Below are 209,095 nucleotides of genomic sequence, written 5' to 3'. Positions count from 1 at the left end.
TGGCGTTGCATCATATTACCAGCAGCCGGGGCGGTGCCCCGCCTTTCCATTGATCTGTGTTGCCACATACCAGAAGATGAAGCTAAATAAGTGATGTATCATAAATATCCAGGTCAATTAAGAAAGTCTTCCTCCTTTTAACCCTTTCCCAACATATACACACTTTGAAGTGAATATTTTTCATCAACCTAACTTGTATACTGCCGAAATAAATAGTAAGAAGTCTTTCCTCTTAACTGCTGATATTAAAACTCTTTCTCTAAGGGACTTTGTTTCCAGAGTGACAGGACATATTTTTCTTTTTAGCGTAAGAGTTAGTTTTTGTTCTGGACTCAGCAGGATATAGCTTTGTAAAGTGATGAATATAAGCTATCTACAATGTGCAAACATCTGTTTCAATTTTCCTTATGAAGGTAAATGGCTCAAGTTTATAAGAATTTATGTCTTGGGCACATGCCTCAGTTTTCTTGAACTCTTTTTATGAAATATCATACATGCCTACACTATGGGCTAGGACAGAGTCATGAGATCTTCAAACTAATGGGCACTTGATCCTGTAAATGCATATGGTAGTGAAATACTGTGCAGATACATAAGCACGCATCCTGGACCAGTACAACTGCATTCTCTGGGACACAGCACTTGCAATGATGTAGCTTTCTGGCTTGAGTAAGTTTGTGTGGATCCAAGCAATCATACATTGCATTTTCAGTTCTCACACTGACTTGTGCTGGATCAGCAGATTATCTCACCTCCGCTCCCTTGGCTCTACATACATAAACTTCCTTACCTAAACTTACCTGAACTGGATGATGAACTCCAATACAAGGACAGCTTTTAAGTTACTTTTATTGACTTGACTGAATCATGATGACAGGTTGGGTGCCGGAAGTATCAGGAAAATTCTGAAGGTGCAGTTTCCATGAACCCCTACAATCACAGACAATAACACCAGTGAGAACTAAAGAAAGAGGTTGCCCTACTAAAATAAAAATTATTCATTTTAGAAGATTTTAATTGACATGACTGTGGTTTGCTTTCTTGAGCTGGGCTACAGAGACCTGACAAGAGCATTAAAGGTACACATAGTCTACTACCTCTGCAGGCTGGTCTTGCTGTCAACTGACATAGTTCACCTCTCATCATGAGTGGTCTATCCAGAGCGAATTAAGGCTCAGATGTTGCTGACTCCATATAGAAGAAGCAAATATTTTTCAAGTTCCTTGCTTTTAAAGGAATCATTTCCCATTTACTCATTGCCTTTGTAGCTTTAGCAGGGGAGCATTATATTGCTCTCACTTTTGTGTATCATCTATCTTTGGTTCTGTGATTATTTTCCTTTTCCATTTCTTGTTTTATATTTCTCTCCCTTTTTTCTTTCTGCTATCTCTCCTTCTTTCCCTTCCTTACTCCCCTTCTTTCTTTCCTTCTCCCCCTTCATTTCCCCTTCTTAGACCTCACTTTCCACTGTTTGATTTTTTATTTAAACATTCATTACACTCTCTGATGCTTATCTTGGTCACTAGTCACAGGTTCATGACTTCCCTTTTGCTGCTGTTAGTGCAAGTCAACCCCCTCTCTCCTAGCAATCCTGTGCGGGAATAAACACAACCATTAATCACTTCATGGCCCACAGCCTCCAAGATAATGCCACTGGCTAATAGAGTAGTGAAGGTAAGAACTGCAGCATTTTTCCAGCACTATTAATAGAGTAGCTGAACATCTTGACTTGTCTTTAATTTACAAAGTATCATCTTGGCATTTCCTATGACGAAAAGATTATAACACCTCTACCTACTTTAGTCTGCATCTTAATAAGAATTTCTACACCACACATACTAAAACTACTTGGATCAATTTGACACTGGTGAGAATACAGCTTTAAATCATACGTGTCCTACACAATTGACTTCATTGAACGTTAGATATGAATGGCAATGAAGCTGGTGAAGGGTCTAGAGCACAAGTCTTATGAGGAGCAGCTGAGGGAACTGGGATTGTTTAGCCTGAAGAAGAGGAGGCTGAGGGGAGACCTTATTGCTGTCTACAACTACCTAAAAAGGTGGTTGTAGTGAAGTGGGAGTCTGTCTCTTCTCCCAGGTAACAAGTGATAGAAGAGAGGAAACGGCCTCAGGTTGTGCCCTGTAAGTTTTACATCAGATATTAGAAAAAATGTCTTTACTGAAAGAGTGGTGAAGCATTGGCATAGGCTGCCCAGAGAAGTGGTGGAGTCTATTCCCTTGAGCTGTTCAAAAAATGTGATCTGGCGCTTTGTGATATGGTTTAGTAAGCATGGTGGTGTTAGGCTGACAGTTGGACTTGATGATCTAAGAGGTCTTTTCCAGCCTTAATGATTCTATGAGTGGAGACTCCTACTGCTCTGAATGGGTTTTAGACCACTCCTGTATGCAAAGTCCACACCAATTGCCATAATACCAAATTCTAATATTTTGCCCCCTATTTATATTGCTCATGCACAATATACAGGTAACACCTTTACAAGTGAGGAGATAACTTAATTTTTGTTCAATTCATGGCCCACTTGTTGAGTTGCACAATTTGTAATTAGCAGCCCTTCTGATGGTGAAGACTATGGTCTTGATTGATTACGTTCACAACCAAATTCACCAGTCTCACTGCTGTAGACCTCACCTATGAGGGAATGATCTAAAAGGCAGAGTTGTAGCTTTGCTTGCTGAGAACGTGCCAGAATAACTCCATTTGAGTCATGCCAAAGCAGCTAAGAATGTTCTTTGCTATTAAATGCAACCTACAGTTCTGCTTTATGTATAACCTGCCTCTGTCTCAGACTTCGTAATTGGAAGCCAGACCACTATGTCCAGTTAGGACAGAATCGTAGAATTATAGAATGCTTTGGGTTGGAAGAGACCCTTATAGGTCACCTAGTACACCCCCCCTGCAGAGGCAGGGACATCTTTAACTCAATCAGACTGCTCAGAGCTCCATCCAACCTGACCTTAAATGTTTCCAAAGATGGAGCCTGCACTACCTCTCTGGGCAACCTGTTCCAGTGTTTCAGTTTCTCCTTGTAAAAAACTTCTTTCGTATATACAAGTCTAAATCTACCTCCCCTTAGTTTAAAACCATTGCTCCTTGTCCTGTCACAACAGGCCTTGCTAAAATATCACTTCTCAGCTGTCCTGTAGGCTCCCTTTAAGTAATGGAAGACTGCCAGCAGGTCTCCCCGGAGCCTTCTATTTTCCAGGCTGAATAATTCCAATTTTCTCAGCCTGTCCTTGAAGGAGAAGCGCTTCAGCCCTCTGATCATCTTAGTGGCCTTCCTCTGGACCCGCTCCAACAGCTCCATGTCTTTCCTGTGCTGAGGGCTCCAGAGCTGGATGCAGTACTCCAGATGATGTCTCACCAGAGCCGAGTGGCAGAATCACCTCCACCTGCTGGCCACACTTCTTTTGATGCAGCCCAGGATACAGCTGGCCTTCTAAGCTGCAAGCCACACAACTCACAGGTGAGTTGAAGCACAGTTGAAGCTAACTCTTATGAAACACACTATCTTTTTGGAGACAACAAAATCACACAATTTTGACAACACCAAAAAAAAAAAAAAACTCCACCACTTAAAACCAAATCTCTGAAAAAGCAAATAAATTCAGAATTGCTTTTGGAAAATTAATTTTCTTCTGACAGGAATAATATCTTGCTGAATAGAGAAGAGCTATAAAAGAAGGTCAAATCACTGGTACATATTCTTTGTCACTTTGACTGACTAACTCAAAATTAATTTCTTGCAGAGAAATCCTCTGTGGGAGAATGGATTATTTGCCTTATAGAATCAAAGAATGCCCTGAGTTGGACAGGATCCACAAGGATCATTGAGTCCAACTCCTGTCCCTCAGCATTCACACCATGTGTCTGAGTGTGTTGTCCAAATGCTTCTTGAATATTGTCAGGCTTGGCACTGTGACTACTTCCCTTAGGAGCCTGTTCCTCTGGGTGAAGAATCTTTTGCTAATATCCAGCCTAAACCTTCCCTGGCACTTCTTCCTGCCATTCCCTCAGGTTCTATCATTGGTCACCAGAGAGAAGAAATCAGCGCCTGCTCCTCTTCCTCCCCTTGTGAGGAAGCTGTAGACTGTGATGAGGTCTCCCTTCAGTCTCCTCTTCTCCAGGCTGAACAGACCGAGAGACACCACTATCACAGTGATGTTGTGCTCCCGTGGTCCGTGGCTGCACAAGTAACCTCTTGAGGACAGTTGCAAGCAGAGTGTATTGTTCCTGGGTCAAATCATCTATCTTGAAGTGACTAGGAGAAGGTGAATGTAGAATACACGCTCTAAAGAATCAGCATGCAGTTCTTTACTACTAACCTGTTACAGATGATTGCAGTGTGACAGGACATATTTATTCATAAAAAAAAAAAAAAGGCTCTTCTCTTTCTGATGGAGGGCAAAACATTTTCTTCTCAAGAAAGAAAATATGGCAGGAATACAGATACCTTCTTAGTCCTGACATAGCTATTTAAGTTGTCAGCAGTAGTGTAATATACTGGTTCTCTGTGCTGCAATTGCTAATGGTTCAGTTCAGGCAGTACAAAAATAAGAGTTTAGGGGATTCCACCACTTGGTGTTCCTCTGTAACCAGGAGAGAGCTGTTTTATTTGCAGCAAACTGCAACATCAGAGATGCTACAGGAAACAAGCCATGCTTGAAAATTACCTGGAGTTTGCCAGAGAAATCAATTACAGGTTACAGTTAAAATGAACACAAGCCACATACCTAACACTATATATTATACTCTCCGTCTTTATATTTACAGAAATATAGATGGAATGGCTCTGTTTACCAGAAAAGTATAAACATCAGTGTGTTTATCTCCCCATGGGGCTGTCACAGAGAGTGGTCAGCCCAGCAGGATCCATGGGAGCAGCTCTCCAGTCAGTGGAAGCAGCTCTCTGGATCACCTTACAGACCGAGGCAGGTTTCTGGCTGTGAGACTCAATACAGCCCGCCAGGGAAGAGCATTCTGGGATTTTGCAAGACTTACTATGGGATGTTTAGGTTAAGGACCAAAGATGGGGAAAGGAAGAGATTGGGGCAGGGGGCAGAGGGGTAGGAACCAGCATGGGACACAAGACGAGGGGATAAAAGAGGCTGGTGCTTAGCAAACTGGTTGCTTGCCATTGTGTTTCTCTGGCTGTGCTCTGCATCTGATCCCGTGTCTCTTGTCTTTATAAACTCCATTTCTAACTACTTTCCTGGGTGAAGGAGCTCTCTGTTCTGCACGTGTGTGTGTGACTGGAGATTTGGGGTGCTGTTCAACAGCCAGCTGAACATGGGCTAGCAGTGTGCTCAGTTGGCCAAGAAGACCAGTGGCATCCCGGCTTGTATCAGAAATGATGTGGCCTGCAGGAGCAGGGAAGTGATTGTCCCTTTGTACGCGGTGCTGGTGAGATCACACCTCAAATTCTGTGTTCAGTTTGGGGCCTCTAAGTACAGAGAGTTGCTGGAGCATGTCCAGAGGAGGGAAACAAAGCTGGTGAATGTTCTAGAGCACGGGGATTATGAGGAGCGGCTGAGGGAGCTGGGGTTGTTTAGTCTGGAGGAGACTGAGGGGAGAACTTATGACCCTCTACAGCTGCCTGAAAGGAAGTTGTAGGGGTGGGTACTTCTACCAAGTAGCAAGTGAGAGGACGAGAGGGAATGGCCTAAAGTTGTGCTAAGGGAGATTTAGATTGGACATTAGGAAAAATTTCTTCACCGAAAGGGTTGTCAGACACTGGCACAGGCTGCCCAGGGAGGTGGTGGAGACACCATCCCCGGAGGGGTTCAAAACCCATGTAGGTGTGGCACCCTGGGACACGGTTCAGTCGGTACCGCGGTGTCGGGCTGACGGTGTGTCTAGATGATCTTAGAGGTCTTCCCCAACCTTATAGATTCTGTGAGCCTACGATTGAACTGCCAGCAGCTGGAATCTGACCACAAGTCAAAGGGCCCCACGTGCCTCTGCTGTCCACACCCGCACAGACGGGACCCATCCCCTCCCGCGCGCGGAACCCTGATGCGCGGTGCCCGTCCGCACCCGGCGCCTTTTCGCCGCCGCTCCCGGCGCTGCCCCGTCGTTGCCCTGGCAACGGCACCGTCCGCGGGGCGGAGAGCCCGGGCCCGGCGGCAGGATGGTGAGGGGCGGCGGGGCGGGGGCAGGATGGTGAGGGTGGCAGGATGGTGAGGAGCTCGGGGCAGGATTGTGAGGGGCTGGGGGCTCGGGGCAGGATGGCGAGGGGTGAAGGCGGCAGGGTGGTGCAGGGCGAGGGGACAAGGGGGGCAGGATGGTGAGAGGCGTGAGGGGTGCGGGGCGGCGGGGTGAGGGAAGGCAGGATGCTGAGGGGCAAGGGGCTGAGGGGCGGGAGAGTGAAGGGTGGCCGGGTGAGGGGCAGCAGGGCGGGGAGCAGGATGGTGAGGAGGGTGGCGTGGGGGGCAGGATGGTGAGGAGCGGCCAGATGAGGAGTGGTAGGGTGGGGGCCAGGATGATGAGAGGTGAAGGTGGCAGTATGGTGAGGGGCGGGGGAGACAAGGGAGGAAGGATGGCGAAGAGTGGGGGGGTGAGGGGCAGGATGGTGAACGAGTGGTGGGGCGGGGTGGTGAGAGACAGGGGTCAAAGGGCAAGGATGGTGAGGGGCAGTGCAGCAGGATGGTGAGAGGTGCGGGGGTGAGAGGCGCGGGGGTGAGAGGCGCGGGGGTGAGAGGCATGGGGCGGGAGGATGAGGTGGGAGGTGCAGGGAGTGAGGGGCGGTGGGGCAAGGGGCAGGATGGTGAGGGACAGTGCAGCGGAATGGTGAGAGGTGCCAGGGTGAGGGGTGGTGGGGCAAGGGGAAGCATGATCGGGGTGGTGGCATGGGGGGCAGGATCAGAATGGTGTGGGGTAGGGGGCTGGTGCAATATGGTGAGAGGTGCCAGGGTGAGGAGTGGCAGGGCTTGAGGCAGGATGGTGAGGAGGGGTGGGGTGTGAGTCAGGATGGCGATGGACGTGGGATACGGGGCAGGGGGCAGGTTAATGAGGGGCGGTAGAGTGGGAGTGGAGCAGGATGATGAGGGGCAGGGGAGTGGTGGGGGCAAGGGACAGGGTGGTGAAGGGCTAAGGAGTGGGAGACACGAGTTGAGGAGGTTAAGATGGTGAGAGGCATCAGGGTGGGGAGCACAGGGTGGGGGGTCAGGATGGGGAGGGGCATGGTGGCCATGGCATGTCACCAGCACCTCAGGCAAGGAAGGTCCGGCCAGAGCCCTGTTCTAACCTTGTGTCACTCTGCTCTCTGCCCAGATGCTCTCCCGGGCCAAGCCAGCTGTGGCAGGTACCCCATCACCAGGAGAAAGGCAAAGGAAGAAAGGAAAGAAAGTGCCACAGCTGGAAGAGCTCCTGGCCCAGAGGGACTTCACTGGCGCGATTGCCTTGCTGGAGGTAACAGCCAGGGCGGGGGGCCCAGCTCAAGGGCTCCTCTGGCACCCCAACTCTCCCACTCCCCTCAGGAAAGCGGTACTGGCATCGCCAGGCCTGTGCATAACCCGGCTGCAGGGCGAGGGGAACTCTTCCCCTGACTCCTTTTCCCCTCACTTCCTTCCACAGCCCTTAGGCCCTGTTGCAGCAGCTTTTCTCCTCACTTCGCAGAATGAGGCTGCCCAAGGAAGCGGTGGAGTCACTGTAAAAGGAGGTGTTCAAAAAACATGTAGATGTGGCACCTCGGGACATAGTTTAGTGGGCACATTTGGGCTGATGATTGGACTGGATGATCTTAGAGGTCTTTCCCAACCTTAATGATTCTATGTTAGCGTTGCCAGCTGTTCGCATCAGAAATCTGAAAGGAGCTCCACCCTACTTGCATCCACAGGTGTCAAGCCATCTGCAGCACGGTGACATCCAGTAGTGTGCACAGGTGGCCAAGAAGGCCAACAGCTTCCTGGCCTGTATCAGAGACTATGTGGCCAGCAGGACCAGGGAGGTTCTCCTTCCCCTGTACTCAGCATTGGTGAGGCTACGCCTCTAAATCCTGTGTTCAGTTTGGGGCCTCTCACTACAAGGACATTGAGGCACTGGAGTGTGTCCAGAGGAGGGTAACAAAGCTGGTGAAGGGGCTGGAGAACAAGTCTTACAAGAGGTAGCTGAGGGAACTGGGGTTGTTTAGCCTGAAGAAAAGGAGGCTGAGGGGAGACCTTTTATCACTGTCTACAGCTACCTGAAAGGAGGTTGTAGTGAGATGGGTGTTGGTCTTCTCCCAAGTAACAAGTGACAGGACAAGAAGAAATGGCCCGAAGTTGTGCCAAGGGTGGTTTAGATGGCATTGAATATCCAGAAAGATTTCACTGTAAGGGTTGTCAGATACTGGCACGGGCTGTCCAGTGAAGTGGTTGAGTCCCCATCTCTAGAGGTATTTAAAAGAGGTTCTCAAGGATGTGATTTAGTAGAGGACAGGTGTATGGTTGGACTCAATGATCTCAAGGGTCTTTTCCAACCAAAGGATTCTATGATTCTATAAGGTGGCCTAGCATTACTTTTATTATCTGTGGGGCTTTATAAACTGCATGGCAGCTGATGAGAAAAATAATTCTTAACATCTTTTCTTCTCTGTAAAGTTTCAGCGGCAAGTGGGGGAGCAGGAGGAGGATGCTGACCTTTGGATCGGGTACTCTGCCTTTCATTTGGGTGACTACAAGAGAGCACTGGAGGTAAGGTAGAGAAATTCTGCTCCCTGAGTTTGGAAATTGAGATCTTGTGATAAAGCAACAACAACAGGAGGAAGATGTTCTGTAAAGGGGAACAGTTCTGACAGCCAGTTAAGGTACAAATTTACAGTAATAAGGCAGATGCTGTGGAAAACATTTTGAAATAAAAAAAAGTATTTGCATGTGAAAATAGACCTTTTTTAATGTTATCTACTCTCTGATTTTATACTAGGCTCAGTAGCCTAAATTGTTTGAGGCAAACCCAGTTTATGTCCTAAATTTTCCACTCCTTTTTGCAGCTCACTTTTCACAGTTTTGTTTTTCAGATTTAATTAAATCTTTGTCTTCATTGTGCAGCTTATCTGCAATATTTGTGCTTTATTCATTCTTTCTTTAGAGTTTGATGTCCCTGACCATGTCATGTACTTTTATTGTTGTTCTTTGTGTTTTCTTGTATTAGGTAATTCAGTAAAATGAGATGTTCTTATTCTCCAGAAACATTAGGTCACTAAAAGACATGCTGATTATTCAAATATGCATATGATTCTAGTATTTGCACCATACAGTGCAGTTGTGTCTCATTCAGTGCGTGAGTCCATATCATAGAATCATAGAATGATTTGAGTTGGAAGGGACCTCAACGAGCATCCAGATCCAACCCCCCTGCCACGGGCAGGGACACATCCCACCGGACCAGGCTGCTCAAAGCCCCATCCAGCCTGGCCTTGGCTACCTCCAGGGATGGAGCATCCACAGCTTCCCTGGTCAACTTGTGCGAGTGTATCACTATCCTCATCGTGAAGGATTTCTTCCTTATGTCTAGTCTAAATCTTCCCCCTTCCACTTTAAAGCCATTCCCACTTGTCCTGTCACTATATGCCCTTGTAAAAAGTCCCTCCATGGCTTTCCTGTTGGCCCCTGTGAGGTACTAGAAGGCTGCTATGAGGTCTCCTCAGAGCCTTCTCTTCTTCTGACTGAACAACCCCAACTCTCTCAGCCTGTCCTCATAGCAGAGGTGCTCCATCCCTCTGATCATCTTTGTGGCCTCCTCTGAACCCATTCCAACAGTTCTATATCCTGATGTTTGGGACTCCAGAACTGGACACAGCACTCCAAGTGGGATCTCACAAGAATGGAGTAGAGGAAGAGAATCACCTCTCTTGACGTGCTGGCCACGCTTCTTTTTTTGCTGCAGCCCAGAATACAGTTTGCCTTCTGGGCTAAGAGCATACATTGCCAGCTCCTGTTGAGCTTCTCATCAGCCAGCACCCCCAAGGCCTTTTCTGCAGGGCTGCTCTCAATCAATCATATGCAGTTCTTGTGTCCATTTATGTTTCCAATGAAACTCAATTTTTCAGTCATCTTTTTGCCAGCGTCCCAGAAATCCTTTTATGTTCATTTGTGCTAGCATATTTCTCTACAGTAGTCTTAACAAATTTTTGTTATCTACCTTGCTCAGTACCTCTGAGGGCTGGAATCGGTGTATGTACCAGAACAGAGAGTGATGTAGAGTGGTGACTAACAAAGCAACTCGTGAAGATTTGAAAGCAACTCAGTCTGCCTGAGTATTGTTTGTCTCGTTGCTGTATTCCTGCAGATGGGAGTTGCTGGGTCCGTACAATGCTGTATTGCACCTTTTAGGGCGTGTTAGATTTGGTCAATGTCAGCTGGGGGAGATCTCTGTCACAATGCACTTTGGAGAATAGCCATTAATTAAAGCTGATTTTGCAGTCTTTTAACTTGCTTTCTCTGGAAGAAATATTAAGAACAGATGATAATTCAAAGTATTAACAAAAGAAAATAATGATGAGGAAATAGATGTATAGAATAAAAATAACATTTTCTCTTTTAGATAAAGTTAGATGTTTAACTACAGTAATACCTACTCTCTGGAGTTGAATTTTTCTGTTATCTACTGTATTCTCAGAGGTATGGTTTAGTATGGTTTATTTGTTTAGTAGTGGACAGGTACAGTTGGACTCGATGATCTCACAGACCTTTTGCTACCAAACGATTCTATGATTCTATGTGCACAAGATTCATTCTTGAGGTGGAAATAGAATTTCTGAAGCTTCTGAGTAAGTTCACGAGGCACTTTTCCACCTTAAAAAATCAAAGAGGAAATAGCCTTTGGAGTCGTTAGAAATGCCCAGTGAATCAAATTGGCGGTGTGCATGGTAAAGAATTTAGAATATTAGTATAGGATGTGGTGGTAATGCAATATTCATGTTTAGAATTGTGGAATTTAAAGATTATGAATGTAACAATCAGTTGCTGTGGTTAATTTATGTTGAGATGTTGGGTGTTAATGGCAAGTGAAAATTTTAAAAACGGAAAAATATTTCTATGCAAATGAAAAATAGCTTGCCATTTCTTTGAAATAAATTCTGCTATTTGGAATACCCAGTTGGTGCTTTTATAGCCAGAGTACATGTAAATGTTTCCCTCTATGAAACGGGAACAGCATTTTCTTTAAGATATTAGGTTTCGCATGTGGTGTTTTATTCACCACTAGGTGATGCTGTTGATTAAGGCTTTTAAAACTGCAACTGTCTTCATACGTTTTTCTATCCAACTGGGAACAATAAAAGGTTTGTATGCATGGTTTATGGTTGGTCTGTTTGTGTGTGTGTTGAGTGATCGCCGGGCTTATCTTTTCAGATTTAAGACTGATTTTTGGCACAGTGGTGAATCCTGATAACTTTGTCATTTTGTGGTGGCATTTGGGAAATGAGCCTGTGCATTTCGACCTGCGTTCTTTTGGGACAGAATACTGTAGTTCTAATTCCCAAGCCTGTAGTAATCAAGGGAAAGAGTGCTGATTGTGGAGGCTGAATTGCTACTCAGTTATCAGCTTCAAGGTTGAAGTGCAATGCTGTATCTTCTCCAGTGTGTTACAGAGGCATTGTTGCTGTATTCCCAAGGACAAATTCCTTGATTATCTATACCTTCTAGGTCTTGGAATACTCTATGAGGAGTGCCAAGAGCACTGTAAATAAAATACTATGCATAGAAGATCCTGCAGAATTCTCCAGAGTAACCTTACACACAGTCTAAATTTGCACTCCTAAGTGCCTGCAAGTGACAATGCATGATCCATGTCACTGTATTCCCAGCTCATGGTTTGTATTCCTTATACTTGAGGAGGCTCTTGAGAAGTTCTGCTGCTCAAATATGCTTTTGATTATAATGATACTTTCATAGTGAGACAGGCATGCTGGTTACATTGCAACTTTTGGAGTTGCTTGGGAATTGGGGTGAGCTGGCCATCACCCACTACTGGGAAAAGCAGGGAAAGAATGAAGAACATGCAAACTTCCAGCTCCAACAATATCTTCAAAGAGAATGACAGCAAAATATCTGTCACATTCCCATGAGAGAATTCACATTTTCTTATCATAGACATACCGACAGTCAGGTAGAGCGCTAGCCTCAGCTTCCCTGGGAGTCACACTTTCCCCTCCTTAGTAGGTAGATACTTTTTTTCAAAGGATATGCTACCAGTACGGGTATGGTGGGATCATCCCTGCTGCTATACACCTTTTTCCAAAGGGTACTGCACTGAACTCATCTCCTCCAGCAGTCAGAGAGGCAGCCCCTCTCTGAGGACTGTCTGGCTTCCTTCATTGACAAGTGGATTTTTACTGAGTGGCTGGTGTCTTCTAGGCATTGTGTGGCAACCAGAACTCCCCTAGTGTCTAGCAGCACCTGATTAGTTTTCTGGAGTTTTCCATATCTATCCACTAGTGGGGAAAAAAAAAAAAAAAAACCCTGCCTTTCTGCCCCAACTTATTCATAGCACTAATCTTAAACCTTTCCTGAAAACTTTCTCAGTGTCACTGAAGGACCAGAATCCAAGCATCAGTCCAATGGTTCTGGTTTTGAGCTGCCTGATTTGGCCTAGCAAAGGGAGGATTATAAGGTACATTTGAAGTACTGGCAATTTAAAAGAGGAGCTGGCAAGGGCAGGTGCACTGCTAGGCTGGGTTCAGGAATGGGTTTTACATTTGCCCTCTGCTCCCTCTGACTAGGCTCAGGCATGCAGGGTGCTGGCATAATACAGCGGCCAGACATGGTAGTCCCATTTTTGTCCATCAGCTGCACACGTGAGAATAAGCCTGATCCCCAGTCCAGAGCCTGCAATACGTTGTTCCTGTCAGTCTCGCAAACCACAGCCAGCAATTCTGACAATCTCTCCTGTCCGCTGCCTCCCTCCTAGCAGAGAATCAGGAGCCATTCTGCCCCTTCACGAGACAGGACCTCCTGCCTACCCTGACTTTGCTCAGGATAATTTCAGTCAAAAAGGAAATCATAGAAGGAACAGGGCTGTACTAGGGTAGTGGTTCATCCATGAGCAGTATTTGGTCTTGCTTGACTACTTCTGCTGGAAGTGTGGGACTACAAGTATTCCCAAGTTCCTGACAGCTGAAGCTAGGAAGTGGAAGGTGGATTTTTGCCTCACGGAAGTTCTGTAGGCTTCTCTGTCATGACTGTAGCAAGGTGATGATGAGTATCTCCACACCTTCTTTGAGGACTTGTGGGTAGCCCTGTAGGTTGGCCTGTTTATTGGCTCTTCAGGATCTGTGTTTATGAGCTTGGAAAATCTAGACAAGTAATAAGGGCACTGAGCAGAATCCTGCTGGCCTCAGAGTTGTCAGTAGGTGTCCATGGTTGCAGGCAATCAACCTGGCGGCCTGCTTTGGAAGACAGATGTATGTGTCTAGTGACAGGGGTGAGAGGTGGAGGAGGGTGAAATAGCAAGAAGTTGTTATGTTCCTGGATGGCAAAAATACACCAGGGTTGACTGTTGGGAGAGCTTTTAGACTATTTAGTTCGTTTGGGTTTGTTGGTTTCTTGGAGAGGAGGGGGGGAAGGCTTTTGCGAAGTAGTCCTTGAGTGACTGATTTTGAATGCCTTCTAGCGAGGGAAGGGTCAACAGTGCGTAGTCTGGGCTCATGGCCCAGAACTACAGGGTAAGGAGCACTAATAGGCTTCATTTTTATTTACTGTTTCCATAGATTCACACTGGTACTGGTAGAGCGCTCTTTATTTATTGCTTGCTTTGAATGTCCAAGACAGAACATGACTTGTGTTTATGCACCTTGTCTTTTCTAATTAATCTGCCTGAAGCCATAGCTGGAAGAGACCTTTGGGTGCATTTAATCTAAATGGATTTTGAAAGATTCCAGATGGTCCCAATAAACAGCAGTGGCCTGTCTCAGAGCCCCGTAACAGGCCTACATCAAGGTTGGACTGACCTCAGCAGGAAAGGTTGGCCTGTATGTAAATGTTTTCTTTTTTAGCAATTTATTTTTATTTAATTGTATTTAGTTATTTTAAATCTTCTTGAAGTACAGCCATTCCCTGAAGTACTAGCAAGACTGAGCTGGCTTTTAAAAGCATGCCTTACTAGTATCTTCTGTGTTTGGGAGTGCAGTTTACTTTCACTTGGCAACAGAAAAAAAAATACTTTATGCTTGCAAACTCTAATCTTTATTGTTGTCAGCTTGTTTCTATTCCTGGGTTTCACTGTCCTTTAGGCATGGCTTATTTTATCTAGTACTATGTATACATCTGTGCCTTTCCCCCAGAGCTAAGAAATCTTCCACCTTTAGTGGCACAATCTGGTAAACTCTCCCTAGGCAGAAGGAAATTCTAGTTCATGTGTTTGGAGAAAAGAGTACTGAGCTGGCAAGGAGTTGTGTTGCTGGGAGGGATGAGAGGTTTACTGTGACTGGGAGTATGTGGATGGCATTCTTATGAGAACCTTGTGTGACCCTGCCTGCTTTGCCTTATGCTGCCTGTTGGACACGGCTGGATGAAGAGCAAGAGCACCAGCAGGAGAAACTTTCACTGGGATGGTCCTTCCTTGTAATTTAACACAAATCTGACAGGAAAAAAAATGGCATCGAGAGGTCTCCCTGCCTCTGTTGTCAGTACCTACTGTTACACAGCGCAAATATGTTTATCTTCAGGAATATCACTGTTTGGTAGCTGCACAGGTTTTCTTGATTAAAAAAATTAATTATTTGAAAGATTCATCAGTTAAGTTTTTACAGTTTCACAAATAAGAAGAAACGAAGCAGGTTTTGTGACATTATTAAGGGATGTGTCATGAATGTGGATGTGTAAGAGTAAGGTAGCTTTTCTATAGCTTTTCTATAGAATGTGGATGTGTAAGAGTAAGGTAGCTTTTCTATAGCTGTTGGCTCTAAGTCATAAAATGGGAAATGGTGGTTAGGGACAGTGTAGTAATATTTGCTATAATTATATTTTGATCTACTGGGAAATCTTGAGTTTGGTCAGTACTGACTTGTAGGCTTGTATTTTAAGGCAGCCTCCTAGCAGTTTTGCTCATGAACCCCTATCAGTAAAAAATTGTTGACCACTGTCCTCCAGTATACAAACATACACTTATATATTTATGCCCCCTCCCTGGAAGTGTTCAAGGCCAGATTGGATGGGGCCTTGAACTGCTTGGTCTGGTGGGAGTTGTCCCTGCCCATGGCAGGGGGCTTGGAACTGGATGAACTTTAAGGTCCCTTCCAACCCGAACCTTTGTATGATTCCATATGCATGTACTACTGCACTAATATATTATATAAATATAAAATATAAGCAAAAATAGAAATTAAAAATGTATTATAGAAAGGTGAAATCCACACTATTTAAAAAATATTTATTTTAGTTACTAGTCATACCCAAAAAAAGTTTTCTTCCTGCACCCAGTGGTATTGTCTTACACAGCTGCAGGGTGCGCACACCCCACTTTGGAGAACACTAATTTAACCTATGCTGAGACACTACCTACAAGTTTATAAAAGAACGTTTAATACTTGCTCCAGTAAGTGTTTACAAAGAGATTTCCCTGGTGTTTATGGCTCCCAGGCTTTGACTGGAGGAGAAGTTAGGAGGGCATCAGAAAAAAATGAGGACGAGTTGGTTATGTCAATGCCTTTATAACTTTAATATATTAACCTTTTATAAATATGAGTAATGCTATGTTTATACTACTATATAACTATACAATAATCTAAATAATATTTATATATTTATAAATTCAATATTGACAGAGTTTGTACTCCTACAATGGAGGTTTGTAGTGCTGCTTGTCCCTCTTTTCTGTTCTATTGCTGTAAACAAAGAAGAGTTCGATAACATACCTTAGGTTAAAATGTTGTCATTTAGTTGTAAGAACTCCAGTGAACCTGAGAATGCACGGCATGATTGCAATAATTTAATGATACATTGTAAAAAAGTGGACAAAAGAATGATATTTAATATAAGTCTGTGCTGTTATGCATTTTTAAAAAAATCAGTCTTCTCCTTCATACAGGAATACGAGGCCTTAACCAAACAACCAGCTTGCAATCCAGATGTTTGGGTGAACCTTGCCTGTACGTACTTCTTTTTGGGAATGTATACGCAAGCTGAACAAGCAGCGTTGAAAGGTAAGATATGCACTTCTGATGGAAAGGATTTGAACACTTACAAGGGATTTCCAGAGAAAGTATTCAATGTTTTTTTTTTTTCCGTAGAAATAAAGAGAATGTTTGAGCAAAGGTTTTTGGGTTTGGGATTTTTTTATTTGGTTTGGGGTTTTTCATTTAACAGAAGAGTTATGATGCAATTTGCCTCCTAAAAATACCTTGGGCAGAGGAAGGAGCTGGAACTGCAAAAAAAAAAATCTGGAAAATAATTTCTAAGTAGAATTAATAATAGTGATGTGCTCAGTCAACTTCTGACTCTTGCCTTTTTAGGAAAAAACTCTTATTGAAGTATAGGTTTTCTCTTTCTTTCTTTAGTCTTCTAGTCTTGTTTAAACTACAACAGGCTGAAAACAGTGTAGGGAGAAAATAACTGTGTACTTTCTGCTACTATGGAGGAGTGCTTTCAAAAAGGATGGGGTTTTAGTAGTATTTAGGAATGATTAGATTCTCGTATCCCTTTGAAATCCTCCGGAGATCATGCTAAGCGTGAATCCTGCAGCTAGAAATGTTGTCTTTCCAACCGTAAAAAGTTTCATGCAGAGCTTTGTGACCCGTATTGTTCAAGAGGTGCATGAATTTCTAATATTCACAGCTAATAATTTAATGTACCACAAATTTGGCTTTGGAGATTACAATCTAGGACATGAACTGGAATCTAAAAATAATTGGGCAATAGAGCCTAAGCTCTTACTTTGACCTAAACCATGGAGGAAGAGAGCAGCTGGATCCTGTGCCAGTTGGAGTCATTGTCATGTATTTCATATCATTACAGTAACCCATCCTAGAGATGACAGATGCGCAGCTGGGCCTGCCTGCACCTTTATTAACTGTGAGCTGGAAGTGAGGGAAGGTTAATTTTTTTGTGCCCCTTCAGATTAATTCGTACTAGCGTGGTGAATGGCAGGGTAAAGGATGTGGTTAATGGTTCTCTGGTACTGAAGGAAAGGGCAGCAATATTAAAGAAGGAGTGCAAGAGTAGAGTGTGTTGCAGAGCAAGGGAACAGAGAACAACTGAGTGCTCATGCTAGTAATATCAGTTCCTGATTGTATGTAATTGCTTAAGAAGGACCGCAACCTGCTTTTTATGAGTGAGGTGCTAAACCTTGCTTGTGACTACTGTAACACTGATGAATTCTGGGTATTTAAGCCTGATGCTGAGGCAGTTGCAGCTGAAGGTTTGTAACTGTCCTTTCTGCATTGAAGGCTTCCGAGTGTTGTATGAAACCCTTTCCAATCCCATGACTTCAGTCTTTCTTACATTGAGGTTGAACCATTTTGTTTTTGCTGAAGGGAGATCCTCTTTTGAGATTTTTTAACATCTTAGGATTGCATCAGTGACAGCTGTTTGCAATATGTAACTGACAGCTGAGGCCGTTACATCTTGTAATCTCTTCTATGTTTTTGCAAAGATCCTGAAGAAGCAAAATAGTTCATTGGATACAGGCACAACCGGTGAAGTATCTAGAAGAACACCATTTATCCAGTAACTGTCTTGAATACTGATGAAAAAAATGATAGTCTTAGTGTTGGGCTGCTTACCATTGCTATTTTGGGATTATTTTGCCTAAATTCTTACATAATGCTTGCTGTTCATTGCTGCAGTTGTGCTGAGCCCCTGAAAGTAGCGTAAGGCTAAACCAAATGAGGGGAAAATATTTTCAGATCTAATTCTAAATTTTTACAGTGATGGAATCCTCGTGTGAAATCAAAGCCATGAGGTAATTATTGCATTTCATGAAAGATATATAGTCCACAGTCTCTTGTGGGGCAAGGTTTTATGTTTATTTTATAACGCACATGAAGTGTTCTTTTAGCTTGTCATTACTTAATTCAAACTTCATGCTACATTCTCTCAGGAAAGAATAAATCTGTATATCAAGTCATATAAACCAGAATTACTGCGAGTATAACCTAAGAAGTAGAGCAAAAAGGCAATAAAGAAAAATCCTTCTTTGAAGGTTTTTCATTACAGTTGTACTTTATCTCCTCTAGGCTTTCTTCCAAATTCCTTTCAGATATTTCTGGCTTCTCCTTTTTCCCTGCATTTCTTTTACATTACAGTTACTAATGTTTCTGGATCTGACGTGAAGGTAGAGTTACTTCAAATCAGCTACTGTTGTTTCATCGTCATCTCATGGTGAAGCTGCCAAGCGATGTTTTGTTTACTCCTTTTACGTCTGTGCTGTCATTCATTGGCTGCAAATGCTTTCCATGCTGTGTGCTACTCTATCTAGTCTTGGGAGAATGAGGCTGCAAGTCTTCATCTTGCTTTAACAAATAATGATAATAAATTACTATTTTTTAATTATAAAATTAAATAATTTTATATTGCATTCCCAGTTCCTGTTCCTTACAAAGGACAACGATCAGCAACTCAGCCTGGCACAGTTGCACAGCGATCCTGGCAACTGATCCTAGTGTTCAGCAGCCTGTATGGTGCTCTCGGAAGCCATTGGCTAGTACCGCATTAAGGAAAACACGAGAGCTGACAGTCTTCTTTTAAACCACAAAATGTGCACACAAGCGGGGCTGCAGTTAAGTCTGTTACAAAAAAAATCTCTTTAGGATCAATGGAATTTTACAATTAAATTTAAGATTCATGCACAGACAGGTTTTGTTTGCTGAACCAGTCGTTAAATTTTTTTTTTCCTCCCTTCTAAATTTTGATGGGCAAAACTTTGTAATTACTTTACAATTCTTTGTGTATCAGATCTGAATGGGGTTTAACTGAACAGATATAATTCTCATTTCAGCCTGTACTGTAAGGAACAATATGGTACAAAAGCAGAACAGAGATGGGTTAGTAAGAACAGTGATGTTTTCCAAACCAGTTTTGCTTATGCATGTGCTAATGTTTGCCAGGTGTCAGATGTCACCAGTGCAAATGGGCAGTTACAAGCAGGCATGGAAAAGTTGCTTGGTTTCTTTTTCTTTAGACTGCATGCTCACCTACATGCGAAAGCTTCTGCTTTCTGCTTGTACTATATTTCTTGAGAACAGTAGTTCATTTTCATTGCATTTTAGCTCTGATTTTGAACCAGCAGAGTTTTGATATATGGAACTTTCAAAGTGCACAAGTGAAAATATCAATTTATATGTATTTAAACTTGAAGATCTACTAAGCCTGTTTTCTTGTTTAGTGTTTTTAAAGTATAGTGGATATTACAGAACAGGAAAAATGGTTAGTTTTTTGCTTCGATCATCTTTTACTTGCTGTGCTTAGGCATGACTGAAATGATGTGTATATATTGCAAGTAACTGAACATAGTTGAACTGGCTTTTAAGTATTTGGGGAATGGGAAAATTTCAATGAATGTCTTCTGTAAATTTCATTCAAGAAAATTCTGAACAGTTGAGCTATTCAAGGCTGTGTCAGTGTGAACCTCACTGTTGGATGATGTTTTTTCCAAACACTTCTCCCATACCCTTGCATTTTCCCTCCACTAGTGAGACTGTGATTCTGAGGCACAGAGGGCTTCATTCAGCTGCTATACTCAGGTGAGCAGTTTGTCAGGGACAGGAGAATGAGGTTTCCTCTGCTCATATTTTCCATGCTGTCAGACATAAGTCTCCTCAGCGCTGTTGCACTCCTACCAGCTCCTGCTATATATGTTTAAGGTGCTGCTGTAATATATTCATTATGTCTGCTGGATGGGATTTATTAATGTTGCATGCACAACAGCGTTACTTTGCACTCTTACAAGACTGCACAAATGCCAGACTGTCCATGACTGAATTTCATCATCTTCTTGCTGCCTGTGACAGCAATATGGAACCCAGCAAGAGTCTGAGCTGCCTTTTCTAGTGACCTTAACTTTTTGTTTGATAATTAGTGAAGATAACAGTCTTCATTCTCATTGTAGCTGTTTATTATATTCACTACATGCCTGTTCAGCGTCAGCACATAAAAATACACAGAACACTTTTAAGATCAATGTCAGCTCTGTGCCTGTAACTTTAGCACTGATAATGACAAAAATTCTAGCATAGGAATAGCAGTGTGTTTCCTAGCTGGGAAGAGAGAGATCCTATCCAACTACCTCAGAGATATCCTATCCAACTACCTATCCAACTATCTAGTTTGTTGCCATGCAACATTGTCCTCATGTTTATAATCCCTGGATTGCTTAGTACTGATTAAAAAACAGTAGGACAGGAAAAGATTTTGCTTCCTTGTGGTATTAATAGATCAGTGACAATGAAATTTGGCAGCAGTAGAGACTAATAAAAGTCTGAGACCTTTTAAGTCCCTTAGAAAATCATTATCTCTGATAACGCAGTTGTATTGATACAAGAAGTAGCATTTTTGGTATCAGTATCCCTTCCTGCTCCAGTGATTGACAACAGTTTTATCCAATATTCATAACCAATTTCTTTCTGGAAACTAATCTGACCTTGTTCAAATGGTTCCTTGTCTTCATCAAAAAATGCTTTTGGCACTGGAAGATAATATACTGCTCGTATCGAAGGTTTCCATCAATGTAGTAAATATCAACAGGACTATATTTCTGGAGCTTTTGCGCCTCTCCTCCTCTAGCTGGCATAAAGTAAAAGTGTGTTATTCAAAAGAACACCAAATGGATAGTATCATCTAGTGTCTTATGAAGCAAGACAATTTTTCTCCTCCATGCACACTATCAAAACTCAGGTTTCCTCTTTTGCTTGGTCTTAGGTGTAAAATAATGTGGATTAACCCTCCATCATTTGCCAAGAAGTAAAAATCGGTATTTTTGGAGTCTTTGATGACCAAGTGTTTTGAATTGTAAAGGGTGGTTGTGGTTGCTTTAAGTTTCACACAAAAGCACATGTGAGGTCCACGTGCAACCCTTCTAAACTTTGATATTAAAACCTATCATGTGGAGTTACCACAGTGTCATAGCTGACAATGTTTTGAAGAACATGCATTTAAATTAAGGTCCTCGAACTTTCTAACTCAATGGATTAAGTCATTTCTAGAATGTACTATGGAGCCAGTTCTGCTGCTGCTGCTGCTTATATACAATATTGATTGTAGACCAGAAAAACTTTCTGTCCTTTAATAACTAGTGATAGTTCCCACATATATCCTAGACTGAAGATCATTTAGCTTCTTAACATCTTGATGTCATGTTCGTTATGCCTCACAAGATGTTGTGGTTTTGTGAGAACTTTTGAGACTTCTCTGTTCTAGCAGCTCTTTAAAGATACAATTCATGGTCCTCTCTTTTTCTAGGAATGTCGTTAAATAACACAGCTTGGGAAGGAGGAACAGGGAGAAATAATTGTTGTACCTACCAGTAGTAGGGTGGGCAGCCTTACACTGCCAACCTGATGAGAATGGCCTGAGTTTTGGCATTATCCACTTTGTTAGTAAGTTTTCTTACTATATGGAGAAAGATTAAGAAGTCTGGAAATCTCTCCCTAAATTGCTTTAAAAAAAAATCTAACTTATTACTAGAAAATTCCATCTTGGAAGCAGGGAGGGAAGAGGTTTTGGTGGTTTGAGCCCTCTTTCATGGTTTAGGACGTCAGAATTATAGCCTTGTGTTACAGGCTGTTGCTTTGCTAACTCTGCACTTTTGTGGCCTCATAAACACAGTAAGTAATTCTGCTTTTTGTAAGGATTCCATGTACATCCTTTCTGTGGAACAGAGGTTGCCAGCTGGTTGGTCTGAGCAAGAATGAGAGTGCTCATTAACTGAGTAGGCTAAGGAAAATACAGGAAACAAGGGAAGGCTTTTTGGAAGATTGCTTGCAAAAGGAATTAATAGCTCTGTTGGATGAGGACCTTTGTCACTTTCAGTGAAGTACAATGCGCTCTAGTCACTCAAAAGCTCTACAGTTAACAGTTCGTATCATATAGAGTGGGTTAAATGGAATTGCTAATCCTGCTAGAGCAAGATATTTCATGAACTTTAATGGCAATAGAAAGGAGATGTCTCCCTTAAATCTCTTGCCATGTCATACTTTGAATCTGATCTGCTCTGACTGCAGGGTTCTTTTGTGTGCCTTTTTTTCCTAAGGACAGAAGAAATAGTACAACTAAGTGTAATCTAATGTGCATACATTACAAAATGGTAGCAGCAATGGGTTTTGCAATGCAGTGGAAGTTGATAACATGCCTAGAATTATGAATCACAACGTACTTGAAATGTGATACATCATAGAAGGAACCTTGATTGGGAGTTTGTTGCTACTTTTTATTTTGTAAAAGATGCTGTACTATGTGTCACCAAAAATCCCAGATAATTATCCAGAAGGCCCTGCAGGGAAGTGATGGTGCAATTCATAAAAATCTTAAGGCTTGTGGAAGACAGAGCCAAATTAAAGGTTATTTTCAACGGGGATTTCAAAAAATGATCAGGAAATGAAGATTGGAAGCAGGAAGGCCTTTAAACGACTCTAAGGTTGGTAGAACCTTCCCCAGGGCATGACCTGCAAAGCCTGTGTCAGTGAAGAACTATACTTGGAGTGCGTAATGAAGGAATATGGGTGCATGCCTGTCTATTAAGATAGAGTTAAAAATAAAAAAGAGACACTCTGAGTTGTTCTTTGCAGCAATACTTACTGAATGTTCCTTTCAGCACCTAAGAGTCATCTCCAGAACCGTTTGCTCTTTCACCTGGCACAAAAGGTATGATGTCTTTTTTTCACTCATGTTTTGTTTGTTTTCTTTTTGATTCGGTAATGTGTAATTTCTGCTGGCAAAATAATTAAACTGTCTGTGATGGCAGGAGAACAAATGTTTTCCGTAACCACCCTGCTGTATTAAAAGTTAGAGAAGAAAGTAAGTGTGAAAGTATGATCTCAGAATAGATGCCCTGAGCGTGTATCTAAGGAAAGTCTTACCAACACACTTCACGTATGGCATACAACAGGAACTTGATGGTATTTTTGATCACAAGGAACCTGGAACTTGAATAGACTCAGAAATGTATAAACCGATATATTTCTTTTTCTTGAAGCATACCAAGTTTTACTAACTTGCAGCTGGCTTATACTTAGCAATTTGACCAAAATGGTCTGTGTGCTATTACTGATCTGCCCAAGTCACTCAGTATCCAAGAAATATATGAAACAATTAACAAAAACAATTTCATGCTTTAATTTCAACAACAGTTAAATGCTTATTTCACTTACCGCATATAACTGTCTTCCCTTCAATTTGGTTTTGTACTGTCCTGTGTTATGCTTACCAAGTATGGTTCTGCTGAAAAGACTGAATCAAAAGAAAGTATAAATCCTGAATGTTAGCTTTGATGTCAGATTCTCTTTACTTAACTCTCAGTTAAGTTTAGGAGAGAAATTTTAAAATGTTTTTGTAGCGGCACTGGCACTTACATATGTCTGTGATAAAGAGAATTTAATAATTCCTCATTCATCTAGCTAGTCTTTGGAAATAAAGGGTTTTACGAAACTATGAAGCCCTTTGCCTTTAGTTCTGTTAAGCAACTTCTCTTGCCATTGTACTGGAGTACAATTTTGTGACTGGCTTCAAGAAGGAGGAAAGGACATGCAGAAAACTGAGCAGATACAGTTTCTGAGTAAGAGAAATTCATAATTACTGTTGAATCAGAACAGCAAAGGATGGCAGTATAAGTGATTTGCGTAGACTGATTGGTGAATAGCCTCAGCTTTATGATTCCAATACAAATATAACAGGTACGTTTAACTCTGTTCCTTATTTTTATCCTTGTGTGCTATGTGCTATACAGCAACGCTTTTTAAAATAATGCACTTAGTTGAAGAAGCTGGAATTGTAAGGGGCTGTTGTAAAAGAATTCGTTCATGTTGGAAAGGAGTCATGACAATTAGTGCTTGTGTGTTGGCAAGTCTTGCCTTTTTCTGCTGTCCGGGAGAAATAAGATTTGGATCTACAAAAAGCAAAATTTCTGCTGGCTTGAAGAACAGTCAAATCTTGTGCTGCAAAATTCTGTTTGTGAAATAATTAATTCAGCTCTTCTCCTCTTATCCATCAAAGCATGCAACATGTAATTATGTCTAAATCACATCTTAAAGGAAAATGTGTAGTTAGTTTTAGCCTCACATTTATCTAGTTCTCAACTGCCTGTTTAATAATCTTTGGCTTTCTCCACTGGTCAAATTAACTTTAAAGTAACACAGCTTTTCCAGTTATTTAATATGAATCACCTGCTGTTTGCCAGCAAGGACAACCCAGCTAATTAAAATGTTTTTCTCACTGAACTCTTCTGAGACTGCGTCGCACTCTTTTTAGTTCAATGATGAGAAGAAACTGATGAGTTCTCACCAGAATCTGGAAGACATTACAGAAGATCAGCTCAGCCTAGCATCTATCCACTACTTGAGGTCCCACTACCATGAAGCTATTGCTATCTACAAACGCATTCTTCTGGATAATCGGTGGGCATCTCTACTCTAAACCTTGTTTGCAATGTCCCTGATACTGTTGGTAGTCAAATTCCTTTTTAGTTGCTTGGTTCCTGAAAGTAGGAATTTTCCCTGATTAATATGTCCCTCTCCCACTGCAAAATGTGCATGAGTTGCAGCCCCTTCAGTGTTGTTCATTACAAAGCGTTATTGAAAAATGCATGTTTAAAAAGAAATCTGCTCTCTGTTGCTTTCTTTTAGTGACATTTTTGTGTAATTCATTCTGATATTTTTTTTAATTCATTACTTACTTCTAAAATAATACATAGTCACATACTTACTTTGTCTTTATCATTTTTTCCCCTCTGATGGCCAGTCTGATGACCTTTGCTTGTGACTATTGACTTCTCTTAGCCTTTCTAAGAAGAGTTCGGCTCTTAGTTTTTACATAGAGAGTTCCTTGCATTCCTTTAAGTCTGAAATTCTTTCAGTTTCTATTTATCCTGCTATGACATTTGTTGATATTTTTTGCCTATCGTATTCTGCAAATTCTTAGTTCAGAATTTAACAAGGAATTCTCGAGTGGCTGGAAGTATTGTCTAATAAAATAGAAACTGCTGTCCCAGAGTGCATGGCTATCTTTTGGCAGTATCTCCTCTTGAATGATTTGGAGAGGTCCATCATAATGTGTATACAAGAATGTCATGTAATTCTTGGAGAGATATTTTAACTTCCAAGTCCTGTAGAAGTGATCACTCAAAGTTAAACAAGTAAACTTCATAACAATTATCCTTTCATTTACTGTTTGCGCAAATGCCTGTCTTATTTCTGTCTCTAGTTCTTCTGGCTTGATAGCTTGTAACGGCAAGGATTTTTTGCAGTAATTGATATAAGATAATAAGAACTATTAAAATATTTTCAAAGTTTTATGTGCATGTTAAATGCCCTTGCATGTATTACATAGAAAATCCTATACTGCCAGGCCAAATAAAGTGCTCCTATTCTATGCATTTCCTTAGTGTAACGTTGTCACCATTTCCCAGATCTGCAAACCAGAAGTTTTGTAGGTACTTCTATGAAGCTGCCATAGCTGCCATTGAAAAAAATAATGCAAATCTGCATCTGGATCTGTGCAGTCTTAGCTAACAAACTGTTGCTTTAAAAGCTCTGTGTATTTCTCAGAACCCCAGTTTTGATGTACTGGTAAAAGATGTATAGACATGTCAGAGCTTTATCACTGATTTTAATGTTCTGCACTATAACTGTCTGGTGGGATTTAAATGTTCTCTTTAATCCTCTTTCCTGCAGGGAATACCTGGCTCTGAATGTATATGTGGCCCTATGTTATTACAAACTGGACTACTATGATGTATCACAGGAAGTGCTAGCTGTTTATCTTCAGGAATTTCCTGACAGCACCATTGCTCTCAACCTTAAGGCTTGTAACTGTTTCCGACTTTTCAATGGGAAAGCTGCTGAGGTATCTATTGGACAGCCCTTCAGTTCACCTTTATTTTACATTAAGATTCTTTATAGGTTTCTTTTCTTTGTTATCTGTCTTAATTGATAATGTTGATAATGGCCTTTATCTTGTCATGGTGTCCTTGTCTTAGGAATGTCACCTATTTCTGTTTCCCTGGTATTAAGCCATCTGCCCACATGCGTGTCTTACAGTTTTCCCAGTCCACTTCTGACCTTGTGTGTATACGTATAATATTATCCAATTGCTGAAACTATCACATAGAAGCACGAAGGCAAAAATCTTGCAGTGACCCAGATGTCTTTCTGTCAGCTTTGGGGCTCAGAGGGAGCTCCATTTGTGCTTGTGTGATTATTTTTTTTTGTTCTCATGTTAAAATTTTGGAGTGTATGTAATTCCAGGCAGAGTTTAGGAACTTGATGGACAATGCCTCATCATCTTTTCAGTTTGGCAAGGAGCTCATTAAGCACAATCTGGTGAGTAATGTACTTCTCAAATTTAATATGAACTGCATTAATTTGTAGAGCTTTTCTAGAATGGTTCATAAAATTGAATATTTTGGGAATTGCAGACCTGATTGAATTCCTGCTGCTATATAAGTGCCATTCTGGAATTCCTACCTATATAGTTGATTTGCCGTTAAGTATATTTTTTTCCTTGGAATTTTTCCCTGTTAGTTTGAGACTGTGTTAAGAAACTAATAATAATGCTGTTGCTTTTACCCCTGGAGGCATATTAAAGTAATTTATGTCCTATAAGAATACCTTCACAAGATACTTTATGGAGCCCAGTCAATAAGGACACTGTAGAAACAAGTGAACGCATGACCTTGAACACTTATTTAGTACGACAACAATGTGAGTGGAATTAAGATAACTCAAGAAAATGGTCTTCATCCAAAAAGTACTTAACAAGGAGTTTGTAGGGGAAAAAAATGCTGATAAAAGTATGTTCTGCTGTAAAAGTCACCAATCGCCTGTTAATTTTCTCTGTACTGATATTATTAGTTTGCTGAATAACTGGTAATAATAGATTGCTCTTATTTAATGATGGACAGTTGCTTGCTTTATCGTTTTTCAAGAGCAGTCACAATAAGATAACACTTTTTCCCCCAAGAGTTAAAATTGCTTTCAAAATGGACTTCTGTCAGTTAACATTCTTTATTTTGAGTGCTGGTCTTTTTGCCAGTGGTTTATTGAATAAGCATGTTAGATTTTGTTGGAGGAACTGTCCTGTGAAACAAGTATGAAGAATCAGCTGCTCCCGATCATGTCAGGATCTTGTGGCATTCTAAATAAATGCAGAGTTGTCAGCCTTATTTTTTCATATGAATACATCATAAGCAAAGTGTAGTTCTTTGTGTTCCCCTCATTCTTGTCTCAGACCATATTATTCTTTAACGTCTTTCATATATAATGTGTCACTGGTTTGAGCTGCTAAAAGCTGAAATAGATTAATCTTTACTGATGAATTAAATACTTCATAATTTTCAGAGTAAGGATTGTCAAATGTCATAATTCTATAGTTACATCAAAGCAGGGATTATGCTAATGCCAGTACCACTGACCCTTTCCTACTGTTAATATTGGAATTTAAGTATTAATTTCCTTGAATTAAGAGATCATAGACAGTGTTTTGATACAGAGTTATCAAATGCTGCTTTTCTCTGCAGGTAGTGTTTCGAGGGGGAGAAGGGGCTTTACAGGTCCTGCCTCCTTTGGTTGATGTTATTCCCGAGGCAAGACTGAATCTTGTGATTTACTATCTCCAGCAAGGTAAGTACACTTTCCTCTCGCTCTTTCATAGCTTCAAGGATGACATTCATTCACCTGATCAACTGACTCTTCAATGAGATGCTTTTTTTGCTTTGCAGTAAAATTTAATTTATTTCATTTTCTGTTCCTCTGGAAAACAGTGATGTAAGAGATCCCCGTGGCTTGCAGACAAGGGCTTTAATTGTGAGCAGTCAAATAAATCTACTTCAGCAGAGTACTGAATGTTCTTGGCTTGTGGGAGATGGCTTTGGGGATGGTAGTGTTTTTGTTTATAGTGAGAGGACCTCTCCTCTGCCTGAATATGTGATAGTGGCAGGCATATGTCCAATGAAGGCAAGGAGGACTACTTCCGTAAGTATGGCACAAATAGAATATAAGCCAAAGTGACTGTGAACAAGGCTACAGTTTGTGAACGAGACACTTCATTCCAAATCTACTTTACAACTCTTAAAGAATTCAGGTACGTAGCCAGAACCAGTTGGAAAGTATTTTCTGCTTGCTTCTCTCCTTAGTTGGCCAACTCCTTTCATTTTTATCTGAGTTTAGTTTCAGAGCCATTACTGTTCTCCCACTGTGTTCTTTTATTCAATAGTGGGTTGACTGACTGAGTGATGAATTGGTGTTAACTGTACTTATCAAAAATAAGGCGATGTGATGATTGGTTTACTATTCACTCCTTTCTTGTAAGCCTTGTATTTTGTTGCCTTTTAAATAGTTATAGTTACTGAGAATATGTGTTTCAAATTAAGTTCTACGTGCGCAGAAGCAAAATACATCTTGTGCATCACTTAAAAATCAGTCTTGTTTACTGATTATATTTGCTGTCAACCTTGCAGTAATTTTCATTGGTTAGGTTCTGTTCTTCAGTGGGGTATACAAATGACTTGCATACTGACAAAGGAGGCCAAGAGGAACTGAGGATTTTAACCTCTTTCCTGGTTACGCTAAGTTTCCATTTCAAACTACCTGAAAGGAGGTTGTAGCAAGGTGAGTGCTGGTCTCTTCTCCCAAGTGACAGGTGATAAGATGAGAGGAAACAGCTTCACGTTGCTCTAGGAGCGGTTCAGACTAGACATCAGGAAAAATTTCTTCACTGTGTTATCAGACACTGGAAGGGGGCTGCCCAGGGAGGTGGTTGAGTCCCCACCCCTGAAAGTATTTCAAGGATGGGTAGATGAGGTGCTCCAGGATGTACTTCAGTAGTGGACAGGTACAGTTGACTTGATGATCTCAAAGGTCTTTTCCAACCAAACAATTCTATGATAAGTCTTGCTAGTGTAGCAGCATCCTGTTGAGAATGTGAGAAATGGTTACTCTGCAGCAGCTGTCCTTCCAAAACTTAGAAGGTCTCCAGTAGAGGTAGGCTTGTGTTAACACATGCTATGAACTGAAATGACTGAAGCACAAACATGCACCCTATTTTTCTCAACTCTTTAAGTAGTAACTTTTCTTAGGGTTTGGGGCCAGGTATCCAGTCATAATTTGCTCCAGTAAGATTTGCTAGAGGCTTCTGTTGGAGGCTTCTGTGTTGATTGTCTACACTCTCTAATTTTTTTTTTTTTATTTCAGTTGTTGATGAGCTGAGCTTGCCAAAAATAACCTATTTCTATTAAAAAAAAAAAAAAAAACGAAAAGGAAAAAAAAAGAACTGTTGACTTTTCTAGTACCTAGAATAGTAGCTATTCAGTACCTTGTGCTGGCTCAATATATGACTGCTCAAGGGAATGGGTAGGAAAGCAGAGGGGCTGGATGGGAGCCTGGCAGTCCCAATGTATTTTGCTTTAAGTCACCTTGTAGCGCTGTCCCCACAGTGTTTGGATGTTATGTGCTAACAATAAAAAGTTTTGTTTGAAAAGTCTTGTTCTTATGGGCAGCTAGTATGATGCTGTATTAAAAAATTTTGCTATTAAAAAGAGTGTCTTCACTAGGTTGGTTTACAAAGCTGACCATAGTACCATCATCTTTTTGATTTAGGTGGAGTTTAGGATCTCTTAGGTTTACTTATTTCATCAGTGTGAAGAAAGTTGTTTATTGTTTATTGAGTTCAACCTTTAAATGGAAACTTCTTCCAATAGTGCATTTTGCTTGTTAGAATTAGTATCAAGTAAGACCTGCTGGACAGATTTTGAAATATTAATTCAGGAAAGACGGAGTTTCCCTTCAGAATCATGTTACCCTATCCTCCTTGAGGGGTAAATGAGAAAAGACAGGAAAATGATGGATTTATTATTATGACCTTGTACTGTTGAGAAGGCAGCCACTGGATTATGAACATGGGAGGCAAGTCGTCTCTACTAGGAGAACAGTAGTAATAAAGAAGCTGATACTCACTCTGTGTTTATTATTTGAGTCCTAAAAAACCATCACCTTAGTGATATAAATTCAAAATGTTTTATAGTTACCTTTTTGCTCCTGTCTGAATGCTTTATTTTTAGTCTATGACTATTGGGAAATGTTGTAGAGGATGGGTGACTTGCTCTAATACAGTGTGCTATGGGTTGTCAGGTATTCTAACATCTCATATTTCAGATGATGTGCAGGAGGCTTATAACCTGATTAAGGACCTGGAACCTATATTTCCACAGGTAATTGGAAACTGATATCATGGTAAATAAAGACAGCAGTTATGAATTGATATGAAATCTCCCCCCCACAAAACTGGTATCCAGAATACAGTTTTCTCCTCTTGAAATTTTTGTGTTTTCCATCCCTTTATCAACAATAGAGTTAATATGCATGCATAAAGTATTATAGATGTGCATATACGAGTACATAGCAATTCAAGTAAGAGTAGAGCTCTTTTGTGTGCAGACTTGATTCTGGGGATCTGAGCATTAGAGCACAGATAAAAGCCCTCTTCCAGCTACAGCTGCTTCTCGCGTCTGTCCTGGTGATGGTTACCATCCCTCAGATCTGCTAGCTCAGATGCTTATGTGGTTTGTCCTGAAGCCATTTCAAAAAAAATGAGCTAGATTAGATTAAACAGTTTAAATAATAAATCTTTTCTAATCCCATCTCACTTTGGCTGCAGTGAGTGAAAGCTGCAGTGTCCCTTGGCTGCTACTGTAATATTCTTTTGTGGCTGTTCCAGCATCTTTAGACTCCAATTTATTCCTCTTCGCAGTTTATTTTCCAAAGGTCACATAGCTGGGCATGAAAGGGACTTTTCATGAGTCTGTGTGAGGGTTACTTGAAGGGAGGGAAAAGGGAAATCTCAAGAACACAGATCTGTTGATTCTGTGCTGAGGAGCATCTTCTGCTCTTGCTTTTCCCTTCTTGTGTTTTTCAGTATAACAAGACTGGCTTGCAGAGTTCTGCGGCTATTGGTCCTTTAGCGTCCATTTGCCACATTATACATGCCTAATAACATAATTCTTGATCTCATTTTGGCATTAGAATCTTTGTATTTTTTTTTCTGTTTTCTCGCTCACACTTGGAAGGAGCTCCCTGCTAAGACTTGCAGAATCACTTGTATACCCTCCTTCAGTTCTTCTCAAACTTATTTTTTTGTCATGATGTCTGTAGGATAATAATTTGGCATCTTTAAGAGAGTTGATGTGCTAAAATGATTACTTAACACGCTGTTTAGTACTCTTTGATTGTTTCCTTGCACTTCCTTGTTGATCTGTGTAGGTGTGTTTTTCTCTTTTTCCACATTTACATTTGTGTCAGGGCTGTCCAGGTTTATCAGGAGTACCTGCTAACACAGGCTTATTACTATAGCTCTTAATTATAAGATTTGAATAAGACTCATTTGAAATGAGTCTGTTACATGCTGAAAAAGTCTTGCTCAGAGAAGAATGAAACTGTAGTTGTATCTCATAGGAATAGAGCACCCTGGAATCCATACTATTTCTAATTTTAGTAGAATAACGTGACTACAGAGCAGAAACTGTTTTTGCCCTGGTGAGAAACACTGTGTATTTTGGAGCCAGGATGTTACTGGTTGCAGTTAACCAATGTGCACACTTGAAGTGGGATCTGTGCATTAACAATATTACACTTGATTATTGGTCATGTGATGGTGAAGAGGGCATGATTTTATGTTATGGTATTCCTTTTGATGCATCATCTTTAAGCATAAAACTTAGCAGAAAACACAGTACTCCATTGCATCCCACTTATTTGGCAGAAGTGACCAGATAGCAAATGGGATGGATTTTGGGGGGGTAACTTTGTACTATTATGCTGAAGCACTATCATAGTAGCCAGCTACCTATTAAATTGAATTGGGGTAGAGTTGAACTTGGAAAGAAAATAACGTACATGTAGGCTTTTATGTGTGTCCCAAAATCTTCACCTTGTCTTCTCTGATCCTTTTTTCAGGAGTACATTCTTAAAGGAGTGGTAAATGCAGCACTTGGGCAAGAAATGGGCTCGGTGAGTGAAGCCCTTGAAGTTCTTTGGCTTCTCCAACAGCAGAATGTGAACACATCTGTAGGCATTGGAGTAGAGTGAAAGAGGCAGTCATTTCTTACTTAGATTGCAGAGTCACTGAGTCTCTTTATCTTCTTCCATGCAGTATTCAGTCAAGAATGAGTGAAATGCAAATCTCTGTTGCTGTTTGTGACAATAAATAAAGCTGAATTTGGCTTCTCTGTCTTACTTCCAAAAACTCTGTTTGCTTTCTACAATGTTCTTGTGTACCTAGGCACTTACAGTGGCACATTTACCTTGTCTGGTTTTCCTTCAGCCCTCGTTTGTCTGTTAGTTGCTCTCCATCTGTTCCACAGAGCCTGTTTTTGCTGTGTATTGTAGCATCAACTCTGGAATTTATGTTGGATTTTTTTTTTTTTTTTTGCTTTCCCAGAGAGATCATCTGAAAATTGCTCAGCAGTTTTTTCAGTTGGTGGGTGAATCAGCCAGTGAATGTGGTATGTTTGAAATGTTCTTTCTCCATTATGTAATCCTTCTTGCAATATCCAAATATATACCATCAGATCTTTGTCTAACAGCTGACTGTTAGCATGACTATTGCTAGGACTGTTGTTGCTATAGCATGAGTAACAGAAAGTCTAATTTATAGTCTAAAATGAATTTGCAAGTTTAAATTAGAAGGCGCAATTGATTCCAAGCCTTACTGTATGAATTTGGCTGCAAAAGAGGTTGTACTGCAAACTGCTAGTCTTCGCTGGTAGATGCTGTGGTAGATTGCCTTTGACTAATAATCCCCATTACAGAAATAAGACAACAGCCTAATTAGATGAAGTGTGTGGCTGAAACCTCACAGGTACAAGCACTCACAAGTACAAATCTAGGACTGCTAATGCAAACCTGTTGCGTATGCAGAGTCCTAGCACAGAATGTGCTCTGGAACTGAGGGTGATAAAAACGTAGAGAAATTTGGCTACAGAGAGAAATGGAGCCTCTGGGACTAATTTCTTGGTTGAATCAAAAAAAAATGATAAAACCTAACAAAAAAAAAACCAATATATTGTCAGTATTTACTTTTACTTATTCAGTAATAGACCAAAACAAGACCTTATCCTCCCTTCCCCTTGCCAAAGTAAATCAAAAAATAAAAAAGCAAAAAAGCCAGTAGTTGGAACACAGAAATTTAGCCGAAATGGAGCTTCCCAGTTTCTTTTGTAAGCATTGTCACCCGGACTATTTCTTTAGGTGGGTAACATGCTTATTTATGGTGCAGACAGCTCGTGGTCCTAAGAGACAGAATGCTGTCTCTTGTGTCCATGGTGACTAAAGAGAAGGAGCTCAAGAGAGAGAGCAGCAGCACTGATGAAACTTTCAGAAATACTGTTGAGCCATTCCGTTCCCCTTGCAGCCCTTGTATGGTTGAGATTGTGCAGCAGAGTTGCATGTTTTTCATGTTGGAAGGCTGGAAGTGGTTCCATAGATGAGGCTTACTTAATGCATTCCTTTTGCATTGAGGTTATCCCTTCAGAGCTGAGATCCCAGCTAACAGAAGGAAGCGATACGAACTGTATTAGTGGAGGACTCGATTAGTGGGCATATAGCTAACTGGGTTTTTGATGCCCGTAAAGACACCGTGACTGATACAATGATGGGAGACCTCTTAGTGCCCATTAACAGTCACGTAGGTCTGATGAGTGACCATAGCATACATGCATGAAAATAATACAGAGATAGTCTGAGCAAAGATATTCTTAAAAGATGTATGGTGAAGATATAGCTCAAAACCAAAATTGAAATTGTTAGGAAATCTTAATTCTACCATGAAATATTTTTAAATCCATATGCAAAACAAGACAGAGAGGTATGGTTGAGGAAAAAAAAAAAAAACCACCAAAACAAAAAGGGGGGGAAGGAACAGAAATATAGTGCAATTAGAAAGATGGGTTAATTGAAAAAAATGAGCCCGTGAGTAGGACTGGTTCCAACTAAAGGTAAATGAAAGCACATTACTACTGCAAGCATCTTACACTCTTGGTACTTCCATGTAAAAACTGCTTTGTCATCTTCTTAAAAACTTGTGGGAGAAAGCTGGCATACAGAAAAGGACACAGCTCAAGGTAACTCCTCCTGTAGAGGCAAAGTAAGGCAAGGGCATTTTGTATCCTCAGCTGAAGGGCAGGTGGAGGTCAACAAACTCCGGGTAGGAGTGAGAAGAGGCAAACAGTTCGATTTAGATAGGACTTAACAAAAAGCAAACACATGAAGACCAAATATCTAAGTCTTTTTATACAAATACTAAATGTTTTACAGGAAGATTAATCAAATGGAACATCTGGTTTTAGAAGAGGAAGCTATAAAAAAAGAAAATTTTAAAATGTGATAGGAGGAAGGTGATATATGATATTGTTCCTATTTAATTTACCATGGGTTGTTACTAAATAGTGGTTGCCCCTGGAGAAATGGTTCTAAACATTATAGAAGCCTTCTCTCAAAATAAAGTAAATATATTTTCTTTATCTGTGAGTAACATAAAATGTCTTTAAATTACATTCTGTGGTAGGAAACTCATTGTATTGAGGATAAATTATTCACCAGACAGCCTGGATGTGGGCAGTGACTGGCACATTAAAGAGGTTAGGGGTTTTACAGAGATAGAGAATTAAGTAATAGCTGGAGACTTCTGCCCATATTGACCCGGTAAATGCAATGACATGGCATAATATAGATAATTAATTTTTAAATGCAAAGTTTTCATCTTTCTTGTAGAACACACAAATGAACACGTGACTCTAGACCCATACAAAGATTCCATAGAACTCGATTTGAAATTTTATGATGAAAATCCGATTCTGTTATGGTGATCTGAGTATAATAAAAGTCAAAATCCATGTGTTACCAAATACCTCAAAAAATTTCCATAGTACTGATTTCAAGAAGGGAAGCTACATAACAACCTTTCTCATTGCTAACAGAAAATTTTCAGTGAAGCAGCAGTGAAAAGGATAAAATGCACCCAATTTGAAGACTTGAAAGAACGTTTTGTTTCTTTAAAGAAAGGGCTTGTGTTCCTCAATGAGTTTTAGGAAACAGATAATAACATCACTAGGTTTGCCAATAGTACAAAAATATCCGTAGTAGGAGAAATGAAAGCTTACACAATGATAAAATCTGTCCTAGTGACGATGAGGCTGGGTAATAAAATGCAAATTAAATTTAGCTTTAATAAATGCAAAGTAGTATTTGGGGGGGGAACAGAACTTAAACTATATTTGCAAAATTATCAGAAAGGTTGAAGAAAAAAGAGAACAAAAAAATAATTACTATGTCATTATATACAGATGAAGTTTGCTTTCTTGAATACCATCTGCAGTTCTGGTTCTTAAATTAAAAAAAAATATGGTGTACCAAGAAAGGGTAGAATAAAGACAGCAAGGATGATCAGAGAAACGGGGTAGCTTCTTGAACAAGGAGAGATTAAAGGACAGCACATGGCTTGGAAAATGATGACTGAGTTTGCTTATGTTTGCCATGTGGAACATCATAAATGACAATGAGAAGAGGAATAGAGAAGAATTAGTTACTGTAACATAAACAAAACAAAGAGCATTGACATAAATCATCACACAAAACAATTAAAAGAAACAGCACCAATTACTTTTTCACATAACACAACTTCTTTGATATAGAATATTGTGAGGACCAGAAGCTATAAAAAAAATTTTAGAAGAAAAGTCCATTGGCTCTTTAATGCAGTTTTTTTCAGTGATGATTACAAAGTCCTCAGTTCAAATGTTGGAATCTGGGAGAAGCTTTAGAGCAAGCCGCATTACATATCACTCTATATATTGTATGTGAAATCAGAATATAATATTTTATAGCTGTATATTCTTATTGAGCAAGCTTCTGAAACAGATACACTTTGGATTCAATGTCACCATTTTAATGTTCTTATGTAACTTAGTGTGTTAGCCCCTCTGTTGTATTTTCGTGGTGGTTTATGATCTGCTGCCTTTGTTTTGCTGGATTTAGAATGGAGAACAGTATTCTTGCTGGTTGTATACTTGAGCTTTTGCAGTGCTATTCAAGCATGTAAGTTGAGCTTTAGCACTTCCTACTGGGCCAGTCCTTGTGAGGAGCTCATACCACTTGATTAAGATCTTTATCAAGTTACTTAGCTGATTTGAAGATTTATAATACTTAATAATTATTATTTATATAAAATGTATTGGAGTGTAAGTGTAGTGAGAAGTGTCCCTGCCCATGGCAGGGGGGTTGGAACCAGACGATTTTTAAAGTCCCTTCCAACACAAACCACTGTATTATTTTATGAAAGTAGGTTGTGCTTGCTGGAGTGTGGAATTCCTACACTGTGTCTTTGCTCACAACTGGGCCTATAAGGCTCCTGACTTTCATGTAAATAATAAAAAATTAATGGATTAAAATGAAGATGTGGAGTATTTTTTTTTTCCAAAACAAGGTCCTGTCTTTCTGACTTGCTCTTTTTAATAGTGAAAATCCCGTAACTACATTAAGAAGAAAGCAGCAACAAACAGTTTAGTGTCATGTATTTGTAAAATAATTTGGAGTCGTCAATTAAGCCCTTTGCCATTGCTAATTAGATCTCTGACTTGGAGATTCAAGAAATGTAGAACAAACAGATTTAATGTGAAAGTCCTTTCCAGTACATTTATACATTTCATCTCATGTTAGAAGTTATGTACTTTAAGAGGAGTAGGGACACCAAAAACAACAACAGGAAAAAGAACAGGAAGTGCTTATAGTGTAGGAGTAAATATTCACCTTCTAGCAGCAATAAAACTCCAAGAACAGCAGCTTGGTTTGCTGGGCTTTTTTAAGCTAAATAAAAATTTTTCATTCCAATGATATGAAATGGAATTGGCATTACAAAGGAGGATATAACTATATTTTTATAGTTAACTCTCATCCTCTTCTCCCAGGCTCTCAACTAGGTGGAAAATTAAACAGATACAAATTTCTGCGATAAGTTAAAGAGGAAACAGGGCAAAAGGAACATTAGTGAAAGTAAATGAACATTAATAGTTCCATTAAATGCTGTGTTTCTGATGCTTAACTTCGTGTCTTACAAACTACCCACTACTATGCAAGCATAGTGGAGAAAAGCTCCCCTTTCATTTTCAGTCACTCCCTTTTAGGACCATGTCAGACATATGTGGTGTTGGGTGGGAGGGATGTACCATTTCTTCTGGACTTTGTGCAGTCTTTTCTTTGAGTTTCTCCTAGGCCACCCTAAGTAGTTTTTCAAAATGAGGACTTTTTCCTCTTCCTGCATGAGTCACATGGGATGAATTTGAACTATAAAACTCTGTTTTTTCTGTCACTAGTAGGATTAATCGCTGAGCTTTATGAGGTTTACAGATCTTTTACTTGTTTGTTTTTTTAATGAACTCCTTCACTGAAAGTATGTGGAGAATGGTATCCTGGGATAACAAAATTTTCTGCCAAAATTTGGACATAAGAATAAATACTGAAACTTAGAAACTCCAGTTATGTATGGGGAAAGAAAGTGCAGTTATAATATTTTGTTACTGATCATTTTTACTGAAAATTTATTCTCAATTTTAAGTCTTCTTTGTGTGTTTATATGCATTTTTTTTAATTTTGTTTAAAATAAATTGCTTTGAGTTTATGAACTTCAAAAATTGGATGTAAGAGAAAACAAGTACTTTTGAGGTACCTACATTCTCATTACAATGAAAATGAGTGGAGCAACACTGAGGAAAACTGTTTCTGGTGTTGTGACGTCAAGGCATATGTGTGGCATGATAAGTATGCCTGCATGTAAAAAAAGGACAGATAAATATGCAGGCCAGTTTCTGCTCCTGAGTGAACATTTCATAAATAACCAGAGGATTTTCTTAAGTTGGAGAACTGAATGATGCAGTTCAGACATAGATAATTGTGGATTGTCTCTATATGGGAATGACAGGACATCCAAGCTCAGTATCTCCTAGCACTAAAAGATAAAAAATGAGAATATTCTGCTTTCATTTGAAATATATATTGAGATCTCATGTAGTGCTTTCCAGCAGCAGTTACTACCTTCCCTTATTTGAAGGAGAGTATACAATTTTCCAGTGGAATACTATGTTTTGTGCTGTGGTATGGAGTCAAAATATTGGTCTTCAGATACATGGAATTTTTATATACAGAAAAGATTTTCTAATGTGGATGGATTGATGGTAACTAACCCACAGGAGCAGATTACTTCAGGGCTGTTGGTAGCCTAAGGATCTTCTCTCTGTCACCTTACCAAACTGCACAGAGCAGCATGTTCTCTAATGATTACTTGACGTGGAAATAGTAGTGATTTGACATCCCTTGCTTTTATGCCTTCCCAGCTGCTACTTGGGTTCATCCATCTCTGACCAATCCCTGCTGGCTGGGTCTTACAAAAAATTAGTCCTGGTTAGCTTACTTCAGAATCTCTAAAAAAGCTTTGGAACAGTTTTTCAGCAACACAGCTTGCAATTTCAGAGTAGGTGACAGCATAGTATGCAGCAAAGTTTCCTGACACTTATTTGAACTGACATGCCTGACTTTTTTATGTCTTTACCACTTGTGAGCAATGTGGTAGTCCCAAATGCGTGGACATTTATCTTCATATTGTAGTATCACTATTTTTCTTATGCATCTATTAATTCTTTTATAACAACATTTTCAGGGTATCAAGTTTCTTCTCTTACTGGAACTAAATTAAAAGATGTAGAGCTGCATTGTCCAGGCTAGCTGAAAAGTGTAATTTTACAGAAAAAGGCTAATGAGGTTAGAATAACAAACTTAGGGTTTGTATCATTTGTCATTTTCTAAGAGTAAGAAAGATTCACAGTAAAATTATGCTACATAAATTGTGTCATGGAAAAGGCCTGTTACTTAAACAATTTATCTCTGTAGAATTTGCTGTTGGATACAGTCTTACAATAGTTATTGTCTGCTGTAGAGAAAGTTGACAGGATGATCTAATGTTTTTTCTAACCTTTAGTATGGTTCTTTCTCTGAAAAGGCAAATAATGCTATTTTTAGAAGGTAGCTGCTTTTGTAGTTGCCAGCAATCACAGCAGTGATTTCCATTATCGTGTGATTTTTAAATTCTACAAATCTGCATTTCTCTTTTGAATTTTAGATACCATTCCAGGGAGACAATGCATGGCCTCCTACTTCTTTCTCACGAGACAGTTCGATAATGTCATAACTTACCTCGACTCAGTCAAGGTTAGTATTCTTATATTATAGCAGTATTACTGTAAAGCATGGAATCACTGCTTATGAAACTACACTGTACTCTGTGAGACACTGTATAAACATAAAGAGTTACAGAAACACAATGGTAAGAGCAAGACACAGGAGCAAGAGTGGGATGTGAGTGGTCATTACAGCAAATGGATCAAAATGTAAAGAAGCAGTTTGAGACAGCATCAATGGGCATCATGGTCTCATTACACTTGCAATTTAAGCATTATCAAGCTTTCTGGTGGCATCACAAAAGATGAGGAAGATGATTAAAGGAAGGCAATGAAAAAAAATTGTGGGTATTTATGGAGTGGGCAGCATGGAAGAAAAAACCAAAATGTTTTCTTAAGATTTATCAAAAGAGTGATGGTGACTATTGTCATTGGTTAATAACTGGGGACAACATTTTAATGAATGTGCAATGAAGATAGGACGCAAAGGACTCTGAAAGTAATAATGCTTATATTTTACAAGGAAAGCAGTCAATGAAGGGTTAAGATAGGGCAGTGCTACCAAGGTAGTAAGCTAAGAATAATATTTTTGCAGAAGTGATCTGGGTGGCATCCTGCATTTTTTAAAATAAGAAGAGAAGGTATTTTCAGTTATAATGCAGCATTATCAGATCATTGGTATTCATTGGGTAAAATGGATGTGGTTTACAGATATCTAGTTAGAAGTCAGATGTGAGGAAAAAGAGAGGCTTGAGTGTGATTATAGCATTAACTGATTGCTGACTTGTTCTAGTGACTTGGAACTAAAGTTGTAAGAACTCTATATTTGGTAGAAAAAGAAACAAGAATCTAAAAAGAAATTATTGGGGAGATAAACAAGATGAGCACAATTACAATGTTCTAAGGAGGGTGAGATCTAAAGAAAGTCAGGTGGTTGTAATGGTGCCAAAAGCAGCTAAAGAGTGTAAAATGAGGAAGATGTAGAGACTTAAACTTCATCTGGAAAGAGGTCATTGAGGAAATCCCAAGTGGCTGTAGCCACTGGAATGTCTCCCCTGTAGTGGAATAAAGAGACACTCCACCACCCCTCAGTGTGTGTGTGTAATTGGAAAAAAAGGAGAGCTGGAAACTAACAGTGAGATTTGTTTTGCCTAACTTGAGCCATCTAAAGTTCTAATTTTTAGTTACAACTGATCACCTGTTCTCCATCTATAGCAAACAGGTGCAGATGGTAATTTCCAGAGGAGAATTCATCCGATGTATTTCTTACACTTATCTTAGAATGGAATGAGTCCCTCCATAGAAATACCCAGCTTTTTCAGTTTCCTTTAAAAAGTTCTTAAACAACTCGTTCTAACCTGAAGAGGTTAAGGTTAAATGCAATTACTCACCATTTCCAAGTTATATGGGAAGGCTTAGAAATGAGACAGAGAGAGGAGCATCTGGAGAGGCAAATTGAGTTGTCACTAGTACTGACATTAATATTGGAAAGCAAGGCTAGTGTTTGTAAAGGAAAGAGCCAGAGATGAACAAGACAGTAAACAGAAATTAAGAGGATGAAAGTGGGCAATAGAGAGATCAGAGGATACCTCAGAGTCATGAGGCAGGAGAAGTGCCACAGGGAAGGGATTAGTGAGATAGTTGTTGCTGGAATCGCAACAAACTCATAGTGTCTTTTCTAAGAAAATGCATTTTGTCCCTCTCAGAACACAGTTGGTGTATGGAACTCATTGTCATAGTTCAAGGTAGAGCTGAGGCTACAAATCTGGAAGGTTTTCTGTATTGTGTCTTAGCAAGTTGCAAAATTATGAAGCTTAAGTAAGATATATATTTCTTAAATTCTCAAAGGTTGTTAATTTGAGAATAGTTCAGTTGATAAATAGCGAAGTCTAGGGACAATTTTTTTCTGCCTGCTACTGCTTTTCCTACGTGGTTCTTTTGAATTAGTTGGTCATCCTCATCATTTTTTAGCTGAGACTGGCCCCTACTCAGATTTACTTAAGTCATTTCCCTTCTCATCAGATCACACAGATGCAAATAATTTATATTTTTACAGTCAAGGCTTAGGCGGCTTTAGAGTGCCCTTTGTGTTTCATTCACAGGAATAAGCTTCAGTAGAATCTTTGCAGCTCTGTAAGTGGAGCAGTGCACTCTGTAAAGATTGTTTGCATGATATTCTCTTAGGAAACACCACCTTCATCCATGATTGATTAAAACTGCTTTAGGCATGAGAATGTCTCAAAGGACAACTTATTATAAATGTATTGCCAGCTGCCCTGAGGGTGACATTATAAGACTGAGAATCAACTGAAAAGACAAGCTAATTCAGGCTCAGCTGAGTTGTGTCTGAGCATCTCGACAAAATGGACATCACTCAGAGCACAAATAGTTTTAGGAAAAGATTGAAGACCACTAAAAAGACCGTGAAAAAAGTGAAGCTAGGTACATCAGTGGGTTAAAAAAAAACAACAAACAAACAAACAAACAAACAAACCATCTAGCTGTTGTCTATGTGTTGCACTATCAACAGCACCAGTTCATTTCTGCTGGTTTTGTTTTTGTAGCAGATCTGGTCTCTAGGACTAATACAGCCAGGATAGAATGACACAGGTTTTGAATCTTGCTGCCAACAGGGTTTCTTTTCTGTTTTAATTCGAAAATACAATCAGGGCTATTTGAACAGAAGAAACTATCCAGGCAGCAAAACTGATATCTTGCTTATCAGTTTTGTTTAACCTGGGACTTGTGCTGATTCAAACGAAACTATCATTGAGGAATAATACAGTAAAGTGTTGTAATTCTCATATGGTGAAACCAGTTAGTTCACCCTAAGGGTACTGAAATGTTTTCACAAACTGAGCTTAAGATTCATCCAATTGATTCATCCTTTTGCTTTCATGGAGCTTGTTGTATTTGCCAGCTTTTGGACACTAACATAGACTGTTAGGGTAAAATGTAGACATAGAAAATGGTGACACCTCCCAGCGCTCTTTACTGCCTGGATGTATGTGGGTGGACTGGTTCTGTACCCTTTATTGACTGCCTGTGACAGGGAAGGAAGGAGGTTCTTCGAGTGTCTCTATGTCATCAAAGAAGATAGAGAGCACTGGGAAAGGGGTTTGTCCCTTGCTTCCCATAGCTTTTGTACAATCCAAACTATGCTTTTTACCCTCTCCTTGCACTTTAATGCAAAACAAAAAGATTGATATGTCCACACAAATTCTCTTTCTTTTATAGATGTTATATAAGGGAAAAAAGTCTCTTCTTCCACACACCTTGCCATTAGGCACCCAGGAAGGCTTTTCTTACAGTGACTGTAGTGGTTAAACCACCCTGCATTTTTCTCATGCTCTTTCATAAGCACTGCACCTCTCCTCGGCAGCGATCCTCAATCCCATCCCATCCACGATTGCAGCTGTGGTATTGTGTTCCACCTTACCTCTACCAGGTCCACTGGTGCAGCAGTGTGAGACAGTGCTGAATGTAGAACACACTCAGCTGATTTCTGGTCATCTGAGTTATCCTTCAGTCTGGGCATCTGACTATAATCAAATTGAAGCTATTTGGGTCAAACACAAACATCAGGCTAACCTATACCTACAGTTATATTTCCTGATTTGGCCCGTGGAGCTTTTTAGAAAACAGCTAGATCAATCTGATCTGTCATTAACCAGATCTGTCCAGCCAAATATTATGGGAGAGAAAAACTTAAGAGTTGCACTTCAGATAGGGAGAAGGGTGCCTCTAAACAAGGCTTGAGCTTAAGGTTAAGTCCCATGACATGGTGTGCTGCCTGGCTACAGCCAGATACTGTGGCTCCACCTCCATTATGTGATCCAGTGTGTCAGACTAGCTTCTGTCACATAACCAGATCCACAGGATCTCTTGTTGAACCTTGAGAAGTCTTGGAAAAATAAACTGTTCATCTCCTTAAGCTATTAAGGAGTCAACTGCCTATTTACCACCCTAGTGTGGTGAAATAAGTGCTTGGGAGGTGAAAGAGACTATGGCAGCACAGCACGTCTTCACATGCCCAAAGTGAAAATTATACCCACAAAAGCTGCCACTGCAGTTCTGAGCTTGGAACATTCAGCAGATCTCTCATGGTTAATGCTGTGGAATGTTCCAGCTGTGTTTGTAGTCACGAATCTAGGATGGAAAGCCAGTCCATAATTTTCTACCCACTGTTTATAAATGCCGTATGTTCATAATGTGGGTTTTTCTTTTTCCTTCCCATTGTCTTGATATAGTCTGACTCAGATTTAAGGGAGGGGGGTGTTTTTAATGTTGTTACACGGTGGAAGGAGGCTTTTTTTTGTTTATTTGTTTAGGTTTTGTCTGTGTGGCTTATTTTCCAGAATTACTTCTACAACAATGACATTTTTAACTTTAACTACGCTCAAGCCAAAGCTGCCGTGGGCAATTTTATTGAGGCTGAAGAGGTATGTATATACTGTATTTAAAGAAAAACAATGGAAACATTTCCCACATACTCCCCTCTTTCCTTCCTTTTCTTCCTCCAGACCTTCATGTTGGTTGAAAATAAGTAGGTTGTGTGGAACATGATCTTCCCCTTCTTAGAGGAACTGGAACTCTCAATGAGCATTATTCAGGAAAGATTATCATGCTAATCTTGTAATGGGGGGTATATGGGGACTCATGCTGCTTGTGGTGTATCACAAGAGTGCTTGCAGCTATCTCTAATTGATCAAAGAATGCCCTCTTAATCAGATTTCCTACGCTTTGTCTGAGATCCTAGGCAGTCTCATTGTTCAGACTGACTTGGGCATGCTAAGTAGAAGACGCCCGAATAGTGAAGAGCTTATAGGTGTCCCTAGAAATTTGTGCTTAAAAAAACAAATGTCTTCCTCTGGGAGATGTGAGAAGAAAAGAGGAAGTGCTCACTATCTTATTCAGCAGCATCCAGACGCAGCTGGAAGAGATTAACTTCTACACACAGCATTTTTTGTGTCTATGTGCAGTAGAAACTTAATTATAAGTAAAATATGCAAAAGCAACTAGCTATTATGAAGATGGAAGCAACATTTTTCCACAAGACAAGAAAGAAGACAAGCCAGAAAAGAAACCAAAACAGCCACGTAGTCTAAAATGAATCATATAAGTTTCGTTGGCTTGGGTTTTTTTTGTTTGTTTCTCCTGTATTGCTTTTTAACTCTTCACGTTTCTTGACGACAGAGAGCATCCTGGGTTTTTCCTTTTCTTCTTTTGTGTTCCCCCAGCACCCACCTCCTTAATTTCTGTGACCTGAAATTGCATCTCTCATTAAGAAAAATATTCAAAACTGTCAGAAAAATGGATATATATTTCAATTCACCTACCTTAGTTTAGTTAGCTTAATGAAAATGTATGTGAGTATCTGTTAAAACTATGCTAGCAGGCTATGCTGATCCCTGAGACTTCGTAGAAACGATAATGCTAAAAGTAAGCTTTAGCTGCAGCCAGACAATGAAGAAACACAAAGGTGTGAGCTGTTGTTAATTGACGTATTTCCTCTTCAAATGAATCTATAGAAACTTGTGTAACATAGGTGATGCATTTAAATAACAGAATTATGTGATTAAATTGATTAGTCTGGCCTGATGTCTGATCTTTGATTGTAATGACACTTTGATACAAATATCTCCCTTCCCTAGTGTCTTGTAAAGTTGCAATAATCTCCACATGTAGCATTTATTAATTATTTGAAAGCTTACATCCCTGGACATAATGAAATAAAACCTATGATAAAATGTTACATAGAGAGATAATGCTGCTATGTTTTTATTTCTTCCCTTTTACCCCCTCCCTAAGCCCCTGAAATTAGGGGATCAGCAATGTTTAACCAATAAAAATGTTGGTAATTTGTGGAACTCACTGTTCCAGTAAGTGCATCTGCATCTATAAAGGTGTTTTTAGTTTTGCCAGTAGCATCCTAGTAAAGTTACAGAGAGAGGCTTCTGTAGCTTTTTTCTGTGAGCAAAGCCAGAGTACATTTTAAAATGTGTAACTTCCCCCCACGCATCCTTTCAGATGTAGAATGTAACAAACCTGTATTTGTACAGTAAGTTATAAAAGACAAATATTTTGCCTCAGAACCTTAGTGTAACAAATATGGTTAGAAATGGCTTATTGCTGACCTGGAATGATCTTTGACGTGTATGGGGAGGAAAGGCTCATATATATGTGAAATTTCTGGTATTTCAAGAAGATGCTAATGTAATTGCTTGCATTGCTTTCTAAACAAACACATTCCAAATAGCTTTTCCCACAGGCCCAGTGTTCCTTTGTGTGGTTCGTGTTGCATGGCCGCCCACTGGCACTTGTTCAGAGCAGGCCGCACCCTCCACACAGCTCAACCTTCTGAAGCTGCAGAAATCTCTTGATAAGCATGGCTCTGTTTAAATCCTTCACCTACCCAAAAGAGCCATGCCCTTGTGCTGCATTCGCGTACCCTAGCTTTTCACATGAAGCAGTTGCTCGTTTGGCTTAACTTTTAGCTGCATGTTGAAACGAGGCAGGTCTGCCTCCCATTTGTTTTAAAGTTACAAGCATGTATAATCTTTTATTTCCCTTCTTCCTGCAGGTGTTTCTTTTGATCCAGAGTGAGAAGATAAAGAATGATTTTGTCTACATTAGCTGGCTAGCTCGCTGCTGTGAGTCATTTTACCCTCAACATTGCGGAAAAGAGATCCTCCTCTATTGCATCAGTCTTGGCAATCCACTTTCTTAATTGAATTTAATGTTGGAGGTGGATTCGGGACTGTGAAAGTGAAAAGCTGATTGCACTAGTTGCAGTGTGGGTGGTTATTCACCTTTAGTAAACAATTACTGCTTTGGTGCAGCACTGTTACTGTTCCGTCAGTGCGGCTTTGTCCTAACCAGTGAATCTTTATCCACTTAGTTGTCTGCTCCAATTGTTTGAGCAAAGATTTCCTATCTTAAAAGTCCGAGTTACAACTCTAAAATGTTCAAAGTAAAACATAAAAAATAGAAGCATCCATACTGGGTCAGGTACAAAGGTCTGTCCTACCTCAAGGGTAGCCAATGTCAGATGTGTAGGGGAGAGAAGACTTAGGGAAGCATATGTGGTATTTTTCTTCCTACCACTTTGTTCTTCATGTTGTCCAAACTCCTGTGCCTGAGGGATATCTTTTATAATCTCAGCATGTTTTTTCTTCCATAAAAGTTCATTTTTCTCTTGAAACCAGGAAATTTTTTGTATGTTTACTGTTCTACTGCAAATTTTATTCAGTATATTCAAGTTAGTTTTTAAAACATTGTAGACTACACCTCAGTACAGCTGCAGCGCCATGTCCAAAATAGTACAAAGGTGGGCTTTTCTAATGCCTCGAGTCTGAGACTCCCTAGGCAAATTTGTTTTCTTCACAGTGCCTCAATACAAAAACATTCTCTTAACAAACAATTTTAAGTAGTTGTACGTGGAATGTAATTATATATGCTTTGGGACATGATAACGTATTGCAGATGTGGTCAACATCTCTAAGGTGATTTTTCCAGGCAGGCAAATCACACCTATAGATGCCTATCTATGACTCTATTTTAGGATGTGCCAGTTGATTTCCTCTTTCATTAAGCTGCAGTACCTGGTTATGTTTAAGTGTTTTATATGAGAGTATTTTATGTGAATTTTTGAGATGGGAGAGTTCCCATTGCAAAGGGAAATCGTGATTGTTCAGTACATGGCTTTTATGCCTTCCATTCTTTGCCGTAGTAGTTCCTTGACATACATCTGAGGATGCAGAACTCTTTGAAGGTGCTGCTTATGCAAGAAGTAGAATTAACACCATGTTATCAGTTGTAAATTTTCTAGCTCTTTCACATGATTTGCTATTTATTCTTGTGTGCCTTTTGCCATTCTGAATTCCTGCTGAAATTTCTGTAGAACTAGTCTTTTCTTCTCTGTCTGTCTTAAAATTTATCATTTTTCATTCACAAATAGCTGCTAGAATTCTTTGCTGAAACAACTGTTCAGTGATTAGTAAAGTTATATTTCAGTATCATGTATGTAAATTACTATTAGTCTTCTGATTATAAGCTGCTGTAGAAATTACAAAGCATTGTAATGCATTCATGTTGAAGTATGATTAGATATTGAGTCATAAACAATTCAGCGCTGAAATAGTTCGAAAGGGTAGAAAATACCAGAGAAGCATCTTTTTTGGATGCTATTTTTTTGGTTTGATACTATTGTCCTATTTATACCAAATCGTTCTTAAAGAGGAGGCAAAAAAACCCATTGAATTAGCCCAATACTGCATTTCTCTGGATAGATGGGTTGGTATTTGGAAATGAAGACCTGGCTATTTGCTGCTGTGCATGGTATCTGGAACTGATGAAAGAAAAAAATCTGATTTGATGTCTTGCTGCCTCCTAGATGAGAAGTGTCCATGAATCCTATAATTTGTTGTTACATGTTTCTTGTTGATGATTGCCACCCATTCTATCTGCAACGCGTGCATTAACTTATTATATCTCTGCCAAACACAAGCGGTCCATGTGTGCACAGCCAACTACTCAGTGGGTAGTTGGTAAGACTTGAAAAAGAAAGGAATACTTAGTTCCATTTTCTTTTCTCCCTGTACTTGAATGAGTCTGGGATTACCAATGTCAGCCTGAGATTCAATAGAATGTGTCCTTGTCTCCAGAAAATCAAATTTTAGAAGTCTTTGTGTTCGAACACTCTAGTAGAATTTCCATTTGCCGACACAGAAAATTCAGATTCTTTTATTTCTAATTGTGTATAGCAGTGATGTTGAAGTTAAAGGCCAATGAAGAATTCTATACACATAGACAAATTTAAAACCAGCACAAAATCTCAAGCATTTGGAAATATTTTTCTAGTAGATGCTTAATAACAAGTTTGCTTCATGCCCCCTCCTCACTTTGATTTGCTGTAGTTCATGGGATTTAAATGTTTAGGTTGAGGTGGGCACCAAGTATTAAAGACTTTGGTTCAGTGCCAATTAGCTTTTTTCTGTGTTTAGGAACACATAATCCTAAATGTCACCATCTAAATGGATTGCCACAGTTCATTCTCCTGCATAAAATAACTTCTCTAATGCTTCCCGTTCTTTTCCCTAATCACATCTGAAATCATGAGAGTTGTGCTTATTGCTGTATCTGTGAAATACAAATTGAGATGTGAATGCCATAATTATTCCTCTTGACACTGGTACTCTCTGAATTGCTGTTATCACTAGGCAGGAGGACAAGTTTCCTTCCCAACCTCGTGCTCACAGGGTGAGGCATGCACTTACATTAAGCAAGGAAATTTAGGAACATTTATTTCACTTGCCATCGAGTATTGTGAGTGGCATATTCTTTTCTCTATCCCAGCTTTTTGTTGTTATTGCAGATATTATGAATAAGAAGCCACAGCTTGCCTGGATGCTCTATGCAAAGATGGAGACCTCGGGGGAGTCCGTTAACCTTTTGCAGCTCATTGCAAATGATTGCTACAAAGTGAGTTTTCTCTGTCACCTTAGTTCAGTGATTGTACCGACAGATGTATTTTTTTATACTTCCCATAATTTCCGGTAGTGAACTTTGTTCAATAACAGTGGATTGTCTAGTAATGTGTGGTAGATAAGTTAGCAAGGATTAGTCAGTATTTTAACCTACAGGCTGTCTTGGTAGACAACCTACTGATTAAAACGTTGGTAAATTACTGCACCTTTGAGCTATCAATAACGATAACTGTTTCTTCTCCTACTAGGGATTTTAAGAAAAAAAAATCTAGCATGGATTCAGCAAGAAGGCTTGTGCTGCATTTTTTCCAGGACAGTGGCATTTCCCCTTACAGCCTGTAACGGCAATGGCAGATACTCCTGTGTTAATCATAAGGAAATGGAGAGAGAATTCCCACAGCCACTATTCTGTCTGTCTGAGTCAAGCAGAGAGACACAATGTGTGGATAGTCATTAGAAATAAGATTATTCAAAAAATGGCAAGCTTATCTGCCTACAGTGGGATCCATACTAACGTGTAATAGTTCTTCTTTGGAACCTTTTCTAGTTAAAGAGGTGATGTTAAACTAAGCTGTCTAACATTTTTAAAAATCAAGCTAGACAAGACAATATCTACTTTAAAATGCCCAGACCATCCCTACTAGAACAAGTTAAAAGATATGCTACCTATCTTGTACTAAGTTTCTAGATTGTGTTTACTCATTCTTATGTTTCGTGCTAATATAGTGCTGGCACACCTCCAAATTCTCGTTTATACAAAGCTGTGTTAATAGTGAAGACATCTTGGGAAGCTGATTATGATTCTGCCTGAATTCCTAACATCTAATTCTTCACATGGTGTCTGTACACAGTGAGACCAAGCTCTGATTCAAGTTTTCTTGCTGCTCTGCAAAGCGTGGAAAGAAAACAAAGAGCTTCATCCACAGGAAGGATGTAGAGGCATATAAAGAAAACTTGTTTGAGAGGATTGTAAATGGTATTATCAGAGAAAGAGAAATTGGTTGTCCTAATCAGAGTGGTGCTGTGCAGGATTTCAATAGACAATACTAGGATGCTGTATCTGGCATCTTCTGTGCCATCTACAAGGAGTATTGCCCTGTGTTCAGACCTAGTAGCAGCTCAGTGACAACAGAAAAGGGTGTTCTTTGGAAAAGTGACATAGTGAGACACAGGGCATCCACTTCTCAGAATGTATTGGCCAGAATTTATTATATCAGAAGGTGCACTGAAGTTATTTGGGGAGCAACTGGTTTAGCTTTTATTAATTTAATTAATTTTAGGTTAAGTATAAGCTATAAGAAAAAATCATAATTTTGTGATTGTGCAAATATAGTTGTTCACTGTTTTAAGAAGGAAGATGTGAGAAGAAGAGCAGAACACGGATGATGGGTATAAAGCTCATGGATCTGTTCCAGTAGAGCCTAATACAAGTGACCACACATGAGAGCTAGCAGCTATTAGTATAGGCTTGTTAGAGATACAGTGACCAAACTTGCCGTCATAGAGGACAGATAGTAAACTGGGTCCAGTTGAAAGCTCCCAGTGATTCTCAATTCAGCCAAGCTCTCCAAAGAGCAACAGTATCTGCATATAATCTGGAACTTTTTTGCTGTTTTCTTTCATCTAACAAAATAAAATTCTCAAAATCCTAACAAACACATAACTGAAAATCAGAAAATTTACCTTGTGATCTCAAAAGCTTTCTCCTAAAACTGAGTAAATTATCCCTTGCACATCTTTCAAGTATTCCATCCACTGCATCACCCAAAAAGTCTTGTTGCTCAAGCAAGTGGCTGTGCCTCTGGTGTTTCCCAAAACTGCAATTTGTGCAAGCAAGTTGATAATAAGACCTTATGTAAAATCTCTCTCTAGGCCATTATAAGTCTCACTTGAATCAATTGATTACTTTGCCTAACTTCTTCTCAAAACCTTATTGTACTCTAGGGGAGAAGCAGCTCCATGCTTTGGATTTATCTAGAGCTCTTAAAAGCTATGCTTAAAGGACTAAATTTTTTGGCTTAATTATATTTCTACATATGGCCATAAAATGACTGCCTCAAAGCTCAAGGAATTTTGTTTCAAAAGTGATTAATATAGCTTTAGAACCTGTCTTTCTACTCTACCAGCTGTTTGTGCCTCTTCCACTAAACGGCAAGGACCCTGTTGTTTCAGTTTATGTAGCAGTTTCCATGGCTGTGCCATAGCTGTAACTTAAGAAGACGCACTGGGCTTCACTCAACAGAATGCTAAATGAACATGAATGGAGGAAGGACAACAGTGACCTCAGACTCAGTGTGGCTGGATGCACTGTTGCTATGCAGATAGAAGTTGTTCAGTGAGGAAACTGGGATTCAGAACTTCTGGCTAATTTCTTGCTACTTCTTATGCAATAGCCCACATTATCCGTGTGCAGGGAACTTGGGTTGAAGCAATTCCTGCTTTTATGCCAGCTAGAAGGAGGACGTTAAACCCATTATCTGCTTACTGGAACTAGATCTGTTTGGAGAGATCAGTGTTCATTTTTTTCTTTTTAGCTGACGCATCTGATACCGTTTATACTCACTTTCTTTAGGAATTTCCTTCTGTGTTCACCTATGGGATGATCCTAGCCACAAACAACATTGCTATTCAGGCTTGCCCAAGTGAAGCACACTCATGGGCATAGATAAGGTCCATATGAGTTTATGCTGTCTTCAAAAGCCACAGTTATTGTGGTCACTCCTTTCACACTGACTGTCGCCAGCCAATTTGCTTCTTGTTCCTATTTATAAGTAGAGAAGCTGAGGCAGAAAAGAACAGGGTACATAGTAGATTTTCCTATGCTCAGGAAAGATTTTTATTATAGAGGCACTGAATCTTACTTTGTACTGTACTGTAGCAGTTAAGAAAAACATTTAGTTCTAAGTTAAACCCAAAAGAAATTAAAATATGTCTCTGCGACCATCTTTAGATGAGGAAAAGTGGTTCCATTTTCAAATGTTCAGACTAGTTTGAAGTTGATATTCTATCAAGGACTTTAGCGTAATCGGTACAACACTAGGTAGGACACTTCATAAAAAAAGTTCTGTAAGCTAGTGTTACCTGTCTATGATCAAAACAGGGCCAGTAAATGCCAACTGATAAAGTTCACAGTGCAGGTTGTCTATAATGTGTTCAAAGGCATAGACTAGTAACATTACAATACTGCCTGTTTCCCTCTGTAGAACTGAAATGTGCCTGTTCTGTGTCACTTGCTGCCTGCTGAAAAACAGGAGAATGCACTTTGCTTCTATGTCTTACTGCTGGTTTTGGAAAACTGAGCTCAAAATTTTTAATCCCCTTCTGAAAGATGGTCATATAGTCAGGAATAATGCTTCACTTTCTGTGCAGATGCGTCAGTTTTACTATTCAGCCAAAGCATTTGCTATTCTGGAGAGACTGGACAGTAATTCTGAATACACTGAGGGCAAGATAGGTGCTTGTGTGGGTGTCTTCCAAATGATCATAGCTGGCCGAGAAGCAAAGTGAGTATTCTGTGTTGTATCTGAATTTGTTTTGTTCTTTTCCTATTTCCTGTTACCTGTAAGCCAGAATCATAATCTTAGCTTTAGGAGCTATATATCCTCTTCCAGTCCTTCACTGACCTTTCAGAGAACAGACACTCTGGCCAGTGGTTCCATATGTAGTATTCAATTCGAAGTGTATCTTCCACAGTTATAGAATATGTGGTGGAGAATAACTTACTGACGAATGCTCTGAACTGTAGGAAACCAACATATATTAGGAAGAGCAATGTTATAAATGTAGTATGTTCATGAACTGAGGCAAAAGAACCTCATTTCATGTTGATGACATAAGCATGGAAATCTGTCCCATGACATTTTAAGGTTCATAGAACAGAGCTAAGGAAACATTTACTCAGCGCTGCAGGAAGGACACGATTTCTTTAAACAAAGAGCAGATGAGACTGTGTTTTCACTAAAATTTGCTTTCTGAAGACACTGTCTATGTCTGACAAATATACTTACTTCATGAAAGCTTAAAGGAAATTATTGGTGTTAATGATAATTTTGCTTTCGACCCATTTCACTGAATGGGAGAATGAGAGAGAGCAGTGAGGCTGATTAGGAACTGTTCCCTCATGAATAGTCTGCTGTGATGCCAGATGGCCATCCTCCCCTGGCCAAAGTTGCTGTTCCATATGTGACTGCTAGGTGCATATCTTGGCTTCTACACCTTCCTTGTATTCCCTTCTCTGCTGGAATAATCTCATTAACTACTGCACCCTTCAAGTGTCCTTTTAGCAATTACTGCAGTAGATGCAGTAAAATACACATGGCTTGCGTGATTTTTAATAAGTATATGAGTTCTTGCTGTAAAGTAGCTGGCAAACTGCAGCTTCATACTGTTTTTTCCTATTGCTAATGTTCACTTCCATGTTATTTCATAGAATCATAGGATAGTTTGTGTTGGAAGGGACCTTAAAGATCATCCAGTTCCAACCTCCCTGCCATGGGCAGGGACACCTCCCACCAGACCAGGCTGCTCAAGGCCCCATCCAACCTGGCCTTGAACACTTCCAGGGGTGGGGCATTCCCTGGGCAACCTGTGCCAGTGCCTCACCACCCTCATAGTGAAGAATTTCTTCCTAATGTCTAACCTAAATCTTTCCCTTTCCAGTTTGAAGCCATTCCCCTTGTCCTATCCCTCCATGCCCTTGGAGTCCCTCCCCAGCTTTCTTGTAGGCCACCTTCAGGTACTGGAAGGCCACTGTAGGGTCTACCCAGAGCATTCTCTTCTCCAGGCTGAACAACCTCCGTTTGTATTCGTGTGTAAGGTGCTTTGGCAGCATTAAGCTAGGTGTTACCATACTGAAGACAAGCAAGTAACAGTAAAGAGAAAAAAAGCTTACTTTTGTTCCAGGGTACTATTTGCAAGAGTAAGCATTTATATATAAATACACATGCATGTGCGCACTAAACTCCAAACTGATTACATTTTGCTTTTTTTTGCTTTTGATTTCTTTCTTTGTTGGAATTGTTTACGAGCCCCCTCCTTTTTTTTTTTTTTTTTTTTTTTTTTTGTCCCCTGGGGTCTTATCTGCTCTCCATTGTTACCTATTCCTGCTCTGCAGATGAACGTGACCTTTCTGTCTAGGAGCCATGTTTTGCAAAATCGTTTGGATGTGGATGGCTGTTTATTGTATCAGTTGGGTCTCACCCTCATTTAAATCTTTGCTTTTCCCCTTCGTAGAGGGAGTCTGCAGGAAGTGCTGCATCTCCTGAAGAGCACCAGTAATTCTAAAGTAGAATACATTGTCCGCATCATGAAAAAGTGGGCCAAGGAGAACTGAATCCCTCTTTAAGTGGGGAACCAGGTCAGTTCCTGTTGTGTGTGTGGCTGTAAGATGTGTGTCTTTGTTTCTCCTGTGCATTCTGGGTATCTCCTTCCTTGCAGGACTTTCGACTATCAAGCAGGTTGGCCCAGCTGAGCAACAGCTCAGTGCAATGAGACCAAAAAATTCAGCAAGTTGGGGTTTTTTCCTTAAAATTTTATTGGTACTTTTTCTGTTGCACCAGATCGTTGCACCAATTTGATTGAGATTCCTCAATCAAAGTTTCTCAGGTTTTTAGTAGTAATTCTAACTGTCCACGAGTCAAAGTGCTCCTCAGGCGTTCCCCAGATTTCTCAACACAAGTTACTGGTGCTTTGTGGCGTTTTTTTTCAGCAAGTCTGCTTGCCTCTGGAGAAGAATCTTTTGTTAAACGGCTGAGGCGAATCTACTTCATCAAGATGCAGAATGGGGCAAGCGGAGAGGATGATGGTGACAATAGCCAGTGCTAGGGTATTAGATAGTACATATAGACTTCTATGTATTACCTGTGTAGGGTAAAATACAAACCATATTCTAAGCACTGTTCTTTTCTGGATAAATGTTGGTAACTAATAAATACATTTCTTATTTTTGTCTATAAGGATTGTTTTGTCTCTTAATATTAATTCTGAAGATGAGGGTTAATCAATCCAAAATGCCAAGCTCAGTTGGCAAGACTCAGCAACAGGCACGCTAAGTTCTGCAGCTGGGCACTACGTCGAGGCAGAAAACACGCTCTTGCGTGTGCAAGGTGCGAGAGACACCCCCCCCCAAGAGGGAGCAAGGAGTGAGCGGCTCCTGATTCTGGGTCGCAGCAGCTGACGTGGGGCAGGGCATTCCCAGAAGAGTCTGTGGGGGATTTAAGTGGCACTTCGGATGCACCAGTGACCAGAGCACTGCATGCAGGAGCGTGCAGACGGGGCAGGACTCGTCAGAAGGGCAGGGCTTGGCAGTTGGCAAAGGCAGTTAATGCAGGGAGGGCACAGTCTCCATGCTCAGGAGGTGAACTCAGTTGGTGAGAAAGAGCCCAGCCATGGTGTCCACTGAGCGAGGCTGCTTCATCTGCATCTGCCAGAAGGGACACATCAGCTCAGACTGTGCTATCAGCCGACCAGATCTCTGGCTGCAGGGAGTGCCACCAGTGTGCACTGGAAACAGAGGGCAGTGGAGGCAACAGTTATGTGAGGTGTGAGATGGTGGACCATCTCAGCCTGGTGGCAGAGCTGTGAGAGGAGGTAAATAGGTTAAGGAGCATCAGGGAGTCTGAGCAAGAGATAGACTGGTGGAACCACACCTTGAGTTTCCTGAAACAGGAATGGAGACAGACACTGGAAAAAGCCTCTGGTCAAAGAGATTCAGTATCTTCCCCCCACCAGAATGTAGGCAGAGACTGAAAGGGAAGTAGTGAGTGGAAGCAAGTCCACCAACAGGGCAGAAAACAAACCCCTTCCTTGCCCACGCCTCCCCAGGTGCCTCTGCACAGTGGATACAAGGCTCTAGCTGTGGAAGACCAACCAGAGGACAATGTGGGTGATAATCCATCTACATCAGAGGAGGAGCCAAGGCCAGAACAACACCCCTCTCTATTAGTACAACTGCCATGAGGAAAAGACAAGTCATAGTTGTAGGAGACTCCATGCTCAGGGGGACAGAGGGTCCAATATGTCAAGCAGACCCTACTCTAGGGAAGTCTGCTGCCTCCCAGGATCCCGGGTTAGGGATATTGCCAGGAAACTCCCCAGTCTGGTAATGCGCTCAGACTACTACCTGTTACTGCTCTTTCACGTGGGAGGTGACCAAGCTGCAGTACATCATCGTGGTTCAGCGGCAGACACGGTAAGTGCTGCAGCCAGGCACTAGATCAAGGCGAAGGGATGGTTGCCAGAGCAAGGGAAGCCAGGAACCCCAGAGGGAGCCCGTCGGGCTAAGCCAGACTCCTGGAAGCGGTGGCTCCTACGTGGCGCCTTGTGCAGGGATGGGGACGGTCCTGGAAGCAGCCACAGGAGATTTAAACGGTCTCCAGGGAGCACCGCAAACAGGAGTGTGCAAACAGGGGCAAGCTTGTCAGAGGGGTGAGCTGGAACAGTTTGCGAGATCAGTTCACAAAGGCAGGGCATGCAGGGAGGGCGCAGCTCCAGTGCTCAAGAGGTAAGGTGAGTCAGTGAGAGGGAGCCCAGCCATGGGGTCCGCCTGACAAGTGGCTGTGTCCTTTGCACCTGCCAGAAGGGACATGTCGGTCCAGACTGAGCTCTCAGGAAAGTACGTAGGCATGCAGATCTCAGGCTACATGGAGTGTCACCAGCTTGCACAGGAAACAGCAGCAAGGGCAATGGCTGTGTGAGGTATGAGCAGGTGGATGACCTTCTCAGTGTGGTAGCAGACCTGAAAGAGGAAGTAGAGAGGCTGAGGAGCATCAGGGAGAGTGAGCTAGAGATAGACTGATGGAACCACACCCTGAGCTCCAGGGCACAGGAGCAGACTCAGCCACTGGTAAGAGCCCAGAATCAAAGAGATCTGATATCTTCCCCTCATCAGGTTATAGGAAAGGGCTCAAAAGGAAGTAGTGAGTGGAAGCAAGTCCACCAATGGGGCAGAAAACCAACCGCCTCCTTGCCCACACCACCTCAAGGTGTCTCCACAACAGATTTGAGGCTCTGGATGTGGAGGACAGACTGGAGGAAGAAGTACGGGATGATGCACCTACATCAGAGCAAGGCCAGAGACCACAACAGCACACACGCCATATTACCACAACCACCACGAGGACAGAAGGGAGAGTCATAGTTGTAGGACACTCTCTACTGAGAGGGGCAGAGGGTCCAATATGTCGAGCAGACCCTATTCACATGGAAGTCTGCTCCCTCCCAGATGCCTGGGTAAGAGGTATTGCCAGGAAACTTCCCAACCTGATGATGCCTTCAGACTATTATGCATTACTACTGCTCCCACTGGAGCTGAACTTGACAAGGGAAGTGAAGACCAACAGGAAGGGCTTCTACGGGTACGTCAGTCAGACGAGGAAGGTTAAGGAGAACATACCCCCACTGATGGATGAAAATGGGGGCCTCGTGTCAGCAGATGAGGAGAAAGCTGAGGTGCTTAACAACTTTTTTGCTTCAGTCTTCACTGACAACTGCTCTCCTCACCCCCCAGGGTCGTGGGACAACAAGATGGTGACCAGGGTGGTAAAGCCCCTCCCACAGTAGAGGAGAATCAGGTTCCTGACCACCTGAGGAACCTGAACATTTATAAGTCTATGGGACCTGACAAGATGCATCCCAGAGTCCTGAGGAATTTGGCAGATGTGGTTGCCAAGCCACTCTCCATGATATTTGAAAACTCATGACAGTTAGGAGAAGTCCCTGGTGAATGGAAGAAAAGTAACGTTGTGTCGATTTTTAAAAAGGGTAGAAAAGACAACCTTAGGGAACTCCCGACCTGTGAGCCTCACCTCTGTGCCTGGGAAGATCATGGAACAGATCTTCCTAGAAGACATGCTAAAGCACGTGGAGGATGAGGAGTTGATTAGGGGCAGCCAGCATGGCTTCACCAGGGGCAAATCCTGTCTGACCAACTTGGTGGCTTTCTATGTTGGGGTAACCACAGCAGTGGACACCACAGGAAAACCAATGGATGTGATCTATCTGGACTTCTGTAAAGCCTTTGACATGGTCCCCCACAACATCCTTCTCTCTAAATTGGAAAAATATGGATTTGATGGGTGGACTGTTCAGTGGACCAGGAACTGGTTGCATGGTTGTATTCAGAGAGTAGGGGTCAATGGCTCAATGTCCAGATGGAGATCTGTGACAAGTGGTGTCCCTCAGGGGACCGTACTGGGACCAGTGCTGTTTAGTATCTTCATCAATGATACAGAGAGTGAGATTGAGCTCACCCTCAGCAAGTCTGCAGATGACACCAAGCTGAATGGTGCACTTGCCACACCAGAAGGACAGGATGTCATCCAGAGGGACCTGGACAGGCTGGAGAAGTGGGCCTGTGAGAACCTCATGAGGTTCAACAAGGCCAAGTGTAAGATCCTACACCTGGATTTGGGCAATCTGTGGTTTCAGTACAGGGTGGGGGGTGACGTGATTGAGAGCAGCCCTGCAGAGAAGGACTTGGGGGTGCTGGTTGATAGGAGCTTGACGTGAGCCGGCAATGTGCGCTCACAGACCAGAAGGCCAAACGTAGCCTGGGCTGCATCAAAAGAAACGTGACCAGCAGGGTGAGGGAGGTGATTCTGCCCCTCTATTCATCTCTCTTATGAGACCTTGTCTGGAGTATTGTGTCCAGTTCTGGAATCCTCAACATAAGAAGGATATGGAACTGTTGGAACGGGTCCAGATGAGGGCTACAAAGATGATCAGAGGGTTGGAGCACCTCCCATACGAGGAGAGGCTGAGAGAGTTGGGGTTGTTCAGCCTGGAGAAGAGAAGGTTCCAAGAAGATCTTATAGTGACCTTCCAGTACCTGAAGGGGCTAGAGGAAAGCTGGGAAGGGACTTCTTACAAGGGCATGGAGTGATAGGATGAGGGTGAATGGATTTAAATTGGAAAGGGGAAGATTTAGATTAGACATTAGGAAGAAATTCTTCACGATGAGGGTGGTGAAACACTGGCACAGGTTGCCCAGGATGCCCCATCCCTGGAGGTGTTCAAGGCCAAGATGGATGGGGCCTTGAGCAGCCTGGTCTGGTGGAAAGTGTCCCTGCCCATGGCAGGTGCGTTGGAACTGGATGGGCTTTAAGGTCCCTTCCAACACAAACTATGCTATGATTCTATATTGCTGTGGAAGAGGGCAGATTTGTGAATGGTTGTTAAGTGTACGTTCAATAACCAATCAAAGATAAGCTTTAGTCCTAATACTAGGGTGATTTGATGCTGAAAATAAGGAGGCTGGGTGTACAAGGAACATATGCATCTTTCTGCTGTAGAGCATGTCTGTATTTTCACATCCTTAAGCAAAAACTGTGGATATCATCATTCAAGTGTCTGTAAGTACATGGAGAGTTGTTGACTACTTTATACGTATTTACATCTACAAAACTCATCCATCACACCAGCAATGGTAATTGAGCCTTTCAGCAGGGGCAACATTACACTGATTCAAAAGAGGTGTGAAAGGAGCAGTATTTTCACTGAATGCAGCTGGAAAACACCTTTCACTTGTAAAAGGCATTTTTGTTTTCCCTCCCAGTTTAATTAACTTGGAAACGGATCGGGAATACAATTATGAGTCTTGGTACAAAGCTTCGAAAAATCAAGTTGGTGGCTTTGTAGCAGATGTTAAATGCATCTAATTGCTCCCTTTATTGAAGCTTAACCTGCGGGAGAGCTGAAGAGCATCCAAATCTATTGCAGACCCTTTCACATGTTGGTTGTGTCTTCTGAAATACGTGTGAAGGCGTTGCACCACAAGGGCTTGGGGACTAATTTAAAATCTTTTTTTCTGTGACCAGTGAAGAAGTTCTTGATAACGTCACCTTCGTTCACTATAGTCATAAAGTCATATTTGATATGCTAAATAATGTAGGGTTTAACACAGTGCATTTTATTGTCTGGTAACAAAGCTTTTGTCATTTAAGACATAAGAGAACTGGGGACTGCAGAGTTTTGCCTTCAGCAGTGATGAAATAAAAGATATATTGCATATTGGCCTAGTATTTAGGGTCTTGGTAATGAAACCATTATATAGATACTATTAAAGTGCAGAACAAGAGAAGTGCTGAAATATTTGTGTTTATTTCACCCTAGAATTATGTTCTAAGAATATCTTCCATCCTTTAATCTGAGGTAATTTGCAGAGAGCAAAGATGCAAAGAGAAGTTGCCTTAGCTGATACAGAAAGGAAAGTTAATAAAGAATTTCTAAAGCTGTTTCTCGGGTCAAGTAAACAAAATTTTATCCCTGGACATTTCAGTATTTCCCTGAACTGTGGGAATTTAAGGAGTCAAGGTACTCTAAATAGGACAGCTAGGAGTAAAGATGGAAAACAACAACAGAAGTGACCTATGCAGAACAAGCAGGCAGTGAAAAATGCATGTGCAGAGTCAGGGGAACAGGTAAGTTTACTGGGTCAAGAGTAAGTGAATATAAAATTGAAACAGCAGCATTTTAGATAATGTAGTGGAAGAGAGAGCAAGGCAGAAAGAAATTGCTGCATCGTTAGAATTTAAAGGAAGACTATGGAAAATAGAGTTATTTCTTACACTCTGAATAAGCATGGGATCCTGGAAATAGGATATAGAGAATGCACAGACGGTACTGTCCAAGCAATCCCACTAATAGTGACCAGCAGAGAAAGCCATACCCAAAGCACTGTTTAACCACTTATAGTCGAGCACTGACCCATTCCTGATAGGTAAGGAAGATAACCTTTAAACTTGGTAATACCTGAACAGGATTTTTGCCAACGCCATCTAAGTGAATTACACTGCAGGAGAGGACATTTATCCCATCTGTTGCTGCAGGTGAGTTCCAGGATAACGTCTGCTTTGGCAAGCATCTGAACTGATCCAATATAGCAGCAAGCCCCTTGGATTAATTCTGGAATCCAGCATGTAACATCCAAGCACAGTAAAAGGCCAAGTAATGTACTAAACGGGGGGTGAGGTGGCAAGTTCGCTGTGAGGGAAAAGTCAAGTCGTGTTTCAACTCTGTAGGTTTATGTGGACATCCAGGTTCATGCGGTCCCCTCAGCTTGAAGATTGCTCATTGACCTTCGTGGAAAGTTGTCTAAGGTTGAACGAGGAACTTGCCTGTTAGCTACTAAGGCATGAAATAAGCCATTACACCTGTAGCTGTTGGTGCATGTAGCTTCTCTGGATGGGAGCTCTACATACATGGAGGAACATATCTGGGTTTTGCCCAGTGATTTACTCTTTAACCACATTTTCTCTGGATTATCTCCAAAAGTAATTTCCAGCCACTCTTGGTTTTGAGTTTCATTTCCAGACTTCCCTCTGACCGTTTCATCTCTTCATATGATCACCAATTAAGCAGATAATTGCATGAAAGCATCACAAGTAAGCATTAAAATCAAGTCTTTAATCAACTACTAGATAATCTGGCCTGAACCTACATATTGCAAGATGGTAGATTTCATCTGCTGATCTTTGTGTTGAATCCAATAACTTTTATTTCCATAGAAATATTTACCAGAAAAAAAATTGAGCAGTCTTAATAAAAAGGTGAATAATGAAAAATGCATCATTGTACTTTGCAATTTACTCAAATGATTAAATTGCCTTTGCTCTTCTGGAAATCTTACCTTAATTCCAAATTCAGCTTGTTTGGCTTTATTTTCTAATATTTGATTCTTCCAATGTCCATTTTTGCTGTTAGTAATTAAATCCTAGCATTCTTTGGTTTAGACCTGGATGATCCCTTCCAACCCCAAACTATTCCATGGTTTGTTTTTTCGGTGGGTTTTTTATCACCTTTAGGTATGCATAAAATGCAAGCAAGTCACCTCTGTCCGCACTGGACAGCAGTCCTTGTAAGGATATTTTCCAGGCTGGAAAACTGGCAATTAAGTTTGTCAGCAGTTTTTTTAAAAAAGACATGGCCATGAAGCATTGGGTACAATTTATCCCTGTGTGTGACACTGGAGTACGCTCCTCTGTACTGCTGCTCGCTGTTCTATGTGTGTGCTTAAAGGCTGCATTGACCCTTTTTGCTGTATTATCATAGGGGGAGCTTGCATTGAATTGCTTCTTGACTTAACATCCATCCTTCCAATCCACCCTTCTGGAGGGACAGCTTACCTTTAGCTCCATAAAAAATACATTTTGTTCGAATGGGCTTAGTTTTCCAGCTTACACAGATCCCTCTGTGTCACAATCTTATCCTCACTAATTATTAGTCTATTTTCTGCAGCCTTTTATTAGTGGTGGTTTACATCTCTATGTGAGTCATCAAGGGATATTGTTGGATCCCCTATCCTTTCAGGACCCTCCTAAAGTAAACCCCCAAAACATTCTGCTAATGATGACTAATGGCTACTTTTCATCATTTGTCACTCTCTACTTATTTAATGTGTACCTTACAGGTACTGTATTACACCTTACTTATAAATTAGGTATGCAACATTAGAAATGTATGTATTGCCTTAGTGTAACTGCAATATCGTTGTGTTCAGCTAAACCTGTAAAAGTCCTTTGTCATGGAGCTAATACCATTTGTCCTTTATTAGATGAACCTTACAGTATCCCAGGAAGATTGATGGAGTGCAGTTGTTCAAGGCTGCTTGCGGAATTTGAAGCAACTTTTTTTTGCCCTGTAATGACGTTTAGAAGCCACACACCAAAAGCTTTCTCTTGACTTGGTAGAGTTAAACTTCCATTTGGAACAAATAAAGCAGGCATCTTAGATCTCTGGGCAAGGGACAGTTCCTAAATTCCTTCTAGATCTTGCTTAATTGATTAATTAAGCTAACATGTATTTATAGATTTAAAAGTAAAGTTATATTTAGTAAGAGCTATACCTTTTGAGAAGACAGGTATTCTTCAAATAAAATGAAAAGTTTTGTTTCAGTTCATACTTACTTATTGTATTTAATTGCCGCACATTATATTGTTCTTAGTCATTCTTTAGGAGAATGTAAAATCATGAATGCAGTAAAATAAATAATGGTCTATAAAATGTTTTTACAAGTAGATCTTCAAGAACCTGGGTCTAGGTACAGGAAATACGCCATTGGATAGATTGTAGCTGTTCTCAGACAGGGGTTACTGAAAAGTGAGGTACTCCCTGTGCTGTTTGTTGCCTCTGAATTGCACCTTCATGGACCTAGGAATTGCATGGCTTTTTGGAGCCCTCAAACCACACTTTAGGGTGGCCCTTTACTAGAGGAGAGCTTCGGATTCCACCATCAGTTCCTTGCTCACTGTAAGCAACTTCTATGTTGTCGGTTTTGTGAAAAAAACACACACAACAATGCAGAACTATATAATATATAATAACATCCTTTAAGAATACATATAATAATGGTGAGATGGCTTATGTCACGTAGAAAAGAACTATGCTTCAGTTCTTAAGAGTTACACTGTGCATTATAACAGCTATAATTTTCTTTGACGATTTTGCCCTTCTCTAGGATGATGGAATCATTATGTCCGTCTACTCTAAAGCTACTGGCAATCTTTTTCTTGCCTCACATCAATGGGTGAGCCCATTATATGGGAGACCATTATGTGACAAAACACAACATCTTTCTTCTCACAGCTGCTGAATGAATTCACATCAGGTGAAGTAAATGTCTCTCTTGAATATCAATCCATGTGCGGTAGATGTGCCTAAGAAGAAAAAAAAAAAAGAAAAAATAATAAGTCTCGTGTGTTCCCAGTACCAATAGTTATCACAACACTGGTATTCTGCAAGTTCAATCTTACTTTTGTCTGACTTATTCATGATGCTGCATGTGCCGAGCTTAATCATCATGGAACAAACTGGGAAGTTACTAATTTATATAAAACAATGGTGGTTTTCCCCACTGTTTAAAGGCAGAAGGGCTATTTTCAGGTCACAGCCAAGTATAATAATTTCTGAGGTGAGCCTTACAAGACTTCCCACTCAGTTATCCTCAAACAGGTTCTGTTGCTGTGTCCGCTTTCCATTTCCACTCGGTCTCCTTCCCTGATGAGTGTTTTCCCTTCCCATCTATCTGCTGATGTGACTGCCCGTACAGGACTACCACAAAGTGCTGCCCAAGTACTGCCATGTTCCACATATCTTTTCCTCTCCTTAACCCATCCCTGATCATCGCTCACCTCACTCGGCTTCACAGGCATTCTAGACAAGATTTAGCCAGATATGTAAAACACGCCAAGTCCGACAGAAGACTAGAAATCAATATGAAACTAAGAAATAACTCGGTCTCTTAAAACAGTGTGGAATAATTCTGATAATATAAGTTAATATAAGTTATCTAAATACAAGTTAAATCAGGCTATACAATTGCTCTTCAAATAAAGAGGGAAGTATTTTAAGGGCCGGAAAACAATATTTGAAATACAGCTGACATACAGAACGTGTAGCTTGTTTCAGAAGCATAGCTGCTACACAGCATTCACTTTGTTCTTAAAATCATAGCTGCATTGCTGCTACTCTGTTCTTGATTTAATACGCTCAAAAATCTTTAAATTTCATGTCTTCTCAAAATACAACTCAAGGTGGTAAGAAAACAGAGTTTAATAAAATTCAATTTGTCTATTTAAATTATTCATGTATGGAAAATCGCTTTTCATAAGTAATTTTTCAGATGCTATTTTTAATGCTGTGGCAACTCAAAAGCAGCTTTGTGTTGAATCTGCAAGCTCGGTATGTAGTTAATTCTCGGTGATGAATATGTGCTTTGCTTTTTGAAGGCAATTTGGCTTGGAAATAAAATAATGAAAGTATGAAAATGCTGAACTGCACATGCAAAGTATGCTTCTGACTTCTCTGGTTGTAAGCTTGTATGAATGTTAAAAATGTGGTAATTTGTTTATGCAATCACCCTCAACTGTCTGTGATAACGTGCACTTATTTAGATGTAGAACTTTATGTAAGTAAAAGCAGTTTCTAAAGTGCTGAGAGGCGTTGAAAAAAATTCTTAGGAAATTGGAGTTTTTGTAAAATCTGTCTGAAAGTCAAAGGAGGAACTAGAGAAAAAATAAGGAAAATTCCTTCAAGGTAAAACTCCTGCAAGATCACGATGAAATACTCTGTTGTATGTCTTTATGATTCCAAGAAGGTAGCTTTGCATTCTACGTATGTATTATATGTAATTCTCTTTTTCGGAAGGGTAAATAGCCATAGCATCATAGAATGGTTTGGATTGGAAGCGACCTTAAAGATCATCCAATTCCAACCTCCCTTCCATTTGTTCTTAAAATCATCGCTGCATTGCTGCTACTCTGTTCTTGATTTAATACGCCCATTGGCAGGGACACCTCCCACTCGATCAGGCTGCTCAAAGCTTCATCCACCCTGGCCTTGAACACCTCCAGGGACGGGGCAACCACGACTTCTCTGAACAACCTGTTCCAGTGTCTCACCACACTCACCAGAAAAAATGTCTTTCTAATGTCTAACCTAAACCACCCCTCTTTCAGCTTAAACCCATTCTCCCTCATCCTATCCCTGCACTCCCTGATAAAGAGCCCCTCCCCAGCTTCCGCTGCTTGGTAGCTTCTTTCTGAACAGTAACTATATTTATTTTTAATATATTAGAGTACTTAAAAAAATTTAAAAATGTCTGACAATTACTAAAATACTTATGTGTCACTAAAAAAACCCAGAAAATATCACAGGGGCAAGTGGCCAACGCCAGTCTGACTGGCTCTGTTCTCATGGGCACTGAGAGCGTGTTCATGTCCTAGGACAGCACTCACAAGACAAACCCTCAGCAGGAGCAAATCTATGACACAGGAGCTCTTGTATTCCTAAGAATTACTTCCAGACCCTTTTACCTCATCAAACAGCGTCAGTACTGCTCTTAGCATAGACACTGCCATCCAAGCTGAGAATTCCCTGCTCAGACAATCTGCCTTAAAGGTGTTACAGGTGGAAGGGGGAGATACATTAAATTGTGACTCTCATATTCTTGTGTGGTTTTAATTACTCCTGGAAAGAATAAAACAAGCAGAGATAAGACAATAACCTGACTCCAGTGTTTCAGACAGACTAGTAATGTTCATCTGCCTCCAGGGGTGCTGGCCTGATGGAACAGGCTTTGTGTGGGAGATAAGCATCCTTGCTGCCAGGATCATTAAAGAAATGGTGCAAATGAGGAAAAAAGTGAGGGACAACTCCCCAGAACACATAATCCCTCTCAATCTGGTGGTTTTACACTGTTGAATGAGCAGATGTGAATCATAAAAGAGTTGCCATTAAGGAATCTATTCTTTCCAGAGGCAGCTCCCCTTAAATTTTAAGTTCAGTTTAAGTAAGGTTTAAATGCCATTGTCAGACACAATCAACATGTCACAAGCAGATGCTCCTCAGTTTAGGAGTTTCTTCACCAGTTTGTTGAATTCCACTCCCTTTCTAGATATTTGTATTTTTAATGAAAAAAGGGACGTTGTGTGTGTTACAGGGTACTTTTCTACAAAATCTCATCTGTGTTTATTTCTGACCCATCCCTTCTTGCTCTTCTACAAGAAAATTCCAGGATTTTAGCTAAAATATTATTTTACCTTTGGTAATTCAGTAGTTTTCATTTTCTTGTGACCACTTAGGAGTTATGTAATTTTTTTTTGCCTTTGTATTTTCCTTAGAAAAATAAAGGGTACACCTGTGAGGAGGGATTTCCTAGTGATTTTAGACCTCAAACCTATCTTCACTGTCTGCTAACATCTTTTCAGATGCTGACGTTCCCAAATTAATTTCAGTTAAAACACAGAGTCATAGAAACATAGAATGGTTTGGGTTGGAAGGGACCTTAAAGATAATTCAGTTCCAACTCCCCTGCCATGGGCAGGGACACCCCGCACTGGATCAGGTTACTCAAAGCCCCATCCAACCTGACCAGTTCCTGAGGATCATTATACCAACACATGACATAAAGTTCACAGTTACGGTTCCTCTGCCTTGAAATTGTGATACATGAGTATTACTGTCCTGGTAAAGTACGTCCTAATTACCTAATTCGCTCTTTCTAGTCTCAACATCTGGCATTTCTCTACCTGCCTACAGTCCTTCTAAACCATTGTTTACTTCACTGAATAGAGTACTTTGGGTTTTTTAAGGATGTGGCAGAGCAGCTGGTAACTCTGAGCACATGTGCTGAGCAGAGAAAACTAGAGGTAAGTTCTGCAGGAAACAGTATTTTTTAATTAAAAGAATAAAAAAAAAAAAAAAGAAAGGGGATGGATCCTGTAGATAAATCAGTTTTCCAAATGATTTGCAGGGCATTGGTGCTTGGTTTTGGAAAAAGAGGCTTTTTTTTTCATTCTTTGATTCCGGATCTGGCAGGAAGCAATTTAGTAACATAGGAGGGAATGACAGCCACATTGTTGGTGCAGGGGATTCTTGTGAAGCAGCAGCAGTTCTAGCAAGAGCTACGCAAACAGCATCCTACCTGCGGCTGTGCCATCTCCTGACACATCAATGAAAGTTGCAGCTGCTGTGGCAGCAGTTCCAGTGAACTGACCATGAGAAACCAAGATACCAGGAGGATATAGTGAGGAAGAAACACATGGAAAATGAGGATATTCTCAAAAAAAACCCCAAAAATAAAATAAAAAAACACAAAAACACAAACAAACAAACAAAACCCCCACAACAACAAACCTAAACAAACAAACACCAAATCTAGTAGAAGTATCTCTTCGGAGACTTTTGAGTGGCTGAGGTCCGAGTGGCAAAGGCATGACCTAGCTGTCAATATAGCTCCTGCCTCAGCGTAGGTCCCAGTGCGCGCCTTAAGCAAAGCAGAAGACAAACTGACATCCCGTGCCACCTAAGCTTGAGTGAGGAATCTTATTAGTGATCTAAGCAGAACATGTTTTACCCCACATTCTCATTCCAGGGCAACAGCCTCACAGCTCATGGGAGTGTTCAGCCTTTGAAACTGAAAGCAAGTGCCCTGGAGATGGACATAACTCATCACAAGGACAGCTCTGCTTTCTGATGGGATCCTGGGGCTGCTGCTATGGGGCATCCTGCCCAGAGGAAGCCGTACAGACTAGAGCAGCAGCTTCCAGTAGGTCCAGGAGTGCAGCTAACAATGTTCTGCGATGAAACAGGGCACTGCACTGACAACCAACACTGACAGCCCAAAAGGAAGAGACCGCCAGAGGTTTGTCTCCCAGACAAGAGAAGCCATCTCAAGACAGAGCAGGAGGATCCCACCTCCATCAGGGTAGAGGCCTCTGGTAGCTTACTGGGCTGTCTTTGTCATTTTCTGTGTTTGAAACAAAGTCAGATCAAAAAAATTCCACTCACTGATGTGGCTGTAGCACCTGTAGTTCTCAGCATCCACTTTATGTGATCTGCTCACACTGGCTTTCACTAATGAAATAAAAAGCAGCTTCGAAGTCACCTCCAAATTGCTCTGGTTCTGCAGTTGTTACATTTCTTTTAAACTCTTAATGTGCCTCTTTCAAGATGCTTTCAATATGAAGTGTCCTCCAGATAGCAGACAAAAGGAAGGAACCTGTATTCTATGTTGGACTATTTTAGCATGGTCATATCCTGAGAGAAAGCAAAACAATCACCAAAATATATCTAATTACTATTTTTTTTTTTTTTTAATTTTCAGCACACTATACCATGCACAAACAACACCTGAGACAGAGCTTAATGCAGAAGAACAAAATGGAGCAGAACAGAAAAATTATGATGAAAAAAATACACACTAACTCCTCTTGACACTGATAAGGCACAAGCCTGGAACTTTTCTAGCGTATTCAAAACTAAGTTCCTGGAGAACTTAAGACCTAGTGGATTTGATTTGTTTCTTGGGAGTCTTTCCTGAGTCCTTCCAATATCTTAGACCAAATGTAATGATAATATATTCCAGTGACTCTATGCTTGGATCTGCTGCCAAGTTTCTTTCTGATTTAGATCAGGGACTCGGATACAGAGCGAGCTGTCTTTAGTAATTTCACTTCAAATTCAAGTTCAAAGATCCAGAACTACATGAACAAATGTTGAGCCTCATAAAAATGATGTGTGCTCCAAGATGCTCAGAGGTTAGAAAGCATATAAATATCATATAAATATGAACATTTATTTGTCTAATTAAACTCCTAGAAAATAAAGAGGAAGAGGAAATAGATGAACCTGTAAATGTCTATGAAAACCTTAGATGTGAAAGGCTGCTTCTACTATGAAAGTCTGCAATCTCATAACTTAGAACCAATGGTTACCTGAAACTGTTTACAAGAACTACTTTTGTTTTCTCTGTAACCGTATCATGGATCAGATGAGTTATTCCTATCCAGTTCATTTTTTCCTACTTAAAAAGTGCATTAAAAATCTAACCAAGATGTGCTTCCAGATGTATCTACACTACAACCGAGATAATTTCAAGCGCTGAATTCAGATACCTGCAAAACTCATTTTCTTGTGGGGTGCCTGTCCTACTAAATTGCTTACAAATACACAGTGCAGGGCATTGAAAGACAGAGCTGAGTTTTAGACTGGATACTTAAAATGCGCAGTTTATCTTAACCCCTTTCCACGGATATGTTCAACAATTACCTGCAAACAAAAATTGTTGTATTCCTGTTGTCCTGACTTCAATGTCCAGTTTCCCATCTGGTAATTGAGCTGCAGAAGAGCCTATGACTTGCACATAAGACTTTTGTTTGCCGAGCAATAAATTGCTTTTTTTTTTTTTTGAGGAAAGGCCCATTCCTACCATGACAAGGTTTAATAAAAGAGACTATGCAGAAACTTTGATGAGAACTAGAATCTTCCTGGCAGGATCTGCAATTCTGGAGCTCAGTGATACTCAGTCTGAAACTAGAAATACGTTGCCTATCACCTGCATCTGTATCAACGGACAGCTGTTTGAAAGCCTCAGCAGGAGAACAAGTAGGATTTCCAAATAATTTTATTATGATGCTGAGAGTAAAAAAATATTTGAGGAATCTCTCTACCAAGCTTCCTAGTCATACTAGAACATGCAAGGTTTTAGGATAAAACAAATGCCTTTGACTATCAAGTTCAACAAAGCCTTTCAAGCTTCAAAGGGAGACAACCAGATCAGGTTGGTCATTCCACTGACTTCCTGCTGCAAGGAGTATTCTGGATTGTCCTCCATTCCCTGTTAGTGAAACCATAACTTTCAATAACACTGTTGTGGTGTTACAGATCTTCTCTGGAATCTAGATGAAAGTGAACAGTCAAGTCAGAAGACTTCACATGCAATGAGGGAAAACATCAAGCACTGTGATGAATGCAGTTTGGAAAGTGGAGTCATGTGCTGTACTAAATGGTCTGCTATAATTACCCAAAATAATACACATACATAAATTATGTTTGCTTGGTGTAACAAGAGCACATTTTTTTTTAAAAAAAAAAGAGAACAAAACTGCTCCTCCCCAGTATTTCTGAGGCTAAAAAAAAGACCAAAATATGATAACATCTTTCTCCCTGTTCCTATGAAGCTGGAGAACACAACGCACGATGTTCCCAGCTTCCTGAAAGTTGGCAGTGCCTTGGTGGCACACTTAGAACCATAGAACCATAGAATAGTTTGGCTGTGAAGGGACCTTGAGGATCATCTAGTTCCAACCTCCCTGCCAAGGGCAGGGACACGTCCTACTAGACTAGACTAGACGTCATCTGGGAACACCAGGCACGGCTCTGCCAGGGTAGGTGGTGGTTGGCTGGAACACTTGCACTGCTTGCAGGCAGCTCTGGCTCCCAAAGGAAGCCTTGCTGCTGCTCACACCCTGCCTTCCTTGCATTGTCCCCTGTGTAGAGGACAACTCTTTCTCACCAACTTCCTACTCCCTGCCACCATGACTGGCCCCCTGTGGACCAGGCATGGCTGTCTTTCTTCAGAGGAGAGCCTGACGGCTGGAGCAGTGCCTGCTGTGCTGCAGGAGCAGGCTGGGCTCAACCCTGCAACCCAGCAGCGTTGTCCAACCCTGACCTCCTCAGCTGACCTGGCAGCGCTTCCTGCAGCCTGTGTTGAATGCCACTGAGATATTGAGTCTGTGTTGATGCCGCTGAGACAAAACACATTCACACTGTCACCCTTACAGCCTGGAAATGCTTGGGTTCCCCCACAACTGAACTCTCAGTTGTGTTCTTTTCTGGTGGCTGACCTACAGCTGCTGGATCCGAGAGGCCCTCAGCATGTTACCCAAGCGCAAGGAGAATGCATTTTGCTCCTCATTTACCTTGTTTATTTACTACACACATCCTCATCCCAGAGATGCAGACACTTGCTATCTTCCACAAACATCCTATCTGCCCAGAGATGCAGAAACTTAATATATCTCCTATAAACATGCTGGCCTTTGCTCAGGGATGTAGGCACTTAGTCTTAAAAAAATTATGAACTCAGTAGTTAATCAACTCAAGGTTGAACACATGTAATAAAACAAGGAAAGGGATATCGGATAGGGAAAATTCATGATGGTTTAAGGATTAGCTGAAGAACATCCTATCCTAACTAAGAACATGGAAAAGAAATAAGCAATTTCGTGTTAGAATTACATAACCTAATGAATATCTTAGATAGGTGTAACAATTGTATTAGCTAGGCAGGATTTTGAGCATTGTTTTTATATAAATAAGCCTTTGGGGTCTTCAGTAGGTGTGCTGGCTTTGTGGAAGATCGTCTACCTTGCATCCTGTGCAGAATAAAAGCAACAACTCCCCTCCTCCCGCCAAGGGCTCTTACTGTCCCGTCTGCATGATGCCAACCGGGATGAGGATGCCCCCTTCCTCCCCTCCCACCTCAGTGGAGGGGCGATCCCCACTGTCGCTGCTCCCTTGGCACAAATGAGGAGAAGGGAGAATGGGGAGGAGAGAGGGAGGGAGGAGAGAGAGAGGGAGAAAGAGGATAGTGAGGAAGGAGGGAGAGGGAAGAGAAGGAGGGAGGGGGAGGAGGAGAGAATGAGGGGAAGAGAGAGAGGGTAAAGGAGAGAGTGGGAGAAGGAGGAGGTGGAGAGAAGACGAGGAGAGGGAGGAGGAGAAAAGAGGAGGAGAGGAGGAGGAGAGGAGGAGATGGAGAAGGAGGAGGTGGAGAGGAGAGAAGACTAGGAGAGGGAGGAGAAGATGAGAGGGAGGAGGAGAAGAGAGGAGGAAAGAAGATGAGGAGAGGAGGAGATGGAGAAGGAGGAGGAGAAGGGGAAGGAGGAGGAGAAGGGGAAGGAGGAGAGAAGAGGGAGGAGACAAGAGGAGAGAGGAGGAGGAGAGGCGGGAGGAGAGAAGAGAGGGAAGAGAAGGAGGAGAGAAGAGAAAGGAGGAGGAGAGAAAGGAAAGGGAGGAGGAGTGAAGAGGAGAGAGGAGGAGAGGGGAGGAGGAGAGAAGAGCAGGAGGCGGAGGCGCCCGTCCTGCCTGGCAGCGCGCGGGACGCCGTTTGCGCCCCCCGCCCTGCGCGCGGGACGCCGTTTGCGCATCGCCAGGGCAACCGCGGGGCTGGGGGCGCTGCGCCCGCCCCTGCGCGCGGGGTGCGGCTGCGCGGGGGGAGCGCCAAGATGGCGGGGGCGGCGGCGCTAGCGTAGGGGGCGGCGGCGCCGAGCGGCCGGCGGAGAGGGGAGGGGAGAGAGGGAGGAGGAGCCGGCGGGAGCGCGGCGGCCCCGGGCGGGGGATGGCGGAGCCGCGGCGGGTGCCGTTCGTCAGCCTGTCACCCGTGCGGGACCCCGAGCCGCCGCCGCTGGGCCGCGAGGCGCCGGAGCCGCCGCACGAGCCGCCCCCCCCTTCCTCCTCCTCCTCCTCGTCCTCTTCCTCGTCCTCGTCCTCCTCCCGCCCGGAGTCGAGCCGGGAGAGCGGCGGCGGCCGCGCGGAGCCGCCCCGGGCCGAGCCGCCGCCGCCGCGGCTGCAGCAGACCCGGCAGGAGCCGCCGCGGGAGGCGCTCCCGGCCCGCCGCACCGTGCGCCTGGAGCTGGCGCTGAAGGACCCCACCGAGGAGGGATGCGTGGAGTTCAGCTACCCCGAGCTGCTGCTCTGCGGGGACGCGCGGGTATGGCACCGGGCCTCCTCTTCGCGCCCCCTGCCCCGCTTCTTTCCTCCCCCCCTGCTCCCCCCTTTTCCCCTCTGCAACGCTGTTTTCCCCCCCCGCAACCCCGTTGCCCCCGCCCTTCTCCCTTTCTCCCTCTCTGCCCCCCCCGCCCCTTTTGCCCTTCTGCCCCCTGCCGCCCCCCGTTCTGCCCTCTGCGCCTCCTTTCCCCCTTCTGTTCCCTTCTCTGTCCCCCCGTCCCCCCTCTGTTCCATTCTCTTCCTCCCCGTTTCGTTCCTCTGCCCCCTCTTCCCCCCCCCACTTTCCCCTTCTCCCCCCCTCCCTCCCTCTGTTCCCTTCTCCTCCCCCCCCTTTCCCCCCTCTGTCCCCTTCACTGCCCCCTCCTTTCTCCCCCTCCTTTCTCCTCTCTGTCCCCCCCCTCCCCCCCCCCCCGCCTCCCTCCCTCCGCGCTTCCTCCTCCTCTCCAGCCAGGGCCAGGCTGGCGGCTGCCCGCGTCCCCATCCCTGCCGGTAACGCTATCAGTCGCCTCGTCCTGCTCGGGGGTGGCCCCGGGGCGGCGCCCTGGAGGGAAGTCCGGCGGCCTGGTCGCCGCTCAGGGCTCCTCCTGGCGCTGAGGCTGCGCCTGTGCCCGTGGGGGGAAGGGGAGTCTTCGCGCTGGTCGCCCCTGCGCTGGCCGACTGGCTTCCGGGTGGCTTTTCCCGGCCCTCCCCATGCTGCTGCAGGAGGGGGAGCGCGAGTGTCTTGTGCCCGGCTTATCCCGGCTGCCCTTCCCACACCCTGCTTGCCCCGGGAAGCGGTGGTGCTGCATCCTCCCTTCCTGGGAGCTCTTTCCAGCGCCTGAGCGAAACTGTTGCTCTGCCGGTCTCTTTTCCGGATTGTCTGTACGCTCTCTGTGCAGGTAAATGAAGAGTTATTAGCGCGGCTCTGCTTACAAGCCTGGAGAAGCACCGAAACTGAGCACTTAGCAGACTTGGAGATGAGTTTCTGCAGTCTCGGAGGGGATGGGAATGAATGAGAGTTAGTGCTATTGAAACTGTAACCTCAGCTGTAACTGTAACTTCATCCAAGGATAAAAGTGCTTTCCCTTTTATTAGTCCTCCCAATCAGAAAATATTTGATGCTCGAACTACTTCGATTTTTAAGGAGGAAGGCTCAAGCAAACAACTTTAAGAAGGGAGTGGCATTAGCCAGTCAACAGGACCCAGCATTCCAAGTCAGAAGAAGAGATGCGTGTCCTCAAGCTGGTCACACTTAAGCCACTCAGTGTGTTGAGGCCCTAAAATTGCACTTGATTTAGTTGCGGATCCTAATTCAGGTGTACAGGCAGTTTTAGAGGAAGTTTACGTCTTCTTGGAAAGGCAGGGAGTAAGGAAATAACTGCTACTGAGAAGGTTACGATAGCTCTGGAGATAAAAACAAATCTGAAGTACCAGTACTGATATCACCACTGGATTTTTACATGCAGCACAAATTGGAGAATGCTTAAGACTTCTGTTTTACGAACCAAGGTGTTTCTAGGTGACGGTGATGCCGTACTGCACTTAGCAGCCTGCTCATATTTTGTTCTGTAGTAGGAGGGCTGTACACACTGCATTGTGTTCACACATGGAAGATGGAAAAAACAATGAGGCAGATTTTAATCTCTCTCACATCTTCGTATGCGAGTTAGAAGGTTCCTTCGGTTCGTCCTGTCCTACAGCTGTTGTGGGCAAACGGTGCCAGTTAGGACTCCTCTGAATTGTTAGAGCAGAAGCCTGCTGCTCTGTGAAGTGCCATCTTTCTGAGCAGTTCCTGTATGAATGTGAAAAATTGTGTTAGTGAGTAGAAGTGGTTCAGTCTGTGGAGATTTACTTTTCCCTTTGGCAGTTCCCAGTTCCATAAATGCCTTTTTGATGTAGGTTGGTTATATGTTAATCACATAATTGGGGGAAAATGGCTTTCTTAATGTAGTTCTGATGCAAATTGGATGTCTTGGTGTGGGGAGCATTGATTTAGGCAATTTTTGGTACAATTTGGATTATAAACTACTTTTTAAGGTAGAAGTAGTGATAGAAATGCTTTATAAGAAATTGTGGGTGTTTTTCAGCTCTCTGTAGTGTCCAGATTGAAATGAATGGATCCTTATGGCCTGCCTGTTGCTGGACTGTGTGGAACAATCAACTGTTGCGTAAAAAAAGTGTCATAAGTTGTGATCCTTTTACAGTGATTCTGGACTTTTTGTTCTTGTTTCAAAACTGATGTGTATTTGGCCTGTCAGTTTGCTTGCTATATGGTCGAAGCTAGAAAAGCTACTCTGATATGGTAAGGAGGACTTAACAACTTGTACTAATCAGCATGAAAAGAGAGGGGAAAAGCGTTTTATCCAGCAATAAAATTTGCATTTGCTTTAACCAGCATGCACTAGAGGAGGATTTGCTTTATACAGTGTAGGAGACTTAGGGCAACAGAAGTCTGTCTTCTACCCTGGTCGTTCTCAGACCAACAAATTATGTAAAAATGAAAAATAGAAGTCTTAAAAAGGAAAAAAAACCTTGAAAACTGATCCTGCTTGTGAAGTAGAACAGCTATGGTGATTTATACTCGTTAATGCTGCAGATAAAACTACCTTCTTAAAATGAAGTTTGACCAAGAAACACCAGCGCTCTACTGCTTTTCTACAGAACTGAAATTTACTCTTTCCAAGTAGGTAGTAACTAGTGGGCAGTGAATGCTGTGGTTTTAAGTGGAGTTATAGATCTCCAAACTTGTTGTTATTTTAGTAATGATTCAGTTTAAAATGAACAGTTCCTATAAACTTAGCTACACAAACTGGTTTTGTAGGGTGCAGATTGATGGGGTTTTCTGAAAGCTATTGTTGACTCCTTATCCCTTAATAGGAAGTTGCTGGACTCTCTTATAACTATTCACATTGAAGTTCAACATTACAGAACTAGAAGCTTATCTTTCTGTCTTGTAGTGTTGCGTGGAACTGGAGCAACCAGGAGGGTTCTCCAGAGGCAGACTGTTCTGGGAAGGCAAGGACCTGGCGCACAAGAGTAACTCCGAACACTGCTTTAATAGGTCTTTTAATGAAACAGCTGAGAATTCCAAAACTTATTTGACAGGATGAGTGCAATTTCTGTTCTTTTGCACCCATTTTGGGTTCCTAGCCTCAATCAGAATTTAGTAGAAACGTTTGTTAGAAACTCATGCTGGCCTTGTCCTGCTTTTTTTTTTGTCTTGATAAAGAGAATGTCCTTTGATAGGGTTGTTGTTAGAGTTCATATTTCCATAGGAATTACTTTTTAAAGTTTCTGCATGTGAATAATAAGTAGAAGAGTTTGTGCAAGTAGTAAGTTGTGGTTGAAGAGTTTATCTGCCTTTTTAAAAACTGTTAGAAGTTAAAGTAGGCTCCCTTTCTTTTGGCGAGTAAAACCTTATTTAAAGGAAGTGAGCCAGAAGCCCAGGTTGGCTTTTGTCAAGCAGGCTGTAAAGGTGCTGTAGTAGTAATGTCTCAAAGTTGCAGCAAAGTCTGAAAGCCGTCCTTGGGAGCCCTCAGGAACCATAAACACTAAAACTTGCTTGAATTTTAGATTCCAATAGTGCTTAACTAATCAAGTGATAGTCAGCTACAGCTTTCAGAGTTTGGTGGACAGAGGCGAGTTAACACTTGAGTACTAAATTTTGCTTGACTTCTGGCCTCAGCCTTGTCTTGTTTCATGATTAAAAGAAATTTGCTTATCAGATGATGTAGAATAGGTTTTTCCAGCTAAAAGTAGAGAAAAGTTGTTGCAGGAATTGAACAGTATTTTATATTTAATTATGTCTGAAGGAAATATGTGCATAACTTAGAATCATAGAATGGTTTGGGTTGGAAAGGGCTTTAAAGTTCATCTGGTTCCAACCCTCCTCCTGCCATGGGCAGGGACACCTTCCGCTAGACTAGGTTGTTCAAAGCCTCATCCAACCTGGCTTCTTGGACTGTGGAGGAAATACCTTGTTTTTCTGAACTTAGTGTTGCTTTTTGTTCTGTCTTAGTCTACCATAAATCTTTGCTCATTCATTGATGAGTGGTCCACGTGCAGTGAAGTTAGTTGGTATCCGTAATGCTCCATAAAATGGAAGTCCATCACGTTTAGCATCCTAGTGCCTCCTCCTACTTCCAGCAGTTACTGTATTTTACCTGAACTCTAATTTTGAAGAAGGCGGCCCCATTTTTCAGCTATGCCTTATTTTCAGAAATAGAGCGCTGGGTACCCACTTGATTACTTTTTGTTGATTTTGTGCTAGTGAAAGTGTCTTTCTCAAAAAAAAAAAAAGGGTGGGGGTGGGGGGAAGATTTCCTGCTTGTTTGTACAGCTGGAATAGTAAATCTCTACTGTCCTTGAGGCTGCCATAGTGACAGTCTTGTAGAAATCATGCTATGATTACTGAAATTATCTGGGTGAAAAAAAAAAGGTGCAAGAGTTAAAGGAGTTACATTAGTTTGAGTTGTAATTTACTAAGATTTTTTGTCTTCTGGCTTCTTCCCTGCTGATTAGTGTAGCGGGTACATCTTGTGTATTGTCTCTAGAAGGATCACAGCACCAGTAAGTGGCACCAGTGGAAGCAGAGGTGGAAAGGAGTTATATTTAGAGAGTTCTTTCTCTTTGAACCCCAGACAGACATAGTTTTCTCTTACACTTATATTTACACTTACACTTTCAGCTGAGGTTGTAGCAGAATTCTTGGGCAAATATGAATCTGAGTCTCTCTCTTAACTTTTCTGTTTGTGTTCTCATTAGAAGAAAAGTAACAATGATAGTTGAGTCGAACTGTATTTATTAGACAAATTCTGACTACTTAGTCATTGGAGCATTGTTTATTGGCAGTTAATAGGTTTTTATTACATGCGCTCTGTGTGTTCCTTGTGAAATGAATATTTAACTCCTACTTTTTTCAGAAGAAATCGGTTCACTCGGACGATCCATTTAATGATGAACGGCGTGAGCAGCATGAAGTGGAAGTGCTAGCCAAGAAGTTTGAGGCAAAATATGTAAGTTACTGTACCTGTATTAAAATATACGAATATTGAACAACAATAACTTCTGATGCTGTAGAGATGTTAACATCATTCTTCTTCCTGAGCAGGGTTGCCGATATAGTGTGAAATGACTTCTGTACATTTTGGTGCTGTCTCATTATATTTCATTTAAGCAGCTTGAAGCTGCTACAAGCATGTTAGACAAGTCTACTAAATAGATTTGTCTATAGGAAGTTATAGCTTTTGAAGCTATTCTTGGAAAAGCTTCCTATACAAATACAACTCGGTAATAGATGCAGGTCGATATTAATGATAAATACTGTGCCAGAGGAAAGAATTTTTACGTGATGCTGTTGTTCACTATTGAACAGCTCTTCTGTTCGGGCTAAATACTGATGAATCTTGATGAATTTCTGACTAATTTGGGACACTTCCATAGGAAGTTATTGTTGAATAATGTCATTGCTTGATGAGTTTGCCTTGTAGCTGCCAGTCAACTAAAGGTACTCTGACTCCTGGAAGTGTAGCGTGAATGACTTGAACAACACTAGGTAGTAACGTAGAGGCTTTCACTAATAAATGAAGGTAGAAATCAGAAAACGTTGACTAAAACCACACCCAAACAGGTCTCTAAGAATTCATATGGGTAGGGTTGGGTGATTAATTCTAAGCTGGCAATCAAAACTCATCATCATGCTTAGGCATGTTGATATTCTGGATTACTAATAGAGCACTTCTATAATAATGAAGGGAAACGAGTAGTTGTTTCTGTCTTTTACTATCAGTATGCATAGTAAAATCTTTCTTGTCAGATTTATTTGTTGGGTTTGTTTTTATTATTCTGGCAAAGACAGATTTCTTTGAGTGCCCAGTCCATGTGTTCTGTAGAAGTAATTACTATTTCAGGGCATGTTAGTTGTGCTACATAATAAAAGAAACCCATAAACTGAGAAGAACTTTCCTCTTTTGGAGGGACTGACGGAAGCCAGTATACCCAGCGAACTAAGAAGGCAGTTCCAGAATACTATTTGCTTTTTCATTTGAATGATGATGTGGGTTTTTTTTTTTTTGGAACATGAGAAGAAAATGTTTTAAGTGTACTTTTCTAGAAGACTCATTTCCATAATACTGGTTAAGGATTTCATAATGTCCTGAAACTGCTGCACTTAAGCAACCTGATGAAAGTCAGTGTAGAGCGTGTAAAGCAGAATATGTAGGAGGGAGTGGTAAAGGAAGCAAACTGATCTTACATGTATGTTTATGCATACATCAAAGCTAAACATGTACACTTATAGACAAAGCATGGTGTTATTAAACTTGAGTTCACTGCTCAGTAGCCATAAATTGGGCAAATAGATACTTATGACTATTAGAAAGCAGTAGGTAACAAAACCTATCTTTTTACAACAATTTAAATTGATTGTGTGTCTATATCTTGATCACTATGTACAATTCTGATTTCTTACCTTTCTGTCATTCGCTGCTATACCTTATGCCCCTCAGTCCCACCGAATTCCTGGAAAGGGCATGTCTTCTATATAAAGAACTTACGAGGTTAGGGCCACTAAGCATGGAGGTTGACGAGGGATTAATAGTTCTTATATACTCTCTGTATATATTAATAGTTCTTAGACACTCTCTGTCCTTTCTCCCTTCTAGTGCAAGAACTGTCAGTCTACTTACCATCTGTGCTCAGAGGAATTGCATCTTTATACACTGACCCAGTGCAATTGCTCGTGTTCTAACAACATCCAGCCATCTTCTGATTCTTGTAGCAAGACATTTACTCCTTAACTTAAAGTAGAACGGGGATCTCACAGAGTAGATATGCATTCTGATCTTTTTAACAGCACTTCAGGGTAAAAGTAATTACTGGTTGTATAAGAAAGAAGCAGAGATTTTTTTTCAGAGTTTCAGGAAATAGTATATCCCTCTTAAACCAATTGGGTATTACTTATCCATATCCATTTAAAATGGAGTCAGTCTTTATAATCATAGCATATGTGGCAGTATTTCAAAAAAATGTTATGAACATCTTTCTGTGAAGACTCTTTACTTCTTTTCAGATAAATTCTTCTACTTAAAATTAAATCGATACAATATTGGACTATCTTGCAGAGACTAAGAAAAAGCCTATGAATGAATATATATTTTTTTCTTAAACAACATGCATAAAATTAGTGTACTATTTGTTTATTTGATTATTCAAACTTTTTTTTGCAATTGCTGCATGTTTTAAACACTAGTGTAAAAATCTATTCTGAATGGTTCTCATTTTCATTCTTTTGCTGTTATTCTCTGGACAAAATCAAACACTGTTGTAAAAACATGTTATGGAATCTTGGACAATATTGTACATAACGTAAGAACTCTTATTGGATGAAGACAAAGGTCTATGTAATGGATGGTAGCGTAATTGTCTGACACTTGTGGAATCTCATGCTTGAAAGTATAACGGAGGAAGTGTCCATTGATACTACTAGCAGTTAGGTTAATTTCTTCCAAAGCCAAAGGCCATGTGTTTAACTACCCTTTGTATATCTTTCTGCCATAAATTTGCCTGATCAATTTGGGTTCACTGAATTTCACATTGTGTTCTGTGGCGGTAAGTAACATGATGATGCCCTATTAAAAGACACTTTGTCTTTAAACCTCATGAGTTCGCTTGGTGCTTTACATTTCTTTATTGTAAGAAACAGTGAAATATTTCCTGTTCTTCTGCGTGGTGCATGTGATTCTGATGCTGTCATCTAAATCCAGTGCTTTCGTTCTCTAGCTGGAGTGTCTGAACATTCTTATATTGTATTGAAGCACTGTTTTTTACCTTTAAACATCCTTCTTGGCTTAGCGTTCCCTTTTTTTGTTCTAATTTCTTTTTTTAAATGAAAGGATATTAATGGTAAGATGTCCTGATTTATCAGTGATATAATGATGACTCCTGATTTTGTTCTCTGTTCTGTTTTCATAAGTCCCAATTCTTTTCTTTTGACTGCTCTTGATTGTTGAGCAAATGTCATAGAACTGTGTGTAACAGCTCCAGTACTTCCTGAGCAGCATAACAAATTAAGAGTTCACTGTATTTTTTCTTGTTTGGATTGTGCTTCCTTTACGTGGATTACCTTGCTTTAATGATATTGAAATCAATTGATGATTTATCACACTAAGTTCAGAGCAACTGTGAGGTCTTTCAGTGATTCTTCAGTTGTCTTTCTAAATTTACTATCCTCAGTAATTTTTGTCATTCCCCCCCCAACTGTTAGCCCTCTCTGTTGCTTCTAAAGATGAGTGAATACACATTCCTTGGTGATTTCACCAATTACTTTCTTTGCCAGGATGAAATATTTATTCCTACCCTTTCTTTCCCAGCCTTAAACCAGGCATTAATTTGAGTGGACCTCTTATTCCATGGTAGCTTCTTGTCTTTAAAGATCTTTGGACCTTTTTTAAAGCATTTGAAGTACCGCTTCCTTTTACCATGTTCTTGCCTTGCCTGGAATGTGTATTCTCTGTATTCTTGCTTGCTGGTTCTGTTCTTTATAACTTCTACTAACTTGCCCAATATAGAGAGCAGGTTTACTGGTTTATAGAGCCTGTTGTGGCCCTTGGAAGATTCTTCAGAAATTGACCTTGTATTTGCCACCTTCTCCTCCTGTTGGGCAAAGGTTGCTTAAACATTAAGCTACGTGACACAATTAATTTGTTGAATAAATACTTGAGTTTTCTGAATACTTGCACAAGTATTTACTGCATGCAGCCTTAGGAATTGAAATCTTAATTTGTTCTGGTATCATTACTGCTTATGTTCTGGAACAGAAAGCTTGGAGGAAAGCTTTTGGGAAAAGTGAAAAGCTTCAGTGGTAAAATGTCCCTGAACTGCTGCGTAGTAAACACTCATGCAGGTAATCCTTTCAGTTGTGCTGCTGCGGTCTTCCATCCTTAACTTCTTGATGTTGTGGATTTCCAACATGCTCCCTTAAACATAACTGGGTGGAACCAGGCCTGAAGGAAATTCTGGAACTATACATACAATGTTTGAGATATTTCCATATGTCTAAATACAGGCTACTGTTTTAATCCTGCTTTTATTCATTTGGCTATTATGAAACTTCTTTTTTGTTAACTTTTTTCCATATCTACAGTATGTTTTTATGAATAACAGGCAGTCAAAGTATTGAGAATTTAAATTTTTTTTAATGCCCATACACTGAAATCATAGAACAGCCATTGCTGCAAAAGGATTTGGACTCACAGACAAGGATACTAATGGTTATGTGAGCTCAGCAAGAGGTGCATGTTGTGGCTTGACCTTGGCTGAACTACAGATGCTCACCAAACCACTCTGTTGGTACCTTTGTCAGCAGGAGGAGGTGGATAGGAAATAAGATGGAAAAAACTCGTGGGCCAAGATAAAGGCGGTGCAGTAAAGCAAAAGTGAAGGCCACACGTGGAACCAGAGAGAACATAAGACTTATTATTGTATAATTACTGAAGTATTACTGAAGCCATTTCCTGGGAAGCAGGGCTTCAGTATATGTAGCGGTTACTCTGGAAGACGAACATCATAATAACGAATGCACCCCGCAGCCTCTTTCTCTTGGCTTTTTTGGTCATTTCAGGTCAGCTGTCCTGGCTATGTCCCCTCCCAAGATCTTGCTCACCCTTGAGGGTAGGAATGTTGGAGAGACAGACTTGATGTTGTGCCAGCACTGCTCAGTGGTAGCCAAAACACTGGTGTGTTATCAACTCCTTTCTAGCTACCAATACAAAGCACAGCACTCTGAGGGCTGCGATGGGGGAAATTAACTCCTCCTTAGCCAGACCCAATACAATGTGGTACAGAGGTGTATTGCATTACCCACTAGTGATCAGTAGAGGTAGAGTATAGTTCATGTAGCATTCTTTGGACAGTCTGCTGGTGCCTCAAAAATCATGAGAATTACATAACCTTTTGCACTGATATTTAAACAGAATTCTTAAATGCTATCTTTATTTTTCTAAGGGGTTTTATTTTTATTTTTCTCATCCAAACTCCATTTTTTGAAAATGAAAAGTACTGCATGGTTTGGGAATGTGCAGTCATTCAGCTATTTTAGCAGATGAATGTAGGGGGTGATAGGAAAAAGTTAGGAATACTTAGCTTGGAAATCTGAATTAAACTGAAATCGCTTTCATGTTTTTCTCCTGAGACTATTGCATTTCTATATTTAATTAAACTTGAGAGATTCTTGTTTGCTTGCAAGAGTGCATGCTTTACTTAGTTACAAACTTGGATTCTTGTGAAATATTGTTAAAATGGAGGTGTTCAGATGCTCACGCTTCTCATAAGAGCAAGGGTGAAACCACCTTTGAACAGTGTCTGCATACTCATAGTAACAAGTGCGTTGTGATATTTGGATGTCACAACTGAAAAGACTCGTACTTGTTTTAAACATGCTTAGAGTTCAGGCAGAGAAGCTTCAGGAGCAAGTCTTCTTGAATTCGTAGAAGAATGCTGGTTACCATTTTAGTGAAGGTGGTACTTTTTTGAGAATTTTATCTTTTGAGACTTCTATTTTGACAGTTTATGGGGGTCAGGAAAACTAAGCTTTATATCGGAAGCTGATTACCATTTATATAACCACATTAGATTCCCTGAATGTTTTAGCTGGATGTGAGTTTTTACTTTACTTAACAGTAAAACTTTCACATGAGGAAAGCACCTACAGGTTTAAATGAAGTTTACTGTCTCCTGGAAGTAAGTGAGCCCGCAGTCTGTGATGCAGCTCCTGGCTTTGAGTTGGTCGAGAAACCATTTAATATCCAGTCCTACCAACTGAGGTAACAGTTCTTGCATTTCAAAGGATTTTATCTTATTATGTTTTTCTTCAGTTATGTCATGTGAATGCTGTAATTTCTTGAAAACTCATAGACACCCTATCTGCAAGTACTAGATCAGTATTTTTCTTTTTTTGACTTAGGCTTTCCTTTTCTGTAGAGAAGCAATCCATCTGGTGTGGGGAAACACTTCACTAAATGCTAGGCTATCAGGATTTTCCTTTGTAATGACTCTGTAACATATTGAAAAACTCAACACTTTCTAAATTATTCCAGACTTTCTATCATTGACAGTCCTATTGCTGTGTTTTAAAAATGTAGGCCAGTGAAGCATCTCTGTTAGAAAGATCTCGTTCATACAGAAACCAGATGGCTAGGGAATAACTTTCAGGAATGACTCTTGTGGGGCTGTAGTACAGTATGTTTGCCAGAACTCATTCCTGTTTGAAAGTGTTTATTAGCCATCTAGACCATCTTCAAGGAAGCATCCAAGAAAGCAAAACTGCTAATTTCCTGAATGACCATCCCTCCAATGCCTTATATTTTGTTGACTTTAGTATGTTGCTTCACCGTTTCCTAAATTATACAATGTTTGCTTTTTTTACAGGGTGGAAAGCCCCACAAACATCGGAAGGATCGCCTGCAGGATCTAATTGATATAGGTTATGGTTATGATGAAACGGACCCTTTCATTGATAATTCTGAAGCGGTAAGTCAGTCTCAACAAAGCAGTAAGAAGAAATAAGATCATGCTTTTTTTTGATAAACAAGATAGGTAAGGGAAAATATTTTGTGCCTGTATATAATGGTATGGATCCAAAGGGCGTGCTGCTTTGGGAATCCAGCAAATGATTGTTTCTAGTCTCGTTTAGTTATGTTTATGCACTGCAAGAATTAAGAAGGCTATTGCTATCACATGGTTTTCCAGCTTTAGAAATTATTTTTATTGGTGCCTTTAATTTACTGTGGATTAAAATTATCCTGTCTCTGTTTAGTTTCTTGTATTTCTTGCATTATTAGTAGATCACTGGTGTTACATTTCCTGCGTTAGATCAGGAAGCTATTCTGCTCTTAACCATCCTGGTATTATTGGTTTTTATTCTAAACATTCATCAAATACATCTAAGAAGTTTGAGGTGAAACAGCTTGGTTAAACAACGGGATCTTACAGCTTATTTTGTCTGAATATTTTTCAAAAATGAAAACACATCTTGAGGTAAAAGAAAGGTATTAGGCAATATCGGGGATATTGGGAGGTTTACAAGAGGACATTTGAAGATATCTTAGAAGATGATATATGAAGTAAAGAAAATGAGGAAGAAGCTAGGGAGAGAAAGTGTGGATGATGTGAAAGCTTGGAGACCTGCTATAATTCACCTCATTTAGATGTCAGAAAGAAGTAAGTTTGATGTCTAGTCACTTAAAAAGGAAGAAAAAACACCTGACACTGTAGCCGTCCTGCAGTTTCCTACACTGCTGAGTGACACTCCACAAAGCAGCAGTGATCTGCTCTGAAGAGAAGGGAGCTAAAAGTCTGAGTAGGAAAGGAAGGACTGAGAAGAGAGTTGTGAGAGAGAACAAAGGCACAGAAGTGAAGCACGTTGCTTAGCATACCTTACATCAAACCTCTATTTGAATGTAGTAGTAGATCTGGGAAATGATAAAATTTTGTAAAGAACTGCTGTGAACACTGAGGTGTGAGGTTTCTAGTATGTAGATATTGTAATGGATGTTGCTCTTAAGAACTCTGTGAGGTCCACTCAGGCATGCTGAAGAACTGATACCTTCCTGAGCAAAAGAAGTTTGGCTGTTAACCATGGTGGCCAGCAGTGTGAGCTTATCTGTGTGTACTGTTAGGCTTTGAAGTAGGTCTGAAGGCACGTGAACCGGTTGCATGATAAGCAAGTTTGCTGTAGATGCTTATTGTAGCTTGCATTAAACTTTTCCTTGGTTTAGAGTGAAATTTTAGTTGAGCTTGCCAATACTAAACTGTCCTGTCACTACCCCTCAACTTTTAATTGTGCTGCTGGAACAATTTTGGGGCCTAAGCCTTGGTATGTCCTTCCAAAGATCAGGTTCTGATCGTCAGCTCAGTAAGAACAGATGTGCTTCATTCCTTCTGAGAAACCACTTGAGCCTTTAGGCTTATCTGGTTTCTTACTGTTGCTTAACTTAACTGTCATTGGGTTTGAGATTTCATGAAACGGGACCTAAGGTGTATCTTGTTTTTTTTCCTGGATTTATTGTGACCTGTCACAGATCTGATACATGATTTGGATAACTTAAAGTTCTTGTAGCTCAAATATCTATCAAAGATGCATGTGAGTCTAGTAGGGTTGAACACTCGCTGATATATTGGTACTTCTCATACAGTGTCTCCTTCCAGTGCTGCTCTTGTTACCAGCGGCAAATCCATTAGATTTGCAGGGGCGTTTACTCTGATACCTCTTGCCAGACTCATTGCAGGGACATACAAAAGGCAGTTGTTAGAGGACCAGATGTTTGTATCATGCGGTATCTGTGGAAGCTGCTGGGGAGAATGGTGTATTCTCTAAAGTTTCTCTCCTAAACAAATCATTATGCCTTGTGCCTGCGTTATAGATAGTCTAGTGAGAGCCCATTTCTGTATAGAGAAGAAGAAAACTAAATGTACTGTGTGCCAGCTGCAGTCTAAGTTGCTGTTGTAGAGCGTAAGGGTCCTGTAATGTAGGAGTTAAGTTCAACAAAAACCTCTCATTCTAGCTCAGATGCAAATGGGGAGTGTTCAGAACGAAATCTACATGTCTGGCTTGCTCATCTTCTGTGTGCCCAGCTATTAAATCACCACATATCCTGAGAAATGTCAGAACCAGGGCTAGCCTGGACTTTGTTCCTTTTGGAAGATACTGTCTCACACATAAAAAGCTCTAATGTCCTGGGCACAAACACTTGCAAAATGAGTATGAGTGCCACTTGAATTGCTTCAGGACTGGTATCCTGTTTTCTCCCTCAGTATTCCAGAAAACAAATAATTAAAGGCTTCCTAGGATTTTAGCCTTTTTCTTGTCACAGGTGTGAAAATAATACTGAGCTCTTTGGCACTGTAACAGATCCGTTCCACAGCTTTAGAGATGTTTTCCAGGTATCAAACCAATAAAATTTTAAGAGTGTTTTTAGCAAGCATTATAATTGAGTTAAGGAATTCTGCTTTCTTTGGATCCATTTTGATGAAGCAGGTTTGTAAATGTGACATAGATGCATGTGTAACAAATAGCGTATGTAACAGCATTTGGGTCCTCCAAGGATCCCGGAAGGCAATTGTTCCTGGTTTCTTGAGGGCATGGATTGGGATCAAGTGCAGGGAAGCTGCTAATGGCGTTGTTCTTGAGTGATGGATTTTAATAGGGCTGGAGTATGGGCAGGTACAGGGCATGCTTTTCTAGAGAAAAGTTCTTGGAAATTGCTGACAGAAGGGACCTTCTCCTAAGCGAAGAGTTTTTTGCCTGTCAGACTCCTCAAATGGCACTGGTATCTGCCCTGGTGAAGTAGAGTAGATTTTGGGTTGCCTAGTAGGTCGGGTTGCCATTGTTTGCCTTCTGTGAAAACCATGCGTGAGATTCTTGCAGATTTGCTTTCATTTTTTGCTCTAGAAAGAACCAGAACTTTCGTATAGGATAGTAAAGACTTGAGCGGCATGGCTGCATTATGACCATCGGAGTTCTTGTGGCTACTAAATATTGATAAGGGCTCCTGAAGAGCAATTCAGTGGACTCGGGTGTGAAGCCAACTAAAGCAAAATATGGGAGAAAGGTTCTTATTTTATAGGGTACTTATTACCCTAAGTGGCATCATCAGTTCTTACCTACCATCTTCCACCAGACTTGTCTTCTCTTACAGGAACAAGTATATAGTTACATGTTGCTGTTTATTTTGGATGTAACTGCTGGTACATAGGCTGTTCGTTTTGGGTTTGGTTTTTTTTTTTTCAATCTTGCTGTCCTTCTTGGAAAATTTTTGGCTTGTCCTGTCTGGAAAATTGGCTTTTCCTCTCTGAATGCAATTGCAGGTAAGTGGGAAGTCCGTGCTTCAGCCTATACAGTGGATATTTTTGGGCTGAATATTTTGACTGTAGTCAGGGAGTTGTGAACCCTTTGTTTCAGAAAAAAATGTAAATCAAGACCATCTTACTGCTGTTTCTAACAGCTCTGTAGCTGTTAGTCTGATGGCAAGTCCTAGTCTTTGCTTATCTTGGAGGCCCTCTGTGCCAGTTATACACAAAATGTTCACAACCTGCAAAGAAAGCTGTACCTCCTCAGTGTTTCCACTGCTGTCATGTTGAAAATAGGTTTTGCTGTAGTGTGAATTGCCCAAGACCACATTCTTTGTGGAATGATCATAGAATTATAGAATAGTTTGGGTTGGAAAGGACCTTAAAAGATATTTAACCTAGTCTACTACATGCATGGTTCCACAGCAGCCTTCTAAACACTGGTGCAAGACTCCTGTGCTGTTGGGTAGAGAAAACTATCCTAGCGATAGTTTCTCAAACATAGAAAGTTTCTCCAAAGCAGGTACTTCAAATTAAAGAAAAAGCTTATTTTTTTTAGCAATGTTTTGCCTGAAGAGCTCAGACCCTCTTAAAAGACAGCCCTTCAAGGACTGTATGTCCATTTTAATAATGTCAAACACATTGGTAAAAGAGTTGCTCTTTGTCTATCTGAGTTCCCTAGAATACTTTCCACAATTTAAAGACTTAGTTTTTTCAGAAGTTCCGTGTCATGATACAGATTTTTCATGTTTTCAGGATAATCTTTGTTTACTTCATGTTATAATCGTGATGCTTATTAAAGCTGTGATAGATATTAATAGCCTGTTCTGTCACTGCTTAGCTTCTCCTCAAGTGTTCCTGCTGTTGTGATCTAAAACTTGAAGCTGATGATTGCCAGTAAGAGCATCTTACTCAGAATTCTTCAATATCTGAGATACCATTCTCACTGGGAAAAAGCATCTGCTTGGGGAATGGCAAAGCTCAGTGAGCTGTTGGTAATTTTTACCTTTTTTGTGGGGGTTCTGGGTCAGATGTTGTTTTAGGCCAACTTGATGTTCTCTCATCCTTCCTACTTGAAGGAGCATTTTATGCATAGCCAATAGAGAGCAGTGTCATTGCTTGAGAAAGATAAATGTCTTTTCAAAACAAAATGAAAAAACTATCAACTTAGCAATGTTAGAAGCATATACAGAAAAAAGCTACATAGGATTCATTATTAAACATGCTTTCACATTGGATTGAGACATAGGATTAACATTGCTGCGTTATATTCATGTGGAAAAAGCTGCCTTTGTACCTCTAGCACAAACCTCATACGTGAGAGTGCATGGCTATGACTATGGATTTGTGTGTTTAAATTAGTGGTCTGTCTTCCTTGTTCATTGTCACTTTGCTCAGTCTTGGAAGTTCTGTGGTTGGGGAATAGTGCTCACTTAGCTGAGTGCACCATGTCACCGTTAATAAAATATGTGTGTGCTTCCCAGGTGTCTTCAGGGTAGACCTCATGGTTGACACCTGACATGTTGTATGTGTTCGAGTGTATACATGGGTAAATTTCAATTAGGAGATTCTTTTATTGCTTTTCATCCCTCTTTGCCCCAAGATGAATAAAGGTGTAGAGTGGAGTACCAAAAAAATAAAGTAGATACAGTTCTGCTTAATGCAGAACAGATGTGTTTAAACTATGTACCCAGTAGTCCTGTAGTGCAAGAACCATTATGGATACAGGGACGAAAGGAGATGAATTTGCAGAACAAGACTGTTAAAGTAACAGTAATGTTCTCTTACTGCTTCTGCAAAATATCATATGCTTTTTTTAGGAAGGAAAACGTGATTTCTTAAATAATTTTTTTAATCCTGTGTTCTGGCCTAGGTTTCAACCAGGTAGTTTAGGACTGCTCATGTTTTTAATTACTGCAGTGGGACAACTGGGAAACTAAAGAGTCAGCATCTGCATAGCTACTTAGAAAAAATGAGACTTGCATCTGGCCTTTGCAGTACCTTTGTTTACATTTGCGTACATCAGGAATGTAGGAGTAAGAAATAATTAAGGAATAATAATTGTAATAGCTGTAGCAATTTCTTGCTACATTTAGTTTTTTGGAGAGCACAAAATCACTTTGCAAAGTCACCTGAGCTCCTAGAGGGGCTATTCTTTCTGAGTAGATGAATGTATTTAAGCTGCACAAGAAACTTAAGTGTTTTCCCAAAAATATACTGACATTTTGATTTATAATGTAATATAAGGTGGGGGGGAGGTTATAACATGCCAAACCCAACAGATCTCTGATAAGAACATTTACATTAACTGTCATAGGTGGTAAGTCTGCTCTTCAAGTTAAATGAACGGAAAAGGAAAGTACAACTTTTTTTTCCTACAAAGTCTTCTATTAATTCTGTAACATGAAACCTGGAGCATAAGTAATACAATGCATATTTATTTGTAATGAAAACACTGAACTGTATTTTCTGTCTAGGTCAGAGCTCAGTCCCTGAAAGAATTGATTGAATTGAACAGAAACGTGGCCACATGAATGGTCATACATTTCATAAATTATATTCTCCTAGGAAACCATCCTATCCTAGTCTAGAGTATGAGTCAGGTATTATATCTTTATTTAATAATCGGTTGTGCTTTGCCAGCTTTCCTTTGCCCCAGGGTTAAAAAAAAACCCCAACCAACCAAAACCAACTTGCCTGTGCATTTTGGGAGAGGAACCTTCTTTACCATGTGAAAGCTCTTTCTGCTTGCTTTTTTTTGTTGTCTTAGATTAGAAAAGGAATGTGTTATTCCACCTCAACCCTATTCAGGATTTCATTTCATATTCAAAAAGATGGTTCTGGGTTTTGTTTGAAAACTTATGCTTAAAGGATAGCAAATCCAAAGAATGCATTTCCTTTCTTCGTATCTTTAAGAAGCATAGGGATCGACCAACTACGTTTGAAGTATCTTAAAGTGTGTAGTAAACTGTATAGATAGAGCATTTGACTGAAGCAGCCATACTCAACATAACTCCAGTAGCTTGACTTTATTCAGTTGGCTAATGATGATAAAAAAACAAACGGCTTCCTCCCCACCCCCAAGCTGGTTAGAACCATCTCAAAAATAAACCGAACAAGGAATGAAAATTATTCCTGCTTCTCTTAGATCTAAATAATACCAGTTTTTCAGCAAGTAATGTACAGGCTACGTTTCTTAAAACACTTGAACGCATTGGCAGCAAAGCTCATTTCCAGGACTTAACGCTAAGTACTAAAAAGCCTTTTCACATCTGTGCTTTTATAGTGTAGGTTGTTCCCTGAAAAGGAGCTGAATGAGGAGGGTCCTTGTCAAAATAGCTGAGGATCGTGGTCAAAATATCTCAACACAAGAGTAGACTATTAATATAAGATACTGCTGTTTACTGTTGGTCTGGATTTCAAAACTAAATTGGTATAATACATAAAATTTCACTGTTCTTATTGGTATAAAAATGAAGTTGAAACTGTTTAACTTATTTTTTTAAAAACTAAAGTTTTCTTTCACACCTAAACATTAAGTTAGATTTATAGCACTAGAAGCATAGTAACGTAGCTCAAGGGCAGTCAGTTATGTGTTGATCTGCCTTTAGATGATCAGACAATACATCAGTCTTACTTTATTTGCAGAATGATTCCGTAATCTTCTGTGGGACAAATCCACGGTCAGAGGAGTCAATCATATTTGAAGTCCTGTCTGTTTGTAGGTCTGAGAATTTTAATTCTCAATCTTGGAGTGTATAAGGATGAGCATAACACTGTAAAGGGCTTAAACTATTTTTCTTAGTTTTTCTCATTTCTGTGATTTCATACACAAAAAATGCTAGTGCAAAGCAGAAGTCTTGAAAGCAATTCATCAGAAGGTTTAGAAGTTGCAAGAAACATGTTTCCTTTAACTGAAACATGCTAACATGTTCTTCAGTTTCTTTAACTGAAGAAACTCTATGTTGATGTTTAATCTAGCGGTTGCCAATACCTTACAGAATCATATACAAATTTTCTGTTCAATTAGCCACTAGAATATAGTAAACTCACTGTGAAGGGGTGGGTAACAGGTACGTTGTGGTCTGCAGGCCCTAGTTTTAAGTAAGCTTAAAATGAAATACTGTGTTATAACTTATATCTTGTTCAGTAGGCTGAGGACAATCCGAATTTTGGTAGGGAAAAGTAAAACTCTCGAGGGTTGAGAAGAACGGAATGTCAAAAATGTCTTTGAAAATCTGACTGAATTCATAGTTGTCAGCAGAAGCTGTTGAAACTGCAGTTGGTGATTTACACACCCATACCTCGCTGACCTGGTTTGCCTGCCGACAGGCACAGTATAGTTTGTGCATATGCATATTGAATGAATTCTGCCTGTCTGGGTGCCTTGTTCCTATATATCTGTGCTACGTGGCATATTGACCATTCTAATCACCTGCTGTGATTCATGGCTTCCTCACTAGTGGACTGTCTTTGATCCTTACTTTTTGTTGTGTGTTCTCCAGGGCTTCCTTTACTGCTCTGCAGCCAATCCCTTCTACTTGTTCTTCACTTCTTATGATAATGGTCCCAGCTTTGACTGCATGCTTTCTCCTTCAAACTTGGCAACTGCTGTATTCTTCTGGTTTGATCCTGTATTGCTCCAGCCTCACCAATTCAGTTCACACTCTGTCAGCTCAAAAGCGAAATGCCTCCTCTGACTATTAAGCACTGTGGATAATCATTTATTTTCTTTCCCTTTCATCTTCCTTGTACGTAATGAAGTTGGTTTTGAGAGCTGTGGAAAAACATATTTGTCTAAAACTCTTACCCAACCTCCACTCTCAAGTTTACTTTACACCTCCTACTTTGCATGATCATCCTGGTTCTTAAAATGAATGACAAGTCCAATACTAAGCCACTTTGCTTTTATTTTGTCCAATTAATAGATTGTCCTGCTTTCATGCATTGGTCTTTCATATGATCTTAGGGTATTTCATAGATCCTGTCACCACTTTTCCTTTCCCTTTCTGTGCTGCTTATTAAGCCTTCCATTCCAGGAAGATAAAAGGTGGTGACTCATGGAAATTTCTAAGTGCTTATTCAGATCAAATCCATGTACGTCTCCAGTTCAGCCTCTTTCACCAGCCTCCTTAAAGTAGGGGTTCACTGTTTTTCTCTTCTGGATAGCTCTTCTTCCTGTCTTAATGCCTTTGGTAGCCTAGACTTCTTGGTTCATAAACCATTTTATCTTCAGTATATTTTGCATGGCATGCAGGGGGAAATGAAATAAGCTGGTAGCTGACGCTCCACTTCTGCACTGTGTGTGTTCCCGTCATGTTGGTGATCTCAAGTCTTCAGTTAATCTTGTGGCAGTTAAAGCTGCCTACTAATTTATTCAGCCTGTTCAGTTCTGTTTTAACGGATATGCAGTGCAAAGCCTCCTGGTTCAGACTTCAAAATAACACATGCATTGTTTCCTTCTCAAATATCTTTCTTAATCATTTGGCTGTGCTATCAAACATTTATTGCTTGCAGCTGTAACTCAAAATCGACTTTTTCCTCTGCCAGAGTGCATTCCTCTGAGGTGTGTCAAAATACTACTTTTTCTTTCAGAAGGACAGAAATTGATTCTTGGTCATTGTGCTGTTACTGTCTTTCTGGTACTTCTGTAACACTTTCTAGGTCCTGTAAATGCTTCCTTGTTATCTTTGTTGGCAAGTATGTGTCTCAGGCTTTCTGTTTTTACGCTTCTAGACAGACTATAGCTTCCAGAATTGTATTTGTTGTTTAGTTATTTAACCATCTTAAAAATTCCAGTATTTGAAAACTTAAGATTGGTAGTTCAAATTTGGAGCAGTTGAGGACAACGTTGTTCTCCTGCTTAGTGATAAAGGCATTGTCAAGGCAACCCTCCCTCAGTTCTCTTGCAAACACTTCCATGGCCTGCTTTATTGATATGTATGCATAGAGCTAGAATAGACCTATTCATCCTCCCAGCCTTTTTGAGTTTGCTGTTAACGAGCTCTTTCCTAAAGAGTAATAGTTTTCTGGTAATACTTTGGGAAGAATGTCATTCAGAGGAGACTGCTGCTCATGTAATTAATATTCTATGTTTATTCCACTATACTTAATATTGACCACTTTTCCTTTGCATTTGGATTTAAATGTTTTTGACGTGCAGGTTTGTAGTTCTAACTTGGAAATTTCTTCATAAATACTAAGTGTTTTTCAAAGTAGCTTATAAGAGTTTGAAACCTTTTGTTGTTTTAAAACTGTCTAAACAGAGTAAGAACATAGATGACTTTCAAGAAAACAAGTCCTGGCAATGTGGTATTTGTATAAGAGCCAATGTCATATTCAACACCTAAAATTTGAAATAGTCTAACAGATACTGTGGGTGAGTTTGTCGTGTCTGGGATAACATTTTTAACCAAAGAGAATTTCTGAGAACTTTGTAAGAGAAGTGGTATTTTGAGCAGGGCACTGTGGTTAGAGTTGGTACTAAATGTAGCTTGTGTTGGAATGCAGAGATTGGTATTAATGAAAACTGTGGCAGTCTTAATGAAACAAAGCATATAATCTGAGGGGCTTTTTATGCTTAATTTAGAAAAACATCTCTATCTTCAGTCTCATTTCGTGGATATAACATCCAATTCTGTAAAATTCTAATGTAGATTAGGCTTCTTTCATTGTAATATGGTGATTGTTCAGACTCTCATCTTTTTTGAAAATATGGGAGAAATAGGCTCTGGAAATAACTGTACCTATCCCAGGTAACTTAAAGGGACTGTGATAAAAGTGAATGACTAGCAAAAGGTAATTTGAACCATACATTGTTGCTTAAAATTGAAGGGTATTCGATAGAAGTTTTAAACTTAAAATAGAAAATCTATAGGGGCAGGTATTGCTTTGGGGTTTTTTGTTGTTTTTTTTTTACAAAATTTGTTTTTGAACCTGTGATGTTGCTGGTTTGCCTACTAGGCTGTGGTAAATGAGAACAAATAATTTACTATGTGTCCACCTACTTGCTGGACAAAACTGGCCAGTGAAAAATCAAGTGAAGTTGCTCATAGGCAGGTGGTGTATCTTTGTTTATATGGTTTGTCTGTCCTGAGATATAATGTCTAGCATTCTCTTCAAAACAGAATATTGAGGGGGAAGAATGTTTAAAGGTTTCGGGGCATTTTATTTTCCAGGGCGAGTTTGCCTCTGCCTGTCCTTGTTCCCACTGATAATCAGTGTTTTTAATGCTATAATCCTGCCTCTTCTACAAAAATGAAAGGGTCCTGTTTCAAAAGTAGAAAGGTTATTCTGTGATATTAACATTCTGTGCCTTGGCCAGTTACATTTCAATAGCGCTGCTATCCTTTTTCCATTCTAGCAAGTTTGCATATAGTCTTTTACATAAAGGACTGGTAAGTGAACTATATACTCTTTTTTTTTAAGAAATGCTGATAAACTCATCTTCATTTTTCCTGCCCAGTATGATGAATTGGTGCCTGCATCCCTGACAACCAAGTATGGAGGGTTTTATATCAACACTGGTACACTGCAGTTCCGCCAAGCATCTGACTCAGAGGATGAAGACTTTGCAGAAGACAAAAAGCATAGGCCACCTAAAGTGAGTGATCTTAATTATGCTTTTCATACAGAACTTATAGCTTGATGGGCATTGGGAAATACTTTATATGCTTTGAACAGTGCACATGAAGAGGCTGAAAGCAGAATGGTGCACAGTACTTGTTTTATTGCATCTTCTCTTTTGTGGCTCATGTACCAGCATTTGGGAAATAACTCAAGATATCAAGTTTTATAAGACTGACCATCTGTTTAGGCAAGCTAATAAGTTGTTTCCATCCATCTTGATGTTACAGATGATTCTGTAATTTTACAGGAATATTGTACAAGATGAGAACTTAAATTCTCTGACACTGCTTTTATGATTTGGCGCAAAACTTGCATGATTAGAAACTGTTTCTAATAGTAAGAATAACACTTAAAACAAAATATCTGTCAAAATACACGCAAAGTGCATAAGAATAGCTATGTTAAAAAGTGTATGTATACAGTCTTTCCCAAATAGCTTGTTCTTCCGTGTACTTTGACAAGTTATGGTCAGTGCAAACATAATTACTTCAATGTAACATTCACATATTCCATGCCATCCCAAGAACTTCCTGCTTTCTGATGTCCTTTCCTGCTCTATGAATCTTTAAATTTAATTTAAGATTCTTGTAGTGGATCTGACTGGGATGGAGTTAAATTTCTTCATAGCAGCCCTATGGTTTTATGATTTGAATTTGTGACTAAAATACTGTTGATAACGCACCAAAGTTTTGTCTGTTGCTGAATATTTGCACTGTGTGAAGGCTTTCTTTTTCCCTATGCTGTACCAGCAAGTAAGCTACAGATCAGCAAGGACTTAGGAGGGGAAACAGCTGACCTGAACTAGCCAAAAACCTGTTCAATGCACTGAAACTGTGGTAGCAGAAGAAGGCTGGTGGATCCGGTCTTCCAGAGTGGCCACTGCTCAACACTGGCTGGGCAGCAGTTTGCGAGTGCCCTTTGACTCTGAATTCAATAACTGTTTAAAAAGTATTGATGACTGAGACTTGTCAATATCTGCAATTGCTGCTAGGAATCCAGTGGTACAGTTTGCCTTTACACACCTTGAGGTATTTTTCCTGGCTCTGAATTGGCAAGTGTAAGAAAAACTAAATGTTTCTTGCTATAAAAGTGTTTTAGGGTGGAAGAATCATTGTTCTTTATTTGATCTCTTTTCTAGATAGCAAAGTTAAAAGAAAGTGAAGATCGTGGAATGAAGAAGCGCAAGCGGAAAGATGAAGGAACAGAAAAGGAAAAGAAGCCGCGGAAAATGAAAGTTCCTAAGCAGTTGGGGTAGGTTTCTTTCTTTAGAAGAATCTTTGAATTGTATGTAAGGTTTGGTTTTAAGATTGTGTCTCAGAGCAATATCATCACAGCTGTTTAGAATACATTATTTTAAAATGATAGATTTGGGGTTTGGCATTTTGGGGGAGAGTGCGTAAAGGAAGTCCTACAAGCTAGTGCTAGTCTTTTCGTCCCCCAAAATACTGAACAAGGAATAATTAAACATGGACAAACACAGACAAATTACGGAAAGGAGATTTTGTCTGTGAATTGCATTATCCATCATTGTTCTACCCAAAGCACTAAGAACTACATCTTCTAGTGAAAAATAAGTTTCTTCCTATCCCTTGGTTTCTAATCTGGAAAACTGGAAACATAGCTTCATTATTCTACATGTTTCTCACTGTGTATGTGCCTTCCTGAGTTCTGAGGCTAGCGTGGAAGGATTAAGGTGGAGGGTTTTTTAATTGGCTTCCTGAAAACTGGAGTTTTCCAGTGGAGTGAAAGTTGTCTTACTATGAATATTCATGTTGGTATTGAAAAATTTTTGACGATGTTTTTCATTAAGGTGAGGGATTGGCTGAAAATGCTTAGTTTAAGAAGTATGTGGATGTTGAGCCTGCATGTCGAAACTCTTGGCAATGAAGAGAATTTTCTTTTTAACATATGTGATGTGCCTAAACTGTAAGCAGCCCGCCACCGTTCAGGAGTCTTGAGGCAAGCTGAAGTATTTCCATAGCATGGATCAGTCAGGAGTTCAGTAGCGAGAGGTGAAAGTAAATAACCTTTGCCTTAAGGTGTACATAACTTAGCAAAAAAAAAATCAGTTGGAGAGCATGAAATTGTGTGACTAGCAAAGCTTTATGGTAGTTGATAGAAGAGTCTGAAGATATAAGCACAACAAGGTACTTGCTTCTTCCCCCAATAGTGTTTTAATTGTACTAAACTCACAAGTTTTTGTTAAAGTTTACTAAGGCCTGAAAAGTCACACGCATTCTAATGAAAAATTTCTTTCCTCTACAGAGTAATGGCCTTAAATTCACACAAGTCTGAAAAGAAGAAAAAGAAATTGTATAAAGACTCACTTTCTCTGGCTGCCATGATCCGTAAATTTCAAAAGGAGAAGGAAGCCATGAGGAAGAAGGAATCTAGTCCAAAACCTCCAGTGACTGTTGCAACCTCTACCCCTAGTAAAGTTTCCTCCTCCTCTCTCAGTGCAGGAAATGATATCTGCGACTTGAATCTTAGGATCAATGATCCTGTCCTCTCCATTTTTGGTAGCACAAATGAACCTGAGCTCCTGCAAGAAGCTGAAAGTGCCCTGGAGATGCTGGGAGACATTGACTTAGACAAGTTGCTTGATGGCACTTCTGATGGCAGCCCAGTATCTGAGCTGTCAGGAGAAAATGGAAATATCACTCAGGCAGCCTACACTCCTCAGGTCATGACACCCAAGCAGGTGCCTGCCCTCCCAGAAGGTCTGCCTATGCTACTTGAAAAGCGCATTGGAGACCTTCGAACAGTAAGTATGAATTCACTGGTAAGGGATTGCATTCAAGAGTCTTAAAAAAACCAAGGAAGAATAATTTGGGCCTAAGTTGTCATCCTTGAATTGCTGGCTGAAACTTCAAAAAATGTAGAATTGATCTTAATGTCTGTATTAATACTCAGATGAGAATGGGTGCAGAGGTTATGCAGATCAATTGTTAAAGCAGTGTTTGTTTCACAGTGGAGACATGTTTTTCTGAATCTTCCACATACATTAACTTGTAATGTTTGTTTTGTTTTTTTCCATAATGGAAATACCAGTGTTACTTTAACTTGAATTATTAGTTGGTGAAACGGATGGATGTTTTCTTACTTTGGAGGAGGAAACCTGAGATATGGCTGCAGCTTACAAAACAGTGGCTTGAATTGTTTGCTCTGTAACATAAACACTGACTTGCCAGTTTAAAAAAAAAAACAAACAAAACAGCAACAACCAAAAACCCCATCCAAAACCATGAACCAACTACAAAAAAAAAGACCCAAAACACAAAACTGAACACTTTCTTTTGGAAGATTAGAATGGAGTCCTAACTTGTCAAGAATACTAATGGGAGGGTATTAAATCCATAGGTTACAAACATCCCTATAGCTTATTGAAAGGGTTCAGAGCTATTAAGATATCATATGCTCCTTATTTCAGTTGTAGATGTTAGATGTTACCTTAAGTTGAGAATAAGTTTGTTGCTTGGTTGTCCAGATTCTGATACTAAAGCTTTTCCTTACTTGGAATAAAGTGCACCTTTTCCTTACTCCAAGTAAGTTTTGAAAAAGCAGTTCAAGTTACTGTCTTTTTGGAAAAAATATAGATGTAGCAAAAATTGCTTTACTACTGGTAAGAGTAATGATAAAACATGTTTTTGTTACCTTGTGTGTATGGATATGTCTTCTAGCATTCTTAGTTATTTTTAAGTGTACCCAGGCTAAATACAGCCAAGGGTGGGTTAGTGTTTACTAAAGTGAGCGACATGATTTAGTCTGTCTTTGATTAATAGCAAAATTAACTTCAATATTCAACAATAAGTATCTAGGAAAACTGCAGAACTGGATTAAGCCAGATGTCAGGAAGTGTTAGTGGCTTGTCCCAAATTCGGGCTGCTTCACTGTGGAATAAGCCCCATTCAGTTGGAAGAAAGCTCTAATTCAGTGTCCCTTGGAAAATCTAACTCCCGTTTTCTGCTTTTGGTAATGTCTTTTGGAAGTTTGGCAGAGCAGATCTAACCATACAATTGAGGAAAAATTAGACTGTGTGTTAACATACATTGCAGCTTCCTTACCTTCTGCAAAGTGCAGCCAACTGGCAAATTATTAGTGGGGGGGAAATCATCTAAAAAGCAGGAAAAAAGAAAAGGGTCTCGTGAAATATTTACCAGGATCACAGCCTTAGTGCTTTTCAGTGCAAAGAAAGCCAAGAAGTTTATGAAGCTGTTGTAAAAAGCCTGTGTACTGTGAATGGAGTATGATATATCTACATTTTATTTATATAAATATGTTTATATATATATATTAAAAGCCACTGACTGAATACCAAAATACTTCCCAGCCTCCTTTTGTAGATTAATGTTTTTTAGTTCCTGAGTAGGCAATTCTGAACTACCATGGCAGAAGATAGTATTGTAGGCAAGCAGGAAAGTCATAAAATGGCTTTTTCCCTTGTGAAGGTAACTGTCAAGATAATCTCTGGGGAAAAGAAAAAACAACCAACCTACAGTTCAGTGACAGCAGTGCAGTTTTTGAATCTGCCAGTGTTGCTGTCTTCAAAAGTCAGCAGCGCTGTCCTGTATGATAGTATAATGCCAAGATCTCCTTTTAAAGTCTACCTGGGACTGAAATGTCCAAACGTATCTTTCCATCCATTTTCTATAAGCCAGAAAGTATTAATAATCCTGATGTTAATTATGATTGAAGATACTGGATTTAAGATTTTCAAACTTACCTTTGTGGTATGGTATCACTTGTAAACACATTTAGCCTTTCTAATTTTGTAGTAGAAGCAAATGCTTTGGTGTTTTTACACAGATAGTGCCATCCCCTCAGCAGCTGAGTTTATGGCACAAAGTAGTGAGCAGAATGCAGTCCCTGCAGGAACTTAAAACACTTGTATCAATGTTAAGGACTGAAGTGGTAAAGCAGTCATGCAATGAGCTATCTTATTGTTTCTGGTAAAGTATCAAGCGCTTGTTTTCCTGTTCAGTCTACAGTGTAGAGTTCACTATTGCAGAAAATATATATTTTTTTCAAACTTAAATTGGTCAGTTACAAAGAGCAAGAATAGAAAATATTTCATAGCAATAAACAAATTTTATCCAGGTAACATTTGCATTTATTTGTAGATTTTAGCTATGTTGTCACAAGTTACTAATTTTTAAGGCAGAATTAGAGATTTTTTTTAATTGAATATTCAGCCTGTAGCATTTTGTCTGCCTCTGGTGTGTGTCAGTCACTATAATGATATCACCTGCCTACTTTTCTGCATGCATATCCTTTTCCAGCTCCTTTAGATATTCACTGTCTGGTCACAGTGCTGGAAAATAAGATGACAGTAAGCCTCTAAAAGTCGTTGGTTTTTTCCTTGACTAAATCTGCAGAGTGGATGAGCTCTGGAGAGAAGATCTTACTGTTTTTTGTAGAGCAGTGCAAGGAATTGGCTTCCTCCTACAACCTGTCACCATGAGAGTAAGAATATAGGTGATAAGAACAAAGATACAGGGATTCTGCATGGGAATTCCTGCGAGATCAGAGGGAACTTCTAATAAAAGCAAGTATGCGTAGGAATTAGGCTGTCCTTCCCCATGCCCTCCTCCCCCAACCCTGAAGAAAATCAGTAGGAGACCAGGCAAAGATATGAAAGAGTTATGGTGTAAAGATTGCGAGAATGCTGGACAGCACCAGGGAAGAGGGATGCCGATATTCTTCTAGCTTATGTAATCCCTTTGCAGAAATTGCAATCAAGGATTGAGACGGATCTGAGAAGGCTGGGAAGTCTTGACTGGGTGAGGGACGTAACAGAAGCAGAAAAAAAGCCTTTTATGCATTTAGAGTAGAAATGTATTGATGCTCTTGCCTGCTTGACTTGTCAAGAAATGTTGCTCTTTTTAAAGTAAACAGTGGTAGTGGAACGTTGCTGGTGGTGATAATGGAACATCTCTACCATTTTCTTTTAATGGTTATTGAAAAGATGAATGTGTTGACATGAGTGATCCAGGCACTTCTATTCTAAATAGAATTATTGTTTGGCCTAGAGCAAGGCGGTTTTATTTGAGTATAATAAGAACAATCCTCCCCTCTTTTTCTGACAGCTGAGTGTAGTTTGGTTTTGCTTATTGGTTTTTTTCCCAAGTAATACTCCGCTCTGGAAAATACTTTTATAATTGTGTCACATTCTTAAAGATTCAAAGGTTTTTTTTGATAAAATGTTCTATGAACTTTGGAATACTCTTTATTGCTGTATTTTCAGGCCGCCAAGATGTTTGATGAGGAAGGCAGGAAGAAGTTTTTCACACAAGACATGAATAATATTCTGCTGGAGTAAGTGCTTGTCTGTACAACCTTCCCTTTTTGGAAAGGGGGTGAGAGGAAAAGTACAGAAGAGGAAATGTTATTGAGGTTGTTCCAACAAAGCCCTTAAAAGTCAATGAAGGTAGATCAGTCTAAGGTAGTTATTAGCTAAAGAGATTTATATATGAATACTATTCCTGTCATGACTATCTGTCTGTCTTTATCCAGTGTGAAGTGTTTTGCAGTGCCCTGTGTCCTCGACTTGCTGTGTAAAATTCAAAAAAATTGCCACTATTTCTTCGGGTCCCCCACTTTCATAACGCATTCAGCTTTCTTGAGGGAAAAATGCCAGCTCTTTTTACTCTGTAATCCTTCAACTAAGTGTTTAATATAGCAGCTTCTATGTTTGTATTCTAAGGGGGAAAAAAAAGTAATCTCTAGAAGATGGTAGCAATCAAAGTCGTATCAAGATCGATGTGCATTGTGGGAGTAAATGAAATTTGAATGTGCTCAGCATTGAAGTATGTGTATGAATGGTTTCTTCCCATTGATTAAGACTTCCTTCTTTTGTACAAAAAGGTTACCTGAAAATGTCCCAAGTTACTATATTTAGAGCGTAGCTAGAATATGTTTAGTATGCTAAACTTCCTTAAGTGTTTGTTCAGTTGCAATATTCATCTTCGAGTGCCTGACTGTCTCTTGTTTGTTTGTCAGCATTGAGCTACAGTTACAAGAGATAAATCCTGCCATCCGCAATGGAGTGTATTCTCACCTTGAGGCTTTTGTGCCATGCAATAAGGACACGCTGATAAAGCGTCTGAAGAAGTTACACCTCAATGTCCAGGTAATAACTGGGAGATGAACTCCAGCAGGAGTCAACTATTTAATAGTGGAAAGGACAGAATGCAGGAGAGGAGAGCAACAGCCAGTCTTCAATAAAGCAAAAGACTTTCAATCAGTTGCTAGATGAGCTTAAAAGCTTTTTTTCTGTGTACCTGCTGTTGTCACTACTCTAGGAACAAATAGTTTCAAGTATTTCAGACCTTCTATCTGAGAATGAAGTGCATTCATCTTGAAATCTGGGTACGGGGTACACATCAAAGTTTCAGAACCAGAAAGCTGTAATAATCATGGTTATGACAGGCTGAAAAAAAAATACTGTTGCATTCACTTTCATGTCAAGAAAAACGGAAGGCTAGGTGGATAATAAATGACGCAGCTTGTACTATGTGTGCAATTTTGCCTGTGTGGGTGTCTGACAAATACTTGGTCATTTGCAGCTGCTTTTCTCTTAAAGATTGTTTTCCTATTGAATAAAATTTATCTGTGATCTTAAGTATCATGACCCAATTGTTTAAGCAATATCCAGGACTATATCTTGCAGAGGGGATCTGAGGATAATGAATGCAGAGACCTCAGGATCTGCTAAGGAGGCAAACAGATTCATATGGTATTTCTAAGCAGTGAGACATAGTATTCTAGCTCTTCTCAATAAGCAGTTATGATGAAGAATGTAACATCAGAAGATGTAGGAAGATAATTTAGAACATGTAGGGAAGCATATAGTATATTACTTTAATGTTTGAAGTTCTTAATATTTGGAGACAATTTTGAATACACAGTCCTTACGTTTGAGGTACATAAATTCTTTATAATAATCTGAAACTCACATAATCTTATACATATATTGTTCATCACCTAGGATGTTTTTATACTACAGAGTTTTTGGAGACTTGATTATTGGATACTTGTTTGCAAGTGTTGAGATGCTTGTCAATCGAGGTGCTTTTTTTCCTTCAGGTTTTCTTCCCTTCCCTATTTTGATTAAAAAGCATTATTTAATGAGATCATGCCATAATGTTTTGGGATATTCTTGATGTGTTTCTTTTTGACTATCTTTCATTATTCCTCGTCAAAAGACTTAACAGCAGTTGTGTGAGAAATTTCAAGTACATGTGTTTCTCTAATGCTGCTGCATCTAAAAGGATTCAGGTGCCATATAGGTAATTGCTGTTGGGTTTAATAATTAGTACTGGGAATATTGCCTCTGGAGAGAACAAGAAATAGTTTTTATGAGACTATCTGAAACACTGTTTAGATTGCATCAAATAGGACTGCTCTGATGTTTCTTTTGTCACAGGATGACCGCTTGAGAGAACCGCTGCAGAAGCTGAAACTGGCTGTCAGTAACGTCATGCCTGAACAGTTGTGCAAGTATCAAGAGGACTGTCAGGCCCGCAATCAAGCCAAAAATGCCAAGTAGGTATTTCTGGAGTCTGTACATGCCCGTTAAGTCCAGCTGGAGGTCTGTCTCCATGTTGTTCATTCCCTGAGCTCAGCAAAGTACTCAGCTCCAGTTTACAGGTGTCTAAGTGTGGAATTGTACAAATTACTTAGTTTTGGGTAAGTGACATTATCATCTAATTGTAGAAGGAAAGTCCATGAACTGAATGTAATAGGTCTTGAGAGAAAGAAATTATGAACTCTGAGAAGGATGCTGGAGATTCTCAAAATGCTGGATTAATGGAGGAGGATTGTATGTTTAGGTTCTTGATATATTTTGTTGTTGTTCGTTGTAATTGTTTCCCTCAATTAACTAATTCTGAGGCTTGGCGAAGCATTAATAGCTTGATAAGTATCCTTCCATTTCCCAGGAGAGGCACTAAATGAAGCTTATAGCCAGTGTCCTTGATAGCATCCATATAGTGTGTCTTTTTCACTTGTCTCTGAGGTCCATGAAGCAGCGGGGAGAGGAAGATGGAACTGTTGACACTTTCAGGATGGGAGGATATAATAAGAATCTGAAGACAGATCCTTTTATTTTTTTCTCCTACCATCTAAACCAACACTTAATTCTAAAGGAAACGTTTTGTCTGTGTTGTATCCCTATGAAGAAAACAATTGTTGTAATTTTAGGTTGCAAGCAGAAGATGAACGAGAGAAAAATGGATCAGAGGAAGATGATGATGAGAAACCTGGAAAGAGGGTTGTGGGACCCAGAAAGAAGTTCCATTGGGATGACACAGTGAGGTGAGACAAAACTACCTTTTCCACCAAGAATTTTCAATGACTTCATAAAGGGATCTCCAAGGGGATGTTGTTACATGATACTGTGTAATAAATAATTGTTCTCAGAATTCGACTTCAGAAGTTCTGGAGGTGTTGGAGCTAAATAGGCAAGCTGGACTGCTGCAGTGGTAAAACATCCTTTTCTTTAACTTGAAAGGCAAGATCATCCTATGTCCAACCCTTTTTTTTACTGCTTGTGTATCTGCTTTATCCAAATACATGAGAGTTTTCCTGGTCTGATTGTAGAACATCAAGGTTCCTTAAGCAAAGAACAGGATTGTAAGCAGAGTTAGACCTGCTTCCCCTATTCTAAGAATAGGTCACAAAACGCTTATCACCTAGTGAGTGGTAAAGATTTCTGCCACGATAGGGCAGACCACCAAAACTGCTGATTTGGTTTGGCAAACCTCCCAGTCCTTGGGCAAGCCAGCATCCAGAATACATGAATCGTAACCCTTCCCATCCACTCTGAACATAAATTGTTATCTCTCTAGAGCAACGCAGATTGTTGTCTGAAATGGTAACTTATCACTGGTTTGTTTCCTGGAATAGATTTTACTGAAAACTGATATTATCTACATTTCATAAATAACAGTAGGCTTCCAAGCAGGCCAGCCCTTCTAAATTTGTCATTTCCCATGCAAGATCTAAGCTAATTTTACTGCATGTATAGTTATTATTTAAGCAGGCAGGTGGGCTTCTCAGGATGAGTCTTTTAAGTAAGTTCAGACAACAGCGACGCAAGCTTCATGGAATATATGCAAACAGTATAACTTGGACTGTCTTCTTCACAGTAAGAGTCATTGGCTACTGGAACAGGCTGCCCAGGGAGGTGGTCGAGTCACCTTCCCTGGAGGTGTTTAAGGAACGGGTGGATGAAGTGCTTAGGGACATGGTTTAGGGAGTGTTAGGAATGGTTGGACTCGATGATCCAATGGGTCCTTTCCAACCTTGTGATTCTGTGATTCTGTGTCCCGGAGCCAAACTTAAGAAATATTTAAATCTGTTGGTTTTTTTTCATTCAAGAGGCTCTCAGAGGCCAATGTTGCTTAACCGTGTGCGCTTTTGTATTTTTAATCACTACAAAAGACATTATCCCTGTCAGGAAGAATCTACTGTTGAAATACTTGATGTGGAAAGGGTTTCACTTTACTTTCAGGCATTCTCCAACATAGAGGTCACTGAGCAAAGTGAGAGTTTCAGCTATGAGAAAACCACAAAGAAAATGTAAAACCAATTACAAAATTATAGTAAAGATGAAAAAAAGAGCAGTCCATTATGTTGGAAATGGAGAAGTGACAGTGACTGATCCATACCAGTTACAGTAGCAAACTTGCACAGTGGCAAGCTTCCAAAAAATACAATTGGAACTAAACTCTTCCTAAATCTGGCAGCAGACAGCAGCTGTGTAGCATCAGTGCTTCCACTTCTCAGCTTTTTTCTGCTGAGCCTTGGAAAGGATTATTTCTTTCAATATATTGCGTGTGGTTCTGCAGGTCTCTGTTGTGTAATCTTGTGAAGATCAAGCTGGGATGCTATGAGCTAGAGCCAAATAGAAGTCAGTCTGCTGAAGATTACCTCAAAACCTTTATGGAAACAGAAGTGAAACCACTTTGGCCTAAAGGCTGGATGCAGGCAAGGTAAGATATCTGCTTTATTTATCTATCAATTCTGATGTTAATGATGTCTTGGCTCTTAGACATTTGACTCATCCAGGTACTAGTAATATTGATTAAAACTTCAAAATATGTCAGTCAAGTGGAATATTTTAGAAGAATGAATGTTTTTCAGAAGTTTATTCTGTCTTATTTGCAAGCCTGAGAGTTAAACTCCACTGTTTTCATTGGAGAACTTTTGTCATCTGCTGGAGACTGAATTTACTAAAATTCGTAGTAGTTTATGATGCTTCATTTGAGAGGGAAGTATGAGGTTGGAGGTAACTGCTTGGAAAATTCTTTCTGTGAAACAGTAAGTGATAGTAATGTAGAAAGCAATTTTGCCTGTACGTTGTAAGCAGTCTGACAATGTAGTGTGATGTAGACTTTAAAACTTTTAAGCTGGAATTTCAACACCAGAGTTCACAAAACTTGGTATGCAGCTGGCTTGTTTCCGCTTAAGGATCTAATTTTGTACAGTAAGTATGCTGACAAGCAAGAAGTTCTCTTAGGAAGATTTTATTGAAGATGATGAGACAAAGAATCCCTTTATAGCTTAAGAATAGATACAGAGATCACTGTTAGTGGCGGAACAGTGGAATGATAGTGTGTGGTCATCCAAGAATACATAGAAGTGAAGCATGTTAAAATTTTGTATTTAAAAGCCACGTAACATATATGTCTCCCTCCATTCCATATGATAAGTATGCCGAAAGCTTCCATAAGCTTTTAAACTATCTATCAACAAAAAAAAAAAAACCAAAAAGCAAACAAACTCAAACCAAACAAATAAAACAATCTCTCCCCCAAAAAAGCCCTAAAAATTAAACAAAAAACTCCAAACCAAGCAAACCCCAAGAGCTGCCTAATCATAATTTTCTGTTGACCAGCAAGACTTAGTTTACCAACTGGGCAGTTTTGGTCACAAAGATTTTCAGATTGTCGTGTATTTATGGGGAAGTGCTTCTCTGGTTTCTGTTTAGGAAGTGATGTATTATAATTTGCAGGCAAATGGTTGTGTGGAAAGAGGAATTGCAAGTATTTCCTGAGGGGAGTCTGACAGTGGTAATTCCTAATACGGTGCATATTTTTCATGTACTGAATGCTCATCTTATTGGGGTGTTAGATTAGGGATTATCATAGAATCATAGAATAGTTCGGGGTTGGAAGGGACCTTAAAGTTCATCCAGTTTCCAATCCCGCTGCCATAAGCAGGGACACCTCCCACTATATCAGGCCGCCCAAGGCCCCATCCAACCTGGCCTTGAAGATTGTTGAAGGGTTATCATTTTTTTACCTTTATATGTTGCCTTGAAAGAAGGAGCTTTGTAAACAGGAAAGAAAATTTATCCCATTAATGTTGAGAATGGTTGTATATTTCATAAGGAGTTCTTATTAATCAGAGTATGACTATGGTACCACGACTTTTCGGGCTCATCCTAGAGGAAAAGTTTATTGCTCTTTCAAAGTGAACTGTACTTTTTCAAAGTGGACTGTCTGCGTGTATCACAGCTACCTTTGTCACATGAATTTTCTGTGTGTGAAACTTCCATACTCTGCCCCAGGAGATTATTTTATTAATATTCATGGATTTAGAGAAATGCCTTTTGTCCTAAAGGATCCCAAAGCCTTTTCAAATAACGTAACCCATTTTTTTGTAACTGGGTTGTATATTAATTCCATGTGTGGCTGAAAAAAGCCTGCAACCTAAATATGTGTATGTTCAGAAAAAGAGATTTAAGGACAGAAAGTATCTCCTTTAATTTCAACAGTTTCATAATCTTTGGAGATGATTGTGCAGGTGGGCTTGCTGCAGCACATGCGCTTTGCACAGCTCGAGCAGCACACTTGGAATGAAATCATGTTCAGAGAGAAACAATCTTGTACTGGTCTCTCTCATCAACTTTTACATCTAAATGTTTTTATGCAGTGGAGGGATTATTTTCCAGTAGTGTTCTTGCTTTGGAATATGTACTGCACTGTTCTTTCTTTGTACTATGTCTTTGACTTCTGTTCCTGTAGCGATTGCCTTTTTGTCTTGAACCTTTAAGGATGATAGTACAAATTACTGGGGCCTAGGATGCGTTTTGGATTTTCATTCTGAAATGGAAAAGATTAGACAAAGCATCAGGAAGGAGGTGAGAAGGGAAGTATTCTGGAGAAGCTAGGTAGGTCAGAAAATGGCACATTGAACTTGTAATGAGGAACGATCCTTTTGCTCTATGATGTTCTTCATAGGCATTCAGTAGGCTTTGTTTGGGAACAGTGCAATACAGATCTGGAGGGTAGTTTGGTGAAGAAAATGAGAAAAGGGAGCAGAGAAGTAAGGCATTGGAACTGTACAGAGAGGATGTAAATGTTTTCTTACTAGATTACATGAGATTTGTGGATACTTGGATTTTTCATAAGTATTGCAGCTCTACAGGGTGTTACTAGCAGTGAAAAGCTCTTGTTTAGACAGCTGTTAGTGATGTGGTCACTGTGTGAGAGCAGTGGTGTAGGAAAATACTGTTTGTTCTGGTTTGCTTACCTGGAAAAGGGAGGCAACAAAGTTTTCATTGATTGTCTATTTATAGCTGCATTTGAGTAGCAAGCTGTAGGACAGGCTACAGGTCAGGAATTGTTTTCACATCCCACTTGTCAGCTCAGGAGTTGATAACATGGAAATAAGTGTGTAAAGTGTTGAGATTTGCCTTACTGACTCTTGCCATTCATTGGCTCTGTAGTAAAAAATGGACGTCCAAGTCCACAGTGTAATTGAAGTCACAGAAATGGTACACAATGTCTTATACAAAATAATGAAGAAAATTAGAAACAAGCTTGGCTACTGAATTCCAACTTTCTTTCCACTGTGCTTTGAAGAAATAAACATCATAACAGACCAACCACAAAAACCAAATCTATGATCAATGTGTGCACATGTAGTGTGAAGAGTTTGGAATAATCCTTAGTTGGATATTTAGAAAAATTCATTAGGCTTTGAGGAGAGAGAATTCAAAATGTATTTATTCTGACCAGCTGAAGGAGGTAATGTCCTGCTATGTTGACTTCTTGGCCATTTACTGAGGTATTTTTGAATGTAAACTTGAAATCTTTTTTTATTTCTTCTGTTTATGGCTGCCTGGAACTACCTCATGTTAGCAATACAGGCAAACTACCTACTAGCTGCTTTCTGGACAGAAAATCAAAGGTTTCTTCTGAAAATTCAAGGATATTAGCGTATTTGGTTGTCATGTGCTGATTGTCCCTGTCGAATCACCATATGTTTCTTTTCTCGCCACCCTTTTAGGATGCTTTTTAAAGAAAGCCGAAGTGTTCACAATCACCTCACCTCTGCTCCGTGAGTATAACATTGACAACTTACTAGTATCTTCAGGGATAAAGATCATCCAGTTCCAACTCCTCAGCCATGGGCAGAGACACCTCCCACCAGACCAGGCTGCCCAAGGCCCCATCCAACCTGGCCTTGAACACCTCCAGGGACGAGGCATCCACAGCTTCCCTGGGCAACCTGTGCCAGTGCCTCACCACTCTCATGGTGAAGGAATTCTTCCTTATGTCTAGTCTAAATCTGCCCCTCTCCAGTTTATACCTATTGCCCTTAGTCCTATCACTACAAGCCTTTGTGAACAGTATTAAGTTGAACTCAGATTGCAGTACTCCGTACTCTTCTCTTTTGCTCAGAAATACCTTTCTAACTACAGAAGGCTGTGATTCTTAGTGGAATTTTACCTTCTTGATTTTCAGACAGTGCTATGTCCCGCTTGGGAGCTGCCTGCATTCAGACAGAATTCAAATAAGCAATTCTGACTTTGAATAACACCCAAATTGCAACCTTTTCGATAAATATCATTGACATGGGATATTTTTCTACGTAATAGTAAAACTGATTCATGGGTCGCCTACAGGAAGATATTTTTTTTTTTTAAATTGGTCCTATCCCTAGTGACTTGGGAAAGGAGAATAAATGACCTCTTAGATGTAAATCTCTTGATTCTCTTGAAGAAGCAGAAATGAGAAAAGGCGGTGTGAAATGTTTAGCTTCTAAATTGACATTGATGACTAATAATGCTGTCCTTGCGTAACTGCAGTTGGTGCTGTGGTGTGCACTTAAACTGCAAAAGAACCTTGAAGCTTTCTTAAATGGCTTCTTGCAACAAACAGAAGTTTGAGACAAGTTTCACAGTCAATAAGCAACAGAACACTTTTTTTGGTGGCGGAGAAGGGACTTTTTGTGTGATTTGAAATATAAATGAGAATGGTAAGTATACTTCTCAGTGACAAAGGTATCAATGTAAAGTGAAGTTATATAAATATTGTGGGTCACATCAGTTTAGACAAAGCTCTGCTAAGTAGACAAACTCTTAAGACTATAAGGGGCTGAAAAGACTTCATATTTTGTAGTTTCTCCAAATCTGAAAATTAAAATGTAGCTCTCCTCATTTATATCAGGTTATATCAATAACTCAGTGAATTTTGCATCTAGTTTACTTATAGATACATGGCAAAAAAAATTGATTTTAAGTGTGCTTCTTCTCTTCCCCCCCTGTATTTTAACCCATTTTCTATTTCAAAGATGTTTTATTATTAAAGCTGGATGCCAGTACTCATCCTTCTAGTTTATTGGGATATAATCTAGGTAACAGTTAAAACTAAGATGACTTGCCTTTCTTTACTCTTCTGACGTGCCTGTATCCCTTCTGTTTTAGGGCAAAGAAGAAGGTGATTCTGGCCCCAAAACCCAAAGTGAAGGTAAATGCCTGTTTAGATATCTGAATTTTATATGACCACTTGATACAACCTCTTCCTGCCTCTGATCCAGAAAAGTCCTGGCTGAAAGGTTCCATCAGGAAATGCTGTAAGAGCTTAATAACTAAGTGGTGTGTATTACTGTAAAGAAAGTAGTACAAAAGACTTCTGTGTAGCTTTGTAACTTTAAGCTGGATTAGGTTTTTGAAAATTGACTACAAAGAGGCACTAGTTCCAGTAAAGTTTCACATTTTTAATATGTGCTTCGTGTGTGATTTTGGCTTGATTTAAATTTGTCGACACTGGAAGAATGTGTAGTTGGTAGGGTAACATAAGTTGATGAAGGTTCTTATTAGGCATGACTAGGTGGTGTCATAGTTCAATAGCAATTTTACCTAGTGCTCGGATTAGCTATCCTGTTCTTCACAGCATTGATTATTCTTAACTGTGTGGGCACTTATAGTTATGTAGAGGACAGCACTAGGTTTTTAAATACAGATATTGAGTTAGCACGTGGGACTGTGACACCTAAAGATCATAGGTATCTTCATATGAAAATTTCAATAGTGGATCTTTGGTTTATCTGAAATTATGGAATAATATTATTACACTAAGGAAGACTTTAGATTCTTCTCCAGAAAGGCTGTTGAACATGTCTTTTTGTATCTCTTCATTCTCAGGACTCCAGTCCAAAGAAAGAACAGAAAACCTGTATGTCTTCAGTCAATTCAAGTTGCGCTACTGTACTGAGTTCCAGCACACCGGTCTGCACCCCAGCCAGCTCTAGCTGCACGCCAGCTCCAGAGACGATCTGCTTGGATGACTCACTGGATGAAGACCTTTCTTTCCACCCACCCTCACTGGACTCTATTTCAGATGCTCTGGCAGTTATCAATAATGGTGCCAAGGGATCACCTCTTGGGTCCACCATAGATGCACCAACATCCAGACCTCGCCCTGGGCTGAGGGAAGAGAAACTAGCAAGCATTATGAGTAAGTTGCCTCTGGCAACCTCAAAGAAAGTAGAGCCCACTCAGACACCCCATTCATCAAGTCTTATTGCTGGTCACACAGGGCCAGTACCAAAGAAACCCCAGGACCTAGTTCACACTGGTATCTCTTCAGGCCTTATTGCTGGATCTTCAATTCAAAATCCTAAGGTTTCCTTAGAGCCTTTGCCAGCCAAACTACTTCAGCAAGGACTACAGAGGTCAAGCCAGATCCAAGCTGCTTCCTCCTCTTCTCAGACTCATGTTTCTTCCTCTAAGACCCAAACAGCTATTTCCACCTCTTCTCAAAGAACCAAGGATGCCAATATCTTGGTATCATCTTCTGAGGCTCAAGGTGGTTCTTCTTCAACATCACAAGCGACAAAGGTGCACCAGCATTCAGCTGTACAACAGAAATATGTATCTCCTTTACAAGCAACTATTAGTAAATCACAGTCCAATGCAGTGGTGAAATTGAGTAGTAATCCCAAACTGTCTTGCTCATCACCAGTCATCAAGGCTCAAGATAAGTCTGTAGTATATCGCCTGCCTTTGTCTAATCCCTCATCTGGAAGTGGCTCTCAAGTGTCTCACCCACTGGTTTCTCGGACAACATCTAGCACCTCTACCTCTAGTAACTATTTAGCCAAGGCTATGGTGTCACAAGTTTCTTCCCAGGGTTTCAAGCCTCCCTTCTCCATGGCTGCCTCTCCCAAACCTGCTGTGTCTCCCAAGCCCACTGCATCTAAGCCCTCCGTGACACCCAAGCCCAATGCATCACCTAAATTTTCATCCAAGTCCACCTCATCCCCCAGGCCCGCGACAACACCCAGTTCTTCCAGTTCAAGTGCACTAGTTTCCCAGAGTAGTCACTCCAGCAACAACCCCCTTCATAAACAGACCAGTGGTGTAAATATCAGCAGGCAGTCTCCCACAATGAATTTGCTGCCCTCTAATCGCACCTCAGGCCTTCAGCCTGCAAAGAACCCTCAGGCTTCTTCAAAATTGCCCAACTCTTCTCCTTCTGGAACTGTTGGTAAAAACAATGTGGGTGGAGTTGGAATGAATGTACCTGCCAGCAGAGGCAGTAACCTTAACTCAAGTGGAGCTAGTAGGACTAGTCTGTCTGGGGGAGCAGGAAGTGGAACACAGGGTGCTACTAAACAATTGTCAACCCCACACAGACCATCTTCTGCCTCAGGGTCTCCAGTTGTAGCAGCCAGTGTGCAGGTATGCATCTAACGAGTTTACATTTAAACCTTACATTCATATTTATCACATTTATTTTTCTTGCAACATCTTGATTCGAAAATGTCATAAATTTAATGTTCATACTTTAAGCATAAACATTAGTAGTGATGAGACTGTTTTGCATGATTGAATAGATATTTCCAGATGTGAAGTGCAAGGATAACGAATCCTGGCTGTAAAATGCTGGTTGGTCCATACTGTGGAACAGAATTCACTTTTAAGAGCAGTAGAAAAGGTTAGCTTTGTGCGGCCATATTTTCAGGGGATGTGGTATTTTCTTGCAATACTGGATTTGTGTATTCTTGCATATTTACTTATTTGTACTGATGATGGTCATGAAAAGATGTCTTGGTACATTTGCAAGTTAATAATGAAGCTTGGCTGCAGAACTGGAGTTCAGTTGCTTGTTGTTTATGCATAATGCAAGACTTGTATTTAAAATTAACACTTGCAAGGGCTTTTCTTTAGTATGTGTGTTATTTTGTAGGCTCTAGTCAAACTGAACGAGACACCTCATTAATATACAAATATCCTAGAAATTGAGAGAGAGCTTATGAAGGACTTTATCACTGGAGATAAAACAAGTCATACAAAACAAATATTTTGAAAATACTGTTGTTCTAAAAGCCATGCAAACCTATTTACCCAGAAGACAAATGACTTTCCCAAGTTGCACGTTCTCCTTACTGGGAATAATTTCATTACCGAGCTGATTTGCAGGTTTTCTGTCTTTATTGCTCTCTCTATCCTGAAGCCTTCACTACTTGAGTAAAGTGAAGAAAAGCAGTATTACTGTAAATTAGTCTTGGTATACAGCAAATGGAAAAGCTTTGTATTTGTCTGAGCAGCATACTTAGTTATTGCATGGCAGTGATGTATACTCAGCTTCTAGCAATGGTTTGTCATCTTTTAGCTTGCTATCAATTGTTTTTCAGTGCAGCTAAATAACAGAAGGAGGGTGATTTTTACAAGACATTTCTGTGGTCTTTCATCCTACTGTATCTCAAGTCTGTAACAGTTAATAAGAGTTGTCTGGCAGGCTCTGACGTGGCTTTCTCGTCATTTTGGGTACTTTGAATGGAAGAAAAACTCGTGCTGTGTAAGGGCCACTGAGGCCTAGAGAAGAGCTGAGCCAGATGCAATGCAGTTTGAGTACTCTGGAAGGTGCCTGGAAGAGACAAAAGGCTATAGTGAATGGACAGGGAACAGAGTTGGTTCTCCCTGTTGCGATCAACACAATCCAGTGGATACAATTGCTGTGATGTAGAAGAAAGTGTAAAATGGGTGTGCTAATGCTTAAAGATAACAGATGAGGAAAGTAAGTAGTTCTGTGTTGGGTGATGAGATGAATTCTGGCAAACCTTCTGGTAGTTAAAAACAATTAATTATTTTCAGAAACATTGATTACCTAGGAATTTTGGCAGATGATTTTAAAGATGACTGGAGGGGGTGTGGTAGATAATCAAGTAACATGAGCATATACTGTGATGCAGCCAAATAAGGTGTGTTGGTGTATAGAGGGGCAAATCAGCTGGAGGTACTGGGGCAGCACCTGCTGTCACTAAAGCAATTATTGAGACTTTACATGGAGGGGAGGGGTGTGACATTTCAGAAGTTACTTGGATAACTTAGAAATGGTTCAGGTGAATGGTGCAAGAAAGAGAAACTATGCAACGACTGTTGCTACTGTGCAGACAGAGGCTTAGTCAGTGGACTCTGTTCAGGAACAGATAGAATCAAATTACCTCCCACTCCAGGTACACTGAAGTGGAAGAGATTTACCATAAGAGGACTTTATTTAGCCTTAAAGAACTAATGGCTGGCTGCTGAACCTAACCAGTTCCAGGCTGGTTGGTAGGTACAAAGTACTAAGGAGTTAGTTACCCCTCTTAAAACCTTGCGTAAGACTAAATTAATCTTTTTTTCCCATTAAGGTTTTAGGGATTTAATTCTTGTGAGATGCTGTTAATCAGTCAGAAGATGAGAATGGTACCCGAGTTGCTCAATAAAATATCCTGGTCTGCTTACACTGAAGATCAGACTCGATGATTTCATGGAATCATGGAATAGTTTGGGTTGGAAGGGACCTTAAAGATCACCCAGTTCCAACCCCAGGGACAGGGACACCTCCCACTAGATCAGGCTGCTAAAGCCCCATCCAACCTGAACACCTCAAGAGATGGGGCATCCACATCTTCCCTGGGCAACTTCTGCCAGTGCCTCACCACTCTCATGGTGAAGAACCTTGACAGCCTAACTTTTTAAAAGTGCTGTAATAATCCGTATAAATCGATACAAATTTAAAGCTCAGCTCCTCATTAAGAAAAACAGCAACCAGTTATAGGAACTACCAACATCCCAAATGCTTTGTCTTTCATGTAATAAGGTTGTACAGTGAGTCGTGTTCCGAACAAGTCAAAACACTTAAAAGCAGCAGTTGTGATGATGATGTTCCTAACTAGGGAGAGCTTCCAAGAAGTGCTTTCCTCCTTTTTCCTTTTGATTGATGCAGTTATTTACCTGGATATTAGCTTACTCCTGCTGTAGCTCCACAGGAGTTTTACTCTGGAATATGCCTAAATTACAACTTAAGAATATAAAGCCAAGCTAACCTAAAATTCAGCAATTAGCATGTCATTCCCTTAAAAAACCTCTACCTACCATTAGTACTCTTGAGCAGAATCTGACTCAGACTTAAGGATTTTAATGACTCAGATTTACAAGACCAGGATGAACCCTTTTATTAAGTGCTGTCATCGGTGAGATAAATAGAAACATCTGAAGTGCAAATCTTTAGGACATTCTCTGTAGCTCTTTCCGTCACTGAACTTGCCTTTTTGAGACGGTAAGCAAGATTGTGGCAGGGCACGTTACAGAGCTGCTTTCTGCTTTCAGGCCTCTTACAAATCCACACTTGCCAGAGATTGGTGCATGGCTCTTACTTTGTTGCACAGTAAAGACTACATAGTGAACAGTTGTCATTTTTGTGTGCATAGTTTTATTGTGAAATTAAAGGCAAAAGAGAGTGATCACGTATGTTGAAGTTCTTCATCCATTTCCTTTCTACTTGTGTAATGGATTGTCTTGGAAGCTGTCACTCCTAAAATGACCAGTACAAACACTTGCTAGGAAAATCACATCGGTAATTGTTTACACTTACAGGGTTAGTGTTTTAAAACTTTGTTTTCTCATAAGCAGCAACTAACCTCTCTTTAACTGCTTTCCTCTGAACATTTTAAGACCAAAACTGGTAACAGAAACTTTGCTGCTGATAGGAATTTTCATCACTTTGTTGTTGCTGTAAGTTTCTGTTACAGAATTCAAGGAGATTTCATTTTAATCTCCTGCGTTCATTAAAATGGTTTTAAGTTCTGGGTTTAGTTTAAGCTTACTTGTATAAATGCACAGGTCTGAAGTCCTGTTCAGTCTGAGTCTTCTTAACTCAAATATCTAAAACATGTGAGTCTGAGTCTTGTTTCGAAATGCTCTCTGTACTGTTTTGTGGTATTATAAATCATTAGAATTGAATATTAGCATATAAAATTACTATATGCATCACAAAGGAAAGACTGTCAAACAACAAGATGTTCTAATGTTAAGGGATTTAATGTGATGTGGGAGCTGTTGGAGCTAAAATGTTCTGACTGATCTTGCACTTTCATTTTTTAAGTACAGTGAAATTAACTTTGTTGTGACCCATGCAGAATAGAAAGGTTGTTCCTTTTGCCTTTTGCTTTGACACATGCATACGCACCTATACATACATGTGTATTTCTGCATCTTGGTAACCTGACTTCTCTGGAAGTGTAGGGGTTCTTATGTTTAAATCTTAATTTTCAAACCTCTTCAGAAATTAAGTTAGTGTTCTGTTAAGACCAAGATTTGGAGAAGGAAGAGTAATACTGTGTGTCTAAAGCACTTCAGATCTACAGTTGAAAATTTTGTATTATTAACGTAATAGAAGATGTTGCATTGGATTCTGCCTGTAGACCCAGTGCATAATTAGAAAGGAGACAGAGGAAGTTACCTGCAAGGGTGATAAGGAAAACATGAAATGAACCATACAGTCATGTCTGACTCTGAAATATGATTGTACTTGCTTAGCAGGTGAACAGTGGGAAGACCTTCTGGATCGATGAGTAGATATTTATTAATAGTTTAATACACTTCTTAATAGGGCCACACTTAACAAAAATGGTCCATTCTTAACTCTTTGGACAGTACAACTCAAAGCTGCAAAATCTTGAAGTACTCCTTTTCTTTGTACAGTCAACAGCAGGAGCATCGTTACTGGCTAATGCCTCACCTCTGACTCTCATGGCATCACCCCTGTCTGTAACCAGTCAGAACGTGACGTCTGCACCATTAACTCCTTTTGGGATGCTGGGTGGCCTTGTTCCTGTGACCGTGCCCTTCCAGTTTCCCTTGGAGCTGCTTGGCTTTGGGACGGACACAGCTGGAGTGACAACCACCTCGGGATCTACCTCAGCGGCTTTCCACCACAGCCTAACTCAGAGTGAGTGTGATTAGTTATCACGCTGTGCTGTTAAGGAGAGATACATCCTGAAAATGGGATTTAAGAAGGGAATCAGTAAAGTTCCGAGTTTTGTTTATTAAAATCCCTTCAGGAGAGTAAATGTGATTTCTTTACTGGTAAAACTTTGTTTATGTAATTATCCAAGTGTTATGAATCACTTTTGATAAGCTAACCGTCATTGTTATGTTCGCAGTATATGCTTAATTTTAAACATGCTTTTTGGGGTTAACTTTTAATCCTTCATCTTCAGAAAGGAATATAGCTTAAGAATCTCTAAATGTCACGATACAAAAAAGAGGCTTAAGGTGATGCTTCCCCAGTATCCTTAACTCAGGAATGGCTTAGGCTCTCAGATATCGAACAGTTCGATGATGATGAGATATCAGCCAAGATGGCATTTATTTTTTCCCAGTTTTTGGAAAATAAATTCTTTAGTTTTTTAACCTATATCCATTTTTGATCCTTCCTCTGAAGGAAATGATATGAAACATTGCATCCCAGCAGCAAGGCATGGTCGTTGCTCTGGCTTTTGGTTTAACCATACCTGAATAGGTCTGTTTCTGTTGACTTATTCCAGCCATCAGAATGCTGTCGGATATTTATATGTTGTAGTTGAGATATATCTTCAGAAATCTGTGTGAATTAGCGTGCTGCTATAGCTGCACTACAAAAAAAAAAACCTACCTATTTCACAAAAGCTGCCTCTGTGCTTAAGATTTATTGTTTTTATCTTTGTTGCTCTCTCTCCCTTTTTTCCCCAGACTTACTGAAGGGTTTACAGCCAGGTGCTCAGCACGCAGCAACGCTGTCTCACTCACCTCTGCCTGCTCACTTGCAGCAAGCTTACACAGGTAAAGATATCATGTTTTCCTGTTACTTATTTTTAACTTAAAAGTCAGATTTCTGCCCTAGACTGAAATAAAATGTTCACCAGAATTGAAATTAGTTTAGAGAAGGAGCAACACGGGGACAAGCTTTTGGTAGAGGCAAATAGTGCACATTCTATCATGGCAGCATTTTTGCTACCTGTAGGGGTTAGGTTTTTTTATCAGGAGAAGGAAGAGGAAGTGTGGCTGTGACTTGGTTGGTGTTTTTCATCGTGTTCTCAGAGTCCTCAGTACCAAAAAACTGGGCAGTGTTAGGCTCTAAGAGGGTATGAAAACCAACCAATTGGCTACATTTGGTACAACCTTAATTTTTGTGACAGTGAGTGCCATGGGTTCAATACTAAAAATGCTTTGTTACAGTGTGAAGGCTTCTAAAGAAAGGCTTGATAATTTATTTTTGAGTATCAAAACCTGCAACTTAATTTTTAGAAAGATGGTATCTTTTGGTGTGAAGCCTGCTGCTATCTCAGGTTTCAACAGTGCAATTTGTAATAAATGAACTACAGGGAAGGTGCAAAGTCTTCCACTCTATAAAGACAAATATACTTTTTAGTGATGCTGAAGTAGAATGTGCCAAATTCCTGCCACTTTTGCAGTAAGTTATAAAAAGAAAATAAATATAATATAATATAATATAATATATTGTATAAATATAAAAAGAATATAAAACTCATGGTTTTATTCTTACTTTTCTTTTCCTGTGTCTAAACTGCAGATGGAGGCCAAAGTAAAGGGGACACTAAGTTACAGCGGAAAAACCAGTGACATCTGGACAAGCAAGAGAGCTGAAGCAGTTCTGGTTGGCTGACAGAATCTGCCCAGTTGGGAAAGTGCTTATTGTCACAGGGCTGCTGTTTCTGTCGATGTTTACATATTCTGATCCCAAGCACTGTGGTGAGAGGAAGAAGAAAAAGAAAACAATACTTGATCAAAGAGAGAAGGAAAAGGAAGACTGGTCCTCCTGATCATGCAGACTGGTCATAGTTTGATCTTACCTAAAGAAACAAGCTTTTTTATCTGCTCTGATTGGCCTTTAAAAGAAATTGATCGTCAAACCCACAGCAGCACAAACGTTTTTTTTTTCCTTGGATGATGTCCAATAAAGAGCTGAAGCATGAGAGGAGCTAGAATAGGTTTCTCCATCCGTTGTGTAAGGTGGAATCGTCCACTGCATTAGTTCCCAAAGTGCCCAGCGTAAGATTATGCATAGGTCCCGATTGTGCTTTATGGTTGGGGACCAAAGGCTCTGTAGAGTAGAAGTGGTGCTGGGATACTTTGCATTGCAATTAAACCCTTACACAAATACAGTGTCTGATATGGGCGTTTTTCCAGCTTTACAAGGCGGTTTGGCTTTAGGGAGCCTATAGATGCAGTCTCATTAGAGAGTTGTCTTCAAAAACGGATCTCCTGGTACATCAGGGTGTGAGAGACAGACTACTGGGAAATCCCTTGCTCCTTGTTTGATATTTTTTTTTAATATAAAGATGCTTGTGTAAGGGAGGAAGGAGGTGGAAATCTTTCCGTTTATGTGACAAGGAAACCCATGTTTTATTGGTCTAGACTAGCATTTCTTTCCTGCATCTCTTTTGAAAGGTACACTGATTTTTCAGTCCTTTCATTTGTTAAACTCTTTTCCTTTGCCTTGTGCTTATCTACTACTAAAAATCAAGTAATGTTCTATTCGTATATTTTATAAAATACAACCAGTTCTTTACTTATTCTAGATCTTCCTCATCTTTCATCTGACTCCTCCCAAAAGCCGTGCATTATACTGATTTGCTAGTTAACAAAAGCTGATTATGACCTATTCCAGAGCCAGGTTAGTACTGCTTCAGGCATTAGCCAAAGAGGAGTCGTTCAAAAGCGACCAGAGGTGCCTTCTCTTCTGGGGGCTGAATGAGTTGTCTCCAGCATTTCCAGCCCCTGCTGGCCTGGGGAGTTCCTGACCTGAACTCTTCCTTACATGGTAGCACAAGACTGCAAAGCTGGCTTTTGGGGGTTTTTGGATAGCAATACATCGACTAGTTCATTTGTAAGGTTAGGGAGGACCCAGCACATGTTGCACTTTCAACACTAGGACAGAACTTTGCTGTTGAGTCCCTTGCGCTGTCAGATAAAAGGTGAGAATGGCAGAAACGAAACTGAAATAAGTCATAGGGGAAAGGAGCAAATAAACTAGTATGATCCCCTTCTCCTTCAATCCCGAAACATTCCTGTGATCGGAGATGCTGAAATTCTTAGTAGCTAGTCTTTCCAGTAGTTTGATTTGAGACTGAACCAGTGACTGCTGGTTATCTCATACCTTCCAGAGAGATTTTGACTCATGAGTAATGAATCTTCAGTGTTTTTTGCTAGATTAACTTATAGCTTTCAGGTTTCTTTTACATGTGATTTATTTTTCTTAGACCAGACAACAATTTCTTTTCTATTTAGAGCTCATTTTAATTTTATATAAATATATATACGTGAATTGAAAATAATATATATTGTGTATTTAGTATAAAAATGTTGGGTTGAGCTCAGCAATAAATGTTTTTTGCACAACACTTGTGTGAAAGTCAGATTGAATTAAAATAAGCATTAGTTTGTTAATTTCACTCTACAGTATCTGCCAATTAAATGCTTCTTAGCTAGTGCTAATGTTTTGTATGTGACGTATTGAATAGAAAAGCTTGCATCTCCATCATTGAGGTTATTTAGAGTTGAAACATGGAGCTACATAGACTCTGGTGTTCTTAATACTGTGCAAATTCTGTCAAAATAGCATACATTATTTAGACTGCAAGCTTTATCTGATTTTTTTTTTTTTTTTCCTCTTCAGGAAGGGTTGAAGAAAGACAACTTTTGGGTTTTGAGGCCTAACAATTCTGTCAGGATGCTAATTCTCTGACCTGTGTCAAACCCGATACTTTTAACATTGCATGTAGCTAGGGGAGTTGCAACAGTGAGCAATCAGGCGGCAATATATTTAAAAGACTCTGTCCTAAGATAGTTCTACCTCTTCTGTGTTTTTCTCATCAAGGCATCTCATTCAAATTGCCATCTTTTTGTCTTCACACTTAGTGAGATTTTAGACTGGGAGATTTGAACCCTTTATAACTACAGCACAAATCTGCTTTCAGTATTCCTCTCTTCCTGGAAGTATGCCTCATCTTCACTGGAGGAGGATCCTCTCTAAATCTTAAGGAGGGTAGGAGTAGTCCTCTGTATGTGGCTTATGGAGTGTCTCAGTCTTGGGAAACAAGTAAACTAATGCTTAATTATGAGTAGGATGATGAGAATAAAGATGACCATGCGTTGTTGGCGAAGCCAGTTCAAACAGCACCCCCAGGCTAACCGTTTTCAGTCATTATGCTCCTCAGCTTCTTTGGAATCAGCAATATGCTGATGAAGGGGTCTGTGTTGCCGGTCCCCTATTCTCCCTGGTTAAACCTAGCAAGGCCAAATCAAAGGAAATAATAGGGTGGCTCCCAGAGACCTTTGCAGGTAGCATAAACAGAATGGGGAAGTGAAAGATTTCTGCAATGTCCAAATGCAAAATTAGGTTAATGTTTTACTGTTTTCTGCACAGCAGCTCTTCTAATGACTTTTCCCCCTGAATTTTTTCTACCTTTTAAGGGCCTTTGTTAATAAATAAACTGTAGTTGTACATACTAAATAACCCTCAGTATTCACAAGCAATAAGAAAGCCAAGTAGAGCTGTCTTTTCCAGGCAGCAGGGCTGAACTTGATTTGGGGACCGTATATGAGCTAACACGCCAAGCTCACTGAAAGCCCCAAACAAATGCAAGCAATAACTTCAAACACAGGTATTAGGTGTTAAAACCGTCTGGGTAATATTTTCTGCTACATGATCCAAAGTCCCAAAAGTTGTAGTAGCTATTTTAAAACCTTTTGAGACACTTGCAAAGAACAAAGGCAGGCTAGATGAAAAACAGACTGCAAAGTTTTCTGATACCTTGGACTCTGAACTGCAGTGTTCTCCCACTCTTAAGACGCAAATGTCCAGCCTTCTCTCATTTGAGATACATGGCTAATACTGATCAACTAGGTCACAAGTGTGGATGCTGTGGGTTTCACATCTGTTTTCTGCTAATCAGAAGTAACTTTTAATGACCTGGGTTCGGCTTCTTGTTTGAATCCGATCAAAGTTGTCCGATGCACAGATTTGGGGGTGGGACAGGTGCCAAGAGCCCGTTTCCTTCCTGCAGTCCCATCACCTGACCTTTCCTTCTCCGCTTGGTGCAAGACCCTTGAGGACATGAAAACAGAGAAATCCTGCAACTCTCCCAAGCTGCCGTCAGTTGTGTGAACCATTAACCCTCTGGGAGTCATCTTGGACTCCAACTAACTTTATCACATTTGCTGCTACATTCGTAAAATGAACTTTTGGCTGTATTTATTAGCAAATTTTAATCTAGTTTAAAGTTTGGTTTTCTTTTGAGTAGTTTTTTGCCCACAGGTGGAATAGAAGTGCTGGGGTGTTTGGGTTGGTTGGGTTGGGTTGGTTGTGTTTTTGTTGTGTTTTTTTTTGTTTTGTTTTTTTTTTGAGTGGAGGCGCAGTGGTCCCTCTTCTGCTTTTGTTTTGGATATTTTTTGAAAATGGCATTGCAGGGAAAACCTGCAGCCAAGCCAAGCTGTGGAAGGCTTCCTCCCACACCTAACTTTCATCTTTTGCTGAACTGGGGAGGGGGAATAAAGGGACGCTTGCTTTTTTGTTTGGGTTTGTTTGGTTTTGGTTTTCGTGTTTTTTTCCATACAATGAACAAGAACATGAAAGCAGTAGGTAAATGACTGATTAATTAACACTTTATGCAATTTTAATTTTATAGAAATTAAAGAAAGGTTGGTAGATTTTGATTGGTCCTAGCTCTGGTGAAATGGCTGTAACCCTCCATGACTTACTTGATTCAGGCCTTTGTCCTTTGTTTAAGTGCCTTTTTTTTTTTTTAAATTTTATTTCCCTACCCTCTTTAAACTGTTCTCAGAGATCCTGAAGTGCTGGAAGGCATTTTGGAGAAAAATCTTAAGCTTGCCAAGATGGCTTTATGCTGTTACACTATTTTTTCCCTTTTGTAAAGAAAAGAAGTGTGTGATGTGTGTAACTTCATAGCTGCTGTACCATGGCATTGGTCCTGTGTGCTTGTGTGTTTTCTCTCTCTTACTCACACACATGCACACACACACACGCATCTACAGCAATATTCCAGAGAAACCTGTTTGTCCTACATTCTGCTGGCTCTGTTAAACACTTTAAAGGTGAACATTTGTGCAAAGATGGCAGTACAATAAAAGAGTGTGTGTGAGTGTGCTTAAATGTGCACGAGAGAAAGGAAGCAGCTAACGGGAATTAAACTTCTTGCTTTCTTTGAAGGTGTTTAATTTGGATCTTAACTAGGTCACAAGTCAGACATTATGGGCCCTGTCTGGCAACCTTATTAAGTATCGGACCACTTCACATAATTACGGAGTCTGAGGCAAAGACGTGTGGCTGGCAGCCCCAAGGAGGTGGAGGGAAAAGAAGGTTAAAAGAGCATTTTGCAGCAAGTTTGAGTTGAGATGAATTGCAAGGAATTCTGTGTGCAGCTTGACACCAATTATTGCAAGGATTCTCACGTTTACCAAACTTGTCACCTTGTACCATGCATCGTATTTAAGGAGGAGGTCGGTAAAACCTGCAAGAGCGCAGCTGGTAATTGAAGTCAAACGTGGCTACGCTTCACATGTTGTCTAAATCATTCACCGTGAAGTACTTTCCTAGCTGTACTTTTTCTCAGTTTATTGAGATTTCATTAATGTTTTTTTCTCTTAATATAATGAGTTCATGTGGTGTTGGCTGCAGGTTGTCATAATGTCTGTGCTCTTTTCCTTGTTCCCTGACAAAATTAGTAATCTGCAATAGATCGTCTAGTGATTTTAACAATATTGTGCTGAGGATCTGTCTAACTTATATGAGTATTATAAACATGCATACCTGAAATTGGCAATTCACTTGTTGAGCAAGTGGGAAACTTAACATACAGATGCATCAGTAGACTGTGCTGGCTCTGTGATGCACTTCCCCTGTGGAAGAGCTAATTTGCAATATGAAAAGGAAGCATTTACTTTCCAGAATGGGAATGGAATAAAAAGTTCTTCGTAGGTGGAGAACGCAATGAAAGAACAGAAAATAAGATACCAAATTCTATGTGTTCCTGTGGCAGAGAGTAGCCTAACTGCTAGTTTAGTTCTTAGCTTGTCTTCACGTTTGAGTGAACCTGTGTATGTAAACTAGGGCATAGGCGGATTTCTCCTGCCACTCCAATGGTGCCAGTCAAAGACAGGGCTTGCTGGTGGCTTGGCCAGGTGGAGTGGTAGTGAGGGTGCAGCTTAATCTGCCTTAGATGCATCACTGAGATCACTTCAGTGGAATTTGCCACATTCACCTGTGGCAGTAAATGTGCAAACTGAGCTCTTCTGTCGCTGTTTAATTCATTCTGGGCATACATGTCTTTTTTTCGTCCTGGGCTGGTCTGTGAGATCATGGAATCTACAGCTAGTGATGATGGTTGACTGTTGCAGTGTTTTTTAACAGATGCTGCTGTTCTGAAAAAAACTGTGTCTGTCTACTGCTTAAGAAATCACTGCCAAAATAAGCAGCCAGAAGTATGCTTACTGGGCCACTGGAAAGATAACAGTTGTGTAGGGGAAAGCTTTGTTTGTGGAAACTTCTGGTGTGGCTTCATCATCCTTCTTTTATGACCCAGTGATCCCTTGCTGCTGTAATAGCCTTTTGGGGCCATAGAAAGCCCTGCTGCTGCTATGAGTTATGCTGCGAGATCAGCATGGCCTGGAACTGGCCCAAAACTGGGGGAAGTACAAAGATTCCCTACAGCTGTTTTTGCACACTCCTCATAAATAAAACTGTGTTAATCTTGTCAGTAGTCAAGCATATAGGTCTGTATTTTGTAGCCATTTTTGACAGCTATAATTCTACAAAGTAACTAAAAAAAAAAAAGAAAAAAACAAAAAAAAACAACAACAAACCATGTTTTGTATCTAGAAGTGAATTTCAGTCTCTTCCCTTGCCTTCGTCTCCTGCTTAAATTATAACCATTAGATAGTAAGTTTTTCTTTATGATGAAGTAATCGGAAGCAAGCAGTGTACACTGTGTTTGACTCCTACCATGCTCAATACTAAGGGGTTTTGGTTGTTTGGGAATTCTTTTTCTTTGCCCAGCAGTGTGTGCAGATGTATTTTATCAACAGATGGTTGTGTTTGTTACTGTCTAGTACCAAGAGAAAAAGGGAAGGAGATAATCAACCAAAACCAGCCAGGAGATACCACCATCGTAGGCCAAACCAAGTAGCTGCTGAGGCAGCCAGAGCTTCTTTGAGACTTACTGGATTTCACCAGGGGAGTGGGGGAAGAAATTTTCTTGTGTTCTCAGCTTTTTCTAGATAAAGCCTTAGTTTGATTAGTAGTCACTAATATCAACTATGCAGAGACGTATTTACGTGTTTCAGTGTTACCTGCATTCCTTTCCCCAGCTACCCCTCCTAACACATGTTAAAGTTTTACCCAAAGAAAATGGAATATTTTTTGAATGTCTGTACTTCAGAAGTCTTTTTTGCTAACGTGAAGAAAGAAATTTGTATTTTAAAAAAGAAACCCTTTCACTGGTGCAACACCGAGTGTTAAGTGTCATGAAGTAGCTAAGAGAGGGAAGTTAACATTGCCTCTTGGAACAGGTTTTAATCTGAGACTTTTTTAGACTATTCAGCTCTTAAACTTGGTTTAAGAAGCCGCAGAAGTGTTTTGTAACATAGATTGGATTGGGGGAGAAACTAATGAGACATCCCAGGTTTTCTTCCAGTATCAGAAGTGAATTAAATCAATTTCTCACTTAAATGAAGTGGCTTCTAAACAAGGGGAGTTACAGGCTACACAGTAGCTGGATCTTTAAATAAATCATGATTCCCAGGTATTTCTTGCTGATCTGTTAGTCGTCTTGTATGTAACTACAAATAACAATTTAGTTCAGAGGTGAGAACTGTAGTGTGTGTTTTATTGCTGGTGATTCCATCGTGTAGCAATTAGTACTATGTTCTTGCATAGTTTCTAAGATCCATACTGGAAATAGATGGAGAAACTATTTTTGGACTACTGTTTAAAAAAAAAAAATTACAAAATTAACTACTACTATTTATCCCAAAAGTCTACTGAGCAGCATTATATTTTAGCAGTTAAACCGGTACTCTGTTATGTGATTTGTCTCTTGTAGTCTTTTGTGGAGGGTTAGAAGCATTTAAAGAGTAATCCTTAAAATGCTGGCATTCTCTAGCTTAAAGTCAGGTGCTTGTAATAAAAGGGCATCTGTGGTGATAACTTCTGATGATAGAAAAGCACGATGTTCAGAGTATTTCGTTGGGAAGAATAAAAAACAAAACAGGTGTGAGTGTGAGTCCCTTCAGTTCTGCTTGATGAAGAGGCTCAGGCAAGAACAGAGTGTCCCAATACCTGCCTGCACAGCTAGTGGTAGCGCGGGGATCATCCCCTCGACAGAGGTTTGGCCTCCATGTCCTTTGTTTGGTGTCACCTTTAATATGTGTGTGTGTGTGTGTGTGTGTGTGTATATATTAGCAAGTTTGGATACAGCCAGCTTGACTCTACCTGACTTGCTATGATCCCCAAGACAATGGAAGGCCGAGAAACAGATGGATAAAGTGTTCTCCTGCCTTTCACTTGGTAACTCAGAACAAACAGATGGTCAAGTTTTTGTTTGTTTTTTATTTTTTGTAATAAACAAATGTTGAATCGCAACGAGAATTCTTTGCATTCCTCAGTTTCAAACAAAGGAATGCACAGTTCCTACGAGATGGCAAACCTGTTTGAGTTGGTGATTCCTGTGATGCTTTACTCAGTCCAGTGTGAATTTGTACAAGGTCACCTTCCTCCTTTCGGTACTTGTGTATTTCAGACCATAGGGCTTAGTGATGGAGAGAGGATTCCGACAGCTGTGTGCTTACCTGACAAGCTCTCCAGAGAAACTTCCCTGTGAAATGCTCCCCTCTGTGACAATAAGCCTGAACAATGGAACGCAGCTACGTGTGGGTAGTTGGCACCACTTTCATTTGGATTTTTAGAGAGGTGTGTTCCAATAACTTCAAGGGATACTGTGTTTTAAATGTGTGATTTCTTTCCTCTCTCCTTATAAAACTGGACCTGAACACAAGTTTTGAGTTGTTGGGGTTTTTTGGTAATAATCTCAGGACCTGAAAGATTGTAGCATTTAGTGTGTCTTAAAAATGATGTACTGTACCAGCCATGGATTTTGTAAATACACCTGTCTCCCTTTTTTGTATTTTAATTTTTTTAAACGTGTGTAAGGCTCTTTGCCAGAGGAACTGGTGCCTGCTTAATTTCCATCCTGAACTGAAGCAGGAGAAGGAAGAAGCTGCTGCCACAAAAGCCCGCATCAGTTCCAAATGTGTATATTGTTCTGGTCAGTTTAATGGCTGTTAGTCTTTTGTTAGTTGGGAAGCCGGTTTGTTCCCCTGCACATTCCCAGTTGTGGCTAGCAAAGCCCTATCGGGGAGACTAGTTTTAAGTCTTCTGTGTGACTACTTGATAATTTCACTCCTTCTAGATGCTCAGGTTTGCTATCCCTGAGAAGTCTGGTGTTTTCAGAGGTCAGGACTGTTGGCCCTCTGCAAGAATAGCTGGAGAGCATTTCTCATTGTATCAGTGCTGTGGTCCAAACGTGGTGAAAGGGTTTGTATCCTGCACACCTTTCAGATAATGCCAACTCCACCTATTCCGAGAGGGACTTGCCCTTTTATTTTCTGCTTTCCTGAAAGGAGTGCAAAGACTTCTTTGGCAGCAAACTTTGCTCTGGGATCCAACCTTGCCGGCAGACCCCTGTTCTGCAGTAGGAGCCTTACTCCATGTGGCGTAGCTGTTCCCTGTCCCCGACCGCGACAGGCTTTTTTCATGAGTGTACTTTTCTTTTTCTATGTGTCACGTGTCTGTGCTGTATTAAATAAAGAGGAATGTACAGATTAGCTCTGTCTCTGTGGTTTCTCACAACAACAGAGAGGTTTCACTTGAAGGGGGAGCTTTTGTTGGGTGTTTCATTGTTGTTTGAGGGCAGTGTTATGGGTAAATGTTGGTCAAAACAAAACTCTTAAGACTCTTTTTGGAGTTTTAGAAAGCAGGCATTCTTTATTATATATTCTTTAATATATATTCCTTAATATATTCTTCTTAATATATTCTTCTATTCTTATGTATTAGAATCATAGAATTATTTGGGTTGTAAGGGACCTTAAAGATCATTCAGTTCCACTACCCCTGTGCCATGGGCAGGGACACCTCCCACCAGTCCAGGCAGTCCAAGGTCCCATCCAACCTGGCCTTGAACACCTCCAGGGATGGGGCAGCCACAGCTTCCCTGGGCAACCTGTGCCAGTGCCTCTCTCCACCCTCATCATGAAGAAATTCTTTCTTATGTCTAGTCTAAATCTTCCCCCTTCCAATTTAAAGCCATTCGCCCTCATCTTACCACTCCATGCCCTTGTTGGACTCGCCCCAGGTTTCCTGTAGACCCTTAAGGTCCCAGAAGCCACTCCAATGCAGAAGAACATTCCAAAAACATAAATCTGGCAACTGTTCAGAGGCCTCCTGCAAAGTTGGTGCAATCTTAACTTTTCTGTAATGGAATTTTCTCCCCATGGATCAGGTCCCACTGAGCACTTATATGTAACAATTCAAATAGTAAATGGTAGTAGAGAGTTTGTCACCTTCCCTGGAGGTGTTTAAGGAACAGGTTGATGAAGTGCTTAGGGACATGGTTTAAGGGAGTGTTAGGAGTAGTTGGACTTGATGATCCAGTGGGTCCTTTCCAACCTGGTGATTCTATGATTCTAGAGAGGGAGTGTTACTGATCTGTTCAAACTGTAAGACAGGTAATGTGTGCGCTCATATGGGAAACAATACTAATAACCTCGGAGGAAAAGACATTAAGAACTAGTTCGAGTTATATGATTTCTTAGTTAAGATGGGCTGCATTTGCCTTTGAATTTAGACATAGTTTAGAATCATAGAATAGTCCGGGTTTCAACGGACCTTGAAGACTATCCAGTTCCAACCCCCCTGTCATGGACAGGGACACCTCCCACCAGACCAGGCTGCCCAAGGCCCCATCCAACCTGGCCTTGGAATACCTCCAGGGATGGGGCAGCCGCAGCTTCCCTGGGCAACCTGTGCCAGTGCCTCACCACCCTCATCATGAAGAAATTCCTCTTCGTGTCTAGTCTAAATCTGCCGCTCTCCAGTTTATACCCACTGCCCCTCGTCCTATCACTACAAGCCGTTGTGCTTGAATTAACTGGTCTTCTGAAAAAGAAATCTCAGAGAAAAACGGGGGTTTTGTCAGTGTTCCGCCTGGCTCCCAGCCTCAACCTCCAGCACCCGCTGGAACAACGCTTTAACCTGAATAACAGAACAGCTGTTAGGATGTGCTCCGCGCTTACGCATAAAACACCGCGGGGCTCTCAGGGCCGCCCCAACAGTTTCGGGGCGCTTCCAAAGCCGCTAGGCAGAAGCCTCCTCCTCGGAGCCGCGCAGGCCCCCCGCGGCTCGCCGGCCTCTCGCAGCCACGAATGCGTCTTAAACCGGCAGAGTACGCGACCCGAAGGCGGCGCCTGCCCCTCCCGGTTCGCTGCCGCCCGGGGAGGCGGTGTGCCTCACACGACTTCCGCCTCCGGTGCGCCCGCGGGGAGGTGTCGCCCGTGAAAAGCGCAGGCAGGAAGGGGCGGAACTATAGGAGAAGAAGGCGCGCGCGCAATCCCTTTTCATGGGAGCCCCAGTGGCCTAATGGATAAGGCATTGGCCTCCTAAGCCAGGGATTGTGGGTTCGAGTCCCATCTGGGGTGGATACCATTTTGTTTTCGCAAATCGAAGTGAGGAGGCAGTATTCGCGTCTCGTGGAACTGCGCGGCGTCCCCCGTGCGCTCTAACGTCCTTTTAGCACCAGAGACCTCGCGCGCGCACGCGGGGGCGGGGCCTCGGTGCTCGGCCTTCGGCACTTGTCCTCGGCTGCTTGCGCTAAGGTCAACGGCGATCGTTGTACTCGGTGCTCAACAGCCCGCGCCTGGCGGAGCCCGCCGGTGCTGCGCTCCCGCTGCCTTTGACCGGGGTCGGAGGAAGCGATGGCGGCGCTGGGCCCCCCGCTGCGCACCCTGCGCGCTCTGCTGCGAGAGCTGCGCTACGCCAGCGGCCACGGGGGGCGCCCCTACCGGCGCGCGCCCGCCTACCGGCACGTGCTCGCCGCCTTCCGCGCGCACAGGGTACGCTGGAGTTGGGGGGGAGGCGGGAGGGGATCGTTCTCCTCTGACGGTACCGGAAGTGCCGCCGAATCAACGCTCCGAGACTCGCGTTGGGGTTTTAGGCAGCGAGCAGCTTTTATCAGGGCAGGGAGACAAGGGCTGGGACAGAGCGGATTTCCCACTTACAGGCGGGTGGGTACATTTTCCGAGAAATCTTATGCATATTCCATTACTTTCTAAGGTCTTGAAAAGCAGTTGTTATTACAAAAAGTGGTATGTTTTGATTTAAGCTAAAGTAGACTTCCATCTAAGTGATGGTGTTCTTTGAAAGTCAGGCAGAACGTCTGTCTGACAGCATGGTTTCTTTCAAGCAGTGTTTTTCCAGAAAGTGTGGATTCTTTGGAGATTATAACGCCACCAGCGTCTAAAATTAGACCTTGGAAAGTAATAGAATATGCATAAGATTTCTGGGAAAATGTATACACGTGCCTGTAAGTGGGAAACCCATTCTTTCCCAGCTCTTGTCTCGCTGCACGCGATCGACGGAGATCGCTCCCGGACGTTGCCCAGGCCTGATAAAGGGTGCTCGCTGTCTAAAACTCAAAAACGTGTCTTACAGAGTTTTATTTGAAGGCATTTTCAGTACCGGTCTAATTTTAATGTTATTATGAACCTCACAACAGTCAAACCCCTCGCTGATTTGGAGCTGGCTCCAGCTCTGCCTGACCTTGCGTTTGAGATGGGAATAGGCTACAAACAGACGGGATCACAGAAGCAGAGACACCTGTTCAGCACAGATCACACTGCACACAAGGCGTTATCATCTCCAAAGAATGAACCGTGTCCTGAAAAACACTGCTTGAAAGAAAACAGAGGGACATTCTGTCTAACTTTAAAAAAAAAAATCCAATTATTTAGATGAAACTTAACTTACTTTAGATTAAATAAAAAATATTCCACTTTTTGTAATATTAACTACTTGTTGTACCACTCCTGACAGGTGACCAGTGAGAAGCTGTGCCGGGCCCAGCAGGAGCTGCACTTCCAAGCTGCAACGTACCTGTGCCTGCTGCGTAGCGTCCGGGAGCATGCAGCGCTGCACCAGGAATACCATGGGAAGGGGGAGCGCTCGCCAGAGGAGGTGGCTGGCTTGGTGGGTTTCAGGTTGCCACAGCAGCCGGGAGGGAAGGGCTGAAGTGATCCTGCCGTACTCTCTCTTTGTTTCTGAATAAATATATCCTTGACTGTGTAGAAATGGGCTGGGGTTTTCTGTTGGGTTAAGGTTGCTGTCCATATAGCTGGGAATCCCCCCCACCATTTTAGGGTGAAGAAAGCCGGGGGGGACTTTATACAAGGGCATGTAGTGATAGGATGAGGGGTAATGGATTTAAATTGGAAGAGGGAAGATTTGGGTTAGACATTAGGAAGAAATTCGTCATGATGAAGACCAAAAATCTAGTGGTGAGGCACTGGCACAGGTTGCCCAGGGAAGCCCTATCCCTGGAGGTGTTCAAGGCCAGGTTGGATGGGGCCTTGGGCAGCCTGAGCTAGTGGGAAGTGTCCCTGCCCATGGCAGAGGGTTTAGAACTGGATGATCTTTAAGATCCCTTCCAAACCAAACCATTCTGTGATTTAGTGATTTATCAAGTGTACCCAGTGCACATGCTTGCTCTGCAGATGCCATCTGAAAGCACCCCCACAGCGTGAGGGGAGGGTTGGTTGGAGTGATCAAGCATCACAAGGCCTTCACTGCTAAACTGCTTTGTCTGAGGTGTTGCAAGGGTTGGATCCCCCCTGTCAAAATCTGTAGGTAAGAGAATTTATGTTCAGGTAGGGTTTTCCAGACACACAGAATCATAGAATTGCTTAGGCTGGAAAAGACTTAAGATCATCAAGTCCAACGGGAAACCAAGCACCGCCAAGTCCACCTGCTAAGAAGTGGTCCCTTAGCACCACATCTGCACATTTTTTCTAAACACCTTCAGGGATGGTGACTCAACCGCTTCCCTGGGCAAGTGCCTGATAACCCTTTCAGTGAAGACATTTTTCCTAATATCCAATCTAAACCTCCCCTGGCACAACTTGAGACCATTTCCTCTCATTCTGTCACTTGCTACTTGGGGAAAATAGGCCAACCACCACCTCACTACCACCTGCTTTCAGGTAGCTGTAGAGAGCAGTAAGGTCTCCTGTTAGTCTACTTATCTCCAGAGTAAACAAGCTTAAGCTGCTCCTCACAGGACTTGTTCTCTGGACCCTCACTAGGCTCCAGCATCTCAAGGTCTTTCTATAGTGAGGGGCCCAAAACTGAACACAGTATTTGACAAGCAGTCTCACCAGTGCCAAATACAGAGGGAATTTTCCACTATGTGTGTGGAATTTCCTACTCTCCCAAGAGCAAAGGCACTTTTTTTAGAACAGGAGTGGATCCCAGCAAGTGCTGGAGTAGCACAAACCTCTTTCATCTTGAAGATTTTTTTCCATGGTGGTGATCTAGTGGTGACAATTCAGAGACAAATACTGCTTAATGAATTATGTGTTTCTCAGTGTCTCTGAGTGGTTGACTATGCAACTACAACCTTCCTGGGCTGTTCTTAACACACTGTGAATCCCAAAAACACTAAAGTGAACTGCCAGTCACACCTGATACACAAACCAAGCTGCCATTTTGTTGCTTGTCGTGCAATCTGGAACAGCAAATCTCTTTATAGGAAAAAGAATGGCTTGAATTGCTGTTGCCCTCCTCTCAGAAGAGGATTTGATTATATGCAAGATGTGTAAGAAATCTGTAGTAAGGATGACGTGTACAGGCAAAAAATGTGAGGCTTGTTTGCTTGAGGGAGGAGCTATAAGCAAGGCTAACAAAGGAGTGCTTGGGTTTTTTTTCACTACCAGGGAAAACAAAGTATTCTGTCAGAAGAGCATTGCAAATAGAATTACTTCATCTAAATCTTTGTGATCTCCTTCTCCTATATTTGAAACTTGGGGACAGTTTAATACCCCAAGTATAGTGAGTAGGCACAATAGATCCCCAAGACTGGCAAGGAGATGGGAACTACAAGTTTTAAGGTTCTGTAGACCAAAAATCTGGTTTCCAATTCTTGCAGTGCCTTACTTGTTAAAACAGTGGTGATTTTTTTGAAATGTGTTGATATCATTGGTGGGAGATTACCAAACTATTTGCAGCTCATTAGATGAAAGCTGCAGGATGTCAGCATACCCTGAGAATGGCCGTATGTGTTGCTCTGAGTCATTTCATGCAGCTGCTGCATTCTGCATTTTACTTTCCAGATGGACTAAAGGTTCACTCCATCCAAGGTCTGTTGTGTATTGCTCCAGAGGAAAACTATGTAGCTCGTTGAAACCAGGTCTGGAGGAAAAGCTGAACTTTGGCCAGAAATAGATGCTCATTAAAGAGTACCAAGAGCTAAAGTTTGTAGGTACAAATGGGTGGCGATTCTGCCCCTCTATTCTGCTCTGGTGAGACCACACCTGGAATACTGCATCCAGCTCTGGAGCCCTCAGCACAGGAAAGACATGGACCTGTTGGAGTGGGTTCAGAGAAAGGCAACAAAAATTGTTAGAGACCTGAAACACCTCCACTATCAAGAGAGGCTGAGAGAGTTGGAGTTGTTTGGCTTGGAGAAGAGAAGCTCCAAGGAGACATTATTGTGGCCTTCCAGTACTTAAAAGGGGCCTGTAAGCAAGATGGGAAAAACATTTTAGCAATAGGACAAGGGGTAACGGTTTTAAAGTAAAAGAGGAGAGGTTTAGACTAGATATTAGGAAGAATTCTTTTATGCTGTGGATGGTGAGACACTGGCACAGGTTGCTCAGAGAGGTGGTAGATGCCCCATCCCTGGAAACATTCAGGGTCAGGCTGGGTGAAGCTCTGAGCAACCTGATCGAGTTGAAGATGTCCCTGATCCTGCAGGGGGTTGGACCAGATGACCTTCACGGTTCCTTCCAACCTAGACCATTTTATGTTAAATCGCAGCTAAAATTTCTCTATTTCCCTTGAAAATACAAAGGTACTAAATAGAGAAAATTTTAACAAATATCTGTCTCTCCCAGTTTCTTCTTCTTCAGTCCAAAGTAAAGTAATGTAATGTAAGAAAAGCAAATTTATATGTTGAAGGAAAAACAAAGCTGTGTTATGTTCTGAATGGCTGAGAACTGGGTAGGGAACCTTTTCCTAAATTTGTTGCGGAAGACTCTTGCCTGAGCATTGCCTCTTCTCTGCAAGTCCTTGTGAAATCCAGAGAACTAGGGGAGGATTTTTAAATGTTTGGGGTTTTTTTTGTGTGTGTTGCTGTTTCTCACTTCTACTGAGCTGAACTTCGGACCCGAACAGGACTCTGGCTGTGGACAGCCAGAACTGATCCCCATGGCAGTCGCCAATGGCTAGGGACGCTAGTTGGCAACATGAGTTACCAAAGGATGGTCACAAAATACAGGCTGCTGGGATTGACAGAAACCATGAAACTATTGTTCCTATGAGTGGATCTCGGTGCTCTGTAAGCTGAATTACCTGCCACACATAATGGTAACTTGAGTTTTGTGAGAATTAATGGATAAGTTTTGCTGCAGCTGGTTTTCATGTTTCATTATCTCATCATATAAATCTGTCTTGTAAGATGTAGCTGGTTTAGGTCCAGAGATAATCTGTCTTAGGGCTGTGAGAATTTATTATTGTGCTTAGTTGTCTTGTAAGATGCAGCTGTTGTAGGTCAGGGGAGAACCTGAAGGGAGCCTCCAGACATGGTTGGATAACGTAAAAATGAACATTCTTTGAGGATTTAGATGGTTCTTTGTCTAAAACTAGTATATACACCCACTGCTTTTGTAAGATGTTACGCCTTTTTTGGAGGGCATCTGATTCAGCGCTGAATTGTAAAATAAAGATATTATTGCCAAGACAAGACTTTGTCCTCTTCAATATTTTACTAGTGAATGAGCGTTTCTCACCCCAGCCAAGAGGAGTCGCGCCTGCCCAGGATAAATAAGCAGGCCCAGGCTGCCGGGCAGCCCGAGGCGCCCATCACTCAGACCGGGCCTCCCTCCCGGCCTGTGTGACCCGCAGCTCCGCCCCCGGCCAATCAGCACGTCCCAACGGGCTCCGCTCAGCCAATCAGTGCGCCACAAGGGGTCCCGCTCAGCCATTCAGCGCGCCCCAGGGCGCCTCGGCCAATCAGCGCGCCCCAGCTTCCCTAAGGCCGATCAGCGCTCCCGCGGGCCCCGGCCAGTCAGTGCGCCTCAGAGCCCCTACGGCCAATCAGCGCGCCATAAGGACCCCGCCCGGCGAAAGCCTCGACGGCCCAATCGAGGCCGCCCGCGCGATGACGTCATCGGCCCCGACGGTGCGCGCCGCGGCCAATGATCGCGCTCCAAAGGCCAGCCCGACGCTGACGTCACGCCGCGGGCGGAGCGTGGGAGGGCCGTCGCAGGGCGCGTGCGCGCGGGTTTCCGTTACCGCCGGCGCGCGCGCGCGTGGCAGGCGTGAGCGGAGAGGGGGGAGGGGAGGCGGCAGCAGCAGCACCGAGGCGGGTTCCCCGCTCTGCTTCCCGCCGGGAACGCGGAGACAGGAGGCAGCGTCCCGCTTTACCCCCTTCTCCGGAGGAGGTTGTGTGTGAACGGCTCCGCCCGTGAGGCGAGGGGCAGGGCCTGAGCGCCGCGCCGGGCCTCGCAGGCCGCTCGCTGCCGGCCGGGCCGCGCCGGGGCCCCCGCGCGCGCCAAGATGTCGGCGCAGGCCCAGATGCGCGCCATGCTGGACCAGCTTATGGGCACGTCCCGGGACGGTAAGCGACCCCCTCGGCCGGCGCGGGGGAGGGAACCACGGAGGCGGGAGGCGGGGTGGAGCCGCCCGAGCCGCTCCGGCCGCCGGGAGGGCCGGGCGGGAGGCGCGGGGCCTGATCCCTGCGACCCTCCCCCACCCAATGCGGGGCGGGGCCTGGCGGGGTTGGGGGAGGCCTTGGCCCCGCCGCCCTCGGCCGAGGAGCCGCGCCCGTCGTGCTCCGGGCCAAACAGCGGCGCTGGGGGCCTTGCCACCTGGTTCGACGCGGGGGGATTGGAGGAATAGACACTCCCTGTTCCCCCCCAAAAAACCCAACTGGCGCTTCGCTATGGCGGTTTTTTTTTTCTTGTGTCTTTGTAGTTTTGTCTAAAGTCCAATTAAAACCATCGTTATTGCCTCAAGCTGCGCCCGGGCAGGCTCAGATTAAACATCGGGAAAATTTCTTCAACGAAAGGGCTGTCGGGCACGGGCTGCCCAGGGAAGTGTTTTGAGTTCCTATCCCTGGAGGTGTTTAAAAGCTGGGTAGATGAGGTGCTAAGGGATGTGGTTTAGTAGAGAACGGGTACGGTCGGACTTGATGATCTTCAAGCTCTTTTCCAACCGAATAGTTCTATGATTTCAGTCAGCAGGTGGGTCTCATTCTGAGAGCACGCAGTTAACCCAAGTGGACAAGCTCTTGAAAACCAAGCCTCAATCCGCTAGCTGAAGGCTTAACGTCTAGAGGCAATAATCCCACGAGAGAGATATTAGACGTGCAGTCAGGTTTCAGATCACTCTGCGGTCATGTAGTGAACTGAAGAATTATAATTGTATAGAGCTGCTGCGAGTTTTTGTCAGCGTGCACAGTGAGCAGCGTGAAAGTTTGAAATGGCACTTGTCCATAAACCTAGGTGATTTGGGGCAACTAAAACAGCCTGTGGCTGTTGTGCCGTGCAGCATTTTATTTATAAACAAGAGAATACTGCACCCCAGGGTAGACTGCAATTAGAGATTATTTGAATGTTCTGCCTGTCGTACTTGCTCTCAGCAGATGCGTTACGCGTTTGTTGAAGCTTCATGCTGAATTAATGGTTCCCTGTTTTCCCGTGCCCGAGTAGAATGTATGAACTAGGATGTACCTTGTGTGTGCTAGTCATTGGTTGGTACTGGGGTAACGTGGTCTTTCTGACAGAATTTTTTTTGGTATAACCTAGAATTCTAAGCAAATGTAACTAGCTTTCGCATCCTCAATATGCCATGAATGCTTTCTGTTAAGTGCTCTTAGTTGTTTTAAACAGGGGTATGATAATCTCATTGAAAAAATACTGTTCTGTGGAGAGAGCCTTCCAGAGAAAGGCTGGTTAGTGAGTAGTTGTCATGTAGGATTGGATTTAGGGTGGTTTTATTTTGGCCCTGAAGATTTTCAAATACTTCCTGTTGGCGCCACACATGTAGAAGTGCTTGGCAAAGTAACATTGTGCTCGTAAAACTCCCGTCTTGCCTGTGTTGGCACGGAGATCGCAGTCTCAAAGATACCTAAAACTACACAGAATATTTAAGGGGAGGTGGGGTTGTTTCAATTTATGAATGCATTTTCTGTTGGGTGGTGGAAGAAGGGTGTGATTTGCCTGTGATGGCTGCTTAAAAATCTTGAGTCTGAGATCTAAACAATTTCAGACTAGAATTCCTTTAGCTTTGTGAGAAAGAACTTAATTTATTGATAGTTATATTTCTCCCACCCACCCTTTAATTCCTAAACAGCATGTGCTGAACTGTTTAGAGAGGAAGCATTTATGAGAAAGTGGCAGGATAGGGAAGGATAAGGAGAAACGACTGTTTGCAAAACTGGCTTCTGTTGTTGGATTAAGTGGGGAATTGAGGCTCTGGGTGTAACACCGTTCTATTTAAAAAAAAAATAAACCAGTAAAGCATTGGAAATCATCTCCTTCTGCAGAGCTAGTACTTATTAAATTCAAGGCCAGTCTCAAGGTCATTGAAATACTGTTAACCTTGAAGGTAATGGTTTTTGGGGTCATTTTTTTTTTAATGTTCCTATCACCTCTGACAAATATTCTATTTATAGAAATATGCAAATTGCAGCTTTTTATTAGAATGTGGTGAGTTTCTTGTTTTTTGGTGGATTGTAGCTCTCATTTCACCACTTATCCCCTTTGCCTTTGATTTTGCTGTTACTGGCAACACAATAGAGTTCAAAATGTTTCTAAAAAGCCATCTTTCTTGGGTGATGTTTGTGTTTTATATTGCTCAAAAGAGCAATATAAATCACAAAAGAGCTTTTAAACTTTCCAGTAGACAAAATTTTATACTTCGCATGGTTTGAGGGTTTTTTTTTGGTGGTGATGGGATTGGTGGTTTGGATTTTTTTGAGAAGCTTAAATGCGCGTGTTTAAAATTTTTACCTACGTTAGAGAAGGTGGAGATCAATCATTTTATCTCTTCAGTGAGCATAGAACAAACTTGGAGGTAATTTCAAAGCCAATGTTGTCCGAATATGTAGTCTGTATTACTGTTTTGAAGTTTATTGATCCTTCATAGAGAACAAGAACGTGGTCTGAAAATGTTTTGAAAATTCCACAGTTAGATGCTCAAACATGGTTTTAGGAGATGTGTATAGGCTGCAGTTTGTGGAAATTTGTGTACGCTCATTATACTTGGTGCCCCTGGGGCCAGGATGGGGAAGCTCAGAGGAGGTAGTTATGAAATATTGTTATGGATTTGCTGTTGAGCTCTAAGAACACTTAGAAAGCACAGTTCTGTATTGGTCAAATGGATTCAGAAAATACCTGCTGAGCTATGATGTTGCTGTAGGAATGAAAAATAAGCTGTGCTTCTAAGGAAGCTTCGATTTCAAGCAGAGTTGCCTGATGTGTGGCTGTTTAGAACTACTTCTGTGACTCTGGCTCGCCTCTTGCTGTAATCCTTTCCCAAGGGGCCCTGTGCTTGTGGGCAGGGAGAACCGAGAGCTTTGTGACTTGCGCTGGCACCCTGCTTCCTCCCTTGTCTGAATTTGGCAGTGGGGTAGGTGCGCTTGTAGTCACGCAGTGTCGCTCACCGTGTGATGAATGGTTGTGGGGTACCTGCCAGGATATGAGGTTCAGGCAGCCACTTGCCAGCTGCCCAGTGCCCTGCTGTTCTGCTCTTGCCTTTGCTCATGTGACCTGAGGAGAAGTGAAACAGAGGGGGCTTGGCAGGTGCTCTTTGGGTGTTTCCAGTGAGTTGCAGTTCTTGGAATTCATCTGGGATAACTGAAAAGCTGATTAACTTTGTTAATATCAGTACGATGAAGTCATTCTGTAAATGCTAGATATCGTTCTGTTACACACCTGGAAAAGCACATTATTTAAAAGCAAGCGGGTTGTTTTTAAAGTATTTTAAATACACCTGTGTTCTCTTGCATGCTTCTCCGACAAGAAGTGGAAAACTGTATTGGATGTGGACTATGCCAAAACTGAAAAGAAAAAAAAGTGGCTTAGATTTTGATGTTAGTGAAAAGCTGAACTAATTTAATGTAGTCATGACTGTAGGTTGAAAAAAATCTTCTCTGAAGTTTGTCATTCCAAGTACTGGTAACCCAACATATTTAAATAGAGAGGGTTAAATGTAAACTACTGAATATATAGTGTGCGCTTCCCAAATATTGAGAAATAAGGAATGCTTGAAGACCAAGTGCTGATCTTATGTACTTATTTACATACGAATGTTCTCTTCATATTGGTTTTTACTGGTAGCAGTTGAACTAAAGGGCCTTATTACATATGTTGATAGTTAGATTGTTATTTCAAGTTGAATTCATTATCAATGACTAGAGCTACAGGAACTTGGCACTCAGAAGGATTAGGAATAAGCTGATAGAAAGTGTGATTTTAATTTTAATTTTTAAGTACTATTTTTCAATTGTAAAATTGATTTAAACAGTTTTTAGTAGTACACTTAGGTAAACCCTGTTTTTGCCATCCCTGTTCTTTAGGAAATAGGAACGATCCTTACGATCATAACTTTTAAATGAATAGAGTGAAGTGTTAACAGTTGATATTAGTAGCCCAGGAATGGGTTTTTTTTTTCAGAGCATAGTTGGAATGAACAGATTGCCACATTTTCTTTAAAAGGCCGGATTGTAAAGATCCTGTTTTATCTTAAATCAGCTTATCTTGCTCAATCAGTTCACTTTCTGCCAGGTCAGTTACCTGCTCTGCCTGGCTGCATGAGGGCTGGAGTCAGTGTGCGGTGTCTGTTGGAAGCAGAGAGTGGAGCAGGATCATCCCTGCTGACAGTAGGGCAGACCCAGAGCAGATCAAAATGGCCCTGGAACCTCACATCTTGAAACAGCCAAGACTTGACTGTCGCCAAAAAAAAAAAAAAAAAGTGGTTTGATTTATTTTTTTTTATAGTTGCCACTATATCAAGATTAGATTATCATCTAGAAATATGAAAAACTAGCAAGTTTAATTAGTGTCTTTGTAAGAGGCAGGTAAATCTGTGTGTGCTTCTGAGACTTATATGTGGTCATGGAAATGTTCTCGCAAGCATCCTAAAAAATATTGTGCTATGTGACTACCAGAAAAACTTTTGGAGCCTTTAGATATGCAGAACCTGTGTGTGTGAAGTGACAGTCCTCTTTTGCCTCACCTGCTGGCTTTTTGTGCTAAACTGTGGTGTTTGGAGTCTTTAGCAAGTTTCTTTAGCTGTTACTAGAGAGCATTTCTCTTGTTCTAGATCATCTTCTGGCACTGGAACTTAGAAATATGCTTTTTGCATCTGTTCTCATCATAATCAGTTTTTCTATTTTACACTACCCACTTCAGTTATTCTTGATAGTGGTTACTGAAGCGTGGCTTTTCTGTTCCCTCTGTTTGGGAGGAGTTGAAGTAACACTCCTGTATTTATCTTAGCCATCCTGTGTTTGGTCACACCCTTTATATGGTAACAGATGCATTCTAGAACTTGTAAGCCGTTTTTTTATTTCTTTGTTTGCACATGGAATTATTACAGAGTTCTCCATGTACTTAAAGGTGGATGGTGGGTTGAGGTTGGAATCATCAGGGTACATAGATTCTGTTTTCCACTTTACTTTTCCCTTATAGACGCAAAGCGATATGGGCTTTTGAAGTCAGTTTGGATACGACTTTGCCCATTATTGGAGGGCTGCTAGCCGTTTGGTAGCATCAGGCTGAGATTCAGATTAGGGAGCCAAGAACCTCTTCTGAGCACTCTTCTCAAATACGGATCAGCAGCAAAGTAACAGCAGAAGGAAAGTATCTTATCTACATGGATTTCTCCAAAACCTACTGAAAATGTTGAGTTGATATCAGCTCAGAAATCTGAAAGTAATAGCACCACAAACTTCATTAAAAGAATCTTTGTTTTCCAGTCAGAAGCAATCAGAAGGTTTTAAGAGCAGTGATCATGTTTAGTGACTTGTGTGTATTTGCTGCTTTGTTATAAAGTCCTGGTACTTTAGCCCTTAAAAATGAGGGAAATGGCAAAGGACTGGAGTGATTTTTCTGCTCTGAATTTGGGACACCATATGGAGTGGCATTTAAGAAGAAGCAAATGGGCATATTCATACCTCATATAAAATCATTCCTATATTTGTTCCACTTGTAATGCAGTAGCAAAAAAATAGTTTAATTCTCCTCTGCATTCACAAGTATTGATTTAGTCGTAGTGTTAACCAGCAGCAATTCTGTCTAGAAATTTATTATTCTAATGGTGTTATGGTAAAGATGCACCATCCAGTGTTAGTGACAAGATTTATCAGAATTAGCTGCCTGCTCAGAGTGTAGCAGCAACAGGATCTTCTGTGACGACATAAACCTCAATTCAAGAATGATGTTGAATACTAGTTAAACAGGGTTTGCTTTGCTGATGAAATTTGATACGCAGTCTTTAGCCTGATATTCCACCCAGTTAGTAGCTCTTAGCATGTAAAGCTTTCAGAGTCCCCTGCCAGCATGTTGGGACTCATGCTTCAAAAACTTGAGTGGAAAGCTGACTGGTTTTGGTTGAGGTAGCCTAGTTCAGGAAGTCAACAGTGTGAAAATGCACATTGTTGTTCTTGCATGGATTGCACTGTTAGTTTGTGATTGGAGGTTACAGTTCAATAACAAATGGTGATTCTCATTGGTGCACTGGGATTGTTGTTAGTGCATTAGGATACATCAAAACAGTAGAGATGTTGTTAGAAGCATGTTATAATGTGAAGCATTGTTGATGCAGAAGTGGTCATTCTGCTAGTTTGTGATATACTGAGCAGGAGTAACACTGGAGGCTTGTTAATAGGTCAGACTTGGAAGTTCAGAGTGTATTTGATGGGATGGTTCAAGGGCACGTTGTGTTCTTAACCTCAGGGTGTTCCTTAATCAGCCGTCTGCTCTGGTCTGCAATATTGATGTCACTTTTATAGTCAGCATGTTTAATAAAAGCTAAACAACTTCCTTTAGAATGTTTACATTGCTGCCATCTCTTTAATATTTGTGTTCCTAGTGTGCAGTTTCCTTATGTTTATAAGGAATACGAGATGTGCAAGTGTAGAAATTTCCTGGATGTATAGCATTTTTTTTTAATAGTTTCAGTTTCAAAGTTCTCCATTCACCTGAAAGGTAATCTATTATAGAAATGTGGTTTGGGGCAGTTACTTTAGGTAAAACTGAAGGTCCTGCTTCATGGGGAAAATGTAATGGAGAAAATCTAATTGGAAATGCAAGGATGGCTTATGGAACGGTGATAGATGTTGACTCCTGTAATGTCCTGGCAAATTACTGTGATTTCTTTAATGAGCACGAGTCCTAAAGATGAAGTAGCTGAATACTTTGCTATTCTTCAGAGGCAGGGCTAAATAAGTTGGTATTCTGAGCTAATCGAATCGTTTACCTATTAAAATAGAACTTGTAATAAGGTCTGAAATACCAGCAATAACAACCTCTTTATAAACATTTAAGGATACATCTAAAATTAGATAACTGCACCTACTTGTATTATTTTCTTCTTACAGAATAGAGAAACCTTTCAGAATACTGAAACTTTTTTTTTTAAATTTAAATACTCATAAACACTGCTTAGCATTCATGTGATTGTTTGGCCATATAAAGTGTGTACAGGTTGACCAAGAGAAGTAGCAACTAACGTACCACTGAAGTCCTTGGCTTAGGAACACATCTGTTCATGCTGTTTTGATTCTCAGAAGGCAAAAGTGCCTTATGTAGGCTGAATGTCAAGTGTAGAGTGGAACCGTAGATTTTATTCTCCCTCCCAGTAAACCCTGTAGACCCTGGGTCATCACCTATTCCAGATGATTCATCTGTAGGTCAGCAGCAGAGTGCGTCTTCTGTCTTTGCCAACAGGTCTGCACTGTTTAGGTGTACTGGAACTCACAAAAATCATGAAGAAATAAAAGCATTTTCTTATTGGGCTGTTGGACTCTGGAATGAGCTGCCAGAGGGACAGGAAACTGTCATTGTTAGGGCATAGTATATGTGTTAGGAGATACTGTATGACACCTTTTCTTTTAGATAAACCTTTCCTTCTGAAGCAACATTGATTACAAATAAATGCAAATATATGAAACTGCTTTTCACAGGAAGGAAAAGGTACATATCAATGTTCTGTGTATGAGAGCCTTTCTGAAAGTACCTTAAATACTAGATCAACGGCACAGTGCAGAAAGAATAAGCGCTTAAAATGTGTGTGTTCTTGAGGCTGTTGCTGATCAGTTTCTGCTACCATTTTTTTTTTTTCCTATGTTGTCTTACCTCAGTTTGGTAATTGTGATTATCATGGTAGCCACTTAGATGAAAAAGACTGTACTGCTGCTGTCACGGCATTTCTGAGTTGCAGCAGAGGTATGAAAAAAGCTGTGTCTAGATGTTGGGGTAACGTTTGTGAAAATACTACTTGCCAACATTACTGAAGGAGCCATGAGTCTTTCAGCAATTTCCTGTCCTGATAACAACTCGACTCCTGATAGGTTGGTGCTATTAGGCCATTAGCTGTCTTTTTTAAAATACATTTCGTGATTTTGTTCATGTGTCTTTATATAGAAGAATCTTTGCCGTCAACATGTATTTCTAGATGCTGTGTTAAAATTGCTGGCAGAGTCTATTATTCTATACAAACTGAACAATCTGGCCCCTTGTTTTATTTATAAAGGTTCAATGTATCTTTGCCTGCCTACATCAATCTGCAAGGGAGTGTCACAAAGGCCCCGCATTCGCCGAGCCGTGAGTTATCAATAACTTTTCAGATGTGTTAATGAATGTGGAACAAAATCAATTGTGTTTTAAAAAAATATGGATCCACCTCCTAAAAAGCGAAACAAAAGGAAAGCAAAACTCAAAGCTCTTTACTGCAGTAGCAGGCATGATTACAAAGGGATTGCTCTAGAGTTTTAGTAGTGTAAGTATAACTAAGCAGTAAGGTTGCCCTCTAGAAAACCTATTGTTGAACTGCTTTGAAGCTGTCTTTAGGCTGTGGGTTACAGGTTTTAACTGTTGTATCCCGCAGGCAAATTAAGCATATAGTGTTTTTGGAAACTTGTTTGCTTAATAATATGAAACTTCCATCTGAAAATGTTATATATCAGCATCCTCTGCATACAACTGATATTTAAAAATCTGATTACATAATAGTAAGAAAGGCTTGACTAATAATAGACATGTTTTTTATTCCCCCCCTTTCTAGTTACCTCGGTAATGAATTTGGCTTCTTGAATTAATAGATTAAAAATTATTGTTGTTTCAAGTCATCAAGCCATTAAAAAAAATTAATAACTGTAAAATGTATCTGCATTCTTTAAATATTTGAAATGGAGGAGGCTGCTGTCTGGACTCCTTTTATGTCTTTTTTTTTTTTTCTTTTTTTTTTTTTTCCCCTCAGCAGCCTGCCTTGCTTCAATAATTCACCAGTAGGTTTTCAATTATAAGAAATTTTAACAAGTTGTTACGTGTTAAAAAATTAATAAATAGACACATCCTGAGAGAGATGAAGGTGTTTTATCATGCCTGTGTCGTAAGAACAAGAGCTGTAGCAACGGTCTCTCTTCCAAATGTCAAACAGTGACAATTATGTTATGACTCAAAGGAAAACATTTCAGCCCTCATCCCCAAAATACCAGCTGGTTACGTTGTTTTGAAGACTTCAGGTCTTGCTTCAAGATGGGGTTATTTAAACTTGCAATTGGACCTCAGTGTGTGGTCAGGTTGATGCTTCTGCTGATGCAGGAACTACAACCTGCTGTGATGAAGATCCATAATTAAGATTTCCAGCCCAACAAACAGCATGTAGAAAAGAAAAGAAAAAAAAATCTTATGATAGAGAGATAGGCAGACATCTGTAGAATAATTTTACATATAGGCTATGTCCATATGTTTGACTGACTTTTTTTCCAGGTTGGTAAGCATTTAAAATCATTATTCAACTCTTTATGCTGCTCCCATCTGAAGTAAGAGGGTGTGTTGCATCCAAGATCAAAATCATAAAATGAGTGTCAGGTGGGATTTGGTGAAGACTCGATGTGTATCATTTCATGTTTATGAGGCTGCTTTTATATGCTGATTGTTGCATATAAATACATCACTATTTCATGCAAAATCTGAAGAGACCATTATATACCTCATTTAACAAATGCTGTTGTAGCAAAGTGTTTTTAAGCTAATGCTGTCTTTCTGGTTTCAAGCACTTCTCATCCTGCATTTTTGAAGGGGAAGTGTGAGGGGATTTTAAATTAGCATTATAGAGCATTAAAACACATATTTGTGGTTTTGGTGTTATTTGACAAAGAAGCACACAGTGTCTTAAGTTCAAGTTTGCGTAGGCCTTCACTATGTGTCAGGGCAGTGTTAATGCTTTGCATGTAACCTGCAGAACATGTCTGACTTCCCCAGATTTCTAACCTGGAATGTGTTGGCTTCTATATTGTAGGTGACACGACCCGTCAGCGCATCAAATTCAGTGATGACAGAGTGTGCAAGAGCCACCTTCTCAACTGCTGCCCTCATGATGTGCTCTCTGGAACTGTACGTAGCTAAATAATGTGTTTTATTTAGATAAGAATGGAGAAATTGAATTATGTTTGTTCTTAGTAATAGCTCTGAATTTCACGTTTTTCAGCAAATATCTGTCTAGTGATCTGTGGTAGCTACAACTAATTAATGGTTTTTGTAACATAATCCATCTATTCTGTTGTCCAGTGTTTTCGTTGTGATGAGCAAAATAGCTCATAGTTGGGGGAAAATATGAGACCTAAGTGTCCTATAAAAATGTACAAAGTCATTTCATTAGAGTCCACGAGAAGATGCTATTAAAAGATTAATTTCACAGCTTTTCATTGTGGTCTAATTTCTATAAGCAAGCATTTCTAGAATGGCTGTCTTTAGCAAGTAAGAAATGTTTATCTTTAGAACAGTCATTAAGTATCGTGCAGTAACACCTCATGTGGTGCAGACCAAGTGTGTAGGCTTGATCCATTTACCCAGTGTGTTGGTCCTCACTGAAGGTTCTCATCTGTCTCACACTGGATTCTGCTGCTTGGAAAGTACTAAACTAAACTGCTCATTCGGTGAATATCAGTCTGTCTTCATCGGACTACAAATTGTGTTCCAGAATATAATTCTGTGTCCTGAAAAGCAGTGACAAGCTTAATCCTTTTAGTGAGAGTAGTAGAAAGAGACAGGCTTTATTTGACCCACAGGAGGTTCTGCTGTTTACGAGTCATTGGTCTGAAGAAGTGGACCTTCTGTCTTAAAAGCACAGTTTTTAAAAGGGCAAGAAGCATGCAGTGTGACTAAACAGTCTATCATTGATTTGGAAGATGATTGTGGAGTTCTCTCCAGAGTTTGGATAGGAAAATTTTCATTCATCTTCACATTCAAGATCTGTAGGTAACAAAAATTGCATGACTTTTCTCTTTTTAATTTTTTTTTAAATTCAAATCCAGAATCTATGCTTCTGAAAGAATAATTCTCTGGGCACATGTTATGGGGTTAGATCTCTTAACTGAATAGATTATCAGTAAAATACTGAAAGTGAATTGCTCTTTTTTCTTTTTTTTGTAAACAAGGTAAATCTATGCAGTCCTTGCAAATTGCGTATCACTGCAAAATGCAAACTTCTGTGCTATTCCAATCCGCACACTCTTTCAAAAGCACTAGAGGAGGATGTTCACAGATAACACAAGACAAATGAAATGACTCATATGAGTAGGCTCTGTTATTTTAGTGTGTTCTTTTCCTTAACAGCCAAATACCCAAGACTCTGCAAGGAATTGATTTCCCTTGACAATAAAATCATGTTCCTCAGGCTGCAGTATGTATTGGTAAAAGTAGTGCCTGTATACTTTGCTTCGAAGATTGGACAGTTACTGTTTGTTGGGTAGATTTCTACGTAGATTCTCTTGTTAGATGAAGTGTGTGCTCATTTTTAAGAATACTGTATGAAGTCTTGTTAGTTCTAGAATCCTCCAAAACACTTGCACTAGCTGTTTTCCTCAAGTTTCTTTGATCATATATATCTTTTGGTTAACATTAGAAGCATTTCAGGAAGAAAACATCCATACAAATTAGCAAAGCTTTGAGTTTTACTAGGAAAAGTCCATTGTCAAAATGAGCAACAGTGCACAGCTTCCTACTCTTTTGAACTTTATTTTGCACTTCTCTGTGTCTTGCTTCCTTAGAGATGTTTAAAGGAACCCTGCAGATTTGACTTAAAAAGTGCAAAGCCGTAATAATTAGCTATATTTTGAAATTTAATTGTTTCTTCTGGCTGCTGTTGCCAACAGAATAGTTCATTCTTTATCAGTTACCCCCTTAAGCTCATGTGTTTGTGGATAGACTTAGCGAGTAATCTGTTAATGATCTTCATTGGTTACCTGCTTAAATCAGGAGATTTTGGGTTCCTTCCTATTTTATTTCATTTTACGTAGGGACATGTTTTTGGGCTACTGGATATCTGGTTTGTCAACTCGAAAATTCTAAGTTGTGCAGTCATTGGTGCCTTGATGCCTGGAGGAGATGATTTGGCATCACTTCAGCAAGAGGCGGGAAGTATGGGTTTGGATTATTTTGTGGTCCGCTTCTAAGGGCAATGGGAATAATGGGCTACATGGAAGACATGGGTAAAGTAGTGAGTCCCAGCAGCAAAAATGTAAACAAAGTTGAAATTACAGCATAGTTTATCGAATTGTAATTCCAAATATATTGTGCTCTGCAATTATCTTTTTATTTGAAATGGGGTTTGAAGTTTGTGTGAGGCATATGGTAAACTAATTGATAAGATCACAGAAGTGGCTTAGTTGTAGAGCTGCCTGTTCAGAACCTGCTCGTTGACAATGCCTCTCACGAATGCTCTTTTAACTGACATTGCTTTTACTCTTTTGGTGCTCTGCTTTTTCATCATAATAACTTGGGCACCTGTTCGCATGCATAAGTCAGCGATTGAAGAGTTTACTCATTTATTTAAAGTTGAGAATTTTATCATGAAGGATTAGTAAGACTTTATAAACCGTGGCTACTGAGACAGTGAATAATTTACCTCTGAAAGTTAGCAAATTTAAATACTTCTTTTTTTGTATTAAAGGGTTAACACTCTTACTTTAGGGCTTCTTTTATTCTTAATAGTTGCTGATGATCAGGCTTGTGGTTTTGTGGGGTTTTTTCTCCAAACCATGGTACTTGAGTTATTTTTCATCAGCATTACAAAACTGTCTGTTTATGTTTATCTATATTATGAGATTAGGACTGAAGCTACATGTGTAGGAGTCATCTGACTGCCCTGTAATGGTACAAGCCTATTAAGCAACGTTCTCTGGATGTAAAGTCAGTACTGTCTCTGGCACAGGATTTTTAGAAGATGGATAAGAATGTGTTTTCTCTGTCTTTGTATGTTTCTGAAAGCATAGCTGAGTGCTAATGAGAATGAGGAGGTGAGAAGATTTAAAGCAAGTACCTTTAATAAGGTTAAAAGTAGTAATATTAATATTTATAATAACCCGCTAGCTGTCTTCAAAGAGTGTGAGCAGTTCAACACTTCTGCAGAAATCCAGCATTTTTATCATCTTGATTGTGCTTCTTGGTTGAAAAAATGTCAGAAATGCTGTATGTGGTCTTGCAAACCATGGCTGAGATAATTGTTTTTACTCAGTGGGTTCACTTGGTCTGTATTTGTATTTTTGTGTATTTGTTGAGGGGTGTTGCTCCTTGCATTTTATTTATACAGACATCAAACTATTCTTTGTGACCTCAGCCCTACCGTAAAGCGTATCTTTAGGTGCTCATGAATTTATTGCACTTGGCTCTTTAGGACTCTTGCTGACTAAAACCATGTTGATTGAGACGTTGGTTTAGCAATATACTTTAAAATGTGATTAACCTTAAGCTTATTAGGGCTGGAATTCAGCTCCAGATTAAGACATCTAAATATAGGTTTCATCTGAGGAGCTAGGTGTTGGAGCTTGCACTGAATTCAGAAGAGATCTAAGCAGCGGAGGTTCACCTGCCTCTTGAGTGTCCCTCTCAAGAAGGGCTGAATCCATTTAGGCTTACTGACTGGACTATCTAGATCTCTTTTTACTGTGGAGGATAGGTTTGGATAGTTCACACATCTGCAGATAGGCATTAGTAAAATATTTTAATCTGGAGTTGATTACTTTGCCAGTAGCCCCATTGGCTCAGTGGAACTATTTCCGTGCTTAAAACTTAGGTGTGCCAGTGTGATGATTTCTTGTAGTGTTACAAAAAGCAGGCATTCTGCTGGAGGATATAAACTTTTAAGTTCAGGGCTGATTTGATCATGTGAACTGCTTCAGCTTTGCAAATCAAATTAAATTAGGCTTGCATAAGCCACCTCAATTCATAGCCTTCAGCCTAGTGGTGATGAATTAGAAAGTACTCTGTTATCCCAGCAAGTGATCGTGTCAGTCTCTTGAAACGTGTTCTTAATTTCTTCAACCAGTGCCAGGAAAGTGAATTGATTGTACCATATTCCATTTTAATGGGTTTAATTTATCCAGGTTCGAGGGGAGTGGGGTGGGTGTTGTTGTTAGTCCCTGCGTGGTTATGTAACTTCAGTGTTAATGGGTTATATAGTCAAGCTCTAAGACCAAATATTGTGTAAACACTGAGGTATCTCATTAAAAAATAAGAAAGGCTGCTGCTGGGTTTGTCTTTCAGTGGAGATTTATCTGAAGGACATGAATTCTTCAGAACTGAGACTATTGATTAAAGGGAGAAATGTCTATAGAGAAGTATTATACTTCTGATGATACCTGGAATTTTCAGTGGTTGCTAAGGACTTTAATAACTTAATTTCTGCCTCTTTTTAGCTCAGCATTTCTCTCCTGCTAGTGAAGTCCTATGAAAGTGAACCCTATTAATGGAGTCAGAGGACTTAAATCACGCATTATTACAATCACCCTAAAAGCTCCCCTTCTGAACATGTGTTGCCTACAAGAAAGGATGGGCTTGGTCACAAGTCTAGAAATCTGTTCAGAAATAAAATTGTTAGTACAGATGAAAAGTGAGTTCCATAACAAGGAAGATCTCAGCAAAGGGCTTATCTGCAACTTCTTTTTATCAGTAGCAAGGGTGTCCTCATTCAGACCCCAGTAGTTGCCCTGACAGTTTGGTAAAGCCAGAGATCTGATTCCTTCAATATGAATTTTTCAGTCATATCAGATCTTCCTAAACAAACACACAAACAACAAAACCTTGTCTTGTTGAATGTGAACTGCTTTGCTATGGGTTTCTTCACAGCTAGAAAGAATTCTCTACATAAACACAAGCATTAGTAGTGTGCGCCACTATGTCACGCTTGGCTCAACGTCAGCCCTCTTGTGTTTTATGTAGTTTGACTTTTTCTGTGCTCTTTTTGCATTACATATAGAGTAAGTTCAATAATCTAATCTCTGATGTCAAAGGAATGCATAGTAGTTGTAAATCTGCCAAAATGGATTTTTGCTGTACGTAGCCCCAGATCTGAAAAGAAAGCCGCCTTAATTTTGTGTCCAAGGAATAGCATCACATCAGAGTTCAGTGTCTGGTTCAGTTATTAGTGTCAGCTATTCCGAGTGCGCATTTATTTTACAGATAAACTCTTCAGATTCTTTATTGCCCAAGTCCTTGGCAAGGAGGAGACAAGGAGTCCTTGTTAGTAGAAGGCACTTGTTTCTTAAGCAGAATTCAGCAATAGCAAAAGGACTCCTGGGATCCTGTCTTACATGTGTCTTTGACTTGTAATAAAGATTCTCCAAATGTGTAGGGCTTTTTCAAGTTTTAATCTTCAGTAGCAGTGTAGTAACTAGAAAAAGGCCCAAAGCGTGGCTTCACATGTTCAGTGAACTTTAGTTATGTCTCGCTTGGGGGCTGGTACGTTCTCAACCTTCTTCATTTGCTTTAGTCATCAGAACTCCTTTAAATCACTTTAAGTAGTGCAAGTCTGTGTGAAAGTGTATTGACAGCTTTTTAAAGAACTGGTTTTTTTTTTAAAAGAACTTTTTAAGCTGTTATTAATAGCTCAATGTCTGAACATGATTCTCCCTAGTAGCCATTTTCTGTTTCAAATGTGGTTGGTCTTCAAATGGCTGACAACCAAGGCTTGCTCTTTGTGTCTGAGGGAGGGCATGTCTTGGCACCAAATCACAAGATGGACATGTGGAAAATGAAAATAAAGTGTCTTACTGTATCTTCTGTCCATTTTCATCTGCTGTCTATCTACTTTGCAGGTAGCCACATGAGCCAAATTATAATGCGAGCTGCTCCATGCTTATTAAGGTCCTCAGCAATCCTGATCTAGCAGAGACTTGACAGTAATGAATCATCCCCAAGACAAATGTTTTTTGCCTGATACTGCATAACTTATACCAGCAGATGTGCTTTTTAGCCTGATTTTGCATGTAGCGTGCAAACTGGTTTGAGTTTTAAATGTTTGTTTTAATGTTTCTTTACATTGGGTTTTGCCAATAGAACTTTTAAGATGCATTTAATAGTAATATTTCTGTGACGGTGCTTTCAAAGGGTTAGCCAAGGTTAGTACAAGCTGTGTTAAGGAGCAATTCCAACAAAGGCAGAATTTCTTTAGCAGTGAAACTAACAAAGAGCAATCCTTTTCTGTTGTACCTGCCTGTTCTTGCTCCCTTTCTGTTATGCCACTTCTTTATAAGGTTGCACTCTCTTGGATCAAAGAGGGGAATGTGAGCCAAAATTTCCTGTCTTCTGAACGAGACATCTAACAAAAAGAAATCATCCGTAACACCCCCATCAACCCCCAAATTGCTGCTATATCACTTCAGTTATTCAAGAGTCTCTGAAACAGCATCTTGATACTGTAAGAGATCCTCGCTGCTTAAGTCCATTTTTATGTTGCCCCCTACATATTGTCAGTACATCTGTTTGTGTGGCTGCCTGACAAGTTAAACAAAGCTGTACTGCTGAAAATTTGGTTTGCTAAGATATGTTTTACCCAGTCAGTACTCAGATTATCTTCAACAGCACAGGCAGATGTGCCAGTGTGGGGTGGCAAAGCAGTGATAAAGGGAGGACGGAAAACTTTGCAGGAGTATTGCTGGCTCAGAGTAGTTATCATCCTTTCAGGCTATAGATTTACAATTCCCAGTAAGAAGAAAAGAAATTAGAAAATGTACTGCCCAGAGGAGGGCAAATCCAACCCTGATAGAGGAAAAAGAAGCATAAAATACATGTATGGTGAACAATGTGTCGTGGTAGTGTCATGCGAGTTGTGGTTTTTGAGTGTGATGGAAACTTATTTCATGATTTATTCAAAATGTATTTAGATTGCGTATTAAAATAGTGTTTCTCCGATGCTGTCATGGACATATTTCAGGCTTTTTGACATTATGTTCAGATCTATTAGTGTGTCACTAGTCCTATCTGTGTGTTTAGAACTGGAGAGCTTCAATTAAAACAGGATTGGCCTTGAGGTTTACAGTTTAATGTTAACTATCTGATCAGTACGGGTGATGAATCGGCATGAAGACAAGCTTTTTATAATTTTAGGAGGCCTTTTAAGTGTCCAGTTTTAAAATATTCATTCCTTCATGTTGCTTTCCTAGTACTGAAGTACTTTCCTGAAAGAATGCTGCAGTTTGAATGATACAGCAATTAATACCTTGGAAATAGACCTCTGTAATGTATTGCTCAGCTTCAAGGGCTTTGGGGGTTTGCATCAGTTAACAAAATTGCTGAAGTCCTGTGTAGTTGCAAAAGGAAAAGCTAGTCTTTAGCATTGCAATCAGATGTTTCAAAAGACATTTATGGTGGCTGAAGGGTATTTAAGTAACTACAGTTTATAAAAACCTTTCAAGTTCAAAATTCTGTATTTTAATAATTTTTTTCTGTCTCTAACGTTTAAAATAACAACTCCTGTAAAAATTACTTTAATGTATTTGTTGGAACATATAAGTGATGATTTGAGAAGTTGAAAGCAGTTGATGTTTGGTTTCTCTTACTAAACTTGTGAGGCTTGACTTGCTACCTAAATGCAAATATTTTGTTTATTTTTTAAAGAAAAAAGGCACTTATCTGGCTCAGTTACCAAGTGACTTGCAGCCGTTGAAGCCAACATTCTTCTTTTATTTACAATGCTTGCAATGGAAGTTATTAATTATTGTAGTTTTGGTTCTAAAACTGTTATTAAACTGCAACAGTAACAACTTTTTTCCATCAGAGTTCAACTGTTATTATGTGCTTTGAATGTTAGGAATGGATTAATTTTTCTTAAATGAGCAGTGCCAAGAGTAGACTTAACTGAAATTGTGTTGGTTTTAAGTGTTGCAAATAATAATCGCTTTCAATGATTATACATCGGACTCTGCTTTTGCAGAGAGGGTGTCTTGATTTTATTCAATTCTGTTTGCATTACAAATTGTTTTTGAGGATTGGTTTGCTTTGGTTTGGGGTGGGTTTTTTTTGTTGTTTTGGGGTTGGTTTTTGTCACGTGCACATTGCTCTGTCTTGATCGCTAAACAAACTTGGAGGGAACAGAACTAATTAGAATTCCTAATGCTATGTGGTACGCAAATTTCAGTTTAAAATCAGTAGTGTTACCTAATAAGATTCTGGGCACTCTTCTTGGTGGCGTTGCATGCAAGATTAGTGACAATCTACTTACTTCAAGTGCATGTTTCCTTCCTGCCCATTCTAGAACAGTTTCAGATAATGAGTAAAATATCTATAGCTTTTCTTTCCTGAATATTGAATGTAGTCCAACACTCAGCTCATCTTCAATTGTCTGCAGAATGTTTTGCTGGGATTTGATTTTTGTTTATCTTGAAATGCTTCAAGAAGGGTTTTCAAGCAGCACTTACAGTGACGCTGTAGTTGTAGCTATTTCAGGTGATGAATATAACTGGAACACATTGTAGTTCAGATGAAGCATTTGACAATTTAATTGCCAGTTATTTGCATGGAACTTGATTCTTCTAAGCTGTCTTCATTCACTACAGGATGTCCCATTTCAGTCACTTTTTCTGAACTTTCAGTAAAACAACATTATTGCAGGATGTGAATGGGACTCTGTAATGCCAACAGCCATCATAAGATAAGCTGTTCATTATGTCTACTTTTATTATTTCCCGATTCATGCATGTTTGTTAAAGATCTGATATGGTCTTATAGCTGCATTGAACTGTCCTTTAATTCCCACAGAGGAGATGAGTTGCTTCAGAATATTTGACTGCTGTAGAAATCATGCTAACTTTGTTCCTTGTAACACTTCTGAAAAGTTATATTGCTTTCCCTCTGTCTCTTTCCAGAGAATGGACCTTGGAGAATGCCTGAAGGTGCATGACCTGGCATTAAGGGCAGACTATGAAATAGCATCCAAAGATCAAGATTTCTTCTTTGAGCTTGATGTATGTATTTTGTCTTAACGGTGGAGGGCATAATTTGTGTATCTAGGTGGATAAATTGCACAACAAAAGTTAAAGCTTTGGTGCAGGCAAAAGGAAAACTTTTGGAAAGTAATTTATAGAAAGAGGCGGAGAAACCCTTGCACAGTCAGATGGTGGAGCCTTGCCTCTTCATGATTATGAGCGAGTATTTAATTTGTGTAGGTAGGCATCTCTAGGTGTAGTGCTAACAGCCTTCTACAGAACAATTCGTCATAAACCTGGATGCTCTTTTAGTGTTATCGAATAGCAAGCAAGCAAATGTTAACACTGTGTATGTTCTGAAGAGAGTCTTAAATTCTGTGCTTATTGAAGAAAGTAATTTTGTATTGGAGATGATAAACCATGTGCTGTGTCTCTGCACGCCATGGTTTGAGTAATACAGTTTTGAGCTCCCAATTAAGGAGCTAGCCTTCACTAGAACAGAAAGGTTTGGTTGTTTTTTTTTTTATTGTTTAGAGGGATGGTGTTAATATGTTTAATAGCTTAAAACCCTAATGAAAAAAAAAATGGTATTGCACGTGTTGGCTGGTTGAGGTGAACCTGAATATCCTTTGAACAATTTTAACACCTTAGAAATGCTGAGTACTTCTTAGAGAAGACTTAAGACAGCATCACTTCCAAACTTCCACAAATACTCATAACTATGACAATGTGTAGCCTAAGACTTCTTCAAATGTTGTTATTAATGTATGTAATTAGCCACCATAAACTGCTAGATGATTGTTTTACAAAGGTTTCAATAATAAAAACTTGTAACTGTTAAGTCTTAATAAACCTGGGAATTGTTAAGGCTAATGAAATATTCATGCCCTTGACAGCATTGATCAGAGTTCTTACTGATGTTTTAGGCAATGGACCACCTGCAGTCATTTATTGCGGACTGTGACAGGAGAACAGAAGTGGCAAAGAAAAGACTAGCAGAAACCCAAGAAGAGATCAGTGCTGAAGTTGCAGCTAAAGTAAGCATGTGAAATAGTTACTGAAATCTCTTTGAAGGCCTGTTTTTCTAAGGAGCCAACTTAAGGCTTTGGCAAGTTATCCAGTCTGAGAATTCATCCCAACAAGGGGAAAAAATAAGAACTTTTCTCTACCCTTCCCAAAACTGACTTTAAAGCATGGAGAGGAGAATGCAAGGAAGAGACCTCTGATATTTTGAGGTCAGGAAACTAGACTCTGTGGTGTTACTCCATTCAATATCAATAATTCCTACACTTTTTGATAAAAAGCTCCATCCATATAGTAAACAAAATTTGATGTGCTTTTAGCTAGATTGTCTAACTTACCATTTTTCTGTACATATATGCACATGCTAGGAGGAATGGTTGCACGTATATTAATTTTGCAGGACTGTGATATAGACAGCAGTGTGAATTACTTGAAGTTTCTGAACAAAGTCCTGCTCTGGAGTTGGTACTTAGACTAGATAACTCAGTCTTCCTCTGTGTGTTTTCCCATGAGGCAACTTCTGTTTCATTTCTACCAGGAGAAGTTATCTCTGCATGTTTCTTTTAATTCTATTCTGTTTTGCATATAACAACTCAGTAGCAGTTCATATTGTTTTCCATAATTAAAAGCCTTTCTTGTGTTAAGTCTTTCCTTGTCTTTCAAGGCTGAAAGAGTTCATGAATTGAATGAAGAAATTGGAAAACTGCTGGCCAAAGTTGAACAGCTTGGAGCTGATGGGAATGTGGAAGAATCTCAAAAAGTAATGGATGAAGTAGAGAAGGCTCGGGTAAAGAAGAGAGAAGCAGAAGTAAGTTGATTGTGTAAGGCTAGGGAGGTGGAGAGGGCAGGGTCTGATATTAAATTGGTTGGCATCTGTGTAATGCAAGATGTCTTATCCGCTCTCACTTCCTTAAGTAATTGCTTCATCTGAAACTAAAGAATTCACTTTGCAGCATCCTGTACAGTTAAAGTTTTTACCTTTAAATACACTACCATGCCATTACAGTTACAATCACTTCCAGAGATGGTGCATTTATCTTAGTTTAGCTGTATTGGTCAGTTGTAGCTGTGGGCGCTACAGTTGTCTGTGTTTGTTGGACTGACTCATCTACATGGATCTCAAAGCTCTTGCTGTGGCAACCCTGTTGTGCCTCATGGTATGCTGATGTGGCTTGTACTGGAAAGCTGCAGTGAAGTGAACCATTGTCTTCATTGAAAGATAATTAGTGGCTTATGTATCGGGCAACTCAAAACGGTCCTAGTTGTAATGTTCAGGTGTCAGAACTCACCAAGAGCTTTTCCATATCTCATTTCACCGATATACTTGCATTTACAAAACCAAACATCTGCAGTTGTTTTAATGGTACCAGAGGGGATTGCTGGCAGTCTTAACTTGTCTGTCATCTGAGTGTAGATAAACTTTGCTCTTATTAGTGTCTAAACTGCAGGTAGGTTTATTAGTAAACTACTGTTGTTTTAGACTGAGTAAACTTCAGTACTAAAGCTGGTGTAGTATTTTAATAATATCTTAAAGTAGTGATTGTAGTGCTAGCATGTATGCATTGTTGCATATGAAAAATTTGTTCATCCTTATAAGCAGTATGGTCTGAAGTAAGGGTAATGATGACTCTGCTTTGTTTAATTTGCAAAAACAGTTGCTCATGTCCTGCTTTTAAATAAGTGTGATTTTCAAAATGAGGAACCTGCCTTGTCTCTTAAAGAGACGGTTGATGTATGAATAGTGTGAATTAACTAAAGGGTGTGCTGATGTACATGGAATTCTGTTGTCAGTTTGTAGTCCATTTTTGGTAGAGTGTTTTCCTGTGCCTTGAGAATTAACAGTTAGAATATTGTTTGTTTGTTTGTTTTTCTAGGAAGTGTACAGGAATTCTATGCCTGCCTCCAGCTTTCAACAGCAGAAGCTCCGGGTTTGTGAAGTATGCTCAGCTTATCTTGGTCTTCATGACAATGACCGACGACTTGCTGACCACTTTGGAGGGAAACTACATTTAGGATTTATTGAAATAAGAGAGAAGCTTGAGGAACTCAGGGTAAATTATTGTTATTTTTTTTGTCTGTGTATATGCGTGTGTTCCTACTTGAACTATTTGCCAGGCAACTTTAACAGAATATTTCTTTCTGAGTGTGTGAATTTTTTTCATATTACCTTAAAATTTGGGATTGCATTAGTCTACAAAGCACTGAACATTCTAATTTAGTATCAGTTATCTGGATAACTTGATAAGATGACCTCTTTTATACTGAGGTAATTAAAACATGTTCGGAGTAGCGCATCTTGGGAACAAAGAGTGTGATTCCACCTGTGAAACGGAGAACTGTATTTTTAATAACAGTGAAGTTGAAGCATATTTAGCAGTCATAGGAGATAGTCAAATTGACTTTACTTTTAGCCAGTTGGTTGGCTGAAAATCAAACTCTTGAAAATACAAGAACATGTAGGTCTGAGTGAGTGATATTTTATTTATTTAAGTGGGATAAAATGTTAATAGGGCTGGTGTTGAAATCCTCAGTTTTGGTACCAGTACCTAAGGAGGATGGTAACACGTGGCAAAGTTTTTTAAAAAGATCTGTAGAAATGCTTGGACAGTCTGCAGTACTGTGAAAGACTAAAGCCAATTTGTTTATTTTATCCAGATAGAGAATAGGAAGGAACTTTCATTCTGTAGGTACTAACAACTAAAGATTATTTCTTTTTTAAAGTAATTTTTCAGTGCTTTTCCATTTAACTGGCAGTAGATGAAATAAATAAGTTCCATCAACTCAAGCCTGTAGCTATCCAAAGTCAGAATACAAAAAGATGTCTATCTTGAGGTCCAGCTACCTATTAAATTAATAGCTACATGGAGGTTGCATGCTGAGATAGCTTGAAGATTTGAAATCCAGTTGGAATATTACCCTAAACAACACTGTCTTGACCAGAAATCATGTGCTGGAGGACTTACTGGAATTATATTCTAGATTCTTGGTATTTAAGAGGATGGATTTGGATACTGATGCCATTTATGATCTTAATACACAAATTATGGAGCTCAAGACTCAGTTAGCATTTAACTGTGGAAATCACTAAGACTGTAGCTAAATTAGTTGATCCCTAAAAGTAGAAAACACTGCTACTGAATTTGAGTAAATTGGCTTGGTTTATATTTTGTAATATTCCAGCTGTCTTGCATGGCTACTGTGACTTACCCTTCAGAAAGCCCAAATCTTTCTGTTGCCTGTATTGGCAATTTAGGCTTCTAAATATAGCTGCTGTAACTTTAACCTCAGAGGGCTAGGACAGATCATGTGTGCTTCCTCTTGTCCTTCCATGAAATTATGCAGAGTCACATGAGCAAGAAACTTTGCTCATTATTAAATTACTGATATTGTACAAGGAAATATAGATATAATTTGACATAAAGGGTTGAAATAATAACCAGTTATTTACACCATTCAGAAAAAAAATGCATGGATAGTTTATTTCCCATTCCCAAAGCATCAATAAAATAATCTTTTGAAGTACTTCGCTAACAAAAGAAGAAAACAATAACTATCCCCTCCTTCCTCAGAGCTCTCCTCAGAGATCTAATCAAGATGCTGCTGGGGCAGTTCCACATCTCAGAAGAAGGTCTTTACAAAGAGTTGAATTTCTTGCATCATGTCCAGAAGGTGGCGAGACTTGGGTTTGGCCAGATCTCCAGTTGTGAGTTCCACATCTGAGGGCCCTCTACTGAGCGTGCCTTGTCCCCAGTAGTAGTGAGTGCAACCTGGGGGCTGTCAGCTGAAGCATCCTTTCTAATTGTGTCTCGTGTTCAGAATACAGAAATAAGTAGCCTCAAAACTAGGTATCAGCCCAACCAAGTCCTTTAAGGCTTAACGATTTCTTTGTCATGGCGTAACCGAAGGAGTTAATAAAACAATTAACTCTCCCAGTTCCGATTCCTTTCTGCCTTTCCCCAGTGGCCAAAATATGATAGGATTGGCATGGAAACTCTCACATTAAAGGCATGACTTACTGCTCTGAATTCCCCTTTGTGGAAAGTTTAATATAACTACATATTTCAGGTCTTCATATAATGCCTATCTATTTGCTGCAGCTGTTCTGCAATAACTTTTGTTTCTTGGAGAAAAAAATGCATATATACTCACTGAGGAAGAGAGAGGGAATAATATACACAAGGGAAAGGGAATAAACATGAGGGAATGAACTGAATTTTAACTGTCTAGATTATTTTTATAGCACCTTCATCTGAAAAATTTTGAAGTGTAACTTAATGAATATATTCTTTTGCTTTTAGAGGATTGTGGCTGATAAACAGGAGAAACGAAATCAGGAACGTCTGAAACGTAGAGAGGAGAGAGAAAGAGAAGAAAGGGAGAAACTAAGGAGGTAGGGATCTATTTTAATTGCATATGCATAATGACCTAATTTAAGTTTAATGGGAAAACTGTGTTGTATTTCATACACATTTTTAAATCTGTAGAATCGCAACAGTCTGCATTCCTGGGAGACTTAGGAGAATTGAAAGTGAATTTAATTTCTTACTCTTAAAACCTGAATCGTTTTCATAGAAAGCCTTTTCGAAACTACAGGTGTCTGCCTATTTGAACAAATGGCCTTTAAATGAGATAATTTTCAGGCCTGTAACTTGTTTTGAGACCTGACAGATCTGAGCTTAACACAGATGAGTTCCTAACATCTGTTAATTTTAGATATTTTCTTTATAATGTTAGAAATTTTCCTAATTGGGTGTGAGCAGTTGAATATATGACTGAGGAAAGTAATTCCCTGTTCTTTGAAATAGTTGCTTCTGGGCCTTGTGGGGCTAGAGTGGAACTGCAGTTCTGCAGTGTCAGCTTCAGAGTTTCACAGTGCAAACTTGCAAAACTGTTGCAGTCTGATAATACTTGCCTGACAAGAAATACAGGAATTCAGACTTGAACTGTAAGCTTTTTCTGTGGAAGGGGTGGAGATAAAAAAATCAGATTAGCTATTCTTTTGTGTTTGTAGTATGATGCACTCAAAAAATAAACTAAAAACCCCAGCAAACTAAAAAATCAGTTGCTAGTAAAATAAGAAATACAGTAACAGTCAACTAGTTTGGTTTATTATTACTAAATTGTGCTTTGTTTGATAAGATTCTGTAACAAAAGTTTTATTTATTCTTTTCCATTTATTTCAGGTCCAGATCCCACAGCAAGCATGCCAAAAGGTATTTAAATCTGCAGACAAGGAATACCTTCTGTGAAGCCAGCCTTTCTCAAGCTGGAGCATTATAAGTTTATCTAGCACTGTTAGTTTAAGATGTCCATCTTTACAGACAAGCCATTCTGTTACATGATCATCTCTGTGCGTCCATACAGTATTTATCACCATGCAAATGAGTTTATACGTGTAGTCTTATCTTGTGGCTACTACAGTACAACTTTTTGTTCCAGATAATGTTTAGAACACAGAGAGTTGCTCTTTCTTCATAGCAGAAGTTTATGGTTTATTCCTTTTGGTGAAAACACATGTTTTTTAAATCCAAAGATGGGTAAGCACTTAACAGGTGACCCATTGATAGGACCCTAAACTGCACAGTTAAAGGGAAAGGGTATAGTCCTGTTTTCTTAGAAAATCGAAATACATAGGTTCTGCCAGATGATCCCTGCCACTGCATCACGAAGTTCTACAACTTTGCCTGATAAAGACAAGGTTTTAAAATTTAAAAAGGTAGATTTTTCCAGATTTTTAATTCTTTTCAGAAGCTGGAATTAGCTATGCTGAAACCACGCGTACAGTCATCAGTTAACCATAAAATTGTCTGCATTAGTCACAGAGGAGTTTGTAGGATATCTGATGTTGCTTTCTCGTCTCTGTTTTCCTGTGATAGGACCATGCAGTAGCTTTGAACACTGCAGACTGTTCTCTGTACAGATTTGCTTATGCTTAGAGTGCATAATATTCAAAGTGTAATATGCTGATAGAGTAGCTTGGTGAGTGTAATGCAACTAAGTTCTTTCTGTTCCTAGATCTAGGTCCCGAGATCGCCGCAGGCATCGGTCTCGCTCAGCCTCCCGGGAACGGAAGAGAAGAACTCGCTCCAAATCCCGTGAGAAACGCCATCGTCACAGGTCTCGCTCTACCAGCCGCAGCCGGAGTCGCAGCCATCATAGAAGCAGACATAGTTCCAGGGAGAGAAGCCGAGAACGCAGCTCTAAAAAGAGGTAAATGTTGGCCTAGAAGTAGGTGACTTTTCCTAGATGCGTGATGAGAATTTTCACACTAAATTAAGTTTACATTTAACACTTGGTAATTTAAACGCATTTTAAGACTGTCTGAGGTCTCAGTTACACTTTTAGCATTTTTATGATTTGATATACAATAGTGATTTTTTATTTTAGTGAAAATAATAGGGTTGTTATTTCTGTATTATTGGTGGAGCAACATAAGGTATTGGTGTCAAGTTGATAATACTATCAGCTTCCTGCATTATACAAAGTGAGACAGTTGATCTCCTTTTGAAGCCAGGAATATATCAGCAGTTGTCCTACTGTCATGCATTTGTTTTTTCCCTTGGGCTCCTGTTCCCAGCACTGGAGCCTATATGCTCTGTACTGTGCCAAATAAAAACAAGTTTAGATGTGCCTGAATATAAACTTGTTGCATTGCATCTGGAGATGTTGCTTTGCAAATAAAGTGTCTCAACCCCTCACTGAAGGATTAGTGCGGAGAGCAGGCTGGGGCTGTTGCTTTTGAATGACGGAATTGCTGTCTGCTCCTGAGGATTTGCTGGCTTATTTTAGATGAGTGAGGTAATTGTGATTTAAAAGAATGTTGGAATTGCACAATGAGACATCTGGTAGGGAGGTCCGCTTATAACCAGAATTCCTGTCTTGTATAGATGAGTCTCTGTGACACAGATTTGAGTGCAGTACAGTGGGCGGGGTGCCCAGACTTAAAACCCTGACAGACTGTTGACTTGCAAGAAGGAAAAAGATCTGGTTTTGAAGTGGCTGCACATGCCAGGTTTATAATTCAAATGATTCTAGTGTTTAAATCACCAAGGAGGGAAAAATGTGTTGAATGTGTTCAAGTATCTCCTGGGCTCTTTGCTCTAAAAATGAGCTTTTTGTCTTCCTAGAATACGTAGGTGACTGTAGTCCCATTGTGCTCTGTAAGAGAGCATAGAAGAGAGGGTTGATCCAAGTCTTTTGTTTCCTTTTTCTTCTTGCAGATGAATAAAACTTAAATGTCCAGCATTGATAGTTGATAATAATTAGTATTGTGTGGTATTGAAAATTCTTCAGTGTGCTTTTCAGTGTCCTAAAGTCAATGTTTCGGGCTCAGTAGTTTTCATCTTGATTGTAGCTTGTTTTCAGTTATGCTGAAGAGCTAACTTCTTCAAGGCATTCACAATGGCAGATTAGCAAATCTTCAAACCTGGAAGTTTTCAGTCTTAAAATAGAATAAAATTAAAATTTAAATTAAAGAATAGTCTTACTAAAAGACTAATAAATAATAACTAAATAATAACTAATAAACTGTAAAATTTAAATTAAAAAATAGTCTTTGAATCACCTCATTTGTTAACTTGGATTAGTTAATGCATACAGCATTTGCTCAAATTGCCTTTATTTCTTCAACTTTTAAGTCCAGCCTTGCAAGACTTAATTTCAGTCATTCAAGGAAAACTATACTGATTGATTGTTCCGGATTCTCATCACAGTTGTTCAATCAAACTCTCCAATATGATGTACACAGTGCAATTGATGCGTTGCCTTCTGTATGTGGGCAGAGAAATATGCAAGAGCAAGGAAGTAGTGTGGACTATTGGTGCTGTCCACATAACAGTAAACCTGTCAGTCTCAATTTCCCAAGGTGAAAAAGCACAAGATGACTTGAAAAAATAGGTCGATGTCCTTTTGCAAGATGCTATCAAAGAATAAGCCTTTCAAGCTTTGTTTTGTGTGAATGAGTTAAAAAATATAACTTACTTCAGGGCACAAGATTTCAACCTTATGGTACTCAGTACTGGAAATATTTCTTCTGATGTTGGTTCCAGCCTGGAAGGAAAGAGGCACACCTGTGTTGGGAGAAACCTTGGTACAAATAGGAGGTTTTGTAACCTTTGCTGGTAACTTGCAGGGAAAAAAATGCTGTGCCATCATTAGCAGCTGATACCTCTTATTTCTCTGAGGTTGAACAAAATTTTTACTCTTAATCTATGTATATTGTGTTTTCAAGAGACTAAAGAATCATTAGATGTGTGACCTTGCTGCACTGGACACAGGGTAGCTATTGGACTTGCAGCTGGCTGTAAACCTCCTTTTTAGAGATGTCCTACTAGCCACTAGAGCTGCTTTTCACATGAGGGAGAAGTCTTTGTTGAATCCCATGCCATTGTTGATGACAGAATCCAAAATAAACCTGAACTTGTAGGCTCAAATGTATTGTATTTCCTTGTCCCTAAGAAATTGTTCTAGTCCAGGGAAGTTCTCATTGCCAAATCTGATTTCTTAACCTTTTTTTTTTTTTTTTGAGGAATTTATTAAAATCCTGATATGAAGTACTTTTATTCAAGCTCATTTTCATTAAGCTCAAAACATTCAGTTGTTCAAAGAATTTTGGCCAAGAATACTTCGGAAAATAAAAAACATGCTCCAGCAAATTAACAACTTTGGGAAGGAGTTGTAGCCTTGTGGCTTTGAATAACCAAATAAACTGAGGTCTGGGAGCACTATGCTTTTGCCAAACTCTTGCTGAAGAGCAGAGTGACACCAGAAGGAACCGAAAGACGGCTGAAAGCTGCAGCAGTGGCAGCCCATGGTGCCATTAATTCTAGGGCCTTAAGAGAAACATGGAGCTGTGGTTGCTAAGTGGGAGCAGTTGCATAGTTTTATTGGAGCCTGAAGTCTTAAGTGTGATTTTCAGACTTGGTTAATGTACTATAAAATACAGTTATTCTAGGCTGTTGAATCCTGCTGTAAAAGCTATCTGTCTGGGTTTTTTCAGTTTTAATCATATCCATTGTGGCTTCAATATGTAAGCGTGCTAGACAGTTAGACTCCTTACTGGAGAAATTCTTGATATGCATCTCCTGGAAGTAATTTTCCCATTTTGTTCTGTATAACAACATAATCACAGGCAAACATATCCTTGGTGGTATTGTTTGCAGCAAACGATGCAGTTCCTTCTTTTCCTGTCTGCCCTTTACAGAAAGTATTTTTCCGAAGCGCTTCTCACATAAAATGAAAAGCTGCCACCTCTCAGATACTTCTGCATTCCAAAAGTAAATGGATATTTATTGTGTGCTGTATCTGAGAAAATTCTAAAATACACATTTGTCAGGAAAAAAGTTTTTGTTAACCTGTATCATATTTGGATATCAGAAAAAAATTCTTCACAGTAAGAGTCATTGGGTACTGGAACAGGCTGCCCAGGGAGGTGGTCGAGTCGCCTTCCCTGGAGGTGTTTAAGTAACAGGTGGATGAAGTGCTTAGGGACATGGTTTAGGGAGTGTTAGGAATGGTTGGACTCGATGATCCAATGGGTCCTTTCCAACCTTGTGATTCTGTGATCATCGTTCACCCTTATGAACAGATGGGTAGATGCATGTATTCTTGTTTATGGATTCTTGTTTCTAATTTATCACTATAAGGAGTGGAGCTCCATACTCTGGGCACAACTGAGCATATGCAAAGTATTTGGCAAGAGTAGCAGGCGTGTCTGAGATAGTGGGATCCCATCTGGTAATAATGGGAACGTGCCTGAGGTAATAGGAACCCTAGGTCTACCCAGGCTTGGATTACTGTCTTATCAAGAGCAGGTCTAAATAAAGTCCTGTTTTTCCTCGGTGTTAGCTGTAAATTCCAAATAACTAAAATGAATCATCTTTTATGTCATTAGAAACAAAATCTGTAATTTGTGCTTCACAGTTCGCAATGAGAAAGTGACTGTTTGCAGTTAGAAGTTGAGATATATAATCAATAGTAAGATCAGTCGTGATAGCAGACCCGTATGTGGGTTAATTGAGTGATGGTTGTGTTGGCGTGCTTGAGCCCACTTGCAGGATTCATGCGACAAGGGCCAGTGCGCTCCCATAGAGAGACTATATGGATAAAGTAGCTGAAGTCGTAAGATGGGGCTTCCTTTCACCTGGCCTTAGATTACTAGATCAGATGTAAATCTTGAGTCTCATTAGACTCATCTGACATAATTTTGTGTCTATTTTAAGATGAGACAAAATCATGCCTGAAGCATCCATTTCTTCTGCTGACTGTTAAGGAAGTCTCGCTGATTAGCTTAGGTGTCTACTCTGCAGACATTTGAAACTGGGTGTTGGGGAAGCACAGGCCCATTTAGTCAAATATCTTACTCCTTGGAAGGTTTGAAACCATAGCTACATCTTGCCCTGCTTTCCTGGATCTGATGAGCTGCTCTAGGATTTCCCCAGACTGCCAAGGCTGCAACTTAGGGGTTTTTTTTTGTCCTCGGACCCAATGCAGGCATCCACAGATCCTATCTTGGAATGAGTATCATGTATTTTAACACTATTCATAGTTGGTGAATGTGACTGTGTGGATGCTGCCTGCGTATCTGGTGAAGCAAGGATTCACTTGATCAGGAAGTAATGCTTTCTGAGCGTTCTAGAGAACCTATGTCTAGTAGAGGTTCTGGTTCTAACAGCTATACCTTGACTTTGAGAAAGGCAGGAATGGTATTTTAGTTCTAAGCCTTCTGGTAGTAATACTGCTTATTAAAGCAATTGTATAAACCTTCACATCAGTATGCTGTGATTCATTAAAGCCAGTCTTCCTTTTTGTCAGCTGATTAGAGATTTCCTGTAGAGAGATAGGACAGCTAGACGAATGTGTCTTGCATTCCCCCAAAATTGCATTGAATGAAAAGCCAAAGCTGTGGATGGCATCGTGTCCTATCTGTCTGCCTGCTCTATAATAGGATTAATTACTAGAATTAGCCTGAGTCAAATCAATTTGGAAGCATTGTTACTTCTGCAGGGGACTTCCAGCACAAAATACTTGTGCTGTAGCTGTAATAACACCAATGGTAACTTCCCTTTGGGATGGAGCTCCTCTTTTTACTTGGCATGTAGTTTGTGAAATAGGAATAATGCCTGTGGATCTTGGTGTTTGCAAATACAAAGTCTTGCAAAACAGCATATTGTAGGGAAAATAATTTTTCCAGCTGTGGAACTAAAGTGAAGGTCACTCCTTGAAGCTTAAAAGGAAGTTAGTGGAGGAGCGTTTTGTAGACTTTAGCTTTAAGCTTGAAGTGATGACAGTAACTTTTTTGACTAAGAAAGTAGTGGCTGGCTTTATAGCATGCTGTTAATATTTTTCTGTGAAGGTATGGATTAGATTCTTTTATGATTGCAGCACATCCTAAAATGAATATATTCAGTGCTCTCTCTGAGGGAGTATAGAGGAGGATGTCTAATCTGTTTTTTTTTTTTTCCAATGCACGCAGCTCATTTAAATTAAAACAGTGGATTGTTTAATAGAACTGCTCTTTTATGGCTCCATTGTAAAGGTTGTGGAGATGCCTATTATCGAAGTCAAATGTCTTCAGATAATACCACCCCAGCATTGCAGAGTGACACAAGGGATAATTCTTCTAACAGAACCTAATTGTAGCACAGATTCCAGATTTGTTTTTTGTCATGTAATAGCCTCATTCCGGAATTACAGGAGTTAATCTCCTCCTGCTATTAAGGGAACTCCCATTTTTAAACACATTTTTCAAGTTTCTAATTTCATCGTCTGAGTTGGGCTAGACATTCTTCTCAAGCTAGACAGTACAGATGAGAAATACCAATTAAACTTCTGTTAATACAAGCTTAAGGGCAGAGGTTGAAAGTAAGAGTGAAGGACATTGACCTTAAAATGAGCTCTGTGATAAACGTCAATTAAATTCTGCCTCTTTCAATATTTGTCTTTTGAAATTCGAAGTAGGAAAGAGAGAAAAGTAGAACAACTTGTAATGTCTTCTGGTGTACTTGTATTTATATATAACTAAAGTTGGTTGGAAAAAGAAGAAAACTATAAAATTAAAATGATATTTGATTACTACAGATTTGTGACTAACTTGAACTCTCAAATTTACTGCGCTTTTCAGATCCTCAAAAGAAAGATCTTCCAGAGACAAAGAACGTTCAAGAGATCGTGATAGAACATCACGTGATAAAGATAGAAGCTCAAGAGAGAGGTCACCGCGAGATTTCAAAGACAAGAAACGTTCTTATGAAAGTGCAAACGGCCGGTCGGAAGACCCGAGGAGCTCAGAAGAGCGTGAAGCAGGGGAGATATAACTGGCTGTATATTCACCTGATCTCTAGCTTCCTATGGAGTTGCATACTATGGTTTAGTTTACAGTTGTTCAAAGGGACACCAGTGAGAGTTCCAGACACTGATCCAACTAGGGTAGATGTACAGTGTATAAAAATGGTTATAACCAAGTCAGAATTAAACCCCATGAAATAATGATGCCTAAAGCTGGGTCCTGGACTTCCACCGAGTTGTAAAACTTTTCTGAAAGATTTCTCTTTATTCAGGACAACAGTTTTATGTACCAAGATGCAGATCTCAATGTTTTTAATCTCCTTTCCAATACAAGCTAGTGAACAAATTATATTGTACTACTTGCCTTGGGTGCTTTTGAACCTTTATAAATTCTCCAGTTCTGCTCCAGTCAAAACAGCAGCATTGAAAGGTTGTATTTTGAGGGACTTTTTTTGTTTGCTTTTTTTGTAAGAGGGTGGGTGAATGGATATTAACTTTACTCTAAGATTATGTTCCCAGTGATTTTTTTTGTTGTTGTTTGGAACCTAGGAGTTGATCACAGTGGGAGCATTTAGACAGGAATGTGTGCTGGAGAAAGTGGAAATGTCTTTTTACAGTGCCTATTTAGACTTGGAAATTGAACAGCTGTTGCATTACATCTTTTTTATTTCTACTTAAATTTTGAAATCAAAGCCAGTCCCATATCTGTACCATTTGATTGGTATGTGTTCAATATATTTGTTTTTTTTCCATAAGGACTCTTTCTGCTTTTTCTTGTGGGGTGTAAATGGCACATACTTAATTGTATTAAAAACAAACAAAAAAACAGCAACAACAAACAAAAATTAAGAACAAAAAAATAAAAAAAATAAAAAAGGAAACCACATTGTCTAATAACTTGACAAGGATGTACTGGTCACTAGGTGGTTACTTAGCAACAGAGTCATTTAAAAATGGACATTTGCTTATTAAGAATTTTTAGCAGGCACATGTGCTCTAGAAGCAGCAGTCATGACAATAATTCTGACTCTGATCTTCAAAGGCAAAACCACATGGAATCATAATCGTCAGGGCACAACCACTAACTCCTTAATGACTTCAGTTTCAAAAAGCAGTGTTTCATATAGGTGCAAGCTATATTAAAGGGGTTGCTGTCGACTCTGTCACATTGAAAGTGCTTTGGGGTTTATAAATTAAGATATGCCCTATGCTCACTCAGAAGAAATTTGAGGTTGTTAAGTTGTCCTTGAGGCAGCACCACTGAGGTACTCAACAGTGATGCTTTGGACCAGTCTCTGTTACAATTTATTGGCATTTTCAGCAGCTTCTACCAATGCTCTGTGTCTCTCTAGCCCAAGTGCCTTTGTAGGCCCAATAATAATGTGTGTATAATATTGCTATAAATTCACAGTGTTTTTCACAGTGTTTCCCTTGGTGTCTCTTCTGTAGCCTCTTCAGCATGGTCAGAACACGAGTGTTAATTCTAAAACAGTAGAGAATTTAGCAGTGTTTTAGCTAGCAGTGAAAGCTCAAACAGGACCTCTACATTTCAACAAGGACTTGTGTCCAACAGCACATACCCTCCACTTGGAATTCATGTCATTTTAAACTCCTAAATGATGACTAACTACTTCTTGCTTATTTTATTTCCCCATTTGAAATCTGAACTTCAATATCTTCCTGGGAATACTTTATAATTTCCTCTGTGGCCCAGCTGCCTGGTAAATGCCCGTTACCGGTGTTTGTCCTGTGTGAGCAGGCTGTAAAGTGCTTGCTAACATCTGTTGCCTCACCTCTTTTAATGGAATTCTAGTGGTGTGACAAAAGGTGAACAGTCATTTCTAGATGCATCTTGCATAGCAGAATGAGTAGATTGTGAACTCTTTTGGAATACCTTTCTGGAATAAAAATATTCCAGAAATACTAAGGGCCTGTTTCCCCTGCAGTGAGCAACTATAACTTCTGTATTGTAAAAGAGAGGTGGGATGGGAATTTGCATACTGTGACAAAACACTGCTTTAGGCTCCTTACTAGCAAATTCTGGATAAAATGCCATTAAGTTTAATTATGCAAGAATTGTTGAACTTGGGGCTTTCCTTATTTAAGATCTTCATGGGGTGGTGAGCATCATAGTATCCAAGCACCACACCAATGTTAAGCCGAGAGAAGGTAAGTCTTACCTCTGATATCCTGATAAAATAATCTGAACTACTTGTGGGAATAAGTGCCTCATGTCTGAAATGAGGACTGGAGTGCAGTTAAGGAGGGAGTCAAGGTGACTGATGAAATGTGCTTCTGATGCAGGAGATCTGGAGCATTCGTTAGAGAGGGAGACTGCTTTAGTTGTTGTGCCCAAGCGAGGAAGAATCTTCCACCCTTCAATCGGAACTAAGCTACCTGAATTTCCAGGAGGGTGAAACTGAGGTATTCGTCACCTGCGTATTTCCTGCTGGACAGGGGAAGAGTGGTATTGACTGATGTTGATTTCCATGGTCAAAATACTTACAGAAGGGACCTGGGGAAAGTAAATCTCTGTCCTTCTCTGCTGCATCACATAAAAGAGAGATTTGGCACCAACTGAATAGTTGGGGCTTCATTACTTGACATGTTTCATTTCCCAGTCTTCAGTAAACAGTTTGGCAATTGTTAAATCTGGCTTCTGGTCTAGAACCAGATCACAAACACAACGGTGAGATCATTCAGAAAATAAAGCCATTCGATACACTAACCCAAGTCAGATGTATCCTGTAGACGTACAGGATGTACTGGCTTCACATCACACTGAGCATCATCTCTGCACACTGTAGTTGGGACTTCTTCCCACACCAAGCCTGTTTGCCAGGCTTTTCTCCCTTGCTTGTTCAGCCATTGACTCTTACAAAATGGAGATAGCCGGAGGCTAGATCCACAGGAGCTCCGTGGGTGATGCTGTTGTGCAGTAGTCTGCGTAATGATCTGTGCTGCTGCTTTGCTGGGAGTTCTCACAGCTCTGCAGGTCCTTGAGGGGGCCCGAGTGCTTGGGGCCGTTCCTATTCAAAGAAAATATCTTCCCTCTCCTGCAAGGAGGCTTAGTGCAGCCTGGGAGGGCAGTGGAGCTCCTGAGAGGACCTAGGGATGCTGTGGCTGAGCATCTCTGAAATTTTGCTGGTACCGTTGTAGCTCCATGGCAATTTTTATTGGACTGCAGGTGCACAAATAGAGCAACAATAGATCATTTCAGTGTTTGACATGAGCCTGCAAGTGTTACTCCTGTATCTCAGAAAGCTCTTGCTCTGCATTCATTAACCGGGAGAGCATAAAATGGAAACACATTGAGATAGAGGATGGCATGTTACCAGAAATTAGGTCCTCTCCTGAATGTACCTGAGTTGCTTTTCGTACTGGAGCAGGGGCAAACATACAGTGAAACAGTGGTGCTTCCAATCAAAGAGATGCTGGGCCTGGTGCAGAGTTATTCCATTACCCACCATCAGACTTGCCAGGGATGCTGGCAGAGGAGTCTGTTCCTAACTGTCCTCTTGCCTTCTCTCAGGTAGTGAATCCAGGATTAATCTTCCTCATGCTACAGTGAAAATCCTAACCCTGGAGCCCATCTGTTTGTTCAATCTTTCTTGTATCAGCCCTGGCCTTTGAGGAACCCTTTATCCTGCCCCAGGGTCAGCGGGAGAAGGTACGTGAACCAACTCCTCAGCCAATGCAAATCATAGAGTGGTTTGTGTCGGAAGGAAGCTTAAATATCATCGGGTTCCAACCCCCCTGCCATGGGCAGGGACACCTCCCACTGGATCAGGCTGCTCAAAGCCCCATCCAACCTGGCCTTGAACATCTCCAGGGATGGAGCATCCACAGCTTCCCTGGGCAACCTGTGCCAGTGCCTCACCACACTCACAGTAAAAAAATTCTTCGTAATATCTACTCTAAATCTCCCTCCTTTCTTTTGTGAGATTCCTTTAATGGCTGAGTGTGGTAACCTTAAACAGCCTTGGGGCAGGGGTTATCTATTTAGCTGAAGGGATAATGTCAGCAACTTGTCTTGACACACCTGGGGCCAATGCAAGGCAGCTGAAGACATGGGTGGGTACATCTAAACAGGTTTAGCTACAGGATCTTCAGTATCACAAGAAGCTTCTGTGGTGCTGGAGATGACTCGGTGAAACGTGTGTGCCGTCTCCTCCAGGACTGTTGTGAATTTAAGCAGATTGCAATTGCAATCCATGTTAAACAAAAGCATAAATGCAGACTGAGCTACATGGTAGAGGTGATGGCAGTGTGCAGTGTGTTGTACAGCTGTTCTCCATGTTTCAAATTTGTTGTCCTTTGTGCCACACACAGCAGAGGTTGGTTTCTCCTGACGTAGTGGCTTACGAAAAGTCTTCATGAGATCTTCATTCAGTCCAGTATGGTTCCTGCTCTCTGTTATTTTGCTTTGATCCCTTCTTTCCTACTTGCTTCTCAATAAATTTTTGTGCTGCCACTGCTCAAGCAGTTCCTTAATTCTTCTTTTCACTGAGACCTGGAGATCTGACTGTCATTGCAGCCTGCAAAACTGGGAAGCGGCAGACTGCTGGGTAGGGGTTGTGGCAGCAGCTGGAAATACTGGGGAAGAGAGGAAGAAATCCTTGTTTCTACCACAGGCTCTCCTCTTTATCCCTTCTTTCCCATCGGCAGGCAATTAGAAATTCTCTTATGACTTGTTTCTCCTGGCTCTGGTTTTTCATCTCCTGTTGCTGGAGTAACCACAGTCCCAAACTGCTTCCCAGGCTTTTGGTAGTGTTGTGCAGAGCACTGAAGGCAAGCAGTGTCCTAGGAGATTTACCAGCAGGGAGTTGGGATTAGCTAGTAACAAAGCAGGGCTGGCCACAGGCAAAGTTGAAGAGGCCTGGTGGACGGCAGGAACTGTGCCGCCCTTTCCTGGGCTGAAATGATCTGGCAGATGCTGACTATAGTAAAGAATTGATGGTGACGCTCAGTGAGGAGCACAAAGGTTAGAAGTTGTTCCATGTGCTGGCTCCGAGGAGCTGCAGGCTTTCACAGCATAAACAGTCAGGCCCCAGCAGCATCAAAGACCTGCTTCAGCCTCTGCGTATCCATCGCTAGAAGGTGAAAACTGAGTGGGGACTCTGCATCAACCTACTGTAACTTATTAAAATGCTGCCATGTCCTAAGCTCAGACTGGTTTGCAACCCGGCAAGGGCAGTAAAGAACTGATTTCCAACAGGTGAGGTCATCTGCTGCCTTGATGGAGGGTGGGACCATAATCCAGGTGTCAGCTCCAACATTTCACGGCCATTGTCTTCCTTGTCTTAAATATCTGCTTCTGCTTGTAATCCTGTGCAAAGCTCTGCTCGCGGCTTGTGTTAAGAGGCAGTCTCAGCGTGATGCTGGAATCAGCCAGTTCTTCCTGAGGGCGGTGGTTGGTGGCTGCTAGGTGTCCTTGGAGGACAGCCTGGGAGGGCTGGATGGAGACGAGCAGCACCACAAGCACATCCCTGATTTGTCTGCTCCCATGTGGTTGTGCAGGGGTAGGTGAAGCACCACGTTGCTGCCTGTGAGAGAGACACCACAGCAGTGCTTCCTCCTAGGAAAATGTTTCCAGAAACATCCAAAGCAGAAGCCTGGGCTCTCCAAGGCAAGCAGAAAAAGTATTCTTGGAGTACAACGGAGCTGACATTTCTACTGTCCACTGAGCAAGCAAATTATTTGGTCTAGGATGCTGCTGGCTCATACCAGGAAAAAAATCCAGTCCTGTGCGTCTTAGGTTTGATTGATACCGACTGTGTGCAAGCTGAGCAGGATAACCGTGCTCTCAACCAGCTCCATTGCTTAAGCCAGAAGCACTCTGGTATGGCAGATGAGGTTAACTGAGCCTCAGTGATATTCTAACTACAAATATGTATTAACTCAGTATTTGCTTTAGCAAAGGTAAATATAAAAAAGCATCTCCTCTAACATCACCTCTCCCTAAAGCAGGATGTTGTAGAGAAAGGAAAAATGAAGATTTTACAGTGTTGGAAACTGAGAAGGTTAGAATAGGTTTAGGGCCTTTTCTGGTTTGGTTTGAGTCAAGCCTGTGCTTTTATGAGACCCCTGAGCAGCACCCCTGACAGGCATTGGAATTCTGTGGCTGTTCCATTCTTCCATTGGCTCCTGATGCCAACTCAGACATTACAATTCACGTGTCTTAGCTCTTTTATAGGCAGCAATACTTTCTCATCAAGCATCGTTACAAGCTTATTGGTCACTCCTGTTTAACCAAGAAGGTGACCTGAAAGTCTAACAGGGCTTTTCTACACCCACAGCTCTGCAGCAAAGGAGCTCATGCAGCCCTTTATTTCAATCGCCAATAACACAAATATCCTTCCAGCAGGAAGAATGAGTGCAAGGGAGGACTTTCCTCTGAGGCCTGCTAGAAGGATTTCGTAGAATCTTCCCTAAATAACTCTGCAAGGTCTCTATCCCCCTCTCTGGGCACCCCTGGGATATCTGAGATGACCTCTCTCCCTTACTGACCTCAATGATCCCTTCTATTCCCCATGTTCCAGGAAGGGCCAGGAAGGCTGCTGGGCTCAGACTCTCCAGCAAGAAAATTATTAGGCTTAAATGCCTCGACAGCTGAGTTAACTACTTCTGTAAAACATTTGCTGTCATTTCAAATTCCCTTGGTATGTTTATAGCCCATGTCTCAGAGTGATTTGGTGGTGCTGTCACACACCACTGGGATCTTTGGTTTCATCCCTACATTGATTTCTCTTTGCACAGGGTTGCCTTGCAAGTGCGCCTTCCTCTGGGTAAGTTTCTGCTTTGTCACTAGCAGCTGAATTTTCACAAGTTGAATTTCTCTCATCTCTTTGCCTGTGTTCCTTTATTTCCCCAAGGCGGCCACGCTGGAAGCACTGAGTCCACTCAAAGAAGTCAATGAACTGAATTTAAGTACGTAAGTGTTTTACAGTGTTTAGGTGATATTTTTAATCAGGACAGTGTTCACTTGTCTCTACAAGGTCAAGTTTTGCTTGAGGGCGTGCTTGAGGAGCGCTTGGATTTTATTAGCTGAGGGGATAAACTTCCTCCATGAGCTCCCTCTCCTTCCTCTTCCCCTTTCCCTGCATTTTCCATGTGTTTGCACTGTTCTGGTTTAGGTCAGACACAAAGATGACTCTGTGGCACTTGGCTGATTTAATCTGTCATGGGCACTTTTCATACTACCTGTGCTATGTCACAGATTTGTCATCTCACTCAGACCTTCTTGACATCCCCACAGGCTGTGTGAAACACAAGAAGCTTGGTATGAGGCTTTGGTCCCACCCACTCCATGAGAAATCTCTTCCTGCTACCTTTAGGTACGATGTTTCCCTTAGGTTTCTCTTCACAGGATGAAAGTTATTCATAAAATTGCCTACAGTATGTATAGCACCATGTATTCACCGGGTCAATAACTCAAGAGTGTGTTTGATTTGCCTCCCAAGTACTCGAATGTTGTTCTTTTGCAGAGGAACTGTGAGGTAAAAGGAAAGGCAGACATGATCAGGCAGCCAGGCTGCTGGAAAACTGGGAATTCTGCTTAGGTAGCCTCAATCTCAAGATGCTATCTGATCTACGCTCTGTTGGGAAACCTTTCTGCCATCCTTTGACATCTCAGATAAATGAAAAAGGGCCATTTACTGCTACACCACTCACATCCTGCAAATCTTTAAAATTTAACCTGCAACCGCTTTGTAAATGGATCCCCTTCTTTACTGAAGCCTGAGTAGGATTTGTTCTACGTGCTTTGCTTTTGCTACACCTCTCTCTCAATTTCAGGGAGCACAAGAGCCTTAAACTGTCAGCCAATGTTGTCGGCCCCTGCCAGCCCAGGGTGTCTGGGGCAAAGACGTCCTTACAGCCGACCACTGTCACGGCAAATAATGCTTGTAATGTGCACTAAGGCAAGGAAATAAAAGGGGGAAATGATTGGAAGTTTTCAGAGTGTTAACTTTACTTTTACTGTCTTGAAGGGGTTTGAGACTATGAATATTTCTTTTCCAAGTCTTATTCTTTTCTTGCAGTACTCAATGACGCTGTGCAACATGCTTTCCCTTCTCCCCAGTCAGGGTAAAATACTGAATAAAATAAAGCAGCCTGCTCTTTCCTCTGTCTGAGGCAAGAGTTCATCTTCGGGGCTTTGGGAATTCAGCATCCTTTACCAAACAAACGAGATGGGTGAGGAAACTACACCTTGAATGGAGAATTCTGCATTTTTAGCTGTTTATGAAACTGTTGCTTCACATTCAGGTGAAAAGCTTCCCTTCACACGATCCAAGGACCCTGATTACTGCAAGTGTGATGGGTGCCTGGATGGGATCTTGAGGTGGTTTCGGTCCCCGTGACGTATCACCCCCCTCTGCCCCGAAGCTGCTGAAGAGGCCTGCTGCCTTGCTGAGTCGTGAGGTGAAGGGGAGCGAGATGAGGTCTGGTGGCCACTCCACCTCAGCAGCCACATCAAAGCCCACGTGTGCAGCAAGGATGAGTCAGGGAGCATGAGGTAGTCATCATGTCTCTGCCACTCGTTTGCCTATCAGGATGACCAAACTGGCCCCTGGTCACCCCCTTGCGCATATCAAGGCAGGTATGCGGAGTTACACCACAGCCACAGAACAAAGAATCAGAGGTGATCCTGAAAACAGAAGTATTAATCAGATTTATGAATAGAAACCAGTGTAAGTTGTACTTGGATTATTTATGGATGTCGAAACTGTGAGTTTTGTGTGTTGGAAATGGCTGGATGTATAACCCTGGAGTTTTGGGGATCCCTACACTGTGGTGGAGGTCACAGCCGCAGGGGGGCCAAAGCAACCCACTGTGTCCCTTACCAGCAGCGCCACTGGCCAAAGGTAAAGAAGATAAGGAGCTGGGCTGATTGATAGCCCAGATGTTATCACTCCAGAAGGGACTACAAGAGGATAAGAGGAGCAAGTCACAATTGGATCTCCCTCTCAGCTGGTCTGAGACTCCCACCGACGTCAATGTAACATTATGGATCCAATCCCTCCGAGCACCGGAGCGTGTGCAAAAACTTCCCCTGCAGCAACCTCATGGACACATCTACAAAGACTTCATCACTGAACTCCAGACAGGTCGTACAGTCCCTCACAAACCCTTATAGGATATTATTGGTCTAGACTTAAGCTTATACTCTTGAGTTAGGATTGTAACATTACAGGCAATAAACTAAATGTTTAAGTGCCGTTCTGGGTCCTATGCTGTCTCCCCCCACCGAGTACCATCCTCCACACACTCTAACAAGATACCAGTCCTGCGCATCACGCGTGCCTTTTCTGTGCTACAAATGAGAGGACGCATCTGCTTTCTTCTGTGTTTATTGCATCGCACTGAAGCAAAATGCCATGTAGTAATTTGCAGTGATTAGCTGATGATTTCACCACATCTAAGGAATACAAGGAAAAGCAATTAAATAATTTGGGACTTGGTTACCACTGAAGGATGGCTCGGGCCACGCGACAGGACAGGGTGAGGGCAGTGCCACAGAAATGCCACTCTGAGCTGAGCCCACCACACGGCTCACTCGGTGGGGCAGAAGCCTCTCCCAGCTGCACACATTTTGAGTAGCACAGGAGCTAGTGAGCTCAGTAACATTGCCCTCTCCTGAGTACGTGGTCAAAGTAAGTTGCTGGGAGTAGCACCCTGCAATCCGTGCTTTAGAGATGTTCATCCTTGCCTACAGGGACCCAGTGGTGACCACATTCAACGTTGCCATCCCTTGCACTGAAAGCTGCTCTGAGAAACCTCTCCCCTGGTTGGGGAACTCCGCTGGCTCACGTAGGACAAGACTTTCCCCATGGCTTTTTCAGACATTAGTCTTTCCCATGGTTTTAGTTCAAAGATAAAACAACGCCCATGCCTCTTCAGTAGTGACCACTACAAAGTCCCTAGAGATGCTTCAAAATGATCTCCTGCTTGGCATTCACAAGGATGGAGAGGTGTAAGCTGAGACAAAGAGCTGCTGGTGCTTCACTGGGCTGGTGCTGCTGAAAGGAGCAACAATTTCCTTTCAGGAATAACAAGCTTAAAGTCATCATTTTAAAATGTAGTCTTCAAGACTGTGGCTAAAGGAAGCCACCTGGAGCACTGAAGCTGCAAAGCACCTCAGGATTTGTTGGTTGGCTTTGATGTATCTGCAGGTTTCATTTAACCGTAGAAACTCAGTTTGCTAAGGAAATTATTGACATTAATATCTATAGTATAGAAGCCTTTTTCTTGCTTTTATTTTATTATTTTTTTACTTCTTCACTCTCCCAGCTGTGGCTGGAGGCCCAAAAGCAGCAAATCAGTGCTGGTGAGACGTTTGAAGACCCTGGAGGCTGCGCATCCTCACCAACCCACCTCCTTGTAGACATTGTTCAGGTGAGTGCAGATTTCATTGGTCACCTTCTCAAAGGAAGCTTTGCAGTCTCCACCAAATTTCTCCTCCATCAGTTGCAAGATAATATCACAGATAATCTAAGAAATAAGAAGGGAAGAAACAACCAGTGTGAACTTTCCTACACATTAGAGGCATAAGAACAAAATATATACTTTAGCTGGGACTCTTGAAGGGCAGAAAGGTGGTACAAGAACAATTCAGCAGCATATAGCATGCAGAGCTCGTAATAGGCCATGGAAAAATGAGGTGCATTACAGAATTAACAAAAAAATGCAGTCACTAATGTTATTTTTTTTTTTTATCTATACTGTATTTGGTTAATGTTGGCTGCATCCGTCACTTAAAGAAGGCTGTACAGGACCAGTTCACTTGGTCCATCTACCGCAATCTTTTTCCCAGCAGTGGACTGCCCCAAATGTTTAGAGGCCATGAGGAACTCCTTGTTGAACACCTATGGAATACATAGCTTGGGGAGTAAGTTTCTTCCTAGCCTTTCCTGCTCATTAGCTGTCCTGCATTCTGTAGCAAGGAAGGCTTGTTTGTCTTTACAGCCGCTAGGTAGGTGGTACACTAGGAAATGTCAGCTCCCTTTCTGTGCAGTATTTATTATTTTGTATCCCTGAAAAAGACTTCTCAGGATCTCTCCAGGCAGAAATCCTCACTTATATTCCCACTTAATGAAAACTGAGACCCTGCTTTGGAAATCACCTTCTTGGGCCCTGAGTGAAGGTGCTTCTTTTTGCATTTTGTGCTGTGTAAGGCAAACAAAATAATTATCAATACACTCTGCCAGTGAACTTAGGTGGACTTGGGCAAGTCATTTGATCCTGTATTTATTTTCTGTGTTTGTTTAGTGAAGGCAATGCTGTTGCCATTGTCGCTCAATAAATGCTGGTTTAGTTGTCCTAGAAAAACTCGGTTCCTGTTACTAGAGAAAAATTGGCATTGTGGACTGAAGTCCAGTGTAAGGTTTTTTTCCACATCCTGTTATTGAATGACAAGCATGTGGGAATCCTGTTGCACTGAGAAAACCTACTATAACTTGTGAGCAGCTCTGCAGCTCCCACCTGAACAGACCTGACAGCATTGCATCAGCTGCTCAACCATTTTCTTCCCAACAGATGCCAGACTTCCCATTCCTGCTATCTTCCACCATCAACTCTCTCAGCTTCCTCCATCTCCACTCCCTGAAGCATATATATACATATATATATATATATATAAAATATATATATTAACATAGACAAAGCTGGTTTTGCTCAGTTCCACCCCTCCAAGGGGAAGACATCCTCCCATCACAATCACAGCCGCTGGGAAGATGGTTGCTAGCTCACCCTAAAGTTTTTCGGGTCGATCTTCAGCTGAGTTGCGTGTTTCTTGCCAAGTGGGTTCACTATCCCAAGGAAAGCCTCAGAGTTGTCCAGGTGTTGCACCATGTCATTGATGGCAGTGAAAACCCTCTTGCCGTGGCCTCTGATCTGATCCGACTGTTTCATCTCTTCAGCAGAGTCCATGCCTTTGAAGTGTGTGAAGTAGGATTTAGTGTCTGGGTGCTCGGTAAACATCCTGTTGAGAAACGAGAGATGTCCTAATTTGTGGCCCGAGGCATCAATGCAGATATGACTTCACGTTCCAGGCCTTGTCTTACGCATTTATTGCTTTTTTCCCTTCTCTTTATTACAACAGACACCCCTTTCCCCTGCAATTCTTGGTTCTCCTTTGCCATTCCCATCTGTGCACAGCCCCTGTGCCCACAGCAGCCTGTCCCCTCCCTTGTGTCTCCCCAGGGAACTCCCCTTTGCTCGCTTCGCTTAGACTGAATTTATTCTTAGAATCATACAATCATAGAATGGTTTGGGTTGGAAGATAATCCAGTTCCTGTCCCGCTGCCATGAGCAGGAACACTTTCTACTAGATCCAGTTGCTCATAGCCTTATCCAACCTGGTCTTGAAGACCTCCATGGATGGGGCACCTACATCTTCTCTGCAGAACCTGTGCCAGTGTTTCACCACCCTCACAGGAAAAAATTCTTCCTAATATCTAATCTAAATCTGCCCTCTTTCAGCCTAAAGCTGTTATCCCTCAACCTATCACTGCACTGTCTGGTAGACAGCCCTTCCCCATAGTTCCTTTAGCCCCCCTTTAAGTACTGGAAGGCTGCTATAAGGTCCTCCTGGAACCGTCTCTTCTTCAGGCTGAATAAGTCCAACTCTCTCAGCCTGTCTTCATATCGGAGGTTCTTCAGCCCTCTGATCATCTTCATGGCCTCGTCTGGAGTCACTCTAACAGATCCGTGTCCTTTGTGTGCTGAGGACTCCAGAACGGTTGCAGCCTTCCAGGTGAGGTCTCATGAGAGCAGAGCAGAGGGGCAGAATCACCTCCCTGCTTCTAGACAAAATTTTTCCCCAGTATTGACTCAGTGTTAGGTGGAGATAGAATCTACAGAGAAGTGAGATCACATTCATGTGGGATGAGTGTGACAGCATGACATTCCTAAAGATGTTCTGGACAACTGATATGCCCACTGTGTTCTTCTTCGGTGTTTCATGGAGAAAACCCTACTATTGGTTTTGTTAATTAACAACTTCCTAGAGTCCATCCCAAAGCTTCCTTACTGCCTGTGGCAGATTGTTTAAGCACCAGACACTGCTCATTTTGTTTATTGAAAGTAACACAATTCAATGCCACTTCTAAAGGGATTTCCTTTTATAATACAGCAATTACAGTCATCTTGGTCAAGCTCTTAAAAGTTTACTCCATTGGGTAAACCAGTTATCCATCTGAAGTAGCAACAGAAATTTCCAAACTGCATTTCACAGTGACAGAAGGGCTGAGCTTGAAGGAACCTCTAGAGGTCGTCTGGTCCAACCTTCACAGTCAAGCCAGTTGCCCAGGACCATGTCCAAATAGCTTTTGAATATCTCCATAGGCAAAGACCTTACAACCTCTCTGGGCAACCTGTGCCAGTGCTCCATCACCCTCACAGTGAAAAAAAATGTCTCCTGATGTTGAGAGGGTACCTCTTGACTTTCAGCTTGTGCCCATTGCCTCTGGTCCTGTCACAGGGCACCACTGAGAAGAAACTGCCTCTGCCTTCTTTGCACCCTCCCTTCAAGTTTTTATACACATGGATAAGATCCTCCTGAGCCTTCTCATCTCCAGGTTGTACAGTCCCAGTTCTATCTGCCTTTTCTCATAGGAGAGATGTTCCCATCTCTGCATCACCTTTGTGGCCCTTTGTTGTACTCTTTCCAGTATGTCGATGTTGGTCTTGCACTGAGGAGCCTAGATTTTCTCTAAAGGCAGGGTTCAGACTGTAGGACACCAAGGCAAAACTTTCTGGAGTAAATTACCCCAGCAAGCCAAGCCACTGGATGTCGCTAGCATTTTACAGCTGTATTTCTGACCGTAACTGTCCTCAGCTTGTGTAGACTACAGAAGGAAAGAGCAGGGCATAAACCTTTTTGAGGCTGATCCAGGTACAAGATGTGATATACGATAAAGCCAGAGGGGTTGGTAAAGTGTTGATAACCAGAAATTGTGTTTGAACTTATCAGTGTGTATGGGGGTGATGTAAATTCCAGCTGAGAGAGGGATATGTGAAAGCTGAATAGAAGAAAATTTCTTTCTTATGGAAGAAGAGAGGAAAACAGAGGAAAGCCCGCAGGAAGGGTACAATTCAATGAAGCAGATGGTCTCTGGACTGGAAAGTTTGAAGTAGAATGAGAAGAGAAATATTGAGGACATGCAAGTTAAAAATTCATTAAAGTTGTTTAGAGTTAAAGGGGAAGAGGGAAATAGAGCCCTTGTTTTGTTCCCATTCTCTTTAATACCACACTTTCTTTTCTCTACCTTAAAAGAGTGAAGAAATTCTTCTTTTCTTTTCTCCATTTCCACCCCACCCCCGCTCCTTTCGTTGTGTGGACCACTCCTTTTTCCTGTCTCCTCCCTGTGATGGGATAAACCACAGCAAATCAAAGGTGGTTTCGAGGATTGTGCGAAATACATCAAGACTTGCCCCTAGGTAGTAATTCCATCCTTCTTGCTGTTCCTTCCTCCTTCAATCCTGTAGGGTAGCAGCAGGATGGACTCTTTCCTTACCTGACCAGCACGGTTGTCCCGTTGTCCTCAGCATCCACATATATCTTCTCCCATGCACCGCGGGCACTTTGCACCTCTGCTTCAGAGAACATGATGGATGAGACGTTGGCAATGAAGGGAGCAGCAGGAGAGAAGGACAAGGAGGTCCTAGCAGGGCAGTTCTGCTCCAGTCCTCTCCTTGGGGGTCTCTAAATACTACCCCGGGGATTTAAGAGGTCTTGAATGGACCCTTTGTCTCCGTTCCCCTCTGTCACATTTCTGCAGGCTTTAGGGCTGCCTAATCACTTCTAATCAGGAAAGAAACCAACCACATGAGGAGGGAAGACTAGCACTTTCACCATGGCATCAGATGCCAGGGCAAAGATCTCACTGTCTGAAGAGAGAAGGGAAAAAGGGGGTTTTCAGCAGGGAAGAAGATCGGCTTTCCTCCCCTCTCACCCCTGCCAAGGCCAATGGATGGCGGCTCTTTCCCAAGGGTGATCCTTGCCCAAGCACTAATTTTCCTGGTCTGCTCTCAAGAGCACTGCTGTGCTGTGGGCATTGTGGTGCCCTGCCATCCCCTCCTCCCAGCACTTCTTGGTCCTTCAGTCTAAAGATCCTGTTTCCAGCTTCTGCAGCTCTGTCCCATCTTGCTTTTGTGCCACGGTCACTGCTTTCCTCACAGCCCTCTGGTTTGTCAGGGGCTTAGCCCACGGCTGCTCCCAGCCTTGGTACCACGCGGGTGGGAGGCATCGCCAGCCCAAAATGACCCCACTGCGGGGATGATGATGGCACTGTGGGCATAACATCCCTGGCCACAGTGCCCTGGCAAGCCATGTCATTTTAATGCAGGAGATAAATGGGTGCAGACCACACAGGTTGGAAGCATAAACCTGTTGCTACCTTAATTGTCCTGTCATATCCCTAAGCTCTACCTGCATGGGAAATAGAAAGAGATAAGGGGCAGGAGAAGGGCCAGTGTGGAGCTACAGACGGTGCATTCGGGCCCATTGTTGTCATGGTCTCTTGGAACCGGAGGCAAAAGTAATCTCAGATTATCCACTCGTCGCCTGGGCTTAACCTCTGGTAGGAATGTTCTGGTTAAGTCCAGGGCACGCACATGAAACAAGGGCTAAGTGGCTTGAGGAACGGCTGCTGCTGGGTGCTGAGTGCAGACAAAACCTCATATTGTTTGTGACAGTTTAGAGGAGGGAAGAAACAGGTGCAAAGTAGAAATGCGCAACATGGCAAGAAATAAAACAGCCCAATACCCTGGGGCAGGAAGAAAGTGGGGATTGCAGACTCATAGAGAATGATGGGTCTTGGTGGGGTTGTGTCCCACTGTCGCCAAGGGTTGCCTCAAATGACTTCAGTGAAACTACACCCTCTTCCCTCTCTTTCCTTTTCACCACAGCAAACAAAGCAGTCTAACAGAAAACTGCACAGCCTTCTGCTTTCTCATCCCAAAATCCTCAGAAAAATGTCCCAGGTTTCAGGGAAGCCCCGGAAGGGGTGTGGGGAATGTGGGAGAAACTCTGGCTGGGACCACTGCCTCTTTAAAGGCAAACACAAACAAAGCAGGGAAACTCCAGTCCACCAAGCCCAGCCACCAGCACAGGGATGCAGAGGAAGGAGCGAGGATAGCACTGCAGGAGTTGGCAGTTCCTTGGGAGCCAAAACTGCCTGGGAGGAGATTGGTGGGGAAAGCAGCCAAGTTTTTAGCTGAGAGCAGAACGTACATAAAGTGGTTGTCATGGGTGACCTCGGAAAGCACAAGCTCCTGAAGAAAGAGCAGCACCAATTTTGGCCAAAGGGAAAGGGAGGCAGGTCTGGAGCATGGAGTTAGAGCTGGTTTTCCTTTGGGATGTGAATGTGTGTGATCACTCACTTGCAACTTTTCTTCCTCTCTGTAGGTGTCGTGTTCTTCTCATGGATTCTGGTGCATCCTGACTTCTTGTGAACACCTCTTGGTGAGAGAAGCTGGAACACAATGGTGAGCCTAGTGCTTTAGCCTGAGCTGTGGGAGCAATGCACATTTCTCAAGGATGTATCTTCTCTCTTAGTTTTCTTAGTCTTTTACACTTAATCTCCCTTGTTTGCCCTTTCTCTCCCTCTCCTTGTTTTTTCCCTTGCAGCAGCTCACAAGCAAACCTCAGCTTCACCAGGGGACGTCTCTGCTCTTGATGTCTTAGTAGTGGACATGTGCAGTTGGACTTGATGATCTCAAAGGTCTTTTCCAACCAAGCAATTCTGTAATTCTGTTCTATGGTCTGTACTACACCTCAGAGCTCTCTAGAAACTGAAACACAAAAGTTCCAGAAACCTATTTTTTGACCTCAAAATAGTAGTGCTGTGAAAAATTTGTGATTTAATCTTAATGTCATCACATTTTTGACAACACCCCCACCCCAGGGGAAGAGGATGTGTGCTTGCTTTATTTCTTTTTTCCTCTCCCGTGTGGTTTTTTTTTTTAATATCCTGAAAAAAGTTAACACTTTGAGGTGTGATTTCTGCTGAATGGGGAGAAATATTTTCCAGAAGGGATGCTGGGCAGCACAGCAGAGGCAGCCTCAGCCACCAAAGGGAGCAGGCAGGGTTGGGCTGAGCGCGTAGAGGCACTGGGATATCCTGAGCAGGGAGCACAGTCCTGGTATTTTGGGCTGTACGTGATGCTTTTCCTGATTCTGTCCCCAGCCAGGGAAGCAGAGGATGGGCCTCCCAGTGCAGTGCAGGGCAGGGGTGGTGGTTCTTTGAAGCAAAGGTTGTTTCCTTTCAGTTTCTGAGAAACCATGTGATTTAGGCAGAAAGCAAACTCAGCAAATAGAAACAAACAATCTTTTCCTGTTGAGCCATTTAAGATCTGGCAGAGTTTTCTGCCTACAGAGCTCATTGATGCCTTGGTCACTCACAGGAACTGCAAAGCTGCCTGTGCTTTCTTCTCTTTGAAATTTTGTGATTTGTTAAAGTTTCCCGTTTAGTATAAACGAACCACCGTATTCATTATGCAATGGGGCTTAATTCCCAGCTAAGCAGACACACCTGGTGTAGAGAATGGCTGGAAAGGGCTTTGCAGCTAGAACTCTTATTTTAGACTAGACATAAGGAAGAATTTCTTCACTATGAGGGTGGTGAGGCACTGGCACAGGTTGCCCAGGGAAGCTGTGGATGCCCCATCCCTGGAGGTGTTCAAGGCCAGGTTGGATGGGGCTTTGGGCAGCCTGGTCTGCTGGGAGGTGTCCCTGCCCATGGCAGGGGGGTTGGAACTGGATGATCTTTAAGGTGTCTTCCAACCCAAACCATTCCAACCCAAACCATTCTGCCATTCTATGATTCTATTATTTTTCCATCACCCCCTGTACTGTCAGAGTGAGGTTAGAGCCCCTTGTAGCAGGTATTGCCAGGTTTCTCGGATGCTTTGCTTGAGACGCTGACACTCAGTGCTGCTTTTACAGAAATGGCAAACACTCCCCCAGTATCTGAGGTTGTCAACATTATTGGCTCATCAAAACAAGCAAGACTGGGAGCTGCAATCATGACTGGTGATATCAATGTCCAAAAGCCAAAGTCCACACAACAAGTGGGTGGGAAAGATCTGGGGCAGACACGTGCAGCTTTCCCAGGTGTAAGCAGGCTACACTTCTCTTTCCTGTTCAGTGTGGTGGTACGCTCGAATGGAGCTGTGTTAGACTTTGCAACAGTGAAAGTACCAAGCTCAAGGACTAAGTGAAAAGCAGGAGCACTTGCATTCCTGGGTCCTTGCCACCTCAAATGGCCCTCACACAGTTTACGGAGAAGCTCCATCTGATGTGATAGAAATGTACACATGTTCCTGTTGTGAATGCTTTTATTGTGTGCATAAGATTTTAATTGTGAAAAAAAGGACAATGATTTCAAAATACTTCAGCTTTTATACATCATAGGTCATGGTATATATACAGATTAATCCTCTGCTTCTTAAATGCTAAGTACATGGCTAGCAGTGTTCTAACATGGTTAATACAGCTATTAGAGATGCCAGCGTTATGTTTTCATGCAGTGTATCCATCTAACCAGGTATTTGCATTGGGACAGGCGAGGGGTCAACTGTGCTGTGTATGTCCTCTCCCAGCTCCTTGGTCCCCCCACCAGCCTCGCTGCTGTGGGGCAGAGTGAGGAATAGAGACTGCCTTGCCACTGTGCAAGCACTGTTCAGCTCTTGATAGAACATCGGTGTGTCATCAACACCACTTTGGTCATAAATCACACAGCAGCGTAAGGACAGCTATGAAGCTAACTCCACCCCAGCCAGACCCTCACCCTCTGCAGGATCACAAACTTTTCTTGGACAAATTTGGGCTCACACAGGCCGCACTGTGCTGAATCTCTGCACAGGTGCTGTTGGCCAGAGGAAATAAGCTTTTATGGAAACTGAAAATATCAAGCTCAAGTCAAAGATGTAGAGAGCACCCACAGCTGGATGAAGGAGCTCAGGCAGTGGCATAAGTACTATATGCGTCTGTAATGTTACAATCTGATGTTTGTATCTGCCCAGTTAATAAGATCAAAGCACCCAATGGTTTAATGGAAACAACACTCCCATAGGTTTTGGATACAAAAGACTGGATACCCAGACTACCTTTGGTACCTGATCCACAGATCATCTTGACTGTGACAAGAGTGCTTTAATTACACAGAATCTATATAAGAAATGTTTTGAAGAAAACTCAAATCCATGGAATATTACCCCTGACACATGAAGAGACGTGATATCAGGGGAAGAGAGGATGTAGCTGAAAGAAGACATTAGGCTAAAAGAAATAGTTATGGGCTGGTATATGTGGAAATTAGACACCAGTCCAGAACATTGTATCAAACACAGGTAGAGTACAGATGATCAAATTGCTGGTATGGACTATTGTGTTCAGATAAAACGGCGTTAAGTTAGAAGGTCAAGAGGTAAAGCAGCAGATAAACTTGCTATCAGATAAAACAGAGAGAGATATGTTGGACTGAAAGTGTGGTTGGTGAAGAATGGAAGGAACCAGATAATCAAACTAGCAAACTGTTCACCTGTGCAAGCAGAAAGTTGGACAGTGGACTTCATGGTCCATTTGCCTTCTCTATTGTGACAGTTATTGCCTCCTACTAAAGCCATGCTCTTGCTTGAGTTATTGTCACTGCTGCTTATTGTACTAAGCATTTACACAGTTAAAAAGTCTATCATAATTGTCCGACTCTGATTGGAAGTAACGTCAGTACATGTGGCTTTGAATTCAATGAGCCCAAATTTAATATGCAGCTTCAACTGGCGATTCTTCCCCAGCGTTGTGTCTGGCATTGGCACTACACAGGACCCAAGCAGTTCCATCCCTTCCTCATCTACGTACTGAGCATCTTTCTTTTCTGTACAATAGAAACAAAAGCTTGCAGCTGTCTGATCTGATTCTGTTGGATGGAAATCATAGTGGGCAACTTCATTTATACCCACTGACTGCTCAATTCCCACCAACTTCTTGAAGATGCCTGTGCAATAAACGTAGTCATCAGTTTTTGAGACCCTTAGCTTGCTTACGTCATGAACAGCAGGATCAAATTTTTGATTTATTTCTAAGCCATATGTCCGAGCACTGACTCTTGAGGCCACAATGTGTGGACTGACTCCAAATAAAACGGCCCCTTTTACAATGGCCACTTGGGCATCCATTGGACAAAGGATATGATACTTCTTGCTGAAGGCCTCACTAATTGCATCTCTCAAGATGATGCTAGATGCAAAGCCTCCCACAAGCAAAATGTACTGGACTTTGGTCATCGTAGGCTTTTTAAGAATTTCCCTCAAAGTCTGAACTGTATTTTTGATACTGAAGTCAAAAAAGCTCTTCAGTTTCTCATATGTAATCATCATCGTCCCATTACACCACACAGCTCCTTCTACGTTTTTGAAGAAGTGAGAGATGCTCTTCTTGCACTCTGCCAGTTTGGTTAAGTTGTAGTAGCAATGTATGTAGACATTCTCCCTGCTAGAAGAGCATTTCTGTAGACTGAAGTCGTACAACATACGTTGTAATTCAGCAGGGTAGCACTTTACATATTCATCCCATACACCATCATTGAATATTTCCTTGAGGAAATCAGTGAAGTTTTCATCTACTCTGTTCCCTCCCCATCCACCTCCAGCTGCCTTGTGTAACTCCTTCAGGTAACGGTTTTCTCGGATTTCATGTACCGTGATGTCTATTGTGCCACCTACACACACAAACACAAATGAAGTTAATGTTTTCTTTAAAGTACATGAGGTCCTTACTTTCCACTGAATATTATCTTAACTTTCTGAACTCCTGGTTCACAAATACACTTTTGTGCCTCTTTCTTTTGTCATCCTCACTCCTCTGCTATTGCCTGGCACACTTCAAGATTTCCTAAATTTACACACTTCTTTTTACACGCCTGGTCTCTCAAGGTTCCTTCAGGAAATGCTCTGTCTGGCTCCCTGCACCTGGATGCTCTGTCTGGCTCCCTGCACAAGCCAGTATCCTTTCTGATCACAAAAGTAGAGCACCCTCCTCAAACAGATAGTTGTCTGCTGCATTTTGATGTACAAATTCTGAGCTGAGAAGCGGTAGTGAGACTCTCAGAAACTTGTTGTCCATTTGATGACTTTTCAGTATTTGTTCACAAACACAAGACTGCTCTTGGCAGAAAATTCATATCACACTGAAAAATAATCACACAGGAAACTAGAGAAATCACTAAGAAGCGCTCCATCAAACATACTCGGTGATTTACTCTACAGGGCCTGCTAACCAATCTCTTTGGTCAGTTCACTGGGCACTACACTTGTTCTTACGGCAGAGACTGTGAGCTCAGGCTACACAACAGCACATGGGTGCACATTGGTGGCTGACGCTGGGACATAGAGCAGACTGATCTAGTGCAATGGCAGGAGCTCTCACTATGATTGGCCTGAAGTGCATGACAGCATGAGACACTTGGCGGCTTCCATTTGCCATGAATCAGGTAAAGCAGTCCTGTCCTTTCCTTCCATCTTTCTGCCTGACCATGGGAGCTCACTAAGAAATAAAAACAAAAATAAGAACCCTATGACAAGCACAGCAGTGGAGTTCAAGTTCTGGGACTGCACTTGCAGACCTTTGGGGACATTGTGACACAGCCCTGCTCCACACCCAGCAAAGATGGTTGCTGATAAACAGGGAAAATTTTACCTCCACAGTCAACAACAATATACTGGATTCCAGGGGAGTCTTGAAACTTCTTCTTGTCACTGCTGTCTACCATAAACCCTTCCTTTGGAAGCTGTTTGCACCAGAGAGATGCAGCTTCTGGCTCCAGGGCAATAATCAGCTTCTCAGAAAACATATCAGGTATTAGTCCTGCCTAAGAAATCACAAGAGAGCGGTGTCAGTTCAAGGAAAGGTGGCAGGATCACCTCTGCATGAACACCACCTGCTAGGGAGGCTGCTCTCACACCAGGAGACCACACTGGAGTAGTGGCTCTGGCAGCGCTGATCTCTGTGGGGCTCGTTTCTACCCAGCACTGGGGAAACGGGCAGAGCAGTTGTTAACTGCCGGTCTGGGACATCGTTTCCCCCACTGCCCCCAGCCTGGGACATTTCTCTCCCTGGAAAATTGAAATTTGAGATACAGGTTGTTTAAATGTTGAAGAATTCCTATGCCTTGATGGGTAAAGAAATCTCTGAAGATAATTTGAGGAAGCAGGATAAACCCTGCTTTTACCTCTGTTGCTGCCAGCCGCATGAACTGCCTGGCAGCAGCATTCCATATGGCTGGGACAGTAAGGACCCAGGTGATCTCCTCTCGGTTGTAGACGGTTTGGAAAGAGGCCTCTTGGATGGTGTTCAAGGCATGTTCCTTCATGTAGCGCAGGCTTTCAGAGAAGACCGTCAGGGCAGGCAGTGTCTTTCCATTGCTGGCTTCCAACTCCATGTCAGAAGTGACTTTCTACAAAAAAAACTCTCAGGGTCACACACAGCACTCTCCGCAAGAGATCCATCCCCTTCACACTGAGCACTGCACAACATGCCACGGACCGAGGTCCTGTCTCCAACCCTGAGTCAATTCCCAGCAGTGGCTTCAGTATTGTGGTGAACTGCAGCCTAATAGACACAGGTCAGCTACCAAGCTTCTTACCCCCAGCATCTGTGATCCAACAGACAAAATGCCAATGTGGCTGATAAATCAGCTGTTTCTCCTGGGTCAGGTTTTGTAAAGATTCTGTAGATCCACCTGAACAGCCAGTGGGGAGAATAGTACTTTCTGTGTGACACCACCATACATTTCCCAGATATATGTATAGAGACTTCAGGCCTTTCTGGTTGCACCTATACTTCTGTGTATGGCGTAAACAAAATATATGTTGGATAAATATGTAGACAAATAACCCTGTGGTCTGACACAGTTTCTCTATAAAGTATCCTCTTGGCTTATGTGTCCTCCAGAATGTATCTGAAGCTTGAGGCAGGTGGCTGCTCTGGCACTTTTTTTAGTCTTTCCAGGAGACCAAACTTCCTTCCATCAGCCCCCGACTGTCTGCTCTGTCTAGAAAGAGTGGGAATCATTGCCTGTATCCAAAGAAGTTTCAGGAGCCAGTCTTTACCACATGTGCTCCTCTTGTTTCACTTCAGCAGCCACCTTAGAGGGCTGTAAATCACAAGTATTATCAACTGAATAATGGGAGCCTTTACAGCCAATGGAGAAAACCAGGCCAGTCCAGGTGCTGCTTCGCTTAAATAACACATCACCAGGAAAGGCAAGGTGAATCCTGTTCTATGGGTACAGCTGCTTAAGAGAAAGGGAATCTTAAGTTCATTTTTATTTGCAGTCTCATTTCCTGTCACTGTTCCTTACTCCACTAGAAGATGTAAGGAAGCTGTTATGTCCTCCATGGACTGTTCCCAGGCGCCTTTAGAAATAACTTGTCATGTGTTTAAGAACTGGTGTTCCTTTTTCTAATGTTTGCTCAGTGAGGTTGTGGAATCTCCATCCTTGGAGATATTCAAAACCTGGCTGGACAGTAGTCTTGGGAAACCAGGTCTAGGTGGTTTTGCTTGAGCAGGGAGGCTGGAACAGATGACCTCCAGGTGTCCCTTCCAACCTTAACAATTCTATAATTCTGTAACAAAATTTCCCAGAAACATTTTCTTCTTGGATGCAGAGAAATGAGATTGAACTAAAACCGCACTCCGGCCCTCTCTGAAGGTGAGCGAGAACTCACCACTCCACAGGTGATGCCGTGGCATACCCATCATTTCCAGCTTTCCTGGGCAGGAAGCCTTCACAGAGGCCTCCTACCCACCAGCACATACAGTTCAGCGCTCATTGCTTAGCTGTAGGGAGTGCTAAAGAGCAGATGCAAGACTTTATCTGGGACTGGCTGAGTACTCTGGGTTATTCCATCTTTGGGAGGCCCTGTGGGACCCTATGGGACAGACAAAGAGGCCCTAAGTTACCCTAATATTTGGCTGAACAGGGAAACACAGAAAAACTGTGAACAACTCTGGATTAGCATGGATCCTTCAGAGAGAAATTATAGCCACTGCATGCTTGAAGGATAGTTCGCTACCCTTAAACTGGCTTCAGCATACCATTTCAGGGGAGGGAGGGACAAGTTAGAGGGACAAGTTAGAGGGAGGTAGCTAACATGAAAAGAGCCTTTATGGTGATCCCAGGGTTGCCCTCCGACTTTAAATTACAGGAAGCTTCACTTGTTCCCTGTCAAGGACTGAGGGCAGCTTTTCATTAAGAACAAGTATTTGGCCTAACTGAGATGCGCAGTCAGGTTTTATTGTCTTTAGACAATGAACAGCTTCATAAAGGAAGGGTCCATGAAGCCTTTGGCTAATCAAGAAAATAAATGATTTCTTCAGTTCATCAAAATGCCCTTTGATTTTCATTCATTCCCACCAGTCAAATTACTCAGCCCTCTTCACCACTTCCTCTAACCCTCATCTTTCAAATAAATTAATAGTTCTGACTCCCATTAGCATTACTTTTCCACCTACTGTGTTGTATAGCTTCATCTTGAAGTTCTGGAAGAAGTACCACTCGTCAGCTTCGCTGGAGGGCAGGCTTTTGTACTTCATCACAGCATCATAGCCAAACTTCTTGAACTCCTTCTTCTGGTTGAACAAGATGCAAGTGGGTGTCTTTGGGGTCTTAAGACCGTGCTCTACTCCCCAGTACACCTGGCGAATTTGTTTTGCAGCTGAAGCAAGGGAAAAACAGTACCCACTGTAGGACGTGCCAAAATCTATAGCGACGATGAAGATTGACATGCTGGCTTCGGCCGACAGCAGTGCAGAGAGGGGCAGCTCAGGGAGAAGTAAGCAGATGGGAGTGTGATAAAATTGAAACTGTTCTGGTTGATATCAGGGTGAAGCCACACCCCCTAACTTTATTGGCTGGGAAGACGTGTGGTAATACACACAATGCAAGGAAAGAGTGCCTTTTCCTGTACAAGGATGGGCTTGTTTCTCTTATTGACAGCAAAGTCTCTTTTTTAAAAGCAAGAAAGCGCCCGACACTTGCAGTAGCTTCCTCTGCTGCTGGCAGCACAGTCGTCTGTATTGCCATTCCTTTCGGCAAACATTTGCTGCCACTGTAAAGGCATGGGTACACCCGAGTTTTCTTCCTTTAGCCGAACGGGGATGTTTGAAGAGCTGTGTAAGTGTTCTAGAGAGACGCCTGCAGAAGAGAGCAGGTATGTTGCACGGGGGGTGCCTCTGGCTAAACTTACCAAGTTTAACCTTAGAAGGTCTGACTATTTCTACAAAGTTCCTTGGGGGGTTGCAGTGAAGGACTGCAAACATTTTCTCACTGTGAAATAATACAGTAAAAGCTCTGTCTTCTACTTCCTATCTGTCATAGGAATGGTTACTTTCCTCAAATTCAGCTCATGTTCAGCTCCAAAGTCTGAGGCAGATCTTAAGTGGGTTTAAAAGGAAGAGAAATTGGAAAGAATGGTATAAATAGCGTCACAGATCCTGGACTTTGGGGACTCAGTCTCTGAGCTCATCAGTTTTGAAGGGGAAGGCTGACATAAATGCAGATTTTATGCTGGATTGTTGAAGTTTAAAAGAAAAAAAAGGTATCTTCAGTGAAAGTCTGGAAAAGAAGTTATTTAAGTGGAAAGGAATCCATCCAAGCAAACAAAACTGAAATCTGTTTCTATGAGAGAGGAGAGGGGAAGTGCTGAGAGAGAGGGGCAGCAGCTGTGCAGGTTTGGATTAGTATAAACTGATGGGGAATTCTCATGCTTAGGCTTTCTCTGATGCTGCTTTGCTGCAGGAAGGAGCTTGCTGTCTGCTCCACCTGTATCCGAGCTGTAGAAGAACATCACCCTTGGATTGTCTCTGCAATAACAGATGATGTTTGGGATCCTTGTTAGGAAACAGGACACAGAGCAGTTGTAGAAACAAAAAATTACCTTGAGAACACAAAGCTTTGTTCTTCTCTTGTAAAGAAACTCCATACCTGTACATTGCAAAGTTGATTTCAGCAGAACAGCCACCTGCATTTGCTGCTCTTCACAGGTCCGGGTTGAGTTTATTTTTCAGGAGCTGTGCTTGTATCCTGCCTGCTTTATCCAGCCCTACTGATTGCTCAACCCCTCCTTCTGTTCTTCTTAAACCCTGGCCTGTGCAGTCTTCCGAACTGCAACAGGCATCATCTGGAGGAGAGCTAGCTCACTTGGACCAAAACTGTATCCAGGCAGGCGATGGGCCATCATGTGCCCTGGAGCCTTTATCTCGCTTCTGATTGATTTGCTAGCATGAACGTAGCCATGGAGCCTTTGCTTGCAGGGCTGTCTTTTTGTATTTTATTAGGTAGCTGCTCAGAATATATGATCTTTTTTCCCTTCATTTTAAGAATTTCATTTTCTCTTTTCCTCAGAGAAACATCTGACACCTCACAGCAACCATCAGACCGTGAAGACAAGAATTCAGAGCTGGAGACCTCACATCATGAGCTGAGAAAAAGGGTAGTACAGCTAGAAGAAGAAAACAAGTGAGTCTGGTGACCAGAAGTTACAGTGTCTAGCATGGTACCTGATGATCAGCTGTAGCTGGTGTACACTAGGACAGGTTGGACAGAAGGCTACAAATACACCAGACACAAGGAGGGCTCTGAGTTAGCACCAAATTTTGTTCAGGGAACCCAGAGCCAATTTACAGCAGCTGTTTGATCTGCACCATGTAGATCTTACACATTTGGTGCATTTTATTTTCACTGTTGGTACTGACTCATAGAATCACAAACCACCCAGCTGGCAAAGCACAGCCTGGAGAAGTTTTGGTCTCAAAACTCTTTTCCTGTATGGGCTGATCAGGAAACAGAGGGAGGAATTTTAGCTTCTGCATTTCTTAGGACTTATTTGCCTACTGACTGTTATGTGGTTAATTATTTCTTTCTTCTGCTGATGGATGGGCTGACAGCAAGCAAAGAGTTTGGGCTGAATCTGTTGAAACTCGACTACAGGCTCTGCTGGAGACCTCTCAAAGGTAATGTGACTCTCTATGTTAAGAATATATATTAGAGGGGAAAATCACAAATGTTTTTGCAACCGCCAGTGAAACATACTCAAACCTTTGTTATCACAGCTCTGTCCTGCAGGACAGACCAAAGTTTTATTCTCCTGTTTGACTGTGTTGTCATGGTCAGGCACGAAATGCCTCTTAAACAGAGTCTTAGAGTGCAGATCAGGGTACAACATCAGGTCACCTGACATAGAAACACGGCGTGTTGTGAGATGAACTTTCCTCTCCATGCAAGACTTCCCTGAATGTGAAATGGCCGCCTTAACAAGAGCAACCTTCAATATAAAGGCATCCAGCCTAATATGGAAAGGGAAAGTGGTAAAAGCAGCTCTGAGGGCAGTTTGAGTAGATGTGCAGAGGTGGTCCTGGATTTTCTTCATGAAAACTGCCCTCTTGCAAACTAGGCAGGCACTGAGAGAAGACATAGTGGTGGGAATAATTGCAAAAATGAGGGAAATTGTTAACCAGGAGGAAAGAAAAATAAATAATGGATGACTTCTTGGGATAAATGGCTTCTAATGGGTGGCTTCTTGGGGATAAAATCAAACATAAATCATTCTCAGTGACTAAGGCCAGGAGTGAATAAACTTCAAATTGTATAGCTAGGTGTCCACACCCTTCATGAACAGCTCTGGGAGAAGAGGCTTTCCTGTTGAGATTTCCATGAAAATGGGCTGTGGTATTTTAATTTCTTATCACAGCAGCTAGAGTATTTGTGGAGGTCTGAAGGGTTGGCAGGTATGCAGTCATGGATAGCCTGGTAGTGAAGGAATACTTAGACTTTCTGAAATTTTGTGTCTCTCTTCCAAAGTGGCTGAAATTTGAGACTTGGGCTGATGTAAGGCAAAAGTTCCTAGACATGGCCTTAGCTCAGATTATGACCAAGCTTAGTCACTTGTGTCCCTGAGATTGTTTGCCTAATTACAGAAGATTGTCAGGAAACCAGCCTAGATCCAGATTACACCTCCCAAATTCAGCTCCTCATTCCAGGTCTGTCTGCTTAACGTAGATTTTTTTTCTTCCATCTCCAGGCAATATACTGCAACTAGTTGTTCCAGCAACCCTTATCCTCATTACCAGGAGGGACACTGGCGCCAGTAGGTGTTGGGTTTTCCTGAATTTCACCTTCTCAGTTATTGTCCTTCCATCCACAATCTGTTATCTGCCTCCACTATGCATAGTACATATACCACCTTTAAAGTTAGATAAGCTCTGAACACATTTCTGTGTGCAGTAATGCAGCTAGTTTTAATTGACAGAGAAGAAACTTGGGAGGGATAACTCACAAGATTGGGATATTAATATAAGATGGTATGGCTTACTCGGAAGGGAGGGGAAAGAAACATGGGACAAGAGGTCTCCTTTATATTTGGGCTGGATATACCGGTTCTGAGATGTGTAACACAGAAGAAGGCACAATCTCTAAAATCCTCTGGTGAATGATAAAAAGCAAAAAAAAATCCAACACTTTTAGAGTGCGAGTCTGCTGTAGATGTAGGGTCATCATGAAGAATGGGCTCTTTTAAGCTCTAGTAGTATCACCTAAAGAGCAGAAGAACTTCACCCACTGGAGAAATAGGAGACTCACATTAGCCAGACACCTCTGGAGAAAGGAATCCAGGAGAACAGAACCCTCTGGAGTGTTTTGGAAGTTTGGTGACAATGTTTTTATCTTAAAGTTGAGGGGAAACAACTGGGAAAAAAGATGAGAGTGGATTCTAACAGGTGGAGAATACTTGAATTTTCTTCGAGCTTTTAACCTCTGATCCTCACACCACCACCTCCCCTTCTGATGTAAATAGCTTTCCCCTTGATTTGAGCATAAACCCTAGGTGGGGGCTTTTAGGGGAGGTTGTTAAGCTCACCTGGAGTTTTTCCTCCGTGCTCTGCACTTTCCCCCCTCACAACTTTTTTTTTTTTCTGGAATTTAGATTGTTCATTAGGGGCAAGTCTACTATTGTCCCAGTGTCAAAGTACAAATAAAGACATCTTACAAAATAAATCTGTTTCAGAGCATTTCCTGGATATGTCACCCAAAAAGAGTTTCAGGAGAAAGAAGAAGAAAATAAGAAGCTGAAAGCGAGGATCAAAGAGCTAGAGGCAAGGTAAGGTATTTGTTCAGATTTCTGACACAATGTTTGTTTCTACATTGAAGAGCCACATACCTCTTGCTTTCTCCAGTCCTTTGTGACTCACTGTTTCTAACAGCCTCGACACTTTCTGCCCAGACTTTCAATCTGCCAGCATCTCTTTGTAACTGGCTTTTGGAAGATGGCTTGAGTTGTTCTGGAAAGGAAAGGAGACATTCCCAGAGTGAACATACTAATAAAAGAAATCAGCCTACAATAACATAGCCAAAATGCTGCTCTTTGATCAGACTCCCCTGCGATCATGCAAAATTGAGCAGAGAAAGCACCATTTCCCACAGGAAAGCTGCTTGCTAGCTATGTAATATAGTTGAGAAGTGCATTGTAGAAAACATCAAATTCATGAAATAGATGAGTAACATACTGTAAAATAGTTACACTTATCCATTGTCTCATCTCCTCTTAGCTAAATTTTTTTAATGTCCTTATTGCCTTAGAAATGAAGAGCTCTTGTCTAAAGCAATGGGTATGCACAAGCACTCTGAGAATGTGAATGACCCTTGGCGTCTCTCTGCTGTGCTGCAAATGTATGAGATGTTCAGACTACGTGACTGGGAAAAATTCAGATCCACATACTCTTTGACATATAAAAGTGGCAGCATCATAATTAAGGTTTGTTCGTATCCATTTTCTCCATCTGACTCTTATAGATCAGTATGGTGCAACCAGTGTAGCAGGTTTTGAGTATTAGTTTTTCTGTATAAGGCAGGACTGGGGACTAAGTTTGGGTCTCTGATTTTCCAGTTCAGCAGGGACCACATAATGCTCTAGAGAGCAAAGTGACAGTGACCGGCTTTCTCCTGCCTTTCAGAAAGGCACATTCAAACCCCAGCCCCATCTCTCACTCATGTTAAGCACAAATGAGAAAACATAGTCCGGTCTCCTTATGGTTAACACTTTAAGTACTAGATGTGAGACCTTGTTCTGATGTCTGATTTACTGCTCTGATGCTTGGGACATCTGAAGGAATACGTCAAAGTGGTAGACCTTAAAGGACGAGACTGAGGTGATGCCATCATTAGTATTGGCTGTGATGATAAGGCCCCACAAACACTGAAGGATGGGCTTCAACATGCCAACAGTTGGATGAAACAGCTTATTTCCCAGGTATTGAAGATGAAGTATTTCAATTAGTGGTCCTACAATTTACTCTAATAGAGATGTGGTTTTAGCACATGCTTTCCACATTATGCACTTCGTTTCAATGTGAGGGCTGCTGTAATCAGATGTCTTCACATTGCAGAAGCTGTTTGATGCCTGTGAGGAAGATATACAGCAGAGAAAACGAAACTTATTTGAAGTTCTTGGCATTCCACCTTACAATGAAACTGTGACCAAAAGCAACCAGGTACTTCATGTTTCTGTGCAACTGGACCCAGACAATAGGATAAAAGGGACATCTGCATCTGCCATTCATTTATAACTTAGCTTCTGCTAAGGACACTGCTCAAAACATATTGGCAATGACGGTGGGGATAACTTATGAACTGAGAGGGATAGGGGAGTGGAAAGCTGAGCTCCAGCAACCCTCTGTGTCCCATGATACAGACATACACCGCATGTCTAAATTGTCCAGCTCACTGAGGTGCATGTATGAGTGCAGAAAGTATTTTCCAGCCCTGTGTTGCTTTTATGGGACCTTCCTCCAAAGCTGGAAATGAGTACCTTCTCCATTGCTGATTGACACAATCCAAGAAACAAAAATTCCCAGTGCTCAGGGACTGCACTGCTGGCCACACCACACACTAACAGTCTGCTTTGTGCTGTGCTTGGTTTGTAGGGAATGATGCAAGAAATAAGGAATATTCTCAGATATTTGTATTACCAAGGCCAAACAGAGTTTTACAGCAAAATTGTCATGGTGAGTAATGATACAGCCCAGGAATAGGGGCGGTGGGTCAATTTTCTAGCATGCCTGTGTAGCTTGTTATTTAAAAAATGAGGTCTCCCTTCCACTTGGAGATGTCTTCCACTTGTGGAGAAGGTCTTCCAGCCCATATACTTCCAAATATTCCCAGAGGCACACACAGTGTACGTGTAACCTTGTAGGCGAGATTCAAAGCTGCACTAGGAGCGATGGAGAAGAGTAGGACAGGGAGGGCAAGCGCCCTCACCAGCAAGGGCACAATCCTACTGGACCCGAAGAGGGTGCAAAACCCAGGGCTGGTGGTGGTCATCGGAGTCAGCCACAGAGCAGTGATCACCAGGCAAATCTACAGTGACCAGGCAGGTCAAGGCCAAGCTCAGGCAAGAACTCAGCCACAACTGAGCTTGAATCAGCTCCTGGGTCAAGTAGGGGAAAGTCTGTGAGTGGAAATGAGGCTTCTCATACTTCCTTGTCAAGCCACTCTTTCTGCCAGCTCAGCTGTTTTTGCAGGAATTGAATCCAAGGTTTTATGGCCATATCATACCATTTTATGGCTGTATCAGAGCTGACCTTGAACACAGTCAGCCAAACCCCTGTGGAGGCGGGGAGACTGTTGGTGTGCACAGAGCCCTGGCACTTGCTATCTAAGTGGACTACAGTGCTGGGTTTTTTTCTGGGAAATACATATATATGTCCTATATATCATATATATACATGAAGCTTCCAAGAGCAGCTTCCTCCTTTTACAGTTTGTTCTGAAAGCACAGCCTTATCAAGTTTCTGTCTTTCTGAAAGTACAGCCTTATCAAGCTCTTTGCGGATCTGTCTCTAACGAGGAAATAGAGACAGTTTCTGTATGCTGAAATGGTCCAGAAGCTAGGACTTGGTAAATAAAAGAACCTTTGAAATGACCTTGGGCCCCCTACCTGTCCCATTTAAATGGTACCATCAGTTTTGATAAATGAAGGTCTTCAGTGCCTTGTGAAGCAGCTGCACAAAATGAAAGCAGGGAGGGATTGTAACATTACATCAACATAACACTACAAAGCTTTGAAAACTGTCCTCACTTGATTTTCAGCAAACTGGCATTGGCCCCAAAACTCCCATTCAAAGAGAGTTCACAGAGCAGTGCTGCAAAATTTATTGTTTGCTGCTTCTTCAGGACCCACCCCTTAAAGCTGTCTGGAACTCAGGGGAAATAAAATACTTAGAGCACGTGGACAAGAAAGGTTATGAGTACTGGAAAAAACCAACATTTCTGTGGCCCATAATCAAATGTGGAGAACAAGTTGTTGTGAAAGGTGTAGTCTGGGATGAAAAGTAGCATGACTTCAGAGTCAAGCTGCTCACTTATATGACCACAAGAAGATGAAACAGCTGCTGTGCCAGATGCTGCTTTTCCTTCCCCCATGAATTGCCTGCTTTTTAGAGCTAGTAAGTTAGATGCTTCTTGCTTGGGACGCCGAGGATAAATCATTATTTTCAAATATGTATTAAATATTGCAGATGTTTGCCTCATCAGCATGCATACATTTTATGTAGCATTTGTTCCTTGCTATTCTTATGATACTGTCAGATTACAGTGGGGGTCTCAGAAGACACGTGTGTGTAAGTATGAGTACCCAAACACAGACATCGAGGCCCACTCATATGCCCAAAGGCCACTTGTGTCCGCACAAATGCTACCTGTCTGTTAGTACTCAGCTGCTTTCCTATGTCTGTACAATTTCATAACCTTTCAGCCACATTCCCACCACAGCTCTTGATCAATGTGCTCTAAAAGCAGTATTTCACTGAATAAGAGGGATGTAATGAGGCAAATGTATTTTTATGTGCTTGTGTGACAAAATATTCCGTGAGACTCTTGAGATTTGACAAATAAATCTGACTGGAAATCCTGCTGTGTGCCTGCTAATTCTTTTTCTCCGGTTCTGCTGTCTAGTCCAGCAATTTCCTTAGCTGCACAACTCCCTTGACATTTTCTTGAAGGCCCCCAGAAAGAAAGGCAAATTTCTGCAAGCTCTCCAGAAGCAAATCTTTCAGGAATCCACTGTTCTGCAGGTCACTGGCAACATGAGCTGGAATCTAGGTACGTACAAGAAAACTGGCTTTTAGAAAACCAGAGTATGCTGAGAAACTGGCCATAAAAGACCTTTACTGGAAATATTTATATATAATAAATATAGAATAGAGCAGGCAGATTAAAATTATGTATGCACCATATTTCCTACAACTCTCACAAAAAAGAAAGAACAATAATAGTTTTTCATACCTTGTAAGGTGTTGCAGACTAAGGTGCGCAGAGCATTAACACTTCATCTTGTCCAGGCTTTAGAAGGTAAATGGCGGAGAAGTTATCCAGTACCAGCGAGCAGAAGCTTCAGCATGACCTTGAGCCAAATGCCATGCGATTATATAGGTGTGATTATACAACAGCACCATGCTTTATTTTTTACCTGCTTTTGTTAGCCTAATTTTTAAGATCCCCGTGGTTCCTTGAGTCGTCTGGTCCTGTTCTGTGGATCAGTTTTCTCCCTGAAGCTCATTGCTTCTGCAGCTTCTCATATACAGTCCTTTCCTTTGATTTTTTTTTCCTTTCCTTAGCATATTTTTTTCTGGTTTTAGGCTAAAACACTCAAGTTACAAAGCTTTATATTTCAAAGGCTGACTTAAAAGCCTCCAGAAGGCTACAAGCACTGCCCCATCCTTTCTAGCAGACTTCACACATAGTTCCTAGTCTCTTAGCAGCAGGAGCAGACTCTTACTGTGTTTGTATGGTACCTAGTAGAATCCAGGAGACTCAGGCCCTAAGGTACTGCCGAAACAACTTTTCCTTGTTACATATACTGAGCTGATCTCAAAGAAGCCATGATTTCCTCCTCTCTGTAAGAGGTGTCATTTGTCCTAAAGTGCAGTAGCCCCAAAACAGTGAATGGGCTGCCTCCTTCCTGCACTGCTACAGGATTTGTCACTGCTCACAACAGAGCACGAACTGATATAAGAAAATCAAATGTAAAAATTCAATGGAAAATATGAACTACTTAATGCTGCTATAAGAGCCCAGTGTAAAGCCCCATTCTCTCTAAGCTAACCATATATTCCTAGCTCGAGAAAAATATGACCCAGAAGGAGTAGTTAGGTTAGCATCTGTTAATTATTTGTAGAAAGTAAATGAGCTTCCTTTGTGCTGAATAAACAAAAAGAACACTGAAGGCCTTAAATCAAGACACCTGTCTAAACCATTGTTTAGATGGAAGACCATTGTCTCAGTAGGGTCCCAAGCTGGTGGTTTGCCTACTAACACGAACTCAGTAGGATCCTGGAAGGAACTGGGACAAAGGTAATTTTGGCAAGGGACATCACAACCTCATGGACCACAAACTCAAAAAACTCACTGACTCAAAACTTGGACACTAGAGGACAGGCACAGCAAATTTACATAGCAGGGAAGGGTTGTATCAACAAGGAAGACAATGAGTATTCATGAGATAGTCTACCAATAAATGTAAATCTGATGCAATTATGGACAGAGACTTCGTAAATTAAGAACAGGATAAATACTGTGTGCAGTTTTCTTGAGGTGGGCTAGTTTTGTGAGATTATTTGGCTAGCACCCTGCTTTGTGCAAATTGGAATAAAACTTGAGACTTTGACTCTGTTTGTTATTGGCTTGCACACCGAGTAAATGATCCACAAGTTTAGGACAATAGTACTTCCAATAGCAGCAAAGATCCACTGAATGCTACAAAGTGTCTCTGTACATGAGATTTCCCTGTTGCCAGACTCTTCCATCTCCCCATCTCTCCTGGTGCAAAGGACACCACCTAGCCCATGGCTCAACACAGCCTCTTTTGCCAGTTCTTGATGTCTGAGGGTGAGAACATCCAGCGCTCTGATGTGATGTGGTGAGTTAAGCCACACATTTGGTGTGGGTTGCATTCCTTTAACCACTCCTACCAGCCAAGTGAGGTGTGGGATTAGGGTATCAAATGGCCCAGCTAAATCTAAGCATTTTGGAGCAATCAACAAAACACCATTGTTCTAGAAAGGTCGCTGGGGGCAGGTTGTGGCTGCTGGTGTGCTGTCCTGAGATAGCCTGAAGCCTCCTGACAAGAATGTTCCTGAAGAACAGGTTGGGTTACACAGATACATCCCACCTTCCTCCATTTTGTACAGGATACAGTCATGAAGTAACCCAGATGTGTCTTCCCTTTCTTCTTTGCCTCTATACCATCACTAAAACATTTTGAGAAAAGCTACTGCTGAAACTTTGCTCTCCCATAGCTTCTTCCGCCCTGCACCTCTTGAGGACAATCAGACTCTTCCATGGCCAAAACAAAAACGGCAGAGCCACATGAAGGAAAACAAAAAAATTGCATTTTGAAAAGAAAGGAATGGCATTCAGCACCCCCCACCACTCCCCGCCAGTGCCTACTGGCTGTACTCCAGGCAGATAACAAAGCGACAGAAAGAATTAGTTTACTTGAATTGCTGCGACTTTCTCCTCAAAACTTTCCTAGTTGCTTTATCCCAAACATTCTCAAGATTAGAAACTCTTTGCAGTGGCCACTGCCTTTTGTTTCTTTTTTTGGTTGTTTTTTTTTTTATAGCAGATGTTTTAAAAACTTTCTCTCTGCACCTTTCCCGTTCAAAGTTCCCAGGTTCCCAGGTAAATTCACCTGCTTTGCCAGCTAAAGGGATGTTTGAGAGGGAAGGGTTCAAACAGATATCCTAAAGATTCCCATATATTGGGGAGAACTTTGATCCAGTATCAACTAAGGCTCTTCAAAATATTTGAAGACCTTGGCCATCATTTCATTCAGATTTATTACACTAGACTACCTTCCTAGTCTCTTTCCATGGGTATAAGCCAGAACACAGCTCCCAGTCCTCTCTCTCCCCCAGAGCAACTGACCTACCCACAGGGACCCACCATGCACAGATAGCGAGTCCCACTGAGGTTCAGGAGAAGATGCCGTAGGCTGAGTTATCCCTGAATCTTTGGGTTTAGCATTTTTGCACTTGCCAGTCATTTTCAGTGGATATTTAGTATTACACCCTTGAGCTGCAAAAGCTGATAGATTAGTCTTCTGAATGTCAGTTTGGAATGCATCTCGCACAAAAGAATCTGAACTCAAAACATTTCTTAGAGTCTCTGCCATCTAAATTCCTCACCGCCCCCTGATCATGTGAATGCATCATCCAAGCGAGCAGGGGGTCCCCTGGCCTCTATCTAGACTTTTTGATTATATCATTTAGTTCATGCTCTATCAGGATCCCACTGCACATCTGCTCCTGTAATCATCGAGTGTACTTTCTCATGGTTTACTTGTTACCTTATTTCCTCGTATTTATGCCGCACAACCCATACCGCAGCTCTTTCAGCTGTGGTCTGGTAAGCTTCTGACTTACGGGCAAACATCTTATTCTGCAACTGTAACCCTAAAATTTGATTCTGCAAATCAAGCATCTGTTGCTACATGTGGGAATGTTCTAACAATAAACCGTTCTTTGTTGGTGCTGTCACCGATATGGCATTAACAAGATCCATGCTTACGCTATCTTTCCTTTTTCATTATGTAGCTTCTGCAGGCTTTTTTAAAACACCTGATGGTTAAACCTGTTCTTTCCAGTAGTTGCATGGCTCTCCCACTCAAGCGCTAAGGGTGGTCTTCCTGTACAGTAAACTCAGAAGGGCTATCTTTCCCCAGCTGTTTATCCTGTCATTTAGATTTAAATAAAACCAGCATTTTTATTCTGTGACCTGTCCGACTACAACTGGAATGGGTCCAGAGGAGGGCTACAATATGATCCAAGGGCTGGAGCACCTCCCATACGAGAGCAGGCTGAGAGAGTTTGGGTTGTTCAGCCTGGAGAAGAGAAGGCTCTGAGGAGATCTTATAGCTACCTTCCAGTACCTGAAGGGGCTGCAGAGAAGCTGGGGAGGGACTGTTTACAAAGGCTTGTGGTGACAGGATGAGGGCCAATGGGTATAAACTGGAGAGGGGCAGATTTAGACTAGACATAAGGAGGAATTTCTTCATGATGAGGGAGGTGAGCCACTGGCACAGGTTGCCCAGGGAAGCTGTAGATGCCCCATCCCTGGAGGTGTTCAAGGCCAGGTTGGATGGGGCCTTGGGCAGCCTAATCTAGTGGCAGGTGTCCCTGCCCATGGCAGGGGGGTTGAAACTGGATGATCTTTAAGGTCCCTTCCAACCCAAACTATTCTCTTGTTCTATGATTCTATGAAATATTTTACCACAAAGGGTACTTGTAGCAAAAATCATCATAAAAACCCAAACTCTGTGAAATCAAGGAGCTTTTAGAAAACCAAACCATCATAAAAGCCCCAAACTCTCAAATACTCAGGAGCCTTTAGAAATAATCATCATAAAGGCCTGGGTTCTCAAATATTCAGGAGGCAAATGGCAGCTATTTCACAAAAAAAAAAAAATTGTCCTTAGAAATTCGTTATCTCACACTCTTGTGAGAACTAAGATCACTCAGATACCAACATAGGTAATTTTGAAGGAACGACTGGGCAATTGACCCGAGAAACGCTGACATGTTTTGTAACCATAGTTGACGTGTTTCAAGCAGTTTTGTTTTCTATAAGGGTTTTTCTTGGACTACTGAAACCAAATTCTTACAACGCAGTGACAGCAGATTAGGACTCTGTTCACCCATGAGCAAAAAAGAGAATGGATTTTCTTCTCCCCTTTGGATCCCCTCCACAAATACTCACAAACCAAAGGGCCAAGCCAATAAACTGGGTGAAAAAAAGTGTAGTTCTTCAGCAATCATTAGCTATTCCTTCAAAGGACTAAAAGACCAACAACATCAACAGAGTAACATTGATGCACAATGCTATTTTATATTAGGATTATCTTCAGAGCAAGTGTCTGTGGTATGAATCATTAGACTAATTTCACTGGCATTTGACAACTCGCATGTTTACCAAGCATTGTTTATCTAGCTAGAATTGAGCAGTGCAGAAAGTGTGATAGATGTGAATGCAAAACACCAGTGCAATTCACATTCCACAAGCATGGAAACCACTCCATTGCAAGCTTTCATTCTTGAGTGATTCCTTCATTCAGAATTCCCCCCAAACACACTGACAAAGCAGAGGGACAGCTTAGGAACAGAAGAGGACTAAAACTCTTCTTTTCGGATTGGTTTAGATTATATTCTTGGATTATCTTCCTATACTCTGAGGACAGTTATGTAGGGGGGACCAATTTTCCTAAACACTTCCACACAGTAAGAAAGCCTGGAATTTTAAAAGGCTTAGTGGGAGGGTCACAGCAGCAGTGCCAGTGTTTGATGCCAAAAACACACATTAACACAACCAGCGGCAAACTGAGGCTTAGGAGGAAGCGAGCACATGCCTCCAAGCAGGACAAGCAAACTTCCCAGCAGCCAACACCCAGGCTCCTAGAATTGACTTTTCCCACTGTCCATGTCTAACCTGGACAAAAAGCAACACCACCACAACCTGTTCTGTTCTGGGTTACGTCCCATGCAAATGACTGAAGTGCTCAGGTGAAGAAATTAGAAGAAGAGAAGATGACCAGTCCTGCTTATTTGCTAATAGTTAAACTTTTACCATAGTAAGAGTATCCCATCATTTCTACAAATGTTTGTTTTAGTCCAAGCTAAATGCCAAATTTTGTCCTTTTTATTTTTCTGTTCTTAATTTTCAAAATGAAATTTGTTCCTGCTAGGAAACCTGTGCCTTAATAAATAATGAACAGAGTAGTAAAGATCTCAGTTTGTAGATAGAAACAAGAACCAGAACCTAAACAGAACTCACATTAACTGATATTGCTGGTATAACCTTAAAAAATGTTGATGTCTTTTATGACTTCAACCTGAACAAAAAAAGGAATATATAATAAGTCAGAAGATTTTTATTGTAATAGTTAGGATTCTACTTCAGTGCACAAAACCTAACATAGCAAATCTACACCTACGGCAGCTAATTCCCCCTTGAGCTTAATTACAAAATTGTTCCATCATTTTAACACAAAATGTTTCTGTTTCAAGGTAACAATTGTGGTGATGGTATTAATGCATTCAAGGGGGAGCGCACTGCCTCCATAATAATTTTTTAATGGTTTTGTTATAATTAATAGAGAAGAACTAAGGTTTTTAACAGCTTACATGGTTGCAAGCTTTCCTAACTGAGGTTTACTAGGAATGCTATTTGGCTTCTGACATATGAGGTATGTGAGTCTCTGTCCTTTGAAGAGCAAGGAAACACACTAACACTGCGGTTGGTCATCGTGATGGACAGATTTATATTTGGACTGAGTGATGATGCAGTCTTGCTCCATGCCAGCTTATTGGATATTTTTTCTGGCCACGTCATTCTTCGTGTGCCTCTGTAAGACTGAATGGTGTCAGATGCTGGGCTGCGTACTACCCCAAAATCAATACAACATCACCTAACTTCCTAACTAATACTTTAAAAATGAAATTGATGTGAGACATGGAAATAGTCTCCTCTGTCATCCATGCTCTGGGTCTTAACTGACAAGGGAGACACGCTCAAGGAATCCACCTCTGAAAAAGCAACAACTGGCCTAACAGTTTCCTAGTACATTTTGACAAGGAGCCCTTTGCAGTGACTCCTGAGCTCCGGGAGGTCTCTCTGCTGCTGCTGGCACCTTTCCTCCTCTCACAGCCTCAAGAAGGGAAGCAGAGGTCTGGGCTCGGCCCTGAGCAAATATTTGACTTCTCATTCCCAGCTGCCAGTAGGAACTGGGAGAAACCCACAAAAGCTGAGCTATAGCTTGTTGTGTCTCAAAGAAAGGGTAAAAGAATCATAAACACAAGGAATGGAAGATCCTGAGGTTTAAACCCATCCTTTCTACAACAGCATGGCTAGTACCCCCTAGCGAGCCTCCTACTCAGCATGGGAAGGAGGTACCTGCGGAAGGAAAGGAGCTTCACTGACGGAATGAGTCAGGAGGCCTGGACTCTTCACCTGCACAGAAGATGACTTAGGGGGATCACAGGTAGAAGAGAGGCTAGTAGGAGCCACAGATGCATTCTCCACCTTCAATTGCAAGAA

At 41.2% G+C, this 209,095-nt stretch overlaps 7 protein-coding genes and 1 non-coding gene across 17 annotated transcripts; 6 read left to right on the top strand and 2 right to left on the bottom strand.

The window, feature by feature from the left end:
- The first annotated feature begins 6,024 nt into the window (after nucleotides 1–6,024).
- IFT56 (intraflagellar transport 56) lies at nucleotides 6,025–54,406 on the top strand. Of its 3 annotated transcripts, XM_009556596.2 has the most exons (19): nucleotides 6,025–6,154; nucleotides 7,294–7,431; nucleotides 8,601–8,693; nucleotides 16,027–16,141; nucleotides 22,744–22,793; nucleotides 24,396–24,541; nucleotides 25,817–25,988; nucleotides 26,390–26,464; nucleotides 27,661–27,763; nucleotides 30,293–30,348; nucleotides 32,090–32,143; nucleotides 32,574–32,637; nucleotides 39,300–39,388; nucleotides 43,716–43,799; nucleotides 45,941–46,010; nucleotides 48,734–48,840; nucleotides 52,215–52,348; nucleotides 54,078–54,201; nucleotides 54,282–54,406. In XM_009556596.2, the coding sequence occupies exons 1-18, from the start codon at nucleotides 6,152–6,154 to the stop codon at nucleotides 54,175–54,177; spliced, it is 1,653 nt and encodes a 550-aa protein (XP_009554891.2). In that variant the 5' UTR covers nucleotides 6,025–6,151; the 3' UTR covers nucleotides 54,178–54,201; nucleotides 54,282–54,406. The 3 variants fall into 3 exon arrangements, 2 of the variants coding, with proteins under 2 accessions (XP_009554891.2, XP_053931942.1); XM_054075967.1 differs by lacking the exons at nucleotides 6,025–6,154; nucleotides 7,294–7,431; nucleotides 8,601–8,693; nucleotides 16,027–16,141 and adding an exon at nucleotides 19,034–19,678; XR_008451526.1 differs by lacking the exons at nucleotides 32,574–32,637; nucleotides 39,300–39,388; nucleotides 43,716–43,799; ... (3 more) ...; nucleotides 54,078–54,201; nucleotides 54,282–54,406 and having other exon boundaries at nucleotides 27,661–28,750; nucleotides 32,090–32,133.
- A 17,742-nt stretch (nucleotides 54,407–72,148) lies between these two features.
- UBN2 (ubinuclein 2) lies at nucleotides 72,149–128,745 on the top strand. Its single transcript, XM_054067948.1, has 17 exons — nucleotides 72,149–72,831; nucleotides 77,750–77,842; nucleotides 84,252–84,353; nucleotides 95,137–95,274; nucleotides 96,439–96,551; nucleotides 97,566–98,064; nucleotides 101,545–101,615; nucleotides 102,300–102,429; nucleotides 103,726–103,844; nucleotides 104,502–104,615; nucleotides 106,151–106,294; nucleotides 109,599–109,649; nucleotides 111,019–111,061; nucleotides 111,739–113,277; nucleotides 117,568–117,814; nucleotides 118,597–118,686; nucleotides 119,438–128,745. Exons 1-17 carry the CDS (start codon nucleotides 72,460–72,462, stop codon nucleotides 119,485–119,487), a joined length of 3,915 nt encoding a protein of 1,304 aa, XP_053923923.1. The 5' UTR covers nucleotides 72,149–72,459; the 3' UTR covers nucleotides 119,488–128,745.
- Nucleotides 128,746–130,565: 1,820 nt separating this feature from the next.
- On the top strand, nucleotides 130,566–130,638 carry TRNAR-CCU (transfer RNA arginine (anticodon CCU)). The gene has a single exon. It is a non-coding gene; the product is annotated as a tRNA-Arg (tRNA).
- Nucleotides 130,639–130,768: 130 nt separating this feature from the next.
- Nucleotides 130,769–132,297, top strand: FMC1 (formation of mitochondrial complex V assembly factor 1 homolog). The gene is made up of 2 exons (XM_054058838.1): nucleotides 130,769–131,052; nucleotides 132,032–132,297. The coding sequence occupies exons 1-2, from the start codon at nucleotides 130,915–130,917 to the stop codon at nucleotides 132,224–132,226; spliced, it is 333 nt and encodes a 110-aa protein (XP_053914813.1). The 5' UTR covers nucleotides 130,769–130,914; the 3' UTR covers nucleotides 132,227–132,297.
- A 4,182-nt stretch (nucleotides 132,298–136,479) lies between these two features.
- LUC7L2 (LUC7 like 2, pre-mRNA splicing factor) lies at nucleotides 136,480–178,653 on the top strand. Of its 5 annotated transcripts, none has more exons than XM_054058806.1 (11): nucleotides 136,687–136,829; nucleotides 144,971–145,041; nucleotides 146,741–146,835; nucleotides 155,583–155,681; nucleotides 156,569–156,679; nucleotides 157,330–157,473; nucleotides 158,540–158,716; nucleotides 160,964–161,055; nucleotides 161,849–161,878; nucleotides 162,681–162,875; nucleotides 168,787–178,653. In XM_054058806.1, the coding sequence occupies exons 4-11, from the start codon at nucleotides 155,586–155,588 to the stop codon at nucleotides 168,977–168,979; spliced, it is 1,038 nt and encodes a 345-aa protein (XP_053914781.1). In that variant the 5' UTR covers nucleotides 136,687–136,829; nucleotides 144,971–145,041; nucleotides 146,741–146,835; nucleotides 155,583–155,585; the 3' UTR covers nucleotides 168,980–178,653. The 5 variants fall into 5 exon arrangements, 4 of the variants coding, with proteins under 4 accessions (XP_053914789.1, XP_053914770.1, XP_053914781.1 ...); XR_008448533.1 differs by lacking the exons at nucleotides 136,687–136,829; nucleotides 168,787–178,653 and adding exons at nucleotides 141,423–144,788; nucleotides 160,235–160,368 and having other exon boundaries at nucleotides 162,681–162,789; XM_054058789.1 differs by lacking the exon at nucleotides 136,687–136,829 and adding an exon at nucleotides 144,724–144,788.
- Nucleotides 178,654–178,802: 149 nt separating this feature from the next.
- On the bottom strand, nucleotides 178,803–183,653 carry LOC104055475 (cytoglobin-1). The gene is made up of 3 exons (XM_009556599.2): nucleotides 183,470–183,653; nucleotides 180,702–180,933; nucleotides 178,803–179,444 (listed from the first exon to the last, which is right to left on the bottom strand). The coding sequence occupies exons 1-3, from the start codon at nucleotides 183,559–183,561 to the stop codon at nucleotides 179,316–179,318; spliced, it is 453 nt and encodes a 150-aa protein (XP_009554894.1). The 5' UTR covers nucleotides 183,562–183,653; the 3' UTR covers nucleotides 178,803–179,315.
- Nucleotides 183,654–187,280: 3,627 nt separating this feature from the next.
- LOC104055525 (heat shock 70 kDa protein 12B-like) lies at nucleotides 187,281–203,058 on the bottom strand. 4 transcript variants are annotated; one of them, XM_054051961.1, is made up of 5 exons: nucleotides 202,289–203,058; nucleotides 198,168–198,288; nucleotides 191,183–191,407; nucleotides 190,651–190,822; nucleotides 187,281–189,673 (listed from the first exon to the last, which is right to left on the bottom strand). In XM_054051961.1, exons 3-5 carry the CDS (start codon nucleotides 191,390–191,392, stop codon nucleotides 188,628–188,630), a joined length of 1,428 nt encoding a protein of 475 aa, XP_053907936.1. In that variant the 5' UTR covers nucleotides 191,393–191,407; nucleotides 198,168–198,288; nucleotides 202,289–203,058; the 3' UTR covers nucleotides 187,281–188,627. The 4 variants fall into 4 exon arrangements, with proteins under 4 accessions (XP_053907936.1, XP_053907942.1, XP_053907948.1 ...); XM_054051967.1 differs by lacking the exon at nucleotides 202,289–203,058 and adding an exon at nucleotides 199,068–199,373; XM_054051973.1 differs by lacking the exon at nucleotides 202,289–203,058 and adding an exon at nucleotides 199,137–199,373.
- LOC128849599 (uncharacterized) lies at nucleotides 193,923–201,921 on the top strand. Its single transcript, XM_054051984.1, has 9 exons — nucleotides 193,923–194,165; nucleotides 195,359–195,472; nucleotides 195,901–195,966; nucleotides 197,034–197,099; nucleotides 198,015–198,107; nucleotides 198,587–198,761; nucleotides 199,393–199,497; nucleotides 199,930–200,010; nucleotides 201,095–201,921. The coding sequence occupies exons 1-9, from the start codon at nucleotides 194,074–194,076 to the stop codon at nucleotides 201,338–201,340; spliced, it is 1,038 nt and encodes a 345-aa protein (XP_053907959.1). The 5' UTR covers nucleotides 193,923–194,073; the 3' UTR covers nucleotides 201,341–201,921.
- Nucleotides 203,059–209,095: the final 6,037 nt, after the last annotated feature.

The sequence above is a fragment of the Cuculus canorus genome, chromosome 1, assembly GCF_017976375.1.
Source record: "Cuculus canorus isolate bCucCan1 chromosome 1, bCucCan1.pri, whole genome shotgun sequence".
Classification (NCBI taxonomy): domain Eukaryota; kingdom Metazoa; phylum Chordata; class Aves; order Cuculiformes; family Cuculidae; genus Cuculus; species Cuculus canorus.
The sequence above is the reverse complement of the archived record's forward strand: the minus strand, read 5'-3'. Positions and strand labels throughout refer to the sequence as shown.

What these genes read in the sequence shown, in the direction of transcription:
- IFT56 (XM_009556596.2), top strand. An exon ending in CGCATTCTTCTGGATAATCG is followed by an intron (nt 24,542 to 25,816) that starts GTGGGCATCTCT and finishes TCTTTCCTGCAG; the next exon opens with GGAATACCTGGCTCTGAATG. An exon ending in TCAATGGGAAAGCTGCTGAG is followed by an intron (nt 25,989 to 26,389) that starts GTATCTATTGGA and finishes ATGTAATTCCAG; the next exon opens with GCAGAGTTTAGGAACTTGAT.
- UBN2 (XM_054067948.1), top strand. Translation starts at nt 72,460, where the DNA reads ATGGCGGAGCCGCGGCGGGTGCCGTTCGTCAGCCTGTCACCCGTGCGG. An exon ending in TGCTCTGCGGGGACGCGCGG is followed by an intron (nt 72,832 to 77,749) that starts GTATGGCACCGG and finishes TACTTTTTTCAG; the next exon opens with AAGAAATCGGTTCACTCGGA. An exon ending in CATTGGGATGACACAGTGAG is followed by an intron (nt 104,616 to 106,150) that starts GTGAGACAAAAC and finishes GTGGTTCTGCAG; the next exon opens with GTCTCTGTTGTGTAATCTTG.
- FMC1 (XM_054058838.1), top strand. Translation starts at nt 130,915, where the DNA reads ATGGCGGCGCTGGGCCCCCCGCTGCGCACCCTGCGCGCTCTGCTGCGA. An exon ending in CCGCCTTCCGCGCGCACAGG is followed by an intron (nt 131,053 to 132,031) that starts GTACGCTGGAGT and finishes CACTCCTGACAG; the next exon opens with GTGACCAGTGAGAAGCTGTG.
- LUC7L2 (XM_054058789.1), top strand. Translation starts at nt 144,739, where the DNA reads ATGAGTCTTTCAGCAATTTCCTGTCCTGATAACAACTCGACTCCTGAT. An exon ending in AGAAGCTTGAGGAACTCAGG is followed by an intron (nt 158,717 to 160,963) that starts GTAAATTATTGT and finishes TTTTGCTTTTAG; the next exon opens with AGGATTGTGGCTGATAAACA. An exon ending in GAAAGGGAGAAACTAAGGAG is followed by an intron (nt 161,056 to 161,848) that starts GTAGGGATCTAT and finishes CATTTATTTCAG; the next exon opens with GTCCAGATCCCACAGCAAGC.
- LOC104055475 (XM_009556599.2), bottom strand. Translation starts at nt 183,561, where the DNA reads ATGTTCTCTGAAGCAGAGGTGCAAAGTGCCCGCGGTGCATGGGAGAAG. An exon ending in GGGACAACCGTGCTGGTCAG is followed by an intron (nt 180,934 to 183,469) that starts GTAAGGAAAGAG and finishes GTTTCTCAACAG; the next exon opens with GATGTTTACCGAGCACCCAG. An exon ending in TCGACCCGAAAAACTTTAGG is followed by an intron (nt 179,445 to 180,701) that starts GTGAGCTAGCAA and finishes CTTATTTCTTAG; the next exon opens with ATTATCTGTGATATTATCTT.
- LOC104055525 (XM_009556654.2), bottom strand. Translation starts at nt 193,740, where the DNA reads ATGTCAATCTTCATCGTCGCTATAGATTTTGGCACGTCCTACAGTGGG. An exon ending in AGATGAAGCTATACAACACA is followed by an intron (nt 191,408 to 193,467) that starts GTAGGTGGAAAA and finishes TTTTTTTTGTAG; the next exon opens with AAAGTCACTTCTGACATGGA. An exon ending in TATTGTTGTTGACTGTGGAG is followed by an intron (nt 189,674 to 190,650) that starts GTAAAATTTTCC and finishes TTGTGTGTGTAG; the next exon opens with GTGGCACAATAGACATCACG.
- LOC128849599 (XM_054051984.1), top strand. Translation starts at nt 194,074, where the DNA reads ATGGGTACACCCGAGTTTTCTTCCTTTAGCCGAACGGGGATGTTTGAA. An exon ending in CAGGAGGGACACTGGCGCCA is followed by an intron (nt 197,100 to 198,014) that starts GTAGGTGTTGGG and finishes AATCTGTTTCAG; the next exon opens with AGCATTTCCTGGATATGTCA. An exon ending in CTGTGACCAAAAGCAACCAG is followed by an intron (nt 199,498 to 199,929) that starts GTACTTCATGTT and finishes CTTGGTTTGTAG; the next exon opens with GGAATGATGCAAGAAATAAG.